Genomic DNA, 243,793 nt, shown 5'->3' on the forward strand with positions numbered 1-243,793 from the left:
GGGAAGGCCAGCCATTAAGAGGGAATCATAAACCCCCCTCTGGAAGGCTTTATAAACAGAGGGAAGCTTCTCCTTTAAGGGAGAGGATCGGGGAGTATTTCCATTTCAATCAGGGGCATCTCTGGAACAAGACCGCAGCAGAGTTTGTCAGGGGATTAGCTCAGGAAAAGAGGGAGTGCAGGATTTTTCCCCTTCGCACTCACTCGCCTGTTATTCCAAATTAGGCTGTTGGTGTTCGGCTTGGAGGAGGGTAATGAAAACCAGAAGGGAGCTGCAGAGAGAGCCTGCCTGCGGGCAGGGGATGGCAATGGGGTGCTGGAGGAGTTCAGGCACACACAGAGCATCCTGGTCCTCGAGCAGAGGATGCTGGGATGGTCCAGGATGCAGAGTTCAGGGCATTGCATGGCACTGATGGCACCTTGGGTAGATGCAGCACTTCTTCCCATCGCGGTCCTGGCTGTATCCTGCCACAGCCGCCTCTGCTCACTGTCAGCTGCTGCCCTGTGAGTTATGGGAGGTTTATGCTCTGTAACACAAACCCACCGAGTGCTTTTCTCTCCCTCCTGGTCATTAAAGCCCCAGCGCTGAGCACACACCTAGTATGAGCAGCCATTAAAAAGACATGGGTTAGGCACAGGGAATGCAGCCCGGCACTGGGTGCCCATCCAAGAGGAGGCAAAAGCAGCTTCCCTGGTGTATGTGGGGGGATGTGGCCTTATACAGGCTCCAAAGCTACATTGCAGTATTCCCAGGGTGGTTTTTTGGGGATGCCTTTTAGGGCAGGAATAGGGATTCCTTCCGCACCCGGACATCCCAGGGAGCTTTTCTTCTCTAAGGGCCTAATTCCAGGGCTGAGCTCCTGGCTTTAAAGACAAATGATTAAAGCCCAACAAGTTTGACCTGCCCAGGGTTTGGGACGCTCATATAGCAATGGTTTTCCCGAACTTTACTGAGATACCAGGGGTGGAGGTAGCAGGAATACTTGAAGCACGTATTATTTGGAGGCAGCGGGCGCCCTGAGGAGCCTTCATAGGGATGGAGAGGAAGCACTGGGGCTGGCCAAAGCCCTTTGGTCAGGCAGTGGGAGAGGAGGAGAGCAGCATCCAGGGATGGAGGTTGCCCTCATTTTAGGTCCCAACTCTTCCTCGTGCTGGCTGGGAAGAGGGAAGGGGTTCCCATCAGTGTTTATTGCTGCTGGTGAAGGCACAGGAAGGGAGTTCCAAAGGTTGCGTCTGGCTTGGAGCAGCATTCCCAGAAACAGAGCTTCTACCGAAGGCTGAAGGCTAAAGGCTGCAGGAAGAGCTGTGCTGCTTTTCTTTATGGGAGATGCCTCAGCCCCGGGCACAGCCTCAGCACGGGGCTCCCCGCTAAGGGAGCAGCACCACTGCATCCCATCCAGAACGGGACCGGGCTCCATCCCTTCATCCCCTGCTCAGGAGGCTCTTGCAGAACCTCGCTCCCCTGATGATTTTAAGCTTGCTTCTCATTTCCAGCCCGCATCTTTTTCATGGCTAATTCCTCCCCTTTGTCCTTGTGCCAACATTGTTCTTGAAGTTAAACAGCTCGTGCCCCCGCCTGGTGTTTACCCCCTGTGTGTTTATAAAGACCATCATTTCCCTGCTCAGCCCCAGTGCTCAGGGATAAACAAGCTCAACTCAGCTGGGTTTTGGTTGCTCTTCTCCTGGTTGCTGCATCCCACTGGCCAGCCTGGTCCTGGACCCCATCCCTGCATCCCCCAGCACACCCAGTCCCCATCCTTTCAGCAAGGAGGGAGAGGTTTGGGATGGGAAGGGCACCCACAGAGGGATGCATGCAGATTCCTACCAGCACCGGTGTGAGCACCAGCGCAAAGGCCAACGTGAGATGGAGATGGGACAATGGGACGCTCCAGGCTGGGAGCATGGGAAGTTTCTCTGCCTCCCCAGCAAGCAGCATGGCAGGACAAACAGGTTTGGTGGGTGGCGTGGAAGACATAAAGGGGAGGTTTGCCCAGCATACCAGTGCTGGCAGAAGGAAGTCTCAGCCCAGTGCTGCAAAGGAGCAGGCATGGGACATGGGATGATCCCTTTGCTGTTTCCCCACAGGAGATACCCCCATTGACACGGCTTTATGCAAGGAGGCTTCGCAGGGCTTCCCATGACTCCCAGTCACAGGAGCAGGGCAAGGAGGGAACAGAGCTCCTGGCCCAGCCTCCTCTCCCTGGGTCTGTATTTCACAGCAGAGCAGGTACCCATCCGCCGTGTCACGGTGGAGAACCAAGAACTCAAAGCAATTTTAAATGAAGTTTCAAAATGATGAACAAAGAGCCCTTGCCCATGTTATACAGCGAATAAATCACACCAAAATGATAGCTGTAATTCCCAAAAGTACACAGAGAATTGATTTCCCGATGACATTTATCATGATAAACCGGTGCAGCAGCATACAGGCACATCTTCAGTTGCAGCTGGTTGACTCCCTCCCATTTATCACCCATCCCATCTTCACCGGCCACATTTGCACTGTTGCACAAGTGATTCTTGCTCCTAAGGACAACAATCCTGGGGCCGGTTTCAGCTCAGCCGGTGCCAAAGCTGGGGCTGGGTTTGCCTCTTGCCCCATGCTGACTCAAGCCACAGGCACGGGTATAGGGAGAAGAGGTGGTTTAATGGCTCACCCAGCACTGTGCCCGCACAGGCAGGCTCCCAAGCCATGGAAATAGTTTCCATGGGTGGACACAAAGCACCTCTGGATTGCAGATGGAGCCTGGGATGGTTTAAGCCATTCTCCAGCCTGGGCTATAGGGAAATCTCCCAGGATGAAGAGCATGGAGCAGCCGAGCTGAACACAGGGCGAGGGGCCAGGGGGAAGGAGCAGGGATGTGCCATGGAACAGCTTTGGATCTCACCCAAGAAACCCCCCTTTAATGCTGGAGCAGGACAGGCAAGGAGCATCGGCCCCAAGCATCCCCAAACCCTTCCCGAAACCTAAGGATGCTGTCGCAGACGGCAGATGCAGCTCCATGAGGATAACCTTGCTTTCAGTCCCCAGCCAGATTTGTAGCTGAGCCAGGGCTGTGTATGTGTCTGCCTTTGTCAGAGCCTCGCCAGCCTCCTCCGCTCGCCTTTATTTGTCTTGCTGCTGTTGCAGCGAAAATGTATTGGCTTTGCAGTTAGTGATTACACGTCATCACATACCCAATTTATAACACCATACCCCAAAGAACAGCTGTAATAAAGCCAGGCCAGGAAACAGCAATGTTATAAACCAGAGCAGTCAGCGCAGAGGTCCCTGCATGTGTGCAGGGAGGAAACCACTCGAGATGGGGAGAAGGGGAACGTGTGTGCCAGGGATGGGGGCTGCATCCCATAGGGATGTGGGTGGGGGGAGCAGGGGTGTTCAGTCCCTCCAGGCTGGGCAGGAGGGGTTGCAGAACCACGTCTGGTCGGGCTTCTGGGAGGGGGGACCCAGCTTTGCACCCAAGCAGACCCAAAGCCAGGCACAGAGCCAGGGTTTCCATGGTCTTAGTCCTGCTCAGCCCCTTCTTTCCAAGAGGAGGAAAGGCAAAGGGGGGGCTGTTATCTCCACAAACTTTGATTCTCCCTCCCTGCCTTCCCATGAAGCCCCCCAGGCCCGGAGCTATGGTGCCAGGAGATGCTCTCCAAGAAGATTTACCCAAACCAACCCTTTATCTTCTATTATTCATGGGGCCCAGGAGACGCAAACCCTCGCAGCAGGATGGGCTGATCACCGGCAGCGATAGAGGAACCCATCCCGATAGCAGCGGGGCTGATAAACCAGCAGCAGCAGGAGCAAAGGTAGAGATCACCTCGCTTCGTTATCAGAAAGGTTTTGTTTAATAACCCAGGGTAATAAAATGCACCTCTGGAGGGCTTTGCCCAGATAAAGGCATGCGAATCGGTGATAAAGTGGGTTTGAATTTAGATACCACAAAGAGCATGTGAAAGCCCATTGTTCCACCAGCCTCTGCCCATGACCTTGGCCATGTCTGGTGCTGCTCCTGCACCCCAGTGTGCCTGGAGGAAGGGATTGGCCTCCCATATGGAACCTGGGGGGGGCTTCCAAGGAGCTGGGATGGGCCACGCATTGGTGGTGGCAGCAGGACCATCATCTTCCAGGGTGATGCGGTTTTCCAGAGACAGCAGAGCTTTGGGAAAGGGCTGAGGAAAAGTCCATGTGCCCTAAAACTTGGAGCACCCGCACCCCTGAAGCACTGCGGATGTGCCCGTGCAGCCCAGCAGAGCAGAGCCTCATCCTGTGCCCAAAATCCAGAGCCCAACAGCTCGCTGTATGATGCTGTTAAGGGAGAAAAGGAGTGAACAGCACCACAAACAAGCCTGGTCCTGGGTTGCCTGTGTGGTTTAGAAACTGGTGTTATGCAAATGCATTAGCTTCATAAACTAATCACTCCGAAAGGTCAAAACTCAGTCATAATCGGACTAAACAAAAAGCTAATTAGAGGCCTTTTGTGTGCCTAAATGAGGCCAGAGAATTCCTGCTGCTCCCAGGGGCAGGGATGCTCAGGAGGGCTCTTGGCAGGATTATTCCTTCCACGAGGTATTTACTGGTAAAACCTTCTTGTGGAATGAATGGAAATAATGATACAGAAATGGCACCAGACCCGGAGCCTGTATTCGTGTAACATTAAACTGCCATTACGGGCTCGAGCATGAATTCAAGAGGGAGGCCAGAGCCGGAGCGTGATGCTCGGAGCCAGGCGGCTCTTGGGATGCAGCTGACACCACGTCCACCCCGGGCCGTGGGATGGATGCTGCCCATGGGACATTCAAGGGCACGATGCTCCATCCCACATCCCAGCACCAAGCTCAGCATCACCCACACTGCAGGTTCATCCCCTTGGCTCTCTTGATGCAGAGCAGCTCCATCACCACTTCGGACCCTCATTTTGACGCTTCCCTAGGAGCAGCCCTTGGGCTCACCCCGGTTGTCAGCGGCACCATCACTCCAGCTGGTCCGGAGCGCTGGATTCCTGTTGCCAAGATATGGATTTGGTTTTAATAACAGTTAGTGCAAACATCGTAAATCCAGTGCTGCTAGAGAGAGTTTTTGAGACCGTCCAACTCCGGCTATAATTTTTCACTCGCCCCAGCTGTTTGTGCTCTGCTCATACCTGACAGGCTGCTTTGAAATAGCAATCACTGTATTTATAAGAAGGGAAGGACTCATAAATATGTCAGGAGTGGAATATACAACGCCATATTTCACCATTTTCTATTTTAAAATGGTGAGTTATGGCTACAGAAATGTGGTCCCATTAAAGGTGATATGATGTATTTGGTGTCTTGTTCAGGAGCCCATCCATCACCGAGACAATAAAGAAAACCGCACTTACTTTTTTCCCCTGTCGTCTGTAATTTATGACGCCCAAAAAGCTGTAACCTTTTGGCAGGCTTTGCAGAAACTGCTGCACTGTTAGCAACTAAATAACCTTTTATAAGGTTTTAAATGTGTTGCTACAGTCTCAATGCACTTGCTGTATCGATCCAGAAGATCCTGCAAAAAAGGGGAAAGGAACATGATCTATAACAGGATCGATAACGGTATATGGATTGTTGAAAGATGCTCCTAATGATTTTTGCCAGCCATCATCTTTCAATGTGCTGCTCCCCATCTTTTAGGCTTCAGTCTGTGCTCAAATTAATTAACCTTGCTCAGCCCCTCAGTGTTCCAGTGCTCCAGACGTGGACTTGGAAGGATTGCAGTGCACTCGCAGCCTGCGGCTGGGTTGGAAAGGGTGGGAATGATGACACCACCCCAATGATGCAGCACCCCCAAACCCAACATGCAACCGGGAAGGATGGGAAGTGGAAGAAGCCCTCCCTCTGCCAGCTCCCACTGGCTTCCTCGCTTTGTCATTTGTGTTTTCCTCCCCAAAGCAGCCACCAAATCATTATTAACGTTATAAATAAAAGGAGAGGGCAAGTTATTAAATGTAAAAGATGTGGAGTCCTCCTCGAACTCGCTGCGTAGTTCATAAATATGATGGCTTAATTTCATCTGTAATCCAAGCGGCTGATGAAGCATTACACAGCTCTCTGTTAATTGAAGTTGTTAACAAAGCTGAGGAGAGAGATTATTATGTATAGACTTTTATCCTTCAGGGGTATCGTCATAACAGATCATAAATGGAAATGAATTCATCGCTCCCATATGCCATCGTGGGATCCCTGCACGCAGCTCTATGCCAGGCGGGTGGCCAGCCATAAGGATGGGATTCAGGATGGATCCCACCTATGAAGGTCCCCATCCAATACTGCAGCCCCAGCACCCAGTCTCATGCCCTGGCCAGCGCAGCCTCATCCCATGGCTCTCCTCATGGCACGTTTGGGATGAGCTTCCTGGAGTGCAGCTCTGGGTTTGCAAAGCCCTTTGGAAGCCTTTACCTGTGCTGAGGGATCATCGCCATCGTCCGGGGCATGAGATATATCAGGGATGATGGAAAATCCATTCCCTTGGCCGATACATCCCAGCCGGAGCGCTCATGTTCAGGGCTGGTTCATTTACTGCAGGACGAGGCGAGTTTCTATGTGGAATTAGATGAGCTTTAAGGTCCCTTCGAACCCAAACCAGTCTGTGATTCCATCATTCTAGTTAGTGATGGGTAGTTTGTTTCAGGGAGCGGTGGTTCCATGTTATAGGACAATATCCCTTCCCATGGCTTTCTGTGATCGCTTCTGAGCCCTGGGAGATGCCAATACCCACCCCAGCCCCCCAGATCCCCCCTGCAGCCAGCCTGCTCTGTGGTGCTGCAGCCTGTTTCTGGGCTGCGCTGCTTCCAGGTGGAGCTATGCAAACCCACAATGCTGTTTCCCTCGCCTGGATCCCATCGGCGTTTTCCATGCAGCGCATTTATCCAGGAAATTCCCGTCTATACCTTTGAGGAGCGCCCGTGATAGTCTGGAACGCGTTAACCCGCAGCCCGGCGAATGCGAACGAACGTCGCCTTTGCATTCCGCCACGGCAATAAAGGGGAATGTTGACATCAGCCTTGAAAGTGGAATTAACTTTTGCATGATGTGGTGCGAGAGCGAGGTGTTGAAACCGGCGGCCGAGCCTTTCCAAGGCGCAGGAAAGAACGGTGCTGGCAGCGCCGCAAGGACACGGCGCTGGTTCCAACAAGCCGGGAGGGGCAGGGGGGGGAAGCTGAGTGCTCGCCCTGTTCCAGGCTGGATTAGTGCTTGTGCTGGGCTTTCAAACCCCTGCATTTTGTCTCCTTACCTCTAATGCGCTCCTTGGTTTATTGCAAGCTCATCTCCTTTGGAAGAGAGAGTTACAGCGCTGGCAGGCTCTGATAAAGAGCCCCAGCAGCACCAGCATTCCCACTGTAATCCCTCCAACAACCCCCCCCCTTCACCGCAGCCCCACGAACCCTTTGAAGCCACGGCAGGAGGGACCAATCCTGCCTGCAGCCGTAACCCTGGAGGCTCCATGTTAACACCTTGTCCACCTTACGGAGCCCCTTAAATCACGCGCCGAGGGGAAGGGACAAGGCTCAGAGCTGTATTGATCCCTTCTGCAGCGCACGGGCATCCACCACGTTCCCAAACCCCACAGTTAGCACAAAACCTGGTGTGGAGCATCAGTGAGGGCATCCCCAGGGCTTCACCCATCCCACCAGGGATGCGGGTCCTGGTGTGTGCGGGATGGGGAGTTTGGGCACGGATATGAGGCTGTTTCTTTTGGAAAGCTTTGACTTTCTGCCACCAGAGTGAAGGGCAGCAGGAGCTGGGGTGAGGCTGGTGAACAGCACTGGGAGCAGAGGGTGAGGATGAGACACACGGGGATGGGCTCATTGGGTCAAGTGGGCTTTGATCATACCCTGTCCTGTGAGATCAGAGCAGGAGGGTAAACTGAATTAACCCCTTGCCTGCCTCCTTCTCAGCACCTACACTGTTTGCTCAGCAGCATCCCACCCCAGGGTGGGAGCCTCCACCTCCATCCAGCACCATCCTGCGTGGTGGGACAGGCCCATTGCATGGGCTGTTCTATTGCCTTGTTGCAAGGTGGCTTCATCCCTGCACACGGGGTTTTGCCTGCATGGAGCAGGGGGACACAGGGAATGGGAGCAGGAAGCGTTTGGAAGAGGATCCCTGGACGTGCCTGTGTGCACGGGGCCTTGAGCTGGCTGCAGGCTCGGCTTGGAAACTGCTTCTTAATGAAGAGTGAGTTTAATTCCATAGCCCTGAAGGAATCTGTGTCGTTGTTCAGCACGGGGCATATGGAACAGGTCGTTCTGCAGACACCCTTGGGAAGGAGCAGGATGCAACCACAGGCTCAGCATGGGACTGAGACCATCGGCACTGGGGTTTGATGGAGGTGCCACAGCAAGCACAGGGTGAGAACTGCAGCTGCAGCGAGCAGAGGCGAGGAAGACCCCCAGAGCATCCCATGGGATGGGAGATGTGGGGCTGCCCTGGGGGGCTCATCATGGCCTGTCAAGGGGGGACCACCCCCTGGCCGGGCTCCAGGACCATTCAGGTTGAGCTGTAGATGAGGAAGAAGGGAAAACAAATGATGCCAGCAGCAAGTGAAGGAAGTGTAGGAGCATTATGTAAAATATTAAATTTAATGCTATTCCATTTTCCACCTCAGTTATTAAATTAACTGAGAACTATGCTTGCACTTAAAAGATTCCTGTCATATTTTATGCACGCGATGATCTCAGAGTAATTCGTGTTAGAAATATGTCATGTTAAATTACAGATACCAATAAACCTTACTTAAACTCGGCATTGATCATGTGTGGGAGATAAACTCCGCAGGGCCAGATCCCCCCCCATCGTGCTCCTCTCCATACAAAACCCACCTGGGTGGGAAGCAGTGTGGGACAGGAGGGATTTACCCAACCCATTCCCCGCCCCCAGCACCAGCATCTCCCATCCCAGCCAGGCTCGATGGGGACACGGGCACGGCGCTGGTTATCGGTTGAGTGTTGCTTGACATGAGCCGAGGGCACTGGGCAGGGCGAGGGGTGATGCTGATACCGCTTATCCCTGGTGTCGCGGCATCAAACGGGGCACAGCGAGAGCCTGTCTCCTGTTTGGTGTCACCTCTGCTCGCACCGGCGCTGTCTCTCCAGCTTCCCCCTCCTTTCCCATCCGGATGCATCAAGGCGGTGATGGGAGCACCAGCGCTTTGGGCCATGGAAAACCAAAGCTCCCCCTCCAAACCTGAACGTGCGGCTTTGAGGAGGGTCAAGGTTGCGCTGCCACATCCCTGCTGCAGATGGGGAAACTGAGGCGGGGGGGGGGGGGCAGCCCTAGGGATGCTGCCCCGGCGGCACCTCGTGTATCGGGGCAATGCTGCCCGCTGAGGAGTGCCCCAAACCCAGCCCAAGAGGGAAGCAGGAGCGCGGTGGCCGCAGGGCTCGCTGAGCCTCAGAGCCGGCTCCATCCCCTGCAGGGCAGCCCCGGCTGACGGCTCCGCGCCGTGACAGCGAGCCAGAGCCGCATTAGGAGGCGCCAGGCTCGGCGGGAGGGGGGAAAAGGCTGATAATAGAGAGAGAGGGGAGCAGCTCCCTCCCAGCACAGCATCCTTAGGCCAGTGCAGGATGGGACCTCTCGGCACCACGGGGGATGCTGTCCTCGTCCAGGATCCCATGCGTGGAGCATCCCCATAACCTGCTCGGGGTGGTTACAGGAGCTGGGTCGCGGTGCTGCCCTAGAGCTGGCTGGACCCCAGTGGGGCTCTCAGCAGTGGGAGAGGGGCACCGAGCCCCTTCCCCAAACCCACCCTGCAGCCTCCCTGAGGCTCGCCCCGCTCCCTGCCTTTACTCCTCGGCGCTGCTCTCATGTGATGCGAGATTCAGCTTTTGCTCCGTTGGAACAGCCCCTGCCTCTGTGCGCAGCAATCACAAGCTCCGGCTGCCCCGAGGCTGCTCCCGCTGCAGCACAGAGGCTTTTCAGGAAACTTTGGCTTCTGCCTTCCCTTGAATGGAGCCGCTTGTTCTCCACGGCCCCGGCTGCCTTCCCCCGGCTGCCCGGCTCCAGCACCCTCCTCCCTGCCCGCAGCCCCAGTGCCTCCAGGCGGGATGCCCGGTTGCTGCCCATCGCCTTCATCTTGAGCACCCTGACGGGAAAACCCTGTGTCCCCGGGGACCGCTGCTGCTGCCGCAGACCCAAAGAGCCCCAAGAACTCAACCTGTTGGTTCCTTTCACTGTGTGAGGTACCGAGAGGCTCCCCAAGGTCAATCCCTGCCAAGAGGACACAGGCTCAAACGCGACCTGCAGGGATCGAACAAGCCCACCATGGTCCCTGGGGCTCTCCATCCTCAATGTGTGAACATCCCTATCCACAATAACTTCCCAGAGCTGCCAAGAGCCATCGTTAGAGCTGCTCTCACGTTATCTCGCTGGCCAGGTTGGATGAGGCTTGGAGCATCCTGCTCTAGTGGAAGGTGTCCCTGTCCTTGGCAGGGGGTTGGAACTGGATGAGCTTTAAGGCCCCTTCTAACTCAAACCATTCCATGATTCTCTACAACACTGGTCCAGCGCTGAGTGCTGAGCACCCAGAGCCGGGTGCTGAGCTCTGAACCAGGCAGCCAAGCACCCTGCTGCCAGCACAGCATCACCAAACCACCCGCATCAGCAGCAAAGCTCAGCTCCAGTGGGGACCCCACGGCTGCCGAGGCCATGGGTACCCCACAGCAGAGCCGCATTGCTCCGGGGAGTAATTGGGTGCAGCAGCACATGCTGCAGGGCTGCTTTAATCCTGCTCCAGGTGGCTGCAATCCAGTGCAGGATTTACAGTGCCCTGACCCTGAGCTGTCAAGAAGGAACAGCCAGATTAATGGGGTGGGCGGGTTCCTGCAATAATCGTTTGTTTGATGTGACAAGCCTGATAGGCGTTGATTTACTTACAGACTGATAGGCTTTTAATTGAGCACCTCCGTCCCAGTCACATCAAAGGCAGAGGTTGACAAGGGGCCCCTTTTACCAAAAGCTCCCAGTGACTGACAGATCCTGGATGCTAATTCTCCCAGGGAGGGGGTTCCCTCTTTTCCCTCTCCTTGGTTTTCTTTCTACTTCTTTTCCCTACGGATCGGCCAGGCTGGGCACAGAGAAAGCCCCTGTTCCTGCGTCCTCCCTCCCCATCGCGCTTACCCAAAGCCTCCCTGCACAATCCAGCCAGGCCCGTATCCCACCGCACTGTCCCCATCACGGGGATGCTGCCGCCTTCCAGCTCATCTCATCCCTGGGGATGCCATTCCTTTGCGGATGGGGCTGGGGAGCACTCCCATTGCTGCCCCCAACCTCAGGTCTTGGGGTTGCTCTGGTTCATACCCCTCCTAAAGAAGGGGAGGGATGTGCCGTCTGGTTGCTGTAGGCTCCTGGCTAGGGTTAGGGTGCACCCATGGGTGGCAGGGCTTCGGATGGGACCACTGGGACATCCACAAGAGCATCCCCAGGGTGGTCCCGGTGGATAGTGAGTACCTGCCCCTCAGGGCATGCGGCACATGCCCATCGCCAAACTCACCTCCTGTGCCAGAAGGTGGTTTAAACGAGCTGGAAATGGAGGCAGAAGCCAATCCAGGTTGGTTTATCAGTGGTTTTCCAAGTGGGAAACCTGCTTTACCCGGTTGATTTCCTTGCAGGGATTCGGTTATCAGAGAGATGTGGATGAATCAGCTGTGGATGGGCAAAGAGAGTACAGGGGCACACGTGTCAGTGCACACAAAGCACCTTTGCACCCATCAGCCCACCAAATAGGTGTGGAAAAGGAAAAGCCCCAAGTGGCTCAGGCATTTTGTGCAAGCCTTACGGGAGATTATACCCTTAATGGGAAATTTAAGGAAGCGGGTGTAAATCACAGCTCCTTTCTCTAACCTGCGGTGCGGCGCTCGCCGGCGCCTTTGGGCTGGATTAGCTCCGCGTAGTTATGTTTTAAAGGCTGATGTGTTCCTCGGTATCAAAATATGAATTATTTTTATTGTATCAATGATTAAATATTTTTCTTTGCGATCGCAGAGTCCAACAAAACAAACGTTTCTGTGAAGGCATTCAAAAAAACCTAAAAGAAGGGGGGGGGGAAAAACCCCTCTGAGAACCCCTTTTGTCATTTGCAACCAATAAAAATGCCTATTGTTACGAAGGGCTCATAAATAATCTGATTTTTGGCAGGCTTTCATACCATACAGAAAATGAATAAATTAAACTTGATTTACAGCCTTTTTCATTCTTATTAGAGTTGCTCCAAACATTTTATGTAACGTACGTGCCAGATGAGCTACACCAAATGGTTCGAGGCTCCGGTCCTGGGCTTATAGAAATGAAGTTGTTTGGATTTGCATAGTTTAATTAACTAATCCTGGCAAAGCAAGAAGAGAATGGAGGTAAAAGTGATTGTTTTTGCTGGGGGGTGTCTGAGGGCTAAATGAGCCCACTAAGGCAGATCCCCCAAAAGGGCTTGAGCTGGTGCCAACATAAAGGAACTGCCAGGTCCCTGAAGTGCTTTAGGGTAAGCCCCTTCCCATTGAGATGAGTACTGGGGTTCAGCATCACACTTTAGAGATGGGGAAACTGAGGCACGTAAACTAGACTGCTCTCTGCAGCACTACTGTGATGTTAAGACTGGATCTTATTGCGTGCTCCCTCCCCGTCACACTTGCCCAAAGCCTCTCTGCACAATCCAGCCGGGCCCGTATCCCACCGCACTGTCCCCATCACGGGGATGCTGCCGCCTTCCAGCCCATCTCATCCCTGGGGATGCCATTCCTTTGCGGATGGGGCTGGGGAGTGCTCTCCTTGTTGCCCCCAACCTCAGGTCTTGGGGTTGCTCTGCTTCATACCCCTGCTAAAGAAGGGGAGGGATGGACCCTCTGGTTGCTGTAGGCTCCTGGCCAGGGTTAGGAGGCAATACCCCAACCAGCAGCCCATGGCTGTGAAGAGCATTGCAGCAGCAGGCAATTCAGAGATAAACAGGCCAAAACCCACCCGAAACAAGCCTAAACTGAAGTCTCGGTGACCCAGCATCAGCCCCGCTGCCTGTTTTGATCTCAGCCCTCGCTCCCCTCCGGAGCACTTTGATAAGTGTGGGATGTTCTCCTCCCCCTCCTGCGATTCATCCCGTAGAATTTCACACCAGGAAACAGCTTCATTACATCAACAACAGGAAGACCCCACTGATTTGTCACACAGAAAACCAGCTGTTAGTCACACATCAAGGGAACAGGGGAGGGGAAGAAAACCCCCCTCACCTTTCTTTGCTTCAATGTGCTTTAATGTTAATAGCTGTGCAGAGGAAAGCCAGCTACCCGGCTACTCAATAAGTACCCATCACCCAGCGAGCATCAGTTAATATCTAAGTGTCTTCCTGCTTTTCCTGCTACACGATTGCTTTGGAAAGAAAGATTAATTCCAACTTTAAAACAGAAAACACTATTTTTATCATTGCCAGAAGTCTATATGGGTTTAAAAAAGAAAAAGCACTTGCTTGTCGTTTTACATCTTGCAATTTTGTCAGTTGTTTTAAAACATGTCTCCTGTAATAAATAAGATCATTTTTATGCACTTGTTCTGCAGCTAAAAGCAAGGCCTGAGCTCGCTGCAGAGAGGTAGGACCTGGAGGATAGGAGCAGGGCAGGGAGATGCTAGCTCCGATGCTTTTGCTTCCCTGGAGGCTGGTAGAAGATGATTCACCTATAGACTAGGAGGTGGACAACTAGCACCTGAAAAGCTCGGCTTTGAGGAACATCTTGGGTGCCCATGGTGCAGTGATGGATAGACGGAGATGTCCCCTGTATCCCCAACACTGGCTGGGACCTTCATGGGACCAGGGTTGCCCTCCTGCCCCATTTCCCCTAGCAAACATCCCGGCACTTCCCTCTTCTCCCAGACCAGGGATGTTTCCCCAGTTTCCCTTAAACTGCATCCAGCAGCAATAAATGCATTTATCCCAGCGTGCAGCAAAGAGAGATGCTGGAAGAGTTGCAGTGATTTAAATTCATGTCTTATCCTATCCCACCACCATTTTCCACGCAGGCTGCAGCACTCGGATCCCTCTCTCCTTCTCCAGCCTGGACGTTGCTCCCTACCCATTCCTCACCTCCAGCACCACCAGGACTTGGAATGTCCATGCCTAGAGCCGTGCCCATGTCCGTGCCATGCCATAGCTCACAACACTAAGAGCAACCTATCAGCAACACAAGAAGATGCTGTGAAACTGAGGGGGGTTCCAGCAATCTCTGCCCATCCCTCATTTCCTAGCTGCCTTTAAACATACGTGGCGCATCACGTGTGCCAGAGAGGAAAGCACCTCTCGGCACCATGCAGATGTGGTGGGATGATGCTGGGAAGGGGCCTGGGGAGCAAAGTGTCACCCTTAAGCCCTTCCCGGGAGCATCCTGAGTTGCTGAAAGATCCTGAACTTAAAGAAAACCACAATTCCACGTGGATTTTAGGATGAAGACTATGACCAGAGACGCTAAGGGCATGCACACCGAGCAGGATGCATCATTATCCATGATGACCCTTTGGTGATGTTTCAATCCAGCAAACGCAAGACGAGTCCAGATGTTCCCTGGTGTGCCAGTGCCAGGGCAGGATCAGGCCTTTGGAACATCCCAGGTATCGAGGGAAGCGATAACTGCAGCCCTGGAGGTACCACTGCTTAGCACCCTGCCTCCGACTCAGCATCACCGCTGCTCTTATACGGGTGTCCCACCTCACTTCACGCTCTTTTGTCAGGGCCGTGTTGTTGTTGGCATCCAACTCGAGTGACTTTGAGGCACCTTTGGGGTGTTTGCGTTTCCTCCTGACTTGAACGGCTCTTTTGAAAGGCAGCGCCTCTCCCTTCACATCCCCGCGCTCCGGATTGAATCAATCTTGTGGTCAGCTCTGGGAAGGGGAAAGGAAAAGAGGGAAAAGCCTCCCAGTGAGGGGAAAGGGATGGGTCCAACCATCACGGTGAGTGATAGCAATGGGAGAAGGAGGACACGATGTCGGGGTGCACTGGGGCGATGCTGGTGCTTGCTGGGGAGATGCAGAACCCGGAGCGGCTGGTCTTGGTGAGAGGTGACTGCATGGACTTAATAACAGCACCACAGTTGGAACATAGAGCATCTGTTGGGGGTTAATCTGATTAACTAGAGGCATCTTTCTCCCTCTTTCCCCTCTCCCTGTGCTGGGAGGCAGGAGGGACCTGAAACCCAAACGCAGGGAGGACAGAGGTGGGTCCATGCCACAGCGCACCTGGAGAGCTGGTTCCTCCCCACCACAAGCAGTCACCATGGACCTGCTAGTGGTGAATGAACCACCTTCAGGCAGGGGTATATGAAGGAAAACATGAACTGTCAAACACCCAGAGCCAAAAGACCATGCCATCCCTGCAGGACAGGGTTACTGGGCTCTCAATAGGGAATTTATTCCAGATAAGCCTTCATTTTAACACCCCAAGATTTATCCATGTGCCTTGACTCCTCATGGAAAGAGGAGCTCATCCCCTCAGAGGGATGGTGGATTTCAGCCTCCCCCTGACCACGGAGCCTGAGGGGTTTGTGAATTCAGTTCAAGGATGCCTGGAAAAGGTAACCAGAAATCGGAAGTTAATTGCTGGGAAGGTTAATGGGTTATAGGGAGGGCTGCACTGTCACTGGCTGCATACAGGACGTACAGGAGTGTGAGCTGTGCCAGGCTGATCACACCTAAGCCATACCATAGCAGCACTGCCATGCCATGGTGTGCCAGCTGAGCCATGCCATGCCATGATAAGTCATTCTGGGGCATGCCGTGCCAGCTGCGCCATGCTGTGCCATTCTAAGCTGTGCCAGCAGTGCCATGCCAGCCGAGTCGTGCCACGCCATGCCAAGGTGTGCTAGCAGCGCGATGCTCTGCCGGCTGAGCTGTGCCATGCTCTGCCAGCTGAACTGTGCCATGCACTACAAGCTGAGCTGTGCTGTGCCATGTCAAGCTCTGTCAGCCATGCCATGCTCTGCCAGCTGAGCCAAGCTGTGCCAGCTGAGTTGTGCCATGCTAAGCTATGCCAGCAGTGCCACGCTCTGCCAGCTGAGCCATGCCATGGTCCGCCAGCCGTGCCAAGCTGTGCCATGCTAAACTATGCCAGCAGTGCCACGCTCTGCCAGCTGAGCCATGCCATGGTCCGCCAGCCGTGCCAAGCTGTGCCATGCTAAACTATGCCAGCAGTGCCACGCTCTGCCAGCTGAGCCATGCCATGGTCCGCCAGCCGTGCCAAGCTGTGCCATGCTAAACTATGCCAGCAGTGCCACGCTCTGCCAGCTGAGCCATGCCATGGTCCGCCAGCCGTGCCAAGCTGTGCCATGCTAAACTATGCCAGCAGTGCCACGCTCTGCCAGCTGAGCTGTGCCAAGCCGTGCCACGCTTTGCCGGCCGCGCCGTGCCATCCTCGGCTGTGCCATCCTCGCCGTGCGCTGCAGCCGATCCGCGCCGCTCTCCCCCGTTCCGTTCCGTTCCGTGCCGTGACCGCCTCTCCCCCACGCGGCGGCGCGGAGCGGGGCGGCGGCAGCAGCGGTTCGCCCCCCCCACCGCCGGCTCTCCCCGCCCCGGGGGCCCGGCCGGCCGCGGATTGGTGCGCGGCGCCGGCCCCCTCGGAGCGCGGCCGCCATCGGGGCTATTTGACGTGTCGGTGGGGCCGGGGAAGGGTTTCGTCTCGCCGGGGCCGCCGCCGCCGCCGCTCCGCCGCCCGCCCGGCCCGGCCCGGCCCGGCCCCGCGGAGCCCGGGGCTCCCTTTTCCCCCCCCCCCATCCCTTTCCCCCCCCCCCTCCCTTGCTGCCCGCCCCCAAATGAGCGGTGCCCCCGGCGGGCCCCGGCCGAGCCCCCCGCCGAGCCGCGGAGCTGCGGGCGCCCCGTCGCCCCGGCCGCCCCCCGCCGACCCGCTGCGCCAGGCCAGCCGGCTGCCCATCCGCGTCCTGAAGATGCTCAGCGCCCACGGCGGCCACCTCCTGCACCCCGAGTACCTCCAGCCGCTCTCCTCCACGCCCGTCAGCCCCATCGAGGTCAGTGCCCGCCGCTCCCCCGGTCTCCTTCCCTCCGCCGCTGCTGCAGCCCGGTTCCCCCCCCCCCCAGCCTTACACCGCACCCCGGTTCTTCTCCCCGGCCGGGCGCGCTCCCCGTTTCCCCCGGCTCTGGCTTCGGCGCCGGGCCCGTCCCCGCCGCACCCGCGATTTTGGGAGAGGGATGGGATGGGGGGGGGGGGGGGGCCGGGCCGGGGCCGCCGCCGGGGTCCCCCCCCCTGACCGGCTCCGCTCCGCCCGCAGCTGGACGCCAAGAAGAGCCCGCTGGCGCTGCTGGCCCAGACCTGCTCGCAGATCGGCAAACCCGACCCGCCGCCCTCCTCCAAGCTGAACGCCGTGGCCTCCGCCGGGCAGCCCGCAGCCGAGAAGGAGCCCAACGCCCGCCCCGCCGCCCTGAAGCCGCCGGGCAGCGGGGACGCTCCGCCCGAGGACAAGTCCAGCTTCAAGCCCTACTCGAAGGGCGGCGGGGAGCAGCGCAAAGAGGGCGGCGCGGACAAGGCCGGTTTTCGGGTGCCCAGCGCCGCTTGTCCGCCGTTCCCCCCGCACGCCGCCGCCTCGCCCGGCGGCTCCCGCGGGGCCTCGCCGCAGCACGCAGACCCCAAGGGCACGGAGGAGAAGAAGGAGCCCGAAGGGGGCAAACCCAGCCCCGAGGGGACGGGCGGGGGGCTGGGGCGCGGGGCGGCGGAGCCCGGGCCTCACGGCGAGCCCCCTTCGGGCCGAAAGTCGGAGCCCCCCGCCCTGCCGCCCGCCGGCCATGTGGCCCCCGTGTCTCCCTACAAGCCGGGGCACTCGGTCTTCCCTTTGCCACCCTCCAGCATCGGCTACCACGGCTCCATCGTCGGTGCCTACGCCGGTTACCCGTCCCAGTTCGTGCCGGGGCTGGACCCCACCAAGCCGGGCCTGGTGGGCAGCCAGCTCCCAGGGGCACTGGGGCTGCCGGGCAAGCCGCCGAGCTCCAGCCCGCTCACCGGGGCCTCGCCGCCCTCCTTCATGCAGGGATTATGCCGGGACCCGTATTGCCTGAGCTACCACAGCGCCTCGCACCTGAGCTCCAGCAACTGCTCCAGCTGCGTGCACGACCCCGGCAGCCTCAAGAGCGGATACCCCTTGGTGTACCCCACGCACCCGCTGCATTCGGTGCACACCACGCTCTCTTCCGGCGGCACCCCCAGCCTGCCCGGCCACCCCCTCTACACCTATGGCTTCATGCTGCAGAACGACCCCCTGCCCCACATATGCAACTGGGTGTCTGCCAGCGGACCCTGCGACAAGAGGTTTGCCACCTCGGAGGAGCTGCTCACCCACCTACGGACCCACACGGCCCTGCCAGGGGCGGAAAAGCTCTTGGCAGGTTACCCTACCTCCGGGCTGGGCTCCGCCGCCTCCTGCCACCTCCACCTCCCGCCCGCTGCCCCCGGGAGCCCCAACACGTTACCGGCCTCCCTCTCCTTGAGGAGCCCACACACTTTGGGACTCAACAGGTACCATCCCTATGGCAAGAGCCACTTGCCCACGGCCGGCGCCCTGCCCGTGCCCTCCTTGCCGGCTGCCGGACCTTACTACTCGCCATACGCGCTCTACGGCCAAAGACTAACTTCAGCTTCTGCACTGGGATATCAGTAACTGCGGCGGCTCCTTCCCCTCTGCGCCAGGCTCGTCCTCCTCCTCCTCCTCGCTCCCTCCTTGGACTGTGTATTTATTTACTGTATGTTAGCTTAAAGCTGGGAATATAAGTGCATTAATACACCAATGAATCGATGGTATGCAAAAAGTCTGTGTCCAAACAAAAAAACTACAAAAAAAAAAACCTAAAAAAAAAAAAAAGACAAAAAAAAAAAAAAGACAAAAAATACTATTCTTTCCTTCGCAGGTGTGGGGCTCTGGGGGTTTTTCTCTCGTTTCTTTTTATTCCCCCCCCCCTTCCCTTTTAATTTCTCCTCCCTGAGAAATTCTTGCATGACTCCTGACACACAAGGCGAAAAGAAAAAAAGGCATTTTCCTCCTTCCCCCTCCATGTTTCTCATTCTGGATTCTCGTTTGTAACGTTACAAATGGCATTTTTGTCCTCTTTTTTTTTTTTTTTTTTTTTTAATTTTTTGATATTTTTCCCTTCTTTTTTTTTTCCTTAATTTCCATGATTTTTTCGGGCTCCGGCGGGCGGGCAAAGCCCCGCCTGCACCGACCCCCCCCTCCTCCTCCTCCTCATCCATCCATCCCCTCATCCCCTCCCCGTCCCACCGTGGGGAAGAGGGGGGCAGGACCCCGGTTGTAAGCCCCGGGGCAGCGGCGAAGAGCGGCGGCGGCGGCGGCGGTGGGCAGGAGCGGGGCACCCCGCGGCCGGAGCAGCGGGCGGGCGGCGAGCGTGGCGGGTGGATGAGCTCCGGCTCGGTAAGTCCTATTTTGTTAATAAATGACTCTTGGTTATATCCACCCTCTGGTGTCGTCTCTCGTCCCGCCCCGTTCCCGACCGGGCTCCGCACCGGGGCCGCGGGCTCCCAGCACCATCTAGCGGCGGAGCCCTCGGTCCCGCGGGGTGCCCGGTGCGGTCCCTACCCCGGCTCCGTTCTCATCGCGATGGGGTTGAAGGAGGTTGGGGGGGGGGGGGGGGAAGATGCATCCGGTTTCCCCACTTTCCCCCCCCTCTCTAACTCCGGTTCCTCTTCCTCGGTGCGCGCGTCGGGAGGAAGGCACCGGGGCTCTCGTGCGGAGGGAAGGTTCGAGAAGGCGGTTGAGTGGAAAGCGAGGCGAGAAGCAGGGAGGGGGGAACCCACCCGAGGTTGCAGCCGCCGCTGGAATTCCGCTTTGGGGCAGGAATAAGGGGGAGGAAGGGGGTCGTGGATCGCGCTGGTTTTAGGGATGCTCCAGCAGCCGCGGGTAGCAGGGGGGCCTCATCCATCCCCCCCCCCCCCCCAGCCCGGTCCCTTTGGTGGCTGGGGTGCTAAATGGCTCTGAAGCGGGGATCGCTCCCATCTCTGCACCCCATGTCCCTCTGGAATAGGCTGTTATTCCAGCCCAGTGTTTGTAGCAGCACCCCTATCCATGTCCTTGCTTCCCATAGAAGCCCCCATGTGCTCCCCTGCTTTTTTTTCGCTGCTGTTGAGTGCTTTCCTCCTGTTGCATTTTGGGTGAGTCATGCAATTAATCCCAGTTAATTGCCTTCTCTATATTGCCTTATGCCCTGTGTTTAGATTCCTTTGTGTCCTCTGAGCTGAAAAATAATGTGCTTAAAACAGGGGCTTGCTTTGCCAATGGGATTGCTGGTTTTCCACCCGTTCTTGTGAGCGGGGCTGGAGGCGTGTGGCTGCTGGCGAGGGCCCTGGCCGGGGTCTCTGCTGGAAATGGGAGGTGATGGTGGTGCTGGAAGCTCATGGAGGGGTTGGAGGCACCATCCCCAAGCTCCTCAAGGCTGGGGGACGTAGGTTTCGCTGCTCCATGGCTACCCCTTGCCTTGCTGTGGCTGTGGCTCGGGTCTGGCTTTGCTCATGGTGGTCCCGCTCCATCCCGTTGGGATGTTTGCAGCGTGAAGGCCTGGGATTTGCAGAACTGGGTTCGGAGCAGAGGGGGCTTTGCTCTGCCTGGTGGGTGCCAGGCCCAGGCTGCTGCAACTGTGATGGTGCCTCCGGTCCCTGTGTCCCTTTGCCTGAACCCTTTGGCTCTCGTGGGGCAGCTCCTGCGCTTCCATCCCCTCTGCCGCGGAGCTGCGTGGTGGTGTTTGAAGCCGTGCCGGGACCCCCTTCCCCTCGGGAGCATCGCTGCTCCCTGGATGTGGTCCCCGCTCCCACCGCTGATGCTGCTCGGTGTTGGCTTTGCTTGGGTGCCACCGGTCCCCGGCGTGAATCACAGCTCCTCACTGCAGCTCCTACCACAGCTTCTGTTCCACCGTGCACAGCCTCATGCTGCGGGGCGAGAGGGTGATGCCACGATGCCCACGGATGTGCTTGAGGCTTGATACTCCTCGTGCATGATCTGCTGGGGCTGTACTGTGTGCCAGCTAGTGAGCAGCTGCCATGGAGCAGCCCAGGCAGGTATAAGGAACTTCCCAAACCCATTATCCTGCTGGAGCCCTTCTCCCAGGGCATCCTGGTGCACCCTCTCCGTAGGGCAAAGCTCCATCTCCCCTCTTCCCCCAAACCTTTCCTCACACCAGGATGCTCCCAGCTCCAAACCCGAGCCCAGCACGCTTTCCCTGGGAGCTGGATGCTGCTCGGATACATCCTGCCGTGCAGAAGGCTCCCTGAGGAATCGTTTTTCCCCTCCCTAAAGACTGCAGCACTGGGGCCAGGCTGTGTAAACACCGCGAAGCATCATCTGATAGCAGCTGACACTCGGGGGCTTTATCTGCTGGGGCATGATTGTGTTGCCAATGTATTAAATAACTCCCCATGTAATGTATGCCCAGGTTATTGCGGAATTCATTTTATAATAAGAGCACTGGGATGCACTTTATTAATCATTCTGTCTAACAACCTGCACTCCACAGTTTCGGTTTGATTTGATTCAATCCTGTCTTCCTCCAAAATATATGGCTGAGTGGGTCGGATAATGTATGGCTTAATTTAGAGTTGTATGGGTTTGAATTACCATTTTCATAATGCGCTGTGCATTAATGCGCTGCATCATTTATACAGACAAATGTGCGAGGTTTCAAACCTCTCCAGGAGGCAAAAGTCACCTAAAAAGGGAGCGCGGAGCGGCAAGAAAAGGCCCTTTCAAACGCAGCCGGTGGGAGGGGATTGAAGGTGGGTGTCGGGCCCAGGGATGGGGTGTCCAAGGTCCCTTTTCCCCTTGTACAATGGCAACTTCTCCAGCTCTCCAGGACCTCCAGCGCTTGACTCGCCGGTGACCCCGGTGCCGGTGCTCGCCGCAGTCGCGCCCGCCGTCAGTCACCCCGCGCCGTGAGGAAAAAGCTCTGATTATCCAAATACAGTCATTAAAGGGGAAATGTGTTTTTAGGGCTGTCAGAGTGATTAATGAGGGTTAGCAAGCCTTGCGAACGCGCTTGTTTAGTCTAACTGGCAGCCTCTATTTTCCCATTTGATTTATTGCGGCAGTTGCCGAGGCCGCGGCGTTGGATGTGTGCGGATGGAAAGCACCGGGACCACGCCGGGCTGCGGGCGCGCGGCTTTGCCGTGCCGGCCCGTCGCAGGCAGCCGAACAAAGGCAACATTATACCTTGTGCTGGGGAAGGGCTGACTTGGACGCGCAGGCAGAACAGCTCCGCCGTGCTGCGTGCCTCCTAACTGTCCCCGTCTGTAAAGCCCCGAGCCCGCCCGGCCGCAGAGGATCTGTCCACCCAATAAATACGTGACCGAAAGAGCAAGGCCACAGTTTGTTGTTGTTTTCCTTCCTCTCCTGCACATAAACCTCCCCCCTCGATGTGTTTTAGGTGATGCAGAGGTGTTTGCCCACAGGCATCCAAGGCGTTTCAAACCGGAGCACCAAGTCTTCAAGGGGCTGGTGCCCGCCAAGAGGAGGTCAGGTCAGGATGCAGAGGCAAGGGAGCAGCAGCTACAGTGGGTGGATGGGAAGTTTCTCAGCTGCATAAAGCAGCTTTTCTTTCCACGTGAGCTCTGCTGGAAGCCCTGGAGAACACGGGCTCTGTGTTTGTGCTCCCAAACTGATGTGGGCATCTCCTGTCCCCCCACCAGCATCCCAGGGCTTTGCTTTGGGGGGGATGCTTTGTGCTCTGTAGAGCAGACCTGTACCTGGAGGTGGTCCTGGCATCCAGAGCTTCCAGCAGCAGAGTTCCTGCTGCCCGGGGCTGCGTGCTGGAACCGGGAATGGAGCAGATGGGGCAACGTGGGGCACCGGGGTGTAAAGCTGCACCCCTGGTTTGCAGCGTGAGCGGGGCCCCGTGCCAGAGCCTGGCGCTTCCCCATCCTATGGTTTGCCTTCGGTTTGAGCAGCACAAGCAATGAGAGGCCTTGGAGGAGGCGAGTGGAGAAGAGGAAAAGACCTCGAGGTGCTCAGGGAGCCCCCAAGCTGGGAGACGTGGGCAAGCACCCGGGGTGCTGCTGCGACCGGGAATACTGCAGGTGGGAGACAGCTTCCATATGGCTTTGAATGGCGGCTGAAGAGCTGCTGCTGTTGCTTCCCCGGCCATAAACCGGCACGTGGTGGGAATCCTCCCGGCAGCACCGGTTGTAACAGCGACGGCATCGTCTTCCCCACGGCACCAGGACACCCCGTTTTGACTGATCACCATAGGAAGCACCAAGGGGGATCCGTGGCTGCCCCTTCCCTCTGCAGCATCTGATCCCGGAGCCGACCGACCCACGGCGATCCAGCATGGACACAGGGTCACTGGTGGGCTGCAGAGCGCAGCCTGTGCTGCACCATTCCCTGCAGCCCCGCTCGTGCTGGTTTACACTGGCAGGCGTGTAAGTGATCCTGTTCATTATGTGCTGCGTGGTTCGTAGTTATCTCTGTTTATTATGGTGATGAATAACCGAGGAGTCATAATTCCATACACACAAATGTTTCGGAGGACGCTGGGGGAGACGCTCGCTGACAGCTCCGTTGACTGACTCTATTCCTGCAGCTCAATGCACAAGAACAAACAGATTGCCACGCACCCTGATGCTTTCGAACGCGGGGTTTATGGAAACCTCCTGGAGCAGCTTGATGCTGGCTTCATCCCACCTCCCAGCCCCGTGCAAGGGGCAGGATGGGGAGGATGTGACCTCTGCGAGGATGGAGCCATGCAGGGAGCTATGAAGAGGCGGTGGGATGCCAGCAGAGCTGATCCCAATGGGTTGAGCAGAGCTGGGATGCACATCAGTGACCTCGTGGTCCCAAGTAGTGGGGATCATCCCTCCCGGCCCAGCACAACCCGGAGGCAGCCGAAGGACACGCAGCATCCTGGGCATCTGGAAGCTTTCTATCCCCCTGTAAACCCACCCTGCAGGCACCCACTGGAGCAGAGAACTGAAATGGACTTTATTGCCCCCCACGTCTTCAAGAGACCAGATTTGCTGCATCTTTCTTTCCTGGCTCATGCGCTTGCTACCACCAAGACCTGGCTGATGCCGTGCTCCTGTCTTGCTTCTCGCCTATTCAGGATGGGTCCTGCAGCCTCCTCTCAGTGCCAGGAGCCTCTTTCCATCACTAGCGCTTGAGGCTGGAGCAGGACCATCCATGTTCTTCTTCCATGGCAAATGTCCCGGACATGAGGCAAAGCACGGGTTGGGTTGGTTTGTCACAGGCATGGAGCAGCCTTAGGCTTGCAAGAAGACTGTTGCTCAACCTGCTCCAGAGAACATCCTACCCCTTGCGGGGCTGGGAAGAGGAATTTGCCATCCTGGTTGCTGGAAAATGGAGCTGAAAAGCCTTTTGTTCCTTCTGGGATGTCTCTGGTTGAATTCTGTATTGGAACAACTGCTTGCAAAGGGCCCGCTGGATGCACACCTCCATTGCCATGCTGGTAATTCCCAAATTCATCTGACTTGGATGCACCAGCGTGGCCCCGGCAGGAAATTCCTTAGGGGAGCATCCCGCTGTGTCCCTTGTGTCAGGCTCATCCCGGTGCCACCCATGGAGGAAGCTGTCCTGGCACCGGGTCTGTTGAGCTGCTTTGGGGTCTGCTCAAGCACTTTGGGGTGCGCACAGCACCCAGCACGCTCCCAGGTGAGTTGGGGCTGGGGGGGAGAAGGAGGCCTGGGCAGGGCTGGCAGCTCCAAGGGCTTTGCAGGGGATGCTCTGTGCATGGGGAGAGCTTGGTCCCATTGTGCAGCACGGCCAGGGGGTGGGCAATGGGCCCAGGAGCTCCAGGTTGGAGCCCGCATTGCACCCTGACACCTTCCTCTTGCACCCTTGGGCTTTCGGGGATCGAGGCTGCTTTGCTCCATGGTGCGCGCAAGGGGGTACCAGGGATGCTGCCCGCATCCCGCATCCCGTGGTACCCCCCCTGCTCATCCCTCTCCCCCGTGCCCTTCTCCCCGCTGCCATGAACGGCGCTTTTATCTCTTGGGTAGGTCCAAATGGAGCTGTCAGCTGCGATCAGCCCCACGATATGACAGGTTGCGGGAGCCGGGGCCCCTCGAACAGAGCAGCCTTGTCTGTCAGAGCCACCTGACACTCCCCATAATGGCCAGATGGATGAGACTCTGAAAGTAGGGCCCGGCGCGTTTTCAACTCTATTTTGGGTGAAAACACTTCTTGAAAGATCTTGAAAGGAGCTGGCAGTTGAGGAGTTCAAATGATTAATGAGCACTGGCTCTGCCGGGTGGATTTCTCGCTCCATGCCAGCAGCTGGGCTGCTCCAGCCGGCCAAGGCACGCTGCATCCCCCTCCTTTTCCCTTCTCCCCCCCCACCTCCCCAGCCCCGAATTCCCCCCCTTTCCCTGCTTTTCCCGGAAATGACACCAACGCGACAGGCCCCGCATATGGAAAAAGTTAAATATAAATGAGTGCTGAAAGAGGCCTCGCTGAGCGGAGCGAGTTAAAGATGTTTATGGATTCAGAAACACGGGCCTGCATATGTATTTAGGGATGACAAATGTGATTCAATAAGTAAGGAATTTCTCCGTGGGCTGAGGCGGGACCCGCGGCGCAGGCTCTGCTCTGGGCTCAGCCACCCCAGTGCCATAAATCCTGCAGACAGGCTCCGTTTTGCTTCCCAGGCTGCTCAACGTTGAGGTTTGGGGTGGGTTTTTCCCCTCCTCCGGATTAGACCGAGTTGCTGCATCTCCTGCGCTTGGGATGTGACCGCACTGCGGCGTGCGTGGACCCATGGCAAAACCCAATGGATGCTCCATATGGGATTGTGCCGTCCACCAGTGCCACGCATGTCCCGTTGGAGCTATGGGCCCTTCAAGGCTGTCAGTGGGTGATTAATGACCAGTAACCCCCCCCCCCCAGTGCCAGTTTAGGGGTGGTTTGACCTGATGCTCAGTGAGGTACCCTTGCAAGCCTCTCCATGCAGGCAGCTGAGTGGTCTCATAGAGCCCCATGGGATAGGGGCACATAAGTGTCCCCCATCCAAACTGCCCCGTGTTCCCACTTGCTTGGGGTGCACAGCGGTGGGGACCACAATGAACTCATGCAAGGAAGCCCTAAATGGAATTCCAGCTGCTGTCTTACAGGCCAGGCAGGGATGCCGGGTCCCATAGAGGGATGCTGGATCCATAGCAGGGATGCTGAGTCCGTGGCAGGGATGCCAGATCCATAGCAGGGATGCTGGATCCGTGGCAGGGATGCTGGATCCGTGGCAGGGATGCCAGATCCATAGCAGGGATGCTGGATCCATGGCACAGATGCCAGGCCCTATGGAGGGATGCTGGCTCCATGGCAGGGATGCCAGGTCCCATGGAGGGATGGTGGCTCCATGGTGGGGATGCCAGATCCATGTCTGGGTCATGGTTCCAGGCAGGGATACCAGGTCCATGGCAGGGATGCCGGATCCATAGTGGGGATGCTGGGTCCTAGGCAGGGATGCTGGATTTGGGGTGACAAACCCCAGTGGACCTGCAACCCCTCAGCTCCCCCCATCCTGCCCCTCTATGGGGCTCATAGGGAAATGCTTTTTGGGGGGGTCAGCGTCCGGCCAGGCTTTGGATGGAGGGCCGCATTCCTTTGTCCTGATTGGATTCGTTAGGAGCGTTTGGCCTGGACACAGGCAGCTAATGAGGGAGGGAGTTTATTGCAGTTTGATTCTTCTGTTAAAACAATACAAGAAAAGCAATGCCCTTGGAAATGTGGTATGTGTTTGTACATAGTGGATTTATGGCTCCGGAGGCTTCCAGAGAGACGCAGCCTTTCATTCCCTTCCTTATTGGAACAGATCAGATTGCAGAGTTTAAAGGGCTCTGGAGTTGTGATTTATTTGAAGGGAGAAACGAGGGAAATCCAACTGTCTGTTCCCTGGCTCAGATCATCCCCTAACATCCCGGCCAAGGGGATGGATCTGCACCTCCTCCATGGATATTTCCCCCCCACCACCACCACCTCCCCATTGCTTACATTATCCAGCTCTAAATATATCACTGAGACAGGGCTGACTCCTGACCTGGGCTTCAGCACCTCACCGAGGCTTCCCCAGCCCTTCCCGGAATCCCACACATAAATCACCTTCCTGGAGCCCTTTCCAAGCTCCTCGGGATGGGACCTGCTGCTTTGATCCCGAGCAGAGATCAGGGCAGAGATGTTGGTTTGATCTCCGGGATCGGGTGATAAATCCATGCCACAGGTCCCTGTTTCCTTTCCAGGGAACCTTTTCTCCTCCCTCCCAACTGGAGCATCGCCGCGATGGCTCAATACCCAGTGCTGCCATGGGGCATCCCAGCATAAGCCCGATGCCCACCAGCAGTAACAGGGTGAGACTGTTCCTTGGGCTTTTCGTAAAGCATTTAGTGCAAAACCCCTGCTCCCAGGTACCTCGGGGACATTCGGGAATGACCAGTTTGGGTCCCACCAGGAGCATCCATCCTTGCCTGCGCTGCTGGGAGGAGATTTCCCTTCTCCTCCTCACTGACCACTCCTCTATGGGGCAGATGGAGAATGGGAAGGAACAACCGAGCTTTCCAGAGCAGGGGTACCCAGCTCCATCTCAGCCCTTGTTTTCCATGGGGTGCTCTCTCCTCTTGCACACAGCCAGGCTCTGTTTGCCATTGGCTTCCCCTCCTCTGCCCTACTGATGCGAGTGTTAATTCTCACTCTTGTTTCGGGTAAATCCACTTTCTTTCCCGGGATGAATTGTGGTTTCCACGTGCTTTTAATCATTTCCCTTTAGAAACCAGCATCAGGGAGCTGGAAACAGCCCTCCTTTATTTACTGGATGACCTGGCACGCCGGCACCCGGCCATGGGGCTGGCGTCTGCAGGGCGATGGGGAGCACATAGAAAAGCCTTGGGGTGAGCAGGACGGCACCATTGGCTCCCATTGGGATCATTCCCTGAGGACAAACCCCCTTATTCCTGAGGTTAGCGGTGAGCAAGAGGATGGAGAGGAGAACAGCGCTGGAATGCCCCGTGTTGTAACCCATTCCCAAAAGCCTCTTCCCAAGGGGTTGTACCACCATGAGATGTGTCACAGGAATTCCCGGGGTGTGGAATCAGGGCCCTCCACTGCTGGGGTGGGCAGGGAGCAAAGGAAAGGTCCCTTTACAACGAGCACATGTGAGCAGTTTCCTCCTTCCCAGCTCGGGACTGTCAGGGGATGATTAATGGCCAACGCTGCAGAAGGGCCGTGATTGCCAAGTGCTGCATTGTTAGCGCTGACAGGGAATGAGCCCGGACAGACTTGAGCGCAATTCTGCACCAGAATGTGCCAATAACGTTGGATGGACTTCATTTGTGGAGTGTTCCCCCAACACAGGCCCCCTCTCCCCACTTTCTTTCCCTTTCAAAGCCATGTCAGAGGGACCAGAGCACCCTGCAGAAACCCCCCGGTCTTGCAGAGCTCCAGCTCTTCCCATGGATTTCTCTCACTGGGCTTAGATGCTCTCTTAGGTCTCAGCTAAGGAGCAGTTTGCCCTCTTCTCCCCACTGAAACATCAGTTTTTAATGCACTTTCATTGCATTCATGCACTGGAATCCAGTCCCCTGCTGCTGCTGCTGTGCTCCAGGAGGAGCTGCAGCGGTTACTGGGAATCCTGGGGTTCCAGCAGGTGATTTTAGGGCTCCCTGTGCCAATACATGGGGCTGGCACCGTGGCACCCAGAGCAGAAATGGGGATGGGGATGGGACGGAGATGGGAATGGGGATGGGAATGGGGACAGGGATAGGAATGGGATAGAATGGAAATGGGGATGGGGATGGGGATGGGAATCGGGATGGGGATAGGAATGGGGTAGAATGGAGATGGGGATGGGAATGGGAATGGGGACTGGGATGGGGATGGGAATGGGAAGAGGGATAGGGATGGGATGGAAATGGGGATGGAGATGGGGATGGGGACAGGGATGGGGATGGGAATGGAAACAGGGATAGGGATGGCATGGGAACGGGAAGATGGATAGGGATGGGATGGAAATGGGGATGGAGATGGGGATAGGAATGGGGACAGGGACGGGGATGGGATAGAAATGGGGATGGAGGTGGGACAGGGCAGGACTGGTGAGCAGGGGCTTCCCACCCCACTGCTCCGGCTGCGCACGGAGGTAACCTTAAACGCCAGAGCAGGAAGCACGGGGACGGAGTTTTTCCACCCCTATTCCCAACTGTCAGGCGGTGATTAATGGCCAACAGGCTCGGAATTGCCTTTATTGCCAGCCCAGCATTGTTCCTCCTGACAGCTAATGAGGTTAGACAGACTTTACACAGCCTTTACTCCATCCCTGCAGGCTCCGGTGCCCGGGGTGGGGGGACCCTCTCTGCTCCCCAGCACATCCCAAGGGGCCACCACATCCCTACCCTGGATCCATGCCATTGGGACCATGGAGCAGCAGCGGGCAGGCTGGGGGGCTTCAAACTCTCAATCGACTCCATGGTAAAAGCCAAGAGGTGTTTTTATACTGCAGCGGGATGGGGGGGGGGAATGGGGCAGGGATGAAGCGCAATAAAGCATTTGTTCATATAGCAAAGCCCACTGTGTTAAACCCGAGCTGCCACACTGACACCAAGGAACGTTCCTGGCCCTGGCTCCAGGAATAATGATTTTGGGGGGGCTTTTTTCTCCTTTTTTTCAGGCTTATTACCAATAATATTTACCTTTGTGCGCGTTCACATCTTGATGCTGTTAAACACGTGCCCGCAGCTGGTTTGCCGCTCAGGGTAATGATGTTATGAGGCAAAAGCTCTCCTGTGAGCCAGAACACCCCCCCCCCCCATGTAAAAACCTATTCCTTTTCAGTCCAAGATGAACGCATTCTGCTGCAGCTCAGAGCAATTTCCTAGTTTACCCTTATTAAAGCGAGCGGGGGCTGAGTGGAGGCCCGTGATTTATGAAACACATACCAGCTCCATTAAAACCTTTACAGATTTAATACATTTTATCCAGGCCTTAAATCTGGGCAAGTGTTTTGATACAGAACCCACCCCCCCACCCCCCCTTCCATGAACCTAACCCGGGTGTATTTCATCTCTGACGCCTTTTCACACTTCTTTAAGGGCTGTAAAACTCAGATTGACAAATATCACAGATATTTCATGCCTTCTTTCTAAGCGGTGCTGAATCCCCCTGATGGGTTTGTTAGGGAGAACCCTCGGAGAGCTATCAAAGAGCAAATTATTCTCTTTTGCTGGCGTTTTACACGTCTCGCCCGTGGTTTTTAGGCCACCTTTAACATATAGAGGGGGGGATTTAATGTGTTTTTGCCTCGGCTGTCACTTTTCCCCTTGTTACCCCTGTGTTTAACCAAACAACGCCCCATAACGGGTGGGGAGACCCCCCTCTTTGACCAAACATAAGGGGTTGGGGGGGTTCAGTGTGATGGGATGCGGGATGCCCCCCCACCCCAAAAGCCATGCGGGAAGAGGCGGAACCGGGTCTCGAACCCGCGGTCTCCCGACTGCCGCTCCTCCACCGCCCCCTGGCGGGGTAGAAGGCGCGGTCGCGCTGTGATGACGCCAGGGCGGCGCCGGGCCGGTGCCGCTGAGGGGACCGGCGCCGTTACCGAGCGGGTATGGCCCAGCTGGGCGCCATCGCGGCGCTGTCCTTCAGCTTCCTCGCCGCCGCCTTCCTCTCGGCCATCCACAAGATCGAGGAGGGGCACATCGGTGTCTATTACCGGTGAGGCGAGCCCCGCGCCTTCCCCCCCCCCTGCCTCCACCTCACCCCGCTCCCCGTCCCCGCCGCCCGGTGAGGCGGGCCCCTCACGGCCCCTCTGTTCCGTTCCACAGCGGCGGAGCGCTGCTGACCTCCACCAGCGGGCCCGGTTTCCACCTCATGCTGCCCTTCATCACGTCCTACAAGTCAGTGCAGGTGCTGCTGGGGCCGGGGCCGGCTGGTGGAGGTGGTGGTTGTTGGGGGGGGGGGGGGGGGGGGGGTTATGGTGGTGCCTGCGGCCCAGGGCTCTCGGGACCGTCCCGGTGAGCTCTGAATGAGGGTGCCGGGCCCGGTTCTTCTACTTGGGGGATTGAAGGGGGGGGATACGGGCAAAACGCTGTTCCATGTGCGAATGAAGTGGGAAATCCTTAAGCTTCTTCCCCTAAACCTCTCTTCAGACCACGCTGCAGACGGATGAGGTGAAAAACGTTCCTTGTGGCACCAGGTGAGACGTTGAGCTGTTGTTGGCAGAAACACTTTGGATCCTCTCCCTGTTTTCCTCCCCGATAGCTCCAGCATGCTTTAAAACGGGTAGATCTGTTTGCAGGGGCTGGGTTCCCCCCCCCCCCCCCCCCCATAACTGGAACCAGTGGCGAGCTCAGGGTGCTGGGGTGGGTGATGCAGCCCCATCCTTAGGCTCTGCGCTGCCTTCGCCATGGGTTCACACGCGATAATCCGGTTTCCGGATTGAAACCTGGCGTCTGGAGCCGCTGTGGCTGCCGGGCTCAGCCCGCTAGAGGGGGGTGTCCCCCGCTGCTCCAGCCCAGCTTCGTGCTTTGCTCATTGCTTTGCCTTCCCTTCGCAGTGGAGGGGTGATGATTTACTTCGACAGAATCGAGGTGGTGAACTTCCTCATCCAGAGCGCAGGTGAGCTCGTCCCCTGTGACCCTGCCGGTGCTGCCGTCCGGAGTTGTTTGTGCTCCTGGGGTGAGGTGTGGTGAAGAGGTTGTGCTATGTCCTCAACATAAAAAGGATATGGAACTGTTGGAACAAGTCCAGAGGAGGGCCATGAGGATGATCAGGGACTGGAGCACCTCCCATATGAAGATAGGCTGAGAACATTGGGGCTGTTCAGCCTGGAGAAGACAAGGCTGCGTGGAGACCTCAAAGCAGCTTCCAGTGTCTGAAGGAGGCTACAGGGATGCTGGAGAGGGGCTCTTCAGCAGGGACTGTAGTGACAGGACAAGGGGTAACGGGTTCAAACTGAAACAGGGCAAGTTTAGATTGGATCTAAGGAAGTTCTTTACTGTAAGGGTGGTGAGGCACTGGAATGGGTTGCCCAGGGAAGTTGTGAATGCTCCATCCCTGGCGGTGTTCAAGGCCAGGTTGAGCAGAGCCTTGGGTGCCATGGTTTAGTGGGAGGTGTCCCTGCCCATGGCAGGGGGGTTGGAACTGGATGATCTTGAGGTCCTTTCCAACCCCAACTATTCTCTGATTTGGAGCTGGTATTCCCCCCCCCCCCGCCGTGTACCTTGTAATGCCCCAGACTTCCTGGGTGTAAGCCTAAACCCAGCTCTCCCGCATGTTTTGTGTGTTTATTGTTTCTTGCACATACTTGTTCTGCTCTGCCACTTGCTTTACTAGAGCCCAAATGCCATCCAGCTACCAGTAGTTGCATTGTTACACCCCTGTTGGGCTTTATGCTTCAGTGAAGAACTGATTTGAACAAGGTGTGCAAGAGGCAGGGGAGAGAAAGGTGTTTGGGAGCAAAAACCTGCCTCTGCAGCCCAAGAAGAATGACCTGTGCAGCCTTTTTCCCCAAATTCATTGTGTTTTAGCACCCTGTTGGTCACAGGAGTGGTATAACTGCCTGGCTGACTGGAGGCCTGCTTTGAGACCTCTGGTTTATGCTGGGTGTGGGATGTTCTTCCTTCATTGTGCATTGATCTCTGTGTTCTGCAGCTCAGGCGCAACCTATGTGTATATGCAGATAGTGTAGAGAGGGTTGTTGGTAGTGAGATGTCCTTGTTGGTAGTGAGATGTCCTGTTTGCAGAGCAGGTGGCAGAACACTGGTCAGGGTGTTATGAAATAGATGAGCAATAGAGAAAAACTCCCCTTTGTTCACAAAGTGTGTGTTTGTGGTGCCAGCTTCTCTTGGGGTGGATTCCTCCCTTCAGGTGGGCACTATGACTCCTGAAGCAAGTGCTGAGCCCAGCCTGAGGCATCCCTCCAGCCCAGCCCTGACCAGGGGTTTCTTCTTTTGCAGTGTATGACATAGTGAAGAACTACACCGCTGACTATGACAAAGCTCTCATCTTCAACAAGATTCACCATGAGCTGAACCAGTTCTGCAGTGTCCACACGCTGCAGGAGGTCTACATTGAGCTGTTTGGTGAGCTGACCCTTCTCTATTGATGCAGAGCTCCTTACCCCAAACTGATGGGCTTTTTACCTTTGAATCCAGTATCTGCCCTGTCTGGGATCAGGATAGTTAACTACCTGCCATCATTTCCTCCTTAGCACTCCTGCTTCAGTGTGTTGTAACAAGAACGATCCAAACCCAAACCTGCCAGTAGCAGTGGAGGGCTTTAGGAAAGGGAGCATTAATTCTGTGGTGTTATTTGTGTGTTTAGCAAACATGACTTGCTGAATCAGTCACAGGTTTTGCTTATCCAGATGGAAAAGCTGTTTTGAGCAAGCACTCCTTGGCCTTTGGGTTTGATTAGCTTTGTGTCATGCCTGTGGCTGCAGTGCCTGGTGCTGGGAAACAGGATGACTTGGCAAGAGCCTGCTGACCTTCCTCCTTGGCTTCAGGCAGCCCAGACACCAGGAGAGCACATTGGGAAAGAGCCTGAAGTTGTGGTTTCTTAGCAGAAATAGACCAGTTGGTGCCAGTGCTGAGTGTTTTGTTTATGGCTTTGGGCTGGCAAGAAGCGCCTTCCAGTGTTTCAGCACTACAGCAGTGCTGACTGCGGGCAGAAATGTATCTGTGAATGGTTTTGGACCCCAAATGGACAGAATTTGTGCCTGGAAAGACACAGGCTGTTCACAAACTCCTGTGCTCTGTTCAGACTGGGCTTTCCGAGAAGCCTGGCTTTCTGCTTCCTCATGTGCTGCTGCACAAGGTGCAGAACCAGGGCTCGGTTCCCCTCCAGGTCCTTTATGGGGCTGCTTTGCCGATGGAATCTCCAGATGTTGGCAGCTGCTGACAACAACTGCTTGAAACGGCCTCAAAGCAACTGCTTTGCACAGAAGGAACTTGTATAAACTCCTGTGTAACTCTTTGTGTGAGCTCAATGTGTTCTGGCTCAGCTCTGAAGTGGGGCACAGCCCATTCATGTCATTCTCTGCCCCCACATCTGCAAGCAGGTGCAGGAAACTGATAACAGCTGCTTCCTAAACCGGCTGAGCCCCATTGTGAGGGTGAGTTCCAGATAAAGCTGAACCGGGACCAAAGCAAATAATTAAGGAGTGAGATGTGATCACTTTCTCAAGGCCATTACATTTTGATTTTTCCCTTTGCACTTCTCAGCAGGCCCCAACTGGAAACACGGCTGTCCTTAGAGCTTTCCACTGAAGCAGGGCTTTGGTTTGTGTTATCTTTTGAAGTTTCTCAGCTATGCTCGAGTTAACGGGTGTCCATTGAGCCAAACAGACGTTATGGAGATTTCTTTGCAGCCTATTGAAATAACTAATGCAGCCAGTTCATATTTCTGCCTTTGCATGTGCTTTGTCTCCTGCTGGCAGAGATGCAGTTCCTCATCAGTCACCATTTAGCTGGGAAGATACCAATGGGGAAGTGGGTTAGAGCACAGATTTCTATCGTAATGATGCTACTTCTAGCTCAGAAAGACTCCAGCTGTGGTTTATGGGGAACTGGGAAGAGTTTCACTTTGTCTCCTGTGGTCTGTCCCAAGTGTTTGGTGCTGCTCTGTGCTGCCTGACACGCTGAGAAGAGATGGGAACCTGTCTCTGGGGCAGGGATGCTTTTCCTCTACCCAGCACTTCTAAATCAAACTTACATGGGTACTTACGTTACAGGAATAAGAAATCTGAGTCCTTCCAGCCAGCTCTGTGTGTTGACAACAAGCTGCTTTGTGGGACTTCTAGTTACCTGGTTTTTTTTTTCTCCCCAATCAGATCAGATTGATGAAAACCTTAAACTGGCCTTGCAGCAAGACCTAACTACAATGGCCCCTGGATTAATTATACAGGTAATTCATTATACAGTTCTACTTTGAGACGTCTAAGGTGCGTGTTGTAAGGAGGGGTAAAAGGAAAGGGAAAAAGGGCTAAAAGGAAATAGAAAACTGTGAAGGAATGAGAACCATATCCTTTCCATCTCCTCTCAGCTTTGATGTGTTGGGTTTCTGGTGGTGGTACTCTGGGTACTGCTTTACCCAGCTTATTGTCTCCTATCACAGCAGGAGAGCATTGAATCCTGCATTTGCTCTGTGGGCTTTGGACCTGGTCATAGTTTCTGCAGCGTTGTGTGGCAGAGCATGCCCCAGGCATCAGCTCCCCCATGCTCTGCAGCCTCAGGGGCCATTTGGCTTTTGATTGTTGGCTGCTTGCCTATGTTTTCTTTGGTCTCCCTTTCCAGGCAGTTCGAGTTACAAAGCCAAACATCCCTGAAACAATCCGGAGGAATTACGAGCTCATGTAAGTGCCTGAGACTTGCACCTTTGTGTTAGCAAAAAGAATCGCTCATCCAGATTAATGTGTTTTCACAGCAAGCAGTGATCAGTGTGCCCTCTGCCAGGCCTGCTCTCAGCCTCGTGCTGCCTGCAGAAGGGGCCTGGGGAGGCTGCAGCAGACATGCACGTGTCTGTCGCTGCTAAGTTAGAAACTGTTCCTCCCTTTTGAGCACTTGAGCACAGCAATTCATTGCCCACAGTCTCCTTCCTCTTGACACTGGCCCTGTTTTAAAGATGCCTCCCAGAGCATGGGAGTGAGTGGCAGGTGGAGAGAGTCCACCACTAATCCTGTTGTTTGTCTGGGATGGAGAAACTGTTGATTCAACAGGCTGAAGCTTTGCAATAACTTTCTTTAATAGCACTTGACACGCTGATCCCTTCTCAATGCTCTGAGCCAGCTGCCTTCTCTTGCACTTGATCAGTCAGAAATGCTTATGTTCTCTGAGCACCCTGCCAGCAGTCTGGGTAGGCCAGAATAAGGCCCCTCTTGTCCATTTTGCTTCCCTGGCATTCCGTACAACCTTTTGGTATCATGGGAAGTCATGGTAGTCAAAATCCAAATCAGCCTGTTAATCTGTTGCCATAAATACAGTAGGATATGTGTTAGCAGAGGCTTGTTCTGGACTCTAATCTGTCTTCTCTGTTTGGGAGCAGGAACAGAGTATTTTCTTTACATACACAGAGCCATGTGATGGAATGAAGGGTGGTTTCAAAGCTCCTTAATGAGGAAGATCAGCTGTCAGTGAGGACAAGTCTTTCACAGGATTTTGATGTCTTACTTTGCTTAAATCCCTCATAACAATAGCCCCAAAAACCTAGGTGTGAACAGTCTATGCCTCTTGTAGAAGGCATTGTGGCAGCCTGCAGAGAGCAGCAGGGAGGGCTTCATTCTGGCTTGGCTAGAAAGTCTTCCTGCTATGGAGGGGAGGAAAAGGCACTTTGGGTTAGAAGAAAAGCTCTTTGTGTGCAGGTACATGTGCTCACTACCTGAGTGCTGCCTGCCCTAAACGTGTGCTTGAAAGAGGACTGAGCCAGCAGCCACACCACTTCAGCAAGATCACTCTTTGTAACCGGCTTCTTCTGGCTCATTAGGGAGAGTGAGAAGACAAAGCTGCTGATTGCAGCCCAGAAGCAGAAGGTGGTGGAGAAGGAAGCAGAGACAGAAAGGAAGAAAGCCCTCATTGGTCTGTATATCTGTGTTTGAAGGGGTGGAAGAACTGAAGAGGGGGAGTGTGGGGGGAAGGCAGCAAAAAGAACCCAGGCACTGGGGAGGGATGCACTTGGTTCACTTTGGGGTGATCTCTGCTGTGGTTATTGGCTGCTGATGTGAAACTCTTCCAGGGAAACTCAAAGGGTTTTTAGGTGGGTTCCAGCTTTGCCCACAGAGGCAGACTGCTGCCTTCTGAGAGCTGGAAAGTCTTCCCACAATTTACTTTCACCAGAAGGGGCTGGTGAGGACCTTGGTGGGTGAAGCTGCTCCTGGCATTAGGAGGACTGTGTGACCACAACGTGGATGGGTTCTTTTTCATTCCAGAGGCAGAAAAGATTGCGCAAGTTGCTGAAATAACTTACGGGCAGAAAGTGATGGAAAAGGAAACAGAGAAGCGGATTTCAGAGATTGAAGGTGAGTCTGTAGGAAGTCAGTGTTCTATGGTTAATTTTGTCTACAGATCCTGAAGCAGTTCATGGAGCTCAGTAGTTCTTGACATGTGTGTATTTGACCATGTCCTTCAGTCCAAGCTGACATTCACTGTTTAGTTTGCATTGTTGCTTCTTCACCCCCCTTTAGGTTTGCAGCTGACTACTTTTAAGGAACTAGGATTGACCAGAGGCAGGAATAGGAATGCTTCTTTGTAGACTGTGCTTCTTGGAACCTTCTGTTTCAAGGTGCTCTTCCTGGGAGGTTGTACTGTTAAATTAAGATGATGTCTCCCTACCCCTCTGATAAACTGCTTTGTTAAGGAAATTCCAGGACATGAAAAGGGGGTCAGCATTTCCAGCTCCGAGTGACAGGGCCTTATTTTCAATTACCTTCATTAGAGGCCCTGTCAGGCTTTGCAGAAGGCCACAGAGGAGCCAATTAAGACTTTTACAGATCAGCAGCTTCTCATTAGGAAGTTCTTCACGGAAATACAATGGGTTTTAGTTCTTATAAATGTGTGTCACTGGGTGTCAGGCCTTCAGCTCAACTCTGCTGGCAGAGGATTCCTGTCTCCGTCATTCTTTCTGGTGTCTCTGACTGGGACCACTCTTTAGCCGAAAGAGAGGAAGTTGCAGGCCAACCCTTCCCAATTGCTGACATGATTTTGAAGTGTAGCAGCTCACAGGACTCCCTGCTAGTATAGGAAAACAAATGGTTTATCCAGCTGTGCAACTCCAAAATCCAGACTGTGTTCCAGTTGTGTGGCTCCCTGTCCTAGAAGGGATGTCAAGAGATCACAGCAAACCAGGCAGATTACACTCAATGTGGTGGCCTCATACTATGTCATTAGCATTGGATAGAGAAAAAGTGAGAAGGAGAAAAAGGAGTCCAATACAGAAAGGGGAAGTGTTTCTTTCCTTAAATGTCTCTGCTAGGAGTAAGGGAATTTCCACATCCTGCAGGATTGGACCCTTTACACATTGTTGCTATTACAAAGAAACAGTTCTCTGACATCTATCCAAGGAGCAGAGCTGGTGAAGGTTAAAATCACCCGCCTCTGCGTGCCTGAATCTTAACCTCAGCATCCCAGAGAAGATCCCATCTGGGGAATTGCATTCACAATCCCAAACTCCATCTCCAGAGCACTCTGCTGGGCTGTGAGTCCCGTGCAAATGTTACGGGCAAATCCCACTTGTGCACTGGAACAGTTGCTGCCTTTTCAGCATGAGAGCTAGGGGCTGGCTGGAGAAGAAAGAGTGTTCTCAGCCCTCGTGACAGGGGTGGTAATAAAAACCTTATGTTTATAAAATGCTTTGAGGTCTTCAGTTGCAGAGGCAATTTACTTACTCCGTGCTATCATCCTGCAGTGTTGTAGATGTAAATTGAGATCCCATTGCTGTGTTTCCCATTTGGTTCCCTCTTCCCTAAACTGTATCCCGTACAGTTTAGATGTGGTGCTGACCACTTTAAAAAGTTTTCCAGCTGCAAATGGTGCTAACATGGCTGGAAATAAAACTCTGAATATGAAAACATGTGTTTGCTTCCAGATGCTGCATTTCTTGCAAGAGAGAAGGCGAGAGCTGATGCTGAATGCTACACTGCTATGAAAGTAGCCGAGGCTAACAAGGTATTGTTATGTCCTTATGTTGGGCCTTGAAGCAGAGCTCCCTACATTAGGCTGTATAGAAATACTCATAGGATCATAGAATGGTTTGGGTTGGGAAGGAGCTTAAGATCATCCAGTTCCAACCCACTGCCATGGGCAGGGATACCTCACACTAGACCATGTCACCCAAGGCTCTGTCCAACCTGGCCTTGAACACTGCCAGGGATGGGGCATTTACTGTTTCTTTGGGCAACCTATGCCAGCACCTCACAGTAAAGAACTTCTTCCTTATATCTAACCTGAAGTCAGGAAAAGAGCTGCTTGTGCTCATTGCTTGCTTGTTGTGTCTCATTGTTCAAGACAAAAAGCAAACCAAAGCCATCAGTCAGAATTATTGAGCCTGAAACAATTAGATCCCTATTTGCAAATTCATTTTCTTTGGGCAGATAAATGTATATCAGGATACATGAAATACCTGGTCCTCTCTAGAGACAGCTCTGCTAGATGCTAATGGGGCCATGGCTCCCTCTGTAGATAGAATATCAGTTTTGATGTTGCCCTTTCTTGCCTTTGCAATCAGAAATGTCAATGAATTCCAATGTGCAAGCTGGCAAGCAAGCAAAGCAGGAGCAGGGATCTCTGGAGTGACAGGCAGGCTTAAGAGTAAATAAGTGTTTAGGTAACGAGCAGATAGAGCTGATCTTACACATCTAAGTAACTAGCCTGGCAAAGCCTTGGTACTGCCAAAGAAAGAAGTTGAAAGAAAGAATGGAAAAAGAGAAATCCTATGGATAAATGCCAAGCTGTAAGTGCCTGCAGCAAGTTCCCAGGCCATCCCAGCAGGAAAATTCTGTTTTGTAAGGGTCAGTGAGAATGGACAGAGGTGTGGGATGCTTGTGCACAAATCCTGTCCCAGTTACTCTATCCTCTCAGTTCTAATGTCATTATCCTGAACGAATGAGCTCTGCTCTCCGGAACAGACTCTTCAATCTACTCTCTGGCTAGAAGCCAGTTGTGTTTTCTTTCCAGCAGCTTGCATTGTGAGGGCTTTTAGTGAGTTATGTGCTTTCGAGCATCTCTGGTACATTTGGATTGAACGTTTCCCCAGCTGCTTCCATCACTTTCTCATTTTGCCATTTAGTCACTGGGATTTAGAGCTTCACTTTAGACCTACTGAAAGAGAGCTTTCTTCTGGGCACTGTGCCTCTTCAGCTGAAGAGAGGATGAGCATGTCTGCTAGCATGGTGGAAAAGTAGGGTGCTCATGACACAGCCTTGCTTTTGAGTGAATCCGAGCTGTTGGTGATCTCTTTTCTTTCTGTGCAGCTGAAGTTAACTCCTGAGTACTTGCAGCTGATGAAATACAAGGCGATTGCAGCAAACAGCAAGATATATTTTGGCAAGGATATTCCCAACATGTTCATGGACTATGCGGGAAGCCAGACCAAATTTGCAGAGGGACTGGCAGAAGGAATCCAAGAAGAAGATGGGGTAGGAACCAATGAGGACTCAAAGCTACTTCATAACGTCAACTGAAAGATTTCTATTCCTTTTATATCAAAACATGAACTGGGAAGTTCTTTTTCTTTTCCCCCTTTCCTGTTCTGAAAGAGACGAATCAGACTTAATCCATTCAATCTTTTGTATGACAATTAGACTGTGGTATTTATGGGGTGGTTTTCCTGGTAACTTCTAAGCAGCCAGCTCCAGGTATGTCCTTTAGATGCACCTCTCCCTGCTCTTGGACATACAGACCAAATTCCTCTGGAGAGGCCAGCTTAGATGGGTACTTCCTTTTTGGACTGAGGTGGCTCATAGCAGTAGGAAGTCAAGAAATGGTGAGGTTTTGGAGGGAGGGAGTTGCTGCTACAACTTGTTTTGGTTGGAAATTTCAAGTACTTTATGTGAAACCCCTTTAACAAAAAGGTGCTAGACTTTTGTACACTAGACGCAGCTGCTTGAAGACCTTGTCTAAAGAGCAGGTTGCCCCCACTGCATGGGGTGCTGGGATGGTCTTAACAGCCTGTGTCCATGCTCCAGGTCTGCCCAGAGTGCAGGGTGTAGCAAATGCATAAACCCACCTTTTAGTGAGGTCTGAGCTGACCTGGTTTGCCTTGCTAGGGCAGCTGAGACCACAGTGAGTTACAGAAATCCAGCTGAAATCCTGCAGGTTCCCTAGTTTCCATGGGGGGATCTAAGCCTTACACCACTGCCACTACAGGTAGTGACCCAAACTGTTCCTTTTGTGCATCTTAACACTGCTTTGGTTTCCATTTGTCATAGTTGGGGAGGACAAAAGGGGGGAGTCAGTGGTCTGAGGCTTTCCCCAGCTGCTTGGTGAGGGGCACAGGCGTGCTGCTGGAGAACTGGAGTTGATTGTCAGTGGCACCAGGCTGCAAGCACGGTACTTGCCCCATTGTCCTGGTTAGGAAAATAGGGAGAAAAGCGTTTTTGTCTCAGGGACCCTGACTTTGTCAAAAGCCTTGTTGCTGGCAAGTAACTGCTTGAATGATCCACAGACGTCACAGTACGTTACCTGCCTCTGCAAGAGCAACTGGATTTCAGTGTTTACAGTGTCTTACTAGAGAGAAGGCATGCAGGTAAACCGAAAGGAATGGAACTGAGTTTGTTGTGTTTGGGGCGTTGTTTTCTGAATAGACCTTGTGAAAGGAAGATTTATGGTAGCAAAGGACACAAACCATCAAAGTGAGAAGTGACAGGGCAAAGAACAGAACCTCTTGTCTCTGAACTGTCCAAAGATACGTTGAATTTTCCTTTTTTTACTCAGAACAATGCCATATAATGTACCTTTCTCTTCCAAAAGCCAATGAATTCTTCACATACCAGATGCACAGAGGTAATAGGGTTGTGTTTGACACACATGCAAAGCTTGAGAGGGTGTCGAAGACAAAAGTTCAGACCTAGAGAGAACAGTCCTGGTTTTTTTCTGTCCCTAATCCATCTGCCACTTGGCAGCAGAGTCTGTTTATTAGTTGCCATTATCGTTTGTGGCCAACATACTAATATGAGCTGATACAAGTGTAAGTGCTAACTCAGTTGTCAGAGAACCAGCCTGTTGCATTTGCAATCTTGTGCCCCCAGCACTTGCTACCCACTACATTTGGTTTCATTCTTCAGTGATTGAAACATGCATTAGTCCTTTGAATAAGGTGATCACACTAAGATAGAACTCTTGAGGGATTTCAGCTGCTGGTACCGGTATTCTTACTTCAGTTTTCTTTCCCCTGGTAGGAAGGAGAGTGACAATGCACACTAAAGGATAAGCATCAGTTTCTGCTCTAGGAAAGTCACATCTCCTATTGTGTCAGCTTTATTTGTTGGGAAATACAAGCAAAGGGAAGTTCCATCTCCACACCTACAACATTAGCACAGCAGTCAAAATGGCATCAGTAGGTAGGCTGTAATACTGCCTTTTATAGGGTTATGAACAGGGAATAGCAGATGAGGTAATAGTATCTAAACCTTTGAGGATGATCTCATTTGGGATCGTTCTACGTTCAAGTTAAGAGATTTCCATTAGTAACTGAAAACTACATTTTACATGAGTGGTTTTCGCTAACGAAAAGACCCAAATAAGCCAAAGTGGTATTAAAAAGGGTGGTTTTTGTATGACTTCACAGCAAGACAATAGTTTGGAATAAATAGGTCTTAATGCTTTTTTTTTCCTTGTTGTAATTGAAAACATTGCTGCTGAATCATTCTTGTCACTTCAGCTGTCACAAGAGTCAAAAGGCAAAAAGCAAGGTTGAAACCAGGCTTCACAAGCCAGAATCCACTGTTGCATCTGGGTTTCTTCCTTGTATGTCTGATCTCCTTTATTTCCCAGACCTGTCACTACATCGTGATTCCATCTCTCCCTTTAACTGACATTTTGGCCTCTTTCCATCATCTGAAATCTTGGAAGATCCGAGTTTTAAAACCACTCTAACAAAGCAAACCCAGGTTTGTGGCACTGCGGTGATACCCGAGCATTGCTGGTGGGAGCATGGGAATGCTTTCCCAGTGCTGTCTTTGATCTTCTTATGTATTAAAAGCCTTTTTATTTTGGTATTTGCTATGACAATAAAATGGCCTTCAATTTTAATGGTGCTCCTGGTTTTATCCCTATGGATAACACAATGTGCAGATGCATTGCATCTACATGCAGTACATCAGATGTAGGGGAAGATTGACCAGGGGTAACATTGAGGCTGCTGCTGCTCCAGGGGGAAGAGTGCTGTGGATCGGTGCTGAGCTGCCATTGACCCATGTGCTGCTGCCCGCTGCCATCCTCCCCTTCCAAGGAGCAGGAGAGGGTGGATGTATCCCTGTCAGCTCAGGGAATGCCACAAGCATTAGCAGAGCAGGGTGACAAACACAGTAACAAGCCTTTAGTGTCAAACAGCAAGGATTTGGTGAAGTTTGCATCAAATCATTGTCATGTTTTAGCACACAGAGAGCCTGGTGGGTGTTTTGAACCAGCTGTGTCAATACTGTCATTGCTGGGAATAGGGGAGAGCCCCGTTCTGCACATTAAGTATTTAGCTAATGGGTTCCAGCTGGCAGGTCCCATTCCTTCCATCTGACTCGCTGGGATAAAGGCTGGCATTGTCCTGCTGCTCCGCACAACCCACAAGTGCTGCCTTGCTTTACAAAAGGGTGTTTTACCTCTAGTCACTGGAATGTACACCCTAGGAAGACGGCTCTTCCTGCACAGTGGCCTGGCTGCGGGCTCTGTGGCGGGGTTTACCGCAGTATTCAAGGTACGAGGTCAAAATGAGCCCTGCAGTGCTGCGGTGGGCAGAACATGCCCTCTGAACACAGGGCTGCTGCCTGCCACCTTCTCCTTCCAGTCCTAAGAGCCAGAGGGGATCTGTAGGTGCTCTCCTCACCCGGGTGAAGGCACCCGCTTGGATCCTTCCCCTCAGAACCTGCCGGCCCGAGGGGAGGCTGCGGTGTTGACGGGGTGCCAGGGCAGGTTATGAGGTGCTGACACCGCTCTTGTTCCTCACAGCAGGACCCTCAGCGCGGCGTCAAGCCTCATCCCAGCCGCTTCAAGGGCAGGAAGGTGGGCAAGGGCAGCACCGGAGCCTGGATGCGCCCGCCATGGAGGGCTCCATGCAGCCACAACCCTCCCCACCTCAGCAGCCCCAACATGGCGCTGCCGCCCTACGCCCCGCCCCGCCGCTCCTATTGGTGGGCGGTGCGCGACGGCGCGATGCTATTGGCCTGCGGGGAGCGGGAGGGGCGGGGCCAGCCGGGGATGTGGAGGGCGGCGGGTATGGCCGCCGGGGACGGGTTGGGGCCTGTGTTGCGGGCTGTTACCGAGCGGGTGCAGCAGGCAGCGGCTCGCCGGCCGCAGGTGAGCACCGGGGCCGCGGGGATGAGCCTCGGCCCGCTGGGGTGGGCACGTTCGGTGGGGCGGCAGGCCCTTGGTCAGCGTGGAGACAGCGCCCTGTGGGCCTGTCATGGAGGCGGGTGGCTGTTCCCCTCAGCAAGGGTGGCAGGAGCCCAGTGTCGTCCTTAGCGGTGTCCCCGTCGCTGTGGTGGCCGAGCTGATCCTCTCCCACAGCTGGGGCTGTGGCTGGGTGCTGGGGGGAGCGTGGGGCAGGTTGGAGCCTTCCCAGCTCACCTCGGGTGCCCGTGCAGGGGCTCCCGGCCGTGCAGCCGCGGCTGGTGGCCGTCAGCAAGACCAAGCCGGCGGAGATGGTGATCGAGGCCTACAGCCATGGGCAGCGCAGCTTCGGGGAGAACTACGTGAGTGGAGTGGGCCCCATAGGACTGCAGTGGGCCCCATGGGTCGGTGCTGGGCCCCATGGGTCTGTGATGGGCTCCATAGGGCTGCAGTGGGCCCCATGGGTCAGTGCTGGGCCCCATGGGTTGGTTATGGGTCCCACAGGTCTGTGATGGGCCCCATGGGTTGGTAATGAGCCCCACAGGTCTGTGACGGGCCCCATGGGTTGGTGATGGGCCTCACAGGTTGGTGATGGCCCCATGCTGCAGACAGGCACTGTGGCAGCCCTGTGTGGGGCTGTGAGCATGGGGAGCTGGGCTTGTCCGTAGCATCATGCCCCTGGGCTTGTATTTATGAGGGGTGTATTGATCCCAGGGTCATACATTCTAGAGAGACCCTTCTTATGGTGCAGGCACCTCTGGCATGGTTTTGACAAGAGATTGTCTTGATTCTCCTAGGTTCAAGAGTTGCTAGAAAAGGCATCAGACTCCAGGGTAAGTACACAGTTCTCTGTGTGTATTCTCTCTCCCTATAGCTGTGTCCTGAGAGCTGCTCAGCACAAATCCTGGTTTTTAGGGCTTTGGCAGTGGAGGCTGTTTGATCCTTGTCTCTGCAGATAAATGATGTGGTTATTTTTAGCTCTTTGCCTGCCCCATTCCCTCTCCTTGTCTTACTGGCTCTATGAATACGTGTGCTTTAGTCATAAAGTATTTGCCTGAACGGTGCTTTATCTTTTGTGCTTTCTGCTGTAGGAGGTTCACAGTCATTTAAAAACGTGGTAACACTCAATTTAAGGAAAATACCACGTTATGACTATTCAGTCACAAAAGAGCTTTGCTTTCCCCATGTAGTGCTCTGCAATCAGAGCCCTGCTCCTCTGCAGTGGGTGAAGCAATCTCAGTACACAAGCACTGGCTATTTACCCCTTTTAGGGTAAATAGAAGAAGATTGGGTTTTTGTCTGTGGGCAAACTGAGACTCAAGTGCTGTGTGGGGGAAGAGGGAGCTGTCGTTCAAACCTCACTGTTCCTCTCTCCTTTCAGATTCTGTCCTCTTGCCCGGACATTAAATGGCATTTCATTGGCCACCTGCAGAAAACCAACGTCAACAAGTTGATGGGTAAAGCCTGTTTCATGTGCAGTGATCCAGTGTTCAAACAGGACCAACCTCATGTGCATGAACGCGGCAATGCTCTGTGAGCGAGCTGAGGAGTAGGTACAAAACCTGAGCCAGCAGTACTGCCCTCAGCCTGTGTTTTCTCCCCAGCTGTCCCGAACCTCTTCATGTTGGAAACAGTGGATTCGGTGAAGCTGGCAGACAGAGTCAACAGCTCCTGGCAGAAGAAAGGCTCCCCTCAGAGGCTGAAGGTCATGGTGCAAGTTAATACGAGTGGAGAAGACAGTAAGTGGCTTTTTCTGCTCATAAGCAGGCTTGTCCTGCTGACGGGACAGAAACAACCTCACTGGGATGGGTTGCTTTGTGCTCTTAAAGCATTTCTCTGAGCTAGGATGAAGCTTGCTTGCCTGTTAGCTTCAGCCTGGCCTCTGGCAGAGCTTGGCACAGATCTCCCTGCTTTCTGTCAGGTAAGCATGGCCTTCCTCCTGGAGACACCACTGCTGCTGTGGAGCACATCATCAACAAGTGTCCCAGCCTGGAATTTGTGGGGCTGATGACCATTGGCAGCGTTGGGCATGACCTTAGTAAGGGTCCAAATCCTGACTTCCAGGTAGGATTCTCTAGAAGAAGATGTTACTGTTGCCTTGTCTCCCATCAGCCTGGAAGTGTGTGGGGCATCAACAGAAACCCTTGATGCTCAGAGAGTATTAATGCAGGTGCTAGGCTCAGTTCTGCAGATGTCCATCTGTAGTTTGTCCAGCTCTTCTGGAGCCGTAGCCAGGATATGGCAGGGACACCTCATGCAGCAGTTCCTGCCCTGGCTCCTCTGGTCCTGTGTTCAGATGGGGTTGCAGTCAGCCTTCGTTTGCCTGCTGTGTGTGCAGGGTGCATGAGGCAGAGGAACCAGGTCTGTGTTCCTCATCTGTCACGCTGCTGCGATAATGGGATGTCTTCAGAAGATGCGTAGACTTGGGAGTATGGGTGTTGTCAGTACCGTAGCCTGGAATAGGGAATCTGCAGGCACTTCAGTGGGAAGTGTGAAGGAGACTTCAAAGAAAGGCAGAGATTGTGATCTGTGGAACCCTGAAACAGAGCTGTTGTGGCTGTCAAGTGTCTGATCCTCTTTTCTCTCCCCTTCCCTTCTAGATGCTGCTGTCTTTGCGGAAGGAAGTGTGTGAAAAGCTCAGTCTCCCCATTGAGAAGGTGGAGCTGAGCATGGGCATGTCCACAGACTTCCAGCATGCAGTAAGTCTGGTTTCCTTCTGCCACCCCTTCCCTTGGGAAACAAATGTACCAGCACCAGCTGTAGGCACCCCAAAGCCCAGCCCAGCCATCATCCAAACGGGCCTATTGGTATCTTCATCCAAGGGGAAGCCTGATGGTGCTGGTCCATGAAAAAGCGCTCTCCTGATTCTGGGATGGATCAAACAGACCTTTGCTGTAGGGTGGCGAGTACATGGGGAACCATCCTGTGGTGTGACAAGCATGGAGTCTGGCTACAGACTGTGCTGGCAGGTTTGAGTGGCAGCTCTGCCCTTAACTCCTCCTTTGTCTCTCTCCCTAGATAGAGGTTGGATCCACAAACGTCAGGATCGGAAGCACTATATTTGGAGAGCGAGATTATTCCAACAAAGCAGGCAGTGAAGGCAAAACTGAGACCTTGACAGTGCAGGGTCAGTAGGTGGGAAAACAAGTGGCCTCACCAGAGGACAGCTGATGGGAGACCTCACTATGCATTCTTCCCTCCCTCCGTGTCGGCACCCCGTCGTGATGGTGAGAGGGAATTCCTCCTAACAGAGCAGAGGCCAGGAATGCCTCCTAATTTATTGTGATTGTAGAGTACCCATAGGAACTGGAAATGTGTAGAACCAACAAATGATAAGACAATGTATGCCTGAAAGTGACTGTGGTATTTCAGCTCCTTCAGGGTCCTTGGGTTGACAGGGTTGACCAAAGTGTTTGTCAGGATGGAGCTGCTAATGAATCAAGCTGTATCCTCACCAGTGGCAGTGAGTTTGGTTTCACTGAGGACTAAATTCTTCGTTAAACAAGTTCTGATCTTGTCAGACCCTATAAATGTTTCCCCAAACAAAAGCTCTGCACATGATGGCTCCTTAGGGATGCTGTGAACAGGACCTGTGGTAGAGACACACTGTGACACTGCAGAAGGCAAAGAGCAAGCACATGAGGATGGGTAAGGAGCACGGTTGCCAGCTTGAGCTCACGTTTTGGGTACAGGTGGCAAGCGTGGGAGTGTCTTTTTGCCTGGAATTTGTATTTGTCCTTTCCAGGCTGACACTGCTGGCTTTTCCCATTGGTTCCATGTCTGCTTGGGTCTTCTGGGATGCTCACCCTTCCCCTCTTGTGGTGATGGGAGTTATTTTCATCCTGCCTAGTGGTTCTTTGACAGTCTCAGTTCTTTTGGGTCAGAATGGGGCTTTTCTGTTGCTTTCCAAGGCGAGTCACTTGGCTGTTTGGTGCCTCCAGCATCCTGTCTGCATGTCTGAGGATGAGGATACTCCCTTGTCTCGCCGCAGGACAGCACTGGGGTTTGCTTTTCCTTTGGGAACAGACCTCCAGAAAGGAAACTCGTACTGTTCTGCTGTGTTCTGGGTTCTTGCAAAGAGCCCTGTCACCCCTGCCAGAGCTCCTAGGCTGTCTCTTAATACCTTAAGCACTGGTCTAAGCTCCACTTCTCCTGGAAGAGGGAAATGGGGTTCTTCCGCTGCAGTAGCTGTTTCATTTAGAGCAGAAGCTCCTGTGTTAATGTCACATGCTGTTTGGCCAACACTAGCTATGGCAAGTCTCTCTTGTAACCCATGTTAAAACTGAGGTTTGGGGCTTTTGTGTGCTGCTAAGAGGAGGAGACATCAGTTGCCAGCAGAAATCTCCTTCCCAGGCTTTTCTCTGTGTGCACACAGTTAAATCCAGCCGTTGGCTTTCCTCTCTGACTATAAATGCTGAATGTAAATTAAAAGAGTCGGCTCTTAACCTGTCCTAGCTCCGTGGTTTAGAAGCAACATGCGGTTTGAGCCACCCTCCTCAGCACCGCACCGTGGGTTGTTTCCTAGTCCATTAACAAGTGGTGAATTCTGATACCATCTGTGCCAACTCGAAAGCTATTAAAGATGTTATTTTTATGTTTCAGCCTTGTGAATAAATGCCCTGAGTTGTCGTTGAAGCCGTTTCCCCAACAGGTGGTTTGAAAGGTGGCTGGAACAGAGCGAAGGGAGTGGGACTGGCAATTTTGGATCAGAAAGGGGAAAATAGGTGCTGCTGAGCTGGGGGAGAGGTTGAGGTGGTGTGAGCTGTTCCTGGGGCAGCCCTCTGGGTGGCACTGCTCCCCAGCGCACCGAAGGGGAAACGGCAGCTCCTGGGACAGGTACGGATCAGGAATGACTCGGGAAATAACCGCACTTCCCAGCTGATGGTTGAAGTGAATCCTTTCCTGTTCCACCTCTCTCTTCCCAGAAGATCTGACCGCAGATCCTCGTGTGTGTGAATTTCACAACGTGAGAAGCCTTTGGCTTGTTTTACAGCACAAAGTCAGGGCTCTGGCTCTATCTGAACTCAGTTCCAACGTGCAGAAACTGCTGCTGTCCCGTGTGTTTGTTCCTTCTCTTATATTGTAGCAGCAGAGGAGGAATGGGAGTGCTCTGCACCCTGAGCTTGCAGACCCAGCCCAGCCCAGGGCACCCCCAAGTCCATCTCAGAGCTGCTCCATCCATTCTTCACCCAGCCTGTAGCTGTGCTTGGGATTGCCCTGACCCACTTGGATGAGGTTTTGCACAGTCCCACCCATCCAGTGTGTCCAGATCCCTATGGATCTCATCCCTTCCCTCCAGTGCATCTTGCCTCAGAGATTCCCCATGGCCAAGCCTCACTGAAACCCTGACCAGCACCTTCTGCTCCTCCTTTGGGCACCCATGGAGCTGGGATGGTCGGAGCTGAGCACGTATCCACAGACCACCCTCTTGTTCCACAGCATCACCAGCAGATGGGAACTGCTGGTCCCCAGAATGCAGCCAACAAGCTGGAGATGAAAGGCTCCACGGCCTCATAATGAACCCTTCTCCCTGCTCCAGCGCCTCGGCCTCTGCATCACAAGTTTATTCCCCATTGGAAGCACTTGGCAGGGTCACTGCAGCAGCAGCAGCAGCGCTCGCTCCTCGGGCACTGACACTGTCAATATTTGCCTTGGAGGAATGTGTCCAGCAGATGAAGGACCAGAGGGGCTCCTCCTCCTCTTCCCTCGTGACTTGGCTTGGCTGTCACCTCCTGGGGTGAAGGCACAGCCCTGTGTTCCTCAGCAGTCCCCTACAGTGACTCTTGTGTTGTGTTGGAGGGCTCTGCCCAAGCTGATCCCCCCCACCAAAGCCGTGTTGGCACATGGATGGAGCAGAGAATAACCCTTCCTGGGAGCATCTGGAAGGAATAAAACCAGGATGGGGTGATGTGCTGCTGCTCCTCCTGTCCTGGGGAGGTGGGGTGGCTGCCTGTGGCCATCAGCATCCTCAAGGAAGCAGCCTCTCCTGTTAGAGGCACTCTGAAGGTGCCGAGCTCTATAGGCTCTGGTTCCCATTAGGTGAGGGTCCAGGCGTTGCTTACAAAGCCAGGCTTGATTTAGTTCTTTATCACATCATCTCCTTTGTATTCCAAAGTGGCTGGAGCTGAGCCGCCTGCTTGGCATGGGAAAATCCATGGATTTAGGGCTGTTCCCTGCTCTGCCTGGGGTAGATGAGAGCATGGGGCTGGCCAGAGCAGCTCACCCGAGGCACAGCCCGCTGCTGCAACCCTTCAAAGTTGGGAAGCGTGTTTATTTCTGGGATATCAGGTTTCCGGCAGGAAGGCCGACAACTGCCAAGGTTTTTATTGGATCCTAGTGAAAGGAATTTAGAGAGTCCTGTGCTTGTTGTCTTTCCCCCCCCTCCTATGCCTGCAGCGGTTAAGGAGCGTTTTTACCTTTGAATGGGAGCGAGAGGCACAGGGATTTGGCATCCGGCACCGGCACGTCCATGGTGATGGAGTTTCAATCAGGTTGCCTTCTTGTCTCCCGGGCTGGAGGCATCAGGAGGGGTCAAGGCTGGAAAAGCACAAGGAGAGAGGGGCTTGGAAGTACTTGAAAGAGCCTGAACTCCGCTGGGCTCAAAGCATGGGGAAAGTGTTGCTCGAGCTCCCCTCGTCGTGGCGGGGCTGGGGCCGGGTATTTCACGTTTGTTCCTCGTTTTGGCCAAGGTTTTGGCTGTTCTTGGAGGCAGTTTTAGGGGAGGTTCAAATCCTGATGGCCACGGACAGGGGTTTGATTGCTTCAAATGTGTCCTGCTTGCCCTCGGATGCTGCCAGCACTGACCAGCATCCTCCAGGGCCCCCCGAGATCCATGCCAAGCCCCGTTCCTATCCACACACAGGGAGTTCTTGCCTTAACACTGAGGTTTCCTTCCAGCCCTGGGACAGGGGAAGCAGAGGGGCAGCAACTGGTTTGGGGCAGGGTCAGAGCTGCCCTTGGTAGGAAGAGGAGCGTGTGCTGTTAACAGTCCATTAAGGCAATGCAGAGTAACCCAGAGTGAGCAGCAGGGCTGCCCATGGCAAGGTATGAGCCCAAATCCACTTGAATTCCCTCCAGACATTCAGCATCACAACATTGGGCCATTCCCCTGCTGAAATCCTGTGTCCTGCTCCCAGCTCTTGCACTCAACACAGGTTCTTCAGGTCCCTGCAGGCACTGGGGTCCTTGGAGGCAAGGATTCCTTAACTCAGGGCTTGATCCAGCAAAAGGAGCCCTTTGCACTGCGGCGTTTGGGGATGCTCCCGCTTGCTGCTGCGCTGGATGTGCTGGGAATGCCTAAATCCGGCATCAGCCAAGGGGTCTCTTCTCCCCCTTGGTGGGGAGCCTGCAGAGGAGGAGGGATGGGTTTGGGGAGGGGTTTCGTATGGAGCAGATGCTCGCAGGATCTCGGAGCGGATGCTGGACACAAGCAGTTTCCTGTTGCTCTTCCAGCTTCAGCTGCAGGATCTGGGACCAGCATCCTGCAGCACAGGGCACAGGAGGGTAATTCCTGCAGTGGAAAAACAAGAGGGGGGGGAGAACCAGAGGCGAAGATGTGGGTTCACTGTTGATTATTGGTTCCTTACTAAGATGATGCTGCTCTCCAGGGCTCCGGGGTCCAACGCATCCACAAACGCACATGTGGAAATGGAGCTTGTGCTGATGAGTATCTCTGCTGCATCCCCTTCCCGATGGCCACCGCGCTGTGTTTGTTTGGAGAAAGGAGTGAATTTCTTTTCCCCTCCAGGAACGATTGGTCCTGGAGAGAAACCGCATTCCCGGAGTGGCCTCTCGTCGTCCTTCCATGACCCTCTTCCTCTGCGCCCTGGCACGGGGTCCTGGAGACTTCATTGCCTGCTTTTGATCCCGTTTGATTTGAAGCTGCAGTGAGCCGTGGCCTCCGAGAAGCTGAGCCCAGAGCGGGGGGGAGAGGGGACGTGGGAGGGGGAATGGGAAGCTAAATATTGAACTTAGTGTGGAAACCACTGAGGCAAACAGGGAAGCAAGAAGGGAAGAGCATTAACTGCAGGGCAGAGGCCAGGAGGGGACGGAGCAGCGTGACCATGCAGTGAACTGTGTGAGTTTGGGCAGGGGCTTCCTCCATGGCGTGGGGGTCCTGCAAGGCAGTGGGACACCCCCCCCCCCCAAATCCCCCACATGCAGGGTGCTGATAGGACCCTGTGTGTGCCACAGCCCTGGGCACAGCACCCTGTGCCACAGTGAGGCATTGCATTGGACCACGTGCGCAGGGGGGCATCACGTTGGGACCCTATGGACCACATGCAGAGGGGGGGAGCATCAGATCGGGACTCTATGGACCATGTGCACAGGGGGGCATCACATCGGGACCCTATGGACCATATGCAGAGGGGGGCATCACATCGGGACCCTATGGACCCAAAGGCAGAGGGGGGCATCACATCGGGACCCTATGGACCCAAAGGCAGAGGGGGGCATCACATCGGGACCCTATGGACCCAAAGGCAGAGGGGGACATCACATCGGGACCTTATGGACCGTGTGCACAGGGGGGCGTCACATCGGGTCCCTGTGGACCACACGTGTTCTGGACCACTCAGGGCTCCAGCTTGGAACCGGGATGGGACCGGGAGCTTCTCTCCCTCCGGGACGGAGCGGACCCGCGGCTCCGGGGCCGCAGCTCTTGGTCCTGCGGGACCTCGCCGAGCTCCATCCGCATCCCTCGGGGGCTCCAGCCCCGCGTCCGGGCTGGGAGCGGAGCCGATGCCCTCGACGGGGCCGGGGCGGGGCGGGACGGGGCGGGCCGGGGGAGGCGCCAGGGCCGGCGGCGGAGCTCGGCGAGCGGCGGGGAGGCGGCGCCGCCGGAGCCGCCCCGGGGAGCGGGGCGGCGGCGGTGGCGGAGCCGGAGCCCGGAGCCCGGAGCCCGGAGCCCGGAGCCCGTGGCCCGCGGCCGGGGCCATGCTGCTGGCGGCGGCTCTGCTGCTGCTGGCGGCGGCGCTGAGCGGCGGGGCCGGGGCTCGGAGCTGCCCCGCACAGAGCCTGGGCTGCAAATGCGGGGCCGAACGGCCCAAAGCGCCCGGTGGCTCCGCCGCGCCCCGGCGGAGGGTGGTCTGCAGCGGGGGGGGGCTCCCGGCGCCGCCCGAGCCGCGCCTCCTGCCCGACGGCACCGCCACGCTGTGAGTACCGCGCACCGGGCACCGCGCTTCGGACCCCGCATCCCCCCCGGGCGCCGGGCATCGGCTCCGGGCATCACCCCCCGGTCCCGGACGTCGGCCCCGAAAGGGTCTCGCTGCGCCCGCTCCGTGCTGCTCGGCGGCCCCGGAGCGGGGATGGAGCAGCGGGACCCCCCCCCCTCAGCATCGCCCCACGCTGGCTGGTACCGGGGCAGCGCTCCCACTGCTGGTCCCACCCGGGGACCGGGGGGGGGGATGCCCCGAGGAGGGGGGGTGTTCTCGCTCCATAAAGTGATCCCGCACTGGGGGTTCTGTGTTAGCTCCGTTTAAAGCCCCGCAAAGCCGGGGGGACCCCGCTCTCCCCGCGGCGCACGGGTTTAACGTGGGGACGGGAGCTGAAGATCCAGGAAACGGGCTCCTTCTCCACGCTTCCCCCCGCCGCGGCTGCGGCGCAGCGCTGGGGGAGGATGTTTTTGTTTGAAAGCGGCTGGGGATACCCGCTGGGAAGGGCTGAGGAGCAGTGAGAGGGGTTCGGGGGTGTGCAAAGGGTCTAAAAGCTGCTTCCCGAAAGCCTCCTCATGCCCTCGGTGCCGAGGGTCGTGGTTTCGGCCGGCGCCTGCAACCGGTTTAGTTAGAACTGCAGAGATGTTTGAATTAAAACCCGGCTGGGAAGGCAGGGCCGCAGCGCTGGGGCTGGAGGAAATCACTGCTTTCACCCTCAGTGTCAACCCCTGAGGGTGCCCATGGCCCCAGCTCTCCCCCTTCTGCCCTGTAATAGGATTCCCTGGGTGCTGCGGAGGATTGGGGTTCCTGGTCCCATCCACTCTCATGTGCTAGGACCCGCTTGCTCGCATCTCTTGGTTCCCTCTGTCCGTGCTGCTCACTGCGAGTGGCTTCGCTTTGGGGTGATGATGTCTGCTTGGTGACAATGGGGTGGCCGCGACGATGCCGACGGCCTTCGTGCGCAGCGTGGCCGCGGAAGGTGCCACGAGCAGGCTCTGAAGCCTGATGGGGTTGTATTAAAGATGTGAATCCCTGCAGCGACAGCACCCGTGTGCAGCCTGGGTGCCCCTTGGCGGGTGGTGGAGGCCGCAGGGCAGGTGGAGCTGGTCCCACTCTCCTTTGGGTGTCTTTGCTCTTCATTTCTTCCCTCTTACAGCCCTTTCTATGCATCAGCCCCTGGCAAACACCCGGGGAGGACTTTGGAGTCCTTTATCAGGTTGTATTTGGGGAAAGCATCCCTGTTGTGGTGCTTTCTGCAGCTGGAGCCGTGTAACCACAGCACCGAGAAGGGGTAGAGCCCCATGCTGGTGGGATATGGGGTTTGGAGCTCCCTCGCAGGGGCCGGGATGACGGTGCAGGAGCATTTAGGGCATTACACGATCCCACTAAAACGTGACATGAAACCTACAGGCGTAGGCAGAAACCTACAAATATGCGGTGACCCTGAGCTCTGCTCTCGCGCAGTAAACATGATTTATTCCAAACCCTTTCCAGATGGAACAATCAAAACCAGAGGCTCCGGCTTCGGGAACGTCTCCTGGAGCCGCTTGGGGTGCGGAAGAGGGCCCGGGCACGTGGCAAGGGCTGCAGGGACATCCCGCTGGGGACAGGCAGGTTTTGAGCCCCGTGGGCTCCTATGCATACCCTGGGGGATGCTCAGGTCCTCTCTGTGTCCCCAGGGATGCTCCCAGGGATGCTCAGCATCCCTGTGGCATGTTCTGTGCTTAGTAGCTCATACAAGCAGAGCCCTGTTGCAGTCTCCATCCGGTCTGGCCTGGAAGCAGGAGTGTGTTAGCACGGGTGATGCTGTGCATGGAGGGGAGGGCTCCTGTCCCGGGACATGGGGATGGCTGGAGCCGGTTTGCACCCCCCGGGTCCCTCAGCCCGGCTCTTTCCTGGCTTTTCCCACACTCTGGCTTTATTCCTTTATTTATCTTTCATTATTAGGCCTGTGCTGAGGAATCCAAAGCTGCCTCCACAGCAGGCGCTGCTGATTTACCCCCCGCACCTAAAGAAGGGCTCACTGGCACCGCAGCGATGGGCAGAGCAGGGGATGAGGGATGCCCGTGTCCCAGGGGATGCAGCGGTTCCTTAGGGGGAACCATGTCCTTAATGGAGCTGCAGCTCCATTCCTCTTCCTTCAGCTCAGTTCCTCTTCCGTCAGCTCCGTTCCTCTTCCTTCAGCTCCGTTCCTCTTCCTTCAGCTCCATTCCTCTTCCCTCTGCTCCTTTCCTCTTCCCTCTGCTCCTTTCCTTTTCCCTTGGCCTCTCGCAGGGATCACTGCTTGAGGAAAGAGCAAACCAGAGCCAAAACAGCGCCCGCAGATGTGGAGCAGCAGAAATTAGCTCCATGTGGGGAAGCCACGGCGCAAGGAACAGTCCCGGTGAGGATGGGGGTGCTGGGAATCAGTGGTCCTGCTCCATCCTGGTGTTGGGTGCTGGAGCTCTTCAGGCTGTGTGATGGAGGTGGGACAGGGCAATGGGGATGGTTCGGGTCTTGTCGTACTATCCACAACCATCCCGGCTGTGTCCTGCCAGTCTTTGGTCCTATTCATGCCATGGGGACACGTTCCAGGACTGGTGCAGGCAGAATCTCTGCCTTCCTCATGGAGCAGGCACAGAAACACGGGCAGGGTGATGCTCACAGGGATGTGATACCCATTACAAGCTGTGTGCTCTCTGACACCCCATTTTATACCTAGAGCTTGATTCTTGCCCTCAGCTCATTGCCAGGAGGTGCCAGGAGATGCAGAGCTCGCCTGGCTGCGGCTGGCTCAGAGCAGCTTGTACCAATGCAGCGCTCATAGGACCATGGACCGATTCGGGTTGAAGGCACCTTCAAGCTCATCCAGCCCCAACCCCTGCCATGGGGACACCTTCCACCGGAGCAGGGTGCTCAGCACTGCCAGGGACGGGGTTAGGTCCAGCCTCCACGCACTGTGGGATGTGGCACCCCATGAGGTGCGGGGCTCTGCAGACACCTCTGAACCCGGCTTCCCCTCCGTCCCCCTGCGCTGACCCCCGTGCTAATCGCCCGATGGAAAAAGCACCGCAGCCCTAAGGAGAGGCAGAGCGCGCGCGGCCGGGAGCCCAAACCTCTTCCAGATGTGGAATCCCAGCGCAAGGCCTCATTTCTGCGCGCAGCTTGATTGCACTGAAATTACAGATTGTCCGCAGGGAATAGAGGGCTTTGACTTACGACCAGTTTCCAGCCCTACTTGAACTCCCCTCGCCCAGCCCGGCTTATCCTGGGCCCTGCCGATGCTTTCGTTCTCGATCCCTCCTATCTTATGCACTGGGCTGCAGCTTGGTTTGGCGTTCCCGGGGGGCTGCCCGGTGCGTCGGAGCATCCCGGCCCTGCCGAGCTTTCGCCCTCCCCTCCCTCCAGGCCTTGTTTTTCCTGTGCTAACAAAAGCTGAGGCTTGGAACAATCATTTTCACCATCCGAAATAGCCCGGCGTGACGCGAGGCTGACGGCAACGCCCCGAGATCCCAAACAAAGCAGGGACGGGGGGGGGGGGACGGACACGACGGGGTCCCCACCGGCTCCATACGGCTCCAGCCGTGATGCTGAGCCCTTCCCGGTGCGCTCAGCACCTCTCGCCATTCCCAAGGCTCCTCTTTCCTCCTCCTTACCCCCTCCGTGCGCTAAGCAGCGAGCTCTGCTCGGGGCACAGCCCTATCTGCTGCGAGCAGATGCTTTGAATTAAGGCACTTGGAGAGCAGAGCAGCGCCGTCCCCTCGGTGGCCCCCCCATTAACCTCCATTCGCTGCCTTTCCCCCCCCCCCCCTCCCCTGCCTGCCCGGGCTGGGGGAGCCACCGTCTCCCCTCATCCTTTTTTGGTTGGGTCCAGAGGAAGTTTATTGTTTCAGCAGCCCCGTTTCTGGAGCCGTTATTTATCCAAGTGGATTCCAGCGCGCTTGGAAAAACAATCCTGGGTTCTGGTGCTTTTGGCTCCTCTTTTTGAGATGAAAAAAACACAAAGGAGAAGAAGGGATCTCTCCATCCCCCTCTCTTTATCTCCCTGCCTGCATCCTTGTGGGGTTTCAGCCCTAAGAGCCCTGATGGCAATGGGTTGGAGTGAGGATGCTGCACCCCTTCCGCAGCTGAATCCCCCCAGCATGGAAGGATGCTCCTTGGGGGTTTCTTCCTGCCCTTCTCATCACGTATCCCCCCATCATTCCCGTTTGACTCGATGCTCTGGTCCTTAATCCCTGTGTTGTCCAGAGAGACTTGATTGTCCCGGTGTTGGGGAGCACCAGGGCTGCTGCATGGGCTGGAGATGGGATGGGGTTGGGATGGGATGATGCTGGAGCAGCTCGCGGGCAGTTGGATGTCAGGGGTTTACCAAGGTGAGGAGTCCCAGCCCGGGCTGCAGCTAAGGCTCTGGAGGAGCAGAGCGCTGCTTTCCTGGCTTGCCAAGCCCGTGGATGGCTGGGGCATGGGGACATCGCATCCCCTCTGCACCCCTGGCACCACATGGACCTCAATGAGCATCCATAGAGCTGCTGTAATCCCTTCCTACTGGTGGCAACTGGTGGAAATCCAGCTGAAGGGTTTGGATCCAGACGCATCCCAGTGTAGGGTCCTGCTGTCCCAGTGCGGCTCAGGGACTGCTCGCCCATGACCCTATTGGGGTGGCCTCATGGGCACGCTTATTGTGGTGTATTTGGGGGTGTTTCAGTTCATTTCCTGCAAAGGAGATAGCGCTGGGGACCCGCAATGGCTCTGCTGCTGTGCGGGCACGGAAAGCCCCATGGAGCCCGATGGGAACTTCCTGACACAAAAACAACCCAGAAAACGGGTTTTGGAACCGAATATCCATAAAAGCAGAGGAAACCAAACCAAACCCCGTGTGAGGATGTGGGTTGTAACGGGGGAAAGTGACCCAGCCGGTTTGCGCAGGATGGGGAGCAGCGGAGCCAGGATCGCTCCCCGCAAAACCCTTTATCAGGGAGCGAGCTTCCAAGTGGAGCAGTCGCTGTCAGGGCCAAGTTGTGGTCCAGGACCTCTCCTTAAGGCAGAGCAGAGCAGGCGCCGCGCAGCCGGGGTCCAAGGGGTGGCTTCACCCCCGACCCATGTCCCGTCCCCCCCCCCCCCAGGCCGGGAGACCCGAGGCTGCTTTCCCGGCTGCCGGCGGGCGGCTGCTGGCTGCGGATCACAGGGAAGGCCGATCCCATCGGGAGCGTTGCCTTTTAAGGCTGGGAGCTGGGATGTCGTGGCAGAGGCGCAGCTGGTCCCAGGGGTCCGGGAACAAAGCGAGCATCGCCGGGGGCTGCTGCTCCCTGCCCATCCATCCCTGGATGTAATTCCCCCCCCCCCCGGCGCAGCCCATGCCCTGCGAGGCTTCGACATCCCCATAGCTCCTCCCTGCCGAATGCGGACCCCGCAGGAGGTCTGGGCGCGGTGTCTGGGGCACTCCTGTTTTCTATGCTTGCAGCTCAGGGGCTGCTCCATCAGGATCCATTGTGCATCCCCGAGCCGGGGGGTTCTGCTTGCCCTAACTATAGCTTCAGCAGGGAGCCCCCGAGGTCCCCCGTCCCCCCCCGCATTGCGTGCGCAGCCTGTGCTGGGTTGTGAAATCTGCTGCCGTTGGAATTGAAACCTTCTGGAGCTGCTGGAGCCTTGAGCAACAGCCCCTGCCGATACCGGGATGGGAATCGCGGCTGCGTGCCCCAGAGCTGGGACCGCACCGGGAATGATGCTGCTGCTCCGGACCCATCCCTGCTGCGGGGCCGGGGGCTGAGCTTGCTGCCGGCGTTCTTTGCTCCTGTGCTGGATGCTCTGAGCCCTGCCCCAGCCGTGTCCCTGCCGGGAGGAAAGGGCAAAGACGTGGCCCTGGCCATGGCAGCTCCGTGTGGAAGCAATTTGCGGGCTGCCGGGGCTGCCGGCCCCTTCCGCTCCCCGCAGGCCGGGTCGCAGATCCCTGCGGACACAGCAGCTCCCGGTGGCAGCTCCTCATTAGCACAGGATGCGGCTGCAGGAGGGGCGGAGGGGGGGGATGCGCTGCTGGACCCCAGCCCTTCCCCTTGCACCAGCCCTCGGTGCGCTGGCAGCTCGCAGCCCTGGGTGCTCGCAGGGGCTGGAGCTCTGCAGCACACAGCCACCATTCAGCCCTGCTGCAGAGCCTGCCCCTGTGTAAACAGCCCCGGCTCCTGTCCTCAATGGGCCCTTTTCATCCCGAGCCTCCCCCCTGGCCGGGGCTCCCGGTGCCCTCCCGGCCCCTGCATCAGTTTTGGATCCAAAGCGTTGCTGGTGCCGAAGGAGCCACCCGGGAAGCACGTCCAGAGCCGGCTCCTGTCCCCAGGCCATGGTCTGGCTCCGCTAATTGCCGCTGACACGCTCTAATGAGGCTGAATGGTTGGGTCCTGCGCCCTCCTTCCCTCCCCATCACCCGCAAGGGCCCCTTTGGCCAGGGAAACTGCTTATTTGGGGATAAAATCTCAGCACTGGGATGGCGGCGATGGCAGGGGCAGGGGATGGGGGGTCCCCTCCTGGCTGTGGGTCCTCGAGGTGCCCTCTTGGTGTGGATGCTGGGGTGGGGAGCTCATCATCCACACATGCAGCTCCTTGCACCTGTGCTCGGGTACTAGAGTGATGCCTTGGCCACTTCCAGGTGGTGTTGCCATGCATGTGGACCACAGCATCGCGTCCAACGTGGCCACTGCATCGCTGGCCGTGCAAGCTTGTCCCTGGCTCTTCCCATCTCCATCCCTGCCCTCTTCCCATCCCCATCTCCATCCCTGCCCTCTTCCCATCCCCATCTCCATCCCTGCCCTCTTCCCATCCCCATCTCCATCCCTGCCCTCTTCCCATCCCCATCTCCATCCCTGCCCTCTTCCCATCCCCATCTCCATCCCTGCCCTCTTCCCATCCCCATCTCCATCCCTGTCCTCTTCCCATCCCCATCTCTATCCCTGCCCTCTTCCCATCCCCATCTCCATCTCTGTCCCTATCCCAAGGGAATAACGGGGCTGCCGCTCTCTGCTCTTCCCACAGGCTGCTGAGTAACAACAAGATCACGGTGCTGGAAAACGGCTCCTTCTTCGGGCTGCGGGCTCTGGAGAAGCTGTGAGTGCCCAGTGGGAGCCTGGGGGTCGGGATGGGCAGCGGGATGCAGGCAGGAATTCTGGGTCCTGCTCCCAGCATCGCTCCCGGCTGCTGCACCGGGGCACTGGGTTTGCCATTGGCACCCAAAGGACCCAGAGGGTAGGAGGCACCGGGGGGGGGCCGTGCTCCATGAGGATCGGTATGAAAAGAGACATTGTCCCCCCGAACAAAGTCAACTTTCTTATCTCTCCATGAAAGGCATCTCTATGGAGGGAGCTGCAATAAGGGGAGATTTATGGCCCCCATATGGGTTTGATCTGTAGGTATGCAGGAGTGGGGACCGGCACACTGAGGGCGTTTTGTTCCCCACCACGGCCCCACAAGGGTCTCGCACATTCCTGCCTCACAGTGGGGCTGGATGGGCTCCCACCATGGGGCACTCACCCTCTGCACCAAACCCCACCTCTGGGGATGGTTACAGCCCTGGTGAGGGCTTGGCAGCAGGACCCACAGTGATTCATTAGCCAGAACAAGGGAGCATTTTGGGTCCAGAGGAAGGAATGGAGCTGGTTCAGGGCCTGGAGCACAGCGGTGATGGGGAACGGCTGAGGGACCTGGGGGGTTCAGATGGAGAAGGCTCAGGGGGGACTTCATCGCTCTTTGACAGGAGGATGGAGGCAGGATGGAGCTGGGCCCTGCTCCCAAAGGGATGGGACAAGAGGAACCGGCCTCAAGCTGCACCAGGGCAGGTTTAGATGGAGCCGAGGAACAATTCCTACCCCAAAGGGTGCTCAGGCATTGGAACAGGCTGCCCAGGGCAGGGCAGTGTGCACACCCCCTCAGTGCCATGGGTTAGGGGTGGCCTTGGCAGACCTCTGGTGGGTGCTGGACCATGGGCAGCACTCGGTGCACAGTGCTGGATGAGATGCACAGTGCCTGGTGCGTGGCACTGCAGTCGGGATGCACAGCACTGGGATGCGGAGCAGGGGTCCCCATGCAATGGGGGCACAGCTCTGGGGCTGGTTTGGCTTTTAAAGCCATGGAAACCCCCACAGGCCTGGTTTTGGGCTAAGCACGGGGCAGTCACCGCGGGGACCCTGTGGCCCTGCAGTGCCCCATGGCCGAGGCCTCCCCAAGCTCCTGGCATCAAGCTCTCATTAACAGGAGGATTAACGGGTGCTGCGCTCACTGGCAAGGGCCATTGCGGAGCTGGGAGCTGCATCCCTTGGGGACCGTGCCCATGGATCCCTTGGGAGAGTCTCCAGTGTGTCCAGGGCAGGCCATGGGCTGCGCTCCCCATCCCGGCAATGCTCCTCATTGCTCTGACAGGAGCTCTAATTGGTTTCATAGGGTCGGTTTGGGGCCACGGCACAGATGAGCCCCATAGAGGGACGGTGGTGGGGACAAAGCGGGGGTACTTCTGATCCTGGGGCTTGTGCATCCCCTGCCCACCCTTTGCTGTCCCAGCATGATGTGGGGATGGGGTCCCCCCATGGAGCACCCCCTCTCCGGGCTCACGGTTTGGCATCTCCAGTGATTTGCAGCTGCGTAATGAGATTAATGAGTGTGAGCGGGGCCGGAATGCGGCCGGGGCAGCCGTGCCCTCATTAGCGCAGCTCCACTTGGGAATGTCCTGGTCCTGCCCTCCGCGAGGCCAGCGCTTTCCCCCTTTGGCTTCAGGTTGCGAGGGGGGCTCAGGCGGGTGACAGCAGTGATGGGATGGAGTCAACCATCCCATGCTGTGTCCATCAGCAGCGATGGGATGCAGCGATGGGATGCAGTGTGTCCATGAGCAGCGATGGGAAGCAGTGTGTCCGTCAGCAGCAATGGGATGGAGTGTGTCCATGAGCAGTGATGGGATGCAGCGTGTCCATCAGCAGTGATGGGATGCAGTGTGTCCATCAGCAACGATGGGATGCAGTGTGTCCATCAGCAGCGATGGGATGCAGTGTGTCCATCAACAGTGATGGGATGCAGTGATGGGATGGAGTGTGTCCATGAGCAGTGATGGGATGCAGTGTGTCCATCAGCAGTGATGGGATGCAGCGATGGGATGGAGTGTGTCCATGAGCAGCGATGGGATGCAGTGTGTCCGTCAGCAGCGATGGGATGCAGTGTGTCCATCAGCAGCGATGGGATGCAGTGTGTCCATCAGCAGCGATGGGATGCAGTGTGTCCATCAGCAGCGATGGGATGCAGTGTGTCCATGAGCAGTGATGGGATGCAGTGTGTCCATCAGCAGCGATGGGATGCAGTGTGTCCATCTGTCTGTCCACACTGCTGCTGTGCTCAGAGCTGTTCTTGTGTCTGTGGGCTCAGCCCTGGGGTGCTTGTGGCTGCACTGGGCTGGATGAGGCCCTTTGTGCCAGGGTTTGCTGGGGGCATCGAGGCAGCCGCTTTGCAGGGTCCCTGGGCACACGTGGTAGCAGGGGGGTCCCCATGCTCATGTGGCAATGGGGGTCCCCCTGTAGATATGGCAATGGGGGTCCCATCCACACGTAGCACCGTGCTCTCGCTCCTGCAGCGCATCACTGTGCTGGTTCGGGTGCTGCATCCCCGGCTGATGTGGGATGTGCTGGTGGTGGGTGCTGCCTGGGGTCTGCAATGGAGGGGGCCTATAGCAGGGACTGGGGCTGGTGTGGATGGTCCCCGTTGGTGGGCATGGGTGGTGTTGTTAGGATGGGTGTTGTTGGGATGGGTGTCGTTAGGATGGGTGTCGTTAGGATGGGTGTTGTTGGGATGGGTGTTGTTAGGATGGGTGTTGTTGGGATGGGTGTTGTTAGGATGGGTGTCGTTAGGATGGGTGTTGTTAGGATGGGTGTTGTTGGGATGGGTGTTGTTGGGATGGGTGTTGTTAGGATGGGTGTTGTTGGGATGGGTGTTGTTGGGATGGGTGTCGTTAGGATGGGTGTTGTTGGGATGGGTGTTGTTGGGATGGGTGTTGTTGGGATGGGTGTCGTTAGGATGGGTGTTGTTGGGATGGGTGTCGTTAGGATGGGTGTTGTTAGGGTGGGTGTTGTTAGGATGGGTGTTGTGGCCGTTGGCGCAGCGGGTGTTGGCGCTGGTGGCGGTGCAGGTGAGTGGAGCTGTTCCTTCAGCACCGGCACTCACCTGCTCCCTGCCTGCACACCTGCCTGCACATCTGCCTGCACCCCGGCCATCAGAGCCGCTGGGACATGCTTTTGCCCATTGGAGAAGGCTGCTGCAGGCAGAGCTGCAGCAGCCCAGCAGGAGCAGGATGATGCTGGCCAGGAAGGTGTCACAGAGCATTTCCCTTCCCTGTGGGGTCACCATGGGGCCATTCCCCCCCCCTCCCCCCAACAGCAAACCCTGCTTGTGTGGGGGACCTGCAGGAGCCCCTTGGTGAGTGTTAGCCTGGAAGCCAAGCGCATCCACGTGCTGATGGACGCAGGCAGCATCGCCTGTGTTCCCTCTCCCTGGGGGAACCCCCAACCCCTTCCTGCACCATTCCCCCATCCCAAGCACCAGGTTGTGGCCTTGAGATGGGGGCTGTGGTTCAGGGGGTGTCCCCAGAGCCACAGGTGACCCAGCAATGAGCCCTATTGCTAGAAATAAGCAGGCGCTTCCATATGGATCCCCTTTCCTCTCCCATCCAGTGCCGGTGCTCGGCAGGAGCCGCCTTCCTGGTCCCACGGGTATCCAATGGGTGATGCCACCGGTGACCCCTGGCACACGCCTGGCGAGCCCCTGATGAGATACAAGCCTGCAATCAGGCCAATAACCCCAATGAGCTTCCTGAGGGCCGCAGAGCCCTTTTGGGGCCGTGCTGGCAACTGTGGTGTGTTCTTATCCCACACGGAGGAGATAACCCTGCTGCTCCGGAAACAACGTGTGAGCCTGGAGCGTGCCAAGGGGCTGGCATCCCCCCCCTCCATGCCTTCCCTGCGCCCTTTGGAGAGATAACGAGAAGGAAATGGGATGGGAAGCTGCTGCTGAGGCTCTTGCAGGGGGGGTTGCAGTGCTGAGAGGGGGAGATGGGGCTGGGGATGCGCCTATGCCCTCAGCCCCGCTGTGTCGGGATGGGGCCCTGCTGCACACCCTGAGGTCTGTGTCCATCTCCCCGCAGGGACCTCAAGAACAACCTGATCAGCACGGTCCAGCCGGGTGCCTTCCTCGGCCTCCCTGAGCTGAAGCGCCTGTAAGTGCCGCTGCAGCCCCCCAGGGACCCCCGGCGCTGGCCATGGGGACACCGGGGCATCCCCATCCCAACACCTCCTTCACTTTGCCTTGCAGGGACCTCTCCAACAACCGCATCGGCTGCTTGAGTGCCAGCGTCTTCCAGGGGCTCCCCAGCCTCCTCCGGCTGTAAGTAGCTCCCTGGGGATGCTCTGGTCAGCGCTGGGGCTGTCCTGTGCCATTGTTGGCAGTTTGGCATCCCGGGGTCTCCCAGTGCCGTATCCCAGGGCTGGTTCCTACCAGGGACAGTCAGGCTCATTGGGTGCTGTGGTGGGATATGTGGGCACAACGAGGGGGCCCGGGAGGGTTTCCTTCTGCAAGCCAGGTTGGAGGTAAGAGGGTGGGTGTGTGTGAGGGCGATGAGGCGCTGGCAAAGGGTACCCAGAGCAGTGATGGATGCTCCATCCCTGGTAGCGTTCAAGGCCAGGTTGGGTGACACGGTCTGGTGTGAGGCATCCCCCACGGCACGGGGTTGGAGCTGGATGCTCTTAAGGCCCTTTCCAACCCAAACCATTCCATGATTCTAAGTCCCAGCTCCGCCCCCCCCCCCCCTCCCCGCTCCTCCTTTCCCCCCTCTCCTGCAGGAACATGTCCGGGAACATCTTCTCCAGCCTCCCTCCGGGTGTCTTCGACGAGCTCCCCTCTTTGAAAGTCGTGTGAGTTTGGGGCCGGGCTTTCCGCCCGCAGCGGGGTCTCTATAGGGAGCGCTGTGACCCCCCCCCCCAGCCCCACGGGTACCCCCTAACTCTCTGTGTGTGTCCCCCTTGCAGAGACTTTGCCACCGAGTACCTGACGTGCGACTGCAACCTGCGCTGGGTGCTGGCCTGGGCGCGGGGCCGCGCCGCGCACATCTCGGAGCGCACCGTGTGCGCGTACCCGCGGCAACTCCTGGCGCTGCCGCTGCGCGGCGCACACGAGGCGCAGCTCCGCTGCGGTGAGCGGGGACCGGGGCCCGGGTGATGGCAGCGGGCAGGGGCCGCGGGCTCAACCCCGCTCTGTGTCGTCCCCGTCCCCCCCCCCCCTCCATCGCAGCGGGAGCCCCGGAGCTGCACACGCACCACCTCATCCCGTCGCTGCGCCAGGTGGTTTTCCAGGGAGACCGGTTGCCTTTCCAATGCACCGCGACCTACCTGGATAACAGCACCCAGATCCGGTGGTACCACAACAGGGAGCCCGTGGAGGAGGATGAGCGGACGGGTGTGATCGTGGAGGAGAGCCTCATCCATGACTGCACCTTCATCACCAGGTCAGGGGTGGGGATGGGATGGAGATGGGGAGAGGATGGGATGGAGGAGGGAATGGGGATGGGAAGGGGGCAGGGATGGAGATGGGGATGGGGTTGGGAAGAGGACAGGGATGGAGATAGGAAGAGGAAAGGAGACAGGGATGCAGATGGAGATGGGAAGAGGAAAGGAGACAGGGATGGGGATGGAGATGGGAAGAGGAAAGGAGACAGGGATGGAGATGGGGATGGGAAGAGGAAAGGAGACAGGGATGGGGATGGAGATGGGAAGAGGAAAGGAGACAGGGATGGAGATGGGGATGGGAAGGGGACAGGGATGAAGATGGGGATGAGAAGAGGATGGGGATAAGGATAGGAAGGGGGAAAGAGACAAGGACGGAGATGGGAAGAGGACAGGGATGGAGATGGGAAGGGAATTGGGGTGGAGATGGAAAGGTGGGTGGGGCTGGGGGTGGATATGGAACGGGGAAGGGATGGAGATGGAGATAGGAACAGGAATGGGGATGGAGAAGAGAATGGGGATGGAGAAGAGAATGGAGATGAGATGGGGATGGAGATGGGGACAATGATAGAGATAAGACAAGGATAGGGATGGAGATGGGATAGGGATGGCAGTGGAGATAACATGGGGATAGGGATGGACACAAGCACTCATAGCCACAGGGCTTGCTGGTTTGCATGTACCAAGTGCCATGGGTGGGATGCCAAGTGTGGGCATCTCCTTTCCCCATGGTGTGTGTGTCCCCATGCCCCCAAGCTCGGGGGTTCACTGTGGGGCAGACCCAACCGTGCCACCCACCCCTGTGCCCGCAGTGAGCTCATCCTCTCCAACATCCACGTCTCTGCCAACGGCGAGTGGGAATGCTCGGTCTCCACCTCCCAGGGCAACGTCAGCAAGAAGGTGGAGATCGTGGTGCTGGAAACCTCCGCGTCCTACTGCCCTGCTGAGCGGGTCACCAACAACCGCGGGGACTTCAGGTAGGGGCCTGCAGGATGCGCGGGATGGATGCGGGATGGATGTGGCATGGATGTGGCATGGATGCGGGATGGATGTGGAATGGATGCGGGATGGATGTGGCATGGATGCAGGATGGATGTGGGATGGATGCGGGATGGATGTGGCATGGATGCGGGATGGATGTGGGATGGATGCGGGATGGATGTGGCATGGATGCGGGATGGATGTGGCATGGATGCGGGATGGATGTGGGATGGACAAAGGATGGATGCGGGAAGGATGAAGGATGGATGAGGGATGGATGCAGCATGGATGCGGGATGGATGCGGGATGGATGCGGGATGGATGTGGGATAGATGCGGGATGGATGCGGGATGGATGTGGGATGGATGCAGCATGGATGCAGGATGGATGCGGGATGGATGTGGGATAGATGCGGGATGGATGCGGGATGGATGTGGGATGGATGTGGCATGGATGCGGGATGGATGCGCAATGGATGCGCAATGGATGATGGATGTAGCATGGATGCAGGATGGATGAGGGGTGGATGCAGCATGGATGCGGGATGGATGCGGGATGGATGATGGATGTAGCATGGATGCGGGCTGGATGTGGGGTGGATGTAGGATTAATTTGGGATGGATGCGGCGTGTGCAGTGTGCCAGGGGCTCGCTGCAGGTGAGCGTGTGTCTGGCAGCGATTAGCAGCCACAAGGAGCACGGGTGCTTTAGAATTCCTGTGCCAGCGGCACAGCCCAGCTCCAGCAGCAGAGGTGTTGGAATTTCTTTGGCATGAGACAAAAGGCGCCAGGTGCCCGCTGTAACCCCGGCGGGGCCACTATGGGATGTAAATTACTGGTACAGCCCAATATGGCTTAAATTAACAGTGCCCCCCCAACCTCATCCCCATCCCCATCCCTACCTCCGTGCTGAGGGTCCTGCAATTGGAAGGAGGGCATCGTGATGCTGGGGAGGGTCTGAAGAGGGAAGCAGCTTGAGGATGCGGATGCCCACGTGCAGTGGGAAGGGGCTGGAGGTGGTGGATGGATCCATGGTCACCGCCTGCCCATGCCCGCAGGTGGCCCCGCACCCTGGCAGGGATCACTGCCTACCAGCCCTGCCTGCAGCACCCATTCGGCGCGGGGCCGGCGGGCGCGGGCTCGCCGGTGGAGAAGCAGGCCTGGAGGCGCTGCGACCGCGCCGGGCGCTGGGACCACGGCGACTACTCCCATTGCCTCTACACCAACGACATCACCCGCGTCCTCTACACCTTCGTGCTGGTGAGCCCGGGGCCTCGGGGGCTCTGTGTCCTTGGTACGGATGCTGAGCATCACTCCCCCCCCCACACCGTGCTGCTCTTGCAGATGCCCATCAACGCCTCCAACGCCCTGACCCTGGCTCACCAGCTCCGCGTCTACACGGCCGAAGCAGCCAACTTCTCAGACATGGTCGATGTCCTCTACGTGGCGCAGATGATAGAGAAGTTTATCGGCTACGTGGACCAGATCAAGCAGGTACCGGGCGCTGCTCCCATCCCCTGCACTGCCCAGCCCCGACGTTGGGTGTTTTTTGGGGTGGAAAAGCAAGAATCGGGGTTGTTTGCTGCTGGGGTCAGCGGGAGCCGGTGCTGTGCCCGCAGCTGACGGACGTGATCGTGGAGATGGCGAGCAACATCATGCTGGTGGACGACCACATCCTGTGGATGTCGCAGAAGGAGGAGAAGGCCTGCACCAGCATCGTCCGCTCCCTGGAGAGGATCGCGGCGCACACGCTCAGCACCAACTCCCAGCACATGGCGGTGGTGAGCAGGGGTTGGGGGAGGGGGTGTCTCTGCCCATGCTGGGCTCTCTCTATCCAATGCTGGGCTCTCTCTACCCAATGCTGGGCTCTCTCTACCCAGTGCTAGGGTCTCTCTATGCAATGCTGGGTGCCTCTATCCAATGCTGGGTGCCTCTATCCAATGTTGGGGTCTCTCTGCCCAATGCTGGGGTCTCCCTACCCAGGGCTGGGGTCTCTCTATGCAATGCTGGGGTCTCTCTTTCCAATGCTGGGGGTCTCTGCTTGTGTTGAGGGTCTCTGCCCATACTGGGGTCTCTCTGCCTAATGTTGGGGTCTCTCTGCCCAGTGCTGGGGTCTCTCTATGCAATGCTGGGGTCTCTCTATCCAATGCTGGGTGCCTCTATCCAATGCTGGGGTCTCTCTACCCAATGTTGGGGTCTCTCTACCCAATGCTGGGGTCTCTCTGCCCAATGCTGGGGTCTCTCTATGCAATGCTGGGTGCCTCTATCCAATGCTGGGTGCCTCTATCCAATGCTGTGCTCTCTCTATGCAATGCTGGGCTCTCTCCATCCAATGCTCGGGTCCCTCTGCCCATGCTGGGGTCTCTCTATCCAACGCTGGGTGCCTCTGCCCCTACCCCTCTGCTGACGCCCTCCCGGTACGCGGCAGAACTCGCGCAACATCGCCTTCGAGGCGTACGTGGTGAAGCCCGAGCGCTACGTGGGGCTGAGCTGCGTGGCCTTCCAGCGGCGCGAGGGGGCTGCGGGCGAGCGGGGCCCCGAGGCGCTGCCGGACCAGCAGCTGCGCCTGCGCTGCACCACCGGGCGCCCCAACGTGTCCCTCACCAGCTTCCACATCAAGGTAAAACCAGGGCACGAAGGGGGATGCCAAAGGCAGGGTGGGGGGAAGCATCCATTGCTCACCATGGACCGTGCGCCCGCAGAACAGCATCGCCCTGGCCTCCATCCAGCTGCCCCCCAGCCTCTTCGCCAGCCCCACGGCGGCTGCCCCGTCGGATGACTGCAAGCTCCAACTGCTGGTGTTCCGCAATGGCAAACTCTTCTGCAGCACCGGCAACTCCTCCCGCCTGGCCGATGATGGCAAGCGCCGCAGCGTGGCCACGCCGGTCATCTACGCCGGGACCTGTAAGGGCTGATGGTGAAGGGGGACGGCTTGGGGGGGCCCTGGTTCATGGGGGTTGGATGCCCATGGAGCTCCTTGGGGTGTTGCTGCAGCACGAAGCCATCCCTAGGGGTCTTCATGGAGATATGGTGGGGTGCCCCCCACCCGCATGCATTTGGGGGTGGAAGGGTGGTACTTATAGAAGCATAGAATGGGTCAGAAAGGATCTTAAGAGCATCCAGTTCCAACCCCTGCCATGGGCAGGGATGCCTCACGCTGGACCACATCACCTTGAGCACTGCCAGGGATGGGGCATTCACTTCTCTGGGCACCCTGTGCCAGCGCCTCAGCACCCTCACATAAAGAGCTTCTTCTTTATCTCCAACCTGACCGTGCCCTGTTCCAGTCTGAACCCATCACCCCTTGTCCCATCGCTGCAATCCTGACCTGCTCCTGTTGCTGCAGATGGCTGCGGAGTGGGAAACCTATCGGAGCCGGTGGCCGTGTCCCTGCGGCACCCGGGGGAGGGCGCAGACCCAGTGGCCGCATACTGGAACTTCGAGGTGCTGGGGGGCATGGGGGGCTGGAGCGCCGAGGGATGCCAATTGGCGTCCCAGGAGCCCAACGTCACCTCCCTGCACTGCCGGCACCTCAGCAACGTGGCCGTGCTCATGGTAGGTGTGGGCATGCAATGGGGGGGCTGTGGGTGGAAGGGGATGGGGATGGGGATAGGAAAGGGAATGGGGATGCGGATGGGGATATGGATAGGGATGGCGATAGGTCTGGGGATGCGGAAAGGGATGGGGATGGGGATGGGGAAGGGGAAGGGGATGGGGATGGGGCAGGGGATGGGGCAGGAGATGGGGATGGGGAAGGGGATGGAGATGGGGATGGGGATGGGGAAGGGGACTGGGACAGGGAAGGGGACGGGGATAGGGAAGGGGATGGGGAAGGGGATGGGGATAGGGAAGGGGATGGGGATAGGGAAGGGGATGGGGATAGGGAAGGGGATGGGGATGGGGAAAGGGATGGGGATGGGGAAGGGGATGGGGATAGGGAAGCAGATGGGGATAGGGAAGCAGATGGGGAAGGGGATGGGGATAGGGAAGCAGATGGGGATAGGGAAGCAGATGGGGATGGGGATAGGGAAGGTGATGGGGATGGGGAAAGGGATGGGGATGGGGATGGGGAAGGGGATGGGGATGGGGAAGGGGATGGGGATAGGGAAGGGGAAGGGGATGGGGATAGGGAAGGGGATGGGGATGGGGAAGGGGATGGGGATGGGGAAGGGGATGGGGATGGGGATAGGGAAGGGGATGGGGATGGGGATAGGGAAGGGGATGGGGATGGGGAAGGGGATGGGGAAGGGGGAGGGAATAGGGATGAGGATGGGGCTGGGGCTGGGGCTGACGGGCTCTGCTGCGCTGTGCAGGAGCTGAGCGGCTTCCCCAGTGAGGCACAGGGCGCCGTGGAGGTGCTGCACCCAGCCATGTACACCTGCACGGCCGTGCTGCTGCTCTGCCTCTTCACCACCATCATCACCTACATCGTGAACCACGGGTGGGTGAGCGCCCGTGCCACGGTTGGAGCGGGTGGGCTTGGGTTGGTGGCTCTGGGCAGCTGGAGGAGACACCCAAGTGCTGGCAATGGCAGGGGGGCTGCCTGGAGATGGGCTTTTAGGAGGTGGCCCTATAGGATACGGCTCTTTAGGGCATGGGTTTGCAGAACCCTTCAGAAACATGGGGTTGGACAGAGCTTTGGGTGATGTGGTCCAGTGCGAGGCATCCCTGCCCATGGCAGGGGCTGGAACTGGATGATCCTAAGGTCCTTTCCAACCCAAGCCATTCTATGGTTCTGTGGCTGGATGTGTCCTGCCTTCATGGCAATGGGTGCTTGGTCTGGTTGCCTGTGTCTTGTCCCGCAACGAGAAGCATGGAGGGGGTGAGGTGGGACACTGAGGGTGTTGTGAATTCCCCCTGTTGGGCCAGCAGTAGTGAGGAGCTGGCGCTGAGGGGTGGGATCCATCTCAGGATGGGAACACGGCTGCTGCCCTGCCAGGCCAGGATCCAAGCGCATCCCATACCTCCAGCTCTGTGTGCGCAGCTGCCTTATCCCTACGTTCCATTGCCAGAGCATCCTTCCAGAGCAGGCTTTGTGCTGTGCCTTGTGCTGCAAATACCTGTCTATACATATACCTGCCTATACAAATACCTGCCTATACAAATACCTGCCTATACAAATACCTGTCTATACATATACCTGCCTATACAAATACCTGCCTATACAAATACCTGCCTATACATACACCTGCCTATACAAATACCTGCCTATACATATACCTGTCTATACAAATACCTGCCTATACATATACCTGTCTATACAAATACCTGCCTATACAAATACCTGTCTATACATATACCTGCCTATACAAATACCTGCCTATACAAATACCTGTCTATACATACACCTGCCTATACAAATACCTGCCTATACATATACCTGCCTATACAAATACCTGCCTATACAAATACCTGCCTATACAAACTAAGTCTATCTTCCAGCACCATCCTCATCCCACGGAAGGGCTGGCACATGCTGCTTAACCTCTGCTTCCACATCGCCATGACAGCCGCTGTCTTTGCGGGCGGCATCACCCTCACCGGGTACCTGATTGTGTGCCAAGCGGTAGGTGCAGAGCACAGCGAGGTCCTGCCCCACTGGATGAGGACCCCACGGAGGCAGCATCCCCGTTCCCAACCTCTCTCCCGCAGGTCGGCATCATCTTGCACTATTCCTCCCTCTCCACCCTGCTGTGGATGGCGGTGAAAGCCAGGGTGCTCTACAAGGAGGTGACCTGGAAGGTGCCGCGACAGCCGGATGGGGACGTGTCCCAGGCAGCCCCCAGACCCATGCTGCGGTACGAGCCCCCCTTCCCCTTGCCCTGGCCCCATAGGGAGGTTCCGGGCTCTGCCGCAGCACCCATCCTGCGGTGCTGTGCTCTCCCAATGGGTGCGTGGTGACACCGACCCCATCACGCAGGTTCTATCTGATTGCCGGGGGGATCCCCCTCATCATCTGCGGCATCACGGCAGCCGTCAACATCCACAACTACCACGACAACAACCCCTAGTAAGTGCCCCTGCTCCACCATTGCCTTTCTCCTGCTTGGGAAACCTTGGAAAAGACCAGGGAGATTTTTCCCCATGAATTATCCATATATAGGGTTAAAACCCACGCAGAGCCCGTGCCATTGGCATTCTGAGCATCACAGCACCACAGGTCTGCTCAGTAAAGCCTCTTTCCTCCTGTATAGCTGCTGGCTGGTGTGGCGGCCCAGCCTGGGGGCTTTCTATGTCCCAGTGGCCTTCATCCTGCTCATCACCTGGATTTACTTCCTCTGCGCCGGGCTCAGCCTCCAGTGCCGACCCTCCCATCGCAAGGACATCCCGGAGCCACTGGAGCCACCGCCACGACTGGGGGGTACCAGCGACCTCCTGACGGACTCCGGCTCCATCTCGGTCACCCTGAACTCGGGGCCACCCTGCCCTGAAGGGGACGGTGTCTACTCCCTGGAGGTGCAGTTCTGGGCGCTGGTGATCACCCACGCCTTGTACGTTGCCCTATGGACGTTCGGCGCCATGGCCGTGTCCCAGCGCTGGTACCTGAACATCGTCTTCAGCTGCCTCTATGGAGTCACCGCTGTGGCGCTGGGACTCTTCATCTTCATCCACCACTGCGTGCGGCGCCGGGATGTCCTCAACTCCTGGTTCTCCTGCTGCCCTTCCTATAGGAACGCGCTGCCCATGCAAGCGTACGTGCACCCCGGGCTGGTGCCGGAGGACGGCTCGCAGGTCTTCATCGGCTGCGACCCCGAGGCTGCTCGCTCCAGGGCATCCTCCTCCTCCTCACCCAGCAGTGCTGGCTCGGCCGGTGGCCGCTGCAAGCTCACCAACCTGCAGGTAGCCCAGACCCAGGTGGATGCTCGCCCGGCCACCGGCCCAGAGCCGGATCCCAATGATGGGAAACCCACCGTGAGACCCCCCAGCAACCTCCACGGGCGCAGGAGCCACCGGGGCAGAACTAAGCAGTGCCGGGATGGGAAGCACCATCGCTTGAAGGTGCTGCGGGGCCCCTCGGAGCATCCCTCGAGTGAGAGCGGGAGCATCCACAACAGCCACTCCGAGAGCTACCCCAGCGGCAGGACCAGCCCCGTGAGCAGCGCCCGCACGGCACCGCGGGTACCGCAGGATGGGGACATGGGTCCCAGCCACTCGGAAGGCAGCGATGGGGGAAGGAGGGTGCCTGAGTTCGCCGAGGCTCGCCGGAGGAGCGCCAGCAGGGATAACCTGCGCCAAGCCGGTGCTGCCGAGAAGGAGGCGAAACGCCGGTCCTACCCGCTCAACGTGGCCAGCCACAATGGGGGCCTCAAGGGCAGCAAGTACGACATCAACCTGGCCAGTGCTGACGGCGGTGCTGGGATGAAGACCGGCCTCTGGAAGAGCGAAACCACCGTGTAAAGGGGGAGAAGGACCGGATGGATGCGGCGTTTTCCTCCGGGAGCAACGCTGCAGGAATCGCCCCGTGCACTATGGGGATGGCCGGGGGCTCCGGCTCATTTTGGCTGCAGGGTGATGCTGGGACCCCCCGTATCCCCCCCTGAGGAGGCTCAGAGCTTCCCATGGGGTACAGGGGCACAAGGCGCAAGGCTATCCCTGCTCTGCAGCCGTGCTTCAATCACTCCTGCATGTCACTTCAGACTGATCCTAAAGGCTATTTTATTATACAGAGGAAGAGAGAAGAAAGGTCTATTTTTCAAAGCTATATTATTGAATGTATATATGTACAGACAGGTCAGGGAGTGATGCGAGTGCCTCCATACCGACCAGTGTTCTCCGGGAGCAGGCATGGCCACAGCCTGCTCCTGCCACGACTGCAATATCCCCACTGATGGGACCACACCAAGTGCCCTTTATGTACAGAGACGATGCTTGTGCGACCCCAGCCTAAGGAAGCTGCTTCAGAGCGGGTCAAAGAGCAGCTTCTCTGTCTGAAATGGTTCCCCATGCAAAGGGGTTTGGGCCAGCGCTGAGCCCTGTGGGTTAGGCCAAAGTTAAAGCCATATTGCAAAGCACAAGGTAAGAGGAGCCTCAGCTCCAAGGTGAGGCGATTGTCTGCACTGTGTTAATGCCAGACACTAAAACCACAGCCAGAAAAGGCTCTCAAGCCTTCAGAGGGGAGGCATAAGCTATGCAATGGGGTGGGCTGGCAGAGCCAACACTGACCCTCTCCACCAAAGCACCAAAGAGCTGAGCCCCAAAGCAGGTCCTGGTCCTTAACCCAGGGATGCACGCTCAGAAAACACTTGGGTTTGCTCTTAGGAAGGCAGAGAAACCCCCTGGCTACTGGTGTAAGATGAGAGGAAGGCACCAGGGAGAAGGGGCTATTGCTGGGAAAATGATGCCAGTCATTCCTTGGACATGATGCATTCAAAGGGCTGGAACTTGGACAAGCACTTACCTTTTATTTTTCCCATTTAAAAACAAGTCCCCCCCCTTTTTTTCCCCCTACCTTAATAAAAGCCAGGCTGCCAGGTCTGGGTTTCCTAAAACAAGAGGAGGCTGGGATGGCAAAGCACATCCCAACCTCATCCCAGCACAACACAGCGCTTCCTGCCCCTGCCCATGCTGGACTGGGGCTGTTTCTCCTGCCTCTGCCCCTTCCCTGCCTCCGTTTCCCCCACGTACAAACGAGTTTCAGCATTCAGCTACCTCCCAAAGGGTCACGGGGAGGAGGGGAGCACAAAAAGCACTTATGTGATGGATTTCTCTCACCTTCAGCAGCCCTGGGGGACCCCTCACTTGGTCCTGCCTCATCTCTGCCCAAGTCATGGCTTAAACCACAGCCTGGCGGTGAACACGGTGCTGCCGCAGCCTCCCCGGTCGTGCTGATGCTGAGTTGTTGTATACGCTTGCTGCACTGTGACAGTATTATAGGGAAAGCTTTGTATTATTCAGTACACTATGTTCGTGTTGGTCTGTTTACATTTACAAGCAAATGACATATCAACAGAGAGCTTCCTGCAATATACCTGGGGGAGGGAGGGAGGGAGGGGAAAGGTACACCAAAGAGATGACTTTAAAGGGGTCTGGTTTGCCTTTTTCTATGAATAGAATGTTTCCAGCAGATACGTTCTGCTTAATATATTAAAGATTTGCCCATCTGCCAAGATGTACTCGTGTCCTTCACAAGCACAACAGGCTGCCAGGCATGGGGAGGGCAGCACTGCACACACAGAGCCCAAAGCTGTGCCTGTGCCATCCCTCATCTAAGCTCTCAGCAAGTGCAGGTGCCTCCTTGATCCTCACAAAGCCATCCAACCCTGCTCACAAGAAGGTGAGGTGGTCCCAGGAAAGCTGGAGAATCGCTATGGAAAACCAGCAGCAGTGTGAACCTCTGAGGCTGAGACCTTCCTCTGGGCATCATCCAGCTCCAGGTTCATGGGCTCATCACATTCTGCTACCCCACAGGGCTGGGATGAGCCAAAACACCTTGTCTCAGTGAGAAGGAATCCAGAATCCAGTCCAGGCACCTGCTTTTTACTGATTTCTAACAGAAATATAACAACCCAAAGCAGATACTCCATAAAAAATCCCATTTTGGTCCAGAACACGGAGTAGAACATCACTCACCTCATCCCAACCCGCTCCCTTGGGTGACTGTCCCCGCAGCACCCACTCTCTGGTGGGTTGGTCCCACAGTCCCTGCGCCTCCAGCAGCACCATCCTGCTGGAGACAACCACCTTCACATCCAAAGCTTGGCCTTCCTGAAGGCCTGGACCTCCTCTGGGCCCCGCAGGTACTGCTCGATCTCGCTGTCAGAGATGGGCTCATCACCGGTGATGGCCAAGTCAGAAGTGCTCAGGGCTGCCGTCCGCAGCCTCTTCCTTGGATTGAGGAGGCAGGGAGGCAGCAAGGGCCTTGGGCTGTCCTCACGCTGCTGCTGCCCTTCCAAGGGACAGTCCCCATCCTGTGCTGCTGGAGCAGAGCCCTCACCCGTGGCCATGGGCTGCTGCTCCTCCCCATCGTGCAGGCAGAAGGCTTTCTTGAGCAGGACCAGCCGGTGCTGCAGCAGGTCCCCGATGTGCTTGACCACGGTTTTCTTGTCCAGCTTAAACATCCTGAGCCAAACGAGCTGCGAGGCCATTCTGAGGAGGATCTCAAGCAGCTCCTTCAGCCTCAGGTGCGCTGGCGGTGGCAGATCAACCCCTGCCAGCCTGCAGAAGCGGGCGAGGGTGCAGGAGAGGCGGGCAGGGGGATGCAGTGACTGCCAGGCCAAGAATGCCGCGGCCGTGATGATGGGCACCGGGTGCCGGCCCGTCACCAGCCACGTCTCACTGGCCAGCTCCACTATCTGCAGTGTTCTGGCCACCACCTTCTCCTTGTCCTCCACAAACTGGGCAGGGATGTTGGCTGTGGGCTGTAAGAGCTGAAAGCTGAAAGAGCAAAGAGCCCGTCGTTAGCATCAGCACATGGGGGAGCTGCACCAGCTACTTTCTGCTTGTGTCACCTAGCCAAGTGCAGCGTTGCTCTCTCCAAACTGGGGATAAAGGGGCAAGGAGGAGAGTAACACAGTAGTAACTTCGTACCAGAACATCACCCATAACCTATTAAAGAGAGTCATTCCCTCAAAGCTGTGGCTGTAATCAGAGCTGGGGTTTAGCTCTGCATTGAAGTAGTTGTTGCGCCTCAGGACCCAAGCCAGATAGAGCAGGTTGGGCTCAGTGCTGGCAAAATGGGCTTGATCCTGAAGAATTCATAGATAGAATGGTTTGGGTTGGAAAGAAGAGGAGCTCTTAGGCAGAAGCTCTTCCCTGTGAGGGTGCTGAGGCACTGGCACAGGGTGCCCAGAGAAGCTGTGCCTGCCCCATCCCTGGCAGTGCTCAAGGCCAGGTTGGACACAGGGGCTTGGAGCAAGCTGCTGCAGTAGAAGAGGTCCCTGCCTGTGGCTTCATGGATGAACTTTAAGGTCCCTTCCAACCCAAAGCACCCCATGACTCTTTGACACTCTGACACACCTGTGTAACAGTGCAGGTCTCCCTCTGCCTGTGGACTCTACCCTGGTTAGAAGCTTTTCCAGGCCCCAGCATCCCATGCAGGACCCCGGAGTGGCTGAAAGAGGCCCCGTTACCTGTTCAGGTGGCTCTTCACCAGATCTGCCAGGCTCAGGGCAGGCACCGAGAGCTCCAGCTCCTTCTGCAGGCTCAGGAAGACGTTGGCAAACAGCTCCTGCTTCGCATAGAGCAGCGAGCAGATGGTGCCCATGGTCAGGGGCCAGTTGTGCTGGCGACAGGTCACGAAGACGCAGCAGCCCCCCAGGAGCTCCTTCTTCTCCAGGCTGAGCAGATGGAAGGAGGGATGCTGCAGAGCTCTCTGCACGTAGGACACCGCTGTCTCCTCAAACAGCGCCGGGAGCTGCAGGACCTTACAGAGATCCTGCACCCGCCTGATGCCTGGGAAAGACACAGCCCATAATGATCAGCTCAAGCAGCTTCGGATACACCCCTTATCGATAGCATTCACCCAGCCCCAGGAGAACACACAAGCAGCACAGCTCCTGCGGCCAGCGTGGAGCATCCCCCTTAGTGCAGGTGAAGGATGCTGAACTGCTCCTGCGTGCTCCACTGCCAGCTCTGAAGGCTTTTACCATTCAGAGAGCATTAGGACCACGTTAAACCAGAGCAGCAGCACTAGGAATGCATTAAACCAGAGCGGCAGCAATAGGAACACATTAAACCAGAGCAGCAGCAATAGGAACACACTAAACCAGAGCAGCAGCAATAGGAACACACTAAACCAGAGCAGCAGCAATAGGAACACACTAAACCAGAGCAGCAGCAATAGGAACACACTAAACCAGAGCAGCAGCAATAGAAACACACTAAACCAGAGCAGCAGCAATAGAAACACACTAAACCAGAGCAGCAGCAATAGAAACACACTAAACCAGAGCAGCAGCAATAGGAACACATTAAACCAGAGCAGCAGCAACAGGAACGCACTAAACCAGAGCAGCAGCACTAGGAACACACTAAACCAGAGCAGCAGCACTAGGAATGCATTAAACCAGAGCAGCAGCACTAGGAACACACTAAACCAGAGCAGCAGCACTAGGAATGCATTAAACCAGAGCAGCAGCAATAGGAATGCACTAAACCAGAGTGGCAGCAATAGGAACACATTAAACCAGAGCAGCAGCAATAGGAACGCACTAAACCAGAGCAGCAGCAATAGGAACGCACTAAACCAGAGCAGCAGCAATAGGAACGCACTAAACCAGAGCAGCAGCAATAGGAACGCACTAAACCAGAGCAGCAATAGGAACACACTAAACCAGAGCAGATGTGGTGTGAGAAGGCAACTGAAGGAGCTGCTCTTACCTCGCTGCAGGCAGCGGCTCAGCTGCTCCTTCTGGCCAGTGCTCTGGGAATACGCCACCTCTGGAAAACAGGCAGGGTTAGGAAAACAGGGACCTTGGGACAGCATCAGCATCATCCGGAGCATGGTGCTGGACCCCAGTGATCAGAATGGAGGCGGCCGAAGCAGTGCTGGCAGCACAGGGTGGGTAAGGGAGAGGGGCAGGATCCCCCTTGAGCCATTGCTTCTATCCATACGGAACCAGCGAATGGCCTCGGCGCTTCTCCATTGCACTGGATAGAACCTGGCAGGGAGGTGCTGTTGGTTTGCCTTATAATGGGAAACCATGGTGGGTCTGTGCTTAGGGAGGGAGGAAGGGGAAGGGAGGAGAAAGAAGGGAAGAAAAGGAAGGGAGGGAGGGAAGGGCAAGAAGGGAAGGCAAAGAAGGAAAAAAAGGGAAAGAAGAGAAGGAAGAGAAGGAAGGGAAAGAAGGGAAGAAAGGGAAAGAAGGCAGGGAAAGGAGGGAAAGGAAGGGAAACGAAGAAAAGAAGGTAAAGAAGAGAAGGCAGGGAAAGAAGGGGAAGAAAGGAAGGAAAGAAAATGAAGGGAGAAAAGGGAAAGGAAGGGAAACAAAGGGAAATGAAGAAAAGAAGGAAAAGAAGAGAAGGCAGGGAAAGAAGGGAAGGAAGGGAAAGAAGGGAAGGAAGGGAAAGAAGGGAAAGGAATGGATAGAAGGGAAAAGAAGGGAAAGAAAGGAAGAAAATGAAGTGAAAGGAAGGGGAAGGAAGGAGAAGGAAGTGAAAGAAGGGAAAGAAGGAAAAGGAAGGGATAGAAGGGAAAGGAAGGAAAAGAAGTAAAAGGAAGTGAAAGGAGGGAAAGAAGAGAAGGCAGGGAAAGAAGAGAAGGGAGGAGAAGGGAAGGGAAGGAAGAAGAAGGAAGGGGAAGGAAGGGAAAGAAGGGAAAAGGAAAGGAAAGGAAAGGGAAGAAGGGAAAAGGGAAGGGAAGAGGAAGGAAGAGGAAGGAAGGGGAAGGAAGGGAAAGAAGGGGAAGGGGAAGGGAAAGGAAAGGGAAGGAAAGGGAAGGGAAGGGAAGGGAAGGGAAGGGAAGGGAAGGGAAGGGAAGAGGGAAGGGAAGGGAAGGGAAGGGAAGGGAAGGGAAGGGAAGGGAAGGGAAGGGGGAAGGGGGAAGGGGGAAGGGGGAAGGGAAAAGGGAAAAGGGAAAAGGGAAGGGAAGAGGAAGGAAGAGGAAGGAAGGGGAAGGAAGGAAAAGAAGGAAGGGAAGGAAAACGAAGGGAGGAAGGGAAAGAAGGGAGCGGAAGAGGAAAGGAGGGCAGGAAGGGACGGGAGGAGGCAGCGGCCGGGGCACCCCCGCCCGCCCCGCCCGGCGCCCCCCGAGCCCCGCCGCTCTGTGCGCGGCCCGCACCGCGCTGGTGCTGCTCCTCGCTGTAGGTGCTGGTGAGGAGCCCCTCGGCCAGGACGCAGCCGCAGGCGGCGCACACGAGCTGCTGCTGCGCGTAGTGCGCGTCCTGCACCAGCGGCCCCGACCCGCACCCGGGGCACCGGCCCCGCTCCGCCGCCATCCCCGCCGCCATCCCCGCCACCGGACCGCGCCGCCGCTGCACCACCGACAACCAATAGCGGCGCCGACAGCGGTCCTACACCGCTCCCCGCTCCTCCTACCCCCGCCCACTGAACCGTGCGTTCCGGGTGACAAAGAGTTCCGCCCCCGTGGTCCCATTGCGGCCGGGCGGAGCGGGGCCTCTCGGAGCATCATCATAGAACCATAGAACAGTTCGGGGTGGAAAGGACCTCAAGATCATCCAGTTCCAACCCCCCTGCCATGGGCAGGGACACCTCACACTAAACCATCCCACACAAGGCTTCATCCAACCTGGCCTTGAACACTGCCAGGGATGGAGCACTCACAACCTCCCTGGGCAACCCATTCCAGTGCCTCACCACCCTAACAGGAAAGAATTTCCTCCTTAGATCCAATCTAAACTTCCCCTGTTTCAGTTTGAACCCGTTACCCCTTGTCCTGTCACTACAGGCCCTGATGAAGAGTCCCTCCCCAGCATCCCTATAGGCCTCCTTCAGACACTGGAAGCTGCTCTGAGGTCTCCACGCAGCTTCTCTTCTCCAGCCTGAACAGCCCCAATTTCCTCAGCCTGTCTTCATCCCTGCTCTCTTTAGGGCTAAGTCCACCCTGCGGCACCCCAGTGTGCAGGGGGCGGCTTGGGGTCCCCCCCCATCCACCTTCGAGCATAATAATTCCATTATAATCACTTGTGCTATTACAATATTTTGAATATTTATGTAATAATAGTCCTTATTATTAAATTATGAATATTTAATGTATTTACTATTATTAATATATTCAATACTATAATTATAATATTATAATAGCACAGGCTCCCAGCGCAGGGGTTTGGAGATAATGCCTCCAAGCCAGCAGGAAGCTCATTGCCTCTCTTCATCCCCTGCTGCTGCAATTGAGGGTCATTACAATTAGGGCACCAGGGGCTCAGCGCTGGGCCTGGGGTGATTGAAGTGGCCAAGAACCTTTCACAAGTGTTTTACTCTTCCTGCTTTACTGACAACTCTCTGTTCTGGGGATGCGGATGAGCTCGTCCGTCAGGTTTCCCCACCCTGTGAGCTGTTTACCTTGCAGGGATGGAACTAGCCCAAAAATACCTTGAGGATGAGGAGTTTGAGGCAGCAGAGCCGGTCACAAGGAGGGGACGAGGCCCTTTAGAAGCTGCCCTTTCAGATACAAACACCACCCCGTGATTTAAGGTACTTTTATTTTAGTGTTCCATGAAACCAAAAGGCATTTAAAACCAAACAGGTTCCCAGGCTAAAAGCAGACAGTATAAACAGGAAAAAAAAAAAAACCATATTCAGATCCTTCAATCGTAAAACAATGCATTTGATTCTTAAGGCCCTTAAAGTCAAGGTGAAGCACCTTGCTGGATATAAAACACCAGTCCCCTGCTGCCAAAGCAAGGCTTTGACTGGTATTGCCAGTACAAGACTGAGGGAAGAGGTTTGGGCGATGCTTTCGTGGTTGGGGAAGTCAAAGGACCAGAGAGAACTCGGGGTCCCCCTCAAGGGACAGGGCTATGAGTGGCACAAAAGGCTGCCAGGAGAGGATGTGACAGGTTTTAAGGCTTCAGCCTCCAAGGAGCCTGCTAAGAGTGGGTTTTACCCCGTTGTTTCTGTGCCTCTCACTCCAAGATGCGCATCCTCACCCCTGTGATCCATGCTTCACATAAACCATGCTCCAAAAGCATCGCACAAACCCCACGGTGCTGGCAGCAGGACCCATTCACGAGGGCAGGAAAAAGCAAGAGGCCAGCCCTGCTTCCCAGTGTCCAGTTATGACCATGGATAACGCCACCCCGGGTTCCTGAAGCCGTCAGTCACTGTGTAAAGGCACAACTGGTTTTCCTGGCTCTCCAACCTACGCCATCAGACAGCTGTGGAATACAGCCTAAAAGACAAGTCCTAGAGGTCCAGGCAACTGTTGCTTTCCAGAGATGCACCAATCCTTCATCTTCCTCATTACTTCAAGGCACAAGAAGCAGCAGCAATAAGTAAGGCATCCAGTCCCACTCTGAACTAAACCCAGCACCAAGAGCTGAAGGGGGCAAAACCTTCTGGGTTTCACCCCTTTCATCCACAGAACGTACAGCACAAAGAACCCAGAGCTGAAGACATCTGCTCAACCAGAAACAAGTATCCCAAAGTCTTCAGTAGGCTCTTAACGCTTAAAGGCTTGGTTCAACTCCAGCATCCCACGAGGAAAAGCTCCAGACTTTGGTTGGAGTTGATAGGAATAAAAAGCGGATTAAGAGCAGGTTTGGGTGTTCCCAGTGAATGGGCACACCTCGAGGCAAATATATTAACTATTTTCACTACAAAAATACAGTATTTGAGGAGTCCCCAGTAGTTTAGGACAATAGCTAACACGTTGATGGTTGATCCAGCTGGTCCAGGCCCTAATAAAGTGCTTTGCTGTAGAAAAACTGAGTTAGAAGCTTGCCCCTTCCAAGCCAGGAATAACCCAACAGACCATTTCCAGTTCCCAAAGGCAGGAGTTTCGCTTTGGTCCTTTGCTACCCCCCCCACTTTGGGTACTTCAGCTTTCCTCTAAGCCTTTGCTGGACTCACACCACCCTGAGAAATCCCAGAGGTGCAAAGAGGCATCTGATTGTTAAAAGCTCACCAAAACAAGAGGCTACATTTAGGTTTGCAGCAGTGCCGCTCCGTAGCGTTAGGCTGTATTGCTGGTGGTGAGATGGGGAGGAGAACGTACCTGTGTTTCTCCAGCCACCCATCAAGGAAGCAGACTGCAGGGCATCAATTGCCTCACAAGACACTCAGCTACCTAAGCTTCATTCCGTTCTGAGCAGCAAGTCACAAAGAAACTCAATCAGACCAAACACTGGTGCTGCGACTGCTCCCATCCCAGGGGAGGGTGATGTGGTTCCTCTCTTGGCTCTACAAGGAACACCCTTAAGAAGCCTGAGCACCTTTGAAGGTTGCTCCAAGCCCCAGCTTCAGCATCCGAGGTGTTTAACTGCAATGGCATAAAGGAATCATCGCAGACCTCCCCTGCAGCATCAGACCGGGGCCATGCAGGTGTGCCAAGAGATCCACACCTATTCAAGACTAAAGCACATCACCCATCTGCCTCCCTCACTTGAAGGAACTGAATTTGAAGGCTATCAGATTGAAAACCCACCTTTGGCCCAAGTTCATTCCCACCATTCCTATGGTAGACAAACGTACCATATCCCAGTGCTTCCTGGACCAAAAGAGCTGCAAGTCTTCCCCTTGCAGAGCTGCTTTGAAGCAACGTGTACTCCATGAGATGCTTCTTCCTTTCCAATCTAAGCTTTACCTTGCATTGATTACATTCACAACAGAGCCCTGGTCTGAAGCACATCTTTGGACTTGGTCAGTGTAGTGATAATTTGGTTTAAATCAATCAAATCTTCAAGTTCTATAAGGTTTTAGATTGCACTACAAGTTAAGATGTAGAAAGAAGAGGGATTCATCTATGAAAGCTGCTACAAAATGAAACCATTAAAATCCAAACCTTCACAAAGGATCATCAGTGCCTTGCTGGCAAGCAAAGCCCCTTCAACTCCTTCACTTTGGATGAGATGCCTGAACAAAATCTTCCCAAATAATGGAAAGAAAGCAAGTAATAAATAGGATAAAGTGACTCCACTCCTGGGCTGCAGATACCGGATGGAACTACAAATCAAACTGAGGGTTGCTTAAGGCAGAAACAGGAAAGAGGTTGTTTTCTGTGGCAGCACAACCGGTACTGCTTGCTCCACATCAGCTCCTCATCCATCCAACTCCACTGGTGGGAATCCAGCCCTTTGTTCACCCAGCATCCCAGGAGCTTTTACATCTTTCCAGCCTTTTTGGTTCCAGATGTTGCAACACGAAGGATGTTGGGGGTTTCTTCCATGACCCTGACGAGCAAGTTGTCGATGTAGTCTTCGAGCTCACGCACCTGGAGATCCTTCTTGGTGATCGCATCCTTCTGTTTCAAGACGAGCTGGATCAGCTCATCGTGTGTTAGCTGGGCATAAGCATAGGCAGGATCTGAAGGGTGGTATTTCTGAGAGAGAGGAGAAAGGCAGGGTCAGTGCAGGCATATGGGCAGTGCAAAACAGCAGCACGGAGCCCAGAGTTCCATCCAAATGACGTTTTGGAGCAGGAGCAACCGTAGGATCAAGAACAGGATGCTCGGAGGCACGCTGTGCCAAGGCATTGATGATGCCAGGCCAGCTTCCTGCTACAAAGCACCTTTTGGGTTGTTAGCAAGCTTAGCCTAGGAAATCCCATATGGAACATTGCTTCTAGAACAGCTCTTTGGAAGTATATGGAGGAAAAAGGAGCAACTACCTCGGTGTGAGATGCTCACAGCACAGGGATGGTTTATGGAGCTTAAGCAGGCTCAGAGCGAGCTGTTACAGACACCAACCAGGCCATTGGTTTCAGCATCAAACCTTTGCAGTTACAGGTCTGTAACTCAGCTCTGGTGCAATTTACACTGGAGTAATTCCATGCTGGGTCCAGCCAGCTCAAGTGAGATGCAGGGAAGCCACAGCCACGCACCATCAAATGCCACCGTTCGCAAGACCCGGTGTTTAAAACATGCCAAAGACCAGGAAAGCCAAACTGGGGTTAAACAGCAAGAAACACCCACTGAGGCCTTTGGCACTTCCCTCCTATTGCAGTTACCGTTGGGAAAACACAGCACAGCTTCTCCTTTAACCCTTCTGCTTCCCACCCTGCCATCCTAAGGACAGGTTTTCCACCCATTGAGCATAGCAGCGCCTCAGCTGGAATCACGGAACCGGTATTTGCTCCTTTCCCACTCACACCAGAAGGAGGCACTGCAGGGGTTTGGGTGCTAACTTCTCATTCCAACCCCCCCTAAAATCCCTTAGAGACAATAACGGTCCCCAAAGGGTTTTTCCCTGCTTCCAGCCATCCTGACCCATGTGCTTCAAGCCAGGAGGCCTCCTTTTGAGGCCAAGATTAAGCCAAAAGCTCCTTTAGATCTGAGTTCATGGCCCCCCCCCCCCCCCCCCCAGTCTAAAAACCACTACTCTTGTTCTGCTCAGGATATGAGAGCCTAAGCAAACTCTCTCAGATACACAAACCCTGTTCAATATAGGCCTTAAGCTCTGGGTTAAAGCTCCCCTTTCCCCTCATTACCTTCACATTGCTCTCGAGCAGCTTCTCATTCATCGTGCTGATGACATTCAGGGCTTTACTTTGGGACTTGTTTGCTGTGGCATTCATCGGCTTCACAGGGTGGAGTCTGCAATGGTAAGAAAGGTTTGTTACGGAGGCAGCAAACTGAACACACATCTTCAGACTAAAAACACAGCGAGAAACGGGGAAGAAATTCCACCCCTTTCTCTATGTCCAAAGGGATAAGAGATTCCGCTTTGGGAAGACAAGGCATTTGTATCCAAGCTGTAGGCTTTTTGTTAAGTATCCTCCATTCTTTGCTATTGTTATTGACTTGATGCACTGGAGACAGAGAAGCAGTAACAAGGAAATACACCTGAGGGGTAAGCCACAAAAGCAAAGCCAGCCTGCTCTACACAGTGGCAGTTACCCTGAGCTGCCACGCAGTCATATTTGAGCCCAGCTTCCCTAATGAGAAGCAATGCATCACTCGCTGTGATCAGGAGCCCAGTTTGGCCAGGTAACAAAGCATCCCAGTTTATCAGGCTTCCATTTGCCCATTCCTCAAAAACGGATCCATTCCACTCTATTTCCCCAATTGGACAACATGACCCTATGAAGCTGCCACCAAGTTTCCCTAATGGTTTTCCTACGAGATGGCACTGTGACGAATGACAGATCCCCTCGAGTGCTCTGTGCATCCTTCATAGCCATACAGATTCATGTGGTGCCAGAAATGATGCTACACAGGACCCAGATCCACGGCTGGAGGAAGTTAATGCCACATCACTGCAAAGAGCAGCCAGTGCCTGCTGAGCTGTGCTCACAGGAAGGAAAAGCAAGGCTCGGATCAGCACCTTTGGGGTATTCCCCACGTTCTCTCACCTGTGCTTAGGAGACCCGGTTTCACCACCCTGCTGCGTTTGGTTAGGGGATGGCTCAGAGGGGGAAACCCAGGCCTGAAGAAGCTTCTTCTTGACACAGTTTCCCGCTTTAGCTGCGGAGCCCTCGGCTGCTGGCTTTTTCGGAGACTCTGCTCTATGATTTGGGGTGTCAGAGAGAAGGGAATGAGAGGAAGAGGAAGGCTGGGAAGCACCGGACAGGGAGGAAGAGGAAAGAGAAGGCTCAGAGAAGTCACCCCCCGCAGCACCCGCACTGATTTCCAGCTCTTGTTTCTCCAAAGGAGCTTTATCCTCCCTGGAATGAGACGTCCCCCCTAAGCCCGAAGCAGCTACACTGTGCGCATCCACTCGCGCAGGCAGCACAGCTGCGGCGCTCGGCTCACAAGCACCAGCAGAGTTATCAGAGTGCTCTTTCCATTCCTCATGCACAGATATTAAATCCAGGCACTGCTTTCCTCTCTCCGAAACGTTTTTAACCCCTGCAGCAAGACCCAGGTCCTCCTGAGAGTCAGCCAGCAGCTCATCATCGGAGCCTCCCTCTGGGATAACCGGGAGACTGGCCACTTTCAAGCCACGGTCTCCAGGAACTGGAATAACAGACTTGAGATGAGCAAGAGAGTCAAATAAATCACGGTCAGCTCCGTTATTTAAATGCCTGTTACTGCTCTCAGCGTTATGTGTCCCTGGGGGAGTGACAGGCTCTAATGAACCACTTCGGGGGAGGCACCCACGAGCATCTGAGGCTTCATCTTTAGGGAGTGGGAGCCCCAGCACAGATTTGGCACCATCACCCAAAGGGGGCACATCCCCACCAAGCTCATCATGAGCAACCAAGGGGCTCTTCTTCAGCCCTAAAGACAGACGTGGTGCTGGCTTTGGTGTGACCAGCACCTCACTGCCAGCCCTCCCTACCTGAGGGGACAGGGGGCAAGCTCCTGAGGATGGTTTGGCTGGTCCTGCTTGAGGAAATGAACCAGGTTTACCAAGTGGAGTCATTTGGGGCTCTTCCCATCTCTTCTCACCCAAGGTCTCCTGCTTCTCCTTCTGCTCACTCACGGGGGAAGGTGCCTGCTCAGCACCAATCTCTGCAGTCTCCCTGTTAGGGATGGGAGCCTGAAGGTGGGGAGGACTGCGGGGCTCTGCTGGAGCCAGAGCAGGCTTGTCAGAAACGGTGCTGAGAGGGTTTGATCCAGCTTTGACAGTACCACGTAGTGCCTCAGCTGAAGAGCTCCCTGAAGCACTGAGAGCAGAGGCCTTCAGCTCAGCAGGGCGCTGTGCTGAGGAGCAGCCTTCATCGCAAGGAAGGCAGAGAGGGGAAGAACAAGCGACAGCTTCCAAACTTGGTGCATCTGCTTCCCCCCCAAGCTGGGACACAAAGGGATTATTGCCATTGAAATGACAAGCAGAGGGGAGAGAAGATGCAGGGGGGTGAGAGACACCCTGGGAAGGCCACCCATCAGAGCCCTCAGCACCCTGACCCCAAGAGCTCTGCGCCCACTCAGAAGCAAAAGGATTATTACCACTACCAGAGACCTGCCCAGGAGGAGGCGCTTTGGGAACAGAGGTTGGAAGATGATGGGATGAAGGGAAACGGATGCCTTCAGGATCCAGGGCTGGGGGTGCTCTGCCCCACTCGGGAGTAAAGGGGTTCTTGCCATTCAAAAGCTCTGCAGCAGAAGGAGGAGCAGTAAAAGACGCAGGAGAACCAGTGATGCCCTCAGAGTCGGGCACTTGGCCTTTCTGTCCCTTTTTGGGAACAAAAGGGTTATTGGCACTCCTGATAGGGTGTACAGAGAGGAAAGCAGGCAGGGAAGGAGGTGCAAGAGTAGGAAGCGTGGCTTTGGTTTCCTCCTCTGAAGGCACCCTGCAAAAAGGGACAAAACACTCGCATGTCACTTGCGGATGCAACACGAGGCCGGAACAGACAAGCTTTAGCACCAGGCTCCATCAACTCCTCACCCTGGAGATGAGGTACACTTGCAAGAGACCTCAGAGCCAAGCTGATCGATTTCACATCCTTAAATATGCCTTTACGAAGCCCTCCTTTTATGGCAGAGCACTTCTGCTGTGGAGCTTGCACAGGTTTGAAGCACTACCTATTGCACCCCAAGCTGTCTTATTAGTAAGGCACTTTGTATGCGAGATGTTTAAACAGCAGAAGACTGAAGAGAAGGAGAGACAGGCACAAACCACAGCCTTATTAGTAGGGGACACCTATATATATATATATATATATATATATATATATATAAACACCAACACACACCATTTATATATATATATATGAAGGATAAAGGAGCAGAATTTCCGAAGAAGCCTTGCGTACCACTCCACACGAGCATCTTTCACGTTGCTATCAGCAATGCCAGAAGCAGCAGGGCTCCGAGGTTAACACTTTGGAAGACCACAGCCAAAACCAGGAGAAGAGGGGTGTTAGAACTGGTGTTTCAGACCCTGGGTACGTTCCAAGTGGCACAGCTCAGACAGAAGTTAGGTTTGGCAAGAGATCCAGCAAGAAAAAATCAGCCCTACAGTACCTGCAAAGATGCCTGCACTCAGAGCACCACTATTTCAGCATCACTGATGAGTAGCATCCCTGTATCCATCTCTTTGGCATACCAAGGAAGAACTCCAGGGTTACTATTGGCTATCAAAGCCACCTTCAAACCTGCAGGGACCCTGCAGAGCAACACGCTTCTGCTGCCTGCAGGGTGCCAGGCCAAGAGGCACTGCTCTAGGGCAGGAAGCAGCCCAGCTAAAGGCTGCTCCCCCCCACGACCCATTCCTGTGGTCTCTGAAGCAGAAAGGACTGACCTGGGCTTCACAGCTTTGGTCTTGGATGGGGCAGCAGCTTTCTCAGGTCCCCGTTCTTCCTCGAAAGGGTTGAGACGCTGCTTGCTCGCAGGGATGTCTTCCACGTGGTGACTGGCTCCTGCAGGATTCCCTCTGCCTGAATCTGCTGGAGGCTCAACGCATCTGGCCTCTTGTTCACTCTCCTCTTCTGGAATGCTGTTTTCCTCCTCCTGCAGGGTCCTGTCAGGAATATTCTCAGCATCCCCACCTTTCCCTGCTTCCTTCTTCCCAGGGACCAGAGAGAACAAAGCAGGCTTCTTGTGCTCTGGTTTTCTGGTCTCTTTCCCAACCTCAACGCTCGGGGGAACATCGGTTTCCAGGTATTCTTCACTGCTCAGCAGTTTGTACGATGGCAAAGTCATCGACTTAAAGGTCTCCAAGGATGTTGACCCGGAGAAAGCATGACTGGGAGATGTTCTTCCCATTGGAGATGTTCTTCCCATCGGAGATGTTCCTCCCATCGGAGATGTTCTTCCCATCATCTCTTCAGGTCCTTTAGCAGGCCTGGGAGACAGGTTCTCTTCCGAAGCAAAGAGCTGCTTCCTCCGGAAGTTGCGAGGAGAAGGGGAAGAGGCTGGAGTGTTGTCCTTCATGCTGCTCTCTTCCATATAAACGTGACTGCCATTGATACACAGACTGGACTTGGAAACGGGATCGCTCTTGGATTTAAGGCCACTGAATAAAGAGAGCCCTTCTTTCTTGGGGTTGGTCATGGTTACTTGGGCTACTTGCCTGCTGTCCAGAATCGCTGTTTTACGGGACTTAAACATAGCAGAAGGAGAGGACTTCTCTTCCAGGGCATTTCCAAAGGATTCTGGGGAAAAAACAGGAACAGGGAGAAATTCAAGAGGCAAGAACCCCCCTTTGCTCTGACATTCGTGCAGGTACTGCTTGTGCAGCCCCCCAGTTTCTATGCTAGCCCAAGGCAAGCTTAGCTGTGAGCGCCAACACCCTATGTGCATCCAAACCTGCCACCATGGCCAGAAGTGATGTTCCATGGATTTACTTTATAGTAAATCCATACGGATTACTAAATCCACATGGATTCAGTAAACCTGTATGGATCTACTTTTTCGTACCCTAAACAGTGTGGAAAGGGCAATAAAACCTTGGGGAAAGGGCAATAAAACCTTGGGGAAAGGCTTTGTGCTCCATCCGTGCTGCAAGGGCCGGTACTCACTTTCTGAGGTCGGAGAGGTCTCGGACTCCTCATCATCCCATTGCACCTGGAAGTCACCAGGTCGAAGCAGAACCCTCGGGGTGACAGGCTGCTGTGTTGGTAGCACTGACATGGACTGGGAAAGGGAGGTCTTCTGCAGGCCAGGCTTGGAAAAGAGCGCTTTGAACTTGGATTTCTTCTTCTCCTTCTCAACTGCCTCATCCTCGCTGTCGGCAGGGGAGTGGGATGCGTTGGGAATGATGGATGAAGCCGTGTCGGAGAGGCCACTGCTCCTCTTCCCCTTGAGCTTGTCTTTGAGCTTGCCAAAGGGAGAGCGGGGCTTGTCCTTCATGGACAGATCGAACATGCTGGCTGTCATGTTGCTCCTCATGAACTGGATATCCACTTCGATCTCCCCTCTCTCCTTCTCCTTCTTCCCTGGCTTGGAGCGAAGCTTGTACCACCTGCAGCGACAAGGACATTCCTTTTACAACCCAGCTCTGGAGGCACGGCTCATTCACAACAACAGAGGGTGTCTGTGGCTTAAAAATCAAAGCGAGCGTACAGTGTAAGGGCAAGAGAAGAAAAGCCTTTAATCCTCTAACAATGTCACAGTCACGCGGTGACTAAGGAAAACATGCCTTGGTATGAAGTTATCAGTAAAACACTGCTTTAAAACCCAGATCAGGGTTAAAAAGAAGGCTCAAAAGGGTTAAAAAGAAGGGTTCAAGAGGCAGACAGCATGGAATTCCTGTGTTTCAGCTCAGCTGCTCTCTTCTGCCCTTCCTTTCATCTGACTTCCCCAAGTGTCCTTTGAAGTGGGTGCGGGATGAAGCAGCCTCCGAGAGCCTGACACTGGTACCAGAGAGCTCCCCACGCCCTCATACCTTTCATTCCAGCTCCTTTCCAGTTGCTATCTTAATGCCCTTCAAGCTCCGAAACCCCTAATCAACAGAGAGCAGAGCCAAGCCAAGCCTTGCAGACGGGCTGGAGACTTCCACTTGCCTCCTGCTCGTGACTGCAGCGCACCAGGAAGGACATTCCTTACCGACAGAACCTTATCCCTTTGTGCAACGCAACTCCGGGTACATGGAGCACTGCATCTTAAGCGCTCAGGGCATCCTAAACTGCAGAACCACCATTTGCACGCTGCTATCACACGCCCTCCGTTACCACTCAAAGCCTTTCGAACCACATTAGGGCCAGCAAAGAAAGTTATCAGCGCCTCACATCAATTCTTGCCTATCGATGGAGCCGCAGCATTCCTGGTTCCACAGAACCAATAGGGAAAACTCCTCCCAAGCTGGTACAGGGCAACTAAAGGAGGCAAACAGAGCCTTACATTTGACTGCGGTCCTTTGGAGGTGCACTGGGAGCAGGGAAGGAGAAGAGGAAAGGGCAATTTGCTTGAGCAAACCTAATGAGCAGATGAAGGCACAAACGTGCTCCAGGTAGGAACACTGGAGGGAAATGAATGCTCAAGCACCACACTACAGTTACCTCCATGTCCACACCTGAAGTTACAAGACACCAGCACCAGGGAAAGGACTTTACAAGGAGATCCTGGCCTTTGTCAGGTCCCTAACACTGCAGCGAGGGCAGCGCAAGCTTTGCCTTTAACACAAGCCAGCACTGGGCACTTTTGTTCTCAACCCCGTGATTTCTAGGAGCATCCTGCTGGTTTCGGTGCCACAATCCATGCTTGCAGGCTCTGTGCCCCGGGGCGGGGGGGAAGAGCAGGTCCTGTTCCAAAACACATCCCAAACAAGCGATGTGAAGAGCTTAGTTAGCACTGAGCAGAACACGACCGCTGCTACATCTGCTTCAGCGGATGGGCTCAAAGGGAAGATAACAGGGACAAATCTCCCCCTCAAACCCATCAGATATGCCCACGGCAAGGGGGTTGGAACTGGATGATCTTGAGGTCCTTTCCAACCCGAACTATTCCATGATTCTATGACTTCTTCATCATTTATTGTGTGAGTGTGAACTAAAACCCAGCCCTTTCTGGCTTTCCATCGCCCCAGCAGCCAAGCAATGGCAACGGAAAGAGGCTTCGAACAGAACACGAACACCTGGAAACATCAGGAGTCTCACGGCTCCGTTTTCCTTTCTGCCCCTCGGTTTTCCTCCGGCTCAGACACAAGGAAAACACATCCCTGAGCTCCGCAGCGTAAACACGTTAGCGCTGGACACAACCTTAATGACAGCCACGTCCTAATGAAGGCTTCACCAGCACTGACGGCTTCGTCAGGGACACCGGCCCCGATACCTGGCTCTGCTCTCAGGTGAGTGAGAAGAGGAAGGTGACTCAGAGGCCACCTCAAGCCATGTTACAAGGCTGCTGATTCCCAGTTTGACCCTCCCTGGAACCACCCCTGGCATTCCAGGGCAGTGTTTTCCTGTTCAAAGGGACAAGCATGACACAGAGGTGGTAAAGGAAAAGTCTCCCCGCTCCAGCGTCCTGCTGACACCAGTGAAGGCAGCGCCTGGAACGCTGCTCCCACATGCACGTAGGCTCGGCTAAGTGTTTATTATGGGACACACAGGGCTCTCCCCCGTGCTCATTCCCGGTGTCCCCGCTCACTCCGGCCGTTCCCAGTGCTCACACATAGATGCTTAAAACCCAAACCAAGCGGGAGGCAGGATGGGCTGAAACAGCCCCAAGTGCATGTGCCTCGGACATGGCGCTGGCATCCTGGACCTACGCGGGTCCTGCACCCCTGTGGGGCACGGGGGGACCTCCACCAGAGCCCCACATCCCTATGGGGCACAGGGGTTTTCCATGGGGAACTGGAGGACCCCACACCTCTGCCCCCAACACTCGTGGTGCCCAGAGACCCCCCCCTCCATCCTTCTCTCTGACTCCTATGGGGCCCAGAGGCCCTCCCATCCCTATCCCGGTGCCCCACGGGAGCCGGAGGCCCCCTGGTCCCTCTCCGTTGCCTCTGTGTGGCTCAGGATCCGCCCCCCCATCCCTAACTCCCCACAGCACTTGGACCCCCCCATCCCTAACTCCCCACAGCACTTGGACCCCCCCATCCCTAACTCCCTACAGCACTCGCAACCCCCCATCCCTAACACCCCACAGCACTTGGACCCCCCCATCCCTATCTCCCCACAGCACTTGGACCCCCCCATCCCTATCTCCCCACAGCACTCGCAGCCCCCCCATCCCTAACTCCCCACAGCACTTGGACCCCCCCATCCCTAACTCCCCACAGCACTTGGACCCCCCCATCCCTAACTCCCCACAGCACTTGGACCCCCCCATCCCTAACTCCCCACAGCGCTTGGACCCCCCCCATCTTTATCTCCCCACAGCACTCGTAGTCCCCCCCACCCCTAACTCCCCACAGCACTCGCAGCCCCCCCATCCCTTCCTTCCCCCTTCCCCCCCCATCCCTTCCTCCCCCCTTCCCCCCCCCCGCACCGTGTGTGCCTGCGGCCTCCCTCGCTCCTCAGCGCGGCCAGGTCAACCTCTGCGCGGCCCAGGAACTTGTCGATGCCCACGAGGGCGCGGTGCAGCACGGTGAGGCGCAGCGCGGGGGCCCGCGGGGGCAGCTCGAACGTGGCCTCCTCCCTCCACAGCGGCCGGCCCTGGCACCGCTCCGCCACCGACGTGGAGAACTTGTCCCGGCCCAGCGCCATCACCGCGTACGCGTCGCTGCCCCCCACCGCCGCCGCCTTGGGCCTCAGCCCCCGAGCCCGCAGCACCGTCACCTGTACGTGGGTGGGCACCCAGCCCGCAGCCAGGCCCGAGCCGGACATGGCGACGGGAACGGGAATGGGATCGGAAACGGGAATGGGGATGGGATTGGGACGGGAGCGGGGATGGCGGCCGTCCCCCTCAGCCCGCTCGCAGCGCCGCTCTCGCGAGAGGAAGGGGCGGGGTGGGGATGGAGGGGCGGGGCTTGAGGGGGAAGGGGCGGGGCCGGGGTGGAGGGGCGGGGCTTGAGGGGAAGGGGCGGGGCCTGGGGCGGGGGTGGAACCGGTGTGTACAGGTGTGTATAGGTGTATGTACAGGTATATGTACAGGTGTATGTACCGGTGTGTACAGGTGTATGTACAGGTGTATGTATAGGTGTGTAGAGGTGTGTACAGGTGTATGTACAGGTGTATGTATAGGTGTATGTAGAGGTGTGTACAGGTGTATGTATAGGTGTATGTAGAGGTATATGTATAGGTGTATGCATAGGTGTGTACAGGTGTATGTACAGGTGTATGTACAGGTGTGTACAGGTGTGTGTATAGGTGTATGTACAGGTGTAAGTACAGGTGTATGTATAGGTGTATGTATAGGTGTATGTACAGGTGTATGTATAGGTGTGTAGATGTGTGTACAGGTGTATGTATAGGTGTATGTACAGGTGTATGTACAGGGGTATGTACAGGTGTGTAGAGGTGTGTACAGGCGTATGTATAGGTGTATGTAGAGGTGTATGTATAGGTGTATGTAGAGGTGTGTAGAGGTGTGTACAGGTGTACGTATAGGTGGATGTATAGGTGTATGTATAGGTGTGTACAGGTGTGCATAGGTGTATGTACTGGTGTATACAGGTGTATGTACAGGTGTGTACAGGTGTGTATAGGTGTATGTACCAGTGTGTACAGGTGTGTATAGGTGTATGTACAAGTATATGTATAGGTGTGTACAGGTGTTATAGGTGCACGTATAGGTGTGTACAGGTGTGTATAGGTGTATGTACAGGTGTATGTATAGGTGTATGTACAGGTGTATGTATAGGTGTGTACAGGTATGTGTACAGGCCTATGTAGGTACAGATGTATGTCCAGGTATGTACATGCACAGGTATATGAACACATGTGTGTACAGGTATTTGTACAGGTATGTATACAGGTCTATGTGCGTACATGTGTATGTACAGGTATGTGCATGTACAGATGTGTACAGGTGTATGTACAGGTATGTGCATGTACAGGTGTATGAACATGTGTATGTACAGGTATTTGTACAGGTATGTATACAGGTCTATGTGTGTACAGATGTATGTACAGGTATGTGCATGTACAGGTGTGTACAGGTGTATGTACAGGTATGTATACAGGTCTATGTATGTCCAGATGTATGTACAGGTAAGTGCATGTAAGGGTGTATGTACAGGTATGTGTACAGGTAGGTGCATGTATAGGTGTATGAACACATGTATGTACAGGTCTGTATACAGGTCTATGTATGTCCAGATGTGTGTACAGGTGTTTGCATGTACAGGTCTGTGTACAGGTATGTATACAGGTCTATGTATGCCCAGATGTGTGTACAGGTATGTGCATGTAGAGGTGTATGTGCAGGTGTATGATAAGGTATGTACTATACTGGTGCAAGTATAGGTGTGCGTACAGATGTATGCAGATGTGCTTCACAGGTGTGTGCCCAGGTATGTTCAGGTGTATGTACAGGTATAGGTACAGTACAGGTGTGTGATGTACAGGTGCATATATAGGTGTATGTGTACAGGTGTATGCACAGGTATGTGCATGTACAGGTATCTGAATGCACACACGTGTTTCATGCATAGGTGTGCAAAGCTGTATGCATAGGAATATGCAGAGGGGTGTGCATGTACAGGTGTGTGCAGATGTATGCACAGGTGCAGGGGTCTCTATAGGGTGTCTGTGTGTGTACAGAGGTGTAGGAATGGGTATGAGCACCCAGGGCTGTGTGTGGCTTTGTGTCCTCACGGAGCAGTGCATCCAGGTGTTCTGAGGCTTCTCCAGCAGCAATCTCCAAGGAAAAACGCCATTTCCCAAACCCTGACATTGATTTAATGGGAACTGGGATCCACGTCAGCAACGGGGCAGCTCCAATGAAACCCCCCTCCACCTCCCTGTAAGAGTCCTGCTGCTCCTTGTACCCAGATCCAGGCTTTGGGATGGAAAACACCCTCCTCCAATGCTGCCTGAGCCCGATGCGGCTCCTCCACTTCATCCACCCATCCCTGAGCAGCACAGAAACGTGGATACCTGTCCCCGATGGAAAGGCGGAAACGGGAGGGGATGTGATAGGAGCATAATCCACAGCGTTTGCTCCAGTTCCCCTTGCTCGGAGCTCCTCTTGCTCTCCTGCAGGAGGCTCTTCTCCCCTTCCTGATGGGCTTCCTGAGCCCGGGACGATGGGAATTCTTCGTCCTTCCAGAGAGCAGATCCACGACGTCCTGCTTCCAGCCAGGAAACACCCCGGCTGGGAGCTGGTCCCCATCCACGCAGCGAGCACAGGCACGTCCCCAAGGATGCGCTGCCTCTTGAAGAGTAGCTCAGGAGCCTTTTCCCAACCGGCTCCAGTTCTCCAGCACCAACAGCACAGAGGAGAAGGCTCCCTGGTCCCTGCTGTGACCGCGAGCGCTCCCGAGGGAGCATCCCTCTGCTCCCCACTCACTGGAGGGTCCTTCCAGCGCCGTCACCCCCAGCGCTGCTCCTCCAGTCCCTCTGCAGCACCCGGCCCTGCAGGAAGAGGGTGGGAAGTGATGGAGCATCACCCACAGGGCAAGGCACTCACTGCATCGCTCTGGAAGCACTCACTGCATCGCTCTGGGGGCACTCACTGCATCGCTCTGGGAGCACGCACTGCATCGCTCTGAGAGCACGCACTGCATTGCTCTGGGAGTACTCACTGCATCACTCTGGGTGCACACACGGCATCACTCTGGGGACACACACGGCATTACTCTGGGAGCACTCACTGCATCGCTCTGGGAGCACGCACTGCATCGCTCCGGAAGCACTCACTGCATCGCTCTGGGTGCACACACGACATCACTCTGGGGGCACACATGGCATCGCTCTGGGAGCACTCACTGCATCGCTCTGGGGGCACTCACTGCACTAAATGCACACACTGCGCTGGAAGCACTGCACTGAATGCACACACTGCACTGGATGCGCTCACTGCACTGGAAGCACTGCTCCGGAAGCAGTGCACTAGAAGCACTCACTGCACTGGAAGCACTTCTCTGGATGCACTCACTGCACTAGAAGCTCTGTCCTGGAAGCACTCACTGCACTGGAAGCACTGCTCCGGAAGCACTGCATTGGAAGCACTCACTGCACTGGAAGCACTGCTCCGGAAGCACTCACTGCACTAGAAGCACCGCACTGGAAGCACTCACTGCACTGGAAGCACTCATTGCACTAGAAGCACTGCTCCGGAAGCACTGCACTGGAAGAAACACTGCACTGGAAGAAACACTGCACTAGAAGCACTGCCCTGGAAGCACTCACTGCACTGGAAGCACTCACTGCATTAGAAGCACTGCACTGGAAGCACTGCCCTGGAAGCACTCGCTGCACTAGAAGCACTGCACTGGAAGCACTCACTGCACTGTATGCACTCACTGCACTGGAAGCACTGCACTGGATGCACGCACTGCACTGGATGCACGCACTGCACTGGATGCACTGCACTGTATGCACTGCACTGGATGCACTCACTGCACTGGAAGCACTGCACTGGAAGCACTCACTGCACTGGCTGCACTCACTGCACTGGAAGCACTCACTGCACTGGAAGCACTCACTGCACTGCATGCACTCACTGCACTGGATGCACTCACTGCACTGGATGCACTCACTGCACTGGATGCACTGCACTGGATGCACTCACTGCACCGGAAACACTGCACTGGAAGCACTCACTGCACTGGCTGCACTCACTGCACTGGAAGCACTGCCCTGGAAGCACTCACTGCACTGGAAGCACTGCACTGGAAGCACTCACCGCACTCACGCTGTTCCCAGCTCTCGGCTGCTGGCGGTCAGATGGAGGGACCTGCTGGTGTCTCTCTGCCAGCAAACCTTGAACAGGAGAGCACAGCGTGTGAGGAGCCGGGACCCTTCCCGTGACTGAGCATCCCCTGTTCCCTCCTCGGAACCTCCCTGCCAGCGGCAGCTCTGCCTGTGTGTGCCGGCAGGAGCCTCTCCTGCCCTCGGGCATCACGAGGGGCTTTAGACCAAAGAAAGCTGCTTAAAACCTACAGGAAGCAGAACAACGCAAACCCCAGGGTGGGGGGGAACCCTCGCTGTAATTCACAGACGGTGTAAATCCATGGGAGGGTGCACAGGCACAGCCCTGCCAGCCCTCTGCCCCGGCTGCGGCCACGGGAATGGCCCATCTCCCATCCGCAGGGCTGACGGAGGGTGATGAAATAGGTTCCCTTCCCAGATTTTCACTCTGTCAGAGGCCAAAGCAACCCACGACAGCCCCGGCTGCCTCATTGCAAAAGGATTCCCCACGTTTTTCTCGTTCGAGGGCAAAAAGCAGGAGAAAGGAGGGGGTAAATGCCAGGCTTTGGGACTCATTCAGCTCGTTTGCTTCCCTGTTCACCACCGGGGTTTTCTTTACCCAGGATCAGCAGACCCCATCCTGGCAGGCTTAGGAAAGGACAAGGCAGGAGCTGGACCCCGGTTTTGCACCCCAGTGGAAGCGCTGGGGCTTTAAGGCAACGATTCCCATGCACCCCACGGTTCACCTGCCCTCCATCACCTCACTGCCCCATCAGCCCACATCCCTGCCATCAACATCCCCTTGATTGCACCCCAAAGGGCTGCTCCCCATAAGCCCAAGTGCCCGCAGGTACCTACTCATCAAGCTGTGCGCACAGCGCGGTCTGGGTACCCTGGGACAGGCTGGTCTCCTCCATCCGGCTCCCATCCTCCCCGGGGGCTCCCACTTTGCTGTCCTCCAAGGGACCCCCCGGGGGGCTGAAGGCACAGGGGCAGCGCTGCAGGTCCCGGGACACGGCGTGGAGCCGGCGGTCAGCGCGGCGCGGGCAGCACAGCAGCTTGCGGAAGGCGCTCCTGAAGTCGGGGCTGCGGCAGTAGATGATGGGGTTGAAGGCTGAGTTGATGTAGCCCAGCCAGTTGAGGAAGAGGAAGAGCTGATCCGGCACCAGCCCCCGGCAGAAGACCTTGATGATGTTGGCCACGAAGAAGGGCAACCAGCACAACGTGAAGGTGCCCATGATGATACCGAGGGTCTTGAGCGCCTTGTGCTCCTTGATGGCCAGCAGACGGGAGGGACGCCTGAGCCGGCTTCTCCTAGAGCCAGGGCTGGGGGGGCCCTGCAGGAACCTCATCTTGTCCTTGCCGATGAGCTGGATGTGGCGAGTAGCCACGGCGAAGACACGGACATAGACAAAGACCATGACGAGCAGGGGCACGTAGAAGGAGATGGTGGAGGAGATGATGGCGTAGGTCATGTTGGTGACAAAGTCACAGCAGCGCGGGTCGTCGTAGCAGCGCACCGCCTGCTCGTCCGCCCCGTCCCGCCACCAGTGGTTCATGATGGGCAGGAAGGAGATGAAGGCAGAGATGCCCCACACCAGGCACACCACGGCCCGTGCCCTGCCCTTGGTCACCAGCGCCTCATACTGCAGCGGTGACATGATGGCAAGGTAGCGATCCACGGCGATGGCGCACAGCGTCTCAATGCTGGCCGTCACACACAGCACGTCCAGCGAGGTCCAGAGCTCGCACACCACCGTGCCGTAGGGCCAGTGCCCGCTCAGCAGGATGATGGCCCCCGGCGGCACCACCAGCAAGCCCATGATGAGGTCGGCGCAAGCCAGCGAGGTGACGAACACGTTGGTCATGGTCTGCAGCCGCGGCGTCTTGGCGATGGCCACGATCACCAGCAAGTTACCGGCCACGGTGACGAGCACGGTGATGCTCAGGGCAGCCCCCAGCACCCACTGCCGGCTCAGGCTGGCGGCCCCGCTGCAGTTACCGCCGCTGCCCAGCGCCGCCGCTGCCCCCCAGGCGCTGCCGTTGCCCGCGGGCACCGGGCTCATCTCCTCCGGACCGGGGCTGGCGGAGGGGGCTCGGCCGCTGCGCCCCGACGTGCGCACCCCGCGGCGGCCGCCGCAGCCCGGAGCAGCCCTCGGGGCGGACCGGCGGGGCCGGGCTCCCCTCCGCGCCGCTCCCCGGGGCGCTGCTGGAGGAGGAGCCCTTAAAGGCTCCGGGCGGCCCCGCTCCGGAGCTCAATGGAAGAGGAGCGGGCTGCGGCACCGCCTCCCCCAGCACGGGCACCCCTCGGCCCCCCCCGCTCCCGTCCGTGCGCTCCAGCCCCTCACTGTGAGCTCCAGCCCCTCATAATGAGCTCCAACCCCTCACTGTGCGCTCCAGCCCCTCACCGTGAGTTCCAACCCCTCACCGTGAGCTCCAGCCCCTCATAATGAGCTCCAGCCCCTCACCGTGAGCTCCATCCCCTCACCGTGGGCTCCAACCCCTCACTGTGAGCTCCAGCCCCTCACCATGAGCTCCAGCCCCTCACCGTGGGCTCCAGCCCCTCACCGTGGGCTCCAACCCCTCACCGTGGGCTCCAGCCCCTCATCGTGAGCTCCATCCCCTCACCGCGAGCTCCAGCCCCTCACCGTGAGCTCCAGCCCCTCACCGTGGGTTCCAACCCCTCACTATGAGCTCCAACCCCTCACCGTGGGCTCCAGCCCCTCACTGTGAGCTCCAACCCCTCACTATGAGCTCCATCCCCTCACTATGAGCTCCATCCCCTCATCGTGAGCTCCATCCCCTCATCGTGAGCTCCATCCCCTCACTATGAGCTCCATCCCCTCACTATGAGCTCCAGCCCCTCACTATGAGCTCCAGCCCCTCACTGTGAGCTCCAGCCCCTCACCATCAGCTCCATCCCTTCACCATCAGCTCCATCCCTTCACCATCAGCTCCATCCCTTCACCATCAGCTCCATCCCCACACTACTCAGGACTTTACCAGAGCAAACCCACGCACTCCTCACCGTGCTCAGGCTCTCCCTGGGCAGGACGGGCTGGCACCGGAGGGGACAATGACACCCTGGTCCCCTCACCATCAACATAGGGCTGGTGTCTCACCAGCCCTATTCCAACACACACCACCCAGCACATCCCAGTCACTCTTCCACTTCCGCGCCCCCCAAACCTCCTCCCAGCTGATGCAGGGGAACCTTTGGGTGGGTGCCGGTGTCATGGGGATCCCCACGCTTCCTTCTCTCTCCCACTGGGGAGTCTGGGAAGCACGGGGCTGCTCCAGCCCTATTGCGGTGCCCTCTTCCTGCGGGCCCCTGGGGTCATATTTTCCCTATCAGCTATTTATACAAATCCTGGAAGTTCTAAGGCAGGCGCTCTCCAAATATGGGAGTTTGAAGCTTCAGCCAGATGGGGGAATGTTGGCAAAGAGGGGGAAAACAAGGATGTGTGAAAAATTATCCTCTTGGCATTTCATCCCATTCATGAGCGAGCGGAGCGGGGCCCGCGCTTTGCAAGCTGGAGCTTTACAAGAGTGGTTTCATTTACCGAAGCACCCAGTGAGGGCTTGATGCAACCTCCTTTAGCTCCCAGCCTGGCATCGGGTGCTGGCATGGCCCAAGCCCTGGCCTTGCTGTTTAAGGGTTCCCATCCTCACCTCCACTTCCCATCCTCATCCCTGCTTCCCATCCTCATCCCTCCTTCCCATCCTCACCTCCACTTCCCATCCTCATCCCTGCTTCCCATCCTCACCTCTGCCTCCCATCCTCATCCCCGCTTCCCATCCTCGCCTCCGCTTCCCATCCTCATCCCTGCTTCCCATCCTCATCCCTGCTTCCCATCCTCATCCCCGCTTCCCATCCTCACCTCCACTTCCCATCCTCATCCCTGCTTCCAATCCTCATCCCTGCTTCCAATCCTCATCCCTGCTTCCCATCCTCACCTCTGCTTCCCATCCTCATCCCCGCTTCCCCGACGCCGATGGAGCTGCAGGACTCAGTGTCTTCTCCTGCAGTGTACCCATGGTGCTTTCAGCCCGTTGCACCCCACCATGCCCCGGAGGGAAGGGACATCCCACTGCACCCAAAGCAAGGAGCAGACACAGCCGAAGCAAGCAGCCAAACACCACTTCTGCTGCATTCCCCTGGCACTTACATGAGACTTTTCCTCCTCATCCCTTTCCCATCCCTTCCACGGGCCAGAACCACTGATTCCCTCTACCTGCTATAGGATGGGGAGGCAGATCCAGGCCGGAGATCTGGATCTGCTTCCAGATCAACAGGTCAAGTGGCTCTTTAGAAGTCTCTGGGAAACGATGCTCATATCCCGGATTGGAGCAGCTCCTTTGGCTGTTGCTGCAGGATGAACAACGGGTATTTAAAAACACTTCTCCATATGTAGAGCCAGGATGGATTAGGGCAGATCCCTGCTTGGGCAGAGATGGGTTGCAGGGAACACGAGCTGCAGGGAAGCACAAGGAGATCCTGGTGCCCATGGATGTGTTTGCAGAGAGCGAACGGGTGCCTGAGGTGGTCCCAGACACATCGGAGAGGGACAGGGTCTGCCTGCACATGGTAGGGGGGTGAGACAGCTCAAGCATCAACAGGATCCCAGCCTGGTTTGGGTTGGAAGGGTCCTTAAAGCTCATCCTTAAAGCTCATCCTTAAAGCCATGGGCAAGGACATCTTCCGCCAGACCAGGTAGCTCCAAGCCCCGTCCAACCTGGCTTTGAAGAGCAGCTCAGGGCTGAGCTGAGGTGTAAATCCCCCTCCCGATCCCACACAGAGCTTTCACACGCTGCCGCTCCTGCCTAAGTGGATGCAAAGCCCCTGCGTGGTTTAATCCCTATCCCACCGCCTTATCCATCCCAGGCAGGCTGCAAGCACCCAGCCGCACTCATGGAGTGGTGCAGGTTCACTGGCAGAGCTCTCATTCTAATCCCCTACACCAAGGGCTGATCCCAGACATGGAAAGCAGATAAATCAGTGCCTGGCACTCAGCAGATAGAGGTGAGCCTGGGCAAGGGGTTTTGCTGCTCCCGTGCCCTTCCACCGCAGGTATTAAGCACAGTTTAATCCTCCATCCCTCATGTTCAATGCAGAATGGCCCCTGTGAGCCCACCAAAGCTGGCTGGAGAGCAGGCAGGCACCAGCTTTGCCTCCAGGCATCACTGAACGCAGCGCATTCAGCTCCTGCCAAGGCTGATGCCACACTAGGATTAAAAGAAAGCTTTTTATAGCTGGGAATCTTGCTCTGTGCCCTGGCTGCAGAGCCACTGTTAGAGACCAAGGGATAACACACAGCAGGAAGCACACCAACGGCGGGGACGTGGGATCTCCCTTTTCCCCCTTTGGGGCAGCCCTTCTGAGCTTCCCCATCGCAGGAGAGGGTCAGGAAGCAAATGCAGCAGGAGTGATCGCACTGAAGCTGCCAAAGGAGCGTTGGAGGGGGGCTCTGTCCACCCATGGGTGCAGGGAGCAGGGCAGGGTGCAGGCTCTGCTGCACTGGGAGATGCGGTTACTTTGCACCAGTAGCATTCGGTGCCAGAGCTGTTGTGCAAAGCGCTGCCCATCCATGGCATCCAGAGCCAGAGCAGCGCTGGAGCAGGTCCCAGCCCAGAGCAAAGGGCAGCAGAGGAGGTTCACCAGTACAGTGAGCACCAGCACCAGAGACCCCATGGACCAACATCACCCCAAAGGGCTACATAGGGCTGGTGGGACACCCCCTCTGCAGTGGGCTCAGGGCCCTCACCGCACCGCTGCCTGCACCAGAACAAGGTCCTAGCTCCTTTCCATCCCTCCCTGATCCCTAAATGCCTCCCAGGTGGATGGAGCCGCATCCCAGCCCCTCTTGCCATTGGGGCTGGAATAGCCCAATGGTGAGATGGGGATGCCCTGGGTGCAGGGAACCCACCCAGAGCCATGGGGACAGCGCAGGAGGTGGGTGAGGTGATGCTCTACCCTCTGCCTAAGCAAGAGATGCTCAAGGAGCATCATTTAGCCCCAAATCTGCCTTGGGGGGAGCTTGATGTTCCTGGGGCCAGGCTGGGCTTGAGGCAGCTTTTAATGCTCTCGGCACGGAGACTTTAGGAATAGTTTCCATATCGGGGCCATGGATCTCGCTTTGAAGTTGTTTGGGATCATCTGTCACCACGTTTCCTTGTCAGCACACAAACACGCTGCGATGAAGCTTTAACCCTGTCCCGGGAAGGCTGGAGGAAGCTCTCCATAAACTCCCAGCTCCATAGAAGCTCTTTCCTTGGTAAATACAAGGAGAGCTCTGGGAGCATCAGCCAGGGCTCAGGACAACAGCAGGAAGGGAAGAATCCTGTGTTAGAACAATAAAGCCCATCAAAACCGGGCTCTTTGGCTGGGTTTAGGGTGTGTTATAGTCAAAGCATGCTCCGTATCCCCTTGTTCTGCAAAGGGAAACGCGTTCCACGCATCCCAGCGGTGCATTCCGACAGCATTCATCCTGCTTTTCCAAGGTTTTAAGCTGGGTTTGTGCTTTGCATCTGGGGCAGCTTCTACCCCATCGCACACCCAGCAGCGCCTCTGCCCCATCAGCATGATCCCGGTGTCCATCCCAGCTCAGGGCAAAGGGAGCATCCCGGCAGGCTCCAAGCCTTTTGAGAGGGCAAGTGGCCATCTCACACGCTCACATCCTGTTTTCCAAGCGAAGCTCCTGGGAGCAAATGCATGGATAATGATGAAAGAGGCAGCGTGTACCCTGGGTACCGAGAAGGTCAGAGCCCGCTCCGGCTGCCTGCGCAGGCAGGGCTGAGGTCACGCCATTCCTTGCTTATTATCCCATTCCCACACTTTCACCCTATGGACACACGGCTTCGGGGTGCCAAGGATGGGAATGGGCAGGGATGGTGGGATCCGCTCTCCTGGAGCACCCCACAGGGGTTATGGGGAGGGGATGGAGGGGTGGGAAGCAGTGGATGCAGTTTGCTCCCCCCGTGGCGGTGGGCAGCATCGCTTCCCCCCGGATTGGAGATGGAAGCATTGGGTCTCTGGGGTTGATCAAAGCAGTTTCCCTCTGTGCTTCCCAAAGCAGCCCCAGCAATCCCGGAGCTTCAGCTCTTCCCGAGGCATTGTGAGAATTAGGGAAAGGGGCATGGAGATGCTGAAACCCAGCCAGTGTCAAAGGCTACGCTAAAGTAACCTCAGGTCCTTCTCCTGCCCCCCAGATCCCTGTGCTTTCAGATTAGAAACCAGTAAACCCCATAACAACGCCGGGTTTGATGCTGTGGGGAAAGGCAGGGGCAGCAGCAGAGGGGGGGTTATTCCCGATTTCTGGCATCTTGAACACGGGGGTTTGTTTCCAACCGTCCCCATCTCCCTCCAGCCGCAGGGTCCTTGTGCTTTGAGACGTTTCCACAACCTTCTCCACGGTTTCTGTTTGCGCTGCGGTGATTGCTAAAGCGGAACGGGGTTGGGGTTGGGGGGGGGGAGGTTTGCAATAACATCAGCAGGGATTGCACAAAGAGTGTGGAAACTGCCCCCGAAATCACGTCAGCGGCAGAAATAACGTAGGAGAGGAGAGCTCGGGGGGGGGCAGAGCTTCCCAAGGAGCATCCCCAGGGTGGGTTTTCCTCCTGGATACAGGAGGGTCAGGGGCTGGCCTTAATTTGGGGTGAAAAAGGCTCTTTTGGGTGAAGCCAGGGATGTGGCTGCCATTGGCAGCATCCCAAATGGACCCATAGCTCCACGGAGCCACCGCGGTGCTGCCTCTATGGAGCATCCCCAGCCCCTCTGCCCCGGCACCAGCCACTCGAGCTCGCAGTTATCCCCAGCAGCATCCCTGCTTCCCAGCATCCAGGTGCTGGCATGGCTCCCATGCCATGGTGGTGACTTTAAACCCATGCATTCCTCCTGATTCCCACCTTTTTCCTGTGGGAAGCAAATGAGGAAAAGCTTCCTCCCCACCATCTGCATCCCAGGAGCTCATGGGAGAAGTGGGTGCTGGGATGGAGTGGGTTTAGGGGATGGGATGGAGGGGTGGGAAGCAGGGGATGCAGTTTGTTCCCCCCGTGGTGGTGGGTAGCATCGCTTCCCACTGGATTGGAGATGGAAGCAAGCAGACCCATGGCTCCACGGAGCCACCGTGGTGCTGCCTCTATGGAGCAGCACCAGTTGCTCCATATGGACGCTCCAGGTCCCTTGGAATGGGAGCTGAGCAGGATTCTGTAGCTCCAGCTACCCTCAAGTGCCTCCAGCCCCATCTGTATAGAGCACAGGTGGCTGTTTCCATGGGGACAGAGCTCGCATCCCACCCGGAGCTTGGTGTTGGGTGATTCCCAACTGCTTTAGCTGGGGAGAGACCAGAGGATGGATAAGGATGAATGTGATGGGGATGTGATGGAGCCAGGAGGAGGAAGCAGAAGCTGGAGGCCTGTTTCCAAACCAGCAGCACAGCCCAAGCCCATGAGCATCCCAGTTCAGAGGGACCCAGCACAGCAGGATGCTGAGGGCAGGATGCTGTCAGTGCAGGCAGGGGATGGAAACCTCTCCTTGGGCCTGTATTCCTGCAGCATGGAGGAAGGGCAGCAGGGAATCTGGGGAAGAGCCTGGGATCCATATGGAAGAGCAGGCGAATTGCTCAGGAATACTTCCCATCTCCAAGCCGGCTTCCAGCCCCATCTATGGAGCAGGCTGGAGCTGGATGCAGTGCGGCAGAGGGATGCAGGATGCCATGCGGCAGAGGGATGCAGGGTGCCATGTGGATGATGAGCAAAAGCTTCCCTCCTGATCCAGAGACGCATCCCAGCTCCTGGGGGTCTGAGTCGGTGCCATTTGCTCTGTTTCTGTCCCCCTGATCCCAGGGGATGGGACATTGGGAACACTCTAAGGCCTGGTGAGGGTTTTCCTGTGAGGGCAGGGTGGAGGAGCACTTCCCACAGGCAGGATGGGCTTGTTTATGGGGCAACTTTTATCTGCACGAACAGCCCTTGGGCAGGCAAAGTGGATGTGGGATTGTCCTTATCTCGGCAGGCAATCCAAGGGGAATGTAAACACGGATGGGCTGGAAATGCCACAGCACAGGGACATCCTCAATGCGATGGGCAGCAGCAGCAGCAGCACCCGCGGACCCATCATCGCCCTGACCTCTGTGGGGCTGGAATGGGGTTCCCAGCGATGGGAGAGATGGGGTTGGCTTGGAGATGGAGCTTCCCCATGCGGACAGGGGGATGATGGATGGGGGAGATGGAAGCACCCATCCCTTCTGCCCATCATGCAAGGCTTTATCCTCCCTTTGGTTTAGTTTCTTCCTGCCTGCAGCAAACCCCTTTGCAATCAAGAACTGCAATAGCCCAATGCAATAGGTGTTTCAGGACCTATAAAACACATTCCCCTCCATGGGATCTAAACCAGGATTTAAACTGGGATTTAAACCAGGTCAGTAGCAACGGTCCTGCAATTGATGGTGAGCGGGTGAAGAGATGGATACCTCTAAGAAGCTCCCCTTTCAGAAGGCAATGAGATGATAACCTTGTATTCCATGATGATGATGAAGGGCTTTCCTGCCCAGGAAAAGGAGGTACAGGGGTCCTGCCCGCCTTGGACATCACTGAGCTTAACAAAGGCAGTGAGAACTGAGCATCCGTATCCCTGGTCCAGGGTAGGGACTGCCCATCTCACACTGCCCGGCTCTGCTGCAGCCTTTTGGGGTCTCCTGGGCACCCCAAGTGCTGTGTGGGTCCCCCTTACACCAATGGGGATGTACCTGCAGGTCACGGCATGGAGAAGCACCTCTGAGGGACAGAAAGGATCAGGCCCCCTGAAGTGGTACCTCCAGAAAGGGCATTTTGGGGCATTTTGAACACCCTGGAGGGTTTCCCCCCTTTATTGCAGCCAATCCTTGCCCCCACCCTTGGTCCCCAAGGCACCGAGGGCAGATTCCCTGTTGAAGCCAGGATGTGCCCTTCATCCCTGACCTCCCCACGGCTCCTTGACCCCGTAATGGTCCATTCTTTGGGAGGAGGAGGAGGAGGAAACGGCCGCGGCCGCCTCGCTGGGTTGGGGGTCACGGCTGATGTCATTCCACAGGGCAGGAAGTGTTCTTTTCCTGCCCCAGCTCCCGGTGATCGATTCAGCAGCAGGCACAGGGCGAGCTCTGCCCCCCTGGCACCACAGGGCCCCTGAGAATCTTATGGACACTGCAGCCTGCCCGTGATCCATGGGGGCTTTGGGAAGCGGAGCCCTCCAAGTGTTCCTCTCCATACAGATACCATGCTGGAGAATGGGCTTAGATCCACCTCAGCATCCCAGGCTCCAAAGGGATGAGGTTTCATCCCCAGGGATGGGGCAGTGGAAGCAGGAATGGAAGGATGGAGAGCACCGTGTCCAGCTCCGGCGCAGAGTGCGGCTGCCGAGCTCCATCTGTTGGAGCCGGGATGATGGTGGGGCTTGGGCAGGACCCTGCATCCCACCGCCTCCTGGCAGCTCCAAACCCCTTTTACAGTGGATTCACCAGCACAGCCCCAACGGGTCCGAAACACTGCTGGGTCCCCGCTTCCCTTCCATCCCATGGTGACCCCCTCTGCCTCCATGCGCAGGCAGGGCTGAGCTGCCGGCACTCATCACGTTGTGAGCAGCGCGGTGATGCTGGGGGGGCAAGGATGCTCACAGGTGCTTTGTGCCGGGGCTCATCACCCCTGTGCACCCCAGTTCTCCCCCTGCCCAGCCTGGGGAGACCCACCCCCCCACCCCCACCCCCACCCCCACCCCCCCCGCTGCTCTCCCCCTGCCTCTTTAAACGCTTTATTTAATACCATTTTAAGGAAAACACCATCATTTCTCACTGCCCCATCGGGGGACGACGTGGGGGGTGCGGGACACGTGTGCAGGCGCCGTGTGTGTCCCCCCCATCCCCTTTTGCTGCCTGCCCCCCCGGAGGTGGCAGAGCCATTTGGGACGGGCGGGCGGGCGGGCTCACATCTGTCCCGCAGGATTCACACCGGAACCACCGGGACCCACCGCAGCGGCCACCCGAGGGACAAACGGGGGGGGTCTCTCTAAGGGGGAAACAGTGACCGGGACAGCGCTGTCAGCATCCCCATGGGGCGCTGGATGCACCATATGGGGCGGCGGGCGCAGGCGCTGGGGGAACTGAGCGGTGAACCGGGGGGCGCTAGGACCCGGCACCACCCCCGATAGACCACGCCCCTTAGCAATATAAGCCACGCCTCTCCTATTGGCCACGCCCTTTACCCCGCCCGTATCGCGGAAGGGCCGTGGCGTGGGCCGGAAGCGGCGTGTCCCGGTCCCGGTCGCGGTCCCGGTGTGTCCCGGTCCCGGTCCCGACGTCATGTCGGGCCGCTGCTGCCAGGGCCAGACCCCGAGTCGCGATATCCCGGCCCCCGGCAAGTGCTTGGCCCTACCCGACGGCGCCCCGCTGCCGCCCGGTGACTACAGCACCACGCCGGGGGGCACCGTGTTCGGGACCACGCCGGGCGGTGAGCGGCGGCACGGGGCAGAAGGAACCGGACGGGTCCTTGTTGGGGATGGGGAGGCCCTGGTGTGGTTTGGGGGGGGGGGGTCTCACAGTGACCTGCATGGGAGGGGTGCCCCTTGCTTTGGGGGGGGCTCTTCCTCAGGGTACGGGGTTGGGCCCCCCTTTGGTTTGCCCTTGGGGGGGTCCTGCTTGACCGGGGGGGTGCGTGGGGATTGGGGCTCTATGGGGGCACCCAGGCAGCAGCGCTGTGGGTGCTGTCCCTGCAGGGCTCGTTTGGTGCTGGGGCTGCCATCGTGCTGGTCCCTGGGTGCTTGGGGTGTGCTGTGAATAGGAACAAAGGGGCTCGGGGCGGGGGGGGGTCCCACCTTCTGTTGTGCTGGGGCAGCATCCCCTGGGTGCCTGTGCTGAGGTAGGAGGCTATGGGTGCTGCTCCTGGGAGCAAAGCCATGCTCCCCTCCAGGCTCATTCTAATCCCTAACATTTGCTGTCTCGTCTGGCATAAGCGAACCTTTTTATTCCTTGCTTCATTCCTTTATCTCCCTTCTGGAAGCGCACTGCCGCAGGAATACCTCGTGTCCCTTCCCTCTATCCTTGGTACCGGTGCTGTGCAGCCCTGGCAGCGGCGTGTGTCACTGCCAGCGGTGCGATCCTGTATGGATTTCATCGTCAACCCAGCAGGACAAGCCTCTTTGGGATGGAGGCAGCAAAGGAGGGCTGCAGCATGTATGATCCCCGTTTATCTCGCTGCGCCTCGTGTGTCTCCACGTGCCGCGGCAGGGATATAACATAAAGCTCCCTAAAGGGCTCCTCCATCTAAAAGCTTTTGTGTGTAAGTGTTTGGCTTCCAGGCCACATCCAGCTGATGGCTCTGGGTCAGTTGTGTGTGTTTCCAGCTGCCCGCGCTCCCTTTGAGCGCATCCTTTCCATACCTTCAAGAATTCCCCCTCGATGCGAGCAGCAGGGAATGATGTGCCTGAACCCCGGCTGAAAGAGCAGACTGGATGGGAGGGGATGGAGGATGTTTTCTTTGCCTTTTGTGGCGTCCAACAAGCAGGGTTCTAGGGGTTAATGTGCGGAGGGAAGGGGGAAGTGATGCTTCTGACTCACTTGGGGCTCATGAAGAGAAGCAACTGAAGTTCTTGTGCTGCTTTTGCCTTGTATTCCCCCTCTCTCTGAAAGCAGCGAGTGGCTGGAGCACTTCAATCGCACTTGCGGTAATTACAGGGGGAGATGGAGAGCGACTTCCTCAGCTCTATTCATTAACAGAGCAGAAATGAGCAATTAACAACGTGCAGCATAACGAGCCCCAGGGTTCTCATCTGTCTCTGGGGAGTTAATGAATGCCTGGAGCAGGAGGAGAAGCACAAGCCCTGTTTGCTGGCCTGGGGTGTGTGGAGCTGGCACATCCCCAGCACTCCCGTGACGGTGGTGCTGTTTGGGGACAGAGTGTGCTGCTGCCTGTTTGCCTGCAGGTGCCTGCTTGGGTGCCAAGAGGAGGGATGGTTCAAACCTTATCTTGTGTAGTCTGGAGGAGCCCTCATGCAAACCTTATCAATGCATTTCACACCAAACGCCCCACGGTCAGGCTCCAAAGTGTCACTTGCAAGCGTGCCGAGCCTCTCGCTCCCTCTCTTCATCTGTTTTCTGCTCACTGAGTGCTTTGCATTGCTCCTTGGCACGTAAGCCTGATGTAAGGATCATCTCCTGCTTCAGAAGCACTCGGTTTGGGTCCTTTTCCAAACGTTCCGTGTCTGCAGCCCATTCAAAGCCTGAACTTCCTGCAGAGCAGGAGGTTAAACCTCAAGAATCGGAAGGAAGAAGCAACCCGAGTTTGCTGTGCCTGATTTCAGAGGGGAACTGAGGATTGTGATCCCTGCAGTCATCCCTTTGGCTCCAGGCAGCACTGGGGATGTGAGTGATGGAAAAAGGGCTTGGGGCCAGTGCTGGCTGACCGGAGGCTATTGAAAAGGTGGGACATGAACAAGCTGTGGAAGCTCTTGAGCCGTGTTCCTGATCCTCTGTCCATGAGCTGCAGTTCTGGGAAGCCCTGTTCTCTTCCACAGCTCACAGCCTGGCTGCCTGCTTTCCCCAGTGCTGCAGCACTGGTCCGTGCTGGGTCAGCCCTGCCTTTGGATCTAAGGAAGCAGCTCAAAAGCCATGGAAGTGAAAAGGGTTTCAGTGTTCCGGGATCTCATTCCTGATACCCGCTTACGTTCCTTTATAGCCGTGCCTCAAAACCCAGCGAGTTTAATGTTCCAGGACGGATGTTAAAGGAGGTTGTTTGCCTGTGCTTGTGTACTTGTAGTTAATGCTTCTCAGGGAGTGCCCAAGGAGAAGCTGCTTTTCCCTCCGGCTGGAACAGGAGCAGAGCAGGCTGGCCTTGATCCAGGGAATTTGCAGGCTTCTTCCTGGTGAAGAAGAAATCGCTTTCCAGGACTTCATGGGTTAAGGCTGAGGTTGGTCTGGAGGGCTCCCTTTTCTGTGTGTGGCTTTTGAGCGTCTTCCAATGCAATTCCTTTATAGGGAACAGGCTGTTCAGTCCAGCGGTGTTCCTAGAAATCCATGTGGAAGCTCAAAGTAATGCACTGGAGCTGGCTTGTTCTACACAGGGCAGGGAGACCCATGAAAACAGACCCTGACAACTGCCTGTGGTGGAGCCTTGAATGCCTGGTACCCAAAACCGGACCCCTGGGCAGTGATGGAGAGGCAGTGCCGCATCCTGCCTCATGTGTGCTTGTGCCTGCAATTCCCAGCCTTTGACAACTCAAATGCCTGTGATGTTGCTGAGCAGAAGCTAAATTCAGTTTCTTCCTGTTTCCTTTGGGTGCTGCTGTGACGCCGAGATGGAAGGGGATGGATCTGTTGCGTGCAGTGTGGGGTTTGGAGTTGCGTTCTCTCTGCAGCATTAGCTCAGGTGCCTGGTTCGCACCTTTTCATAGCAAGCACAGTGTTAACGGCACGTGGCTTGCTCGAAGGTAGCATAAAATGAACAGAGTAAGTGCTAAATGACTTCAAATGTGGCTCCTGCTGTTGCTTTACCCCCCCAGCTGTACCCTGTGCTGAACACCATTCGCCAACAGTGTTCTTGTCTGCCCCGCCAGGTACCAGGATGATTTACGACCGTAAGTTCCTGATGGAATGCCGCAATTCCCCCGTTGCCAAAACGCCTCCTTCTGACCTTCCCGACATTCCAGGCGTTACAAGCCCAAACGTGGAGGAGCTGAAGATTGAGAGCAACCACGTCCAAAACTGTGATGAGAAAGCGAGCGCAGGTCAGTGTGTGCGCAAACACCAGGGAGGTGCAGTGCCGGCTCCAGGGTTCACGCAGGGAATGGAGCCAGGAATCCCTATGAGAGTGGTCCCTGAAAACCTCCGGTCGAATCCAAGTGCTTGGTGTTCCCAGGTGATGAGGTTCTCATGGCTTAGGTTCTGCTCTGGTGCCAGGATTGTGACTTTTCAGATGGTATTTGTTACGATCACTTAATGATGCTGCTCGATCAGGGATGGCACAATGGGGGCAGCTGCTGCTGCTGCCTCTCTCTATCCAGGCCTGGTTTGCAGCTCCTTTGCAGTTTTAAGATTAGATTCCAATTCCCAGTAGGATTTGCTCAGGGCTTTTAGGATCAACCAGAGCTGGACATCGCTTCTACCTGGTTTTGACACCAAGCTGTAGGAGAGAGCTCCATGTATGTAGCCAGCCTCCAATACCTGCTGTGTCACTGTCTGATCCATGTACCCATCACCGTGGCTTCAGCAGAAGCTTGCAGGGGTGCATGAGAGCAAGGTGGAGGTTACTCTGCAGGAGAGCAGAGTTTGTCTGCCCCTTTGTACACATCAGCACTTAAATGAAGGCTCTGTAGCAGCAACACCAGTGAGTATTGCTCTTGAGCAATCATCTAATGGCTTGGGTTGGAAAGGACCTTAAGCTCATCCAGTTCCAACCCGCTGCCATGGAGCATCATTGCTGCTCACGCTGGCATCCTGTCCAGCTGCCTGGATACACAGCAAGCATGGGATGTGCTTTTGCATCTTGGTCGCCGATGCTTGTACCAGTGATTGTTATCCTTTACATTGCTTTTCACAAGAGGTAGAGGTAGAAATGAACTGTTTTTTCCAGAGGTAGAAATGAACTGTTCAAAGGGCTTCTTTGCTACCTCTGTGTGTAAGATCCCCTCTACAGACGGAGCTTCCATTTTGCTTGTACACGACGGTTTTCATACCAAACTTGATGGCTGAATGGTGATTTTGGGTCCAAATTGTGCCGTTCCTGAAGCAGAGCTGTTCCTTCGATCATAGTTTTTGTATTCGATCGTGGTTTTGGTACCTAAAGTGAAGCTGAGGACTCATTGGTGGTTTTTCTTCCTCTCAGCAGGTGAGGAAGAGCAGTTCGACATGGACATCTAAAGCACGTGTCCTGAGAGTGCTTTATCCAGTGAAGCACCAGGACCTTGTCTTGAGGATTGCCACCAGCCAGGCTTAACAGTAGCCGATGCCTTGAGTGCCTTCCTGCTTCCCGGGAAAGGCAGTTTATTCCCTTTGGAATGTGTGTCACAAGGATGGAGCCTCAGCCTCCCTATGGGTGCGAATCCACAAGCGCAGCCCCTGCTGATGATGGGCCTTAAAGTGCCAGAGGAGATGCTCTCAATGGTTTTGGTTTCCAGTTTCATGCTTTTTGTTAATCATTTTAATACTGTAAAAGATACAGAAATGCAATACAAGGGAGAAATAAACATCGCTTGGAGTCTCCTGCTATGGAGGGGAACGCAATAAACCCGATTTCCTTGTCCTTTATCCCTGCCAGCAAGGAATTGCCACCCTGTTGGGGGAAAAGCCATCAGTACTGATGCTCAGCTGAGCCCTGCGCTACTGCTTTCCCCTGCAAGGCTGAGATGCCTCAAGGTCTCTTGGCAAAGCAGCTCTGTGTGTCCCCGATGTAATCAGTGCCGGGGCGTTTGTGTGCGCTGGGTCTGCTGCTGCGCTCAGCAAAGCCCATCCGGATGGTCCTGGTCTCACCCTCCAGGGCTCAGGGTGCAGGTTGGAAGTGCTTAAAACCAGTTTAATTGGGGGTTTCTGCTTCCAAGCTGCCTCCTCCTGCCCTCCCAGGGCCCAAACTGAGCCTTCACCTCCTGTGCTGCCATTCCTGCTTCCTGGAACACTGGAGCTCTTCCAGCGCACGGGTGCGCGCTTCACTGGGGTTTTTCTGCTGGGGTCTTGATCCACGTTGGAAGCGCTTGTTCCTCCTTCTTACAGCAGGATTGAGGCTTAGGGGGGAAGAGAGGGTTTAAATGGGAAGCTGGGAATAAACCCACTTGGTTTGGAGAAGGGGATACTCATCCGAGACAGTGATTTTTACTGTGGGAATGTTCAGTTTGGCCATCCCAAGCAAGTACTTTTGATCTCCATGTGGTTTACTAAGTGTGTGTGGAGCAGTCTCTAATAGTGCTGCACGCCTGCCTTACAGTGATGGTATCTGCTGGTGATGGAGGCATCTCAAGGGGGGAATTGCAGATTAAGCCAGGGCTTGAACTTCAGACTTCCTAAAGGCCAACGAGCGTCTGTGCCCATAGCATTTAAATACCTGCTAATTAAGCTCAATTGTGGCATTATGACACGCAAGCCTTTACTAATGAGGAACAGAAGAAGCCGAGACAAAGCAATTGCTGCAGATAAAACTTGCCTCTCTTGCAGATAAGATGAAGCCGTTTCTCTGAAACCTTAATGGGAAGCCATTGGGATCTGTTGCCCTCGGGTGCTGCGTTATCAGCCTTGCAACTCCAGCTGGGGTTTGGTATGAGGAGAGAGGAGCTGTGATCGCTGCTTGGGGCTGCTCCTCCCGGCTGCATTCATGGTTGGGGATGGAAATGGTGCTAGAGATTGCTGTGGGGCTGAGGTGTCCTGCCCATGGCAGCGACCTCCGGCTCCCATTCCTTGGGAAGCAGCGGATTTGGGTTTAAGCTGCATTAATAGGGATTCATCCAAAGGCAGTCAGTTTGGGGAAGGCAAATATAACAGACTTCATGTCTGCAGTGGTTTGAGTCTGTTTTCAGTGCTGGGGCTTGCTTTCCTGCTCTATCCTAACCAAAACGTGCTGGTTGCTCGAGCATGGATGAGTTGTCCTGATGTTATCTTTAGTGAATGGGTTTCACTGGGAAAGGATGGGCTTTCACCCTTCTCACTCTCCTGAAATACCCTTCCACAACTGTGACACCCACTTTATCCACTTTTAGAGCACTGAAAAGGTGCACTTTGCTGCTCGTCCTTATGCTAGGATGCCCTGAGACCTGGTACCCACTGGGCAAGGTCCTGCTGTGGTACCCGGTGGTGAAGCTGGGATGGGGACACGATGCTGGTACCCACTGGGCTGCCCATCCTGGGGTGGAACAAGCTGGTTTCAGCCTTGCTGTGAGTTTCTGACCCACAATGGCCAGGGCATGATCGGGAGCCTTGTACCAAGTACCAGAGCATCTGCTTGGCTTGGTTGGCTTGTCAGCTATTGCCAGTAATGCCTTCAAATCCCATTCCCTCCCACCCAGCGCTCGGGATAACAAGTGCTGGAAGTGTGAAGTATTTTACCCCGTGCCTTTGCATCCGTATCTGCGGCTTATGTAGATCTGGGGCAGCATCAAAGCACCAGGTGCCTCCGACAGCAATTCAGAGCCGATAATTCCAAAGGAGGATGAGCACCCTGAGAAGCACCAAGGGGGGCCCAGCAGGGCCCTGGGGCTGCGGTGCTGGGGGCAAAGGGAAGCTGCGAACGTGTGAACCTGGGTGCAATTTGTCCCCAAGCCGGTGCCTTGAAGTGCTCTTGGTGTGGGGTCTCAGCATCCCCTGCTCCCGTTCGGTATCCTTCATCCCGAGTGGGTTTGGACCCAAATCCGTCTATGATGGGTCTGTTCCTAGGTTTTGCACCAGTTGCTCTGTGGGGTTTTGCACCAGTTTCTCCATGGGGTTTTGCACCAGTTTCTCCATGGGGTTTTACACCAGTTTCTCTATGGGGTTTTACACCAGTTTCTCCATGGGGTTTTGCACCAGTTTCTCTGTGGGGTTTTGCACCAGTTTCTCTATGGGGTTTTGCACCAGTTTCTCTATGGGGTTTTGCACCAGTTTCTCCATGGGGTTTTGCACCAGTTTCTCTATGGGGTTTTGCACCAGTTTCTCCATGGGGTTTTGCGCCAGTTTATCTATGGGGTTTTACACCAGTTTCTCTATGGGGTTTTGCACCAGTTTCTCTATGGGGTTTTGCACCAGTTGCTCTGTGGGGTTTTGCACCAGTTTCTCCATGGGGTTTTACACCAGTTCCTCTATGGGGTTTTGCACCAGTTTCTCCATGGGGTTTTACACCAGTTTCTCTATGGGGTTTTGCACCAGTTTCTCCATGGGGTTTTGCGCCAGTTTATCTATGGGGTTTTACACCAGTTTCTCCATGGGGTTTTGCACCAGTTTCTCTATGGGGTTTTGCACCAGTTTCTCCATGGGGTTTTGCGCCAGTTTATCTATGGGGTTTTACACCAGTTTCTCTATGGGGTTTTGCACCAGTTTCTCTATGGGGTTTTGCACCAGTTGCTCTGTGGGGTTTTGCACCAGTTTCTCCATGGGGTTTTACACCAGTTCCTCTATGGGGTTTTGCACCAGTTTCTCCATGGGGTTTTACACCAGTTTCTCTATGGGGTTTTGCACCAGTTTCTCCATGGGGTTTTGCGCCAGTTTATCTATGGGGTTTTACACCAGTTTCTCTATGGGGTTTTGCACCAGTTTGTCTATGGGGTTTTGCGCCAGTTTATCTATGGGGTTTTACACCAGTTTCTCTATGGGGTTTTGCACCAGTTTCTCTATGGGGTTTTGCACCAGTTTCTCTATGGGGTTTTCCACCAGTTTCTCCATGGGGTTTTGCACCAGTTTCTCCATGGGGTTTTACACCAGTTTCTCCATGGGGTTTTGCACCAGTTTCTCTATGGGGTTTTGCACCAGTTTCTCTATGGGGTTTTGCACCAGTTTCTCCATGGGGTTTTGCACCAGTTTCTCCATGGGGTTTTGCGCCAGTTTCTCTGTGGGGTTTTGCGCCAGTTTCTCCATGGGGTTTTGCTGCTGAAAGCCCTCGAGTAGGGGAGCATCTCATTGCCCTCCTGGAAGGGGCTTGGCTTCAGCATCCCTATGTGCTGGCATGGGAAGGATGGAGCCTTGCCTGTATCCTGTACCTTGGAGGAGCAGCAGCACACGGTCAGGGTGGAGCATAGGCACAGTTTGCTCTGGACACACAAGGAATGAGCGTGAACAAACAGACCCAAGGGCTTATCAAAGGTGACACGTGTATGAATGGTGCACAGGGTCAGGTACTGCTCATCCCGGGATGCGGAGCAGGATGCGGGCACCCTGCGCGAGACAAAAAGGGGCAGGGATGGGAGATGTAAGGATGAAGCCAACACTTGTCCCCTCGGACCTCCCCAGAGCATCCCAGCTGTGCACAGCAGCCACACGCACGGCTGCATCCCCTCCTCATGGTAATCCCTATGCTCGATGAGCATCCCCATGCTCAGCCCATGGCAAAGGCAGCTCCACAGCCTCTTAGTGCGAATGGTGCTGTTTAGCCAGGCTTGGAATGCCAGAAACAGAGCCATGGAATGGAATGGGTTGGAAGGGACCTTAAAGCTCATCCAGCCCCAACCCCGTGCCACGGGCAGGGACACCTTCCACTGGAGCAGGGTGCTCCGATCCCTGTCTAAACCTCAGTCTCCCCTCTATCAGGTTCAAGCCATTCCCCTTGTCCTGTCCCTGCATCCCTTGTCCAAAGCCCATCTCCAGGTTTCCTGTAGCCCCTTTAGGCACTGGGAGCCAGCTCCATGGCCCTCTTTGTGTATTGGGGCAGGGCTGGGCAGCATCGCTCTGCTCCGAGATTAGATCCATGCTCGCAGACCAAGCCGGGCTCACCCTGCCTCAAGCACAGCTTTATTATCACCAGCATCCCCGCTTTGATGTTTTCCTTACAGCCCTGGAATCTCAGCCTTTCTTTTTCCATTGGGAACGGCCTCTCCCTGCCCTACAACAACCTCTGAACCCGCTGCTGGGTTTCCAACAGGCTTGATGGAGGGGCAGAGATTGCAAAGATAGAGCTGGAGGAGGGCAAAAGGGTTGGGGGCGAAACCTTCGGTTTTCCAGGGGAAGGAGCAAATCCATAGAGGAAAAGGCAAAAATCGCGGGGATTTCTCCCCTCCGGAGCCCAGATTTCCAGGTTTCTGGGTGCAGCTGCCTCCTGCCAGGGGTTAGCCCCACACATCGCTCGACAGCCCCTGCAAATGACCCTCTAATGACGGGATGGTCCCGGTGTGAAGCGCTGTTGGAATATGTAAGGAGCCAGGGGCGGGCCTGCCCGGGCTGCAGGGACCAGACACGCTTTGTTTATCCGCCGGCTGGGATGTGGATTGGGGATAATCAGGCTGGGCTTGGGATGTGGAGTGGAGCTACTGGGGCAGGGAAGGGAGGGATGGGGATGGCCCCGGCCTGCCCCAGCCCTTCTGCTCCCGCTGTGCCCTCCGCTGGGCTGGCTGCAGACAGGGCACTGGGTCCCCATGGCACTGGGTCCTTAGGACACTGGGTCCCCATGGCACTGGGTCCTTAGGGCACTGGGACCCCATGGCACTGGGTCCTTAGGACACTGGGTCTCTAGGGCACTGGGTCCCTATGGCACTGGGACCCCATGGCACTGGGACCCCATGGCACTGGGTCCTTAGGACACTGGGTCCCTATGGCACTGAGATTCCATGGCACTGGGTCCCTATGGCACTGGGTCCCTATGGCACTGGGACCCCATGGCACTGGGACCCCATGGCACTGGGTCCTTAGGACACTGGGTCCCTATGGCACTGAGATTCCATGGCACTGGGTCCCTATGGCACTGGGTCCCTATGGCACTGGGACCCCATGGCACTGGGACCCCATGGCACTGGGTCCTTAGGACACTGGGTCCCTATGGCACTGAGATTCCATGGCACTGGGTCCCTAGGGCACTGGGTCCCTATGGCACTGGGACCCCATGGCAGAGTGTCCCAATGGCACCATGTCCCTATGGCACTGTGTCCCTATGGCACAATGTCCATATGGCACCATGTCCCTATGGCACTGGGACCCCATGGCACTGTGTCCCCATGGCACTGTGTCCGTATGGCACTGGATCCCCCTGGCACTGTGTCCCCATGGCACTGTGTCCCTATGGCACTGGATCCCCATTGCAGTGCGTCCCTATGGCACTGGGTCCCCATGGCACTGTGGCCCTATGACAGTGGGTCCCCATGGCAGAGTGTCCTTAGAGCAGCAGGTCCCCATAGCACTGTGTCCCTATGGCACAGGGTCCCCTTGGCACTGGGTCCCCATGCATGTACCGTGTCTCCGTCTATGGCTGGGGGAGCCTGGGGGAGCCCAGACCCACAGCCAGGGCTGCAATGGGATGAGCTTGGGGGCCTGATCCTCGCTGCCCCCCAGGGCTGGCATACAGGGGGCAATGAGCATCCTGTGGGGCTGGAGCCTTCCTGCTCCAGCTGCCGGCCCCAGCACCCAAAGGAGAGCTGCCTGCATGGCTGTTAGAGAACATTCCCCTTATCCCCTTATCCCCAAGGGATAAATAAAGGGGGAAAACCCCTTTATCCCCCCTCTTCAGCGCCTGCAGGTGCTTCCCTGCTTGCTCTCCCCATCAGGGTGAGAGCATCTTTGGTATCTCACTTGAACCTTCCTGTTGAGCATCTTTCACACCCCTTTACATCGTTTACCACCAGGTATTGTCAATGGGTATCATTTATTGATGGATGCTCCAACCCTCTCGGTACCGCCCCTTCCAGCCAGTGGTGGGTCAGGGCTGAGCACACATGGAGAGGGGAAAGCAGTTGTGTGAGCCGGGGGGCTGGGGGGGCTCAGCCCCACCTCCTTGCCTCTGCAAATCCCCCTCTGGCTCCCAGTGAATGGATGATGCTCTGGAGAGGGATGCGGGAGCCCAGGGTCCATCCTTAGCATCACCCCCTGCATGGTCCAGGGGGGTGTATAGTGGTGTATAAGGGGTGCATGATGGGGTATGATGGGTGTATGATGGTGTGTGATGGTGTATGTTGGTGTATGATGACGTATGATGGGTGTATGGTGGTGTGTGATGGTGTATGATGGGTGGATGTTGATACGTGATGGTGCATTATGGTGTATGATGGGTGTATGATTTTGTATATTGATATGTGATGGTGTATTATGGTGTATGATGATGTATGATGGGTGTATGATGGTGTGTGATGGTGTATGATGGTGTATGTCGGTGTATGATGGCTGTATGTCAGTGTATGATGGTGTATGATGGTGTATGTCAGTGGATGATGGTGTATGTCAGTGTATGTTGGTGTATGATGGTGTATGTCAGTGGATGATGGTGTATGTCAGTGGATGATGGTGTATGTCAGTATATGATGGTGTATGTCAGTGGATGATGGTGTATGTCAGTGTATGATGGTGTATGTCAGTATATGATGGTGTATGTCAGTGGATGATGGTGTGTGCAGTATCCCACCGCTGCAAGTCCTGTTGTGTCAGAAGGAGCCATGCTCCACGTGTCCATCCTGTGCCTGCGGAGCAGCACCAGCCCTGGCACACGGATACCACAGCATCGGGCACCCAGCACTCTGGTGCTGCAGGGAGGTGTCTCCTGGCCCTTCCCATGTGGAGCCTGGCTCCATCCATGCACGTGGCCATCCGCACACCCTGCTCCTCCTCTGGCACAGCCAGAGCTTCCCCAACCCGCTCCATAGGCACCCCGGTCCCTGCGTTGGTCCTTGGGGATGCTTCCAGGGCAGAGCCATGCCCCTTGCAGAGGGGCCGAGCCTCAGTTGCAGCCGCACTCCTCGATGATCATGTCCTCGTGGTGGCGGACGACGATTTCCCCCTTCTCATAGTAGAGCATGGAGAGGGGACTCATCCTGACCGGGGAGCACACGGGGCAGGGCACATGGTTGGGCTTGTAGAGCTGCAGCAAACTCTATGGGGAGACACAGCAAAGGCAAAGCATCACCCCTGCCCCTTGCAATGGGGCTGAGGTGCAGGGAGGTGGCGGGGGGGGGGGGGGGGAGCAGGATACAACCCCTCTTACCTGTATGTACGCGTGGTTGGTGGGCTTGAAGGTCTCATCCACGGGCGATGGGCACTGCCCTTCGCACCGGTACGCGTTGTACTTCTTGGGGTAGACGATCCAGCTGCCCCAGCCGGTCTGCTCGAAGTCCACCATCATATCCACCCTCCTGCACAGGGGCCTGCCCTCCTCAGCCGCGACGGCAGCACCAGCATCGCTCCCTTTGATCCTTTGCTTCTCCTTCTTGGTGCGGCGATGCCGGCGCATCCCTGGGATGCTGGCCTGGTCGCTGCTCTCACGCATGACGTGCTTGGAGGTCTCCGCTGTCCTGATGAGGCTGTGGTCTCCCGGTGATTTATCCTTGGAGAACACAAGCAGCAGGGCTCTGTCCATCGCATCCCCGTGGCTGGCATCACTCAAAGCGGGCAAATGCATCGCGGCGGCATCTGGACCACCCGCATCCCACCGCTCCATCCCCATGTGGTACCCAGGGGCTGTGTCTTGGTGCAGCCAGGAGCGGAGCAGCGTGGTGACCTCAAACACTTTCCAAGGGGCCTGGATGGAAGAGGGGCTGCCAGACACGGAGCCCAGGAGGAGCTGGTGTGGGCAGGAGCCGGTGCCCCGGCACCGCCGGCTGTGGTAGATGTCCAGGGACACGTTGTGGGCTGCAGAGAGCCGGGGCAGGGGGATGCGGAGCTCGGCCAGATTCACCTCCTGGCTGCTGGACAGCGAGGACATGTCGAAGGAGAGCGCCCAGCGGGAGCCGCTCTGCACCGAGCCTGCAAAACCAAGAGGCACGGTGAGGGAACCCCGGGATCCAACCCGAGAGCACCGGCACCGGGGAGAGACAGGGATGCCCCGGCACCGTGTGAGTGCATGGACCGGGGTACCCGCAACAGGGATGCTCGGGGATAGTGCCGGTCCTGGGGACGGTCACGGTCCCGGGATAAGGATGCTCGGGACGGTGCTGGTCTTGGGAGCAGGGATGCTCAGGGACGGTGCGGATCCCAGGACACGGATGTTCGGGACGGTGCCCAGATGGGGATGCCCGGAACGATGCCGGTGCCGGGATGGGGATGCCCGGGACGGTGCCGGTGCTGGGATGGGGATGTTCGGGGATGGAGCCGGTGCCGGGAAGGGGATGCCCGGAACGATGCCGGTGCCGGGATGGGGATGCCCTGGGCGGTGCCGGTGCCGGGATGGGGATGCTCGGGGACGGGATAGGGATGCCCTGGACGATGCCGGTGCAGGGATGGGGATGCCCGGGGATGGAGCTGTTGCCGGGATCGGGACGCCCGGGGCCGCGGCCCCACTCACCGTGCGGGGAGAGGCTGAGGGCAGCGGCGGCGGCGGCGCGGAGCGGAGCGGGAGGTGCGCGGAGGAGCTGCAGCATCAGCGCGGGGCAGCGCGGCGGGGCGCGGGGGGGTGCCCGGGTGGGTGCCCCTGGGGCTGCGAGGGTTTGCGCGCAGCCCAGGCGGAGCAGGGCGAGGGCGCAGAGCACCAGCGCGGGTGCGGAGCGCAGCGGGACCCGCATGGCTGCAGGGGCCACCCGCAGCCGCTCTATTTGTACCGCGGCTCCGAGCGCCGCCCCGGGCGGCCCCGGCCCCCTCCCCTCCTCTCCCCGTCCCTCTGTCCCTATCTCCATCCCCCCTCCCCTCCACCCCCCCCAAGTTGTCCCTCCCCATTTCCATCTTCCCTGTTCCTCGCTTTCTCCCTTCCTCTTTCTCTCCATTCTTCCCTCCCTGCCTCCAGCCTCATCCCTCCATATCCCCATCACTTATTCTCCCCATCCCTCTTTCCATCCATCCATCCATCCATCCTTCCACCTATCCATCCACCCACCCATCCATCCCACCTTGGTCCCCGTCACCAGCTCAGCATTCCCAGCTCTGTCCTGTCGAGGAATGTGCCCGCTCAGTTGTTCTGCGGGGACCGGGACAAGGGGGTACCCGTGGGCACCATCTCATGCTCTGCTCCAGCCCGGTCCATGCAAGATATTTGCCCTGCTCTTGCTCTCCCCCTCTCCCAGAGCCGTCTGGGGCAGGACCCGGGGAGTAAGAACAGGGTCCGGGGCACGCATTGTCCATCCTGTCCCTTTGGGATCCCCCATCTCATTTGGGTACTGGGGCCCCCGTAGCCCATCCTATCCCACTGGGACTCTCCATCTCATTTGGGTACTGGGCCCCCATTGCCCATCCCATTGGGACCCCCATCTCATTTGGGTACCCCTCCAAACCAAGACCCCCCCCTCCCTGTGCTTTGATGACATCACACCCAGACAGCGTGACGTCACTCCTCCGCCACCTCCTCCCCGGCAGGTGGCGCTGCTCCTCCTCCTCCCTCTGTGGTCCCCACTGCGGCATTGCCCTTTGAAGAGTCTCATCTCGCGAGAACATCCCCTTCTCTCTCAGAGAGTTGTTGCTGCGGGCCAAGATGGCGGCAGCGCCGGCGGCCGCCGCCGTGCCCGGGGCTGCCGCTGCCGAGGGCCCGGAGCCGGGCCCGGAGCCGGCGCCTCCCTCCACGGAGCCCCCGGCCGCGGCGGAGCCGGGCAGCGCCGGCCCCGACACCGGGTGCGTGCCCCCCCCACCCCATCCCCATCCCCGTCCCCATCCCCGTCCTCCTGCGAGCGGGCCGCGGTGCAGGCTCCGGTGCTCCCCTTGCGTGTCCCCGTCCCCCCCCCGCTAACTCCGCTCTGTGGCCCCGCAGCGGGGAGGCCGGCCTGGGCGATGGGAGCGCGGCGCTGGAGACCGAGGCCGCCATCGGGAAGGAGGCGCTGGTGGGTGCGGGCCCGGGGTGCGGGGCTCGGGAGGAGCGCTTGGGCCTTGCGGGGGGGGGGATGGATCCGGTTCTTCTTCCCCCCCCCCCCCCCCCCCCCCCTTAGTGCGTTGTCCGAAGGAGATTGTCTGGGAGCGATCCGGTGCTCGTAGGGAGCGTGGGGAGCGTGTAAAGGGATCGCGTGTGCGAAGAGGGCAGGGAGGAGTCAGGAGGCAAAACCTTTGCGGGTCAATGGCTGATGGGTTGGGAGTCACCAGCATCCTGACTGGGATCCTATAGGGTCTCATCAGCATCCTCATTGGGATCCTATTGGGACCCACCAGCATCCTCATTGGGATCCTGTTGGCTTTCATCAGCATTCTCATTGGGATCCTATAGGGTTTCATCAGCATCCTCATTGGGATCCTGTTGGAACTCACCAGCATCCTCATTGGGATCCTGTTGGCTCTCATCAGCATTCTGACTGGGATCCTATAGGGTCTCACCAGCATCCTGATTGGGATCCTATTGGGCCTCATCAGAGTCCTCATTGGGATCTTGTTGGGTCTCATCAGCATCCTGACTGGGATCCTAGTGGAACTCGTCACCATCCTCATTGGGATCCTGTTGGGTCTCATCGGCATCCTGATTGGGATCCTGTTGGGACTCATTAGCATCCTCATTGGGATCCTATTGGAACTCACCAGCATCCTCATTGGGATCGTATTGGGTCTCATCAGCATCCTCATTGGGATCCTGTTGGGACTCATTAGCATCCTGATTGGGATCCTACTGGGACTCACCAGCATCCTGACTGGGATCCTATTGGGTCTCATCAGCATCCTCATTGGGATCCTATTGGGTCTCATTGGCATCCTGACTGGGATCCTATTGGGTCTCATCCGCATCCTGACTGGGATCCTATTGGGTCTCATCCGCATCCTGACTAGGATCCTATTGGGTCTCACCCGCATCCTGACTGGGATCTAGTGGAACTCATTTAGCACCCTCATTGGGATCGTATTGGGACTCATCAGCATCAGTTTTCCACCATCAGAGTCAGGGGAAAGATAAAGATGTAGGAAGTTGCTGAAAACCAAAATCCAAGCGGATTTTCCATCCTGACGGTCCCGCTTCCAGTTTTCTGCTGGAAATGAAACCCTCACCCACCCGACTGCCTCTAATTGAACCTCTAAAGCAGAGGGAAACCCGGTCATTCCCTCTCAGGCCTCCTGTCCTGACAGCTCCCTGCCCCAAAAAGGCTGCTCCAGGCTTTAAGCCAGACCCTGTTTGCTGCTCTCTGCTTGCAGGAGGCTGCAGGGGAGAGCTCGGAAGTCCTGGATGCTCAAGCAGGCTCCGTGGATGAAGAGAACGGGCGGCAGCTGGGCGAGATCGAGCTGCAGTGCGGGATCTGCACCAAGTGGTTCACGGCGGACACGTTTGGCATTGACACCACGTGCGTAAGCTCGCCTTGGCGCTGGGGCTGTCGGGGCCCAAGGACCCGGCTCCAAGGACACAGGGAAGCGGCTGTGGATTGTAAATAGCAGCCTCCCAACGGCGCTGCGGGGAGGGTTTGTGCACTTGGGCTTTAGAAACCCCTGCAGAGCTGAGGGCTATGGGGGTCTGCGAATGATGCTCTAAAATCGAGGGGGGCTTTCACTGCCGTTCTCAATGGGTGTGAACAAAAAACCCCCCAGTCTACTTATAAATGAGCAGTAAATTCAGTTTTCTTCCCTTAACCCATATGAGACTTCGTAAAAACATCACTTTTTGTAGCGTATTTTGCCCCGAAAACATTCTCTGGGCTTCCAGCTGCAGTTTTAGGGGCTCAGATGATGCTCCTTGTGCAGAGCTGCCTTTGTTGCCTCTTGTTCTGCTGGCTGAATGTCAGGGCTTCTCTAAAGCAAGAAGGTGACACCGAGCTTGAGTGGCCCTGCAGAGCTTTGTGGCTTTTCTTGATGCCCGTGGGCAACCTCCATTGATGAAAGCATCCTTAAACCTGTGAGAGAAAAATTAACATGGGATAACTGGGTTTGTAATCCTCTGTAGTAAAGAATAAGGAACGTGTTGCCAATATCTTATTGCTTACCAATAGCCTGCTCTTTTCCAGCTCCTGCCTGCCTTTCATGACCAACTACAGCTTCCATTGCAACGTTTGCCATCACAGTGGGAACACCTATTTCTTAAGAAAACAAGCAAGTAAGTGTGCATTCAGTGCAAGATAAGCCTGGAGGCTTTGTTTGAGCTGAACTCGGGGGTGGGGGGGGAAAGCTCTGCTGAAGCTCCCCAGAAATGACCAGGAACGCATGGTCGATGGGGGGGGTGTTTGCTTTTCCCAACCCAATCCTAGCTCTGATGTGCCTTTTTGGTTTAGATCTCAAGGAAATGTGCCTTAGTGCTCTGGCCAACTTGACGTGGCAGTCAAGGACCCAGGATGAGCACCCAAAAACCATGTTCTCCAAAGATAAGGTGAGGCTGTTCCGAATAGCAGCACGGATTTGACCTGAGCCGTGCTTTCAGTGATGTTCAGACACTGGGAGACTTTCACAGCCACTGTTAAGGAGTCCGTTTGGTTGGCTGTTTTCTAGGATATTATCCCATTTATTGATAAATACTGGGAGTGTATGACGACACGCCAGAGACCTGGGAAGATGACTTGGCCTAATAATATCGTCAAGACCATGGTAAGTAAATCTGTGCGGGGTTTTGTGTGAGCGGTGCCCGTGTGAGCGGTGCCCGTGTGTGCTGAGGACTTGGAGCTAAAGGGTGAAGATTCTAATGCTTCATCAATATTTAACACACATACTAATAAATACTGTGATTTAAACATCTGTAAATGAACTTGGTGTGATCCTTCTCTGTGTAACTTAAACTCTTTCTCTTTTATAGTGTAAAGAAAGAGATGTGTTCTTGGTGAAGGAGCATCCAGATCCAGGGAGTAAAGACCCAGAAGAAGATTACCCCAAGTTTGGCCTTCTAGACCAAGTATGTGGTTGGTGATGGAAGCAAAGTGTGCAGTGGGGAGGTGGGGGGAAGATGGGGGGGCTCTTTTTGCTGGCCATCTAATGAGTAAAACCTACCCAAGTCACACTGTGAGCCTGTGTTGGGGTACCCCAGCACCTGCAAGTGGGTTTTGAGTGATAGGATTGAGTCCATACATTGGATTTCTTTTCTCTCTTTCAGGATCTTGCCAATATTGGTCCTGCCTATGATAACCAGAAACAGAACAACGCTGTATCCACAAGTGGAAGCTTAAATGGCAAGTTCTTTTGTCAGGCTTTTGAATCCCTGGGCCTAAGCTGTGTTTGCCTGGTCCTGTAGCTGGGGGTCACTTGAGATGCTCCAGTTAAACCTGTGCTGTGAGCTGAGGTTATGCTTATTGCCCTCAAAGCATTCAGCCAGTCTCACTGTGCCTTTCCACAGGGATAGATTAATGTTACCTCTTTGTGAAAGCTCAATTTCTTCCTTCCCGATGACCAGCTAAATGGGGAGGCTTGGATATCTCCAAGCCTGTCCATTTTATTCCATAAGGATATTAATTTACCTACTCGTGTTATTCAGATGCCCTCACTCTGAGATTTGAAAGTAGTTGGGGAAGGTACATGTTATTCCTTTTAAGCACTGCTTGCATCTTACTTGAGGTCATGTTACTGCAGTGATGTTAACTGCTGCTGAGATTTCCTTGTGCACAAGGCTACAGTGTTCTATATTCAACCTATATTCATCTATATTCATTTGTTGCCTCACAGGAGGTATTCTGGGCTTTTAAAAACAGGGTTATAGATACCTAAGGCTGCCTTGTCTCGGGTTGGTTTTTGGTCTAATACCTGGAAGCTTGACAAATGTGTGGTGCCGCTTCTGTTCTTGCAGGTGGAGCCTCTTTGGGAGGTGAATATTTTACCTTTCAGCTTCTAAACCTTAAGTATTATCATTTGCAAAGCTTTTTTTGCTCCCTTCTTTTCGAAGCTAAAGTCAATCGTAAATCCCAAGCGTGCCCTGATGTGATTGTGGTAATCCTGTCGTACACCCCAGCAGTTTCCCCTGGTAGTCTTTTAGCAGGTAGAAGCTTTGAATGCTCATATTCTGCCCCACTTGACTGGTTGAAAGCTTTATTTTCACTTCCCTGTTTTCCCTTTGCATGATTTGACCTGATACTGTAGTTTCAAACCCTAATGCCACAACAAGTGATGTGCATCCATGAGCTGGGATGATACCGTGAGAGGCAAGGACATGATGACAAACAGAGCCTCAATATCTGCAGTCAAACCAGCCAGTGCAGCTGAGATCATGTCACGGTCGTGCAGAATATGGTATTCCCTCAATGATTTGAATCCCTTCCAGCACAAGGGGAATGCTGATAAGCTAAGAGCTGGCTGTATTTTTAGCTCCAGCACAGTGTGTGGTTTGTAAAGGTGTTTTTCTACAGTAAAGTGTGAATCAGTAGCGATCTGTTTTGTAGCATAGTGATAAAATACATATAAAATATACCCTATTAATATGTTAAACTGACACTGGTTTGAGGAAATGTGAGCGTGTATCAGTGTGAATTACAGCAGTCAATCATTACTCATAAATACAACTGGAGCAGAAGAGAAGCCGCATCAATCCCAGCCCTGCCTTGGGTCATACTGAAGAGAAACACCTCTTGCTTTTCATTTTCCCTCAACTGAAGCGTCTTCTGGTTTATAGATGGGAATTTTGATGTTAAGTGCTTATTGGTGTCAGTGTTCCTCCGGCACAGTGTGGCATAGAATCACAGAATGGTTTGGGTTGGAAAGGAGCCTAAGATCATCCAGTTCCAACCCCCTGCCATAGGCAGGGACACCTCACACTAAACCATCCCACCCAAGGCTTCATCCAACCTGGCCTTGAACACTGCCAGGGATGGAGCACTCACAACCTCCCTGGGCAACCCATTCCAGTGCCTCAGCACCCTCACAGGAAAGAATTTCCTCCTTATATCCAACCTAAACTTGCCCTGTTTCAGTTCTAACCCATTACCCCTTGTCAGGGGGGTGATGACTTTGTTTCCGATCAGTGTGTGCTGAAGGTTGGGTTTCTGTTGCTGTCACAGCAATGAATGTGAGCTGTGCCTGGAATCTCCATGAAAGCAAATAATAACAGTTGGGAAGTGGATCCCAGACAGAAAAGGTTCTGGATTCTCCCCTTAAAAGCTTGAGCTCTTGATAAATCTCACTCAGCTTCCACTCTCCATCGGGCCATTTCAGGAGCTGACTGGAAGCTCCATGGAAGTGCTGGGTTTGGCTCACTGTGGGAGAAGGCTCTTGAGCTCACGAGCTGCTTGTAATTGCGCTGCTTCTGCCCCTTTGTGTTAGTGGAGATTCCGTGCTCACGGGCTCTGTCCCATCACATCTCCCTTCACTGTGCTGTGCTTTGTTGTGCCCAGGGGGAATCGCCGCAGGAGGCAGTGGGAAGGGCCGGGGAGCGAAGCGCAAGCAGCAGGATGGAGGGACCACAGGAACAGCCAAGAAAACCAGGAGGTAAGAGGGCAGATGATGCTGGGGCACAACACCGAGTGTCCCCTCAGCGCTGGTCAGAGGCACAGCTTGGCTTTTGATGCCTTAAGATGCTGCTTTGGGTCCAGAGAAGGGCAACAAAGCTGATGATGGAGAATAAGCCCTATGAGGAATGGCTGAGGGGACCTGAGGGGATTCAGTCTGGGGAAGAGAAGGCCCAGAAGGGACCTTGTTGCTCTCCACATCTGCCTGACAGGAGGATGTAGTGAGGTGGGTAGGTCTCTTCTCCCAAGGAACAAGTGATAAGACAAGAGGAAACAGCCTCAAGCTGCATCAGGGAAGGTTTAGATGGAGCTGAGGAGAAGTCTATTCCCTGAAAGGGTGCTCAGGCACTGGAACAGGCCCTCAATGCCATGGGTTAGTGATGGCCTTGGCAGCGCTGTGGGAATGGTTGGATTTGTCCTGGGACTGAACTGGAGCCACTATGAGATGCCAACCTGAGCCTTTGTGTTCCACAGTGATCCGCTGTTCTCTGCCCAGCGCTTGCCACCCCACGGTTACCCCTTGGAACACCCCTTCAACAAGGATGGGTATCGATACATCCTGGCTGAGCCTGACCCCCATGCTCCTGACCCGGAAAAGCTGGAGCTGGACTGTTGGGCAGGGAAGCCAATTCCTGGGGACCTCTACAGAGCCTGCCTCTATGAACGGGTGCTCCTAGCACTGCATGACCGAGGTACAAGGCTTGCAGGTTGTATAACTGGGCCTTGTTGGTGTGGGGGGCATCTTCTGTAACCTCACTTGAGGGCTTATTGATGCTTGAGGCATCATTGCTTTGAGGTGCAAACCGTAAGTCCACTCCTGCTCTTCATTTGCCTTCATCTGCACATCAGAGCTCACCGATCAGCTCTTCTCTCCCACAGCTCCTCAGTTAAAGATCTCGGATGACAGACTGACTGTTATTGGGGAGAAGGGCTATTCCATGGTTCGAGCCTCACATGGAGTGAGGAAAGGAGCCTGGTACTTTGAAATATCCATGGATGAGATGCCTCCGGACACTGCTGCCCGGCTGGGCTGGTCACAGCCGTTAGGTAAAGAGTTTCACCAACTATTTCTTATTAGCTGGTTCCTGTTTGTGTTTCCCCAGTAACTTAGACCTAAGGAGGGTAAGGCATCAGCTTGGCTGCTTATTCACTGCTTTTCTTAAGGGGAAACTCTGGGTGATCTGAACAGTGCAAAGCTGCAGTACAGGTGGATCCTTTACACTTTGCATGCTGTAGTCCATGTGTCTGTGCTTATGGGAGCTGTATTTGTTAACTGGATGTAATTATTGCCCCCAAAACTTGAATTGGGATCCACAGCAGTGCTCCTTCTGCAGGGTGTGATGTTCCTGTTGGTTTCCACAGGGAACCTCCAGGCACCTCTGGGATATGACAAGTTCAGTTACTCCTGGCGCAGCAAAAAGGGAACCAAGTTTCACCAGTCCATAGGGAAACACTATTCATCCGGCTACGGACAGGGGGATATACTGGGATTTTACATCAGTCTTCCAGAAGATACCGAGACTGCCAAATCCCTGCCTGACACTTACAAAGATAAGGTGAGGTGCGGAATTCACAATGGGGTTAAACGTTAACCCATGGTTCGTGGCAGAGGAGTCAAGGGGGGGCTTTATGTGGGCTGCTGAATGAGATTGCCCACATCGTGTTTGATCTCCTCTTGCCCTCCTGGCTCTCAGATACCTGGGATGTGTGAATCGCTCTCCCGTGACCCCACAGGCACGCCTGGCCCAGAGCAGGGCTCCTGTATGTCTTTAATGTGTCACTAAAGGTAACAGTTGTTCTGATTGCCTTCCGAAGGGGTTGTTTTCTGCTCTTTCAGGCCCTCATCAAGTTCAAAAGCTACTTGTACTTTGAAGAGAAGGACTTCGTGGACAAAGCAGAGAAGAGCCTGAAGCAAGCACCTGGAAGCCAGGTCAGTTACATGCTGGTAGGGGAGGATGGTTCAGGAAGAGCAGAGAACTTGCTAAGAGGAGCTTAGTGTGTGTATTAGTTGCTCGCATTTAATGAGCACAAAGGGAGGCTGAGCATTGGGTCTTCATCAGAACCAAGAATACTTTTATTAAAGCAACAATAAAGGGGAATTTAACAAACCAACTGCCCCCTTTGCTTGTGATGCTGCTGTTGGCACTGAAGTGATTGGCTTCAGGGTAAAGGGGAGGGTGTAGGTGAAGCTGCCTCTTGAGGCTTGCTTTGTAGCTCCTGAAGTTGGCATGGGTGGACAAATCACCCTCTTCATCGTTCTTTTCAGATCATCTTCTTCAAGAATGGTGTCAGCCAAGGGATTGCCTTTAAAGACATCTTTGAAGGAGTCTATTTTCCTGCTATTTCTTTGTACAAAGGCTGCACAGTAAGTAGCAGATCATTGCAAGGTGATGCCCAGCACGGTTTTAGTAATGCCTGGAGCGTGGGCACTCCGGGAGCACGACGAGCACATAAAGAGGAAATCTGGGAATGAGTTTAGTGAGCAGCTCTGGAATAACGTGGCTGAAGGGACTGTATCCAAGTGCTGAGTTTCCATGCCAGGGCTGCTTGTTCCATGGTCTTGCAGGAGTGGGAGGGGATGGAGACTGAAGCCTAAAGCAGTTTGCCTGTTGATCTAATGCCAGATGTGTCTTCCTCAGGTTTCTATAAACTTTGGGCCATATTTCAAGTATCCACCCCGAGACATCACTTACAGGCCAGTAAGTACGAACTGAAGCTTTATACCCTCACACTTTGTCACCACCTCACCCTATTTACACACAAGGTGGGTGCAAGCATGGTGGTGATGGGAGGTGATTTATACCAAGCCTGTATCTGTCCTCTTCAATCTTTGGCCTTAGCTAGGAGAGCCAAAAGGATTGTATTTATAAATGGGTAAGGCCACATAGGAGATGCTGAGTGATTTGTTAGGCTATTTAGTTAAGGTTTAGCTTCGTTCCTCTTGACAGATCATAAAGCCCCTGTCCATGCCTGCGTTCCCACTTCTATCAGTAAGAGGATTCTTGGTTGAGGAAACACTTGAACATTGCCCCACCACCACCACAAGTGTTTTAGGAGGAATGCTGCTGTGTGGCAGGATAAACCCCTCCTTATCCTGAGCCTGTCTTTCCTTCCCTTTGCAGATGAGTGACATGGGCTGGGGTGCCGTTGTGGAGCACACGCTGGCGGATGTGCTCTATCACGTGGAGACAGAAGTGGATGGGAGACGGAGCCCACCCTGGGAGCCATAAGCCAAGTAGGCAGCACAGTGCTAACACCAACCACACCGTGGGGCTCCAGCAAGTGGGTTTTATTCATGCATCACTCAGAGCAAACGAGCTGAAGCCAACACAGCTCTGGGGAGGTGGGGGGGTGGGGGGGGGTGGGTTGGGGGCAGGCGTTGTGTGTATGTGGTACCTGCAAGGGATTCCTGCTCTGCCCCTGGGCTGGAGGCTCAGTGAGGGCAGTTCTAGTTGGTAGCGTGCTGGTTGTGGCCATCTCTTGGAGGCTTCAGTAACTTCACAGTGTCGCTAAAGAAGCAAGCATCACATCGAGGTAACGTCTCCTGTGCTGGGGCCAGGCTGGAGCAGTCCTTTGTGCAGAGAACACCCAGCTCCCAGCCACAAGGACTGTGTTGGGACGCAGGGCTGAAATCTGGCCTTCTGCTCAAAGTGTATATTTCCCCCCCCCCCCAAACTGGAAACTAGTTTAAAAATAAAGGTGTTTTTTTTTTTCTTCTTTCTTGTTAAAAACAAGATTTCCACTCAAAGCAGCCACGCTCTGGAGGTCTCTCAATGGGGAGATCTCCTCCTCACTGCATTGCCAAGTTCCAAGGCCTCATATCAGTGATCGTCATTACAGAGCTTTAACTGAATAAATAATTGGACACTTGGTGTGTGTCGGTACAGGAACAATAAATTAGAGCTGCTTCACTCAGGGAGGAGGGAACAGAACTCTTAGGGCTGGGTTTTAAGGGAAGGAGGAGAGGAAAAGGTGAGGGTTTAAAGCAAGTCCCTGTGCTCATCCTTCTACCTTCCCACTCAGGTGCCTGAGACCTCCCTAAGAACTAAGTCGCCAAGGCCTTTAATAGTAAATACCCATCACTGGAGCTTTATTTGTTAATAGTCATTAACTAGGGAGGTTGCAGGGGCCAGTGGAGCAAATGCAGGACTTGACTTAGAAGTTTATGCTCAGGCCCCTACTAACTCATTAAGTTCAATAACAACGGCTTTATTCAGGTGTTAATTAGCAGTGTCTACTATTAAAGGCCTCGGTTAAGGAGCACAGGCTCTGATTACATTGTCTGCCCACTACAAGCTCCCCTCCTTCCCCCCCTGGGCTGAAGTATGGTCAGCACTGCAAGGCCGCCGTCTGCGCCAGGCGCTGCCGGAGGTGCTTGGCAAAGTCCACCTGGGTCTGGGCCAGGACCTGGTTGATGATGCTCTTGGGCAGCCAACCCTGGAGAGGAGCAGAGACAGAGTCCGTTGAGTGGAACCTGCCCCAAACCCCAGCTCTTGCTTGTGGCCTTCGAAGCAGAGCTCACCTTGAGGTCGATGCTGAGCAGCCACGTGAGCTTGGTCTGCGAGGGCCGGCCGGGCAGCGGGCGCAGCAGCATGCATGTGGGGCCGTTCTCTGCTCTGCAAGGGGCAGGGGTGCACGTTAGGGACCAGCTTTCAGCCTCAAAGAGCACAGCAGTGCCAGAGCACTGTGTGAATAGGACTGGGTGCAGGGGTATAGGGGAGGTGTAGCCCAAAGAGCTGCTGGCTTCTGTCCCCACCCTGAGTTCTGCCCTTGGGGACCACTCTTAACCCCACTGCTGCGCCCGGTGCATCTACTGGGGTCCTTGCAGTGGCTGAAAGCATCCCTGGGGAGATGTGGGTACCAGGATGGTGCCAGGCTCTTTCCATTGGTCTCAGCAACAGGATGAGGAGCAATGGCCATAAACGAAACCTCAGCATGGTTTATGGCTCTAGAGAGACATTCCAACCCCGCCTGCTTCCTGTGGAACCTGCTCTAGGTTGGACTACATCATCTCCTGAGGTCCCTTTAAACCCAAATGATACCATGAATTGGGATATCCTCAACAGCTCCCACCTACCTAAGACAAAGCCAATTGCTCCAAGCTCACGCATGGCTCTGGCATTCCATGTTAAGTGACCATAAACCGGAGTTACCTGACAAAGCCCTCCTGCTCCGGCACGGCTCCGTACTGCGTGGCCATTCCAGCCAGGACACAAGTGGAGCCGCGTCTCTTGGAGCACCGGACGCTCACAAAGTCCCTTGGTCCGACGATGTTCCCAGGGGGAGCAGCTGCCTTCTCATGGGTGATGACCGTGTCCTTGCCAATCCTCTGCAGGATCTGGGAAGTTCAGGAGCTGAGCGTTAACTCCGCAGCTCTCAAAGGGAAGGGGTTTCTCTTAATGCTTCTCTTGTTCCAATAGGGAAGAGCTGTTTGGAGCAGCAAAGTGATGCTCTCTGCACCCCGCGGCTCTGTGCTGCTGTTTCTCCTCTAACCCAACACCCTTCGCTACCCTGCAGTGAAGCCCAAGTGCATTTCATACAGGGTAAGTAGCACTCAAGCTGATACAGGCTCACTTCTGCTGCAGCGCTGTGATTACGGCAGTAGGATGAATTCTGCCCTCCCCATTCCCAAAGAAAGGCTGGAGAAATCCTTTGCAATGGGCAAAGGGACTGAGAGCAGCCCGTTGTGGCAGCTGGGCCATCCCCACCTTGACCTCCTTGACGCTGGGGTTCCAGTCTCCCATCTGCTCCATGTTCTCCACCAGCTCACTGTACACCGCATCCAGGGGCTGATCCACCACCACCTCCAGCCGGAAAACCTTCCCCACGTCCGGGAGCACCTTGCTCAGCACTTTGTCACCGTTCTCCTGGAGAAGGGGATGCAGGATTCCCATCGCACACGTGGACAGGGGGAGCGGGTCAGCCTGCAGCGGGGCATGGTACCTACCACCTCCGTCTCCGTCTTCCAGCCGTCCTGGTTCCCGAGGATGCTCAGGGATTTCTGGAGCGCTTCTTCCCCTTGTTTGATGTAAGACATTTCCATCTCGCTGAAGGGCTTCTCCTCCAGCCTCGAGCCTGCACCAGGTCAGACACCAGCAGTGTAAGAACAGCTCACACACCAAAAGCACGCCACCGGATAAGCTTCGTCTGCATCAAATCCACTGCTCCAGGCATGGGGAAGGGAACTCGGCCCCTGCTTTGCCTGTGCTTTACAGGCGCAGGCTGCCCACGAGCAGGTTTTCCCCAGCCGCTCCATACAGCTCTGATGGTGACAGTCACCACCCAGCTGGAAAGGGGACAGAGAGGGGATGGGAAAGGGGGTGGAAAAGGGGTGGAAAAGGGGGGTGGAAAGGGGGGTGGAAAGGGAGACGGAAAGGGGATGGAAAGGAGGACGGAAAGGGGGACAGAAAGGGGATGGAAAGGAGATGGAGAAAGGGGATGCAAAGGGGCTGGAAAGGGGGCTGGAAAGGGGGGGTGGAAGGGGAGACGGAAAGGAGGACGGAAAGGGGGACGGAAAGGGGATGGAAAGGGGATGGAAAGGAGGACGGAAAGGGGGACAGAAAGGGGATGGAAAGGAGATGGAAAAAGGGAATGCAAAGGGGATGGAAAGGGGGATGGAAAGGGATGGAAAGAAGATGGAAAAAGAGGATGGAAAGGAGATGGAAAAAGGGGATGCAAAGGGGATGGAAAGGGGGCCGGAAAAGGGGGATAGAAAGGGGACTGGACAGGGTCAGACCCTGCTGCAGGTCACTCACTGAGCAAGGAGCTCCTCCTGCGCACGTGGCTGATCCAGGGCCCGGGGCCGGGGCTGCGGCACACGAGCTTGCTCAGCTCCTGGCCGATGGTGAGGGCCGCCTGTCTTCTGAGACCTGGGGGCAGAGCAGCGTCAGCCCCAGCTCGGGGGGGGGGGGGGGGTGCTTTTCCCCCCACTTCAAACACCTTGAACAAGCTTCTGTCCTGTCCCCACAGGCACAGGACCTCCACGGGGAGCAGATTCCAGCATGAAAACACCGAGGGGCAATCCCATGGGTACCGAGGGACAGGGATGGATTAACAGAACACTAAATCCTTGCATCCCATCGCCACCCTCCACATCAGCACCAGCTGCCCCATATCATAGCAAAAAAAGAGGTGATGGAGACACAACCCAACCCCAATACGGGCCGGGGGGAGACCATCCCCGTGGCCTCCATCCAGCCCTGCAGCCGGGCTGCTCGCACCCTCACCCCTCATGTTCCGCAGGTGCTGGTAGGAGATGGCAGCGCAGAGCTTGAACGTCGCCGGCAGCATCTTCCTGTCCGGATGCAGCCCTTGGGTATCCCGGTGCCTGCCTCTCGCTCGGTGATGGGAGCTGCTCTGCCCCAACCCCGCGGGGGCTCGGCCTTAAGTACGGCGGCTGAAGGATGCTGGCTCGTCAGCAGGGAGATAAGAGCCATCGCTTACGGCAGGACCCACGGGGCCAAGGCCGGAGCCAGCTCCTTGCGCAGCTGCCTCGCTGCACAGGGCTGGATGCGTGCTCGTGAATGGATCAGCCATGGATAGCAATGGATAACAATTGATTCGGACAAGGGATAAAGAACAGATAACAATGGATTATAAGATAACGATGGATAGCACCATCTCATCAGGCTGCGACAACCAGAGCCAGGCTCAGCCCATCCTCAGCTCCCAACACACCAGGACTCCCTCCATAGGGACCAGACCCCACTCCTGTGGCATCACAGTAGACCCCAGCCCATAGGTCCAAACGCAGCAGAACAGGACATCCAGCACCGCTGGGGTGGTGGTACCCAGGATGCAGGAACACAGGGATGCTTCATGCACAGGGATGCGAGTGTGCTGGAGGACCCCACACAGCCCCACACCAACACAGCCCCTCTGTCAGCCCTATACAGCTGAACATGGGGCACGCTATGGGGCTGGGAGCAGCCCTGAACCTCCCCCCGAAGCCGGTTTATGTGCCCCGGGGCTGGGAGCAGTGGGCAATGCGGAGCAGTGATAAGAGTCAAGGATGAAAACGCCATTCCCGGGATGAGTTATGGCCCTGCTCCCATCCCCAGCTGCTTCCCTTGACGTCAACCCTGGCTCCCTCCTGCAGGATCCGACCTTCCTCCTGCTCTTGCACAACGGGGAGGTCACCGGCAGCAACGCAGCCCCATCGCCTCCCTCTGCTCCCATAAGGAATGCTTTGGGTCCCACCTGCCATGTGGCAATGGTCCCGTTGCTCCCATGGATGGCTCCTCTCCGGTGCGGCTGCTGTTCTCCATGAGGATCTTGTGCTCACATCGATGAAGGTGATGGTGGGATCAAGGGGAAGCCACCTGAGCTGCACCATCCCCATCCCAAGTGTTTATAGGGCCAGCCCCTATAACCCCAGTGCTGCAGCCCCACACAGGGTCCCCAATGGGTCTATGGAGAGCAGGGGGGACCTCCCAACATGGTCCATGGCCCCCAGCCCTGCCTGGAGGAGGCTGTGCCCAAAGCCACCCAGAACCCCCATAGCAGGGACTGGTTTAACTGGGACCCCCCAGCTCCTCGGACACCCCTCAGGGGTGCCTTCAATGGGCCTGCAAGGGAAGGGACAACAGCTCAGCACCCATTGGGGTGCTGAGGAGCAACAGCATCTGGGGTACCACAGGCATCAGGGATGGGATTCAGGTCCCAGCACCTACCTCAGGCTCTGGGAAGGCGCCTGCCCAGGATGCTCTGGCCAATGGAGCCCATCATGCATCCAGCATTACCCCCCTGCATCAGGCAGGATGAGGCCCCAGTGACTTGCCTGGACCCACTGCTGGTGACAAGGGGAGCCGCATCCTGTGTACCAGCAAGGGGATACAGCACAGCCCCACTGTGGGATGGGTGCAGAGCCCTCCAACCCACATCTGTGGGGCAGGAGGTGGGGGGAAACACCGGAGGAGGCAAAAGAGCCCCACAAAACACCCCCATGCCCCCCCCCCCCCCCCCAAGCCACCACATGGCTCCATCTGCCATCTCTCAAAACCCCCATCAGACCCCTCCATGTCCCAGCACTGACGATGCTCACACAGGCACAGAATGGGGGCGAATGGGAACCAAAGGTGCTGGGGGCAGAGATGCAGAAACGCAGCTAAACCAGGTCCCTGCAGCCTCCAGTAGGCTCTGTGCTGGGTTCCTCAGAGGAAAGAGCAATTCCAACACATCCAGGTTGGTTTGGAAGTGCCTGAAACGTCCCTGAACTGATGGACAAGCATCGCAGTTCCCTACGTGCAGGTCTGTGAATGTTCTCATTGTGTTTAGGGATAAGGATAGGGATAAGGATGGGGATAAGGATGGGGATAAGGATGGGGATAAGGATGGGGATAAGGATGGGGATAAGGATGGGGATAAGGATGGGGATAAGGATGGGGATAAGGATGGGGATAAGGATGGGGATAAGGATGGGGATAAGGATGGGGATAAGGATGGGGATAAGGATGGGGATAAGGATGGGGATAAGGATGGGGATAAGGAACCAAACAGCTTTCCTGTCCCATCTGCCCCAGTTAACAGCATCCGCAGCTGGGTACCACCACCCGCCGCTGCAGTACCAAGTATGAAGGCAAGGACCCCGCATCCATCAGCATCTTTGACCTCGCAGTGGGCAGGCTCAGGGGCACATTCCCTGCACAATTCCCTCCCTGCCTCTCCAATGGACTCTGTAGGCGCCAGTACCCAATGATCCTCTTGGATTTTAACCGGTTTGTTGTAATGATGCCAATGATGCTCAGCTCCTGCATCCCAATGCATCTCCCTGGCTGAGCCCTGTGATGGGGACCTCAAAGGGAAGGGGGATCAAGGGACATACATGATCCTTGTGTGTCCCAGGGCAGCCCTTGGTGAAGGTGGCTCTGAAGCAGCCCTCATCCTGCTCTGCTTCCCAGATCCCAGCACCTCTTGCAGCATCACACACTGACTTCAACCTCATCCCGAGGCCAAAACCCCTTTATCCAGCTCCTGCTCGCACAAGGCTCCAGCCCACATGGGTTGCACATCCCATGGAATGGGGGCATTGGTGCTAAAGTCAAACTCCTCCCTCCCAGCGAGGGCACCAGCACCACCATGATGCCTAAAGGTAGGGAATCTGCGATGCAGAATGGCAATGGGATTGGGATGGATCAGGATGGGAGCGGGACCACCCCCAGGGCATCACAGGCTGATGTAAGGGGCAAGCGCTGCAGCCTTCATCCCCATCATCCTCATCCTCCTCCCGCAGTCCCAATGGACAGGAGCCCCATCCCACCCTCATCCCAGGTACAGGACCCCCCCTCAGCCCCAAATCAGCTGCATCCTCCCGGGGGATTTGGGTTCCCCACCAGCTCCAACCCCCCTTTTACTCCATTGCTGTTAAAGCACAAAGGGAATTCCCTTGTTTTTCCTGTTCTCCCACCAAACTCACCGTATCCCACCCGGACAAAGCCCATGGGGAGGCTGCTTCCCCCCCACCACCACCAGACGAAGGGAGCTGTGGGGCAGAGGGGACCCCAACCCTGGCTATGGGGGCTTCACCCCTGTGCACTCAGTGTGAGCTGGGCTCATCCTGCCTAAACCGAGGTGCTTGGGAAGAGGAAAGCCCCCGCTCAGCACCCGGGTTTGCTCTTTCCTGCCCAAATCCAATCCCATCCCAGCTGGCTCCGAACGGGATGGGGACAAGCCCAACCCAATGGACCCCCCTACCTGCTGCGCTGAGGGGAGGAGATGCTGCAGCAGCGGCTCTTCATTAGCACTGATGAGGCACTCAGTGCACTCAGCTGATGGGGTTACCCGCATCCCGCTCCCTGTTCCAGAGGGTCCTGCGCTGGGATGCGGACGGAGGGGACCAGAGGCAGAGCCGTTGCTGTGGAAACTGAGGATTTATTTACAGGCCAAAGGAAAACTCCCCCAGAGTCACGGGAAGAGGAACGAAAGCAAAACCAACCCAAAAGGACCAAGTGGGTTTCCTCCTGAGCACACTCCCTTGTGCTCCCCAGCGCACGGGGCAGGCGCCTGCCTCCCTTCCTCCTCCTCCTCCTCCTTCCATGCAAGGAGAGGAGCCAAAGGCATCATCGCCTCCTCCGTGCCATGGAAAACCCAACGTGGAAGCAGTGGCAGCGCCGCGGCTCATAGGGACGAGGGCTCAGTACTCATCCAGGGTGTCTGCCCGCGGCACGCAGAGCCCCCGCTCCTTCAGCGCCTGCACCTTCAGCTTCTCCGACTCCTGCTTCGCCTGCTGCTCCACGCGCTGCTCCTCCAGGATCTCCTCGATGGAGACCTGCTGCAGGGGGGTATCGCTCTCCTTCTCCAGGTCCTGCCGCACAAACAGCCCATTGAGCCCATGGGATGCTCCGGGCTCTCGGAGTTGGGCTGATGCTGCTCATGTCAAATGCATCCTGGGGAGAGCGGTGCCACGGACAACACGTTCCATTGCTCTTCCCAATGTTACTGGGGTGGGATGGACGCTGAGGTGAGAGGGAGCTCAAGTGCTTGGGTCCACCCGGGCCATAGGTTTGCATGTGCAGGGCACATGGTGAAGCCTGCGCCCATCTAAAGGTGAAGGCGATGTGGGGGGGACACAACCAGGGAGCCCCAGCACAGTGTCCATGGGAGAAGGCTCTTGGGGAGCAAACAGCAGCAAATCCATGGGGGGCTTAGCCTGAACCAGCCCCAGGATGGGGCTCAACCATCAGCCCTCACAATGGGACCACCTTTAAGTGATGGACACCACAGTCGTGTCAGGGCCCCTCACTTACTATTTCCCCCAGCAGAACAACGTTCTCTCCTCTCACGACAAAGATGCCTCGAGGGATGTCCCCATACTTCTTGCCCACGTGGATGCGCTCCACAGTCTGGTGCAGCACCAGGTTTGCTGCAGGGAGAGAAGAACCCAGGTTGCGCCGTGTTCTGTAGCTATAAAGAGCATCTCTCCCCCCCCGCCCTCCGCAGCGGTCCCATCACTGATGGCACCAACCATCTCCCATGGATGGATGCAGCACCCGCAGCCTGGGCAGGCCGCAGCACCACGCACCCATGGCAGCGCTATCAGGTTCCAGGCCCATGGGTGTCTCCATCCGTTTGTGCCCAAGAAGGGATGCTGGAGCATCAGTGCTGGATGCAATTGGGAAAAGGGGGATTAAACACAGATGGGTGCTTAATGCACAGCACAAACACCCTGCAATCACATCACTCCACTCACCACTAAATTGATTTCTTTTAAAACTCACGTTTTTAACTAAAGAAATGCATATTCCTGCTCAGGACCAGCACGCAGCGGGGTCAATACAGCCACTGCATTAAGGAGCCCAAAATCGGGAATTCCCACTAAATCCAAGCTCCCTCTATTGTTTGGGAGCTCGGGAGCATCACCCAGCTCATACAAACGGGTACCTATGGGGTCTCCTCTTCCTCCTCATCCTCTTCCTCGCTGCCCGCCCCAGCACACGCCTGGCACCGGAGCGCATCCAAACCCCCCCCCCCCCGCAACCCCAAGGTGCGCTCGTACCGAACTGGTCGATGCTGCGCAGGTACCCGATGAGCGTCCGCCCGTCCCGCAGCAGGACCAGGTGCTTCTCTGCGGGACAGGGGGGAGAGAAGCGGGGGTCAGACGGGACCACGCGTGGGGACGAACACCCCGGCCCCCAACCCCAACAGCGCGGGGGACCCAACGATGCGCAACGAGCGAGGAGCCCCGCACCGGAGCGGTGCCCACGGGGCCCTCATCCCGGGCACCCAGCACCGCCATGGGATGCGGCATCCATCGGGAACGGGGGGGCCCCGCACTCACTGTCGATGTCCTGGATGAGGCTGGCCGTGCCGGGCATGTAGTTCATGGTGCTTCCCCCAGCGGAAGCACCGCCATGCGCCGGTGCCGCCGCTGCCGCCCCGGAACCACCTCGTAACCGGGAGGAGCCCGGTGGTTGGCGCTGCCCCTTTAAGGCTCGCCGGCCGTGCGCGCACGGCGGCCGCTGATTGGTCAGCCGCCGTGGGGGGCCGGGCCGCTGATTGGCGGTGAGGCGGGGCGGCGGCGCGGCGGCCATGGAGCGCTGCGATCGAGCGGCCGAGCCGGGCGCGCCGTGGCCTCCAGGGTCCTGCCGCCCGCCGGCAGCGCCGCAGGTAACGGGGACCGGGCCGGAGCGGGGCAAGCGGCGGCCGCGATCCCGCCCGTGCCTGCGGGGCAGCCGCGGTCTCCGTGCCCTGGGGCAGCCGCGGGGCCTTGGCCGGGCGGGTCCCGCGGGGCCCCCCGCGTTTCCCCTGGTTTCCGAACGGATCCGTTTGCGTTCAGAGCATCCCCGAGGTGGGGAACCAGGGCGGGCGCTGGTGCGGGTCCAAACGCGTTTAAACGGGCGCGGAGGAGCTTTGTTCGCCGTGCCGGCCAAGGTGACATCGCTGGGACCCGTGTTCCAACGCAGGGATCAGCGGCGAGATGCTGCCGGCCCCGGGTGCTTGGAGTCGGGATGAGCGGGGAGAGCCGCGCATCCAAGCGGACCCACGCTTCCCGCAGGGAAGAAGCATCCCCGTTCCCGTCGGTTTCCGCTCCTGCCACTTCACTCTTTGGGGCCCGTTTGGGTCTATTGCAGCAATAGCGGATTTTAGCATCTGGTGCAAGAGAAACGCTTTGCTCGTCCTGCTCCTGCTGTGCAGGCACAGCCGGGGTTTGTCCTAATCCCATGGGATGCGCAGGTTTGATCCCGCACGGGGGTGATGCGGTCATGGGGAGAGACTGCTGTGCCCGAAGCTATGGGGAGGCACCGCGAGCTCCACCCGTTGACAAAGGCCTGTAGGGACGGGACAAGGGGAATGGCTTTAACCTGCCAGAGGGGAGATGGAGATGAGCCCTTGAGTTCTTCACTATGAGGGTGATGGGATGCTGGGATGGGCTGGGGCTGCCCCATCCCTGGCAGTGCCCAAGGCCAGGTTGGACACAGGGGCTTGGAGCAAGCTGCTCCAGTGGAAGGGGGCCTTGCTTTATGGATGAGCTTTAAGGTCCCTTCCAACCCGACCCATTCCATGATCCTGTGTACCCGTGCTCCCGCAGCTCAAGGATTCCGAACGCCCTCTGGCCCCAGAACTGGTGGATCTCGTCCTCTTGCCTCATTTCCCTTTGCAGACTGAAAGGGGAAACGAACGTTCCTGGAGCGGTTTTCATCCGCCAGTGACGTGGTTGAAGCTCCTCGGAGCTGTTTGCTGGGGGGGGGGGGCAATGGAGGGGTATTGCTGGGCCATTGAGCCCTCCGGCCACACCGACCTGCTGCAACGTCCCCTGCGCTGCGACCAAAGCGTGAATCAGACGCGTTCATTGACGGTGGCCAACGTCAGAGCATGAAACCCAGCTTGGGGACAATATAAAGGCTGCAGGAAAGGTCCCTTTGCCTCATATCCACAGCCCATGACCTCTCCTCTGCTCTTCCCTCCTTCCCAGGCGATGGATTCTCCCTATGCCAATGGAGCCTACAGCCCCTCCTACCCTCCTGGTGCTGCCCCGCACTACACGGGGCTGCCACGGGGGTACCACTGCTCCGGGCCCCCCTACCCCTCCGAGCCCACCGGCAGGTACCGGTGCCCATCACCGGCTCCCCCCTGGAGCTACGCGGCACCGGATGGGCCCAACGAGGGCTCCTCGCTCCGGAGGCAGCAGCAGCAGGGTCCCAGCTACTCCCCACCGCAGGTAAGAGCCCAATTGCAGGGTCTGAAAGGTGGGGCTACAAGGATGGTGGGGACGGGCTCTTCATCAGGACAAGGGGTGATGGGTTCAGACTGAAACAGGGGAGATTTAGGTTGGAAATAAGGAAACTTCCGATATCTCTTTAGAGACTCCAAGGTTGAGGGCAAGGAAAGCAGGAACCAGCAGCAAGGCTGTTGGTGGGGCTGCCTGGGATAACTCCTGTTCCTCCCCTCCTCTTGCAGACACCGGGAATGCCCATCCCGCAGTATCCTTATGGAGACAGCAGCTCAGGGGTCACCCCCTCACCGCAGCCCAGAGCCCCGGAGGACACTTGGGCTCCTCACCCTGTCTATGGGGTGCAGCCACGGTACCCGTGGGCCTCCGCTTCAGTGCATGGGACCCCCTTCATGGCCGATTCGCACCCATCCTGGACCAGTAGCGGAGCAACATCCCACCCCGCCGCATGGGACTCAAAGGTACGATGCTGGCGCAGTGATGATGCAGTGATGCAGTGATGCAGTGCAAGGTGATGCTGGCTCCTGGTTGTGGGCAGACCTCCCCAAACCCTGCCTCTGTCTCCTGGGAATGCCCCTTTCCCTGAGCGCACTTAGTTTAGGTAGAAACAAAGCAGCAGGGATCCAGGTACTGCAGCGAAACCACCTCTTTGCATACACGAGACCAAAAGGCAGGGCTGGAGCTATAGAAAGGCACTGGAGACATGGGGCATCCCAGGGCAGGGAAGTGGGTCAGACCTTGTCTCACACCTCTCTCAAGCAGTGAAGAGCATGGGACTCCCTTAGGGCCAGCCTGCAGCCTCTGGGATTCCTCTTCCAGTGCTTGTTTTGGCCACAGCCATCCCTTACTGAGGAATGTTTTAAGCCAAAACCAGACGGAAACGATGCTTTTGGTGTGGTCTGTTCATGTCTGGGTTTGAGCCAATCAATGCAGCAGGGCTTTAGGGATGCGCGCTGCTATCCCTTGGGAGCAGCCACCTGCAGAGAAGTGTCTGGGATGCCCAAACTGGACCCTCATTGGCATCTCTCTTTAGTGGTCCAGGACTGGTGTGTGGGTCCTGTGCCTCTTGGGGACCTCTTGGCAGGACTTGAGTCCCGCTGTGTTACAGCATCACGGCGTGTGACGGTGTAGAAGATGCTGCCCCTATCACTGCCCTGTCCCCCCCACCCCAAGCACAGCTCAAAGCAGGTGTCAGATAAGAGAGAAACCCTTGGCTTTTGGGCAAATGCACTCGAAAGGCTTTTTCTCCTCCTGCCTTAGGATGTTGCTTATGATAAACCCGAGCACGGCACAAACCATCACAGCTACTACCCCGATGGCAACCACCAGCCCTATGGGACACTGAATGACCACACAGCAGCCCCCCCGCACCCCAAGGTGCAGTACAGCGCCCAGCCCCAGCTCTATGACAGCGCGCCCCGGAAGCCTTGGGCTGGGAGCAGGGAGCTTCAACCTGCTGAGCCCCAACCCGCAGCGCATTCCGCAGGCATCCAGCCGGGAATCCAAAGGATCCTCCATGTTCTGGGGGAGGCTGAGCAGCTGGAGGAGGAGGTGGATGAGTTTGTAGGGAAAAAGACGGATAAATCCTACCGGCTGCTGGAGGAGATGCTGACCAAGCTGCTGCTGGAGCTGGATTCCGTGGAGACGGGGGGCCAGGACAGTGTTCGGCAGGCCAGGAAGGAATCCGTCCACAGAATCCAGGCCATACTGGAAAAACTGGAAAGAAAGGGATTGTGAAAGCACATCAGCCCCAGCAGGCGGCCTGGTGCGGAGGCTCCAAAGAGTCCTAGCTCCCATAAATCTCTGCTACGCACTGCTGACAATGGAATAGCAATAAACCCTCACCAAGCCACCGAACCCCCAAGCCCAGGAGCTCAGCCCCAGCTGATAACTTGGCAATAGATGAACTAAAAGAGGTTTGAAGCCATAGACTGAATTGTTGAACCACCGAGGTAGCCACGATGGAAGGGTCTCCATGGGGAGGCCCAGAGGGCTCTGCATCCTCTCCGTCTCCATCACTGTACAGAGGCTCCCAACGCAGGCCCGCTTGTGAGATGTGGTACCAAGCGCACCGCAACGCGCAGCCGTGACCGGAGGCTCGTCCTTCGCTGGGCGCATCTTCACCTTCCTCCCCTCCTGTGTCGTTGTGGGGTATCCTTTGGCACTCAAGTGCTGCAGAAAGGGACCGGGTTGGCAGCTCTTGGCTGCGGGCTGATGTCTGTGCTGTGCCTCCTCTGTCCTGATGAGCCAGCGCGTGGTGCCCCGCGTTGTCCTGCCGTTGGAAAGGAGAGGAGCGAGCAGAAGAATGGCGTTGGAGAAGGGCATCCTCAAACAATGGGATGCTGGGAAGTGTTTCCCACTTTTGAACGGTAACATCCTCCCGCCTACTGCGGGTATCCCATTGCAGAGGCCGTCGGGGAAGGGAGCAGCCCATCCTCCTGTTAACCTTCTGGTTACAGCACACGTGAAGTGAATCATTGCTGTGTGTGACGAGATAATAAACCCTGACACCTTTTGAATGTTGGTTTGTAATTAGGATGTCTCAAGGTCTCTTCTCTTTAATAGGACCCTATGGGGAGGTTGTGTAACTCAGGCCAAGCACCAGCCAGGCTGTCTCTGCGGCCGCGTTACCTCTCAGAGTGCCTGCTTTGGGGTCCACACATGCTCCAGGAGCCGTCCCCCTTTGGCTCTGATGGCCAGCCCGTGTCCTCAAGGCACCCTGGTAGATCCCACGTCATTCCCAGCCGGGGCTGTGTGCACGGGCCTGACCTTTGCGGCTCCTTGGATGTGTCTGTGAGCACATGTGGCTGTCAGCCTGCAGGGATGAGGTGAGCCAACGAAGGAGACGAGTGTGTCCTGGGATGCGTAAGTGCTCGGATGCGATTTGATTCCATCCTCTTGTCAGGCCGAGAATAGGACATCGGAGTGGCTGTACCGGAGATGCCCTGGTTAGCAGAGCTCATGGAAGGCAATGGTCCAGCCCCAGGGAATGGCACTGCTCTTTCTCCGCTAAAGGCAGCAGCCAGGAAGGAATGTGTGCTTTGGGTTTGTTTTGTGTGGTAGCGATGGAGCATCTGTGCTCTGGGGAGCTCTTTCCCCTCCTCTTACCACACGTGGTGTTCTATTTGCTTGGCGTAGCTGTTGAAATCAAGGGTTTGCGTTCCCTTTGGGCAGGATCAGCCAAAAAGGCTGGAATGTGCTGTCGCAAGAGGTGGTGCAAGCCCTGTTTCGACAGGGAAAGCAAAATCAATCAGTGCGGAGCGACTCCTCCGGGACGGTCCTGCAGCTTCCTAAAGGATGTGGCATTAGCAGCAAATCGCTGCCTGCAGCCAGCTTCGGGCGGCCTGGAATCCAAGGAGCTGGCTGCACCTTCCCTTTCTGTGTGTGTTTCAGGAGCAAGGATCCCACCAGGACCAAACCTGCGTCACTTATTGCATCCTCTTTGCCCCAGTACTCCTTTCCCTCCCCTATCAGCTGCCAGGGAAAGGAGTGGGGAGGTTCAGCTGCGTAGGGAATGTGGTCCCTGCAATGCAGTCACTTAGGAGAGATGCCAAGCCCCCGTGCTCAGCTGCTGCATCGCCAGTGCTCTGTGGACTGGGACAAAGGTTTCCTGCTGTGGAGACATGGTAAGAGCGATGCCTTTATCACAAAGGAGAGCTGGAAGTACGTGCGTGGCATTCCAGCAAGGCAGAGCCTGGGAGGAGGAGGGTTTCTTCCCTGCCTTTCTAGTTCTGAGCCTACGGAGGTAACAGATTCCTTTAGAGATTTCCTCTTCCGGAGCTGAAGTTCCTGTGTGTGGGAAGGGTTTGGCAGAGGGTTATGTAAACCTGGAGTTAAAAGCACATTGAAGAGCGGGCTGAGATGGAGATTCCCATCTGTAGAACCTGACATAGCTGTTACCGTATCGATAACCTGAAATAGCAGTTACCAATAACCTGAAATGGAAGTTACCATCTCTAGATGCTGATATAGCAGTTACCAATAACCTGAAATGGAAGTTACCATCTCTAGATGCTGATATAGCAGTTACCAATAACCTGAAATAGCAGTTACCATCTCTAGATGCTGAAATGGCAGTTACCATCTCTAGAACCTGAAATAGCTGTTACCATCTCTATAAACTGAAATAGCAGTTACCAATAACCTGAAATAGCAGTTACCAGTAATCTGAAATGGAAGTTACCATCTCTAGAACCTGAAATAGCTGTAACCAATCACCTGAAATGGCAATTAGCATCTCTATAAGCTGAGATAGCAGTTACCATCTCTAGATGCTGAAATAGCTGTTACCAATAACCTGAAATGGAAGTTACCATCTCTAGATGCTGATATAGCTGTTACCAATAACCTGAAATAGCAGTTACCATATCTATAACCTGAAATAGCAGTTACCAATAACCTGAAATGGAAGTTATCATCTCTAGAACCTGAAATAGCAGTTACCAATAACCTGAAATGGCAGTTACCATCTCTAGAACCTGAAATAGCAGTTACCAATAACCTGAAATGGCAGTTACCATCTCTAGATGCTGAAATAGCTGTTACCATCCCTACAACCAGCATTGCCCTGCAAGGAGACAGGGCTGGGTCTGGTCCTTGGGCAGGTAGAGCTGAGCCAAGAGCAGGGATCAGCTGCAGAACTGAGGGCTTGGGCACTTCAGTGGCAGAGGTGGGCGCTGGGGTGGCAATTCCTGCTTTACCTTGCAGCATCCCCCCCATCGCCAGCTCCTCTCTGCAGGAACCAAGCCCCTTGCTCCTAGGAGCAGCGCACGTCGCAGGAGGGGGTTTCTCAATCCCTACCAAGGCCAAAAGGGCACGGAAGGATCGGGAAGCGAACGCGAGCTCCGAGTCCCGTGCTTGCGGCCGCGGGGCACCCCATGCCCGCCCCGTGCACAGGAGGCAATGGCTCGGGGATGGAACCATCAGCACCAAGTCAAGGCTCAGGCCAGGGAGCCCTGATTAGAGCCAGCATCGCCTGCCTGGCACCGCGTTTGGGCATGGACCTACTGGGGCTGCTGCCAGAGCTGCGGCTGTGGGCAGAGGCGCAGGCAGGGCCCAGGGGTAGGGGTGTGAAAAGGACTGCAGGCAGCGGCCACAGACAGGGCTGTGGGCAGCAGGCAGGGGTTGCAGACAGGGTCATGGGTGGGAATTGCGGGCAGGGGCTGCAGGCAGCGGGCAGGGGTTGCAGGCAGCAGGCAGGGTTGGGGGTGGGAATTGCAGGCAGAGTCTGCAGGCAGTGGGGAGGGGTTGTAGGCAGGGGTTCTAGGTGGGAATTGTGGGCAGAGTTATGGGCAGGGGCTGCAGGCAGCTGGCAGGGTTGTGGGTAGCATCGAAGGCAGGGTTGCAGGCAGGGTTGCAGGCAGGGTCCCTGGCAAGGTTGCGGGCAGCAAGCAGGGGTTGCAGGCAGGGTCTGCAGGCAGCAGGCAGGGGGTGCGGGCAGGGTCCCTCCGCTTACCCCGCCCCTCGTGACGGCGCCGTGCGGGGCGGGCGGCCCGGGGAGCACCGCCCCGGCCTGGGCGGTCTCCGTGCCCGGAGCGGGGCCTGCGCTGGCGCCGGGGCCGCCGCCTCGGTACCGGCAGCCGCGGTGCGGGCAGCGCCGCCCGGACCCGCGTGTGCGCAGCGCAGGGGTTGGGACGGGGCGAGGTGGGAGGGCGGGGGGGGGAGCCGAGCAGCGGCCGGGCCCCGGTGCCGGGTGCGGGCTGCGAGCGGAGCCCGGTGCCCATCCCCGGGCCATGGCCGCCCGGGAGCCGCAACAGGCGCAGCCCCCGTCGGGCAGCGCGGAGCCGGAGGCGGCGGGCGGGTACGAGGCGGTGGCTCCGCACTGGTTCTATTGCAAGGTCACGGACGGGCGGGAGCGCTGGATCCCGTTCAGCGCCCAGGACTCGGCGCGCCTGGAGGAGGCGCACGGAGCAGGTACGGGGGTGACGGCCCCGACGGGGCGGGGGGGGGGGACACGGACACCGCAGGCGCGGCTCCATCCCGTTCAGCTCCTATCGCTGCGGGGTTTGCGCTGCCCTTTGGGTCTGCAGCCGCAGGGCTTGCGCTTGAAAACCATTGCATGGACCTGGCCTGGTCGGTGGTGATGGGGGGGGGGGGGGTGTTTAGAAATTCCCAGCACAATTCCATGCTGTCCAACGGGGATGCAGCGTTGTTCCCGTGGGGAGTTTTAAACCGGGACTTGTTTCCTGGCAATGTGCCTACTCCTATTGCTGAAAACGTGTGAGTAACAACGCCGTGGCCGCGCTGAGCGGTCTGACCTCATTCACTCGAGTGATGCTCTGAATTATACATCGTCTCGCTGCAAAGCGGTGATGGGAGAGCGCTGCGGGGTGGGTCCAGGGGGGATTTGCCTCGTGTGATGGATGCTCTGCCTGCTCCTGGATGGGTCTGCCCCCGGCACCGGGGTCTGCTCCAAGCAGCATCGCTTGCCATGAGGCCTTTTGTGCCACCAAGCATCACCCACCTCAAAGCGTCGCTGCATCCCCTGCTCCCGTCCTCCCTCCCTGGGGATGCTGTGGATTAAGAGGCTGAGCCGGGCACAGCCTGGCACGGGCCCGCAGGCAGCAGAGCTCATGGAATTGGGAGTCTGTGCTGGGATCGGTGTGGAGTTTTAGAGGGGAAAGGCTTGAGGCTGGAGCCCTGCGCCTCCACCGTGAAGCATCCCCCTTCCCAGGGCCCCAGTTCCATGTTTTCCCGTAGGAAGATGGTTGTAGCTTAATGCCTTCTGCCTCTTGGGATGGGGGGGGACGTCCGACACTGATGCTGTTCTCTGTGCTTGGGTACAGAGAACCTTAGTGTCTACAGCCAGTGCTCGTGCATGCTCGTGTGTGCTGCCCACCGATGTCCCAGTTTGGTCCCTGTGCTGTGCTATGGCACACATAGGTACATATATATATATAATGTACCTACGTATAGGTGTATATATGACGCACAGTCCGATAGCTGCCTTTCTGGTCCTCCTGCGCCTAACGTCAGGCCTCGGTTCCTGCAGGGAAAGACAAGGAAGACGCGGTGGTCCCGACGTCGGGCGGGAGGTACGATGTGCACCTCAAGCCGCGGCAGCGCGTCGCGGTGTACTGGGAGGAGGAGGTGGCCGAGGTGCGCCGCTGCACGTGGTTTTACAAGGGAGACAAGGACAACAAGTATATTCCCTACTCGGAGACCTTCAGCCAAGAGCTGGAGGTAACAAAGCCTCTTCCTCATGGCATCGAATCGGGATGGGTTGGGGTGGAAAAGGGGCTTAAGATCATCCAGTTCCAACCCCTTGCCATGGGCGGGGATGCCTCGCACTAGACCGTGTCACCCAAGGGATGGAGCTTTCACCCCTGCTCTGGGCACCCTGTGCCAGCGCCTCAGCACCCTCGCATAAAGAACTTCCCTATCTCCAACCTGAACTCCCCCCTGTTTCAGTCTGAACCCATCACCCCTTGTCCTATCCAGCCCCTGATGAAGAGCCCCTCTCCAGCATCCTTATAGCCCCCTTCAGACACTGGAAGCTGTCCCAGTGCTGGCCCTGATGTCCCAAACTCCCCACGGGGTGACTGGCACCACAGCCGCGCCTGAGGACATGAACTTGAAAGAGGCTTTGGCACGGCCTTTCCGCAGCCGATTACTGCAGCCGCGAGCGCTGCCACCAGCTCCCTGCCAGGCTGCTGCTCCCCGGCCCCTGCCCTCCCCAGCCAGGACACATCCTCCTGCTGCACACTCCAAGCTTGCAGCCTTGCTCCGGGTTGTCCTGTCCCGGCTCCACGTTGACCCTCACTGGGGGGATGATGCTCGCCGCAATCACAGCCAAGCCAATGGAGCTGGGGATGGGGGAAGGAGAAACCCACTGAGCACAGTGCGGCTTTGGAGGCTTTGGAAAGATATAGTTACATGTGTATATACATCTCAGATATATATACACATCTCATCTATATATACACACATCATGTGTATATACATGTCAGATATATACACATGTATATATACATCATATGTATATACATCCCATACATATATATACATTTGTATATGCATCATATGTATATACACATTTATATATACATCATATGTATATACATCTCATACATATATACACATTTGTATATGCATTATATGTATATACATCTCATATATATACACATATATACATCATATGTATATACGTCTCATATATACACACATATATACATCATATGTATATACATCTCATATATATACATCTCATACATATATATACATCTCATATATATATACACACACATTCTATAGATACATCTCTACCTATGTATAGGTATAATTATACGCATCTTTGCAATAATGTCTGTTCTGATGGACCAAACAATGCAAACCTAAATGGATCTGGAAGTCTGATATATATGATGTATATACATCTCATATATATATATATATACACACACACATTGCGTATATATACATCTCTACATATGTATAGGTATAAAAATATACGTCTTTGCAATAATGTCTGTTCTGATGGACCAAACAAGGCAAACCTAAATGGATCTGGAAGTCTGATATATATGATATATATACATCTCATATATATACACATCTCATATATATATATATACACACATTATATATATATATACACACACATCTCTACATATGTATAGGTATAAAAATATACATCTTTGCAATAATGTCTATTCTGATGGACCAAACAATGCAAATCTAAATGGATCTGGAAGTCTGATATATATGATATATATACGTCTCATATATATGTACACATCTCATATATATACGCACACACACATCGTATATATATATACACATCTCTGCATATGTATAGGTATAAAAATACGCATCTTTGCAATAATGTCTGTTCTGATGGACCAAACAATGCAAACCTAAATGGGTCTGGAAGGCTGCTGCTGCTGCTGCTGCTGCTGCTGCCTAGCAGGGGATTCGCAGGTGACCCTGTTGCTGATTTCTCTGCCTCTTTCGCAATGGGCGTTCGTAAGAAACGCCATCAAATGGGTGGGGAGTATCCCGAGTGCTGGAATATTCATGGGAATGCTCTCAGCTGACTCACAGGTGATCTTTTCCATAGGAAGCTTACATGACTGCCGTGACCCAGGATGAGTGGAAGAAGAAACTGGAGTCCCCCAGCAGGGAAATCATTATCCTGCACAACCCAAAGGTGAGGAGGGGCCTGGTGATCATAGAATCACTGCACGGTTTGGGTTGGAAGGGACCTTAAAGCTCCTCCAGTCCCCAACCTTGCACTGGACCAGGTTGCTCCAAGTTGCCCTTGACTCATGACTGTGTGGACCAGCAGGGACATCCCCGTTGTTGTCCCATGCTGGCTTTGTGCTGTGGCTTTAAGCTGCTTCTTTTCCCCATCTCTGCCCCATCATTCCCTTCCCCTGCCTGTGTCAGAGGCAGCAGAGTCTGCTTCCCCCACCCCGTGTCACCTACCAGAGCATCCCCTCTGCTCGGCCGCGGGCAGCTCAATGATGGGCTCTTGTTTGGCAGCTGATGGTGCACTACCACCCCGCTGCCCCCTCCGACGACTGGGGCTCGACTCCTACAGAGCAAGGGCGACCTCGGACTGTGAAGAGAGGAGTGGAAAACATCGCTGCTGAGATCCCCAATGGTGAGCTCCCTTTCCCTTTCCTTTTCCCTTTCCCTTTCCCCTTCCCTTTCCCCTCCCTTCCCTTCCCTTTCCCCTCCCTTCCCTTTCCCTTTCCCTTTCCTTCCCTTTCCCCTCCCTTCCCTTCCCTTTCCCTTTCCCTTTCCTTTCCCTTTCCCTTCCCTTCCCTTTCCCCTCCCTTCCCTTTCCCTTCCCTTCCCTTCCCTTTCCCCTTCCCTTCCCTTCCCTTCCCTTCCCTTCCCTTCCCTTCCCTTCCCTTCCCTTTCCCCTTCCCTTCCCTTCCCTCCCTCATCCATGAATGGCTTTCAGGAGCCTGCAGTGTAACCGATGGGCAGAGGCAGCAGGCACACAGGGAGAAGGGGTTGTGATTCCAGCTCCGGCACGGAGAACAGGCTCTGGGAAGCAGAGCAGTGCCTGGAATCGCCCGAGGCCTTGGAGTGTGTTTGTGAAGGAGGGGAGGTTCTTCCCCTGGAAGGACACAGGGATTATCTCCTACGTTCTGGGGCCTGTGCTCTCCCTGTCTTGGGGCGCTGTGTCAGCTCTGTCCCATCAGGATTCCCTGAGCTCCCACTGGGGCATCAGGACGTGTTCCCAAGGGGAGGACAAGCAGTTATTCCAGTCTGGCCCCTTCATTTCCATGCACGCATGCCATCAGGGAAGCAGGTTTGCAACCTAAAGCGTGTGGGAGATGGAGAACCAGAGAGAACTCCACCTGAGTCGCTGCTGAGCCGGGGCGGGTGGCACAGGGAGGATGGTCCCAGCCCTCTCCTTGCACTGGGTGGGAATGAGCTGTGAGGATGGTGACAGAAGGGATGAGCCGCTTCGCCTCCCTCTGCCGTCCTCTTGTCCCAGGGTGAATGGAACAGGACAAACAGCTCAGGAACAGGGAGCAAACGTGCTCCAGGGAGCCCTTCGAGCAGCTCCAGTGCGGCAGGAAACCTGGAGAGGGGCTTTGGACAAGGGATGCAGGGACAGGACAAGGGGAATTGCTCTTCTCTCCGCAGGGGAGCCGCTGCAGATCGATCACTTGGTGTTCGTGGTGCATGGGATCGGGCCCGCCTGCGACATCCGCTTCAGGAGCATCGTCCAGTGCGGTAGGTGCAGCCCCCGATGGGTGCGTGTCCCACGCGCTGCTCTGGGTGCAGGCACCGAGCCCTCGGCTGTGTGGACAAGGCAGAAACGCTCTCAGGGTGCATTCGCAGCGCCCTGGTGCTCAGCTGAATGTGCTGGCTGCAGTGGGGAGCATCAAGAAGGGCCCCTGGGCTCGCATCCGGCTCCGAGCATCCTCTGCTGCTCAGTACTGGAGCTGGGTGCTAAACCAGGTAACACTGGTCTGGCCTGTTCAGTGTTAGAGAGCTGCAGTCCTGCAGGAGAGGTGCTCCTGGAAGGGCCTGGAAGCCTGGCATGATTTAACTTGGAAGGATCAAAGGAGCTGAGATGTTCAGTCTCTGGTTCCTGTAAAGCACGCCTCTGCTCTAATGCATCTATTCTGTGTGTTCATCCATGAACCCATCCTCAAGACCATGTGAAAGGAAGGAAATCAGTGTTTCTCACTCGGAACTGAGTCATTCCCAGTTCATTCCCCCACCACCACCACCTTTAGGATTCCCTTTCTAACACACGCATCCTCACAACAGCTTCATTGGGTTTAAACTCTTTAAAGCACCTTCCTTATCCTGCGGCTGGCCTAAAGCCTTGCCCACGTGGAAGGGAGCCTTGTTCCAGATGGGACGGCGAAATCCAGTAACCACACATGGAAGGACATGGGGCCTTCCCTCGGTTAAAGACTGAAGGTCTTAGGGCAGCAGATTAAAGACCCTGGTTGGGGGGGACGTCCCTTGGGAATGATCTTTGCTTCCGTTGCGTTAAGCCCCGTGGATGTGGCTCATCCCGGAGCCTTCCCTGGGTGAGGATTTGCTGCTCCTTTGCAGTGAACGACTTCAGGAGCGTTTCACTGAGCATGCTGCAGGCGCACTTCAAGAGAGCCCAGGAGCAGCAGCACATCGGGCGCGTGGAGTTCCTGCCTGTCAACTGGCACAGCTCCCTCCACTCCACCGGCGTGGACGTGTGAGTGTCCCAGCATCGCGTCCTCCGGGCCGGGGATGGAGCCTGCCTCCTCCTTGGCTCGTTCCGGGGCTCGCTGAAGGGGAAGCTGGGAGGGCAGGGCTGCGCTCAGGAGGATGCTCGGTAGAGGCATGGAATGAACCAGGTTGGGAAAGAGCTCGTTGAGTGCCGTTGTTACCCCAGCCCTGCCAAGGCCACCGCTGACCCATGGCACTGAGGGGGTGTGCACACTGCCCTGCCCTGGGCAGCCTGTTCCAATGCCTGAGCACCCTTTGGGGTAGGAATTGTTCCTCAGCTCCATCTAAACCTGCCCTGGTGCAGCTTGAGGCCGGTCCCTCTTGTCCCATCCCTTGGGAGCAGAGCCCAGCCCCATCCTGCCTCCATCCTCCTGTCGGAGAGCGATGAGGTCCCCCCTGAGCCTTCTCCATCTGAACCCCGCAGCTCCCTCAGCCGTTCCCCATCACCCCCATGCTCCAGGCCCTGCCCTTTGAGGTGGTGCCAATCCCTTTCTGAGCTTACGCTTTGCTTTAGGACTGTGGTGGCCTCATTGGCACCCCTGACTGCGCCTCCTTCTTCCTCCCCACAGGGACCTGGAGCGGATCACGCTGCCCAGCATCAATCGCCTGCGTCACTTCATCAACGACACCATCCTGGACGTCTTCTTCTACAACAGCTCCACCTATTGCCAGACCATCGTGGACACGGTGGCATCCGAAATGAACCGCCTCTACCAGCTCTTCCTGCAGAGGAACCCGCTCTTCAAAGGGGGGGTCTCCATCGCGGGGCACAGCTTGGGTAAGGGGGCTCACCCGAGGGAACACCAAGGATGTGGATGGGGGCTTTTCCCTGCCCAGATGCTGATGCTCTGCCCTTGTTTCCAGGGTCCCTCATTTTGTTTGATCTCCTGACGAACCAGAAGGCTGCTCCTGAGGAGGATGAGCACCAAGAGGTACGAGGGCCCCCGTGCAGCATCACCCAACCAAGGTCCTGCTGCTGCGGCTCGGGGAGGGGGGACAATCCGAAAGGCAGAGGGAGCAACAAGCGTGATCTCTGATGGCTCTGTTCACAGGGGGCCGGGACAGCAGCAAGCAGCCGGGGTGTGGAGGGTGTAAAGGAAATCCTGAAGGAGCTGGAGCTGTGCGAATACTGGGAGGTTTTTGAGAAGGAGAAGATGGACGGGCAAGCACTGGTAAGGAGCAATCCCCTTTGATGCCTCTTGGGTTTCCTCTTTGCTTTTCTTCCTACTCTTGCCCGTTGCGCATCTTCCTGGTACCAAGGAGTGCGGCAGGAGCAGCACAAACCGCCCTGCTCCCGTACTCGTACCTGGCTTCCTTGCTTTCCAGTTCTTGTGCACAGAGGCAAACCTGAAAGAAATGGGAATTCCCTTAGGACCGAGAATGAAGATACTTCATTACATCAGCTCCAAGAGGGAGACGCAGGTTTGTGTTCCGCGTGGCTTGCGTTCGTCCGGGTCCAAGCATCCCAGCTTCCCCATCCCTGGCCACCCTTGCTCTCATGGGCTCGTGTTTGGCTGTGGTGACGCTGCTCCTGGGTGTTACACTGGTGCTACTGCTGCAGGAGCACTTTATCCTAAGGGTGATAACAGAGCAGGAGGACTTGGTAATGGTGGCAGGGGATGGAGCCGGAGCAGGATGCTGCCCTGCGATGCTGCCTCATGTTCCTGCCCATGGGCTCGCTGCAGGAGCTGCACTTGTGGGTTTCTCATTTGTGTTGCTGCAGGACCAGAGCTCAGCAGCTCCCCAGCCCAAGGAGCGCAGCTCCCCAGCCCAGCCCAGCCCAGATCACACAGATGGAGGCAGGAATTGCCAATACCGGGACATTGGCTTGGGCCAGGTACCTCTGCACCGTGCTCTACCTGCCACAATGAGCTGCTTGTCGCACCAGCATGGAGCTTGTCTCATGAAACACCCCCGGATGCCCATCTCTCCTTAGGTGTCAGCAAACTACCCTCAGCTGAACTACAAACCCAGCATCTTCTTCGCCTTCGGCTCCCCCATCGGCATGTTCCTCACGGTGCGAGGAGTAAAGCGGATCAACCCCAACTACAGCCTGCCCACCTGCAAAGGCTTCTTCAACATCTTCCACCCCGTAGGTATCAGAACCGGAGCGTGCCAGCGCGAGGCACGTGCAGCACGGCTCACTGTCCTCCTCCTCGTGCAGTTCGACCCCGTGGCGTACAGGATAGAGCCCATGATCGTCCCGGACGTGGAGTTTGAGCCCATGCTGCTGCCCCACCACAAGGGCAGGAAGAGGATGCACTTGGGTAGGGGGAAGGAGAAGCCCTGCTCCCCTTCCCCTCGTAACAGCCCCAGCCTGACCCCATCCCCTCCTGCCTTGCAGAGCTGAAGGAAGGGCTGACTCGCATGAGTGTGGACCTGAAGAACAACCTGCTGGGGTCCCTGCGGGTGGCCTGGCAGTCCTTCACCCGCGCCCCGCTGCCAGCACTGGAGGCAGCGAGTGCCGAAGGGGAAGCAGAAGCAGAGGCCAGCACGGAGAAGCAGCCAGGTGGGTATTGGGGTGCTGGGACCTGCCCATGGAGGGGTGCAGGGCTGGGATGTGCCCATTGAGGGGTGCAGGGCTGGGATGTGCCCATGGAGGGATGCAGGACTGGGACATGCCCATGGGGGGATGCAGGGCTGGGACCTGCCCATGGAGGGATGCAGCGCTCTGACCTGCCCGTGGAGGGATGCAGGGCTGGGACCTGCCCATGGAGCAGGATGCAGGGCTGTGACCTGCCCATGGAGGGATGCAGGGCTGGGACCTGCCCATGGAGCAGGATGCAGGGCTGTGACCTGCCCATGGAGGGATGCAGGGCTCTGACCCACCCGTGGAGGGATGCAGGGCTGGGACCTGCCCATGGAGGGATGCAGGGCTGGGATGTGCCCATGGAGGGATGCAGGGCTGGGACACGCCCATGGAACAGGCTGCTGGGGCCCTGTGGTTGAACCACGTCGCTCTTTGTTTCCTTCAGACACAAAGGCAGAGGAACCCCCCCCAGCAGTGAAGGAAGAGGCCTCCCCCATTAATGTGGGGAGGCTGAACGGAGGGAACCGCATCGACTACGTGCTGCAGGAGAAGCCGATAGAGAGCTTCAATGAGTACCTGTTTGCACTGCAAGGGCACCTCTGCTATTGGTAAGGCTCAAGGGTCGGATTCCCGGCTGATGGAAGCAGAGTGCCCTCCCTTTTAAAGCAGCCTTAACTGAGGCATCAAGATGCTCTCCTGCCTCTAATGCAGGCATAGAGAGCGGGGAAGGGTAGAGGAAGACCAGTTCTCCTTGCCCACTCCTTGCAGGTGCACCCACCCCATAACCAGCACAGGCATCCTGACAGCAGAGGATGTCCAGTATCAGAGGGCAATTCCCAGCGCACATCCATGCCCCTTCTAATTCCCATCTCCTCCTCCTCATGCAGGGAGTCGGAGGACACCGTTCTGCTGGTCCTGAAGGAGATCTACCAGACCCAAGGCATTACATTGGATCAGCCTTTGCCAGGGAGCCAGTGACCACCCTGTGCTGTAACTTGATGTAAGTCACCCCCCCTGCCCCTGCACTAGGGATTTCCTAGGACACTCGGAGGGCATTGGTGGTTGAGGGAATGCTGTTCCTTATTTACAGGCAGGAGGCTGGGTGTCAGCACCTTTGGCTCCTCTTTACCCTGCCCATAAGCACTATCAGACAGAAGGAGACCCAATAAATCCCTGCTGCGGAAGATAAGGGCAGCAGCAACTGCCTTCCCATGGGTGCAATCCATGAGGAAGCGACCTGTGGATGTCGAATACACGTGGCCTGTGCTCCTCACCTCCCGTGTTCTCTTGCTGGTAGTCGCTGGGTGCATTGGCCTGCCCTGGTGCAGCCGTTCCTGTGTTCTCCTTTTGCCTTCTTAGATGCAATTCAGTCCCCAGGGATGTCCAGATGCCTCCTCCGCTGTGTCCCGCATGCTGCTCCCCCAAGGGCTTGCTGCTCCCTGGCCATTAAGGATGGTTTTCCCCCCATTTAGGGTAAGGGCAGAGGGATAAAAACATCCAAGGAAACCCCTCCTGCTCTCCCCCAGCACCTGAACTGTGACTTGACCCCTGCACCTCCTGCGTTACCGCATTAACCCCTAGCACCAAAGCAGAGCAGGGCTCAGGGCTGAGCGAGGACCCTCCCAGCTCCTGACCTCGAGGAATCAAAGCCTTAACACTGCGCAGCCTGGGGAGCACTGCAGCAGCCTTGGCCAGCGCTGACCCCCCCCCGCTGCCACAACAGCACCAGGCCTGAGCACCGCGGGCTCTGGGAGGTGAAGCCCAGGTTTAGGAGCTGCCATCGAGAGCCAGCAGGAACGTGGCCACCCCAGCCATTGGCATCCCCTTTGAACTGCATGGTCCCAGTGGGCACCAGTGTAGGTTGGGATGTGCTGGCTCTGCTCTAAAGGGGACAAGGAGCCTCTGGCGATGCCTCCTATGACCACAGCACCCCTGGACCCAGCCTGCAGCCGCTGCACTGATGTGTCAGGGCCTTTGGACGAACCAAACCACTTCCCCTCCCACCGATGCTTGCCCTGCATGGGGGCCGGAGCCTTCACCCGCCGCCTGTTTGTTGTCCATCCGCCCCTGCCCCCCGTTATTTGCACTATTGGAAAGGGGGTGTTTGCAGCCTTCTCCCCTCCCAAAGGAACAGGGGCCGTTCTTTACCCGCCTGCAGAGCAAGCTCAGTCGGGCGCCTGACGAGAGATGGGGCAGGAAGAGTAAGAAAGACGCTAACGATCGGCTTTTTGAGTTACGCACTTTGGTAACGGGCAAGTTCCGTACGTTTTAAATGTTATTTAATGTCTTTTCCAGTAAAAGCCAAACTAAACCGGGAGCTGACTGTGGTGTGTGCACGGCCGGGGGCAGAAGGAAGGGGTTGGGGAATCCACGTAGGCACAACGAAGCTGTTTCGCTAAGCCCTGTTGCTAAGGGGGGGGCATTTCCATCCCTCCCATCCTGAGCCTCACGTGCTGCAGCCCCCACTTTGGGTCAATGCCACACGGATCGATGGAGCCCGGTGCCAGGTCACTACTTACAGCAGGGCTGCGGGGGGGGCTCTGCAGCACCCTTACCCCTTCCACTGCCTGAGCAGGCAACCCCTCTGCCTCTGCTGCCTCTCCTCTCTTTACAACCACAGCAAAGCTGCAAGGAAAGAGGTGGAAAAGCAGCACCGAGGGCACAGCAATGAACCCAGCCATTGGAAGAACGCTTTTGGTACCGCAGTTCCTGTGAAAAACTAAACTCCTTTATTTGGCACATTAGGAAAGGTCAGGGCCAGCACAGTAACGCGCAGAACACACGCGAGATGCATCTTCCCCCTTCCCCATTCAACCCATGGGTAGAGAGCCTGCAGCCTCATGCTCATCCCTGCCTATGAGCCCAGCTGGGGTTGGAAAGACACCAAGAGCAGGTCCCTGCGCTGCCCTTCGGGATACACTTCCCATAGGGAGCGATGGGACTGAAGGGAGGTGCGGGATGGTGACAAGAACACCCATGGAATGGGGCACACCAGCCTGTCCCATCCTGCTTCTTGCTACAGGACCCTTTGTGGCTGCAGGCTTGCACCCCGAGGGCCTCCTGAAGAGGGGGCTGCCTATGAGCTGGGGTTGAATGCATCGGCAGCAGCATCAGGTTCATCCTCATCCCATGGAGCTGCTTCTCAGCATCAACCTCCCCAAAGCCGTCCGCTGGCCCGGCACCGAGGGACAGGCAGGGCAGAGCCCGTCCCTATATATCCAGGTGGAAGCTGGCAGCTGGAGGCTTCTCTTGGTGCGCTGGCAGCTGTGTGGGTTTGTGGCACATGGAGTCCGTCAGCGGAGGGTAATACTGCCTGTAGCAGAGGTAGGCAAGCACGAAGCCAATGGCTGAGCCAACCAAGACGTCTGTGGGCAAGAGCAGAGGAGAGTGAACATCCCTTCACCCTCACACGCTTCATGGCTGAGCTCTGCAGCAGGAAAACCCCAAACCCCAAGGGGTTTTGATGGCTCCTCAGGTTCAGAGCCCACCACGAGCTCCCCTTGCACTGAGGGTACCCAGTTGTGCCCCTGGGCAGACACTGAGACATTGTGAGACCCCACTGAGACCTGGCGAGCTATAGGGAGCACAGGATGGTTGATCAAACGGAAAGGCATCCCATTCCCGGTGGGAAAGGTGCTGAGGGCTGCGGGGCTTTGGGTTGGGAGAGTGTTTAAAACCCAACTGGGGTTCAGCTCCTGGCAACGTCTTGGAGAAGACCCCGCTTGCAGCACTGTGTGCAGTGATGGTGTCCTCAGCATCGTAAGGACACGGAGCTGGTGGAGCAAGCCCGGAGGAGGCCACGAGGATGCTCAGGGGCTGGAGCAGCTCCCGAATGGAGCCAGGCTGAGAGCATTGGGGCTGGAGAAGAGAAGCTGCGTGGAGACCTCAGGGCAGCTTCCAGTGTGTGAAGGGGGCTGCAAGGATGCTGGAGAGGGACCTGCATCAGGGGCTGGAGCGACGGGACAAGGGGTGATGGGTTCAGACTGAAACAGGGGAAGTTCAGGTTGGAGGTAAAGAAGAAGCTCTTTATGTGAGGGTGCTGAGGCGCTGGCACAGGGTGCCCAGAGAAGTGAATGCCCCATCCCTGGCAGGGCTCAAGGTGACGTGTTCCAGCGTGAGGCATCCCTGCCCACAGCAAGGAGATGGAACCGGATGAGCTTTAAGCTCCTTTCCAACCCACCCCGTTCTGCGCTCTCAGACCCACCTTGCCAGTGGTGTTTGTAGTCGCAGGTGCGGGACACGGCGATGAGGGTGGCGAGGAAGAGCGGGAGGAGGAAGGCGCAGAGCCGCAGGGCTCTGCCTGCCCGGCCCGGCGTGAAGCAGCGCAGCTTCCCCGCTATGTAGAAGGCGGAGAAGGCGAGACCAGCGAAGGCGACTGGAAGAGAAAGGCGCTGCTTCACCCTCTGCCCTGCTGCCACGGAGGGGCTGTCCTGCCCATGGGGAGCATCGGCTTGTGAGGGATGGAGACGCAGAGGCTGGTCCTTGGTGCGCATCCCTCATGCCAGGGGTCACAGGCAGCTTCCTATGAAGGTTTTCACCCCGTTGCTTTGCAGAGGGAAAGCTGAGCCCCCCCCCAAAACGTACCCAAAGCCATAGGGTGCATAAAGCAAAGCCGAGCTGCCCCCTCCCACGGGCTCCCTCCCGGCCATTGGAATGCTCACAGGAAGCGTGCCCGCTGGGGAAGCTCTTGCGCCCCTCGGTCACTGTGCTGGCGTCACCCGTGCACACCAGCTCCACGTTGGCTCGTCCATCCGGGAAGCAGCGATAGAAGAAGTCCGGCCGTGGCCTAGGGCAGAGCAGCAGAGCACAGCTCATGGGTGCTCAGGACACCCCTGAGCCCTCCGAGCATCACATCCGAACGGGGTCACTCAGGCAGCCGAGGTGGGGAGATGAAACCATGCCACCCGCTCCCTGTATCAAGGAGCCCATCCGTACGATGCCCGCATCCCCACCAGTATCTGCTCTAATGTTTAATGGTCTTTCCAGCCAGACAGACCCCATTCTATCCACACAGAGCGTGTCCAGCTCCAGCTTCTGGCCCTTGCTGCTCCTATTGCAGCTCTGCCCCGGCCCAGACCCGCGTCCCCTCCCCGCACGGTGCAAGGAGGAAGGAGCCGGTTTCTCACCTCCCCACCACGAGCTTCAGGGCATTCGTAAGAACCCCATTGAGGGCAAGAGCGAGGCTGGCAGCTGGGAGAGAGCAGAGAGATCACATCAGCACCGTCCCCGTGTTTGAGGCACGACCGCAGAGCAGCTTCCAGGGCCTGAAGGGGGCTATAAGGATGCCGGGGACGGGCTCTTCATCAGGGGCTGGATAGGACAAGGGGTGATGGGTTCAGACTGGAGCAGGGGGAGTTCAGGCTGGAGATAAGGAAATTCTTTACTGTGAGGGTGCTGAGGCGCTGGCACAGGGTGCCCAGAGAATTGAATGCCCCATCCCTGGCACTACAGAGCCTTGGGTGACACGGTCAAGTGTGAGGCATCCCTGCCCCTGGCACGGGGTTGGAACTGGATGCTCTTCAGCTCCTTTCCAACCCGCCCCAGTCCATGGTTCTATGCTGAGGCACCCTCAGTGCTGAAGCTTCAGGCGGGTTTGGTACCCCCGGCACAGCACGGCAGCGCTGCGGCGGGGTAAGGAGCAGCTCACCAAGGCAGGCTTCCCGTGTGTCCTCCCGGTCGGCACCCAGGAAGAGCCTTGCCAGGAGGATGAGCAGCAACGGGGACAGGAAGGCGATGAGCTGCTGGGAGGAGACGGCTGTCAGTGTGCGTGCGAGCAGCGCCAGCCCTCCCGTTAGGACACAACGGCAAAGGCAGGCAGCGTCCTGCCCTCTCCCAGCGCTGCACGGCCGTCAGGACACAAACCCAGCTCTGCGGCTGCAGCACCCGCACTGCTCCGTCGGCGAAAAGCACGGGAGATGCTGATGCAGGGAAACCCAGTTTGCAGCCAGCATCCCACCCCCGGCGCCTGAAAGAGCTGCGGGTATCGACAATAACAGGTCTTTAGGCAGAGGGGAGACTGAGATGAGCTCTTGGGTACCCTGCGAGGGTGATGGGACACCGGGATGGGTTGAACGGAGAGGCTGTGGCTGCTCCATCCCTCGCAGTGCTCAAGGCCAGGCTGGAGCACCCCGCTCTGTCCCATGGGGCTGGATGAGCTTTAAGGTCCCTTTAACCCCAACCAGGCCGTGCCTCTATGAGGATGCCCCGAGCAAGCCCGCAGGAAGGGGCGGAACTCACGGCCATGGGCAGCGCAGGCACTCGATCCGCCTCCGTGTAGGGGTTCCGATAGAGCCACATCTCCTCGGGCTGCACCAGGCGCTGGAAGGGCGGCAGGAACTCCATGGTGCTGCGGGGGGGAGGCAACGGGAGCGGGGCTCAGGCTGCGGGGCCGGGGCTCGGGCAGGGTCCGCGCCGAGCCCCGCTCTCACTCACACGAACGCTGCCAGCAGCAGGGCCCGCACCGCGGCCTCGGCCGCCAGCTCCGCACCGCCGCCCGCCCGCCGCATGGCCCCAGCGCCGGCCCCGCACCGCCCTGCCCGGGGCGGAGCCCGCAACGGCCCTGCCTGGCGCAGAGGCGGGGAGGCCGCTTGGCCCGTTGGGGAGAGCGGGGCCCGCAGGGACCAAGGGGGAGCCCCGAGGGGAGCGGATCCCATAGGGACCGAGGGGGAGCCCCGAGGGGAGCGGATCCCATAGGGATCGAGGGGGAGCCCCGAGGGGAGCGGATCCCATAGGGACCAAGGGGGAGCCCCGAGGGGGGTGGATCCCATAGGAAGCAAGGGGGAGCCCCGAGGGGAAGCCCCGAGGGGAGCGGATCCCATAGGAACAGAGCAAGGAGCCCCGAGGGGAGCGGATCCCATAGGAAGCAAGGGGGAGCCCCGAGGGGAGCAGATCCCATAGGGACCAAGCAGGAGCCCCGAGGGGAGCAGATCCCATAGGAAGCAAGGGGGAGCCCCGAGGGGAGCGGATCCCATAGGAAGCAAAGGGGAGCCCCGAGGGGAGCGCATCCCATAGGAAGCAAGGGGGAGCCCCGAGGGGAGCGCATCCCATAGGAACCACACCGGGAGCTCCCTCAGGAGCAGGGTGAACCCCTGTTCTTCCCCCCCCCCCCCCCTTAAGACAAGAGGGAGGTAAAAGCCTTTTTGGTCGTTGGAACATTCAGAACGATTTATTGAAGTCAACCTCAAGCAAAAGTTCAGATCAGTGGAATGTCATTTAAAAACCTTCCCAAAATGAATCCTCACGGAAGCAAAAAAACCACATCCGAATTCCAAAGGAGTTGTAAAATAAAAAAAGGCAACATCTCCGGAAATAGAATGTACAAAAATTATATGGTTCCTACCATCACACACATTCAAGTAAGAAGCTAGAATATTACAGGCAAGTCTAGGTACGCTATAACTAGGTGACGGTCAGCTACCTATGTACAGGGTTAACCAAGCTTTACAGGTTTCACACTATGCAGAACATAGGCCGGACAACAAAACCCCCCAATATCGGCTATCTCAAAGTCTATGCGGCAACATCAAGTCATAATACAGTTAATGCCCCAATGGAACATGGCCAGGGAAAGTGAACACTACCCCCTTAGTGTCAAAGAGCTTCTAGGAGACTCCCAAGGACTCTTTAGGATACCGGCTTCAGTGACTATGGATGCTTTTGCTATGAGGGATTTGCCTTAACAGAACATCTCACAGGACCTACAAGGTTTGGTACAGATAAAGGCTATGGAGAGAACGACTCTACAAAGGGCATCCTTGGAGCACATGGGGATGGAAACGGGATCTGCACGTACCTGCCTTGTGCAAACGGGCTCGGATCCCAACGGCAGCCCCGCGCTCAACAGCCCCTTGGATAGAGAAGGACACCGGGAATGAGACAAGATGGGGAATGGTTCCCTATAGCCTGTTGGGAACAGCAGAGGCGGTGAAGGAGCGAATGGCTTTGGCAAAGTCAAACGTGATTTCCCTTCTGGAGGTCACACGAAGCACGCAGGGTCTGCTGTGCAGAGCACAGAGGCTCCGCATCCCTCTCCCCACAGCACAGCCCCGCACGGGGTAATAAAACCCAGAGCTCGACGCTCAGGAATAGAATGTTAACAGGAAACACCTCATTTCGTGAGGGCATTTTTACCTTGTCCTTTAAACTCGGACCGTTGCAACCCCATCCAAAGCGGAGCAGGGTACTGCGAGCGCAAAGGGGCTTTGGCTACGCAAAGGGAGGGCAAAGCCAAGGGAAACCCGAAAGCTGAACTGCATCACCCCGCGGTGCCGCATCTCGAGCCTGGAAACCACCCCCTTGCCATGTGCCATGGATTCAGTGTCCAGCGGGGAGCAGGGAGGGAGTTGAGGGAAGGCAAAAGACGTTTTTCAATGGAGGATACATAAAAGAATGCATAAATAAACCCAACCAACCAAAGCTGGGGAAGGAACCGCAGAGCTTCAAGTACATTAAACCCTGAATTCAATGAGGCAGAGGTTTCAATGTTAAAGTGACTACTTCGTACCAGCGCTGGACACCCCCCTCCCCACCCAACCCACAGAGTTCCGTCAAGATTCAATATATACAGATGGGATGCTGTTCAGTACGTCTAGGAATTGGGTCTTTCCCATTCTATCCTGAAATGAAAGATACAAAGAAGGGTTTTCTTCCGAAGAAAGGCCAAAATCCAACATTCCAGCCCTACTACTCCATTCCAAAAGGTATCTCCAAGACCAGGGTGGTGACCAGAGAAGGGAATTCCACCCCCCCCCCCCAATTGCCTTTAGCTTTATCCTTCCTGAGCTGCAAATGCCTTCGACAGTCTATGGAGAGGACAAGTCTACATAAATGACCTGAAAGCTACAACTAAATGCTTGCCCCACGGATGCAGGGAGTCAACCAGCGTTTGGCCATGGTCTGTGCTAAGGTGCAACCTAGAGTAAAAGCCCCAGTAAACACCACAATCCTGTTCACTTCACACAGCAGCTTGGAGGCTGCACCGAAAGGGAGCACACAGGTGATGGAGAGGGAGCCAGAGCATGGTGCTCCCTTGGGAATGGGAGACAAAGGGAAAAGCGTGGCAGTGCATTGGGGTGAAGGAAGAACTGGGCCTCCAACAGCAGGTTCAAGCTCTCAACCAAAATCACAGCAGGCCAGTGGGTTTCTTCCAGGCATCAGCATGAAACAACCAGATTACCACCCAGTATCACTCATCCCAGTTGAGGATACAGCTCCCCTTTGATGAGCATCCATTAAACCTCTTCCTTATGAAGGAATGCCGTCATCACTATTCAGTTTGCTGAGATGGCGTTAAAAGGTGTGTTTGCACATTGTGTTTGGCAAATAGAACAACCCTACAGTTAAGAAGATGCTTCAATGAGGCATTTTCTTATCTCAGAACATTAAAGATTCACCTGCTCTCCAGGAGCATGAAATCCAGTTCAGACTCTTTGCTCACCAGCTTATAAACCAATCTCCTGTTGCTCCAGGTTTTGGCTATCCTTAATCTTAGCTTTTTGGTGGAAAAAAGAAGCACCTGTAAGAAGATTGAGACCAAAATGAAGCAAGACCTCGAGTGCATGGCACAGGAGCAGCAGCACCCCTCAGTTCACAGCATTTGACATGGTTTTAAGCCTTCTGTGAACCTCTGCGCGGCCTGCGAGGTGAAGGATGGTCCATAGCTCTCATCCTTCCACTCCCCACCATGTGGAGTGCTCATGAGCGGGGTCCTGGTGCCCTCACACCATTGACACAGTGAAAACTGCACTCACCCCATAGCCACGCTCTGGATTCCCAAGAGAACATCATCTGAACATGATCAAGCCTAATAAATAAGCTGAAGTAAACACATTGGCCCTTACTGCAGCAAGAGCTATGCCTGGCACTGCTGAAAAGGGCAAACAGCCCCAGTAAGGGCCTAAAAAGAGACATTTATCACCGGAAATGGGAAGAAAAAGAAAAACCTTTTCTGCAAAGGGCTTTTTGTTGTGTAAAAAGTACCAAAATAGAGCACTGCTTTCAAGCAACATTAGTGTTTCGGACGTCCTCTGTAGCACGGACCACAAGATGAAGTGCTTTGCAGAGCCCAGGAGCCTCTGTACCATAACTGATCCCCCTCCCTCCAGGTACACCCCAAGCACCCATGGGTGCTCAGGAGATGAGCTGCTGGCTCAGTAAATGGCACTGTAGTGTATTCTGTCATTGCTAATTGCACGCAGATTCCAACCCCTAATCTGAGAGCTAAGACACCACCAGCCAGAGGCAAGACACCTTCTACCACCTCCCATCTACTTCTGCCTTTGATTGGCTTAACTGAGAAGTCACCACGTTTCTGGAGGTTTCCTAAAGATACAGCTCTTAACCCAAAGGCTTCAATCAGCCAGATGCCAGCAACACTTGATACGAATTCCTTATCTTCAATACCTTATTCTCAAGTACACACGTCAGAAGCGTGCTCTAACTGTACCAGGGCAGGGGGGACACACAGTGCTTGGGTGAAGGGTGCGCCGAAGGGGAAAGCAGTCCTCCGGGCTCCTTGCACAAGAAAAAAGAAGGGAATAGGTTCTTAAAGGAACCTACTCCTGGAGCAGCCCCTTCAAAAGCCTCTCTAGCAGAGGAAACCCAAGGGAGAGCTGTTCCAGGAGGCTCAAGTTGGCTGCTGTGAACACAGCCCGTGACCCAGGCGGAAAATACCCTGTTCATTGAAGTGCTGAGATTTTCCTTAGCTCCAGTAACAAAGATGAAAGCCAGAAGCTCTCTCAGCAAAAATAATACCTAAGTATTCCATCAGAGCAACCACACACATGGGTCCGATTCCTTCCATGCTCAAATCTCCTTGGATTTGAAGCTCATGGGAGCCTGGGAAGGCAGCAGGAAGGAATCACGCGAACGCAACTGCAGGGAAACAAGCACAGACTTGGCAGGTGACAAACACCTACGCAGAGAGCAGGGATTTGTCCTCCTCCCTCTACAGAAGTCAATGGCAGTGCTCCCATGGGCAGGATGAAGACTTCAGTTCCCAGTGTGCTTGCAGGCTGAGGCTCTCCCGACTAGGAAGGTTTTCCACGTTAGGCAGGAGAACAGAATGCCCATTGTGCCATTAAGCTCTTTCTGCATCTCCACCTGCCTGCAAGCACCCACAGCTCCGGCAGGGAAGTGCAATTCCTGCCCTCCTTCGCCAGTGCCAGATCCAGCATTATGAGCACTTCCAAGAAGTCACCCACCTCGTTCCTCATTGGAAAAGCTTGACAATAACATTCAGGTTAACGTGAATATAACCTACCTTCTCCAAATGCCTTATATAGCAGTAAACACTGGGATAGAGGCATTTCAGGGTCACCTGGTTTGAACCCCACATCTGCCCGTGTGGCACCTCAGCATTACAGAGTGGGGAGGCTTTGTCCTTGCCGTAAACTACACACAGAAGTGACCTTGGCTTTGCTGCTTTGTTTCTAAAGCCACGAAGCCTGAGCAAAGCCAGATCTTCCAAAACCCTTTAGAAATTAAATAAATAAATATGCTGCTATGATTTGCTTTTCTACACTCAAGAGAACAGGTTGGAAACGGAATATTCTTTGCACTGTCAAAAGGTTTCTCCTTTGAAGGCCAAGACGTCTCTGGTTGCCCACAGTTAAAAGCTGCTGTAGCACATTCAAGGGTAAAAGAAAGACCAAACAACAAAACCCAACCACCACCGCCTGCTTCTGCTCGCTCAGAGGAAATGGTCCCCATCCCAGTCCGCGCATGACGATGCCAAAGACTGAACGTGTCCAAGCAGTCTCTTTGAGTTCATCGCCTGCCTGCCCCTCTCTTCTCCCCTTCCCTTGGCTCTTTGTAACCAAATTCACTCCTTGGCTTCTTCAGCGGGGTTCTGTGCTTCCAATTTGCACTTGATCTTGCTCCAGTACTCGGGTGCCACAGGAGACTTGGGGTCGTGCGCGGAGCAGCAGGGGCGGCCGTCCAGCGCCGACGGCACCAGCGCTCCCTGCTCGTGGTCTTTGCAGAAGGAGTGAGGGCAGAACTCGCAGAAGGAAACGGCAGGGTTGCTACAGACGTCGCACTGATGCCACGGACATTCCCACTTTCCTGAGGATGGGAAGGGGAGGGAAGAGAGGCAGACAGGAAGCTGGGATTAGTGCATTTTGAAACTGGAAAAATCAGCTCTTACTGTGGTTGCCACTTCTGCTTCTCATGTCCAACAGACACTGGTGCATCCTTTAGGCCTCACTTGGCTCAAAGCATCAAAATGTGCATAACCAGAGCTCAAAACAAAGAGAGCTCAACCTCCTCTGGCATCAAAACACCAAACGTCCTTGCAAGGGGAGTTGGGTTTGATTTGTGAGCATCTCTTACTGACCTGGACTTGCTCAGATAGGTATCTCCAAACCAAGTTGTTTAATGGAAGCCTGAATGCATTAGTTTTGGAAACTAAGCGAGAAATGGCTAAAAGACAAATAAATTGGGTAAAAATATGTTGGAGCATAAAAGCCCCAGATCCCCAAACCATTCAGACACGTCTTTCTATGACCATATGCTCACTTCTCGGACTGCAGAGGTGCCCTGAGCATAGGAAAAAGGGAAATCAAAAGCTTCTTGCTGCTTCTTCAGCTTCACTTGCAGCAGCTGCTTGGATAATTTAATCCTAGACTAATCTGGCCTTCCAATGATTTTCATCAAAGTCTTTGGAATCAGGAAGATTAAAGAGATAAAGGCTTTTCCCGAGTCCTGCCACGGGATTAAGATGTTGTATTGCTGAATACCCTGGCTACAGAAAACTCTGCCTTAACACGGAGAAATCAAACAGAAGGTACGTGCCATCCTTTAGCAGTAGCCAAATTAAACACATGAGGGAACAGGAAGCATTACAACACCTCTCATGTCAGAACACTGTCACCTGAAAACAAGCAGCACTGCCAAAGCCAATAGGCTGCTTTTAACCTAAATGAATGCTGCATTTCAGCTCTGACACTGCAGGAAGGAAAGCTGAACAGGAAAGCACAGGATTGCTCTTACCAAAAGGGGGTTGAGTCAGGTTAAGGCATAGGAGGTGGTATGCTTTGGGACAGTCCTTTTTGTCACACATGACTAGCTCTCCCCCGTCTCCACACTGGAAGCAGTTGTCTTCATGCATCTGCTTCTGCTCTGTTTTTATTTTCCTCTTCTTCTGCTTTAATTTTGCATTCTTCACCTTCTCTTCGTTTGCTGTTGCAAATGCTGTCTGGCAATTACAAAGATCAGAGCATACAGTCACTTTATAAACCCTTTGCATTACAATTAATCACTTGGGGTTATTATTTGCATGCACTCTGCTTACATTACATCCACCCCAAATAAGAGTTTAAGCTACAGAAGCCAGAAATGCTCATCCACATGTGCCTGAATTAACACAGGTCCTGAATTAACAGTACATGAAGTCCACAACAGCACTACTATGCCTTTAGACACTGTCAAGGGTGGAAAGTATTAGAATCATAGAACCATAGAATAGTTTGGGTTGGAAAGGACCTTAGGATCATCCAGCTCCAACCCACTGCCATGGGCAGGGATGCCTCACATTAGACCGTGTCACCCAAGGCTGGCCTTGAACACTGCCAGGAATGGAGCATTCACCAAGTCTTTGGCCAACCTGAACTAAAGAGTTAAATCAAACAAGAACTTCCCTGCCCTGCTCTCACTGGATCTCTGCATTTGGGAGGAGAAGCTTCAGTTTTCATCCACGTACCTTTGGACGCACCCCGAGGAAACCACTGCAGTTTTCTGCTCCGCAGTGACACTCGGTCCTCCCATTGCCCAGGCAATCCAAGTTGTAATTAAAGGTTAACTCCATCCCTAAAACATGAAGACAAAACAGTTCACCCACAGAGCCACTGAGGAAAGACAAGGCTTGGGAGGAGGCATCCATCAGGTTGAGCCTGCAGATCCAGCAGCAATGTGTTTGGAAGGAAACAATGCATTGAGTTCCTCGACTCCACTACCACACAGAGCCAGGTACAATGGGAGATCAGGTGAAACACTGAGCATGGAAAGGTAACATCACCCCAGACAAATCCTGATGAAAGATCAGTACTGTGCTAAGCGTTTACAGGACAGAGCTAAGACTGTACTTGGCAGCAAAGCCTAGAGTTAGCTTTAACAGCAGCTTTCAGCTTCAAAATCTCCAACTACAGATGCCCAGAACTCAAATATTTGTCTCTACTCCAATGAATGACAAAGTTCCTATAAACGTTGCTGGTGTTACGGAATTTAAGAGGAAAACCACCACAGCCAGTTACAGCCATTAAGACAGAAGTGTAAGTGCAGAACAGTGCATCTTCTTACCTGCAGGAATGTCACAAAGAGCAAAGAGTCCAACTCTAATGTCCCCGTTCACTGTCCACTTCTGTGTTTCACAGTTTGGATTACAACTATGGTTCATAAACCGAGAGTAATTCCCCTTTGGGCCAGCATCTATGATCCGGTCCTTCAGAGCAAAAGACGAAGACACAGTCAAGTACTTACAAAGAAAAAGGTGAAACAACAAGTGATTACTAACGGCCAAGGGAGCAAAAATGCCCAGGGAGGTTGTGAGTGCTCCATCCCTGGCGGTGTTCAAGGCCAGGTTGGATGAAGCCTTGTGTGGGATGGTTTAGTGTGAGGTGTCCCTGCCCATGGCAGGGGATTGGAACTGGATGATCTTGAGGTCCTTTCCAACCCAAACTATTCTATGATTCTAAAAATACGCTTATTTTATGTATTGGTTCCAAGTGGTAAGTTTTCCCTGAAGAGTTAATGAAAGACAGCCTGTGTATTGATGCTACAATGTGAAACAGGCACAACCTGAGATACAGGTTCTCTGTTTCACCTCCTCACCCACTGCATTAAAGGGAAACACTGATGTGTGGATAGGAGGGTAAGAGCAAACATGGAATAACGCTTCTGCCAGCGTTCTGCCCCTAGTTTCAACCATCAACAGCTCATACTGAACAAGGTGTGACATGTACCTTTGTTACAGTTAACATATAGAAGTTGGTCACGCTGTTCTCATGTGCGCGCTTGATGCGCAGTCTGCACTCCTCCTCGTCAATCAGCTCACCGACATATTCATTCACAAACTCACCCTGGAAGGGAAGGAAAAGAAGGTAAGCAGGGGTTTCTCATCTCCTTCCCATCCTAAAGGGAAGCAGCACAGGAAGAAAAGCATTTCCTATAAAAACATGCTGCAATCATCACAAGAAGCACGTAAATTTAACCCTCTCGTAGGCAGATGTGAGCCTAAGCAATAACCCTGCTCAAAATGAGAACAGCAGCATAATAATCCTTCTATCTCACGTTTCTAGAGATTGTAAACTACACTTTAAAGCTAAGGAGATAAATCCTTGTAAAAATGGATAAAAGCAGCACATTCACAGTTTAAATGACTATCCACAAGGCTTTCACCCTGACATGGCACTGTGGGTTATCCTACACGCCGCCTGTGCGTACAGCTCAGTACCACGTTGGTTCTGATGGAAAACAATGAGGATCTCTTTGCCTTTTCTATACGTTCCAGCTCTCCTGGATTTCACCATCTTCAATTCAGGACAAAGTTGCCTTTGTCCTTTGTAATTCTACCTTTTTAATGCTCCTTTTTGTCCTGAGGCCCCATCCCCGTCGATCAGTTTTGATGATTTCAGCATCCGGGTAGAGCCTTTTGGTGAAACACTGGTTCTGGCACCGCTCTCCCGCAGGGCACACTTGGGGATGGCACTCGTACTGCAGCATCCTGTTCAAACACTCCGATTCCAGGCCACAGGGGTTCTCATCCGAGGGCTTGCAGTTACAGCGAGGGATCTCCGACAGGTCAGCCACCTGGATCTGAACCTTCCCTATCACCTTGTTGGACTGTGGAGCAAAGGGGAAAAGGAATCGATGATGAAGGCAATGCACAGAGAACACAGATGTAACTGCTCCGTTGGAAAGGACCTGAAGAATCATCTGGTCCAACCTTTCTAGGCAATGCACGACCTAGACCAGATGTTCCAGGACCCTGACCAGCTGAATCTTAACAGTGTCCAGTGCTAGGGAATCCACTTCTCTAGGGAGATGATTCCAATAGCTGGCTGTCCACTACCCATCACTCAACCATGAACTTAACCAGGGACACACACTGTTCAGAGAAGCCAGCAGTAAGTGATTTAAGCAAAGAACACCAAACCTCATGACTCCAGACAGTAGAGCCTGAGTCTTCCCCCAGTGAAATCACTGCTTGAGGAAATCAGTGCATGCCAAGTTTATCGAGTACATCGCTGGGATTCCTTCCAACTAAAACCATTAAAGGGACAACATCAAGTCCTTTGTGTCCAAAGCTGCTGGCAAAGGGGCAGGGTGAGCAGTTGGCACCCCTGCCAGGGCCATGTTAACAGAGGTTCGTACACGTCAGTAGCTGGGAGGTTTCTAAGACACAAGACAAGCTCACGACCAGCCAGTTTCTACCTCAGGTGACACTGTTCTTCAACCACAAAAGCTTTTTCACAAACACTCTGCCGTTATAAGTCGGAACAAAAGATTACTGAAAGGAAGAGCAAAATGATTTCTTGGAATTTCCTTATGCTGGAATTGTCGCACATAATGCTTCGAATACCTCCAAATATTGATTTAAATACCCAGCTTACCCTGGCACATACTGAAAGAAGGAAAAGAAAGAAGCCAACTCACTTTAATGTGTTTATATGGAGGAGGTTTCCTTGAATTCCTTTCAATTTCTAATGCCTCTTTGCTTTCTCTTTGTGCTTTCAGTTCCTGGAAGCGCTTTGCTGCTTCTTCAAGTGCTGTGCAAGGGAGTTCAAAATAGAAAGCCATTAGCACCAGCAGCTGTTAACCGCATCAGTACATGTATGTATGTTCATTTCTCTTCTTAAAAGCTAGGAACAGAACTCCATAAACAAACCCCAACAAGCTAAGAATGAGTTATTGCAGTACATCATGAATCTAGCACCAGGTACTTTGCAGTACAGCTACCGAACAATGATCCCATGCAGCAGAGCCCCAGCTCCATCTACACATTTCCCAGCCTGGGGAAGAATCGCACTTGCCCACAACGACACACAATGGGTAGGCGCTTAAAGAAACAAGTTCTATCTGCAGTCAAGGGAGCTACAGAACGCTTGCATTGGAGGTGAACACAGAACACTAGTCACAGAATATTCCCATGCAGGTTAAGTGGTGATGGAGACACAAACACGTGGAATTTTTGTCATAAACCACTATAAACTTTGTTTGATTTTACCTTTCTTGAAGGTCTTGTTAATACTAGTTTGCCCCTCAGCAAAGCTTTTATCTCCTTCAACATAAGGGAAAACTCTGCCCTGGTGTACCCAATAGTAGTCATGTGAACCAAAGAAAAATACTGGGAAGTCCCCGATATCATGTTTGAGGCCCTGTATGTTGAGAGGCACAGACCTGGGATTGCAGATCTCTGCTGGCCACCACCTGCAAAGCACAAAGAGAAAGAAGCACTTCAGTTCTGCGAACCGTCTCTGAGAGGTTGGGCTGAGAAGTGTCAAAGCCAGTTTTCCTAAAGGAAGGAATTCCTGCCCCATGCAATCGAGGCTCCGAGCACCATGCATAACACGAGACAAGGTCTTACTCCAGACTTTGGGAAAGCTGGCATCAGGGTGGGTTTCTAAGATCACCCATAAAGTGCTTGTGTTCCTGGGGGTGACTAACAGCCAACACAAGCCACGACATCCTCCTTCTAAAGACAGCCCCTGGTTCTCCACATCACTATTACACTCTATAGAGCAAACATAAGCACAACCAAGTGTCCATCAGTGCCTGGAATAAGAGGGAGAATGTAATGTCAAGCTGACATCAATATCCAACACGAAGCAGATGAATTACTCTATTTCTAGTCGTTGTTTACAAGGACTGAGCTGATGTGAGTCAACTTCCTGGAATTCTATAGCACATTAAAGCCAGCCAAAGCATTAATGACTTGCCTGTAATTCCCAAGCTTGACCCAAACGATCTGCTTGTACCGTAGCTTCTTGCCAGCTTTACAGTCATTGCAATTCCAGCATCCCTCTGGCATTTCTATGTTGAGACACTCGGGGTGAAAGGAAGCTGGGCAGGACTCACAGCACAACAGCTTTCCACCTTTAAACAAAGAAAGCCTGCTTGGTTTATAGAAGTGAGGATTTGCTCCCCTCCCCGACAACTCATTTGGAATCATCTACTCCACATTCCCGTGTGTCCCGCAGGGAAACATGGCAAGAGAAAGGGATCAAGTCCGAAGTAACAATGTTGGTTCAAAAGGACTGGGCAGCGACTGATGGGCGAGTTGTGGCTCTCACCTGCAGCACGGATACACTAAAAAGGCAGCTATTTCTGAAGCCGGCATTCCCAAGGGAAGCACTGCATTTGAGAGCAGCGCCGATGGCTTCCACATATTTGGTGATGGCTCAAGCTTTGCTTTATTTCTTTGGTGATGGCCAAACCAATGGGACTCCCCCCCCCGCCCCCAATTGGTGAAGAGAAACCCTTTTCCAATCAACATTGTTAGGACTGAACCCCAGCCACCAGTCAGTGCGCATCAAACCCCGCAGCCTATAGGTTGAGCAATGCTTTTCTGTACCAAGGGCATTCCAAGAGAACCGTGGTGGCAATTTCCCCCCCAGAAGGGAAGTTTTCCACTAGGAGCAGAGCACGTAACACAGGATGAGACCCCAAAGCTCCTCTGGTGCCCAAAGGCGCAGCGATTCGCATTGACTCCTCCAGTTTGCACTGACTTGGCTGGGTTCTATTTGGGCAGCTGGATTGAAAGTAGAGAGGCCCAGCTCATCTCTAAACTAACAGAGCAGCTCATACAATAACAATACATGACCCATATAGTAATATTTTCTATATGCAAGTGTATTCGATATACATCTTTTTAGAGGGATATAATTTTCCATAACAAGTTTTCACATCCCAGATGGAAAAACCTGGGAGAGACTTGAGAGTACGTCAAGGAATCTTCAATCACAAGCTCCAAAGAAGTGGGAATAGCAACTTCCAAACAGTTACCAGAAAATCTTGGCCACCTATAGACTTCCAGCAGCATCATCGCATCGCTTGGTGCATGTCACAAAAAGCATTCCTTAAACAAACCACTTGCATGAGCAATCCTGTATTTCCTCTGCTAAGAACAAGCAAATCCAAACCCTAGGGATTTTTCCAGAGCTTCCCAAACCCATCAGAGAGAATTGCCGCTTTTAAAAGAGTCTTTTGCAAATGGTTGCTTCAGAGGAAATACAGACCCGGTGTAAATCACTGCAACGTTATATCCGAGATGGGAGAATGCCAAGGGATGCAAAAACCAAACAAAACCAAACACAAGACTTCCAATGCTAAGCAAGAGTAAAACCCCAACACGTTGCTCTCGAGATGCATTAGTGAGATATTGCTCAAGCTAAGCAGAGGGCTCAAAATAATTTGTGTTTTCAGGAATTCCAGGAACTACTGACAGGGATCTGGCAGTGTCCGAAATAACCTAACTGCAGCGCGGGTAATGGGGCGCCAAGTCTGAACATCCTCAGGGAACCCAACTTCTATGGGGAATAAAGTACGACATCTGTTTCATCCAGACAAGAGTTGTGTCCGCAGAGGTGCTCCAGGATGCCTCAGCCTCTCCATGAGGTATCCAAGAGGGACGTGGAGCTGTTGGAGCGAGGCCAGAGGAGGCCATGGGGATGCTGCGAGGGCTGGAGCAGCTCTGCTCTGGAGCCAGGCTGAGAGAGCTGGGCTGGGGCAGCCTGGAGAAGAGAAGGCTCCTGAAGGGGAGACCTTAGAGCAGCTCCAGTGCCTAAAGGGGCTGCAGGAAACCTGGAGAGGGGCTTTGGGATATAAGGGGTATAGGGACAGGACAAGGTCCTTTCCAACCCAAACCATTCCATGATTCTATGATTCACTTCAGGGATCGAGCACCCATCCCGAGGGAGGGGAAGGAGCACCGGTGGTCCCATTCTAGCAGAGGTGGGATGTGAAGCCCAGGGGCAAATGGACACATGCACAGGCAAAACCTCACTAATTCCAACTTGGGCCATCCTCCACCTCCTTCCACCTGAAAACCCCTTTCTGCCCTCAGGCTCTGCACAAGCTACCTGGAAGGTCGGAAACAGAACATCCCCCCCTCTTCTTCCATACCTAAAACCAATTTAAGAAGCTGCTTCGCATCATCCCGGGTAAGCACTGAACTGCCACAACTTCAAGCTCTATTTGCCTCCTGTTCACATTCAGTGTCAATAGCAAGCTGGAGCAGCCTAGGGCAGATAGAAAGGGATTGTCCCTCTCCCAAGGAGAATTTAGTGACAGCAATTATTTTAAGCCCTTTTGGAATCAAAAACGAAATCAAAATCGCCAACAACATGAACACAGGCTCACAATACTCAATGAGTGAAGTTCACTGGAAAGCAATAAGTGGTGCTTGACAAGCAGACATTCCTCGGGTGGAGTTGGGAGAGAAATAATAGGAAAAAGCAAAAGAAAATTAAAGAGAAAGAAACTATTTTGGTTACCTTTCTCACATTTCTTTTTGGAAGCTGACGAAGGAGGAGGAATCATAGGTAATTTCATCAACTCAGCACGATTTGACTCATTCAGTAGGTAGTGGGACTTATAGGCATATGAACTGAACAGGGGGTCTGAATGATCCTGCACTACCAGCCCTATACGAAACAAACAGAAAGAGATGAGTTGCAATGAAACTACCCATGATTCCATAAAGGAGAAAATAAAACCAAGCAAATGAACACCTCTAATGCATATAATGAGGGGATGAACGAAAGAGGAAATGGAGAAAAAGAAAAGGCTGACAGAAAGCTGCCTCGCTAAGGAAGAGGTTTGTGTGTTCCAGAGACTGAATTCAACTGAACTGGGGAAACTCGGGATGAATAAGCTGCTGCTAAGTGGGATTTCAACCCTTCACTTGTGCACTCAGAGACAAGCACAAGAAAAGCACTGACTGTAAAGGTGTGGGATCCACCCTCCCTCCCTAGGGATCAAAGCAAGCTAAGTGGGAGAGCTGAGGGCGATGGACACCGCACCAAAGGTCAGGCTGTTACCTGGGGCTACAAGCTGGGAAAGCAAGAAGCCAAGAACTCACTATCCCACCTATTACAAACCTACCTCTTATTAGCTATGAGAGTGCTTTGCCTTCATAGTTGGTGGAGAAAAATAACAAAGGGAGGCAGTGATGCTGGAAGGCACCAGAGAGGAAAGAAGGGATGAAGTTCTGCCCTACGCCGGCTGTTTGGGAGTGCAGCTCCACCGACGCTGCCCTCTCCTCTGTGGCCGTGTTTCAAATGATGTGCTGCATTTCTGTCTTCCTCCACCAAGAAGAGCTTCTCCTCATCCCTCTGCAGAGCCCTCAGCTACAGACCAGAAGCACCTGGCCAGTAATTCATGGGAAGAGCAGAGGCACTGATTGCCAAAGAAGCAGGAAAGACGAGCTACTGAGCCAAGCCACCGGTTCTTCCCCTTGTGGGATGCACCAGGGCTGGGTGATGTACAGAAGCTTTGGGAATGGGGTGCCTAAAAACTGCTGGAGGGGAGAATGGCATCAGCCTACCTGGAACACGGTCATAGGAGGAGTCCCAAACAAGCCTGACCCACACATGCCATCAGGTGAACTAGGATATGCTCAACGAAGGCTAGCTCAGGAAGGGGAACAAGCAGTCTCAAGATACACCACGTTTCAAGTACCTTGTGATAGGCAAGTTTGTGTACTGTATAGATTCCCTCACTTCAGTAACACTTCAATTTCCTCCAGGTATCAACTAAAGCTAATTAAACCATCATTCTTCCATAGAGATGCCCAAGTGTTTCTAAAGCACTGCACTCCTCATGTCTTTCTGAGCTCCTGCCCTCACACTGACCACATCTGACTAGACAGAACCCAACCAAACCCACAAAGGGGGTTTGCTAAATGTAAACCTCCCCCAGTCTTTCTTGGGCAAAGCACACCGGCTCCTGTGCCCAGCTACATCCAACAGTAATGAACCTCATAGAATGTTCTAGAAGAACAGGTAGGGAGTTGCTATAGAGGATTCAGTGGCAGTGATTTGCCACTTTTCAAGCTCTAGTAACTAAGACTGGGTGAAGACACAGGGCAGGAAATTCCACCTGCTGGGGATCAGAGGTCACTTCTATTGCCAGGAGAAAAGAGATTTGTGTAGTTTCAGCTCCGATGAAGGCAGGCTCAGGGATGAACAGAACCATTGAAGCAACGGCAAATGAAAGAGAGAATGAAGAAGAAAGCATGAACGTTCTTCTGCACTTGAGTTATTCTTCAGAATAAATGCAGGTCTGCATCCTCAGCAAGTGTAAGACTCCTTTACTGTACCTGGGCTTTGGAATTCTGCTCCTACATTCTGATTCCTGACTCAGATATCTTTATCTAACTATATCATCTATCTATATCATCTACCTATATCATCTATCTATATCATCTATCTATATCTATAAGGTGGCCAAACAGCAGGTACTCCATAAAGCTTTTCAATAGGTTCTACTGAAGAGGAGGCACTGATTTTACACCTTTGTGTCACAGAGTAAGCGGCCAAAACTTGGAGCAAAAGTCCCCCAGAAGATTCCCCTTCAGATGTGTCTGTAACAAAGTACTGTGGATGTATAACCTAAGTGGGTTCCTCTTTGGTGTTTGGATCTCAAGCTGGCTTCTGGCATCTCCAGTAGGTGTAATAAAGTACAACCTCAAAGAGATGTATTTAGCTGGTTAGTATCATGCAGTGTATTTTGGTACTACAGCTTCACAGTGCTTTGAAATTGGTAGAAAACACACTACTCATGCTAAGCCCAATGGCAGAAGCCTGCCATTGCTCTGCATTCACACCTTGGTGCTAACACAGCCTCATAACTGAGACCAGCGACACCCGCGTCAGCCGAGACCCCATGACCTACCTGGTGTAGGAGCAGAGCAGCAGGACAAGACATCATCCTCCTGTTCATACTGCCAGGGGCAGACTAAAACCATGCTGGACCTTGCCAAGAGACATTTCTAAGCTGATATTCAAACCAGGCACAGAAAGTCTTCTGTCATAAACCTATCTCTGATCCTGGTACCACACTGACTCCAGACAGTGATTCAGTCTGGGCACTTGTAGGTGTAATAATACCATCAACCAAAGTTAAACACGCACCAGATATAAAGTTACCTGAAACCTAAAACCAAAGGCCATAAAGACACACACACCATCAACTCTGCACGTGTACCTTTATGCAGTGCTGGGGCGATTCCCATTCCCACACATCCTGCTTTGGGGTGAACCCCAGATGTTTGAATAAGCCCACAAAAGGAGGAACACTGAACTGTTTGTCACCATCCTTTCATATATTCAGAGGAGCTTTTCCTCATTCTATAACTTCCTGTTTCTCTCAGCTTATTCAGATATATTTAAAATAATGGCTCCTAAATTACTTGGAAATGAGGAAAGGGGAAGAAAGGAGAGAGGGAGAAAGGGAATTATTCTGGCACCACGTTTTCCTTCCTATCCAAAGATCTCCATGACTATCTGCTCTTGCAAACTCAAGGCACTCTGTCCCATCCTAACCCTCCAAGTGACCGAACACAAGTGAAACCCAGGATCTCCAGGATCCATCTCCTTTCCACTTCCTCATTAGTGACTTTTAAAGCTGCTGAGAAGAACGCAGTCAACAAACCCCTGCAGTACTGTACAGGAGCCATTGCGATTCAAACCTCTCAACCTGCTCCCTGCAGAAGAGTGGTGACTTCAGAGCCATGGAAGTAACAAGTGGGTCAAAAATAAAGAGGAAAAAAAGGGGAAAAGAAAAGTCAAATAAAAAGAGAATTTTGGCATATGGAAAACTCTAGCATGAAACCTGCTCATGCAGCGCTGCGAATGTTCCCCTTTCAGAGTGCTCAAATGTGATGGTAAGTTATAAACTGAGATGATTTTTGTTCTAGTATGAGGAAACCCTACCTTATAGCCTTAATTTAAACAGGTTGAAGTTTGGGAGTGGTAAAAGGACCCCCCTTTTGCCCAACAGACAGTGAGTAACCACACAGCATCCATCCTCAGCATGCAACGGCTGCAACTGGGGGCTTCCCATCCACTCTTTCCTACTGGCAAAACAAGCAGGCTCCCGAGGAGCTCCCACTGCTTCTGACCAGCAAATATCAGCAAGTGAAGGCTTATGAGAAGTGCTGAGCAACAAAGAGACAATCCCAGGCAGCGCTGGAACCCCAGAGCATCCTATGGGAAGGGGGCTTTAGGAAACACATTCTTTTTATCACTAAACTGCCCAAAGTGACCACAAAACTATAAAACAGGGAGGGGAAAGAAAACAAGTGTGCTCACCTCTTGCACAAACGAAACAAAAGCCTACATTTACAGCTGATGAGGAGTGATTCCTTTTGGAATGGTTACTACAGATGAGAATGTGGGATGACACAAACAAGCTTCCTGCAGCAATACAGCCATCTCCTGAGTGATAGGCAATGGGACATCTGAAACATCTCACCATGCGACCTGTTTAATACAGAGAAATGCACCGTGTCACCCTGGAGTCAGGCTATGGCAGAAGACACCAGACAGCTGCAAGGCTGATTTGATTCCACCCAGAAGGACTGGATTAAAAGGAAACATTTACATCTTTAAAAGCTTCACAAAGTTAACTCAACTTTAAAACTCTGTTAAGAAAAAAACACAGGGTTTTAGTCATTCGAGAGCCTGTTTTGAAGTATTTTGGGTTAATTACTACAAGGATCCTTTTTCTCTGGAAAATGAGTTGTTCTAAAAGCCACTCCCAAGCATCTTCTAACAAACAGCATTCCTTGGCCTTGCACTACCGACCCTCCACTTCCATTAAACCCAGCAACAGCAGATGACTTGGGTTGACATCCAGGTCCACTTGCGCCGATTTCCCACCCAGCCAGCCTGAAGTTAAGAAGGAAACCCTCACTCCTCCACTGCATTCCTAAGGGTAAAGACACATCCATCTTTAGTACGATGCGTCTGAGCTTCCTCCTGCTGCTCAAAGCCACTTCTCCTCTCACCTTTGCTTGCTTTATGAATATCCTTATCCATGGAGCAGGCAGTGCAGCAGTGCTGCGGGCAGCGGAAGCCCCGGGACTCAAAGAGAGCCGTGGCAAACTTCCGAACGCAGGCCTCGTGGTAGAACTTGCCACACGTGTTGACTGAGCAGCGCTTCACATCCTTGCCAGGGAGCTTGCAGGAAAAGCACGTGTGTTCTCCTGGGAAGAGAAGGAATAAGGAACAATCCCAACTGTAACGAGCAATTCTTTGTGATACAGATGTTGTGAACAGAGCTACAGTGGTTTGAGCAACACGGGCTCCTTCCCTTCAAATGCTGGAGTTGCCCTAATCCACAGTAAAGATGCAATTGCTAACATAAAGATGCAATTACTAACATAAAGATGCAACTGTTAATATTAAAGTCCCTCATTCTGAGTAAAACTCTTAAGCAGTTCTTTTTCCTTACCAGGTACTTGCCTTTTCTTCTTCCCAGCTGGAAAAGGAGAAGCTGCCCTCAGAGGTTGAAAAAGTAGGATCATAGAACCTTAGAATGGTTTGGGTTGGAAAGGACCTGGAGATCATCCAGTTCCAATCCCCTGCCATGAGTAGGGATGCCTCACACCAGACCGTGTCACCCAACCTGGCCTTGAACACTGCCAGGGATGGAGCATTTACCACTGCCAGCGCCTCAGCACCCTCGCAGTAAAGAACCCACTAGAATAACTCAACCAAACCCCCTCCAAACCCATGGATCTCACCACCTCTGGTATCTCCGACCCGAGAACAGCTCCTTAGCAGAGGGAGCTCCCTCCCCACTTCCCAAACATGGGAAAACACTCACCATTTTTACACTCCGTGCAGATGAACTTCTCCTCAGGCATCGACTTCAGGCCAAGACATTCCATGTGGAACACGCTGCAACACTCGCCTTCGCAGGACACCAGAGCCTCGCCGGAGCTCTCACAGATCTGGAACAAGCAGACAAGCAGCTCAGCAGAGAACAGCAGGTCCCTGCTCTTCCATGTGAGACTACCAGGGCTTAACAAAGAGTAGGAACAGGCTGAAGTCCCTCTGAGCTAAGGTGAGGTGGGAGAACTGCTCTGCACCCCACAAAGATGTGGTCAGATTGGGCTGAAGGCAACGCCAGCACTTGCTGCATCCTGCTCTTGTAGCAGCATGAGCATGGACAGAGCTAGGAGGGACAGAGCAGGAGCCCTCAAGCACCTGAGCAGCAAGAGCAGCTTCTTCCCTTACAAGCGACCAGGAAACTGGTCAGGAGATTCCAGGATTTTCCCCCCAAATACTGGAAAAATTCTCACTCTGTCCCAGCCTGGAAAGACCACAGAGCAGAAAATGGCATCTATTTATGCTACAGGAATGGGCTGGAGAGCACTTTCTAGCTTTTGAGCCTTCTAGCAAGCAGGAGGTCTTATGAAAACTACCCTAAAAGCCTTGATATTTTATCTGAGATACTGAGCTATGAGACATGGTTAAAACAAAGTGGTGTAATTTGAAGTCTTATCAGCTCAAACCAACAGAAAGAGATGACAGAACTTTGGTACATCAGTGCCTTATAGTTCCATCACTTACCTGACAAACAGTGTCCTTTTTGTTTGTCCCAGTCCCTCTCCTGGACAGGCTGGAGTCCACTGACTGCACATCAGAGGCATCAGCATCCGCAGTAGCTGAGGGGCTGTCCGAACGCTTTCCAAAACTACCCTACAGAGAGGAGAAACCCCAGGCACTCAAAAAGACACTTCCCAAGGACAAGCCCATTGTGAAAGAGCATTTAAGTCACCACAGATTAAAAAGATCATTCAATACATCAAGAGATGCAAAAGGTCCCTGAATGTTGCTGAACTTCATGGGAATGACCCAAGCAGCACTGCCTTCTTGGCATTGCTTTTACCTGTACAACCAACCACAAAGGTACTGGGGTCCTACTTTTCCCAGTTTTATGCCATAGACCATCAGCATCCCCAAAGAATCCCAAACCTTCCCAAAAGCAAGCTGAAGCTGTGATCTAACCCCATGCTTTGCCAAAGAAACAGGAACATTTGGAAAGAGAGATTCTATCTTCCTTTCTATCAACACAATGGAGGGGCTTAGAAAGAAAAAGAGCAGGCTTTATATTTCAGTCAATCAGAGACATGAAAGGAGTAGAAAATGGTGCTCATACCTTCAGGAATACACAACCAAAACGCCTGGTAGAGAGACGAAATGAGCAAATCCCTATGAGCAACAACGTGCATTTACCTGTAAGTCATTGAGTCCCCTGGAGTCGGAGTCAGATGTGTCCCTGTAAGCAGAGCTGGTCAGTTCCACGTCGGTTGAGGCTCGACTCCTCTTCTTCAAAGGCTTGCAAGAATCTGAAATCTCGCTGGCACCTTAACACAACACACTGAGATTAGCTTTAATCTGTGTTCTTAAGCTTCATAAAGGAAAAGGAAAGATGAAAGCTTGGATTTGGACTTCATTTGCAGCCTTAATTGTGATACTACTTTGGTTCTTCCTGAAGAGCTAACAACTGAAAACCTCCTTAGACCTTTTGATAAGCTTCTGAACATGCTGACTCAGCAGAGCAACTACTACATTGTCTGTGACAGAGGATAAACCCTTCCTCTTCATTGTTCAGCTTTCAAATACAGCTAAGCAAAGACTTCTTCTTAAGCACTTGAATTATGTGCTCACACCACATTTAACACCATCCTTCCAGCCAGCAACACACAACAAAAAGCAACCCAGCAAACCCTTGCAAGAGGACGCAGTTCAGCATCCATCAGTTCATCACCACAAAGCATTCCAACCTCTGCGCTTCACACAGAGCAAAAACCCACTGCCCGAGTGGGATGGAGCCAGAGGTGTAAATACAGTTTCTTTTCGGCTGTCACTCACCTTTCTGCAATCCTGTCTTCACTGCTGTCAGGGGAACCATTTCAACCTGTTTGAATAGGAAAATCCAGAGTTAAAACCAGAGGAATTTTTCTCCCTAGTATTAAAAAGAAAACATTGCAGTTTAAGCGATTAGCATCTCTGAACTCAGGTGCAGGCTGCCATCCCCTTCCCACTGGGAGCCTTCTTGTCCCGTTGGCTTTAATCCTAGCTGTCTACGCTGAGTGCTGGGAGACAAGGCAGAGACACGGTCACTAGCAAGGGCCTTTCCAGTCACTGCCTTGGGGCATGAAGATGATCGGAAAGCTTTATCCGTGTCCACGGGGCCGATGGGGCTCCTGTTGGCAGCAAACCCTGATGCTCTGTAGAACCCCAGACCTGTGTGAGCACAAGTTCCCCTCAATGGGCATTCACTGGGTTAGGGAGGCACTGAATGCATCATCTCGGGGTGCTTCCAGCAAGCCTGCACGCTCCGGAGCGGGCTCCTGCCCTGTATAGAGCACTGCAAGGCCCAGCCAAGGTGCAAGGCACTGTGCAGGGCTCTATACAGCTCAATGCCAGCATCCGCTCCGCAGTTTACAACCTCACACAGCACTTGGAGCTCGGAGCCTAGAGCAGAAGGGCCCCTTTCCAAACTGTCCTGCCAATGAACATGGAGCACGGAGAGAATTTGGCGACTGCATCGTCACTACAGAAGAAAGCTGTTGCCTAAAAGCCTGGTTTTAAGGTTAAGAATTAGAGGTTATTGCTTTACAATGGGGTTAACATGGGCAGGGAGGAAGACATTTCGGAAATAGTTAAGGATTATCCTCTACTTTTTTTAAAAAATATTTTATTTTGTTGTACAATAAAAGGTAAAAACATACAATAGAAGGATTTGTATAGGATACATTTCGGAATACAAATATAAAATCTAAACAATCACTTTTATTTCTCCACTGGTCACTGTAACAGTAGCATGAACATTTGGTTTTTTCCCATTACTTGTACTCGTTCCAGTTATAATTTTATACCAAGTTGTTGCAGACTAATTTGGGAATCAGTTGCAAGGAAACTTGACTTTGGGTAACAAATATTGTTGCAGAACTGTGAGAAGTTAGTAAGGTCTTTCTTCTTTCTTTAATATAACTTAATACATTCAAGGTTATGCGCATTACAGTGCATCGGGGTTTAACTTTTAGTCATATACTTTTCCTGAGAAAAGCACTTTAATGGTCATAGTCTTAGTTAGCTGGGGAAGAGGAGCACACCGAGCTAACTGGGACCCATGAAGTTCATATTGTTGGTTCTTCTACCTTTGTTAACTTAAGAAACGCTTACGCACATAAAAACTCATGTGATGGGAGGGAGGCCGAGGCACCCCTCTATGAGGCTCATGGGGCTACGTTGGGCGCCTCATGCCCAACGTTGAAGTTGCTTCCAAGTTTCAGCTAGAAACTGTCTCGAGCTGGAGCATTCTTCTGCTGAACACAGATGGAAACGCTATGGCACCAAAAGAATGTATGGAAAAAAGAGAGGAAAAACTGGGTCCACTTTCAATCTTGGAAGTGAATGAAGTGCAAAACAAAGCGCAAAGGGCAAAGAATAAATTAAAGAGATAAAGATCATTTCCCCCTTTCCCATATAAATCTTTAGCCTGACTGTCCCTTTTTTAAAGGTCTCACTGGTAAAAGTTCTACTATCAAGCAGTTGGATCCCAAATTCCCAGGTTTCAAGCGGAGAGGCCCTTGGAGAAGGAGAATCAACCACGGAAGGAAAAGAACCAACAACTTTGAGCAACGTGTTTAAAACGTGTGTTCTGGTTTAAGAGCAACGTCCATCCACTGAACTTCCCTGCTCATTCCATGCAGAATTGTATGGTAGTTTTGAAAGCAACAACATTTGTCTGTCTGACATCCGGATTAAAGGAATGCCCTGTACATGTGAGATCTACTTAAGGAAAGGAAACGTATATCCCAGGAGATGTGTTTTGCTGATGTCTGCCAACATGAAAGTCTGACTATTCATCTTTTAAGTGAAATCATTCCTAAAAGTCCATTCTCAAAAGTGGTCAGATTAAATCAGTCTAACTTCATTGGAAAAACAAAACCTCAATACAAACCAGCAGCTGAACCGAGAGCAAAAGGAAGGAACCTGGTGGCAATTCCATCAAAGAGAAATTACTGAAACCAAACCACTTTTTGCTCAGAACAGGAATCGCAAAGGAAACATGGCAGGTTCTTAGGAGTCTTGCATCAGTGAGTTCCCATTTCCATAGCCTGACTGATACTGTAAGATGCCAGTAGCAGAGTCACAGCAATGGTATTGGCAAGGGGATTTCATGGAGGATAGTCCAAAACGAAACCCGATGGGGGAAAAATGGAGAAAAATGAAAAGGCACCAATATAAGCCACAACATTTATGAATACAATATATTTTAACTCTCTACATGGAGGAAGCCAACCTGCTCCTTTTTGATCTTCTTCTTTGGCACAACTTCAGTGGATTTCTCAGACTCTGAGCGGGTTCGAATCGATCTTCTCTGTTGCTTCTTTTCTACAGAACCTGAAGAAGGAAAAAGGTCTCCATTACACAATTCCTTGTATTCCCGAGGCACAGCGAGCTGCTCCACACCAACCCAACCGAGAAAGTAACGAAACCAAGACTTGTTCCTCTTTTGAATGCTTTATTTTTACATTCAGTTCCAAGCTGTTTGCCAGCTGGTGCTGTGGCTGCAGACAACACCTTCCGATTCCAGAGACAGGGCGATGAGCTTCCGAGAACAGACACCAGTAACGGGGCGAAACAAAAAGCTGGAATCAGCTAGGGGCAAACAGCACCTCCAGCGCGGTCTTTGCTTTGGCTTATCTGTAACCAAATGGTCCACGTTTGGTGTTGATGGGAAGGTATCACCCCCAACTTCTTGAGCTGAACTGAGCTCCAAAGCGAAGATGCAAACCCCAGCTTCAGCTCTGTGCAACTGCTCCACTGGCTGGCACAAGAACATGAAGCAAGAACCACGCTGTAACATGTGCTATCAAGGAGACCTGAAGGCTCAGCTAAAGACTGAGGGGTGAGGGAAAGCTCAGCGCAAGCAGAAGCAGTGATCATGGTGTGGTATCATCATTAAAGTGCAAACCAAGTCTTTGGAGGTACTACTACAGGAATCAAACTCAGATTAATGCGATAGCTCAAGAGATGGAGTAGGAGATGGAGTAGGAGCTAACTAAGCTTGGTGAAACCAGAAGACCTTTCTATGCTACAGGACCTCCACAAAGGGTGCACAGAGAAACATGGACACCACACGCAGCTCCTGGAACCAAGCACAGGCTCAGAGCTGCACTGATGGAAAACTGGGATCTGAAGATCTACAATGATCAGCTGGGGAGCATGACCTGGGCTTTCAGTTTGGGTGTTTCACCTAAAGAAGACGTGAATGGACAATACTTTGTGTCCTTCCAAACAAAAATGCAAACTCCTAGGGCCGCGAATTAGCTCCCTGTGCTGACAGATACCTGTTAGAGGTTGTAAACCTGTATCTTCTTGTTAGGAGATGCGTGCTCTAGAGAGAGAGGCTTTAAACAGACACTGCAAGAAGCCTTTCAAAAGGACTCCAGGAAAAACCCCATGAAAATTCACCTTGCTCAATGGGATGAGCATTTTTAGGGCCTCAGGAGCATCTTTGTAACTAAGCTTTCCAGCCTACCTAACACTGCACAAGTACAGACACTGAAGCGTGCTGGCAGAGGCCAGGGATCTCACATACGTTGATCACTGAGGTTTCTGGCTTGGAATCTCATTTACGTTCTGTTTGGGAAGGGAGAAGTAAGCAAACAAATGGATAAAGCAGAGCTGACACTTGGCAAAGGTCAAGAGGAAAAGGTTGTGGGGTTTTTTTGTGTATTGCAAGAAGTTTTCCACCTTTTTCTGCTTCCATCCCGTGAGCGTTTGTACATCCTGCAAGATGAGAGAAAACCCCAGTGTTCTACTGCAACCTCAACTTTGCTTTTCCATACCCAAAGTAAAACTAAGCGTGTCTGAGGCTATAACAAGCACGGGATTGCAAGCTCGGTAACAAAGGTGCAGCGGTTAATGGGGATTTCACATGGCCTGGACAACATCTGTGGTTGGAAAACAGAAGTCACTGTAAAGACTGGAGGAACTTGAGAAGCTCTTGGTTTAAGATGACTCAAAACAGTGTCTTTTGAGGAACCTCCATCCCTTCACCAAAGGCACCCGGCTCCTCTTGTGGATGATGAGAGGACACTGCAGACAAACGTCTGCTGGTAGGGAAAAGCTCAATCCCTTTGGAAGCATTCCCATTAGCTATTGCTCAAGATCAAACACTAAAAACACTGGTTTCCTGTTCCAAGCCCAGAAAGCACTCATCCCATTTATCTTTCTCCTTCTTCTCCACCACTGTACTACAAATTAAACTTCAAATAGCTTGTTCCAGGCATTCCCTTTTCAGTCTCAAGCTCCATTATTTGCTTCAGGGTTGGTTCGCTCTCAGACATGACTTGGTGCTTTATGCTGGGCCCCTAACTGCCTTCAGAAGGCAAAGATCATCTTGTTTTGCTGACGGAGTTAGCTGAAGCAGTTTAAAACAGTCACTTTCCTTTACAGAGGCAGGAACTCAAAGTCTAGCAAAGTCCCCATCCCGCTTCGGAGCCATCCTTACTCAACTATGCCACTTCCAGAGTCTCCTCCTTTGATCCCAGCTGCTGTATGTCCCATTTGGTGCCAAAAGCCATCACAACACTCCGTTAACACACAGCCACTACATTGTCTTCTAAACCACCTCGGCAAGGCATCCATCCCCCTAAATAGTTGACCGTGAGTTGCAGACACGAGAAGGTCAAATCCCAGTGAATCCCACCCCAGCGGCATCCCGTGTTTCTGGGATCACCTGGGCTCCCCGTGTGCTGCATCAGCCACGCCTGTCACAACTATTAAACAGAGAGATGTTAATAATCATTATTAACTCCTGAGAAATGCCAGGGTCGCTGTTTGAATCGACATAATAAGAGTGCTCAAGGATGCTGCAGCTCTGCCTACCTGCGGACCCAGAAGTTGTTTCAGGAGAGGACGCGCTCTGCACCGCTGCTTTCTCATTTCTCTGATTCGATGAAGAATTCAGCTTCTCTTGTCCCTTGACACTTATTTCAGGTTTGTTCCCAACTCCCTTGAAAAGAGAAAGAAGAGAAGAGATTTGTCTTAGCCCATTTCTGCACTTGCTGTTGCTCACAGGCACGCTGACCCACTCCTAAGTCTCAGAACGCATATGGGCGTATTCAACCCATACACATGATGGGATCTACCACTGAGCTGCTTCCCTGCACAGCTTCCATCCCTCAATCTCCCCTTCCATACAAGAGAACAAAACAAAGAATCCAGTGACTTTTCTAAACATTACCTTCTCTATAATGCTTAGGATGAAATAAATACCCTCCAGGGAGAGAGGCAGAAGAAGGAGGCAGAGAAACAGTCCTAAACCTTTTCCTTACCCTGACTGTGAGAAGCTGCTGTGCACCTGAAGGAAGCCAGGAGGCAGAACTGATTTAGAAGTCAGTTATACAAAATGTAGTTATTGCTTTTTTCTTAGTACATTATGAACAGTTTTGTTTCCCACAAATCCACTGGTTTAAGGTTTATAGAGGGAATTCCACAGCTTTTGAATGTGTTATGAGCAAAGATGAGACCACCTGTAGGGAGCTGCCACTGGCCAGACCAGCTACTCCCAGCAACGTCTGGATGCACTGGAATAAAGAGTTCATGCACTAAAAGATGCTGTTGTCACATCTGTTGCCAGATGTAACCCCTCCAATGAAAGGAACATGTATAGTGAAAGCTTTGAGGTTTAAGCTCCACAATGAGACAGGTTTGGGGTCATTTACGAACAGAAGAGGAGCTGCTACCCAAAGTACATACCTTAGTGGAATACACAAACTGATCGATGAGCTTTCCATCCCCAGCAGCATTCTGAAGGGCAAAAACCTGTTCAATTTTAACAACTGGAGACATGTTACACTTTTGGAGGTCCAGGTTGTGCATGGTGATGGAAGCTGGTAAGGATTTCCTGGCTGCAGCCGTTTTCCAGGCGATCTTCACTGGAGGAGCCTCCTCTTCCTCCACACTCGACTGCCTCCGCTGGCTTTGCCTCCGCCCCTCAGCGCTCGAAGGCGATGCTGCTGCCCCAGTGGCATGGTCAGGCTGGGTGCTCAGCGCTGGCTTGGGTCGCCGGTTCTTCTTGGTCTCTGATTTAGCAGCAGCAGTCTTTTTGGCTTTTGACAAAGCCTCCTCTGGCTCTTTGTCTATATAAATGAAGGTGTATTGTTCTATCCTTTCTTCCCGAGTCATTTTCAAGGCTTTCTCAGCATGGGCAATACCAATATCCCACTGAGCACGCTCCCTTTGCGGCCTTGGTTTGCGAATCTTAAGGAACAAAGACAAGCAGCTCATTACACTGAAGACTGGGCCACAGACAGCACTTAAAATGCAGTCCTGAGGTTCTCCACACCTCTCAGGTAGCAGATGTAAGTTCGCTCTCCATTTAGAGGGTATAAAGGTAGACAGTGAATCCCCTGCTCAGAGTACCAGCAGACACTCGAGCTGGATCGTTATGATCATCGCAATTAAAAGTGCTTGCCCCAAGTTACAGCTTCACTAAACAACAGGCAGTATTCAAGCCTGTTAGGAGAGACAGAATGAATCCTAATTTATCTACTTCTTAAATCCTCCTTATTTTTCTATGAACACTCTTTTCCTTCCACATCAATATTCTGCTTAGCCTATACACTGACTGCCCCACAGGGGTTTCCCTAACAGACACTGCAGGTAACCCTTTGCACAAAGGATGCTCATTGTACCTTCTGTTTCTCAGAGTGGTTGCTGGCCTGTTTAGCAGCCTCAGCCAGTAACTGCTCGTACTGCTTGTGGCCTTTGTACTCCCGAACCCGCTTCTCATGCACCCACGCCCGCTCCGGCTGGTTGCTGAAGAACTGGACGTGGTATTCCCGGGCACCTGGGAATGAGAAACGCTCATCAGCACTTTTAGTAGCATCATAGAATGAACCAGGTTGGAAAAGAGCTTTAAGCTCATCAAGTCCAACTGCTCCCCACATGGCCACCACTAACCCATGGCACTGAGGCCTCGTCTCCACGGGGTGTGCACACTTGCAGGGCCGGTGCCTGCAGCCCTGCCCTGGGCAGCCTGTTCCAATGCCTGAGCACCCTCTGGGGCAGGAACTGTTCCTCAGCTCCATCTAAACCTGCCCTGGGGCAGCTTGAGGCCGGTTCCTCTTGTCCCATCCCTTGTTCCTTGGGAGCAGAGCCCAGCCCCTCCTGGCTCCATCCTCCTGTCAGGCGCTTGTAGGGAGCGATCAGGTTCCCCCTTGAGCCTTCTCTTCTCCAGACTGAACCCCCCAGCTCCCTCAGCCGTTCCCCATCACACTTGTGCCCTTCGCCAGCTCTGGTGTCCTTCTCTGGCCCTGCTAAAGCACCTCAATGTCTCTCTTGTAATGAGAACTGTTGGCTTATGCCTTCCTCCTCCACATCACTCATGCCTGCAGGTGGAAGCACCTAGCTGAAGTTTAGAAGTAAGATAAGCCTAGATGTAGAACAGTTTAAGATGTGAAGCGTATCTTGCCCACACCGAACACTCTCACACTCATCAGTGTCTCTTCATAAGCACATTGCCTGGTGAAAAACAAGAATACCCGTGTACGAGCCTAGTTTGCACAGGCTCACCAGCAGAGGTAATTCAGTAGATACCAGCTTCAGCCATCTCAATGATATTCAGCTTAGCATGCACACAGCAGAACTTGTCCCACACAGGAGCTCAAGATGTTTTGAATAAAGCAACCACAGACCCCTGCTATGCTGTGCCAAAGATCCTCCTTCCTTACCTCTTGTATTGATTTTGGTATGAACATCAAGCTGCGGATCACACGAAACCATGCAAGGCCACCACGGGTATGTTCCCACCTTGGACCAAACCAGATCGCCAACCTGGAACTTGATGTCATGGGGGCCTTGTGTTGGAAGAGAAGGCAAGAACTGCTGGACCTACAAAGAAAATGCAAGCTTGAAGCCACAGAAGACAACTCAATGCACAAAGACGCATAGGAACATGTACCCTTCCCTCAGGTATCCCTGAGGTTTGATAACCTAACAGCAGGGAACCATTTCTTTGAGGCAGGATTGACAGGAGATAGTCACTGACAAACCAAGACACCCACAGCAATCCCCTGCCACCACCCCATAAAAAGCTTCCTAAGGCGATTAAGAAAGTTGTTTTGGGGATAAAATAAAGCAATAAGCACAGGATGAGAGATGTTTTGATGCAGTCACGATTAATAGGAGGTTCAAAGAGATGGCAACTGATTTATCTGACAAATTAAAGGCCTGTCATCACTCCCAAAATAGAAGTTGGGGAAGTGTTGATGAAGTGGTGATGAGTGGAGGTACTAACCGGGGTCTCCTCCAACACTGCATCTTCTCTTGGTCTTTCTGGCAGCATGCTAAGCCTCTCATTTGGTCTCTAGGAAATGGGTAACAACGAAGAGAAAAAGGGAAACAAACACAAACAAGGTAAGGGGCCAGGAAACCACACAAAGCTCATCACGAAACCAGGCAGAAACAGTAATTCAAGGAGAGAAAGGCATCCATGAAGCCAGCAAACAGGAACGCGATGGCTCCTTATGACCAACCCAAACCAGAGTAGCATCAATCAAAAATGACCTTTCTTCCTACACTGTTCACATTACACCTACACACTGCTGTAACAGGTGATGGAAGAACACACTCAGGGCCAGCAAACCCACCTAGATTAACAGTCAATGTCAAAGAAAGAGACAAGAGCATATGGAGGATACCCCCAGGGCTGCGAGCTCTTTGCAACAGCTACAGTACAAAAATCACATGAAATACACAGCACGAAACCTGTAAAATCCATGGTAAATCACACAGAGTTGACAAATGTTATTTGTGGGATCAAAAGTCAACAACGTAAACCCCACAACCAGGAAAAGGTTGTGGTCAAAGAGGGATCACCATGAGCGGAAGCCAATGCCATCGGTGGAGCAGCAGTGACAGGGAGCGTGGTGACCCACAGCCGAGCAGATAAGAGGTGGGACATGAACTATCTACTGAGCCAGGGAGCTGACTTCTGCTTTATCAATAGTTAAAGGGCTCAAAGAGCAGCCAAAAGAGGAGTCAGACACACGCGGTGAGAAACCACCTACGCTGGGAGTCCCAATTAGGACCAGTCCATTGAAAACAGAGCCCCAGGGTTAGTGGAAGTGGCATGCTTCAGCTCAGAGAAACTAGGAAACACAAGCATCACCTAGAGTAATGATGGTCAGCACCTCATTCAGAGCTGTCTGGAGAGAAAGAGCAGTTAAAAGCAATCATATGAGTGTATCCTGGGCAGAATTCCTTCCTCCCTGGTCCAGCAGGAAGCACAGCAATGACCCCTGCCTTTCTTGCTCTAGTGGAAGCTTCACCCATGCACGCTGCGAGCTTCTGCTCCTCCCAGAACACCATCAGTGAGCTTGTTCTTAAAACAAGTATTCAGAGCTTTAAGTCCATTAATGTCTTCATAACGTTTTCCTTTCAAATCAGCCTTTCAGGTGTGAGCATCCCCACACAGTCAGGGGTTTCCACCGAGATCAATGGCAGAAGGAGGAGACAACTTTACTTGGGAACAGCCATGCTGAGCAGAGAAGGGCAAAACAACCAAAGCTGTCCCTGAAGCTGGGTTTGCTCCCATTGAGATGATCCTAAGTTACAAGTCTCATCTCATGAATACTAAATATGACAAAAGTGTGCGTGCTGAAGGGGAAGTCGTGCACTGGAAAGCCAAAAGGTGGGAGGATGCAACTGAGACGGTGCTGGGTAACTTGCAATGCAAACCACCAGCACAAACTCCTGCTCGTGGTGGTGATCTGCTGTCTGTAACAAAGATCTCACTGCAACACCGCCTTCTGAAAGGGAAATGGAAGCTCCAAGGGGGACAAAAGCAAGACTAAGAGTTCTGGTGAATCCTGCATGGCACATATGAGTAGGAACTTGGAATCTGAGAGACAAGGGTTTAGTTCAGAATCATTTAGGTTGGAAAAGGCCCTTAAGATCAAAAGTCTAACCATTAACCCAGCCCTGCTAAGCCCACCACTAAACCATGTCCCCAAGTGCCACATCTACACGGCTGTTAAACCCTTCCAGGGATGGTGACTCCACCACTGCCCTGGGCAGCCTGTTCTGGTGCTTGACAACCCCTTTGGTGAAGGAATTTTCTCCCCATATCCAGTCTGAACCTCCCCTGGCGCAGCTTGAGGCCGTTTCCTCTAGTCCCATCCCTTGTTACTTGGGAGAAGAGGCTGCAAACAATGGTGTGTGTGCGAAATTAGAGTGCATTCCATTAAAAACACCACGACCACATCAAGTGTATGACCCTGCTGCAAGCAGATCAGAGCCCTGATCCCCATAGGCCAGGATGTGCTCCCACACCGACCAGAAGCAGCAGCTATCGCAGGGTGATACAAGTTCTGTGAGCTGGCCTGGCCTGATATGGAACTTCCCCATTCCTGACACCCCCCTCCACTGGGAAATACAGAATCCAGCATCCCAGATTGGCAGGAATAAGCAAGAGGAAAGGAAGCCCAAGTAATGAAGTGGCTTCTAAAACTGAAAGGGAAAGAATGGCTGAGAGTACCAGGACTTTGCTTCCTGGAATCAGTTAAACCACCACTTACAGACAACACCCCTTGTGCAACCACACTGCAGTAACAGGTATCAAGAGTGAAACCTCCCAGAGTTTACCAAGTCAACCGGTATTTGTTTTGCCTACTGGTTTCTACACATGCTTCAGAGCTATTGGGTTTCATACATAATCATGGCATTTAGAGTATCTTTCAGAAACTCATTCCAAGCTGCAATGCTGAACGCTCCTTCCGGCGAGTAACCCAGCAGCCTGTGTGCTTTGGGCCCAAAGCTCCACCTTCACCACTCCCCAAAGCACAGCAAACACACTAAAACACTAAATAGGATTCAAAACCCATGATACAACCTTTTCTAACATCGATTATTTCATACACAGCCTTTTAACCAAAACTGTCATCCTAGAAATACAGGTTCTGGCAAGCTGAGTATCCGACCATAAAGCCTCATGGTTTTACATAGGTAATACAACCAAGAGTAAGGAGAAACAGTGCCCAAGACGCATTACTCCATCAACAGTACCAGGTATACAGACGGCTGAAACTCTGATTCCACTTACATTTTGCTCCTCTGGTTCTAATTTGGGGATTTTGTGTGACTTGCGCTCTTCCGAGCGGGAAGAGTCATGCTTGCTACTCTTTCTCCTTTTCTCTTTCCTCCCTTCATGTTTCGCCTTAGCATACTCACTCGCTTGTACTTCATTTAAAAGGTCCCCACAGAGAGAGGACTCAAACAATTCCCTGCCGTTCTGGATAGTTTTGGTTATTTTTAGTTTGATCTCTGGTGAGCCAGTCTTCTTTGGAATCACCGCCGCTGGGACCGAAGGTGGTGGTGGTGGTGGTGGTGGAGGCGGCGGCTGCGGAGGAGAAGGTTTCTCCACCGCATCGTGCGGCCGTGCGCTCGAGTGGTCCAGTTGGAAATACTCGGGGGGGCTGAAGTTCCTGACGGTACCAAACCCGTTGGCCGAACCATTGGGGTACTGGGTGTACGTCTGGTATTTGGCTTGAGGCTCGTACATGTTGATGGTCGGGGGGTAGCCGTTGGTGAGGGGGGGGAGCTCCTCTGCTGCGGGTGCAGGGTAAGGGAAGCCCTGCTGCAGAGCGGCCTCGTAGGGCGTCTGCCCACCATCTTCAACAATGTCGCTGCTGCCATCGAAGGCGTCCTCTTGGCGGATGTTGGCTGAGTCAATGAGTTGAGGTGGTTGCTGAATTGTGTTTCCCATGATCCCTTGCATGAAAGAGAAAGAGAAATCCATTGTTCTGCTCCAGCATCCTTAGCTTTCCCTTCTTCTCATAGGGCCTACAGGCGGGAAAAGGGAAAGGAGAAATCGGTGTGAATCACGAGATAATAATTAAGCAAATTGCTGAGATTTAAGACCAATTCCCAACCCTTTCATTTAGCAGCTCCCTGTTATGGATTTACAGAGTACCACTGAATCACAGAACCGTTTGGGTTAGAAAGGACCTTAGGATCATCCACTTCCAACCCCCCTGCCATGGACAGGGATGCCTCACTCTAGATCATGTCATCCAACCTGGCCTTGAACGCTACAAGGGATGGAGCATTCACCACTTCTCTGGGCACCCTGTGCCAGCGCCTCAGCACCCTCACAGTAAAGAACTTCCTTACCTCCAACATGAACTTCCCTCTTTCAGTCTGAACCCATCACCCCTTGTCCCAGCACTACAGTCCCTGATGAAGACTCCCTCTTTAGCATCCTTCTAAGCCCCCTTCACGCATCTCTGCAGAGCAGCTTTTCTAATGACCACTTTCTTCTTTCCCAAGACACCTGAAGAAATGTTCTAAGCACCTCCAAGTGCTTACAGATCTACGAGCCCAAGTGTTACAAAGCCACAATAGCAGGGCCAGAATTCCAGCTACTCCCTGTAGCCCTTCCAGCTTGGTACAGGGAAGCACAAAGCAGGCTTCACCCCTCAAGCGCACAGGAGATACCAAGTTCTCTTGACACCACAGTCACTGCAAACTGGACAAGGCTGAAAACCCACCCAAAGACCACTCGAACAGAAACCTCTTCCCTTCCTCCCCACCTCCTTGCCAAAGCTACAACCGGATGAGCAGCCCTTAGGCCAGCTGGAGCCCAAACGTTAAACCTTTAGGGCTTCAACACTACGTGGATCTGAAGAAAACAGCCTCAGCATCAAACCACCTCCAAACCTGAGGTATGGAATCACTGATTCAGATTACAGCTGAGAAAGCTGTCATACACACACATACACTTGCCATTTTCCATTGCCTATTAAAACATGACAATCAGATGAAATCCAAGTTCCATTTCCAAACCTCAATTACTGGCTCAGCAAAGGCGTTTGCAGTCACCTAAATAATCCCAATGTTCAATATACAAGTGACCTGAACTTCAGGTAAGAACCAATGGTTTGCTTGCAGACAAGGTCAGTTTATCCCTTCCAAAGCAAACACAGCTCGGTGATATTTATCCTGTCCTTGTGTGGGCACGAAGGAGGGTTATTGTGCCCTTCTGGTCGGGGTTTGAAGCGACATTAACACATCCCACAGATACTTCTCATTATAAGAAGCTCCATCTAACCCTGCCCACATTCAATTCTCACCTCATCTCAATGCCTTACCTAATGGTTTTCAAAACACTGAGAGCATTTCCCTTCTCTGGGGCTGCAAAAGGAAACTGAAGTTAGGAGAGCAATGAGGAGCTTCACACTGGGGGTCCCACTGCTGTTTGTGCTCATCTTTACAATCACAGAGGCCCCTTCAGTGCTGGAATTAAGCAACCATGGGAACAACTTCACAGCACAACGGCAAAATTCACGGAGTGCTGTAACCACAAACCCACCCCAGAAGTGATGCTGAAGAGGGGAGGGTGCACGGAGGAGCAGCACCCGGCGCAGGGCTGTGTACCAAGGCCAAAACACAAAACCACCAGCTCCAGGAAGAGGAAGTGGCACTGTTTGTCCTCCTCGCCAACTACTTGTGCTTTAGGTCTGTCAGCCTGAAGAGCAAACAACACATTTCTTACCCTAGCAACAAACTGCACCCTATCGCACTGCTTCTATTGTTCCCGAAAGCAGGTTCAATCTTCTTTTTCTTCTGGGTACTTAAAACCCCCCTATCATGAGAAGCTGCTGCGGTCACCCTGGTACATCCGCTGCTGATGGGCAGAGTCAATGCAGGAAGAGTTTAACAGAGCTTAGGATTACTTTCAACTTCCCAGTTTTGGAAGGCTTTGAACAGGAAATAAAACACGTTCTTTTACCCAAATACAATGAAAGTAAGACCACCCCCTTAGTTTAGCATGAAGCACCAGGATGTTCAATAAGGGATCTGCTGAAGGACATCACACCAGAACTATATGAAAAGCAACAATCAACTTGAAGAAAGAGAAAATCTAAAACAAGAAAACTATAGAGTCAAGAGTAACCCTGCTAATGTCTCATGGTGCTTGGATAATGCTGCTTTATGTCCTCCTGAGGGTGGAAATGCTTTGGGCCCCGCTGGAGGATGCTCATCTGATGTGGGCAAAGAACTTGAGCACACCTTGTTCCTCTCCTTAGAGGCAAGAGCAGACCCTTTCCTGTCACACTGGCAACTTCCAGAGCTTCCACACTTGGGGATATGAACCCAACTGCTTTGTGCTGTGTTCCACAGGGACACCAAGGCCCACTGCAGTGTTCTGTGTTAGGCTACTTGCCTTCCCCCATTCTAATCCCATCTATAAACATCACTGAAGCTGATGATCTACACATTGCTGACTGATTGAACAGAGTGTTTCTGAGCCTCAGCTGTGTTTCTATGGGAAGAACTCCCTTTCACAAGGCTAGAGCACCAAGCTGTGACAATACCTCAGGCTCCTTGTCACGATCATGTTTAAGGGTCTACAGTGAGATGCAGCACTCAACACAGAGAGAAGTTTTTGCCTTTTCCTTCAAGGAATGCTCATGCCAGGGCAGCTTATTTTAACTGAGAAGGGTTGGAATAAGGTATAGCAGCAAACCTGGTGGTTGTTGAGAAGTTCTCTGCTAATACAACTATCCCAGAACGGAATTAAGGAGATCCAGGCATGGCGTTCACAGAACTCTAAAGCTGCAAGCCAGTGTCTGGTGGCTCTTATCTCCTGCCCACAGAGTCCTTGGGTCAAAGTCTGCCCACGCTGCCAGTCCCCAGGTAAGGCTACACCTAAAGCTGCCAACGCACTCCCCTCCACAAGGTCTATGTGTTGCCAGCACGCTTCATTTTGTTACCTGGTGAAGGCTGTGGGTTAACGGCCTTCAAAACCTCTCTTTTTCCATTGGATTTAGGAGTTACCAGCACAAGAAAGGAGTCTGGTTATTGAAGTAACTCCTCTGTGGAGCTCACCTGTGTAACACAGCCTGCGCTTCACACCTACCTCAGTACCTTCCCATCCAGGCTGCAGCACCAGGGGCTATTGCTTCACTGCTACTCTCAGCTCTTAAACCTCAGCTGTGGTGCTCTCCTCCCACAAGAGGTTACATCATCTGGAGCTTCTTCCTTCCCCGCTGTCATCACGGCTCTCACACCCAGAGCTCCCCACCCTCCCCTCCTCTCCATAGCTCTGCAACCCTTTGGTTGTTTCCCAGTTGCTGCCCAGTGAAAAGACAACCCCTGGAGCTACCAAGGGACCAGAACCATCAACCCGGAATGTACAGGAAGCTCAACAGCCAAACCCCAGCAAGGATCACTTTGTATAAGTCATTCCCATGTATAAGTCATCCCCACTGCTGTTGGAACATCAAAGAGGCTCAAGGGAGTTGGGCCTGTCCCTCCTCAGCAAAGGAACACCACCTAAACCCCCAGCTGAAGGTGATTTTCAGCAATACACATTGATCCTGCAAGGAAGTAGTTCAGAATAAGTTCTTCCCATTACAACAGCCATCACTCTATTAAATCACAGCACCAGCCTCCTGCAAGCTGTAGGATTTCGGCTGCAAACATGAGCCACAATATATACAACACTGGAACTCAAGCAACAGCTAAAGAAGTCTATTACTTCAGGTCCATCGGAAACAGACCCTTCAGAGCAGCTGGGAAACACCAGGAAGCCATCAATACCTTCCAAGCCACAACTGCATGTCCTAAGGAGGGGAAAAGAGTTTGTCCTCCAAAACTAGGGAGAGAAACACACCCTGCACATGGCCCTTTCCCTGTAGGATCTTCTGCCCAAGTAGGGAATGAGCCTGTTTACAGACACTGCTTGAGCAAATATATTCATGGGAGAGTCACAATTCCGAGTACCAGAGGGAAAAAGAACTAAGACATAAAAGCAGTACAAGGTAAAGGGAGGTTAACCTGGTAGAGCTCTTCAGCTCACACTAAGTTTGCTTCACTTCCCATCCCATCCCAGCTTCTTCACTTGAGTGTGACTCAAACCACTCAGGACAATGGGAAGGTTTCAAAGAGGTCTGGAACCCTCTGGGTTCACACTGGCACTTCTCTAAAGCCATTTTTAGCAGGAGCATTTTGCAACTTCCCTCCCAGCAAACCAACACCCCCCCCCCCCCCCCCCAGTATTCCTGCTGTGCTGCACTGCACTAAATAACAACTGAGCCCTCAGATCATCAAACAGCTCCGAAGGATGCTGATGCCATCTGACAGAGAGCTGCTCTTCCTCCTAAACAAGGAGCTTTGCGCTCCCACAGCAACACAGGAGGGCTTCCCTACTAAACACACCCCCATGGATCCATCCACTGTGCTCCTGCTCCGGCAGGAAGAGCTCAAAGCAAGGAGAGAAAATCCCTGGAGCTGCCACAACATCAAGGGAGGCACGGCAGGATTTCCACAGAGCCTTTCTGTATTCAAGTCACCCTTTCCTGGTGACACCCCCACACGGGGAGCCCTGCCTGCAGCAGTTGGTTAGCACTTGGGAGAGCCAAGACGATGGCAAACGCATCTGCTGTGCGAACAGGAATTGTCCTACTGGCTCACTGAGCTGAAATAGCACGCGTTTGAGTCAGCCTTATGTGCTCAGTGAACGGTGTCACCGCCTCGTCACCCTCAGCCACACTTCCGATCAACAGGCTTGAAAGCAGGAGTTCCAGGGATGTCTTTACACAATAACAACAACCCCGCTCCTGTCCACACCGAGCTAAAGCAGAGAGATCCAGAGAGCTGTTCACAACACAGAATCCCAGCCCGGTTTGGGTTGGAAGGGACCTTAAAGCTCCTCCAGTTCCAACCCCTGCCATAAGTTTCCACTAGAGCAGCTTGCTCCAAGCCCCTGTGTCCAACCTGGCTTTGAGCACTGCCAGCAGCTTCCCCATTCAACCCACCCCAGTATCCCATCGCCCTCATAGTGAGGAACTTGAGAGCTCATCTCAATCTCCCTTCTATCAGGTTAAAGCCATTCCCCCTTGTCCTGCCCCTCCATCCCTTGTCCAAAGCTCATCTCCAGCTTTCCTGCAGCCCCTTTAGGCATTGGGAGCTGCTCTAAGGTCTCCCTGGAGCCTTCTCCAGCAGAACCAGCCCAGCTCTTCACTGCCTGAGTCACCCCACACCCATTCAGTGCCACTTCCCACGCTGTTTCATTCCATGCACCCCCGTGTCTCACCCATGCTGGTAGCGGGCACCTCAAGCATCACCTCCACGCAGCTCCTCTGCGGAGCTGAGCTGAGAGCTCTGCTGTAGGTGTTTCACCAAGGACAGCTGCTGGGCTGGAACCAAGCTGGCTCGCTCAGGTTTAGAAGTGATGCAATCCGCTCCTGTTGTGTTTCCATGCCTGCTCTTAACACCTGGAACCCGGTGAAACACTTGAGGCTTCCTCATCAGCACTGAGCACAGCCTCACGATGCCTATGGTCACGTCCAAGATCACCTGCAGAGCTGCTTCCTCACCCCTAACAGCCTTCTGTGATGCTCACATTACAGGAGCAGAAATAACAGAATGAGTCTTCCCGATTCCTGCCATCGGGATTTGCAGCCTGCTCTGTCCCACTTTGTCCTGGATGGCCTTAGGAAACCACTCATGGAAAGTCCGCTTTACACACGTTAAGACAATGCCAAGTTTTCCATGGAGTCCTAGAATGGTTTGGGATGGTTTGCAACAGCACAGAGCTTCGTTAGCAGAGGAACCGCAGGCTGGGGATCCCTCCTGGCTTCAAACTGGGTCTCCTGGCAGCCACTGAGGGGGAATCAGAGGCCTCCTGACAAACCTGAAGGTGCACGGTGAGGCCGCCTGCTTCCCTGGGTACCTTCCTAAAGGTGGTTTGCTTCTGTTTAAGGCCAGAAGAAAGAGTCAAGGCTGAAACCTGGGTTTGATAAAGGCGCCTGCATGAAGTTACCCACGGAACGGAACAACTTGGGCAGCAGCAAAGACAATGCTACGGGTTAAATAGGGAAAGCAAAGGGGTTGCTTTGGGGCTCTAAATCATTGGGATTTCGAGTCTCAGAAGCCAGATCTTTAATACCAAACCTTGTAAGAGTCGTGACGTGCTTCCACATCTCAACGCAGTGCAATACCTGCAGCGTATCCCACAGGAATCCCTTCAAGCTCAGGCACAGCCAGCACTCTGAAAGCCTCACAACACTGTTGCATTAACCCAAACCACGCAGTCCTCGATCAGCACCCTCTCCTCCGGGACTCCATGAAGCCCACGCTCACTTTCGGAAGCCAAACCTTCCCAAGCAGTTCATTATTCCCATTGTAACTCTATCAGCCCCAACTTCCTCTGCGCATCTCGACACTAAAGCCACAGGAACAACCACTAAAACCAGGCTACGACTTCTTCCTCAGCCCCGATTTACACCGGCTTTTGGGGCGGTTTGTACACAAGGAGCTCTTATCAGCATCGAAACCCTTAAGCCTTCATTAAAACCGACCCTCCAAAGCAAGCCGCATGGGACACACAACGAAGCCACAGCACCAAAACCACGCCAACCCATGCAAGCGCGCTCCGTTCGGCATCCCAGACACAGCCGAAGGCGAGCCGAGGGGTACGGCGCCGTTCACGCCCCCACACCCCGAACCCCAGGCTCCCCCCCACCTCACCACCACCCCGGACCCCCGTTACCTGCCGCGGGGAGCCGCCGCCTGCGCAACCCCGGCCGGAGGAAGGAAGGGATTGAGGGATGGAGGGAGCGGGTCCCGCTGCCCGGCCCCACGGAGCCTGCGTTCCGCTGCTGCCGGGCCCTTGCCGCGGGGTCGGCTCGGGACAGCCCCGTTCCACCCCCCCCAAGCCCAGTGTGGCCGGTGCCGCCGCAGCGCCGGCAGCAAACATGGCGGCCGCGGCCCCTTTAAGCCCGGTTGGGCCCCCGCCGCCCGCTGCCCCTCACCTTCAGCGTGTTCCATTCTAACTGCCCCCGCCGCGTCCACCCAGCCCAGCGGAGACAAAGACCGGCGGCGGCGGCGGTGGTGGTGGTGGTAGCGGGCGGGCCTCCCGCCTCCTCCCGCTGCAGCAGCAGCAGCAGGCCGCGATGGAGCCCCGGCCTCGATTTCCGCGCCCCCGCCGCTGGCAACCGAGCTCCGCCCCGGGAGGCCGCCCGCTCCCCCCACCACCACCGCCCGCTCCCGGCCGCTGCGGCCAAGGGGAGGCGCTCGGCGGAGGCGCGGGCGGGCGCGGGCGACCGCTGGCGGCGGGGGAAGGCGGCGCTCGGTGCGCTCGGCCCGGTCCCGGCCCCGCTTGCGCGCCCTCCGCCTCCGCCCCCCCCCCCCCCACCGCCGCCGCGCACGACGTAAGCGACGCCACCGCCCCTCGCATCCTATTGGATACCCGGGCGGTGCCGGCCGCAAGGCATTCTGGGGGTTGTAGTCCGGAGGGGTGAGCTCGGCACTGTCCGGTCGTGGTCCGTATCCCGACGCGCTCCCGGCCCTCAAGCCGCCGGTGAGGCCTGGGGAGCACCGACCCCGGCCGAGGGACGCGGGGAGGGAAGCGCCGTCGCTGGGTGGCAAAGGAGGCATCAGGGATGTTCGTGGTTCGTTCCCCTCCTTCACGGCCCTCCCGGCTTTATTTAGCCCAGGGAAACACAAGCGAAGCGCACGGAGTGAATGTGCCCTGCAGCGGAAACAGCACGGGGGGGACAAGGGAAGGGAAGCAAGGAAAGGGGAAGAGGGTGGGAAGTAAACGCGATGTGGAGATGACACTCTGATTGATGACACTCTGATTGATGGACAGTCAACCAGGAAGGCTGGGATGAGACCTGACACGGAAGAGGAAGCTGAGTGATGATCTCATGGCCCCCGATGTGGGAATTGCTGCGTGAAAGGGGGTTGAAAGGCGACTCTCTTTCAACACAATCAGAGGTGGGCTGGGAAAGGCATCCCCTCTCCCTTCTGTGCGTTCTAAATGTGTGGAATTAAACGTTAAGGGTCACTGCGTCCGGTTCTGGTGTCCCCAGCGTAAGGATGTGGGGCTGTTGGAGCACATCCAGTGAAGGGCATGAGGATGATGAGAGCAGCTCTGCTCTGGAGCCAGGCTGGGTCAGCCTGAACAAGAGAAGGCTCCTTAAGGGCAGACCTCAGAGCAGCTCCAGTGCCTGAAGGGGCTGCAGGAAACCTGGAGAGGGGCTTTGGACAAGGGTCTGTAGGGACAGGACAAGGGGAATGGGTTTACCCTGCCCGAGGGGAGGCTGAGATGGGCTCTTTAAGCAGTGCTGCCCTGTGAGGGTGCTGGGGCACTGGGATGGGTTGAACGCAGAGGCTGTGGCTGCCTCCATCCCTGGCAGCGCCTGGACCACCTCGCTCTAGTACCACCTCGGGTCAAGCCCCGCCTCCTCCCCGCTCCTATTGGGTGTCCTCCGCGGCAGGGCCGCAATCCCGCCTTCTGATTGGCTCCCTCCGGGCGGGCCGTGCCGGCGCTCCGTGGCGTGACAGCGATGCAGCCATAGAGCGGCGCTGGCCGTGCGGGAGCCGTCGGTGGGGCCCGCACCGGGAGCTGCGGCCCCGAGGGGGATGAGGGTGCCTCCGGTGCCCGAGCCCGTCCGCCATGGCCGCAGGGGGATGGAGCCTGCTCCGCGCCGCCGCCAGGCACGGGTAAGGAGCCGGTGGGGTTTCCAAGCGCTCTGTGCTCCAGGGATGGGGATAGGGATGGGGTGAGCGCACCTCGGGGGGTCCCGGGCACCGCAACGCTTTGCTTTAGCCGTTTATATGCGGTTACTGGCGCTGTGCGGTAGCATCGGTGCGTTAACGCGCTGCAGAGATGCGTTGCCAACGATTCCTGGGCTAAAGATGGGAAATGCAACGTTTGGTTTACCAAAAACATAGGGATTCCGGTGGGTGGGGTCTTCTCCCATTGATAAAGGAGATGGAGTTTGTCCGTGCCGTCCAAGTGATGCCGCTGGGGCAGGAGATGTGATCTCTGTTCTGAATGCATGGTTTGGGTTTAAAACCGGTGAATTTGGAGCAGTGCAGTTCTTGGAAGGGGTTTCCTTCAGTGTGAAGTCCTGAGTTGTTCTCCACCAAAAGAGCTGTCAGCACCCGATGAATCATAGAGCACTGCTGTGATTCTCAGTACTTTGCTCTCAGACCCCTTCAACCCAAAGCAGTCTGTGGCTATGAATTTGGCACTAAGGCCATTAACGTGTGTCTGAACCCTGGGTACCACGGCCGCTCTGCTCTGACTTGCTGAAACCTTTCCAGTTTCAGAGGCTCCCATCTCCTCGCGCACTCCAGTTCTCCGCACTCCCCAGCAGTTGCTTTTGCCCAAGCAGTGGATCCTGGTTTAAGCTGGACCTGTGTAAGAGACTCTGAGAACCATCCGTGCCGTGCTCCCGTGGGCACCATCCTGCTCCATCCACTGGCTGCATCCCTGCGGGCATTCCACACCTCCACCCGCTCACACCAGGTAGAGCCCACATCCCACAGCGATGTGACCCCTAAGGCTCATCCTGACACAGCTCCAGACCCAGAGAGGCCGAAGGGGACAAGGTCTTTACGCCAAAGAGTTGTGGAGGAACTGAAGCATTATTACAATGGATTCCACTTGCTTTGGATCGACACGAAGGTGGCTGCCAGGATGGTGTGGCGGCTGCTTCATGGCCAGGTCCTCACTAGGAGGGAGAGAAGAAGGGTAAGTGCTACCCGGCTGAAATGATGCTGTAAGAGGCTTGCAGTGATGGAGAGAGGCTCTTCATTAGGGACGGTAGTGATAGGACAAGGGGTGATGGCTTCAGACTGAAACAGGGGAGGTTCAGGCTGGAGATAGGGAAGAAGCTTTTTCTGTGAGGGTGCTGAGGAGCTGGCACAGTGGTAAATGCTCCATCCCTTGTAGTGTTCAAGGCCACATTGGGTGACGTGGTCTAGTGTGAGGCATCCCTGCCTATGGCAAGGGGTTGGAACTGGATGATCTTCAGGTCCTTTCCAGCCCAAACTGAATGGTTCTATGAAAGGAGCTCCTGAATATAGAATCATAGAACCATAGAACAGTTCGGGTTCGAAAGGACCTCAAGACCATCCAGTTCCAACCCCCCTGCCATGGGCACGGACACAACCCGCTTGGTTTCCACTCTCCTTTGGAACCCATTTGTGTGCCTGGTTGAGTGGTGATTTCTGCTGTGTCTTCTCTACAGCTGCTGAGAACTTGTGCAGATCTCTTCCGCCTGGTTCCCTTCCTGGTGTTTGTCATTGTCCCCTTCATGGAGTTCCTGTTGCCTGTGTTCTTGAAGCTCTTCCCTGAAATGCTGCCCTCGACGTTCGAGACGGAATCAAAGAAGGTTTGTATCCTTCCTGAGGGCTTCTCCAGCTCATCAGAGCATCCCTACAGCTGCACACAAGAGCTCTTGTTTCCTGCCTGCTGCTGTGGGTGAGGAACAGCCTCATGCCCACATCGAGGACCCAGCTTGCTCCTATGCAGAGCACCCGGATCTGGTGGCTGTGCTGTAAGGAGCGATCAGCAGCAAAGCACACAGCAAGTCAGTTGCCTGCATTAACCCAAGCCTGTTTGCTTCCAGCCCTGGAGTCCTATCCCATCTCTTTCCCGCAATCCCCTCCTGATTTTTAAGTAGAATTCCTAATTTCTGTTTCGTTTCCTAAATGAAGGAAGAGAAGCAGAAGAAGAGGTTGAATGCGAAGCTGGAGTTAGCCAAGTTCCTGCAGGAAACCATTGCAGAGATGGCCAAAAGGAACAAAGTGGAATCAGCACAAGGAAAACAATTCTCCTCTTATGTGCACCAGGTAAAATGGGCTTGGGGTGGGGAGGAACAGCACCAGTCTTTGCACCAGCTTTAGTGCTGCTGTTCTGGGCAGAGAATGTGGGGTTTGTACTAAGATTGCAGAGCAGCACAGAGCTGTCTGTCTGGGGTTACCATTAACTGGATGCCCTCCTGCTGCTGATGCCCTGCTGGCTGTAGCTCCTGACCCCACCACTCAGAGCTGTCCGTATGGACAAGCATTCCCATCCTGGAGCATCCTTCAAGTGGCCACTCAGTGCTGTTTCCCTTTGGCCTTTTAACAATAGGGTTTGGTTTCCATCCAGAGGCTGAAAACCCAGTGTGAGACACAGGAAGGGCCGCTTCCTGAGAGGGGGAAGAGGATCCTTCCCAAGCTGGGGTTCTCTTTGGCCCTAATGCCTTTTGCTTTGTTTAGATCCGTCGCAGCGGCCACCAGCCCAGCACCCGGGACATCGTGCGCTTCTCCAAGCTCTTTGAGGACGAGCTCACCCTGGAGCACTTGGAACGGCCTCAGCTGGTGGCTCTTTGCAAGCTGCTGGAGCTGCAGCCCATTGGCACCAACAACCTGCTCCGCTTTCAGCTCCTGCTCAGGCTCCGAACCATCAAGGCAGACGATGAGGTGAGCTTGAAGCAGCAAGCTGAGGCTCTGCCCTCTGAATCACTGCTGCTTTCCGGTTCTGGAATAGACATGGCATGGAAACACCGTGAACCAAGTGAATTCAGGATGAGTTTATGTTAGTTTATAGAGTGGCTGCATTCCTTTAGGCTGGAGAAGGCCAAGGGAGAACGTGCCTAATGGGGTTGCTTAGCACGTGGAACCAGACTTGGAGGGGCACAGGAGGAGAACAGGTAAAGGTCATCAGTTGCAGCAAGGGAAATTCCATCTTGATAAGAAAACAAAGTCAACCTCAGTGGGTAAACAGTGGGACGGGTTTTCCAAAGGCTGTGGAATCCCCATCCCCAGGGATGCTCAAGGCATACATGGAAAAGGCTGAGCAACGTAAAGAAACGTGTAAGTTAACCCTCTGTTGAACAGGGGGTTGGACTGGGGACCTCCAGAGGTCCCAGCCTATGTTTTAGGCCTGTGTAGGAGCTGTGGTTTGAAATGGTGTAAAGAATCCTACTAGGACACAGAAGAAAAGGCCAGAAAGGTTACTGCTAGGAAGAGGTGAGGAGTTCTGAGAGGCACATGCAACCAGCCAGGTTAACTAACTCAGTTAACTAACCAGTTAACTAACTAACTAACCCAGGTCCAGCTTTAAAGCCTGCAATTGGGTGCGTGAATGAGCTCTTCGAACCTGCAGCATCACACGTAGCAGATGCCTGGGGGAAACCCAAAGTAATTAGGATCCAGGTTTTCCATCCTCTGTAGCTGAAGGCTGTCAGAAGGAATAACCCACAGAGGTTCCATCTCATCTTTGTATCAGGGTGACTTCATGCCCATTTACCTAAACAGACCTTTCTTTGGGCTCGAGCCCATCAATTACATCAGGGTTTTGGCTTACTCTGTGCCTGGATAGGAGCATCCCTTTTCATTCCAGCTGATTGCCAAGGAAGGAGTCAATGGCCTGAGTGTGTCCGAGCTGCAGAGCGCGTGCAGAGCCAGAGGGATGCGGTCACTGGGTCTCTCAGAGGAGCAACTGAAGGAGCAGCTCAGACAGGCAAGTCCACTCCGGTGTGGTCCTAGGACACAGTGAGGAGCAGTGCTCATGCCCGGCTTTGTCAGGGATTCATCCATTCCACATGGATCCTCACCTGACAAAACAGTTTAAAGGCATGAAGGATCCAGATGATGGCTTGGACTGAAGAGAAGACCAAGTAGCATCAGGGCCAGCTAGAAGGAAGATGAAGGGAGGGTGTGTGGAATATGATTTAAGCTTCTAAAGTAGCCAAGACTTGTAGCAGAGCCAACACCAGTGTTCTATAAGCATTGAAACAGGTTACAGACAGTGCAGTAGGTGCTGTCTGTGTGAGATGCAGGTGACTCAAAGTACTTTGCTTTAGCTGGTGGCTGCTTCTCAGTAGCGATGTCTTCCCTCATGAGCAGCTGGGAGCATCCTCTCTAGCGTGTATTCCATTTGGTATCCTTAACTCTTCCACGCTATTCCTTCTCATTGTGGCGACTTAAATCTGTGCAAGTCAAACTCCACATACCTTTAAGCTCCTTAAGGACAAAAGATGCTGTGTGAATCAGTACTGATATAAACCCTATATGAAATAACCTTTTCCTTCTGTTTTCCTCCCAGTAGTGGCTGGATCTGCATTTGAAAGAGAACGTTCCACCTTCTCTGCTCCTGCTTTCCCGTGCCTTGTACTTGGTAGATACAAAGCCACAACCTGCTCCAGTTCCCCAAAAGCAGGTGGGTTGTTTGAATAGAGCCTTCAGGTTAATAGCTCAACCATTACACGTTATAAAGATGAAGCCCCGGGACAAGGATCTTGCTCTTTGATCCTCTGAGTGGGCTGAAGTTATAACTGTGCTGAACTCAGTGTTCTTCTGCAGAGAGGTGAAACTGCTCCAATCACGACATCCACCCTCGAAGGCCAAGAGACCCTGATGGATCCTGCCCCTGTTGTACAGGGAGGAAAGGTTGGAAAAGAGCAATCTCCGAGTAGGACAATGAGGGTGTACTGCTGTAATCTTTGGGAAGAGCATGGGGACAAAGCTTTCCAGAGCTAGGCAACACCCCCTGTTTGACACCATTGGCCAGAGCACACAAGCGGTGCATGTGCTTGCATTGCGTTTGTGCCACAGAGCCTCATGGTTGCACGCTCCCACTCGAGACAGTGAAAGGTGCAGAGAGCTATGGCACATCTTGTCCTGGTGCTGGAAGCAGCACCAGGATTAGGGTTAATAACCCAAGTTATTCAGTACCATTCAGTTGCTTTAGTCACATACAGAGACCTCCATCCAGGTGGAATTAGCTCAGAGAAGCGAGTTAAAGGCGACTTGAGACTTGTTTTCAGCTCTCTTAGTGAGCTGGGGAGTGCTCCAGGACAAGGAGAGACAAAACACCTGGAGCAGGAAAGCCAGAGGGGATGGTTCTCAGCATAAGGCTCAAGAGAATTCCTTGGGTTAGTCCAAGCTGATAGAAACAGCAACAGAATTGAAGGAGGGCATTGTGTCAACTGCTAGGAGTACTCCCAAACAGCACTGTTAGGTTGGAGATGCTGACCTAGAGCTCTCACAGGTGTGCAGTGCAGGGAGCAGCCTTACTTGGGAAGGAGAAGGGGCTGGATGGGATGCAGGTAGAGCTTTGTTTTCTGAGGCTTCTATGTCTTAAAGCTGCTTTTTCCTTAAAGGATGAAGAGGTTGCATCCCAGCCAACAGAGCAATTGCCAGGCTTGGAAGTGCCAGTGAAGCCTCCCCCACGAGAGGTAAGCTTTTCCAGCCTCAGACTTCCCAAAGGAGATAGTTCTTTCCACAGCTCCCAAGCTGGGAATGGATGCTGCAAGGTGCGGGGAATGGATGCTGCAGGGTGCGGGGAATGGATGCTGCAGGGTGCGGGGAATGGATGCTGCAGGGTGCGGGGAATGGATGCTGCAGGGTGCGGGGAATGTTGAGTTCGAGGAGTGACTGGGGCAGTTGAGAACTGCATTGAGGGCTGCTAAATACAAACCCAACCAGACGTGACAGGCACTGTGGGGAATTCCCAGTGTGCCTTTCCTTGTGTTCTTCCTTAATATCCTTCTGTGGACCACGAGGATAAACCCACCCTGGGGTTACATGGCATTTTGGACCTGTAAAGTCCTTTCTGCAGTGACTTGTGCCCATTTTCTTGCTGTAGGTACCTGATGTCAGTTTAGCTGCTTATGCAGACATCCAGGCTGCCCACTGAAGGCAAGTTTGAGCCCAGACTGGCATTTGTCAACAGGAGAATGCTCCTTTCCACAGTAACTTTGTTCTTCTGCTTCCCACAGGGAAAACACCTTCTTCCAAAGAATTCCTTGCATTTCGAGAAGCGTTTGTCCTGATACTGCCTCAAATCCGCTTCTTTCTCTTGCACCCAGACCCAAATGGAAGCATCTCGGAGCAGCAAAGCCGGTGCCGATGGAGCATAACCTGAAGCCAGTGAGGACTGTGCGACACTGGGAGAGAAGCGCTGTCCCCTCTGCCCCCCTTCAGAAGGAAAGAGGGATTTTCCCTGCGGATCCATCACCCAAAGAGGTGGCAGCAGCCCTTGGGGGCCTCTCCGTCTGCTCCAAGCTTGCTGGCACTTACCTGGATGGCACTGGCTCCTCTGTTGTGCTGGATCCGCCCCCCAGTTTAACTTATGGTATGTTAGCAGTGATGCCACTGTCAGCACTGGTGCTGAAGGGGGGTGTTTGTGCTCTTAAACCTCAGGAAAGGCAGCTCTTCATTGCATTAAAGCCCCGAATGAGCTGTTCTGGAGCTCCGGTAAAGCCTGGTGTACAGCGCGAGACCCCCATCCCCAGGGCCTGCAGCATCATCCGGCTGCTGCAGCTTTCCAAGCTCTTGATCCTAGCATGGATTAACCAATAAGCAGTGCACAGAGGGGCCTGTGTCACTGTTGTGGTTCACTGTCCCATGTGTACCGTGGTGGATGAGAGCAGCAGAGGGATGGCAGCACACTCTTCAGTGCTGTGGCTGAACTTAACTGGTCAGGAGGACCTAAGGACTTGCTGGACAAGAGCAGGGCTGCGAAGAGGACGGCTTCACTGCTGGACCAAGTCTGATGGAACCTGCATCAAGTTACTTAAACCTTATCAGGCTCAGAGCTGCACATCAGTGCGCTCAGACCCCCTGTGCTGCACAAAGTGATGCTTCGCACACTCTGATGCCGACCGATTCTGGAAGCCTCTATGGGAGGATGCTCAAAAGCTGGTTTTAGCATTTAAGTGTTTTTTACTTGTCCTGCGTCTTTAGCAATGACTCGGATGATGGGTTTGAAACGTGTATTTATACTTATTGTCAATGTAAAACTAGACTCGGTGCTAAGTAGAATGAAACGTCTGTTGTAGAGGTCAGACAGCCCTTAGAACAATCCAACTCAACAAAAGCCTGGCTGCTCTCAGCACTTCAAGCACACAGCTCCAGGCTCCTGCTCACAGGAACGCCGTGTTCCCTGTTCCATCCCTGCACCCTGCCTTGGGGATGCAGCACGGAGTAGTGGGGGTTAGTAAATAACAACTAATGTTACCTCAATAAAACCACCCCATTCCTCTGCGTGATGCGGGTTGAGGGGTTGCGGGTGGCTGACTCGGAGTAGCTTGCTCGGGGTAAGATGCCTCTGGGGCAGTGGGATGGGTGTGCAGGAGGATGCGAGCGGCAGCCCCATTATGGCTAAAGCGTGTTTAGAGGGAGATGGAGCCGCTGAGCTCAAATGGCAGGGGAAGATCCGCCCGTTGTAAAGCACCAACGGGGCTGACACCGCGGCGGTGACGGGAGGGCTGCGGGTCCTTTCCATCAGCGCAGCGAACGCCAGTGCCGCTTCCTACCGGTAGATCGCAGCATCCCCCAGTGCTTGCATTGCCGAGCCCCAGAATGGGCTGGTGGAGTGAATCCAGCCCGCACCAAGGGGCAGCCCAAACACCAGCAAAAGCCTCTATAAACACCTGCAGAGCTTTCCACATCCCCCATGTCCATGAAGCCGGTGGGATTTAAGGCAGGACCCTGCTTCCAGGTCCAAGCAACACGCGAGGACCAGCATTAACCCCCCCCCCCGCCCCAGAGCCTATAAAGTCATGCTCCTGATTGCACCCAGGTCTCAGTGCTCCTGGTGCCCATGCACAGCATCCCTCCAGTAACACATGAAGCCACATGGAGGAGGTGTGTTGGGAGCCCTCATTTAAAGAGCTGGCTGCAGCCCCGGAACAGCAGAGCAGCACATGGAGAAGCCTGGTCCTCGCACGCAACATCCCAGCATCTGCCTCAAGCTGGGGTGCGAGCGTGTTTGGGTTTCCAGGAGCAGTTGGGAGCTGCGGGAAGGAGCGATCCCTGTTCCCTCCCAGCTCCCATCGCAGCTGAGGAATTCCGAGTTCCTGGAATCAGCCATTCATTACCGCGGGGTAATGAAGTGTTCTCAGCACCAACCAGACTTCAAAGCTTCTCTCCGTGCCTGCTTCAAAGCCCAGACCCTGGCCTTGCATCCAGACCCGCTGCAGACAGCAGCCAAAGCAACCCACCGAGCTCTGCAGCAGGGGATGCTACCCCTTCCCCAGCCCCTAATGAGTGGTCCATGGGGCACAGACACCCCCAAGGTGCCCACATACCCATGGGCACCATCGCTGCCTGGTTGCTGCTCCTGCAGCCTGCCCGAGGGGTGCACCAGAGCCTTGTCCTGCCCCACACAAGCCCCTTGGTGGGCATCACCAGCACACGGATGCGGTTCCTGTGCTCCAGCCCATCACCACACCACAAGCCTACCTGATGCATTGAGTGAGCCTGGTAGGTACCTGCTGCTCAGCAGCAGTGAGCTCATCTTCCTCTGCTTTAATACTAGAAGCTGGGTGTGCTGGCAGCACCAGCAGCTGAGCAGGATCAGGCCATCAGCTTCCATCAGTAAGCAACAAGGGGCAGGCTTGGGAAAGCTGGGTTTGAATGGCCTGCGTGTTCCTCCATAGCAGGAACAGGGGTGAACAGCAGCAGCAGCTCCCTTTGCAGGAGAAAACCCCTTGCAGAGGAGCAGGGATGCTCCTTCCTCGGGGTGTCCCATATGGATGCGAGTCGGGAGGCAGGATCCTGGCTTAAATCCATAGGGATTCATCAAAGCCAGGGAAGAACAAGCTGTGCCAGCACCAAAAGCCCCCTCCAAGAGCTGGGACGGGCTCCCAGGATGGAGTGGGAAGCTGGTGGGATGAAGGGGTGAGCTCAGGGCGAGCTATGGTGCTCCATGAGCCCCATCCATGCTGGCGTTTGTGAGTGAGGAGTCGCTTTGTGTCTGTTTTCCTCCTGTGATTCCCATTTAGAAGGATCTGGAAGCCAGGGAATGCCGTTCCCTGGTTGTCCTGCGCCGCACGGCTCCGTTGCCAGCTTCAGTGCTGAACCTGAACGCGAGCACCAGCGGGGGCCGGGCACTGCATGAACCCACAGCATCCTTGGACCACTTCCACATCCCTAACCAAGCCCCTGCAAGCCCTTGTGGGTTGTTGGCTTTCCATAGGGATGGGGCTCAACGTGACCTCCCCCCCAGCACGCAGCCAGCCCTGGGCTGGAAAATACCCATCCTTCCCACATGGATTTGTGCTGCAAAGTGGAGCCCTGTTCCCTCCAGCCCATCACTGGGCACCTATGGGTGCTGTAGCCCGAGCCCTGGCCCCCAGGGACCCCCAACCCTATGGAAGGGAAGGGTTTTGTTGCATGACCCCGGAGCAAGAGGAGCAAAGGGATCCATAAGGGGTTGGATGCTGCTCTGCAGCACCGGGCTCATGAACACAGATCCAAGGCCTTGTGTGCTTTGGCATGGGGAGAGCTTTTCCAGCCGTGCCGATGCCAAACACCTTCCAGTCCCCCCTCGCATCCCAGAGCCAGCTCCTCGCTGCTTTGTCCTTCCCCAGGGACACCCCGGTGTTATCCCGGCTCCCGGGCTTTGTGGCACCCATTCCTGCTGCCGTCCCGCTGCGGGAGGCTGTGCCTCTGCCTTGGAGGTGGTGGGATTTCGCCTGGATCCTGGTTGGAAGCATCTCCTATGGCACAGCCCCGGTCCTTGCGTCAGCCGCTTCCCCACGAAGATGCAGGGCTCAGCACTTTATAGGAGATGAATATTCAGGGGGAAAAGCACTGATTTAGTGAGGCCCAAGCACAACAAAGGCTGAGATTTACAGCCTCCTGTATCCGAGCTGCATTCCGAGCAGGCCTGCTGTCTCTGCTATAAATCTGGAACAAAGGAGACGGAGCCTAAAACCAGCCTAAAGTAACAGGGAGCAAAGGCTCAGCACCCGAACCTTGCTTGGGCTGCTGTGGGGCGCAGGCAGCAGCATCCAGGGGTGGCCCCATCACGGAGCCCACAGGGAATGCTGGACAGCTTCTACTAGAGCAGGATGCTCTGAGCCCCTGTGTCCATCCTGGCCTTGAACACTGTAGGGATGGGGCAGCCACAGCTTCTCTGGGCAGCACCTCAGCACCCTCACAGGGAACAACTTCTTCCTTAGATCCAGCCTGCTTCTGATCCACATCTGGTTCTGATCCACATCTGGTTCTGGATCTGATCCACATCTGGTTCTGGTTCTGATCCACATCTGGTTCTGATCCACATCTGGTTCTGGTCCACATCTGGTTCTGGTTCTGACCCACATCTGGTTCTGATCCACATCTGGTTCTGGTTCTGATCCACATCTGGTTCTGAATCTGATCCACATCTGGTTCTGGCTCTGATCCACAACTGGTTCTGGTTCTGATCCACATCTGCTTCTGGTTCTGGTCCACATCTGGTTCTGGTCCACATCTGGTTCTGGCCCTGCTGTGGGGATGGAGCCGGACCCCGGAACCCCACTGCTGGGTGGGATGTACGGGACAAGGGGGTTGCTCCCCATGCACCCGCTGTGCTGTGGGACCCTGCATCAAGGTGCAGATGCAGAGACGCTTCCATGGCTGGCAGCAGGACAAAGCCCAGCTCAGGGGCTGGGCCCTGGCCAAGAGATTGCCTCGGTCCTGCACAGCCAGAGGGCTTTAAAAGGAGAGAAAGAAGAAGGCGAGGAGTGGAAGAGACAAAGGATGCGGCCAGAGCCAAATGTGCCATGGGGGCTGAGCACCAATGCCCTGCCAATGCTTGGGGAGGGGGGGCCTGCAGACACCCACTCCAATCCCCCCTTGTTTTGGGGTCATTTCCCGTCTCACTCACCTCCCAAGTTCAGTTGCAGCCCCTGGGCAGTGCTGGGCCATGGGGATGGCTTTGGTCCTGCAGCCTTGTCCTGGGCTTGCTGCCACCCTCAGGGATGATGCTCGGGGTCCAGCTCCACGTGGGGCCACCCATTGGATGGGGGCTGACATCAACGTTGGGGTATCTCCAAGTCACGGAGTTGCCCACGCCGTGGTGATGCTGTACCTGGAAGAGCAGTGAGGATCCCCATCTCCCTGCATCCAGCCGTGGGTGAGAGGCAGCGCAGCATCCCCAGGGCGCTACAGGATGCGGGATGCAGGGATGCTCCCACTGCCCACCCCATCCCCATCAGCAGCATTGCTCCGCTCTGATCCTATTTAACTGCCCTCCTGGTAACCCCAGGAAACAAGCAGGAGCTTGTGGCTGCAGCGGTTCCTGATGCTGTGAACACGAGCTCCATCCCTCCCTGCCCTGCCAAGTGTATCCCAGGGGAGCGGTGATTGATGGAGACCCCCAGCCCCGCTCCCTGCGCCTGGTTTCATCCCGGGCTGGGAATTCAACATAAATCACTTCATTAAAAGCTCTACTTAATTTAGGAGGAGGGGAAAGGGGGGGGGGGGGGCAGACACCGCTGATCGATTTAATCTGTGCAGGGAAACAGCAACAAGCAGATGCTTTTAAGAGGACCAGTGAGGCCGATGATGCTGCGGCTCGTTCACCCCAGCCGTTTCAGCGCTGGGTGCTTGGTTATCCCTAAGGAAGGGACCCACTGTCACCATCACGCTCTTGTTTGCGGTAGCAACGGGGTTGAATGGTGGGGGGGATGTTTGAGCCGTGTTAAACAGCTCCCACAAGAGCAGGCACCGTTCGCTGCTATTCCCTCCATGTCCTTTGGATGAGCTCGAAGCAGGGACAGGGCCGCGGAGCCTGGGTTAAAGTCTTTAATAATTACAGGAATTCCAGATTCATTACAGAAGAGTTTACAACAAATAAGATTTCTCCATACAAAGGCAAAATAAACTTTTCAAGTAATAGCGGCCTGGCTCCGGAATCTCAACGCCAGTGACAGGGAGGGAGGGAAGGGACACGCGTGTCCCCATCCCTGCCCATGGAAACACCGCAGCCTGTCCTCCCCAGCACCAGCTCCACGGAGCAGAGCTCGGGCAGGATGCGGATGCTCCCGGTAAGGCACTGGTGGGCATCACCCGGGGGAATGGGGTTGGGGGGGGGTGTGGATCAATACCTTGGGGTCCGGCATGATCCCTGCTCCTTCCCATAGGAGCCAATGGCAGGGGGTGCAGCCCCATCCCCGGGTACCATCCCAACCCCTTGCTGGCACAAGCACGCCACGCACCAATATGGTGCCATGGGGTGCGGGAGGGCCAGGGAAGGGGCAGGCACATCATGACAACCTATTCCCACAAGGCATCGACGTTATTGGTACTGTTTAATAGAGCCCCATATAAAAGTGAAGCAGCAGCAGCAGCAATTGATACCGAGGGACCTAAACTGAACGGGGTTTAGAACATAACTTAAAAACAAAACCATAAAAACCAGCAAAAAAGTAGCAAAATATATGGAATTTTGTTGTTGGGTTTTCATAGCAACTGATCCCTCCCAGCCACTAGAACCTTCCTACCTGCCCGGTGCATCTCTGGTAACAACCCCTTTAAAAAGACATGTAAATATATATTCATATTTATACATATTTGTCGTTATGTACACAGGAGTTTTGTCTTCAGCACTGGAAAAGGGGGCGGGGGGCACCCGCTGCAGCTCCCAATCCCGAAGTGCCAAGGGTTTGGAAAGCAAATCCCATCGGCGCTGGCACTGCCGAGCTGCAGGACCAGCCCCCTTGCACAGCCATAGGATGCTCAGCTCCAAGTCATGGTGAATCCCGGCTCTCCGAGCCCATCCCGAGATGATGGGTGGTTGGCTCCTCACTTCCCACAGGAGAAGATTCCGCCTTAACCAAGTGGAAATATCCAAGGGAAAAGGAAGAGCAGAAGGAAACCTTCAGGTTGCAGGGAGCTCCCGGCGCACGAGGTGGATGGATTTGGATAGGGGAGATGCTGCGGTTGTGTCTCTGACCCCCTTCTGCTCCAGCCGAGCAGGAGCGGGCAGCCCATGGCGGTCCCTATGGCGATGCCATCCCTCAGTGTCGCTTCAGTCCCCCGTTGGTGTGCTGAGGTGGGAATTTGGGAAGGCACGGCTCGTCTGGAAGAGGGTCATGGGAGAACACCGAGTCCTCTCCCGAGGAGCACGTGGAGCTGCGGGTGTCCGGGAAGCTGGGGGAATACTGATCCAGCGGCATGGAGAGGTCCAGGTACTCCTGGGAGGGATGAACGGCGAGGATGGGCTCCGGATGGGATAGAGCATCCCATGGGGAGCGCCCAGCCCCGGCACCGCGGGGCCTCTCCTACCTGGTTGGAGGTCATGGCCACGATCCTGTCCAGGTCTTCCACCAACTGCTTGAAGGTGGGTCTCTGGGATGGGACGGCGTGCCAGCAATCCCGCATCATCATGTACCTGTGGGCAGAGGGAGGCGAGGGATGAGCATGGGGATTCAGGCATGGCCACTGGGATACATCATTGCAGGGATGTAGGGCTAATGCCCTGCATGGAAGGAAGGGACCTCCTGGTTACAGGGATGCTTTGGGAGAGGATGCTCGGGGAGCTGGGCTAATCCCTGCTCCGGGGTCATCCTGGCATCCTATCCTGCAAGAAGGAATGGGGGGAGATGGTTGAAGAGGAGGCTCTGGGGAGACCTTACAGCAGCTCCAATGCCTAAAGGGGCTACAGAGAGCTTGGAGAGGGGCTTTGGACAAGGGATGGAGGGACAGGCCAGGGGGGAATGGCTTTAACCTGATAGAAGGGAGATTGGGATTCAGACAGGGCTCGGAGCACCCTGCTCCAGTGGAAGGTGTCCCTGCCCATGGCAGGGGGTTGGAGCTGGATGAGCCCCGGTGCCGCTGCAGCCCCATTCCCTGCCCTGCTCCACTCACAGCTCGTTGGTGCAGTTGCTGGGCTTGTCCATCCTGTGCCCTTCCTTCAGCAGCTTGAAGAGCTCCTCCACGGGCACGCCGGGGTAGGGCGAGCCTCCTAGGGTGAAGATCTCCCATAGCAGCACACCAAAGGACCACCTAGAGAGGGCAAGCGCAGGAGATGCTGGGGCACCCACAGGGCCAGCATCCCCCTCTTTGGGTTCATTTGCTTGGGGGCTTCCCGCTGCATCATTGCCTTCGGGTCCCTGTTCCTGTATCCCATCCCGTGTCCCGCGTTGGTACTCACACATCGCTCTGGTGCGTGTATATTCGGTCAAACAGAGCCTCGGGGGCCATCCACTTCACTGGCAGGCGACCCTGGGGTACAGGAAAGCTCCACATCAGCTCTGTGCTGACAGGGATTGGGACAGGGATGCAGCCCTGCGTGCCCCGTGGCATCCCCAGCAGGGGATGGAGCATTCCTGGCACACTGAGCACCTCCGGATTCACCCACCCAACACTCACATTCGTGGTCTTCTTGTAGTAATCGATGTGGTGGATGTCACGGGCCAGGCCGAAGTCAGCGATCTTCATCACGTTGTCCTCGGTCACCAGGACGTTCCTGGCCGCCAGATCCCTGTGGATGCACTGCCCGAGCACAGGGACATGAGCAGGTCCCCAAGGATTGGTCCCCGCTACGAAACAGGCTTGCATCCCGAGCCCCGCATCCCATCGGGATGCTCCTCACCTTCTTGGAGGCCAGGTACTCCATGCCCCGGGCCACTTGGTAGGCGCAGGAGACCAGGTCCTTGAAGGAGAGCTGCTCCTCAGGGACACGAGTGGGGTTGTAGCAGTATTCCATGCCCGGGGGCCGCCGTGCCTGCAGGTATTCCCGCAGGTTGCCCTTGCTGGCGTACTCCACAATCACATAGAGGGGTCCTATGGTGGGATGAGAGGTTGGATCACGGAGCAGGAGCTCTGGGCCCTATGGATGCAGGGAGAGCCCTTTCCCAGCCTCACCGTCCTGCGTGCAGGCTCCCAGCAGGTTGATGATGTTCTTGTGCTTGCCAATCATCTTCATCATCTCCATCTCGGAGATGAGGTCAGACAGGTCCTTCTCTGTGGCATCGGCTAAAGGCAGAGGTTGGGGATGGGGGGGGATGTGGGTACCCCCATATCACAGCATCATGCCCGGACCCCCCCCCACTTCTCACCACCACTTACACTTGAGCATCTTCACAGCCACCTTGGTCACCCGGTTTGGTTTGTCCTTGTCAAGCCCAATGGCTTCTGCCAGCACCACCTGCCCGAAGCATCCTTCTCCCAGCGGCTTGCCCAGGATCAGCCTGGCCGGAGGAGAGATTCCAACGTGGGCACACGGCAACGCGCAGCCCCAGTGCCACCAGCCCGGCTGCTCCGGCAGGGCACCCCATGGCACGGATGCGACCTCACCTATCCCGCGGCAGCTCCCAGCGCGGGTCCTCAGGGAGCTCGTACTCGGAGACGCCGGCCAGCATGGGGGTGCCGCTGGAGGAGAGGCGCGAGGGCCGGACCAGCATCACCCCCGAGTTCATGGAGGAGCTGGAGTCGGCCGAGACCTGCGGTGGGACCGTGGGTTACCTTCACGCTGCATCCGCGGCCCCCATGGCAGGGGGATGCTGAGCCAGGGGCCTCACAGCCCAAACCCTGCCCGCAGCCCCCTGCCCGCAGCCCCCTGCCCGCACGTGCTGCTGCCACACTGGGTCCAGGCTAAGGTGCAATGCATTCCCTGCTATCGATCTGCAGGCTGAGAGCATTGGGGATGCTCAGCCTGGAGGAGAGAAGCTGCGTGGAGACCTCAGAGCAGCTTCCAGTGTCTGAAGGGGGCTACAAGGATGCTGGAGAGGGGCTCTTCATCAGGGACTGTAGGGATGGGACAAGGGGTGATGGGTTCAGACTGAAACAGGGGGAGTTCAGGTTGGAGATAAGGAAGAAGTTCCTTTATGTGAGGATGCTGAGGCGCTGGCACAGGATGCCCATAGAAGTGAATGCCCCATCCCTGGCAGTGTTCAAGCCCAGGCTGCGCAGGGTGACATGGTCCAGTGTGAGGCATCCCTGCCCATGGCAGGGGTTGGCACTGGATGATCTTCAGGTCCTTTCCAACCCAAACCATTCCATGATTCTATAGCATTAAACTGCTCGCTGAGCCATGCCAAGGGGTCACAGCGCATCCCCTCTGCTTGGGGGATACCCATGGACGTCCCCCCTATCCCGCACCACGATGGGCACCAAGATGAGAGGGTGGCAGAGCTCCCCCAGCGCTGGGTGTCCCCCGGAGGGGCAATAGGTGCAAAGAAACCCCCTCTCTACTTTCTGTTACCTGTCTGCGCAGGGGGATGCTCTTGGCCAGCTTGTGCACGGCCAGCTGGCTGTTGAAGTCCGTCTTCTTGGTGGTGCTCTTCATCTTGTAGATGATGATGGTCACCACCATGCAGGAGATGAGGAAGGCCCCGGTGCAGTAAATGATGATCTCCAGGTAGAGGGGGGACGTCATCATGGCCGGGGTGTCTTCAATAGCTGGGTCGGTGTGAACAGGGCGTTAGCATCCATGAGCCCCCCTGGTTCTGCATTGCTGGAGCCTCGGTGCAGCAGGGACCAGGGGTGTCATCACCCATCCCGGAGGGATGGGGCAATGCAGCATCCCAGGAACAGGCCCCTTTCCCATTGCTCTGCATCCACTCAGAGCTCAAGTCCTGGCCACGGTGGGATTGGGCCTGACCCGGGGCAAAGCAGCCAGAAGCACCTCCAGTGGCAGCGACCTGCGGTGGGACCCATCCATGGGGCAGCCCCCGCTTTGCTGGGACACATCAGAGCCATGCACAGCTCCATAGGGCTGCAGCCTCGTGGCGCGGTCCAGCGCAGCCACAAACAGTGATGGATCTGCACCCCCCAACCTGACCCCCCCCAAGAACAGAGCCTCAGAGAGAGGTGTAAGAGGGAGTGAAGATCCCGGTCCCATCTCTGAGCGCACCCGGCTGGAAAACAGCTCCTGATAACAGGGAAAGCTTTTGGCTGGGAAGCACCAACCAGGCAGCATCCCAAAAGCTTTCCCTAGGTGCTGTTATCAGGCTTTGGTCCGTGCATTGATGCCTGAGGAGCAGCATCAATGGGGACGCAGGGGCACAGCAGAAGCGACACACACAGAGCCCCACATGGGTCCTGCGCTGCAGGGCAAGGCAGGGAGCACCCCAAAACCTTGCCCTGGGTACAGGACCCTCCTGCTCCACCGGAGCAGCCCCTGGTTAAGCACCTGGGTATGCATCAACTGGGCCAGGGAGAGAGCGGGGGGCAGACCCCAATGGGGGCACACAGCGGGGGGATGCGCATCCCATCCCGCTCCGGCTGCAGGGAGCATTCCCCCATTCAGTGCATGGCGGGGACCGGGATGTGCTCTCTCCCGGACCATGATGCATACGTTGGAAAGGAGGGAGGAAAGGGAGAGGAAGAGGAGTATATACCTTCGAGAACTGTCAACCATGCAGAGTGATGGGAGATCCCAATAGAATTACCCGCCAAACATGTATACTCCCCAGCATCCTCAAATGAGACATTCCTTAAGTGAAGGACTTCCATTTCTTTGTCTGTCGTGTTAACGCCAGCCGTCTAGAGGGAAAAATGGAAGCAAAAAACGGAGAAGCAAACGCCATGAGATCCTGTGGGAAGGAGGCCAGAGAGGAGGGAGAGCCCAGTCTCATTTGCCAGACCCCCGGGGAGCAGACAGAGACCAACTGCAGACCTGCTAGAGAGACCCTCGGGATGACCACTCATCCAGGCGGACCTAAGGAGATGCTGGTTAAAAACCCTTCACCAAACTGAGTGTCCTGCCCATCTGAGCATGCTGGCAATGGGCTGCATGGAGAAATGAACCCCAGGCAGAGCCGGCCGGGTGACTTGGACGACACGGGGAGGTACGAGGAGGGAGGTGGGAGGATGGAGACAGGAGGATGGAGACAACGAGGATGGAGATGGGAGGATGGAGACAACAAGGATGGAGACAACGAGGATGGAGAAGGGAGGATGGAGAAGGGAGAACAGAGATGGGAGGATGGAGACAGGAGGATGGAGACAAGCATGGAGATGGGAGGATGGAGACAGGAGGATGGAGACAAGGAGGATGGAGACAGCAAGGATGGAGACAACAAGGATGGAGATGGGAGGATGGAGATGGGAGGATGGTGATGGGAGGATGGAGATGGGAGGATGGAGACCAGAGGATGGAGACAGCAAGGATGGAGACAACAAGGATGGAGATGGGAGGATGGAGACAACGAGGATGGAGACAATGAGGATGGAGATGGCAGAATGGAGACAAGGAGGATGGAGACAAGGAGGATGGAGATGGGAGGATGGAGACAATGATGATGGAGATGGGAAGATGGATACAAGAGAGCAGCACAGATGGGGGACACAGCACCACGTCGTTCCCATCCACACACAGATGGGTGCCACGGCTGGCCCCATATCAGCACCACAAGGACCAGTGCTCAATGATGCCGGATCCACCAGGCACCCGGGGTGGGAAGCAACCAGGAGGAACACGAGGACACACACAGGGGGCACAAGCCCAGCCGGCCCCACTGAGCATTTTTCCATGGCTGTGGCACCAGGAACAGCAGAAACAAGAGAGCCCAGAGGTCTGTTCTCCACCGCTGATGGTCCGAGGAAACACCCCAGGGGTGTTCTCCCCATTACCTTGTGCCCGAGGCCTGGTGACCGTGAGCCACGCAGACTGGTTGGCCTCGCCAATATAATTGGAAACCTTACAAACATACTCCCCGCTCTCCGCCTCTGTCACATTATACAGGGTCAGCACCTCCGCATCAGAGCTATTAATCCCCGAGTGCTGGAACAGACCAACAACATGGAATCACATTGACGCTGCGAGCACCGGCAGCGGGGAAGGGATGGGGATGAACACGGGATGCAGGAGCAGACGTAGGGCCGTGACCATCCTGCTCCGCGCCTGGGGATGCTGGTGTGCGCGCTGCGAGCATCACTGCTGTGGTGCAGAGGGAGCTGCTCTCATCGGGATGGAGCAGGGGCTCAGCTCCCTGCATCCAGCCCCATGCGTTGCCCAGGGTCGCCCACCCAGCCCCATGGCAGGACCTCAGCACAGAGCCTGGTGGCGGCTTTGGGGCTCCTGCTGCCCAACGGTGGTACCCAAGCATCCCACAGGGCCGGCGGGGATGCGGGATGGAGCATCCCGGCGTGCGGCTTTACCTTCAGGATCTGGACATAGGGCAGGTTGTCGGGCCCGATCTTGCTGCCGTTGACCTCGATGTGCTTCAGCCACTGGATGTGGGGCTGGGGGTCGCTGTAGACCTTGCAGACAAACTCCACGTTGCTGCCCAGGGCCACTGTCTTGTTGGCAGGCAGCCCTGCCTGCAGGATGGGCCGGTGCGGGGACCGCTCTGCGGGATGCAGGGCCACGGGGCACCTCAGGATGGGGCTCGGGATGCTCAGCCACCCCCCACCGTGCTATGAGGAACCCCAGTTATGGGATAGGTGAAATCCCAGTGCAGGGATGGGATTGTACCTATTTTAGGGGGGGGTGAGAGGTCAAACAAACCTAAGGAGGGCCCCGGCTGTTAACAAAGCGGCTGCCACTGTGGTGAGTCAGCATTAACAAACCCCTTTGTTCACCTCGCTGGCTGTTCCCTTCAGTTTGCTCAGTGTAATCAAATTAAATCACATTTTGAATGGTTCATTTACTGGCATTTAGAGCAGCTCCACATGTGGAACTGCTCAGAGCAGCCTTCCCAGCTGGGAATTATGGCTAATAAGGCGATTAGGACAAGTTTCTGTCTGGTCTATGGAATTATTTCCACCACAATTAAAAAACCCCAGATTGAACCTCGCCATCCCCATCCCTGCAGCACCCGCATCCGCTGGGAATGGTGGGAGAGCGGGGCCCACGTGCTCCTCACCCACGACATCCAGCTGGTACGTGTGGTTGATGCTCCCGTATTTGTTCTCCACGATGCACGTGTAGTTGCCTTTATCGGACGGCACCACCGAGTCCATGATGATGCTCCAGGTCGCGTAGCGGACCTGGGGGTACAGGGATGGCCACAGGTCACATCTGAAGCTGCGGCACACGAGTCCTCATCCCCATCCCCATCCATGCCGGAGCTGGCTCGGCCCCTCCGCATGGGCAGGACATAAATCTCCCTTTGAGGTCACCTTTCCCCTTTCCTAGAGGGACCATAATCGCTCCCAGCTGTCCCGGGACAGCCTGGCCATGGAGCCAACTGCACAGGGAGCAGATGTTGGGATAGGAGCGCGATGGGCACAGGGACATCCCTTTGGAGCGCCCCAGCGCACGGAGGGAACAGACCTACATTGTCTGTACCGTGCTTCCCGGCTGGCTCCGGGCTCGGATCCATGCTGCTCCCCATCGCCAGCCCCGGGATGCTCACTGTGACCGGGCACATTCCCTTTGGGATGGATCCCAGCAGCTTGGCTGTGGGTGCTCCCTGGGTCCCTCTATGGGCACAGGGACAGTGTTCCTGCTCCCTGCGGCTGCATTCTTTGCTCCCAGCTGGAATCTGGTTGTTTCCACATTTCAGCCCCATTAGCTATCCAGGGCACTGCTGTCACCATACAGGGAGCCGTGGTGCTGCCAGCAGCCCCACTGTGAGCCCATGGCCCTCCCCGGGATGTGCTGCATGGAGCTGTGACGTGGCCACATTCCTGCTGCGTATCCCTGGCACGGGAGCCCCAGGCAGGAATCTGGGATGGAGAAAGGGGATGTGCTCCCTTGTAGGGTCACTGAGGGGGGGGGTCTCTGGGCTGGAGCTGCAGCCCTGGGTGATGGCACGGGCACGGACACCTCACACAGGACCGGGATGCTCCAAGCCCCATCCATGGGATGCTGCTGGTACCTTGTACCCGCCGATGCGGTGGTCGGGTTTGAACTCTTTGCCGTTCTTCAGCCAGCGCAGCGTGGGGTTGGGGGTCCCGCTCGATGGACACTTGAACTTCACTGTCTTGGCAGCGGGGACGGCGTGGAGCTTCTTCTCCATCTTCTCGGGATAGGTCCAATAGGGAGCAATGGCCTCTGGGGAGCAGAGCGGGGGGGCTCAGCGCCCATTGATACCCACATGGAGCTCTGCGGTTCTGCTCACGGTTTAATGCTATCTAAGAGTCACAGGGCCCTTTCTTTGCGAGGTGCACGCTCAGCACGCATGGCTGCAGCACTGGTTATGCCATAGCCCTGCCCGCACACCCCCTTGCCCTGACCAGGCTGCTTTCCCCACCACTGCGTGCCCTGTGCTGCAGCAGGAGCCGCTGCCCTCCCCGCTGCATCCTCCATCCCTAGGGGATGCTTTCAAGCGTGCCCAGCTTCCCCTTTCCCCCCCCACCAACGCAGCTCCAGGGGCAAACCCATCCCGCACGTACGGTTCGGCTTGGTGTTATCGGCCTCCTTCTCCTCCGAAGAGGAATCATCTTCATCATCATCATCCTCCGCGGAGGGGAGCGCGTCTGCAAGAGAAGAGACGCTTGGTTGAGCACCCGCGCGTGGACCCTTCCCGAGCGGGGCCGGAGCATCGTGGGGCGGTGATGCAGGATGGTGCAGGGCTCAGCAGGGATGTGCAGGGATCACACTGTGCACGGCACCAGCACCCACAGCCCCACAACCTGTTCACCCCGGAGGTGCTTTCAGAGCTTCACAGTGTGCCCGAGCGCAGCTCCTGGCCCCACGCCACCATCCCATAGGGGACAGCAGCCGGGACCCCTTGTGCACAGAGCAAGCCTCAGCGCACACCTCCTGCTCCATCAGCACCACCACAGACCTCAGCCCCATGCAGAATTACACTCAACAACCTCCAGTGCTTCTCCCTGTGCCACAGCAGATGGGGGGGTCACCAATGTCTCCTCCAGACACCCCAAATCCACCCTAACTCACCGCGCAGATCCATTTGGCCGCTGCATGCAAAGGATGTGCGGATGCAGCCCTTTCCTTGCTCCGCAGCCCGGCCCCGGAGCTGCCCCTTTCCCTATGGCTCCGGGGCCGCTACGAACCTGAGACGTTGACGGAGAAGAAGGTGGTCTCGCTTCCCGAGGGGCTGTTGGTCATGCAGGCATAGAGCCCCGAGTCCTCGGGCACCGCATCCCTGACCTCTACCTCCTCCCCGGTGATGCGGGTCCGGTTGTTCTCGCTGAGCTGGATGCCGTCGCGCACCCAGTTGATGCTCTGGACGTCATCCCTCAGCTGGCAGCGCAGCTGGAGGAGGTCGCCGGGATGCGCCGAGTAGGATTCCACTTCGATTTTGGCTTTGGGCAGAGCTGGAGGCGTTAGGAGAGAGAAAGGAGAGAAAAGAAAAGGAGAAAGGAGCTAGAGACCAAAGGAAACCATGCTGCTGTTAAGGAGGCAACATGCGCTGCTGGGATGCTCCAGTGCTGCCCCGAGCAGGGCAGCTGATGGCAGCGGCTGCAGAGCGGAGGGGATGGGAGGCAGCGGCTGCTTCACCCCGCATAGGACCCGTTTGGGTGCTGGGCAGCTCTAAAGCACCCGCACACCCCTGGGTCTCGTAAGCACATAAGCATGGTCACAGCAAGGGGCTGGGATGCGGGCAGCCGGAGCCACCTCAAGCTGCTCGGGCAGGACCAGCCTCTCCAGGGAGCATCCCAAATCCCTGCTCGGCTCTGCCACCGTGCAGAGACCCCAGGACCCTCAGCACCAGGAGCAGGGCAGCAGCGAAGCGGGCCAGGGTCCCCATGCCAGCCCCGGGCCCCTGGCTGCGGGTATTAGAGCAGGGCTGCGGCAGCACAGCGGGCAGGGAGCGAGAGCGGCGGCACGGGAAGGGTCAGCCCAGGGAGCTCCAGGGGAACAGATGCCGGGCCCGGCGTTCCCAGGGCCGGGAATGCCGCAGCTGCTCCCGACGTGACACGTGCGAGCAGCACAAAGGTCCTTTCTCTCCGTCCCGCTGCTGCCTCCTCTCATCTCCTGACCCTCCCTGTGCAGACGTCGGCTCTGTCCTCAAGCGCTGCCCTTCCATATCCTCCACGGTGGTGTCTGAGCTGCTCTCCCCATCCCGGCGCCGTGGTCCAGGTTTCCAACCATCTCCTCCAATTCCATTTGGGACAGGAAGGGTTTGGGCTGTTGCAGCTCCACAGGCGCGGAGGCTCCATGTGATGCAGTGTGAGCATCATCCCGGGATGAAGTGCATGGCTCCACGTCCTGAGCACCGCGCCTCCGGGACGGCGGCAGGGAATAGCTGTTCCGTCGGGACACAGGGGCATGGATGAAGCTCTCCACAGCTCCATTGCTCTGAACCAGAAGGATGCAGAGCGGAGGCTGGAAAATCCCAACTAACCCTTGGAAACAGCTTGGAAAGGTTCAATCTTCAGCTGATGGATGTCTCGAGGGGCGCTCAGTGCGCACACAGCCTGCAAGCACCGCGCTGCATCCACGGGGGACAGGGCAAAGCCACAGCTTTCGATTGGGAACCGGCATCCAAACACACACCGGGTGCAGAACTAACCCACGGCATCACCCTCACCCCTTGGTGCCCACTGAGCCACACAAGCACAACCTCTTCTCCTCCCTGGTGCATCCCTGAGCAGCGCATCCCACACCAGACATCCCCGGAGCTGAAGCAGCACAGGCAGGGAGTGCAGGCAGGGAGTGCAGGCAGGGAGTGCGGGCAGGGAGTGCGCTGCTTCTCCCCGCAGCTCCTTGCTGCCAAAGCCAAAAGCCGAGCTCTCCATCGTGACCTGCGCTTCGCTTTCTGGCCACTTCTTGTTTCCTTGCACTCATGAGCAGCTTCATGGGGAAAACATCCACGAGCGGCTCCAGAATTCCTCCTTTTCCTCTTGCTTAGCACTGCAAGGAAGGATCCGCTTTCCCCCGCTGCTCCAGGTCCAAAGCAGGGCTCCAGCTCCGTCAGGAAGAGGTTACGAAGTGTTTCAACGTGGAAGATGAAGCCGGGTGGGAGTCCCTCAGGTGCAGGGGGAAGGGGCTGGCTTCGCAGTGCTGTTTGCCCCCGTTGTCGGGTGCTTGCAGTGGCTGCGATTTGTGTTCCAATGAGTCCCAGGCATCCTCCCGCACCCCCAGTGCCCCATGGCCGCCGGTCCCAGCACCACGGGACCCGGTACTCAGCGTCCTCCTGCCCGTCCCCATCCCCTTCTCGAGCAGAGCAAGGTCAGCGAGCGATAAAAGAGCCACGAGAAGCCAAACCGACACGAAACGTGGAGCCGCAGCCGCAGCCTTATCTTGCCCTTATCGCCCTGCCTCCATCCCCTCTGCGCCCGGCTCTGCCCTTCCCACACCCCGGCGCATTCCTTATGGAGCACAACAACCTGCGGAAGGCGGCTGGAGCTGCCAAGGGCCATCCCTAAGCACAATTACCTCTGTTTGCTTGTCCCCAGCCACCAGCACGTGAGTGAGGAGCCACGCACAGATCCGGGCTCCCATCACCATGGTGCAGCCAATGGTCCCACCAACATCAACCGAACTCACACCAGGCCCGGATCGGTTTGATCCCAAAACACTGCTGGGAGGTGCAAAGGGAGGGAAAACTTCATCCCAGCCCAGTCCAATGCCAGAGAGGCAGCGCCATAGCTCAAACCGGTCCCTCCCCATGGGCACAGCATCCCATAGGACCCCATACAAGTGCCACCAAACCCTGCGGGCGTGTGGCCAGATCCCCTTTCAAAGGCAGCCACATCAGGGGCTGTTTTGCATTAACAGCAGGACCGGGGCTGTGATGGACGGGAGAGGGGAGGCAGAGGGCAGGATCCTGCCCTTTGGTCACCCAGGGCCCATCTCTGGCGCTGTGGGATGAGGCGGAAAACACGGCACAGTGGGAATGGTCCCAGAAGGAATTCGCAGCCTCATGAGCGTGTCCGGGTTAACTCACCCAGCCAGCACAGGCTTGGACGTGGCCCTGGCACCGGGCTGGCCCACGCATCCCATTGGAATCGCAGCATCCGGAGCAGCGCAGCCCCGGGATACCCTTACAGCTGTGTTACCAGCTCCATGCACCTGCATTGGGGTGAGCCCATTGGATCACTGGGCTCCATTAGCCTGAAGCATCCAGGCTAGGCAGAGCCTTGGGTGGCAGCGTGAGGTGTCCCTGCCCATGGAACTGGATGATCCTAAGGCCCTTTCCAACCCAAATCATTCCGTTATTAACTCTTCCTTGTGTTCTGCTCCCTTATAACCCAAACCACGGCCCAGCCACAGCCCCCCAGAGCAAGCAGGGCAACAGGGAGGACAGCAAACAACACACCCGCACCAGAGGAAGCAGCAAAACACACGTTAGAGCTGCACTATCTGCTGTTGGCTCCCTGTTTAACTTAAACTCTTTGGGATGGGGACAGCGCCAGCTTCCCGGCCTGGATCCCATCCCATCCCAGTGCAGTTTACAGCCCAGAAAAGCACCATCCAGAGCAGCCCGTGCTGGTTTTACGACCTCATCCCAGCTTTGAAATGGAACCGAGAGCGGAGCCGAGCCTGGCGAGCGCCGGCCAGATGGGAAGTGTCACCGAGCGCCTATAACTGTCACCGAGCGGTCCCCAGTGGGGATAACGGGATGGGGACGGCACCGGGGAAGGGAGGGCACTGATTCACCTTCCCCCCCATCCCCGGTGCCCCCCATCCCATGCACACACAGCCCAGCCCAATGCCAATGCCGATGGGGATGGCAATAAAGCGGCCAACAAAGCGGTGCAGGGACAATGCGGGCGGGGGGCGAGGGGCCGCCGGTTGCCCTGGAGACCCCAGCGGGGCTTTCCAAAGGTATTTCCTGAGGAGAAAGCACACACATGCCCGGCAGCCCCGCTAATCCCAACAGGAAGCGCTTTACCGGGATGTGGGGATTGGTTTCTTTCTTATTTAAAATGGTCTTCACTCCCCCTCAACCCCAACCCCAGCCCAGGCTGCAATGCAAGGGGATGCCCCCAGCAGCATCCCTGCATCCCGGGGTGATGCACGGCCCCATTCGCTTTCCATAGGATGCAGGAGCTGCAGGAGAAAGCATCAGGGGGGATGCCCCCAGCAGCATCCCTGCATCCCGGGGTGATGCACAGCCCCATTCGCCTTCCATAGGATGCAGGAGCTGCAGGAGAAAGCATCGGGGGGGTGCCCCCAGCAGCATCCCTGCATCCCAGGGTGATGCACAGCCCCGACTCCCATTCCATAGGATGCGGGAGCCACAGAAGCAAGCATCAGAGGGGATGCCCAAAGCAGCATCCCTGCATCCCGGGGTGATGCACATCCCTGGCTCCCCTTCCATAGGACGGGAGAGCCCCATAGGGAGCTCAAGGCACCACCAGCTCTTCCTAATGAAGCTATATTGGGGTGTCGAGGCAGGTTATCCCACCCTGTGGTCCCCGGATGCGGGGAGATGGGGACTGATGCACTGCTCCACGCATCCCGCTCTTCCAGGCCTGTGCCAAAGGAAGCAGCGCTTCATTAACAGCACTGTTGGTCCTCTGCAAAGCTGTCAGCATAAGCCCACCCCTTTCCCCCTTGGGGCAGCCACATTCAGTGCTCTGCATCACTCAAAGCAGGGGGCACAAGCACTTGCCCATCGGCTCCCCTCAGGCCTGGGATACCCCAAGCGGGTCCTGCCCATCCTTGGGGGGCACAGCAAACATCCTCATTCACACACGTGCCAATGGCTTTTTGCCTCCCTGCGGTGCCCCACACATGGGGGGCTCAACAGGCAGCCCCCAGCCCCACAGACGCCCCTCATGGGGCAGCTCCAAAGCGCTGCTGCTTATCCCAAAGACTCCGATTTCCTTTTTTCCTCCTTAATTAAGGGCCGGAGCAGCAGCATCCGAGTGGAAAGGCGGGAGGTGGGAACAATGCCCGCCCGACAGGCTGGGAGGGGAAGGGCAGCAGCGCCATGGCCCAGAGGACACGGAGATGCCCCTGCAATTGGGGTCTGGGGATGTTGCCCCCCCACCACCATGCTCCAGTAACAGCCCTGGGCTGCTGCCATCAAGTGGCTCCATGGCTTGGCCATCCCTGTGCTGTGCGATGGGCTCCAAACCTGATCCCTTGGGAATCCATTGGGAGACACCGAGAGAGAAAGAAGGGGGATGGACAGCACGGAAATGGGGAGCAAGGGAACGAAACCCACCCGGGGACAAGCCGAGCCCCTCGCTTTGCCACCTCCAGGGATGCTGTGGCCAGCGTGTCCCAGGCCATAGCTGGACCAAAGAGCCCCAAACCTCTTTGGGGCTGGGGTGCAGGTTACGGTGCTCCCCCCCTTCCAGCTCCCCATAGAAACCTGCTCTGCCCCCCCAGGCAGGGATGGGGCAGCCCCATAGCCTGGAAATGCCTGAGCAGCAGCAGGGAGGACAATAGCAGACAGGGAGAGAGGAACGAAATCCCCTCGGCAATTTGGTGCAGGTTTCTATTTAACCTGGAGACAAAGACGGGCTTTGTGAGGAGGGCGCGGGAGGCCGCGCATGGAAATTTCTTGGCTTTTCCCCTGATCCCGGGTTTTTTACCACCTCCGGGTTTAGGTGCCCAGAAACCGCGGCGAGTGCCCGTGAATGGGTCATTTGCGGCGAGGTTTTGCTCTGATCCCCAAATCCATGAGGAGAAGGGGGCCAGGATGGAGAATCCGGGACCCCGCCGCGATTCCGGAAGTTTGGTGGCCTCAGGACCCAGAAACATCCCGGACAAAGCAGCGGCGCGCGGATGCTCATGGACCGGTGATGATGGGCACGATGCCCCACACGCATGGGACCCCCTTCTCCTGTGGGGCTGGATGTGGCAGCGAGCTGCAAGGTGCCGGCAGCGCTGGCTGTGGATCCCGGCTCCAGAGCGGCTCTTCCCATCCCGCAGGTCCTGCTGGGAACATTGTGTTCCCAGCAGCCGGCCCCGGAGCCAAGGGCCGGACTCTGCCCCAGCCGGGCTCCTGCTGTGGCACTAATTGGGCTGCCCTGCTGGGAATCGTGTCGGGAATGGTTTCCAGAGGTTATTGTTAGCCCTGGCATGAGGCTGGCGAGGAACCAGCTCCCTCCTCTCCAACCTCCTCACGCTGCTCCCCAAGCGTTCCGGGGGGCTGCAGGGCTCCTGATGCACCCCAAACCCCACCTAACAGCATTCCCAACGCCATGGTCAACGCTGCCAGTGCCTTAACCACAAACACCCCCCCCCAGGAAACCTCTTCCAGGAAGAGCAATCTCCCGAGGAAAACATGTTTACCGCCGGCAACCGCGTTGTTGACACAAGCGGGGAGCGAGCGTGCCAATGGAAAACTCTTGGAGATGGTCCCCGTGAGCAGGGATGCTCTGCCAATGCTCCGGATGGATCCGTGACCAAGGGACCTGTGCTCAGACCAGAGCCACCGACCCAGCCACAGCATCGTGGCCCCGTTCCAGCTGGGATCACGCCGCTGATGCCGGCTCACCCATGGGGCTCCTGCCTCATCCCAAGCCGTGATCCATGAAGGGGCTGCTCCCCAGCAACCAGCCTCCAGGGTTTAGGGGGGGGGGACAAGGGGGAGCGAGCCTTAGGACGCAAAGCAGTCCCCATAGACCAGGCATTCCTGGGTAATTAAAACCAAAAGGCAGGGAATCAGGAGCTCTGCTTCTTCTCTGCCTCACCAAGAGAAAGGCCCAAAGGCTTTTAACTGCTGGAGCTGTGCTCTGGGGGGGCAGGAGACCCCCCCCTCCGAGCCCATGCACAGCCCCTCAATGAGAGGGATGCCCTCGCCTGGGGATGTGCTCTTCATCTCCAGCCCAGTGATGCTCTGCAGCAGTGCAGAGGCTGCAGGGACCACCTGCACCAGCCCCAGCTTCGAACCCAGCCCCAAGGGAATCCATTCTCCAGACAGGAGCGATCCCAAGGGTATCCATGGGATGCGCTCATCCATGTGCTGGTACCCTGCTCCCAGATCCTCATCCCCACCAGGATCATCAAGGACAAGGTTTCACACACATCACAGTGCTGTGACAGAGCCCCCAAGGGCCTCACATCCTTCTCCAAACCAACACCACCAGGTTTTGCCACTACTTCTCTCCGGGTTTAAAACATCCATAGGGAATTGTGGACACCTCCCTGTGCCCAACCAAATGGGATAACGTGTGCTACATCCCCGCTGCCAGCTCCTGGGCAGCCATGTGGCACTGTGCTGTGTCCTGTGGTGGCACCTCACACCAGCCTCTGCCTCTTCCACACGGGAGGCTGGCTATCTTATTGCCAAGGGACGAATGCAGGGGATAAGGGAGCCGGATGCTCCCAGCTGGCATGGCCATGGTGGGTTGGTTGGATGCGATGGGTTGGTTGAATGCAATGGGTTGGCTGGATGAGGTGTGTTGGTTGGATGTGATGGGTTGGCTGGATGAGGTGGGTTGGTTGGACGCAATGGGTTGGCTGGATGAGGTGGGTTGGTTGGATGTGATGGGTTGGTTGGCGATGGTTGCCCATGGTGGGCTGGTTGGATGCAATGGGTTGGCTGGACACGGTTGCCCATGGTGGGTTGGTTGGATGCAATGGGTTGGATGCCCATGGTGGGTTGGGTGCCCATGGTGCCCTGGATGCCCATGATAGGTTGGATGCCCATAGTGGGTTGGATGCCCATGATAGGTTGGATACCCATGGTGCATTGGATGCCCATAGTGGGTTGGATGCCCATGGTGCATTGGAGGCCCATGGTGCGTTGGATGCCCATAGTGGGTTGGATGCCCATGGTGCGTTGGATGCCCATAGTGGGTTGGATGCCCATAGTGGGTTGGATGCCCATGGTGCATTGGATGCCCATAGTGGGTTGGATGCCCATGGTGCATTGGAGGCCCATGGTGCGTTGGATGCCCATAGTGGGTTGGATGCCCATGGTGCATTGGATGCCCATAGTGGGTTGGATGCCCATGGTGCATTGGAGGCCCATGGTGCGTTGGATGCCCATAGTGGGTTGGATGCCCATGGTGCATTGGATGCCCATGGTGCGTTGGATGCCCATGGTGGGTTGGATGCCCATGGTGGGTTGGGTGCCCATGGTGCATTGGATGCCCATGCTGGGTTGGGTGCCATGGTGCATTGGATGCCCATGGTGGGTTGGGTGCCCATGGTGCATTGGATGCCCATGCTGGGTTGGGTGCCCATGGTGCATTGGATGCCCATGCTGGGTTGGGTGCCCACGCTGGGTTGTTTTGCCCATCTTACCTTGGTCGGGCAGGGTCGGGGCCGGCCTGGCAGCTGAGAGTGTGGCTGTGACCAGCACAGCCCAAAGGATGAGGCACCTCCAGGTAAACATCCCACTGCTGCGGCTACTGCTCGGCGACTGGGCTCCGCAACAACCACTCCATGGGGACCCCGGGCTGGCCCCGGGGGGGTCTCCGCCGGGTCAGCCCCTCCGAGCTGTGGATGAGGAGAGCAAAGTGAGGGCAGGGTGAGAGGCAGCCCCGCATCCCACCCCGCAGCTCCCCATTGCCGGTGATGCTCCTGGAGCATCCATCCCGGACCGCGGGATGTCCCCATGGAGCATGCCCAGCATAGAGAGACCCAGGTCATGTCCTCCTGAACGTGATGTGTTGAGAGCAAAGGTACTGGTGAAGCACAATTGGATGCAGGGGAACTTCCCAGAATAGTGGGAGTCAATAGTGGGAGAAGAAAAGGAGGTTTCTGCTTCTGCTCCCTAATTCCTGCACTTGTTTGTGCCAAGAAGAGGAATTCCCACATTGATCAAAATGACGCAAAGTCTTTGACCCAGGACCAGCTTCCAGAAATGTCTCCGTTTAATCACGCTCAGATGGAAAACGCTCCTCAAATCTCAACAGGTTTCGGATAGGAGAAACATTCCTATGGGGAACGGCCACTTCTCCCCTCCGCAAGCAGATCCCTGGCCTCTGCCCCTTGCTTCCACATCTGTCCCAAACGACCCAGGACCAGCAGCACCACGCTCCGACCCAAGGCTTCACTGCGGCAAATCCCACACATCCACACCAAAACCCATCCATGTCCATGCGCAGACGGACACAGATCCCGCTGCCAACCCCGGCGCCCGCCATCCCCCATAGGATCTTTAGGGCATTCCCTATGGAAGCGCTTCCCGGAGCTGAAGGGGTTACCAGCGCTCGCCTCCGCACGCAGATCTCCTTCCACCGACAGCTGTGTTCCCAGTGTTTGGGGAGAAATCCCAGCTTCCAGGGCCAGCGCTGCAACTCGCCCCCATCCCTGCCAGCTCTCACGCTGGGCTCTCCGGCCCACCCATCCCCTTGGTCCCCATCCCTGCTCCGGGCACGGAGGCATCAGAGCCAGGATCAGGCACAGGGAGCCCAATCCCGGCTATAGGGATGTGCCCTCCATGGCCTTCATCCCCCCCTGCTTCCCAGCACGCCAGGAGCATGGAGCTCTGCCAGAACACGTCCGAGGAGGAGCCAAAAGCGATGCCGGAGCCCAGCCGGCTCTGGCCAACTGCTTCCAGCAGCACGGAGCCGTGTTCCACCCCCAACACATCTGTGGATGCAGGAGCCTGGGATGGAGATCCCGGCGTTCCTGCTCCCGCTGGGCTTTTGCTGGCGAGATCCCTGCCTGACTCATTGCACAACCCAAGGCCGGGGTGCTGCTGGTGGCGGATGCTCCAGGGGAACACAACATGAGGGTGCGGATGGGATGATGCCATCCCAAACCCCTCTCCGGACACAAGGGCACATCCCTGGGGTGCAGCCGGACTCCTGCAGCCCGATCCGAGCATCCCAAGCTCACGCGGTCCCTGTCCCATCCGCCTCACGCTCCCATTCCCAACCTGCCATGGGAAGGAGCTGTCGAAAGCAGGGGCTGTTCAATCAGTGAGTAACAATGGCAGTGAGTAATGAGCCGCTACTCATCCTCCCCACGCACGGAGCTGCGGCCACCGCCTCTCCTGCTCCCCCTGCGCTCCTCTTGCCTGGAACCGGCTTTTCCCCATGGATCACAGCAGGGTTGGAAGGGACCTTAAAGCTCATCCAGTTCCAACCACCACCTTCCACTAGAGCAGGGTGCTCCAAGCCCCATCCAACACTGCCAGCGATGGGGCAGCCACAGCTCCCATTTAACATCGGATGCTCCCCAGGACCCTCTTCAGGCCCAGGAAACCCATTTGGGGGCTCTGGCCACCTCCTCCCTGCCCTAAACCCCGTGGCTGGAGAAGCACTGACACAAGCAATGAGACAGGGAAAGCAGCACCCAGCAAACCCCAGCGTTATCTCTAAGTGCCAGGAGTTATTGGATGGGATCGGTTTAGCAGGGATAGGAAGGGGGAAGTGGGATTCTTCAAGGTGGGGGGGGGATATAACAAGAAATAGGCTTTGGTATTTGTGGCAATCACGTTCTGCCTCTACGTGGTTGCGTTCATCGACAGCACACGCTCCCCGGAACATGCCCTAATGCGGAGCGCCTGCGTGGGCCTCCGAGGGGAGGGATGCAGGGATGGAAGGAGGGAAGGAGCCCAGCGCCTCCAGAAGCAGCAGTTCCTGACCAATGAGTCAGTGCTGGCTCGGTGCGCAGCAAAGCCCTTCTCCAGATCCACCTCGGAGCGGGCGCCTTCCAGCTGATTCAGGGGCTCGACAGCAGGATATTTCCATGGCGTATGGATCGCTGGCAGCGAGGAGCTGCCCCGTGGCTGGGAGAGTCACTGGGAGGGAGGGAAGGAGGCGAGAGCCAAGACCCAGCGGCACCGCTTGACTGATGCTCAGCCTCCCAGGGCACAAGGAGGCCGTTACGGCTTTGCCGGCAGGCGGGCAGGGATGCATCCTGCGCACCAAGCACCCTGGGACATAGAATGGTTTGGGTCGGAAAGGACCTTAAGCTCATCCAGTTCCAACCCCTGCCATGGGCAGGGACACCTCACACTAGACCGTGTCACCCAACCTGGCCTTGACATCCCAATGTCCAGAGGGGTATCCCAGACGCTGAAGGGAAGGGGCAGCACAAACCTTTCCCTCTTTCCGGAGGAATAATAGAGCCCTCTTTACCCATGGCAAGCAGGGAGAGCGTTCCTACCTGTGTCAACCCCAGCATGGCTCATACAACCTTTATATAGACCCCAACAGGAAACCATGTCCTGGGGAGGATGGATGGCAGGCGGCTCAGGGTGGATCTCCAGCTCCATCCCTGCTGCCCATGGGCCCCAGCACACTGCAATTTACTGCTCCGGGGTGGATTCAACCAACTAAAAATGGAAGCAGCAAGAGAGGAGCCAGGAGCTCAAAGTGCTCATTGGAGCCCTGCATCCCAGCCAGCAATTACACCCACAGAGCCATTCCGGAGCATGGCGATGGGTGATGGTGATGGGCATCCCTGAGGTTGTGAGGGAAGATGCTCTCCTGTGTGCTGAGGAGCAGTCCCATGCAACCTGTGTCCTGTATCCCTGGGGATACTGCGGCTGCGCTCCGGTCTCTCCCATGCTGTGAGTCATGGGGCTGAGCTGTCCCAGGGATGTGCCACAAAACGGGACCTTTCCGGGACCTTCCACGCTCGGCTTGTGCCGAAGGTTTCTGCGCTGAGTGGAGTGGGGAAGCCCCTTCCCATCGCATGGCTCATCCCTCGGAATGCATCGCTCGGAATGCTGGAGCTTGGTTGGGGCAGCCCCGGATCAGAGCAAGGGATCAGGATGGGGCTTCCTGCGATGTCTGTGATGGGGGGAGATGCTGGCGGTTGGAATGGAGGGGTTGGGGGGCTCTGCTGGCAGCACCCCCACACCAGAGCAACCCAGAGGCACCAGCGACACGGGAGGCAGGAAAACACCAGGGCAAGGCCAAATCCAACCGGGAGAAGAGCCCTGGGTCTGCAGGAGCCCATGGTCCAGCCCTGCCTGGCGCTGATGCCCTCCAGTACAGAAGGAGACTCAGTTTCTCCCTGCGGCTCCACACCGGCAGCTTCCAGGTGCCCTTCCATGGGGAAGGAGGGCATTCCAAAGGCAAAGCGGGTCGGTGGCAGGGAGCAAAGCGGCTCCCCTGCCACGGGCTCGGGTCAGGAGCCGAGTATTTGCTGAACTCAAAAGCAAACACAAGTGCAAATGGAACTATAGGGAGAAACCATAATGCTTAAAGCAGACGCATGCTTGGAAAAATAAATATCCAACTGCGCAGGATACATCCTGCCTTAACCCTTCCCGGCTCACTGCAGTGGGGAGATGGCACATGGGGCAGGAAGGACGGGGAAAGGTCCAGCCTCTCTCCCTGTATCCCAGGAAAACCATTTCTTTCCCAGAAGCATCCTCAGATTCAGGGATCCCTACCCAAGGGCTTCGTTTTCAGGCTTAGAGCATCCATCGGTACCCAAACATCTCCACTGGGGTGGTGCTCTGGTTAAGGACTGGTTGAGGACAGGGATACTGGGATGCAGGCACTGGGACACAGATGGAGAGGCTGTTTTCCAGCCTGGGATGGGGGTTTCACCCCATTCAGCTCCTCCAGGGAAGGACAAAACACATCTCCAAATGGTTCACCTCCACGGCCACAAGCAGCAGGTCCCAAACAGGGGACAAAGCGGGATCACCGCGATGGGACAAGCATCCGTGATCCAGCCCCTTCCAGCAGCCAGGGCTTGGGGGCCAGAGCGTCGGAAAGCAGCTGGGGCTGGGGGCAACACAGCTCCGGGTTGAGTTTGTAAGCGGATAAATCCATCGGGAGCTGCACTTCACACCCGAAACAGCCCAAGCTCCTGCCCAGCGGGCATGAAGCCGGCTCCCTGCGCCCGGCGCTGCTGGATGCACTCAGGGGCTGCCCCTGCTCCTGCCGTCACCCCGCCAGGGCTGGGCCTATTTATCCTAATCCCTTCAGAGCAACACAAGGCAAAGGCAACCGTGCATGCCAGGCACCGCCGGGATTAGGGGAGGAAGTGCTCCTGTGTGGGGAAAATGGCTGCTGGCCAGAGCAGGGGCTGCAGCGGCCCCCGGCTCGGTCCCTGTGTCCGAGACCCCCATCCCGAGCATCCCAACATCACCATCACCCCATCAGCACCTCCTCTGCCTGCTCGCAGATACCCCCCCCACCACCATTCGCCCTACTGGGACCCAGCAGGAGCCGAGCCCGCCTTTATCCCCACGGGCCGTTAAGGTTTAAACATTGATGGGGAGGAAGCTGCAGCAGCCACCCGTGACACCGGAGCCATGGGGCAGTGACCCCACTGCTGCCGGTGTATCCCCAACCACGGCCCCGCTCCGGCCTCACGGCTCCCATAGGAAAAGCAACCCCCCCCCACCACAACCCAAACCACCGCACGGAGCCCATCCCGACCCAGCAATGACCGGGAATGGCACACGCATTCCCGGCTGCACAGGGCACAAACCAGAGCCGTTCGCAAAGACCCGCACGGAGTCGGGAGAACAGCGAACGGGAGTCGGGATAAGGGCGCCCACCTCCCGCAGGCAGCCTGCAAACACAAAGGGAAACACCAACTCCAGGACCGCGTTATCCCGAGCTCCTCCACCGGAACGCCCCAGGATCCGAAATCTGGAGCGAGCCCAAACCCTGCTCCTTTTCCATCTCTTTCTGGAAGCCGCCAGCTTCCCGCTCAGGAACTTTTAGGGAACAAGGGACCAGGCAGCAACCGGAGACCAGACCCCAACCTCCGGCCGGGCTCCCCCACCGCTCTCGGGGCCCTGCCCGCTCGGGGGGCCGGGGCTCGGGGGGTTCGAACGAGGGACGGGCTCGGCCCCGCTCCGTTCAAACCGGCCGCGCTCACCGAGCGGCTCCCACCGCCCCGAGGGGCTGCAACCGGGGCCCCGCACCCGCGCAGCGCCCGCCCGCGGCTCCGCGAACCGGAGCCCACCCCCTCGGAGCGCGCCCGCCGTCGAGCCGCCCCGCCACGGGCGATGGGCGCAGCCGGGGGCCCAAGGAAAGGGGGGGGAATGGATCCGGGAGCAGTCCCCGCCGCCAGCCCCACGGCGCCGGTGCCGAGCGGAGCGTTCCGTCCGTACTCACCGGAGCCCCGCGGTCCCGCCGCTCCCGGGAACAATGGAGGGGGAGCCCCGTCCGGGGCGATCGGCTCAGCCCCGCCGCCGCCGCCGCGCTCACAGCGGCCGCCCCATGTTGGGGAGCGAGCCCCGAGGTGGCGGCCGGAGGCGCTCCCGGAGCCGCGGCCGCCCCGACGAGCCCCCGCTGCCGCTGCCCGCACCGCCGCGTCCCCGCCGAGCGCCCGCCGTCGCCGCACTGAGCCGCTCCCGCACCGCCCCGCCGCCTGCCCCCGGCTCCTCCCCCGCTGCCTCGCACCCTCCTCCTCCTCTTCCTCAGCGGCCTGATGGGGGTTGTAGTCGCCGCCGAGCCGCGGGGCTGAGCCTGCCGGTAACGGGGGGTCCCCTTCGGACGCTGTGGCCCCGAAAGCAGCCCCCCGGGCTCTCGCCTGCA

General features: G+C 55.4%; 19 protein-coding genes and 1 long non-coding RNA gene across 33 annotated transcripts; 10 read left to right on the forward strand and 10 right to left on the reverse strand.

The window, feature by feature from the left end:
• Positions 1-16,738: 16,738 nt before the first annotated feature.
• ZNF703 (zinc finger protein 703) lies at positions 16,739-18,779 on the forward strand. The gene is made up of 2 exons (XM_065659254.1): positions 16,739-16,990; positions 17,252-18,779. Exons 1-2 carry the CDS (start codon positions 16,778-16,780, stop codon positions 18,629-18,631), a joined length of 1,593 nt encoding a protein of 530 aa, XP_065515326.1. The 5' UTR covers positions 16,739-16,777; the 3' UTR covers positions 18,632-18,779.
• Positions 18,780-30,491: 11,712 nt separating this feature from the next.
• On the forward strand, positions 30,492-42,702 carry ERLIN2 (ER lipid raft associated 2). The gene is made up of 11 exons (XM_065659170.1): positions 30,492-30,676; positions 30,787-30,868; positions 31,111-31,157; positions 31,518-31,579; positions 32,920-33,045; positions 34,794-34,867; positions 35,257-35,315; positions 36,443-36,534; positions 36,885-36,974; positions 38,540-38,619; positions 39,924-42,702. The coding sequence occupies exons 1-11, from the start codon at positions 30,570-30,572 to the stop codon at positions 40,131-40,133; spliced, it is 1,029 nt and encodes a 342-aa protein (XP_065515242.1). The 5' UTR covers positions 30,492-30,569; the 3' UTR covers positions 40,134-42,702.
• A 1,157-nt stretch (positions 42,703-43,859) lies between these two features.
• PLPBP (pyridoxal phosphate binding protein) lies at positions 43,860-48,593 on the forward strand. The gene is made up of 8 exons (XM_065659235.1): positions 43,860-43,959; positions 44,247-44,354; positions 44,790-44,825; positions 45,374-45,449; positions 45,597-45,731; positions 45,914-46,056; positions 46,593-46,691; positions 47,011-48,593. The coding sequence occupies exons 1-8, from the start codon at positions 43,861-43,863 to the stop codon at positions 47,125-47,127; spliced, it is 813 nt and encodes a 270-aa protein (XP_065515307.1). The 5' UTR covers position 43,860; the 3' UTR covers positions 47,128-48,593.
• Positions 48,594-52,846: 4,253 nt separating this feature from the next.
• On the forward strand, positions 52,847-75,718 carry ADGRA2 (adhesion G protein-coupled receptor A2). 2 transcript variants are annotated; one of them, XM_065659053.1, is made up of 19 exons: positions 52,847-53,147; positions 60,147-60,218; positions 64,285-64,356; positions 64,452-64,523; positions 64,979-65,050; positions 65,165-65,328; positions 65,427-65,640; positions 66,451-66,615; positions 67,676-67,877; positions 67,962-68,111; positions 68,213-68,398; positions 69,046-69,237; positions 69,320-69,521; positions 69,964-70,172; positions 70,931-71,058; positions 72,060-72,183; positions 72,270-72,415; positions 72,538-72,627; positions 72,812-75,718. In XM_065659053.1, the coding sequence occupies exons 1-19, from the start codon at positions 52,930-52,932 to the stop codon at positions 74,013-74,015; spliced, it is 3,882 nt and encodes a 1,293-aa protein (XP_065515125.1). In that variant the 5' UTR covers positions 52,847-52,929; the 3' UTR covers positions 74,016-75,718. The 2 variants fall into 2 exon arrangements, with proteins under 2 accessions (XP_065515125.1, XP_065515126.1); XM_065659054.1 differs by having other exon boundaries at positions 68,237-68,398.
• On the reverse strand, positions 70,358-70,801 carry LOC136003553 (cathelicidin-3-like; the record flags this gene model as incomplete). The annotated part of the gene is made up of 2 exons (XM_065659263.1): positions 70,358-70,465; positions 70,724-70,801. Coding segments are annotated over 2 exons (186 nt in total), but the record flags the coding sequence as incomplete, so codon positions are not given.
• BRF2 (BRF2 RNA polymerase III transcription initiation factor subunit) lies at positions 74,303-80,509 on the reverse strand. The gene is made up of 4 exons (XM_065659055.1): positions 80,335-80,509; positions 78,936-78,995; positions 77,687-78,008; positions 74,303-76,991 (listed from the first exon to the last, which is right to left on the reverse strand). The coding sequence occupies exons 1-4, from the start codon at positions 80,501-80,503 to the stop codon at positions 76,301-76,303; spliced, it is 1,242 nt and encodes a 413-aa protein (XP_065515127.1). The 5' UTR covers positions 80,504-80,509; the 3' UTR covers positions 74,303-76,300.
• Positions 80,510-81,698: 1,189 nt separating this feature from the next.
• On the reverse strand, positions 81,699-94,450 carry RAB11FIP1 (RAB11 family interacting protein 1). Of its 2 annotated transcripts, XM_065659190.1 has the most exons (6): positions 93,985-94,450; positions 90,573-91,015; positions 89,354-90,206; positions 86,523-88,403; positions 85,659-85,764; positions 81,699-84,552 (listed from the first exon to the last, which is right to left on the reverse strand). In XM_065659190.1, the coding sequence occupies exons 1-6, from the start codon at positions 94,320-94,322 to the stop codon at positions 84,334-84,336; spliced, it is 3,840 nt and encodes a 1,279-aa protein (XP_065515262.1). In that variant the 5' UTR covers positions 94,323-94,450; the 3' UTR covers positions 81,699-84,333. The 2 variants fall into 2 exon arrangements, with proteins under 2 accessions (XP_065515262.1, XP_065515263.1); XM_065659191.1 differs by lacking the exon at positions 86,523-88,403 and having other exon boundaries at positions 93,985-94,447.
• A 1,941-nt stretch (positions 94,451-96,391) lies between these two features.
• On the reverse strand, positions 96,392-100,401 carry ADRB3 (adrenoceptor beta 3). Its single transcript, XM_065659101.1, has 3 exons — positions 99,150-100,401; positions 98,287-98,363; positions 96,392-97,013 (listed from the first exon to the last, which is right to left on the reverse strand). The coding sequence occupies exons 1-2, from the start codon at positions 100,355-100,357 to the stop codon at positions 98,324-98,326; spliced, it is 1,248 nt and encodes a 415-aa protein (XP_065515173.1). The 5' UTR covers positions 100,358-100,401; the 3' UTR covers positions 96,392-97,013; positions 98,287-98,323.
• A 9,193-nt stretch (positions 100,402-109,594) lies between these two features.
• On the forward strand, positions 109,595-114,539 carry EIF4EBP1 (eukaryotic translation initiation factor 4E binding protein 1). 2 transcript variants are annotated; one of them, XM_065659248.1, is made up of 3 exons: positions 109,595-109,769; positions 112,870-113,040; positions 114,138-114,539. In XM_065659248.1, the coding sequence occupies exons 1-3, from the start codon at positions 109,622-109,624 to the stop codon at positions 114,170-114,172; spliced, it is 354 nt and encodes a 117-aa protein (XP_065515320.1). In that variant the 5' UTR covers positions 109,595-109,621; the 3' UTR covers positions 114,173-114,539. The 2 variants fall into 2 exon arrangements, with proteins under 2 accessions (XP_065515320.1, XP_065515321.1); XM_065659249.1 differs by having other exon boundaries at positions 114,141-114,539.
• Positions 114,540-120,615: 6,076 nt separating this feature from the next.
• NODAL (nodal growth differentiation factor) lies at positions 120,616-123,475 on the reverse strand. Its single transcript, XM_065659206.1, has 3 exons — positions 123,177-123,475; positions 121,881-122,638; positions 120,616-121,769 (listed from the first exon to the last, which is right to left on the reverse strand). The coding sequence occupies exons 1-3, from the start codon at positions 123,391-123,393 to the stop codon at positions 121,617-121,619; spliced, it is 1,128 nt and encodes a 375-aa protein (XP_065515278.1). The 5' UTR covers positions 123,394-123,475; the 3' UTR covers positions 120,616-121,616.
• An 822-nt stretch (positions 123,476-124,297) lies between these two features.
• On the forward strand, positions 124,298-133,850 carry ASH2L (ASH2 like, histone lysine methyltransferase complex subunit). Of its 2 annotated transcripts, XM_065659203.1 has the most exons (17): positions 124,298-124,429; positions 124,566-124,635; positions 125,924-126,069; positions 126,724-126,812; positions 126,988-127,082; positions 127,202-127,297; positions 127,503-127,598; positions 127,797-127,872; positions 128,484-128,501; positions 130,021-130,114; positions 130,609-130,826; positions 131,014-131,181; positions 131,497-131,690; positions 131,972-132,064; positions 132,401-132,499; positions 132,774-132,833; positions 133,257-133,850. In XM_065659203.1, the coding sequence occupies exons 4-17, from the start codon at positions 126,740-126,742 to the stop codon at positions 133,362-133,364; spliced, it is 1,488 nt and encodes a 495-aa protein (XP_065515275.1). In that variant the 5' UTR covers positions 124,298-124,429; positions 124,566-124,635; positions 125,924-126,069; positions 126,724-126,739; the 3' UTR covers positions 133,365-133,850. The 2 variants fall into 2 exon arrangements, with proteins under 2 accessions (XP_065515275.1, XP_065515276.1); XM_065659204.1 differs by lacking the exon at positions 128,484-128,501 and having other exon boundaries at positions 124,299-124,429.
• STAR (steroidogenic acute regulatory protein) lies at positions 132,188-138,388 on the reverse strand. The gene is made up of 7 exons (XM_065659208.1): positions 137,361-138,388; positions 136,890-137,003; positions 136,082-136,209; positions 135,843-136,001; positions 135,288-135,472; positions 134,657-134,750; positions 132,188-134,571 (listed from the first exon to the last, which is right to left on the reverse strand). The coding sequence occupies exons 1-7, from the start codon at positions 137,422-137,424 to the stop codon at positions 134,464-134,466; spliced, it is 852 nt and encodes a 283-aa protein (XP_065515280.1). The 5' UTR covers positions 137,425-138,388; the 3' UTR covers positions 132,188-134,463.
• Positions 135,409-142,311, forward strand: LOC136003525 (uncharacterized). The gene is made up of 6 exons (XR_010608115.1): positions 135,409-135,677; positions 135,900-136,218; positions 137,104-137,265; positions 137,377-139,383; positions 139,656-140,224; positions 140,937-142,311. It is a non-coding gene; the product is annotated as an uncharacterized LOC136003525 (long non-coding RNA).
• LSM1 (LSM1 homolog, mRNA degradation associated) lies at positions 140,988-143,053 on the reverse strand. Its single transcript, XM_065659211.1, has 4 exons — positions 142,910-143,053; positions 142,628-142,696; positions 141,879-141,994; positions 140,988-141,436 (listed from the first exon to the last, which is right to left on the reverse strand). Exons 1-4 carry the CDS (start codon positions 142,953-142,955, stop codon positions 141,266-141,268), a joined length of 402 nt encoding a protein of 133 aa, XP_065515283.1. The 5' UTR covers positions 142,956-143,053; the 3' UTR covers positions 140,988-141,265.
• A 59-nt stretch (positions 143,054-143,112) lies between these two features.
• BAG4 (BAG cochaperone 4) lies at positions 143,113-147,334 on the forward strand. Its single transcript, XM_065659207.1, has 4 exons — positions 143,113-143,238; positions 144,545-144,790; positions 145,030-145,263; positions 146,063-147,334. Exons 1-4 carry the CDS (start codon positions 143,161-143,163, stop codon positions 146,537-146,539), a joined length of 1,035 nt encoding a protein of 344 aa, XP_065515279.1. The 5' UTR covers positions 143,113-143,160; the 3' UTR covers positions 146,540-147,334.
• Positions 147,335-150,440: 3,106 nt separating this feature from the next.
• DDHD2 (DDHD domain containing 2) lies at positions 150,441-161,329 on the forward strand. The gene is made up of 17 exons (XM_065659202.1): positions 150,441-150,715; positions 151,794-151,984; positions 153,861-153,950; positions 154,286-154,406; positions 155,408-155,497; positions 156,335-156,470; positions 157,054-157,262; positions 157,349-157,416; positions 157,537-157,656; positions 157,811-157,906; positions 158,208-158,321; positions 158,421-158,576; positions 158,649-158,751; positions 158,829-158,993; positions 159,460-159,622; positions 159,902-160,014; positions 160,105-161,329. The coding sequence occupies exons 1-16, from the start codon at positions 150,535-150,537 to the stop codon at positions 159,990-159,992; spliced, it is 2,094 nt and encodes a 697-aa protein (XP_065515274.1). The 5' UTR covers positions 150,441-150,534; the 3' UTR covers positions 159,993-160,014; positions 160,105-161,329.
• Positions 161,330-161,720: 391 nt separating this feature from the next.
• PLPP5 (phospholipid phosphatase 5) lies at positions 161,721-165,534 on the reverse strand. Of its 2 annotated transcripts, none has more exons than XM_065659210.1 (7): positions 165,447-165,534; positions 165,252-165,360; positions 164,662-164,752; positions 164,141-164,204; positions 163,676-163,800; positions 163,219-163,389; positions 161,721-162,379 (listed from the first exon to the last, which is right to left on the reverse strand). In XM_065659210.1, exons 1-7 carry the CDS (start codon positions 165,518-165,520, stop codon positions 162,225-162,227), a joined length of 789 nt encoding a protein of 262 aa, XP_065515282.1. In that variant the 5' UTR covers positions 165,521-165,534; the 3' UTR covers positions 161,721-162,224. The 2 variants fall into 2 exon arrangements, with proteins under 2 accessions (XP_065515282.1, XP_065515281.1); XM_065659209.1 differs by having other exon boundaries at positions 164,662-164,755.
• A 616-nt stretch (positions 165,535-166,150) lies between these two features.
• Positions 166,151-206,199, reverse strand: NSD3 (nuclear receptor binding SET domain protein 3). 3 transcript variants are annotated; one of them, XM_065659041.1, is made up of 24 exons: positions 205,867-206,199; positions 198,150-198,889; positions 195,345-195,413; positions 194,779-194,938; positions 193,741-193,895; positions 192,803-193,306; positions 191,930-192,056; positions 189,336-189,436; positions 186,896-186,941; positions 186,257-186,387; positions 185,591-185,719; positions 184,842-184,968; positions 184,021-184,218; positions 183,323-183,493; positions 179,504-179,653; positions 176,948-177,104; positions 176,236-176,438; positions 175,665-175,777; positions 174,582-174,851; positions 173,972-174,088; positions 173,310-173,451; positions 172,714-172,820; positions 172,005-172,209; positions 166,151-171,077 (listed from the first exon to the last, which is right to left on the reverse strand). In XM_065659041.1, exons 2-24 carry the CDS (start codon positions 198,843-198,845, stop codon positions 170,836-170,838), a joined length of 4,320 nt encoding a protein of 1,439 aa, XP_065515113.1. In that variant the 5' UTR covers positions 198,846-198,889; positions 205,867-206,199; the 3' UTR covers positions 166,151-170,835. The 3 variants fall into 3 exon arrangements, with proteins under 3 accessions (XP_065515113.1, XP_065515114.1, XP_065515115.1); XM_065659042.1 differs by lacking the exon at positions 179,504-179,653; XM_065659043.1 differs by lacking the exons at positions 166,151-171,077; positions 172,005-172,209; positions 172,714-172,820; ... (1 more) ...; positions 173,972-174,088; positions 174,582-174,851 and having other exon boundaries at positions 175,692-175,777; positions 176,409-176,438; positions 205,867-206,197.
• A 1,167-nt stretch (positions 206,200-207,366) lies between these two features.
• On the forward strand, positions 207,367-214,423 carry LETM2 (leucine zipper and EF-hand containing transmembrane protein 2). 4 transcript variants are annotated; one of them, XM_065659219.1, is made up of 11 exons: positions 207,367-207,562; positions 208,169-208,598; positions 209,098-209,241; positions 209,567-209,701; positions 210,113-210,316; positions 211,239-211,358; positions 211,947-212,057; positions 212,201-212,287; positions 213,001-213,075; positions 213,486-213,538; positions 213,619-214,423. In XM_065659219.1, the coding sequence occupies exons 1-10, from the start codon at positions 207,516-207,518 to the stop codon at positions 213,534-213,536; spliced, it is 1,404 nt and encodes a 467-aa protein (XP_065515291.1). In that variant the 5' UTR covers positions 207,367-207,515; the 3' UTR covers positions 213,537-213,538; positions 213,619-214,423. The 4 variants fall into 4 exon arrangements, with proteins under 4 accessions (XP_065515291.1, XP_065515292.1, XP_065515288.1 ...); XM_065659220.1 differs by having other exon boundaries at positions 213,709-214,423; XM_065659216.1 differs by lacking the exon at positions 213,486-213,538.
• Positions 214,424-219,404: 4,981 nt separating this feature from the next.
• Positions 219,405-243,588, reverse strand: FGFR1 (fibroblast growth factor receptor 1). Of its 4 annotated transcripts, none has more exons than XM_065659123.1 (18): positions 243,371-243,588; positions 237,630-237,824; positions 229,526-229,789; positions 228,902-228,985; positions 228,385-228,560; positions 227,428-227,551; positions 226,721-226,911; positions 224,959-225,103; positions 223,821-224,017; positions 222,914-223,059; positions 222,686-222,807; positions 222,482-222,592; positions 222,210-222,400; positions 221,987-222,109; positions 221,769-221,839; positions 221,483-221,620; positions 220,901-221,006; positions 219,405-220,809 (listed from the first exon to the last, which is right to left on the reverse strand). In XM_065659123.1, the coding sequence occupies exons 2-18, from the start codon at positions 237,718-237,720 to the stop codon at positions 220,633-220,635; spliced, it is 2,457 nt and encodes an 818-aa protein (XP_065515195.1). In that variant the 5' UTR covers positions 237,721-237,824; positions 243,371-243,588; the 3' UTR covers positions 219,405-220,632. The 4 variants fall into 4 exon arrangements, with proteins under 4 accessions (XP_065515195.1, XP_065515194.1, XP_065515197.1 ...); XM_065659122.1 differs by having other exon boundaries at positions 222,914-223,058; positions 223,814-224,017; XM_065659125.1 differs by lacking the exon at positions 229,526-229,789.
• Between the last annotated feature and the right edge of the window lie 205 nt (positions 243,589-243,793).

The sequence above is a fragment of the Lathamus discolor genome, chromosome 22 (genome assembly GCF_037157495.1).
Source record: "Lathamus discolor isolate bLatDis1 chromosome 22, bLatDis1.hap1, whole genome shotgun sequence".
In the NCBI taxonomy this organism is placed as follows: domain Eukaryota; kingdom Metazoa; phylum Chordata; class Aves; order Psittaciformes; family Psittacidae; genus Lathamus; species Lathamus discolor.

What these genes read in the sequence shown, in the direction of transcription:
- ZNF703 (XM_065659254.1), top strand. Translation starts at nt 16,778, where the DNA reads ATGAGCGGTGCCCCCGGCGGGCCCCGGCCGAGCCCCCCGCCGAGCCGC. An exon ending in CGCCCGTCAGCCCCATCGAG is followed by an intron (nt 16,991 to 17,251) that starts GTCAGTGCCCGC and finishes CTCCGCCCGCAG; the next exon opens with CTGGACGCCAAGAAGAGCCC.
- ERLIN2 (XM_065659170.1), top strand. Translation starts at nt 30,570, where the DNA reads ATGGCCCAGCTGGGCGCCATCGCGGCGCTGTCCTTCAGCTTCCTCGCC. An exon ending in AACGTTCCTTGTGGCACCAG is followed by an intron (nt 31,158 to 31,517) that starts GTGAGACGTTGA and finishes TTCCCTTCGCAG; the next exon opens with TGGAGGGGTGATGATTTACT. An exon ending in CTTCCTCATCCAGAGCGCAG is followed by an intron (nt 31,580 to 32,919) that starts GTGAGCTCGTCC and finishes CTTCTTTTGCAG; the next exon opens with TGTATGACATAGTGAAGAAC.
- PLPBP (XM_065659235.1), top strand. Translation starts at nt 43,861, where the DNA reads ATGTGGAGGGCGGCGGGTATGGCCGCCGGGGACGGGTTGGGGCCTGTG. An exon ending in GCAGCTTCGGGGAGAACTAC is followed by an intron (nt 44,355 to 44,789) that starts GTGAGTGGAGTG and finishes TGATTCTCCTAG; the next exon opens with GTTCAAGAGTTGCTAGAAAA. An exon ending in CAACGTCAACAAGTTGATGG is followed by an intron (nt 45,450 to 45,596) that starts GTAAAGCCTGTT and finishes TTTTCTCCCCAG; the next exon opens with CTGTCCCGAACCTCTTCATG.
- ADGRA2 (XM_065659053.1), top strand. Translation starts at nt 52,930, where the DNA reads ATGCTGCTGGCGGCGGCTCTGCTGCTGCTGGCGGCGGCGCTGAGCGGC. An exon ending in TCCTCTACACCTTCGTGCTG is followed by an intron (nt 67,878 to 67,961) that starts GTGAGCCCGGGG and finishes CTGCTCTTGCAG; the next exon opens with ATGCCCATCAACGCCTCCAA. An exon ending in ACCTACATCGTGAACCACGG is followed by an intron (nt 71,059 to 72,059) that starts GTGGGTGAGCGC and finishes TCTATCTTCCAG; the next exon opens with CACCATCCTCATCCCACGGA.
- BRF2 (XM_065659055.1), bottom strand. Translation starts at nt 80,503, where the DNA reads ATGGCGGCGGGGATGGCGGCGGAGCGGGGCCGGTGCCCCGGGTGCGGG. An exon ending in CGAGGAGCAGCACCAGCGCG is followed by an intron (nt 78,996 to 80,334) that starts GTGCGGGCCGCG and finishes CCTGTTTTCCAG; the next exon opens with AGGTGGCGTATTCCCAGAGC. An exon ending in GAGCCGCTGCCTGCAGCGAG is followed by an intron (nt 78,009 to 78,935) that starts GTAAGAGCAGCT and finishes TGTCTTTCCCAG; the next exon opens with GCATCAGGCGGGTGCAGGAT.
- RAB11FIP1 (XM_065659190.1), bottom strand. Translation starts at nt 94,322, where the DNA reads ATGTCCGGCTCGGGCCTGGCTGCGGGCTGGGTGCCCACCCACGTACAG. An exon ending in GACCTCTCCGACCTCAGAAA is followed by an intron (nt 90,207 to 90,572) that starts GTGAGTACCGGC and finishes TTTTTTCCCCAG; the next exon opens with AATCCTTTGGAAATGCCCTG. An exon ending in TGCTCGAGAGCAATGTGAAG is followed by an intron (nt 84,553 to 85,658) that starts GTAATGAGGGGA and finishes CCTCTCTCTCAG; the next exon opens with AAATACCACCCTTCAGATCC.
- ADRB3 (XM_065659101.1), bottom strand. Translation starts at nt 100,357, where the DNA reads ATGAGCCCGGTGCCCGCGGGCAACGGCAGCGCCTGGGGGGCAGCGGCG. An exon ending in CTGTGCGCACAGCTTGATGA is followed by an intron (nt 98,364 to 99,149) that starts GTAGGTACCTGC and finishes CTCCTGTTCAAG; the next exon opens with GTTTGCTGGCAGAGAGACAC.
- EIF4EBP1 (XM_065659248.1), top strand. Translation starts at nt 109,622, where the DNA reads ATGTCGGGCCGCTGCTGCCAGGGCCAGACCCCGAGTCGCGATATCCCG. An exon ending in GTTCGGGACCACGCCGGGCG is followed by an intron (nt 109,770 to 112,869) that starts GTGAGCGGCGGC and finishes CTGCCCCGCCAG; the next exon opens with GTACCAGGATGATTTACGAC. An exon ending in TGATGAGAAAGCGAGCGCAG is followed by an intron (nt 113,041 to 114,137) that starts GTCAGTGTGTGC and finishes TCTTCCTCTCAG; the next exon opens with CAGGTGAGGAAGAGCAGTTC.
- NODAL (XM_065659206.1), bottom strand. Translation starts at nt 123,393, where the DNA reads ATGCGGGTCCCGCTGCGCTCCGCACCCGCGCTGGTGCTCTGCGCCCTC. An exon ending in CCTCAGCCTCTCCCCGCACG is followed by an intron (nt 122,639 to 123,176) that starts GTGAGTGGGGCC and finishes TTGGTTTTGCAG; the next exon opens with GCTCGGTGCAGAGCGGCTCC. An exon ending in CCAACCACGCGTACATACAG is followed by an intron (nt 121,770 to 121,880) that starts GTAAGAGGGGTT and finishes GTCTCCCCATAG; the next exon opens with AGTTTGCTGCAGCTCTACAA.
- ASH2L (XM_065659203.1), top strand. Translation starts at nt 126,740, where the DNA reads ATGACCAACTACAGCTTCCATTGCAACGTTTGCCATCACAGTGGGAAC. An exon ending in AGTTTGGCCTTCTAGACCAA is followed by an intron (nt 127,599 to 127,796) that starts GTATGTGGTTGG and finishes TCTCTCTTTCAG; the next exon opens with GATCTTGCCAATATTGGTCC. An exon ending in CTGACACTTACAAAGATAAG is followed by an intron (nt 131,691 to 131,971) that starts GTGAGGTGCGGA and finishes CTGCTCTTTCAG; the next exon opens with GCCCTCATCAAGTTCAAAAG.
- STAR (XM_065659208.1), bottom strand. Translation starts at nt 137,424, where the DNA reads ATGCTGCCGGCGACGTTCAAGCTCTGCGCTGCCATCTCCTACCAGCAC. An exon ending in GGAAGACGGAGACGGAGGTG is followed by an intron (nt 136,002 to 136,081) that starts GTAGGTACCATG and finishes CCCCTTCTCCAG; the next exon opens with GAGAACGGTGACAAAGTGCT. An exon ending in GAGCAGGAGGGCTTTGTCAG is followed by an intron (nt 134,751 to 135,287) that starts GTAACTCCGGTT and finishes TGCCCCTTGCAG; the next exon opens with AGCAGAGAACGGCCCCACAT.
- LSM1 (XM_065659211.1), bottom strand. Translation starts at nt 142,955, where the DNA reads ATGAACTACATGCCCGGCACGGCCAGCCTCATCCAGGACATCGACA. An exon ending in GCGCAGCATCGACCAGTTCG is followed by an intron (nt 141,995 to 142,627) that starts GTACGAGCGCAC and finishes CTCTCCCTGCAG; the next exon opens with CAAACCTGGTGCTGCACCAG. An exon ending in TTGTTCTGCTGGGGGAAATA is followed by an intron (nt 141,437 to 141,878) that starts GTAAGTGAGGGG and finishes TTTGTGCGGCAG; the next exon opens with GACCTGGAGAAGGAGAGCGA.
- BAG4 (XM_065659207.1), top strand. Translation starts at nt 143,161, where the DNA reads ATGGAGCGCTGCGATCGAGCGGCCGAGCCGGGCGCGCCGTGGCCTCCA. An exon ending in GCCCGCCGGCAGCGCCGCAG is followed by an intron (nt 143,239 to 144,544) that starts GTAACGGGGACC and finishes CCTCCTTCCCAG; the next exon opens with GCGATGGATTCTCCCTATGC. An exon ending in CCGCCGCATGGGACTCAAAG is followed by an intron (nt 145,264 to 146,062) that starts GTACGATGCTGG and finishes CTCCTGCCTTAG; the next exon opens with GATGTTGCTTATGATAAACC.
- DDHD2 (XM_065659202.1), top strand. Translation starts at nt 150,535, where the DNA reads ATGGCCGCCCGGGAGCCGCAACAGGCGCAGCCCCCGTCGGGCAGCGCG. An exon ending in CGCTGCTGAGATCCCCAATG is followed by an intron (nt 154,407 to 155,407) that starts GTGAGCTCCCTT and finishes TTCTCTCCGCAG; the next exon opens with GGGAGCCGCTGCAGATCGAT. An exon ending in CAAGGGCACCTCTGCTATTG is followed by an intron (nt 159,623 to 159,901) that starts GTAAGGCTCAAG and finishes CTCCTCATGCAG; the next exon opens with GGAGTCGGAGGACACCGTTC.
- PLPP5 (XM_065659209.1), bottom strand. Translation starts at nt 165,520, where the DNA reads ATGCGGCGGGCGGGCGGCGGTGCGGAGCTGGCGGCCGAGGCCGCGGTG. An exon ending in CTGAAGCTCGTGGTGGGGAG is followed by an intron (nt 163,801 to 164,140) that starts GTGAGAAACCGG and finishes GCTCTGCCCTAG; the next exon opens with GCCACGGCCGGACTTCTTCT. An exon ending in CCCCAGCGGGCACGCTTCCT is followed by an intron (nt 163,390 to 163,675) that starts GTGAGCATTCCA and finishes TTTCTCTTCCAG; the next exon opens with TCGCCTTCGCTGGTCTCGCC.
- NSD3 (XM_065659041.1), bottom strand. Translation starts at nt 198,845, where the DNA reads ATGGATTTCTCTTTCTCTTTCATGCAAGGGATCATGGGAAACACAATT. An exon ending in AGTTTGTGTATTCCACTAAG is followed by an intron (nt 192,057 to 192,802) that starts GTATGTACTTTG and finishes TCTCTTTTCAAG; the next exon opens with GGAGTTGGGAACAAACCTGA. An exon ending in CTGCACGGAGTGTAAAAATG is followed by an intron (nt 184,219 to 184,841) that starts GTGAGTGTTTTC and finishes TTCTCTTCCCAG; the next exon opens with GAGAACACACGTGCTTTTCC.
- LETM2 (XM_065659216.1), top strand. Translation starts at nt 207,516, where the DNA reads ATGGCCGCAGGGGGATGGAGCCTGCTCCGCGCCGCCGCCAGGCACGG. An exon ending in CCATCAAGGCAGACGATGAG is followed by an intron (nt 210,317 to 211,238) that starts GTGAGCTTGAAG and finishes TTTTCATTCCAG; the next exon opens with CTGATTGCCAAGGAAGGAGT. An exon ending in TGAAGCCTCCCCCACGAGAG is followed by an intron (nt 213,076 to 213,618) that starts GTAAGCTTTTCC and finishes TGCTTCCCACAG; the next exon opens with GGAAAACACCTTCTTCCAAA.
- FGFR1 (XM_065659122.1), bottom strand. Translation starts at nt 237,720, where the DNA reads ATGTTTACCTGGAGGTGCCTCATCCTTTGGGCTGTGCTGGTCACAGCC. An exon ending in ATGGTTGACAGTTCTCGAAG is followed by an intron (nt 224,018 to 224,958) that starts GTATATACTCCT and finishes ACACCGACCCAG; the next exon opens with CTATTGAAGACACCCCGGCC. An exon ending in ACTACAAGAAGACCACGAAT is followed by an intron (nt 221,840 to 221,986) that starts GTGAGTGTTGGG and finishes CCTGTACCCCAG; the next exon opens with GGTCGCCTGCCAGTGAAGTG.